The sequence below is a fragment of the Canis lupus genome, chromosome 1 (assembly GCF_011100685.1).
Source record: "Canis lupus familiaris isolate Mischka breed German Shepherd chromosome 1, alternate assembly UU_Cfam_GSD_1.0, whole genome shotgun sequence".
NCBI classification, from domain to species: domain Eukaryota; kingdom Metazoa; phylum Chordata; class Mammalia; order Carnivora; family Canidae; genus Canis; species Canis lupus.
In genome coordinates, this window is record NC_049222.1 from 16,673,103 (window position 1) to 16,948,368 (window position 275,266).

The 275,266-nt window shown below is 44.1% G+C and overlaps 1 protein-coding gene and 2 long non-coding RNA genes across 3 annotated transcripts; 1 reads left to right on the forward strand and 2 right to left on the reverse strand.

Moving 5' to 3' along the window:
* Window positions 1-12,953: 12,953 nt before the first annotated feature.
* Window positions 12,954-241,976, forward strand: CCBE1 (collagen and calcium binding EGF domains 1). The gene is made up of 11 exons (XM_038525879.1): window positions 12,954-13,124; window positions 13,516-13,596; window positions 212,473-212,525; window positions 216,830-216,964; window positions 219,173-219,325; window positions 228,716-228,819; window positions 234,626-234,746; window positions 239,769-239,908; window positions 240,008-240,043; window positions 240,722-240,757; window positions 241,636-241,976. The coding sequence occupies exons 1-11, from the start codon at window positions 12,994-12,996 to the stop codon at window positions 241,867-241,869; spliced, it is 1,224 nt and encodes a 407-aa protein (XP_038381807.1). The 5' UTR covers window positions 12,954-12,993; the 3' UTR covers window positions 241,870-241,976.
* LOC119870717 lies at window positions 98,336-101,301 on the reverse strand. The gene is made up of 3 exons (XR_005353433.1): window positions 101,163-101,301; window positions 99,741-100,540; window positions 98,336-98,767 (listed from the first exon to the last, which is right to left on the reverse strand). It is a non-coding gene; the product is annotated as an uncharacterized LOC119870717 (long non-coding RNA).
* LOC119872244 lies at window positions 168,485-188,931 on the reverse strand. Its single transcript, XR_005353431.1, has 2 exons — window positions 188,573-188,931; window positions 168,485-169,618 (listed from the first exon to the last, which is right to left on the reverse strand). It is a non-coding gene; the product is annotated as an uncharacterized LOC119872244 (long non-coding RNA).
* Window positions 241,977-275,266: the final 33,290 nt, after the last annotated feature.

Below are 275,266 nucleotides of genomic sequence, written 5' to 3' on the forward strand. Positions count from 1 at the left end.
ACACTGGATACCAGCTCTCAGTGTTCATACTCAGAGCAACTGACCTTCACTGCTAGTACGATGATGATGGTGGTGGTGATATGATGATGATGATGATGATGATGATGATGATGATGATGAAACTTTGCAAATGGTGCATAACTGACATATGAAATGAACATAATCAAATCCCTTCTTCAACCATAGCGGAATCATTGGAGACATGCACGCCATCTGAAGAATGAAGTTTATGCTAGATAAACTTTTCTTCTTATTCATCAAGCATTTGTTAGGAACATATTACGCACAAGGCCTAAATAGTCAAAGATGTGCAAGTTCCCTTGTCTAAATCTTAAGCTTGGGCTCCAGGCTCTAGACAAATCCTAAGTGGCTTTGACTGTATTCTTGTAAATGATGGAACAACACATCTTTCTTTTGTCCGCATGTACACACCTCACCCCCACACGTGCCTGAAGTTCTTCTGATTGTGATAACATCTGCAGTCATCCATTGCCATCTGCTCACCAAGGTCCCTCTTTATGGCTTTGCAAGGTGGCTGCCTGGAATTATGCACGCTGCCTGCGACCACGGAGCTCAGCAGAGCCGTCTAGCTCACACACGGACTGTTCTTTGCTACCACGAAGAACCCACTTTGGCCAACTAATCACGAATGACAAGAACGTGCCATAGGACCCTGTGTGGGATGGACTTCAGATTCACTTCCTCTGTCCTTAAGGAAACCTCAGACCTTGTCTGCAGGCAGAGCCCTGGCTGTCTGGCCTGGTAACTCAGGCCACTAGGGGTCTCCAAGGGCTCTATGGAGATGAGACCAGAGGGAAACAATGGTGACAGACCCAGATGAGGTTTCTGTAGGGAGAGTGGCCTGGTCAGTGACTTCTTATGCAAAATAGCCTTTTTTCTAGAGCCAGAGCCAGAGAGGGTAGCAGCTAAGCACGTGCATTCCCAGACCAGACAGCCTGTGTCTGATGTCAGGCCTCCACTGCTGACTAGTCTGGTGATCCTGGATGAGTGATTGACCTTTTCGTGCCTCAGTTTTTCTCATCTATAAAATGGGAATCAGATTTACACGGCAGACTTGTTGTAAGGACTGGATGACATCACATCAGTAATCACTCAGAACAGTGCTTGGGATGTGGTGAATAGTTGATAAAGGATGGGAGGGATTATTGAGGCATGACAGGACACAAGGTCAACCTTGATAGGGTTACCAGGAGGCCCATGTTCTCTCTGAGACCACATTATTTTCACAGAGCACTGAAGAATGTGCATATAATCCCTAGTCTGGCACCAGCACCCGAGCCTGGCAATAGATAGTGATATCACAAACAGGATTATGGCCCTTTCAGGGACACCCATAGACCCACAGGGAAAAGGCCCTTCTCATGGGAAAATATAAGGTGATAATGCTTTGGGAAAAAGGCTTTGAAAGTATTGTGATCCGTTTGATCTCAGGGAAAAAAAAAATCTCTTAACACCAAGATTTCTGTACCGAAGCACCCTTCACAAGAATGACAGCATTTCGAAGGCATATGCTAAATCCTCCTGCTTTCCTTCAATCCCTTAAACTATTGCTCTAAGTTTTCTTAACCTTGACCTTATATTTCAGGGAATTCAGGCCAGAAGAAAAATAAAGCCAGCCTTAAAATAGTTACTGTTGGCTACAAGTTGCATAATGTGCATAAAGGCCTACTATCAATGAACTGGAGCAACTTTCACACTTTTCACAAATGTCTTGATCTCCAGGGACAAGGCTTAATGCCTCCCAAAGGTAGAGTTTCCTATGGCAACCACACAAATCAATCTGCTTTGATTTATTAATTGCTCAGAGTGTGGAGAACCAGTTAGGCCTTAAGAGAAAGAAAATACTTTTGAAAGAAGGGACTGTTAAGTGTAGGTAGTTGAAACCACTTGCCTTCTGACCCCTTTCTTTGAGATCTGATTAAATGTTGATAGTGTTTTTGCAAAGAGTGAGAAATAAAGAAATACAGAGCCATAGAGCTGTCACTAGTGGTAGAGGGGCTCCTTATAGAGTCATGGGCGTTTTGTGCTTTGGGGTCAAATGCAAGAATCTCTGGGGCAGCCTGGGTGACTCAGCGGTTTAGCACCGCCTTCAGCCCAGGGCCTGATCCTGGAGACCTGGGATCGAGTCCCGCGTCAGACTCCCGGCATGGAGCCTGCTTCTCCCTCTGCCTGTGTCTCTGCCTCCCTCTCTCTCTCTCTCTCTCTCTCTCTGTGTGTGTCTCATGAATAAATAAATAAAATTTTTTAAAAAATCTCTAGTCTTTTTCTGAATGCTGGGCTTTAGTGCTGGTAATTGGAAGAGAGAAAGCAAAGTAGCATGCCTGGATTCTTGTGGCCATGCCCCCGAGCCACGTGTGTGTCCACCTGGACGCTTACACTTCACAGTCCATTCATCTGTAAGACAAGAGCCTTAGATATGAGGACAGCTGAATCGAAAGTGATGATGGGTGGCCACTGATGTCTCCATCCTTGCTTTGCTGTAGGCTCTCCAGGAAGTGCTGCCTACCATTTCTTCATTCACACATTCATTCCATTTCTTTGCCTGCAAACATTTAATCAGCAAGCTCTGCACTAGTCTTCAAAGAAAATGAATAAGCGCTCTGGTTCTTTCCTTTCCTCACCCTACCAAGACCTCCCCCTCAATCCTGTGGAAGGAACGAAGCCCTTTGATTTTAGCACAGTGAAACTGATTTTGGACTCCTGGCTTCTAGTCCTACAAGATAATAAATGTGTGTTGTTTTGAGCCACTAAGTTGTGGTAATGTCTTATAATAGCCATAGAAAACTAACGTGGGTGTTTTCTCCTCTCTGCTCCAAATGTCCTTACTTGTTGCATGCAGACTCTTAAAACACGCGGCACCTCATTTGGGTGTGGCTAATTGTCTTGCTTGGAGCTCCCTGGGGACAGTTGTTCTTTTATTTCCTTTAGTCACAAACATACCCATCACTGCCTGCCATATGTTAAACACTCATTTGATTTTTTTTTTAATGGGTGAAGATAGAGGAAGGTATTTCTCCCCTCTTATAGTGAGAGGAGAGCTGGCAGTTATGGCACACCAGCGCAAGCAGCCCAGAAGCATGAGTGTGCTGGGGGAATGATGGAAAAGCCCCCCATGGCCAGCAGCAGGTGAGCAGGAGGCGGGCTGCCCCTGCACGCATGCATGATATGCTCAAGACACTTCAGATCCAGAAGCTCAAGGGCTGTATTGGATTTGTGAAAACTTGGAGAATAAATGGAATTCTAAGAAAAGTATTTTCCCAGGTCCTCCAGTCACCGCAGGACAGCTGAGAGATAAGGTAACTGCTGCACTATGATGTGAACACAAAGGCAAGAGGAGAAAGAGAGGGAGACTAAGAGATGAGATCTGACTTCGTTTAAAAGTATAAAGGAGATGCAGCCAAGGAGAAGGATGCCAGGCATGGAAGAAAGGTTAACAAGAAGATGGAGGATGAAAAGGATTAAGCAACTGGGATTTGGAAACAGGAGATAATAAAAGAATTAAAGAGAGAGACGAATACATGTCTGTAGGGAAGGATTTCTCAACCTCGATACCACTGATGTCTCCAGCCAGACAATTTTTTGTTGTGTGCAGTGGGGAGGGGGCTGACCTGTACAGGAAGGTGAGCAATGTCCTGGCCTCTGCCCATGAGATGCCAGCAGCACCCTCCCCACTGTGACAACTAAAAACCTCTCCAGGTATTGCTAAATTTCTGCTGGGTGACAAAAATGTCTCCCGGTTGAGAAATGAGAAAAAAGAGTGATTTTTTAAAAGATTTTATTATGTATTCATGAGAGACACACACAGAGAGAGAGACAGAGATAGAGACATAGGCAGAGGGAGAAGCAGGCTCCCTTCAGGGAAGCTCATACGGAACTCGATCCCGGGATCACTACCTGGACCAAAGGCAGAGGCTCGACCACTGAGCTACCCAGGGGTCCCGAGAACAATGATTTCAAGGAAGAAATAGGATTGAGTAAGGAATATGCTTTGTGCCGGGTCACTGGGAGAAGGACTTGAAGGAAGAGTAGGAGTAGAAGGAAGTCAACAGAGAAGAATCAAGTCAGAGCCTGGAATGTGGAAGTTGGTGGGCAAAAGGACAGAATCTGAGCAAAGAAGTTACAGCAAAATGATGGAGGAAAGAGAATGCACAAGAAAGCAATGCAAAAAACAGAAACAAGAGAGAAAGACCCAGAAGGAAAGCAGGGATGACTGGCCAAGAAGGAAGGACGCAGCCTGAGATCAACTTCAAAGTGGGTCGCTTGGGGGGTTTAATGGTGGGTTACCGACACGAGGGGTCAGGGCCCATTAGTCTTCCATCAGGACGTGAAGATGCAAGAGCCAAACACACGTCAAATTGCATACACATAACTTTCCGGCTCATTATAATTACACTGCAGATAAATGCTGGAACTGAAGGAAGATTCGTAAGGTCCCAACTCCCTTTCTGATCTGAATTATCAGGATGCTCATCAGTGATCAAACCAAATAAACAATACTAAAAGATACACTCGGGTCTAAACATCACTGATCAAGCAGAAAGCAGGCAAACAGTTGCCCTGAAACCCCCCAAACAAAAAAGTGACGCTTGTCAATTAAGTGACCCTAAACCAAGGCAGCTTATTTTATCTGGCATTCCTTTGGGCTTCTGCATTGTTGGTAAAGATTAGGACTCAAGAATGCAAACCCATGCTGCTCTTAAACATCCACTGCGGACAAGCCAGCAACCTCTGGGTGTGGGGACAGAATGGCAGGGGGGCGGGGGGGGCGGGGGAGGGGTGAGGGGGGTGTTGGGGAAGAGGCCGAGGAGGGGAGAGGTCCAAGAAAACTCCTCCACCTTTCCTGAGGGAAACCTTGGTCGCAACTGCTTATCCTCCTCTGTTCTTCCTGGGTCTCAAAGAATTGGTTTTGGGTTGAGATTCCACGAGATTATGCTGGACTCTGAAGTTTTAAAAACATCTTGCCTAGGTATTTCTTTGTGGTGACTGCAAGAATGCTCCCCCCTCCTCCCTGAGTACTTTCATAATCTCCGAGTTCTGTAAGAGTTCTAGGTCTGATAAAGACCTGTCTTGGGGCCAAGGACAGAACTGGAAGGATGGTTTGCAAAAGTGCCAGAGTGCCAAGAGTTTTGAAACTTGAGCTCATTCTTCTCATGCCAGCTTTCCACCTAAATTAGCAGACGGTGTGGCTCTATGAGGATAGGTCCAATGGACACAGCTCAGCTTTGCTGGGAGAGAGAGAGGTCAGCTAATGCACACAGGTGGGAGTGTATGGGGCCAGCTGGTTGGCATAGAGTTGCAAAGGAAGGATCTCGTGCCCGAGCAGGAACCATCATCAATTCTCAGGGTCACTGGCCAGGGGGATAGACATTGGGCTTTCCCTGGTTCTCATATCCCTGGGCAAACATCCTGGATGTAGTCGGTCTCTTAGGAGGAAACTGCCTGGATGCTCACCTCTCCAAAGGCAAACTCAGGATGCTCACTTTAGTGTAAGTGTTGAGATCACGGGCCCTGGGGACCCAGTTCAAATCCAGCTCATTACTCAGAACCCTGTACCTTGGGCAAATCAATGAAAATCACTCCCTCAGTTTCCTCATCTGTAAAATGCAAATAATAATAGAATCAGTGACCGAGAATTATACTAAGGATTAAATGAGATAGTACTTGTAAAGCACTTTAAAAATGTCTACATGCACTTATTATTACGTCAAATTCTTAGAAAACCATCATCCATTAAGAGTTTGCAGGAATGTGGCTCTCTTAGTGTCATAGCACAACCAGGCCTCCATTGTGGTTAAGAAATGTATCGCACCTTCTGTACGAATCCAACGATCTTTAAACTGAACTCCAAGATTTTTCTACACAACATGGACCGTCATGTTTGCTTTAAATATAACTGGCCTACTGAAAGATTGTAGCCTCCTTAAGAAGGGATTCTTCACACTGTTGCAAATTTTCTAGGCTTGACCCAATTATAGAAAGCTCACAACAAATTAATGCAGTCTCACCAATGGATAGATTTATAGAGAGTATTTGTGCCCTTCTAGAATTGACCGAATTAACCGCTAGTCAACTCTTCAAACATTAAAAAAAAAAAAAAAAAAAAGATTTTATTTATTTATTCATAGAGACACACAGAGAGAGAGAGAGAGAGGCAGGACACAGGCAGAGGGAGAAGAAGACACCATGCAGAGAGCCTGACGTGGGACTCGATCCCAGGTTCTCCAGGATCAGGCCGCTACGCCACCGGGGCTGCCCCTCTTCAAACACTTCTAAACTATGATTTGATTTGGGGCGCCTGGGTGGCTCAGTGGATTAGGCGACCGACTCTTGGTTTTGGCTCAGGTCATGATGTCGGGGTTGTGACAATGAGCCCCACAGAAGGCTCGGGCTCAGCAGAGGATCTGCTTGTGTCTCTCTCTCTGCCTTGCCTCCCCCCTGCCCCCCACACGGATTCTCTCTCAAACAAATAAAATCTTAACAACCATGAGTTGATTTAAAATATATAAAAGTCAGACAGGCACAGTACTCAGAAGCACAGATTCTCCAAATTTATACCATGTATACACATTCTCATTTCTAGCAACTGTTCATGGATTTGACTTACCCAGAGTCTTAGTCACGCCTAACATCTTATTCAAGCACAATGGTAATGACACAAGAGTCAGTTCTGCTACTTAATCTTTTCTATGACAGAATGTCTCTACCCTTGGCCATTTATTTCACAAACTAGCTCTTACAGAAACAAATTAGAGCTGACAGGGTGGATGGCCCACCATAACTGCATCAAATTTTTGAAGAAAAACAATTAAAATGATATTAGCTATCATGTAGGATCTCTGATGCTACAGGCACGTTAAATATCTCATTAACTCTTTTCAACAATCCTACAAGTTGGAGATTGAGGTTTCTCTGTTATCTATGGATAAAATGGGTCTCAGGGTCTCAGGAAAGTTTCACAATTTGTTCAGGGTCACAGAGGTTGTAAGCTGGACTTCAAACCTAAGTAAATCCAATTTTTAAGTCCAATTTCTTCCCATTTCCTGATGCTATTCCTATCCATTTTTAAAAGAAGGAGGTAAATACATTTTCCCTCTCATATCCAGAGGGAATGAGAAAGCCATTGGGCTTTCCCTGGTTCTCATATCCCTCGGGTATGAGAGGGAAAATATATTTTAATTACAGATCATAGTAAGCACTGGAGCTCTGCTAGCATGGGTAATATCGTTATCTTTAGTTCACTAAGGTATCCCAAAGGACATCTTGGCTCAGATTGGAAATCTTTTATGGTTAACATTCTTATTATCTGTCAAATTGACTTAATACCATTGAGCTCAGTATCTCCTAGTTCTCAATAAATGTTAAATAAGAAGTCTTACCCAGGGTAGCCCCGGTGGCTCAGCGGTTTAGTGCAGCCTTCAGACCAGGGCATGCTCCTGGAGACCTAGGATCGAGTCCCATGTCGGGCTCCCTTCGTGGAGCCTGTTTCTCCCTCTGCCTGTGTCTCTGCCTCTCTCTCTGTGTGTCTCTCATGAATAAATAAATAACATTAAAAAAAAAAAAGTCTTACCCAGATGGAGTTAAGGGGTATAAACAGAGTTAGCTCTACAACAATAAAGCACAGAAGTTGTGTATTGCCATGGCTGACACTCAAAGGAGCTCATTCATCCTGAGATAATTCTAATGCCATTTGCTCGAAGACCAGAGATCACGTAGTATGGGCCAGTGGTCCCACCTCTAGTGTTAGCCTCTTATCCTGCCTTGCTTATGCTTGTGGGGAGAGATGGGGCCATCCCAGCCACATGTCCTGCAGTTTCCATTGTTCCAGAAGGAGCCCCATGAGTGGTATTAGAATGCAACTTCTAGGAATCCTGGGCTTGATCCTACAGCTCTGACAGGTCAAGGGGACTGCCAATCCTCATTGTTTCAACAAGCTCCTCCTTTGGGAGAAACCTCAGGCGGGGACTCAGTGTGTGTGTGCGCGCATGTGTGCATGCACCAGCATGCGAATGCACATTTAAACTTTCAAAAATGCAACATCCAAAGCAGATGAACAAGTTTTCTTAATTTTTTAAAAAAGATTTTATGTATTTATCCATGAGAGAGAGAGAGGCAGAGGGAGAAGCAGGCTCTTCGCAGGGAGCCCAATGCAGGACTGGACCCCAGGACCCCAGGATCACACCCTGAGCGGAAGGCTGACACTCAACTGCTGAGCCACCCAGGCACCCCAGTTTTCTTAATTTTTTTGAGACATTCAACCACATAACAAGAAAGTTCTCTCCCTTTTTATTGTTTGTACATTTCTCTTTTAGCAGCCGATGTACATACAGGCTAACCTTTTAAAATTGGCTTTCTTTCAAAGTTTGGCAAAAATTGTGATGTGGAGCTGGACATAGGAATCAGATGTTTCTCCTTGTCCTTTAGGAAAAAATCCCAGAGACCCATAGCTTCAATGTATGTTCAGAGCTTGTGCAAGTTAAAACGAAGTCAGACTAAGCACAAAGACAGCATACACACCCCAAAACTAGGACTTTAAAATCCTTTTACTGTGTTAACATGTTTGAGTCTTCTTGCCCGGAGCATTTCTTCACAATGGCTTGGAGACCGGCACACTTGAACACTTTTCAAGGTGTAACTCTGTTTCTCTAAGCCAACCTGGCTGTATGGCAATCAAAACGGAAACTGAAGGAAAGGTATCAGGGCAACCTGTTTATTCTAGGGATATTATGTTGTATGGATATCGCTCAAATTCAGTAGGGACTCTACCCACACTTGTTGAGGCTTGTTTCTATGAAAAGAAGATCTTTACTTGACAGATGATTGTTGCTATATTTCAGGGAGACCAACAGGAAAACCTGTGATTTTTTTGGAACAATTTATATAGGCTTTTCCTTTACAACCACCTTGAATTTTATAACTGATCGTGGAATTATCTTGAATAGATGTCTGAGAATCCAAGAATTGATTCGTGATCTGCTTTAAGCACAACGTAGGACTTTCTGCAAGACGATCGTGCCAACTAACTTCATTTTGGCTTCCTTTTATTATTTATCCTGACTTTCCTTTGCCTTAATTGCTGTATCTAATCTTGCTCTTTTCTATATAGAATATATACTCTCCATAATGCACATAATATAGAGAAATAGACACACTGTAAAATAGTATGTTTTTGCCGCCAAAAATACTTTTTTATGAAAAGGAAAAATTTAAACAAACAAATGAAATGAAATGAATCGTGCCCTCAACCAGTAGTGTTCTGTTTCTTAATTTATCTTTTTAATGGATCACTTTTTTCTACATGTTGATTTTGTCCAAACAAGTTATTGGAGTCCCTTAAAAATGAGTGGAAGAGGCCTTTGGTCTCATTTAGAAGAGTCTTCTCTGCCCTATGGCCTAGTTTTACTTCTCTTTCCCCCTTTCACTTTGCTTTTTGCATGCCCGCCTCTAGATTCTCCGGTCAGCCAATCTCCTTCGGCAGTGCCCCCTACACTCAATCTCCAGTCCACCAGGGAGTCTAACCTAGAACTGAATGTGCACATTAATGCCCTAGGCACAGCCCCATGTCCTGAGGATATGGTAAATTGTGTAACAATCCACTCTCTGGTTTGTTTCAGGGAAGCTGACAGGTCTATATGGAAAACATCACAGAGAGTGGTATGCTGAAAAGAAATAATCATACAGAGCCTCCCCTGAGGAGCATTTAGGTCCGTATCATTAATCTTTGGTGCTCTCCTATGAAAGAGGCAGTAGGTGAGCCCTCTCATGCAACGTTTTATAAATGAGGGAATGGGGCAGATCAGTGGGGGCAAGCCGGGGAGTGGGGAGCTCCTGCATGGTGGGGGAGGGAGTGAGGGTGCCAGGAAAGGAAACCAATGACCCTGGAGGTCCCTACCACACTCAGACTCCTTCTGACATCTCCCATTCGGGCTGCAGCCTGAGCAAATACAGGTTTTATCGTTTGCAAGAGTGTTTAACTTTTCGGGGGAATCATATCCATACAAGGCCATTACAACTCCTTATGCTTGGTTGTATTCTCCAGCCCAATCGCCCCCCCCCCAAATGTCGCGCTCTCAGTAGCCACCAAAGAGTTTAAATTCCAGGCCTCCAGGCAAAGTTTTTCTGGGGGGGGGGGGGTCTCTCTGCTTCAGCTCACCTCTTCCAGGAATGTTCTGACCACCCACTCTTGGGATTTCTTCCCCAGGCAAACCTGAGGTGATTGCCCGGCCCCAGCACATTCTCTGATGCCTCATTGTCATACGTGTTCAGTGTACTGAGCTGAAAATAAGGTGGCGGCAAAGTTGGCTTTGTCCCCAATCTTCTGCTACACAGCTGTGCGTAATGGGCATGGTTCTGCTTTTACCATTTTGCAGCCTGGATTACTTTCTCTGCCAAGCTGCGGGTCTCCATATGTGGCTTATTAACCGTTCACATGAAAGTGATAACTAATCTCCTTCGCCATTCTATTATTTGGAGAACTAACATCCACGATGCAACAGCAAAAAAACAAAACAAGTAAAAATGAGAAAAAAAGATAGCAAGACATCAAAATAGAATCATTGGTAATAAAATAAAAACAGAAACTCCTACGGGATAGTGTCTTTCCTGCAAGATAGAGACTAAGCAGGTTTGTGGTACAATCTAAAGTAATATAATTTTTGTAAGTTCCAGGATGCTTTTATTTTTCAACGTGCTTAGAGAGGTATCTCTTTAGAAGCCCCCCCCCCAAAAAAAAATAGAAGCCCAAACAACTGTTGTGAAACAAACTTCTATTTATCCAGAAAGCAGAAAGCTAGAAAGTTAAAACTGAAAATTCTGTGCAATCATTACATTAAAATAACAGTAATGACTGCTGGGCACTCAAGCCATGGGGGACACTGCAAAAAATACTTTATATGCACTACCTCGTTTAGTACTCATAACACAGACGAGAGAGGTTTCCCCATTTGGCAGATGAGAAAAAAATAAGTCTCAGAAAGGTTACGTGACTTGCCCAAAGTTACACAGCTAGTAAGCCACACAGTCTGGATTTGAACCCAGGTTTTGTTCTATTCCTGACTCCGTGATCATCATTCTTGGGTATTGCAGGCTTCTAAAGTGTCTTCTGAATTGCTACGTGAAAATTTACTCCTTGTGTGTAGCACCATATTTTTCATTTTATTTCAATTCAATTTGCCAACATATAGTAAAACACCCAGTGCTCATCTCATCACCTGGCCTGCTTAATGCCCACTATCCCTCCACCCACCTCCCCTTCTGCAACCCTTTGCTTCCCAGGCATCCTATTTTAGTATCAAGTCTGTTTTACGGTCTGCGGAGTCTGCATAAGCTTTGTAGAAAGAGAGAGAGAGAGAAAAAAAAGAAACCAAAAACCAAAAAACACCACCTCACTGAATGAAGAAATCCGACTTCTAGTTTCAAGGGATAGTGTATCAAATGAAATCATGAATGTGAAAAACCTTTGGAAACTATAAAAGCATTCTGCGGAGGGGGGAGACTGCCACTGCTCTTAAAAACGTCAAGCTGGGGACGCCCGGGTGGCTCAGCGGTTGAGCACCTGCCTTCCCCCAGGGCATGACCCCGGGGTCCTGGGATCGAGTCCCCCGTCGGGCTCCCCGCAGGGAGCCTGCTTCTCCCTCTGCCTGTGTCTCTGCCTCTCTCTCCCTTTCTGTCTCTCGTGAATAAATAAAATCTTTTTTTAAAGAAAGTCCAGCTGTATGCGCTATGCGCGGCAATTCTCAGGTGACCAGGATATTCTGCATCCAAGCACCTGCTTACACCGCTAAGTCGGGAACAAGCGACCTTTCGCCTGGTCCCGGCGGCTGCAGAACCGCGCGGGTGTTAGGAGTCAGGGGCCATGACCGCCTCGTGCGCTTCCGAGTCGTTTCTGGGCCACGGCCACGGCCACGGCCACTCACTCGCCTGGCGAGGGGGGGGGGTCGGGGGGAGGCGCGCGGAGGCGCCCCAGGCCTGCCCCGACCTGTGTCCCCAGCTGCCCCTTGCCAGGCACAGAAGCCCCGGACGCGCAGCGGCGTTAAGATGCGGAGGCAGGATGAATCCCAGCGGGGTCAGCGCCCGCGGAGCGCATTTCCCGGCCCCGCCCGAGGTGTTCCCGGTGCCCGCAGACGCGGGCGGGCTGCCCTAAGCAGCGGCGGGCGGAGGTCAAGGACCCGCCCCCGCGTCTCACCTGCTCCCAGGAGTTTCCAGCGCTCACGTGCGGGGGCTCACGTGGCGCGGAGCCTGCGTGGAAGCCGCTCAGGGCAAGAGCATCTAAGAGGTGCTCCCCCCAACCGCTCTGCGCTTGTCCCCCGCCTGCAGCTTGGAGGGAAGCGGCGGCTTGGCCAACACATGCAGCAACTAGGGAACCTGGAGGTTTTAGGGACCCCAGGTGGCTTCGCCCTGTAAGGTCGAGCCGTCTCGGGGCGTGGGAGGGCCGCGGGGGAGAAGCGCCCGGGGGCCGGGGGGTCGGGGGGGCACGCGGAGGCGCCCCAGGCCTGCCCCGACCTTCAGGAGGGACCTGACGCCAGGGAGGAAGCCGGTTAACCCCGGGGCTCCGCTCCCTCCCTCCCTCTCCGCGGCGCGCGAGCCGGCAGCTCCTCCTCCCCGCCCCTCCCCCCGCGGAGCTAGCCCGGGGCAAGATGCGCGGCCGCCGGCCCCCCCACCCCGCGCGGGAAGAGGCGAGCGGGGAGGGCGCGGCCCCAAGCGGAGCGCGGCGAGCGCGTGGGTCCCGAGCGCGCGTCCCGAGCGAGGAGCCCGGCACCGCCGGCGACCCGCCTCCCAGCCCGTCGTCGGCCTTGGCGCCCCCCGACCCCCCCCCCAGCTCCCCGACACCCCGCCCGGTGCCTCGCGCAGGTGGCGCGGACGCCCCTGCCCCCCGGCGCCCCCTGCCGGCGAGAGGGCGGCGGCCGCGGCGGAGCAGCGGGGCGCGGGCGGCGAGAGGGCTGCGGCGGCGCCGGGAGGAAGCCGGGAGCCTCCCCGATGGTGCCGCCGCCTCCGAGGCGGGGAGGGGCGGCCAGGGGGCGGCTGCGCGGGAGCCTGGGGCCGCTGCTGCTGCTCCTGGCGCTGGGACACACGTGGAGCTTCCGAGAGGAGCCCGAGGACGGCGACAGGTAAGCGCGGCCGGCGCCCGCTCGGTGCGCGCCTGGCTCGCGGGGTGCGGGCGGCCCCCGGCAGCACCCCTGCCCCCCCGGCAGCACCCCTGCTCCCCCGCAGCACCCCGGGCCCCCCTGCAGCACCCCGGGCCCCCCTGCAGCACCCCGGGCCCCCGGCAGCACCCCGGCACGGGCTGGGCGCTCGACTGCGCGGGGCGGCTCTAAACTCCGCGCCCCGCCCGGGCCCCCATCGGTGGGTCGAAGCTCTCGGGCACCCCCCGCCCCCGCCCGGGGACCCGCGCCCGCCGACCCCCCCCCCCCGCGGGGCGCAGCCCCCGCCGCCCTCGCGCCCGGCCCTCCGCTCCCCCGCGGCCGCCCCGCCAAGTGGCCGCCGCGCCTGTCGTCCTAGGGAGCTCTGCTCGGAGAACAAGATCGCCACGACCAGGTACCCGTGTCTGAAGCCCTCGGGGGAGCTCACCACGTGTTTCAGGTAAGCCTCCGGGCTCCGCCGAGCCGCCGCCGCGCACCCCGCCTCGCTGGGGAGGAGGCTCCGCAGAGGACAGGCTCGCAGGCGCGCTGGGCGGCGCGGGGAGCCCCTGGGTGCAGCCCCCCTGCCGGGGCTCTGGGTGCGGAGCAAGGACGGGCGGCCAGGCGTGCACCCAGGCTTCGCGCCCCAAGCAAGACCCCCGGGGCGCTTGCCGCTTCCTGGGATACTTGGCGAGGAGGAGAGGAGGAGGCTGAAAGTCTATACAGAAAGTGGGTTATTGGATTGTGGGTGTAGACCGTGCACCGTAGGGAAGACGGTTGGAGGTGTTTGCATTTGGTTTCGAAAACAAAGTTGACAAATACTTGGTCCTTGACTATCTTGACCTTCTGCGGGGACAGAGTGTAACACACTCACGGCCTCCGTGGGCACGAGGATGGAGGTGGTTTGTGGGCTGTGGACGCGGTTGTGTTGACCCCGGGGAGGAAAGCATGTGGAGTTTGTTGAGCCCCAAGGAGAGTAATTCCTGAAAGGGCAGTCCGCAGAGCACCTGGGTGCTCCTTAAAATCACCCCTAACTCAGGCTGGGGGATCTGTAGGGTTGAAAATGCCTCCCAGGTGGTTCTTATTCTCAACAACAAAAAAAAGTTACTGTTCCCTGCTTGCAAACCCTCCGGAGGTGAGGGGCGATTTGTTCACACCGCACAGTTCTTGGCTTCTGGTCCAGTGCTTTCCCTGGACCCATAAACACAAATTGCTTTTTAAAGGTACCATGTAAGATACGGGGAATCACAAAGTCATGCCAGACTGTTTGAGAGTCCTATGCTCTGGGGTGCCAGGATAAATGTTGGGTAGTACCAGGTAACACGGCAATCCCCAGAAGTGAATTTGGGGAAGAAAAAAATTAAAAAGATCTACTCTGACTAATGTTGTAACAGATGAATCCATCACCATGCTTGCAGAGCCGCAGAAATGTCAGCTCACATGCTCAAAGGTTCGGATATAAGTGGTTCCAGGGCTGGTGAGCTTGTGGTGCAAAAACCAGTAATCAGTTCCATTGCATGCCATGCTCTCAAATCTGCTGTTGGCGGTGGAATGACCACCATCCTTTAAGGGGGGCAATGCTGCTTGGGCTTGGGAGGGGTTGTCTTCTCCAGGACATGGGTGGTGGACACGGAACAAATGTGCGGGGGCCAGGTGGGGGGAGTGTGTTCAGTTAACCTGAAGGCAGCAGGCAACATTTACCTGAAGGCGGGAAGAGGTTAACTTGGGTGAGCAAGGGCCTCCAGCAGGTTGAAGTGACTGCCTCCCTGGTGCTAGTCCTGTGTTATCCGCATGACCACGGTATTAGGACATGTTGTTTGCTTATCATCCTAGCACAAAGCCTCTAACTTCATGGGGAACGTGTCCCTGAGATGGTTTACTCATTTGTTCAGTCCCTGAAGGTCAAATTGTACATAAATCAGTGGCACTTGCAGAATGCATGTCCAATTTCCAGAAACCGCTGGTGCCTGATGAGTGTTCTAAGTTGACTCTGTCAAACCGTTACCCTCTTCCCTAGATTTTTTTTTTTTTTTTTTTGAAAACTGGTGGGGGTTTTGGGTTTTGTTTTACACGAAGACTCAAGAGCTACCATTAGGGTCTTGATAAGTGTTCTTATTAACAGCTGTCCAAAGGAAGCTTGAGAACTAACAAGGATAATTTTGCACCATGGGAAAGTAAGGAATTTTGTTTAGGGGAGTGAGTGGAATGGGAAGGGGGGTGTTTCAGCTGGGGAAAATGGGCATTGGTCCCTGTGAATGTCTTCTGGTTTCATTACTTCCTTGGTGGACGTCCAGAGTCCTGTGCATACTCCATTGGCTATACAAAATTTTCACAGCCTAGTAATTTCCTCAAGACCAAGTTGGTTGGCAGTTGCTGCGCCTGTTTGCTCATGAACCCCAGGAATGAGGGATTGTTTGGTTTGTGAATTGATCATCCAGCCCCTGTAGACTCTTGTTCGCTCCACATGTGATCTGGAAGCCAGCACCAGCATCCTCTAAAAGCTTGCTTAGGGTCTCCAGGCCTATTGCAGATCTCTCGAATCAGAGCCTGGGTGTTAATGCGATGTCCACTAAAGGCGGAGTGCTTGTATAGAAACTGTCCATCTGGTCGCCGCATGAACCCATGGTAAATCCTTAGAGGGGCGCAGAGGCTTCTGCAGATTCCCGAGTTACTCCTACCACGTTAACCAAAAACGAAAAGAACCAGCCCTCGATGAGACCAGACTCCCCAACTCCTGGGTGACCCTTAATGAAACTTAAGTACAGTAGCAGAGCTGCTTGGGAAACTGCCAGATGGCCCCACTTTCCCCACTGGGCCTTTGAACAGTTCTTAGCGCAAGCGAGAACTGCAGAAGTCCCTTCAGAACTTGTTAAATGATTTTGTGACTTTAAAAAAAGGATGAGTTTAAGAGTCTTAAAAAAAAAAAATGGATGTGCTTACTCCTACTGTGTTCATGGTAGTATTAATTTGATCTGTTATTCCTGAAAGGATATGGAGATGAAAATAAGAGAGGTGGGTTCAGAAGGATTGTTCTGGACCCCTCCCCGTCACCTCTGTACACTTTGTTTCACGTAGTGTCACCTAAGCACCTTTCCACGTTCGCCTTTCCTATAACAACCTGAGGACTTTATACTCGGCATCGTTCTGTGCACTTCAAGTACATTATCTCTAATCCTCTAAAGCCGCTCTTGCGTTGGTATTTCAGTTTTACGGGGGAAGAACCAAAACCCCAGGATTAAGTAAAGTTGGTGAGGGTCACAAAGTTAATACACGTGGGGAGCTAAGCTTCAAACCCAGGTTTATCTGACTTCAGAGTCTGGGCCCAGGCCCTTTCATCATCCCAGAGGTGTCTACAAAGGCAGAACTTTCAAGATCCTGGGATCTAAGGAAGATCGTTAACGCAGATGGCGGTAAATTCAAAAGACAGTTTGATGATAAACTCCAACACTGTCCGTGACCAGTGGGTTACCACTATCCTTGAGCTCCATCTAAAGCAACTGGCTTCATATTATCCGGTCATACACAAAATTGGTTCATATGTGTATAGTTTTCATTTTTTAAAGACTGAGGCAGAGACCCAGGCAGAGGGAGAAGCAGGCTCTCTGCAGGGAGCCCGACGTGGGACTCAATCTGGGAGTCTAGGACCACACCCTGGGGCGAATGCAGGTGCCAAACTGCTGAGCCACTCAGGGGTCCCCAATTTTCCTCTCTTGAAGGATTTCCTCTTAATCACAGAGTCTGTCTGTAGAGACCCTCTACTCCAACATGCATTGGGCCAAGTGCCCAAACTTTGACAAATACTTGAGTGAATGCCGGTGACCCCCTTAACAAGCTTAGGGTACGTATTGCTCAGCCTTATAATCTGATGCAGGGTGTACTTCTTTACTAGTAAAGAATTCAGAGAATGGAGTGTTAAGACTGTTATAGCCAAACTAAGCATATAAACTGATCAGGGTGTTATGCTCTCGTGGCTGTTAGTTTTTCCTGAGACCATGTGGTTTTGAACAAGAGGTTCATGTTTACCTTTTATTCATTGGGTGTATCAGTAAAATGACACGTCAAAGGCTTCTTAAAAATGAAAGTATACATTGTGTAGGAAGTGTCCAGAAAATCCAATCTTTTTTTTTTTTTAAAGATTTTATTTATTCATGAGAGACACAGAGAAGCAGAGACACAGGCAGAGGGAGAAGCAGGCTCCATGCAGGGAGTCCGATGTGGGACTTGATCCTGGGACTTCGGGATCACGCCCTGAGCCAAAGGCAGATGCTCAACTGCTGAATCACCCAGGAGTCCCAAAATCCAATCTTTGAAGCAGTGTGCAGTAAACATCCTAACTTTCCTGACCCCAGTAAAGCTTTATTGAGCATCTATGATGAGCTTAAAATAGCCTTAAATTGCACATAGAAAAGTTCCTGTGTCTGTTCTGTTTATAGACCTGATTTCTTTAGAGTAAGACCTTTGAAACCAGTACACAAATAGATGATCTAGTCCAAATAGTTCATACAGTACTGTCCATGATGGGGGGGGAGGGGGGCGGAGGGAAGAGATTAGAAGCAGCTAGAAATGGCTTTCTGGGCAAGAGAAAAATCCATTCTCCAACACAGTGTTAGGTGTTAAAATTGTGTTGGTTGTGACTTCCGTTCTGTGGGTCATGGGCTGCGGTGGCCCATAACTGCCCCCACAGCAGCACGTGTCTGTCCCTCTGGGTCTCATCAGATACTGCTCTTTGAATCCTGCCCTTATGGGACACAGTGACCTAAGGATGCAGAAACTCCCACTTTTCCGTAATACAAGTGCTGCTGAATCCTGTTAAGATATGGTGGTTAACGTGCTATTTCTGCAAATGTGTTTCTTGTTCTCCAAATCCCGAATATAGTCACTTAGAGCAGTACTACCAGCTACCCTAGCTGAGGCCACATTGGAGGGAAGGCTGTATTATCTGGCAGGTCAGAGTTCCTGCAAAGGGCTCAGAGGTCGAAACCTGTGCAGTAATAGAAACCAGTCCCAGCTTGACGACGTTGTTTTTGTGACTTTGATCTTAATCTACTTCAGTGGTCTCCTTTGTAAAACGAAGACCCTGTTTAGTACTGAAGTTATAGGGTTATGATGAAGGATTGAATGAGCTGATACGCACAGAAAGTGATGAATATTACCCTGTTGAGCCTCCCCAAGTCTGGCATGTTGGGTGCACGTAGTAAGTCCTCAGTGGATGCTCATTTGAGTTTTGGACATCAGGGAAGAAATTTTTGAAAAAGCCAGTTCAGACCACAGCCAGAAACAGGGTGTTCATACACCACTGCATGCACCGGTTTTTAGATGCCTTTTCGAATGTAAGAAAGCCTAGAAATCCAGAGCCTCCAGAAAAATCACAAAAAGCGGGTCTTTTTCTTGCTTCCTGGCTACCTAAGGTACCCTACTCGTGTGACCGTAAGAGCACGCGGAAGGCTTAGTGTACCCCATTTTAAAGGGTCTTAGAAGTTCGTCCTTTTCCTGAAGTCATGGAGGGTGGTGTTGGCAGGTAAGACTAGCAAGCAGACCCTCCTGTCTGCCTCCCCATCCTGCAGCTGGCAAAGCTCAGAAGCGGCAGGGGGTGGAGGTGGGGCGCTGTGGATTATGGGTGGCTCAGGGCATGCTGCTCCATTTCAGAAAGTATCTTCATGAGTGTCCATCTCCTAAAGAGGAGAACCTAGCTGGTATGAAAAGAAGGCAGGAGATGGGTAGAGGTGGTTTGTGCAGAACTGTCTAAATCACAGACACGTTTGCAGGCAGCCTCAGTTTCGCTGGGTTAGACCCTCTGTGCCACGGGATGGTTGGCCTACTGAGGGTGTGGAGCATCTGTCTCCTGGTCCATGGCCATCCCCTCAGACGCCAGCCTCAGGCCTGGACATACTCCATATGTTGTCAAAAGACTGAATGAACGTTACAAGTGAGTGAAAGTTGACCTCAGTCTATGGGGCTTTCTAGAAGGGCTGTTGCTCTATCTACATATGCCTCCTTTTCTAGCTGAGAGATGGGCTTTCTTTGGAAACAGATCCCCTGTGCTGCTATGAGGTGCTATCCTGGTCTTCATCTGCTTCTCCGCTTGCCCTGCTAGTGTGTTACAGGTGCTGATTGTGGCAGCCACAACCTGTGTCCTGAACTTGCTACTGTAACACCTGAAGAGGACACAGGTGTTCCTGCCTGTGTTAAATGCCCTGTGGACTCTGGCTTTGAAATGGGGGGATTGGGGATCCCTGGGTGGCGCAGTGGTTTAGCGCCTGCCTTTGGCCCAGGGCGCGATCCTGGAGACCTGGGATCGAATCCCACGTCAGGCTCCCGGTGCATGGAGCCTGCTTCTCCCTCTGCCTATGTCTCTGCCTCTCTCTCTCTCTCTCTCTCTGTGTGTGTGTGTGTGTGTGTGACTATCATAAATAAATAAAAATTAAAAAAAAAAAGAAATGGGGGGATTACAGCTTTAAAGGGGATCCTGCTCCCTCCCCCGCCTATCTTCAACTGATGAACAGGTGCTGGAGGAGGAGGAGGGCGTGGAGGTGGAAGGTGTTGGCCAGGGCGGGGTTCTGTATCACTTTTCACTCATTCTTAGAGAAACAACCCAAAGTGGTAGGAAACTGAGTTCGCCCTCAGAAGGCTGTGGTTTCCCTGGAGTACCCTCTTTAGGTGGGTCCAGTTGCTTCGTTCATTGTCCTTAAAGTCATTGATGCCTGACTTTCCTATATTAACTTCCTCTTTTCTAAGTGAAGCTGCTGCATGGGTGCGCCCGGAAAAAGCCAATGCACTCTTTTATTCTAGAATACCCTATCTTCTCCCGAGAAAGTTTGCATTTCAATCAGTACTTTCCGTGTCAGTGGGTTCAGCTTCTCCAGACCTACTGCCCCCTGCTCAGCAGGACCCTGCTGCTTTTGTGAGAGAGGGTCTGCCTTTTGCTGAGTATCCAGAGAACAAAGGTCTCTGTTGTTTATGGCTTTTCTCTAGGGATGAAAACATAAACAACTATAACCTCAGCTTCTCCAGCTCGGTTCTTTTCCACGAAGCCATTTACTAGTGTTAAAGCTTTACCAACAACTTGGGTTCACTTATTCAGCAGATGACTTGTGAGTTACCATGTGCCAAGCCCAGTTCGAGGGACTTAGGATACAACTGCGTGAAAGGCAGAAGAAGAAAAAAAAACCCAACCTCTAGAACTTACAGATCTTAATTCAGTTCATTTTCTAGTAAAGGAATTTTGAGTCAACGATCTCTTTGGGGACATTTTTTTAAGAGTTCTTGCAGGCACACATCTGAGTTAAGGTCACATTTTGGGGGCTTGGAGCTTGAAATTTCCTAAGGCCCAGCTGTCTCCTATCAGCAAAAGAAACCCGCTGAGCCAGGGGCGCAGGAACTCAGGCCCGGTGGTAACCCAAGTTTTGTCCTGCAGAGGTGTTAGCGAGAAAAATCAACGTGTGCCCCAAGTCTCTCAAGAATCACTGGAATGTGAAAGCATTACAAAGAAGTGAATTCTCTGGCTGTTTGCCCCGTGAGGTGGATGGCTTCCTCAGAACTGGCCCACTAGAAACACCCAGTCCACCTCTGCTTGTTCCACTCTCCTGTTTTCCAACTGTACCTTTAAACAGGCTGTTCTAGGGAGGCCTGCCCTTCCACATTCCTTCACTCTCCTAGTCCATTCTAGATCATGGTGATTGTATCTGAACCTTCTGGACAGTCTCCCTCCTGAGACACAGGTAGGGGGTGGAGCAGTGGTATGAGGTCTACGTATTTAATCCCCTTTGAGCAAAGCAGCACATCTTTCCAGCTTCAAGCCAAAAGCACAAGTGATCACTTGCACACACAAATGCACTGCCTTGTTCAGTGCAGCAGAACGGGAGCTAGATCATCTCTGCATACCCGGTAGGATTTCAGAAAGGTGGATTGCATCTGCTGTCAGCCTTTATCTCTGTTCTCAGCCTTTCTCGGCTGTGCCTGTGGAAGGTTCCGTGTTTGCCCTCCTGGGGTGAAGCTCTGCAGCCTCCAGCTTCTGGGAGCAGCAGGGGGCAGCTGTCAGCCTAGCAGCTGCTGGTAGAGAGAGGATGGAAGGCCGGAGGGTTCTCTGCTCTAGGATCTGACTCTGGGAGCTTGGTATAGAGCAGGAATTGGCAAAATAGGGCCCACAGCATGTTTTTACACGACTTACAATCTAAGAATGCCACTTAGATCTTTAAAGGGTTAAAAAAAAAAAAAACCTGCACAGCAAAGACCTCATTTGGCCCCCAAAGCCTCAGATCTTTACCATCTGGCCCTATGTACAGAGTTTGCCAACTTCTGGAGAGTGCTCTCCCCCCACCCCCACTCACACCCTCAAGTAGGCTCTGTGCCCATTATGGGGCTGGAACTCCCAACCCTGGGATCAAGACCTGAGCTGAGTTCAAGAGTCAGACACTTAACAGACTGAGCCTCTTTCGAGCGTCCTCTTAACACGAAGACCAAGAGTGGGGTTCTCCATACCTAACCTTGTCTACAGATGGAAGTTCTCAGGAAGGTGATTTGGAGGGTGTTTCGTTTCATCTTTAGGTCCTTGCCTTCATGTTGCCTTATGGCATTTGCATCGCTTGGCCTTGAGTGTCTTTGAGACTTGGTTTCCTGATCTCAGGGATCGGTTGTTATTAAGCTGGATCTTCCCCGCCCAGTCATCATCCCCAAATGGTCCTATAAATAGACCTAACTTGTCAGTGTTCTTAAGCTGACTATTTGCAAGTAGTTAAGTACTAACTTCTGCTTTTCTTCATGTTCCGAAGACCAGGTATCCTGTGCCAGTTGAGTACTCCCTGGATTGCCTTGGCTGATCTTCCCCTCCCCAGCCCCTCATTCCTTACTTTAATTCCTGATCTGCATATTGATCATCCCATGCTTTGTTGACTCAAAGCTGCCTCTCTGTGAGTTTGTTCTGAATATCTATGGTGGAAAACGTCACATTCAAAAATCCAAGGAGGGTGCCTTTTTGAGAGACATGCATCAAAGTCCCTTTCAATGGAGGATACTCTTTTAAACAATTTTATTTATTCATTTGAGACTGATACAGAGAGTGTGAGCAGGGGGAGAGGTAGAGGGAGGAGCAGATTCCTGGCTGAGCAGGGAGCCTGATGCAAGGCTCCATCCCAGGACCTTGAGATCATGACCTGAGCAGAAGGCAGATGCTTGACCATCTGAGCCACCCAGGCACCCCACCATCGGAGGGTACTCTAAATCAGTTGCGACATCATGCTTGTCCTTCTATGGCTAAAAGGTGTTACACGGTTTCTCAGTTCCACTGAGTAACTGTGTCAGTATTTAAATCTTTTGAATTTAAATTCTGCAGTGCCTTTTTTAAAGAATGTCAACCCTTTTGTTCTTATAAATCTGAGCATAGGGAAGAAAGTGATAAAGGAAAGCACTAAAATATTTTAAGGTGAGAAAAGCAAAACCAAATGGCATTTAGAGGAAAGGAGGGAAATGTTGGGATACACCGCCTGACCTACTAGGAGAAAAGCAACGGGGCATGGAAAAGAGGGAAAAGGTTTAAAAACTTGATAAGGAACAGAACATCCTATGGAGATAAAGCTGGGTAGAGGAAAAGCTCCTACGAAACTCAGGTTGGAGCTTCCGACCTTGATAACAGCCAGTTTTCACAGATTCAACCAAACAGGGTAAAAGGGCACCTGAGCTAGGACAGGTTGACAGATCTCCAGACACCATTTTTGTGACCTATGTGTGCCCAGTACTACTTCCCAGGAGGTCAGGCTGTCTAAAAGCCCGGGCAGAGACGGTGCCATGGCTTGCCCTCCAGCTGTCGCTCTGCTCTCACTTGGCACTGCTCTCGGTAGCATGCCCGTGTTTTGTTTTGGCATTTTTCTGTAGTGAAATCGCTAGCAATTTTTATGGTGGAAAAATTGCATGGCCGAACAGAGGTTGCCTTCCTAGGAACCCACGAAGGCTGTTCCTTGGAAGCAAGTTTGTTTAAAAAATACCAGAACATAGTTCTGACACTGCCTGACAGGTTAGAAGAACCTAGAACGCAACATCAGTGAGATTTTTATCTGAGAAGTTGAAGGATTTTTTTTTTTTTTTGCAAATTCTATAAAAACTGATTTACTAATCTCCATAGGTTTGCTAGAGATCCCTCCTGCACGGTCTGGCCTAGCTGGGTGGATACAGGAAAAGAAGTTTTATGCCAGAACCTGGTACTTATGTGGAGGTCCCCTAACCAGGCACTGGTTTCTAGCTGGAACCCAGTGGAGGAGAGGGGGAGTTTAAAATATGAAAACCTGAGCTAACAACAGAAAACGGATGGCTACATTCCTCATGGGTGAGTCTTCACACAAGATCTCAAGGTCCCAGAGCAGGTGTATGGCAGAGCCAGGGTTCTAAGCTGGACTCTGTAGCCTGTGTTCTTAACCACTGGGCTCTTCCTATGGGCCGGAAAATTGTGGTTACCTTGCTTTCCTGTCAACCACAAATTAAAAGGAAGTAGAGGAGACTGGGACTTCTAGAAAACAGTATTGTCCATTCCGTAAATACTGAATGAAAATGTAGGTCAGACAAGTTATCAAAAGTAGACACACAGGGGCACCTGGGGGGCTCAGTTGCCTAAGCGCCTGACTCTTGGTTTCAGCTCAGGTCATGATCTCAGGGTTATGGGGTTCAGCCCCCAAGTCTACTTGGGATGCTCTCTCCCCCTCTGCAACTCCCCTGCCCCTGCACTCTCCTTCTCTAAAATCTTTTAAAACCCCACAAACCAAGCCCCCTGTGTTAGTTTGCTAGCACTGCCTAAACGACTTAGTCCTGGGTGGTTTAAACTATTTTCTGTTTCAAAAGCCAGAAGTCTGAGGTGAAGGTGTTGGGAGGGTTGACCCTTTCCGATGGGTCTATCAGGTTTATAGACTGTCTCCCTGTGTCTTCTCTCTTACATGTTTGATTTTTTTTTTTTTAAGATTTTATTCATCTAAGGACAAGTGAGGAGGAGGGTTAGAACAGGGAGAAAGGGACTCCCTGCTGAGCAGGGACTGACACAGGGCTCCATCCCAGGGCCCCAGGATCACAACCTGAGCTGAAGGCAGACTCTTAACTGAGCCACCCAGGTGCCCCTCTCATCTTCTAAGGGCAACCCTTCCTATTGGATTAGGGCCTGTTTGAATGACCACCTCTTAACTCCATGACCTCTTCAGGGCGCTTCTCTCTACATACAGTCATGCTCTGAGGTCCTGGGGTTAGAACTTTCAACTTCAGGAGGTCACAGTTCAGCTCATAACATCCTCTCCCCAATAAAATCCAGCCTGCACTGGGCTAAGTAAAGGGTGTGTCTATGTTTTATAGACACACCGTACTTTCCATGGGTATCCCTGTCCAGCAGGGGTGATCCTGAGAGATCCAATGAAACTAAAGTGCTGTTAGCAGTGCCAATGAAGGGAAAGGGTTAAACCAACTATAAAGTAACTAATGTCTCTGATGTTCACATCTGTAGAATCTCTAGGATGTCTGATGGAGGCCATAATCTGTTCTAGCCCTTACATCGAGACCTCAGTTGGGAATACAGGTGCGAAGGCACCACCCCAGATCTTTGGAAGCAGAATCTGCTTTTCAACGTGGTCCTTTAGGTATGCACGGTCCTGCTCACCACTACGTTGTTCCAGCATTTGCTTGCTCGAGGCTCTTTGCTTGCTATGTAAAGCCATAGACAGTGATTCATAGCCTGGACTGCGCCTCGGAATCACCTGGTGTGTTTAATTTTTAAATTTAGTTTAACATCTACTGTACTATTAGTTTCAGGGGTAGAATTTAGTGATTCATCAGTTGCATATAACACCCAATGTTCGTTCCATACATGCCCTCTTTAATGCTCATCACCTGGTAACCCCATCCCCCCCAACCCCTCCCCTCCAGTGACCCTCAATTTGTTCTCTAGAATTGAGTCTCTTATGGCTTGCCTCCCTCTGCTTTCATCTTATTTTTCTTCCCTTTCTTCTTATGTTCATCTATTTGTTTTCACATATGAGTGAAATGACATTGGTCTTTCTCTAATGCCTCTAGTTCTATCCGCATCACTACAAATGGCAAGATTTCATTCTTCTTGATGGCTGAGTAATCCACCGTGTATCACATTTTCATTAGTCAATGGACATCTGGGCTCTTTTCTGTATTCTAGCTGTTGTGGACATTGCTATAAACATTGGAGTATGTGTGCCCCTGAAATGAGTGTTAGAAAAAAAAACAAAACAACCTAGTGCCCCCATAGCACACGAGACCAGTCCCATCAGAAGCTCTGGAGGTGGGGACCTGGAACCAGGAATTTTTAAAGCTCCATGCATGATTCCAGTTTGGACCTAAGGCCAAAAAGCTTGGAGCAAAGGGCAAAAAAGGCAGCAAGCAGCCTGGCTCTTCACCTAGGGGACAAGTGGTTGCTTGTTTCTGTAGTCGTTAAGCCTGGGTCCTTGTGGTCTTTTGTAATTGCAGCAAGTCCTTCTGCTCCTCAACATGGAAACTTCTAGCTAAAGTTTGTGTTGGTGGACCATCCATCAGCCCGGAGTCTGTCTCCCTTGTCTGTTAGGTACTAGTCTTGGCATCTCCTTACCATTCCATGTGGGGTGATTTGAGGGAAGTTGGGAGTGATGATGTGGGTGGAGGTGGGAAGGGTAGGCTGGTCCTTATGAGGTCTCCTGTGTTTCCCAAGCCGAGTAGTTCGAAGTCCCAATGTGTAGATTCCATCACATTTCATTTCCTATTGCAGGCTCTCAGCTTGGTGTCTGGAGCTACTTAGTGACCTTTGGTGCATTTTCTTTCTTCAAATATATTCTGCTTTGTTGCTGCACCGCATGAACCTCCTCCCAAGATGTAAACATGGCTCAGCATATTATAAATGAAAGCTTTTCAGTGTCAAGCTGTGTTTTTCTTTCCTTGCAAGCATCAAATGCAAACAGTTTTTTTTCCATGTAGTGTGATAGGAAATCTGTGTGCTGGCAGAGATTCTGTTCCCATTCTAGCTTTAGCTTTCTTATCCGTTCACTCCTCTGATAACCGAAATTCTCAATCCCTAGCAAACAGGTTTTTTTTTTAATAGGTTTGTAATTAACATAAAATAATTATCTTAACATGAATTTACCAGATGGCCTTAAACCAAGTAGTCTCCAGATATATCTATATGGAAAGCATAGGCATGTACCCGTGTTGCTTTTTTTGAGTGACAGCAATTATGTTGATTAAATAGTAGGAAAAGAAATGATTATAAACAGGAAAAGCATTTCATGGATGGGATGTGATCGTGAGGTTCTCTACAGGGATTTCTTTGATTGGAGGCCGGCAAGACAAAGTGGCTCATAAGTGACCTCTGCATTTTGAAGTACGCCTTGAGTTTGACAGCGTAATGTGTGGCACCCTGTGAGAGAGGATGTAATAGGAACTGATATTTAAAATCTCAAGTGAAGGCATGAAAAGATCCCAACAAGTGACTCAGCACTCCTGCAACCCCACCACCTTCAAGTCTTTTCCCAGAGACCCCTAGTGTTTGGGAACCACATTTTCAGGTTCCAGCACAGATGAAAATTATTTGTGGAGGGCGCGTTGAGGTCAGTAACAAAGGCTGCTCAAGGCTGGAGGTGCCTCGCCCAGGAGGCCCTGGCGGTCCAGCCGCCACCTGCTGTCCTAGGGCAGGGAAGCGGTGTTGGCACACCTGGAACCACTTCTGGGTCGTGGGAGCAGGGAAGGGGCATGTGTGCATCTCTAGTGTGGACCTGTCCCCTCCCACCCCCAACCTTGTAGCTCTTAGCCATCGAGCTCTGTTCAGGCTGCCCCACCAAGTCCTGCCTCTTCAGTGAATCCTTTCTTGGCTGTTCCTAAAAACCTCATTTTCCCTGTGCATCCTTTACAATGACTGGTATCCTCTTAGGATGTCTACTTAGCCCTTCACTTACATACAGCTCGACTCTTGGGCTGTCCTGACACATTTGGTATGTGCCGTACACAGTCATTCCGTACAGCTGGGGCCACGTTTAACACGCTGCGCCCCAAGAGAGGAGAGTTTCATCCACACTTCTGAGGACTCTACGAAAGAAAACTGTCATCATGGTGAGGGGAAGGCACTTCTTTTTCAGAGAAGTATATAAGGGGAAATCGTGCTTTGAAGTTCCTGCACGGAAAGGGGCACCCAAAAAAGGAGCTGCTTTTCTTGTTAATGATCACAATACTTGCTCTTTGCCTGTTTTGCAGCCTAGCGATGCAGGGCTTAGAACTGGGGTCTTCTAATTCCCCTCTCCAGGATAATGATGCTAAGGGGGGCCCTCCCTGGGGCTTTGATGGGTTCAGGTTTTAAACTTTAAGATACAGATTTCAAAGAGATCAAGTTTTATCAAAATGAATGAGAAGACACCTAACCTAGTGTCACCAGATGGCACTTTGGTCTGGAATGGCAAGATGTGTATGACTTGCCACTGCCCTTCTAGAGCCTACTGGTGCTGGTCTCTCTACCCTCTGGTGCTCCCTGGTCCTGAGCTGCAGGAGGCTGGGGCTTTGATGAAGTTCCTTCTAGATCTTGCAATCTGATCTCTCTCACAGAGAGCAGAATAAATGGAGATGGGCTTAGTTTACAGCCCAGGGGATTTGTTTGACATAAAGAACATCTTCACTGTGAAGATACTGTGGGGCATTCTGGATAATTCTTATCAGCCTTAAAAACAGGATAGCCATCCTTGAGCTGTGGAATGAATCTCTTGAATGCCTTGGGTGGCTTTTCTTACCTTGTTATTAAATAAAGAGGAGGTCGTCTTGACTCCCCAGGTAGATACTCTTGCAAGTGAGCTCCTCTTTGCTACGCACACATGGTGTGAGCACGGGAGCCTGTCTTACTCTGCAGAAGTGTGAAGGCCACCCCGCCCCACAGGCTGGCCCCTGCCCTGCCACCCCACAGGCTAAGCTAAGAAGGGTGAAGTATGCATTTCCTCACGTAGGGGAAAAGCTGTGCTTCCATAGTGACCTCTGGAAAGGAGAAATTGTTCCATTTGGGGGAGACTCGTGCTAATAAAGTGGGAAGGAAAGATGACCTCAGATGAGCTGGCTTTCTCATAAAATTGCCTTCACCTCTTTTATCCTAACATACTGGGCCTTAATCCTTGCCTTACATGTACAAAAGCTTTTATTGTAAATTTACATTTCAATGTGTATCCTTTTGAGTTTATTTATCTAAGGGCCTTCGTGAAGACTTCGAGTGCTAACTGGCTTGCTGCAGCCCCCATTGCCCTTGCCTGCGTCCTCATTTTGCTGCCCTGGTTCTGGTTCCATATTTGGCTCTGTTTAGAGCCGCCACAAGAGGGAGGGTCGTGGAGAAACAAGGGGGCTAGCTACATGTTTTAGACCAAGAACTTCATTTTCAAATTACCCACATAAGAGGATGAGGCTTCTCTTGACTTACCAGATGGTTATCTTTTTACTCCCTTTCATTTTTTAAAAGTTTTATTTAACATTTAACATAGTGCGATTTCAGAGATAGAGGTAACTCATCAGTCTTCTAGAACACACAGTGCTCGTCACATCCCCTGCCCTCCTTAGTCCCCATCATCCACTTGCCCCCTCCCCACTGCCCCTTCAGTAACCTGTTTTTCTAGAGTTAAGAGTCTCTTATGGTTTGTCTCCCTCTGATTTCGTCTTGCTTTATTTTTCCCTCCCTTCCCCTATGATTCTCTGTTTTGTTTCTTAAATTCCACATGAGTGGAAATCCTATCATTGTCTTTCTGACTTATTTCAATTAACAATGCTTTGGAGTTCCATTCATGTTATTGCAAGTGGCAAGATATTTTTTTTTTTATGGCTGAGTAATAATCCGTTGTATATATGTCCCACATTATCTTCATCCATCTGTCGACGGACATCTGGGCTCTTTCCATAGTTTGGCCATTGCTGCTTGTAAACAGTGGGGTGAAGGTGCCCCTGTTTGGATTACTATGTTTGTATCATTTGGGTAAATACTTAGACCAGATAATTATCTTTGAACATCCTTTTCCATGGTTAGGCAGTCCTGCTTGAGCAAGACGGTAGGCCACTAGAGTTTCACATTAGGTCGACAGGTTCCTCATTAGCTTTAAGCTTGATCCTGTTCATCTCTGGTATCCTGCCCTGATTGGTCTGCATCTCAACCTGGGTTCCTTCTGAGAGCACTTTGACCAGGCCAAGGGTAGAACTGGTTGGATGGCAACTAGTTAGTTAAACTGCAGCCTTGGCTTTCCAGTATACCTGCATCCCAAACACAAAGAGGAAGGCGGTACAAATTCACCTTTTTTTTTAAAAAAAAGATTTTATTTATTCATGAGAGACAGAAAGGCAGAGACACAGGCAGAGGGAGAAGCAGGCTCCGCAGAGGGAGCCCGACTCAGGACTCGATCCCAGGTCTCCAGGATCAGGCTCTGGGCTGAAGGCAGGCACTAAGCCGCTGAGCCACTGGGGATCCCCTTACCTCTTTTTTTGAAAGCAAAAAGCAGACCATGTTTTCCCTCGGAGTGCATTTAATTATGAAAATATGAATTCTGCAGTGGGGAAAATTGATTCCCATAGGCTTACTAGCAACAGCGGTGATTATCAAGATTCTCCATTTGCTCTCTGTCCCTTTTTTTCCTTTGCTAAAGTATTTTTTAAAGATTTATTTATATGAGGGAGATAGACAGACTGACCAGACAGGGAGAAGCAGGCTCTTCACAAGAGCCCAATGCGGAACTCGATCCTGGATCTTGGGATCACAACCTGAACTGAAGGCAGCCGCCCAACCGCTGAGCCACCCAGGCATCCCTCTGTGCTAAAGCATTTTAAAGTGAATCCCAGATATGTCCTTTTACTCTTCTATATTTCAGTAATCGTCTCTAAGTAGTGCAGTCTTCACGTACACCAAAATGTCCTCACACCAAAAAAAGAAAACCCAAAACCAATATGCATGTTTTTAACCACTTTTCCCCCCAGTGAAATGGAGGCTTGTTTTGTGAAGTTATTTCTCTGGGATGGAATCCTGAATGAGTGGTACTTCCATCACTAATGCATGATCTCCTATTTTAACAGGTGTATGCTTAATTCTAGGAACGCTTCTAGAGGAGACATTTAGTACTGTACCTGGGATGCCCTTGTGTAGCAGAGCAGAACTCCGTATGAGGCGACAAACCAGGGTTGGTTCCTTGCTTACAATTCACAAGAATAAGATCATTTTACATCAAAGGCATTTCCATGGATTTGACCCCTAAGAACGGAGTGCGTCCTTAGCAGCTGAAAGTGTTGTTTCAAAAAGAATGCTAATATTCCATTTATTTTTGTACTTGAGTTTTATTTATATTTAGGGTCTTTTTAAGATGAAAGAGAGCACAAGCAGGGGGAGAGAAGGAGCTAGAGGGAGAAGCAGGCTCCCTGCTGAGCAGGGAGCCCAATGCCGGACTTGATCCCAGGACTCCTGGATCATGACCTGAGCTGAAGGCAGATGCTCAAATAAATGAGCCACCCAGGCACCTCTATTTAGGGCCTTTTTAAACCAAGTGAACAGGCTTTTCTTTTGACTATTTCTTGGTAGAAAAATTATATTAACAATTAATGCATTAGCCTCAGTACTATCAGAAAGGAACGTAGGTATTCTGAAGTGAAGGTAGCCGTAACTGTGGTCCTGTTTTTAATGTTCTGATGTCTTATTCATGTGGATTTTCAATGTGTTACATAGTAAAGTAAAATCAGTGGTGTGTGACCTGTTTTTTAGTAAATATCTTACCATAGTTTTAAATATTATCTGGAATCTAGTGCCTCCACAGCTGAGAAGACAAACTGCAGGCCCTCAACCCCTCCCAGGCCCTCCTGTCCCACCACAGCAACCATGTTCCAATGTTTAAAACTCGTTTCTTTGATTTTTACGGCTATAGCTCTTATAAGTAACTTAGAGTACAACTCCCCCGGCTCCCCGCACCGCCACCTGTTTATGGTGTTGTCTCTTGACAAATTCCTTCTGTGGGAGAAAGAAGAGAAACCCACTGTTCTGAGCCCCTATTCACACACTGCCCAGCTCTGCCTCCAGGGTACTTCTGCTTTGGGACAGACCAGTTTTCATCGTCTACGGGAGGATTGTGGAAATGCTACCGACCTCTGAGCCCTGGTGAGAGCTCCGTGCCTTTGCTTCTTTCCTTCTGCATTTTTGCCTTTCCTGTAACTCATCTTTTTTTTTTTTTTTTTTTTGCCTTTAAAAAATAATCATGAATCCAACTCCTAAATCACTCTCATTTGTATAAAGTTTGTCTCCACACATTTAAACATAAGTGTTCTGTTATTTCAAACTTCTAGAAGGAGTTCCTTGCAGAACTTGAGGCCCTCCCTGGTCTGAACTGATTTCATGCTAAGCTGGTTGTGGCCTCAGGATCTCCCTTACTGTCAGCCTGGGAAATCCTTCTAGTGTCAGATTCTGGGTTTCCTGGAACCTGTATTTTCCTCCCATTTTCTGATTTACTCTGTTTTGGTGTAGAGTACAGTCTAGCGCTTTCCTGAGAAAGGGTCTTGGGAGGAGGAGATATATATATTTCAACAATTTCCATATCCAGTTGTCCACTTGAGCTCTACTGGATGTTTTCAAGACATTTCAAAGGTAATACATCCAAATAGAGATGGTAATTTCTTTTAAGATTTTTATTCAAGAGAGACCGAGAGAGAGGCAGAGACACGGGCAGAGGGAGAAGCAGGCTCCCCATGGGGAGCCCGATGGAGGTCTCAATCTCAGGACCCCAGGATCACGCCCTGAGCCAAAGGCAGATGCTCAACCACTGAACCACCAGGTGCCCCAAAGATGGTAATTCCTACTCCCCTCCCTACTCACAATACAAACCCTCCTGCTCTCACCTTGTGCCATTAATACCTGAAGAGTTGCTCTAGATGGATCCAGAAGTGATCTTTTTTTTTTTTTTTTTTTTTTAGATCCATCCTTTTCACATATGCTCAGCGTCCAATATTTCATCAATCCAAACTTGGATTCTTTACTGCCACCCACCTGGTCCAGGCCACACGTACCTTTGGTCTAGACTATTGGGACTGTTGTCTTTGCTTTTGCCCTGCCTCCTTGGGGGATTCATTCCCATGCAGCAGAAAGCGAGATCTTGAACCTTAAAAGGGATAATGTCTGACCCAGGCTTAAAATCCCTCAGTGGTTTCCTATTGACCTGGAAAAGTCTCTACTCCTTTATCCTAACCTGAGAGGCCTTGAGTGATCTGACCTCCACCTCTCTACCCTCATCCTATGTTTTTTCCTCACAGCTTTTTTTTGGGGGGGGGGATTATATATTCATGAGAGAGACAAAGCCAGACACATGGGCAGAGGGAGAAGCAGGCTCCCAGTAGGGAGCCTGATGCAGGACTCAATCCAGCACCCAGGGATCACGCCCTGAGCCAAAGGCAGACACTCAACTACTGAGCCATCCAGGTGCCCTATGTCTCATTTCTTCAAATGGCAGACTCTTGTCTCAAGCTGTTGCCCATTCTGTTCCCTCTGCCTGGATAAAAGGTCTTCTCCCTCTTCAAAACACCCCTCCCCCTGCAGGCCCCAACCCCAGCTCCCAATCCTGTGGAATTTACAGTGTTACCATAGTATATCCACAGTCACTATGGTTCTCCTTATCAGGTTTTATTCTGTTACATACTTAAAGCAATTTGTAGCTTGTTTTGTCTTTTCTCCACCAGATATAAAGGCAAGGCCATGTCTGATTTCTGAATCCCCTGTTCTTAGCACCATGCCCTGCCCATTTTCCACACTGAATGCATGTTTAGGGAAAGGTGAATGAATACACATGGTCCCTGTGCAGTAAGATCATCCTCTGAAACAGGGCCATGTTTATTCTTTGTGGATTTAAATTTGTACTTGGATCTATTCCAGATATGTAAGGCAGTTTATAATACATAAAATACGAGAAGATAGCATAAATTAAAAAGACAAAAAGAAAAGAAAAAAGCTGGGACTTAAGAATTGGAGCCAGGATTGAGGGTAAGCGTGTATACCGTAAAGACAGACTTACTGTGGGTGGGCCAGTTGGCTCTGAGCTCTCTGGCACCCCATGGGAAAACGCTACACAAGTCCATATGGTAAAAGCTGAACAATGCCCAGGAGAACTACAACTGTTCTTTAAGACCAAAGAGAAGTTTCACCCAAGGATCACTGTAAAAAGAACAGTACATAATATGACAAAATTGTCCCCATAATGGGCATGGTCAGTTTCACAGGAAGAACCCTTACTGTGACCTTCAAGGATAGGCTGCTGCTGTCCTGCCAAGTCCGGTTTAGGTAAAGTCCATTTATGGGCCCAAATGACGTTGTCTGGGCTGTACGTGCCATATGCCAATTGCTGTCTCTGCCACGTGATGATTTTCGCTGGTGCTTGGGTTCGTGCTACTGCCGGCTTCAGGAGATGACCTACATGGGTGAGGGCAGAGGGGGACATTTCTTAGCTTTTACTATCTGTGACTTCCTTTGTCCTAACCGAATGCTGTTGGCTTTTTACTATGGTATGATTTCTCTGGCTCATGTTTAAACGTGTTAGAGATCCTGCTTCTTTCTTCCAGGCTTTTCTGTCCTTTCCTTCTATCCCATCTGTAGGTCTGGTATATACTCTTCCAGCAGCATCTTCTAGCTTAAGGAGTACTGGTCTCCGAGACCATATCCTGAGGATGTCGTGAACCTCCTCAATCTTTATACTTGAGAATGGTGTTGTCTTCCCTGGATGGACACAGTTTTCTCTTTATCTCCTTTCCAGTCACTAAGATTCTAAAGAACAGAATGGAGAGAAGACAGGACATGATCTTCCTTAGCTTGATAGAGTAAGTTTTTTAATGTGGGAGCTGTCCACTTAGGCTGCTCAGAGCAGAGCTGTGCTCTGAGGAGTAGATGCTTTCATAATTCCATAATCCTTTTGGGGGTGGCGGGGACCAGGTGATATGGCTTTAGTGTTAATATGGCTGTTCTTCATCAATAGCTCAAAGTGAAACCAGTCATTGAGTATACCAGTCGTTATTACGAAAGGTGAGCAGAGTTAACAGATTTATTACATCATGGGTAGGCTTCTCCTGCAGGATCCTCTTGAACGCCAACATGCAATATCCCGCAACAAACAACAGAACACTGTTTGCTACCCAGGCTGTCGCTGTTGGTAACAAAGCTTCCCTGAGTGGGAACTGGGGAGTGTTCATAGCAACAAAAGTGGGTGGCACTTGGTTTGGTCAGCTCACTGGCTCTGGGGTTTTTTTCCTTCAACATTCTGATGATCCAAGTTGTGGTTTAACATTGGGGGCTGTATTAACTCGACTTCCAATTTGTGCTTTATGAAAAGCCGCAGATGACAGAGCTCGGAATGTGTACAAGGAAGTGTGAATGACAGTCTTGGTGGAGATAGTACATGAGAGGCTTTCTGGGTGGAACCTGGATATGATTAAATGCTGGATTTGCTCAGGGAGCTTTAGATTTTAGGGCCATAAACTATTGTTATTTATTAAATTCTTGCAGAAAATATCTTTTATTGTAAATCTGAACCTTTGGAGATCCGAAACTCCTCTTTCCTATGGGAGCAGTCATTTTTATAATACAGTTGTTGATTATACAAGACTTCTTAAGAATGTGAATATTGTGTAACAGAAGAGATTGTGTTTAATTTTTCTGGACATTGCCAAAAACACACTTAACGTTAATTTTGGTTGTGTTCAGAACTATTGACCTAACAATTCTTATTCTTCACTTCACAGATGAGATAAATTAAGGCTTAGGCCTTTCAAGCAACTTCCTCAAAGTTCTATAACTTGTAAGTGATGGAATCATGGTAGAAATAGGTTTCCAATTTTGATTATTCTTTGTTCATTTCTTAATTTCATCAGGATTTTGTTCCCAGTCCTCTATTGCTGCATAACAAACCACCTCAGATCTCAAGTGACCTGAAACAATGATTTTCTATGGGTGTGCATTTGGGGCAGGGCTCAGCAATTTGGGTCTGCTCCATATGGTGTTGGCTGGGGAGACTCAGCGGGGGCTGGAGGAACCATGGTGGCCCGGGTCATGTGTTGGTGCTGGCTGCCAGCTGGAATGCTTCTGTTCTCCAAGTGATGTGTCCCGTGTCTTTATTCAGGAGTCTAGGCAGAGCCTCCTATCATGGAGGTTACGAGCATTCCAACAGGAGGTGGAAACTGGGCAGTAGCTTTTCAGGCCTGAATTACTGAAGATTGGAAGTAATGTAGGTCACACCTGCCATACACTGGTGTTTTGTGTATTTTTTGTAATCAATTCCATCATAGTTAACCTACAGTATTAGTTTCAAGTGTACAGTATAGTGATTCAACAGTACGTTACTCAGTGCTCATCATAAGTGAGCTCTTAATCCCCTTCATCTGTTTCACCCATCCCCTCATCACCTCCCTGCTGGAAACCATCCATGTGTTCTCTTTAAGAGTTTTTTTTTTTTTTGGGTTTCCCCCACCCCTTCTTTATTTGCTTTGTTTTTTAAATTCCACCTGAGTGAAATCATGTGATATTTGTGTTTCTCTGATTGACTTATTTCACTTAGAATTCTATCCTTGGATCCATCCATGTTGTTGCAAATGGCAAGATTTAATAAAAATCCACTGTGTGCGTGTCGTGTGTGTGTGTACACACATCTTCTTCACCCATTCATCTATTGATGGGCACTTGGGCTGTTTCCATAATTTGGCTATTGTAAATAATGCTGCACTAAACATAGAGGCTTTGGCCAAGAGGAATGGGGGGGGGGGGCGGCGGAGATGTGGTGTGAGCAAGTTAAGTAGCCTGTATTGGTGCTGTGCTGGTTCCTGCAGCTGGCTGTATGTTTATGCTGCAGAGTCAGGGAAATGGCACCTGCCAATTCCTTTGTTGCTGGAGGAGTCTCCCAACAATGTCTCTCTGCTCTCCCTCCTGTGTGCCTCAAGTGTTTTTCAAACTGCTCCTTCTATGCTGTATCTGCACAGGCTTTTTGTTATGCTGTGTCTTTGAGGGCGAGGACTCCATTTCCTCTTGTCCTGCTGGCTTTCCCAGAGCCGAGCCTGCTGATTTTTAAAATTCCAGGTTTTAAGTCCTGCTGATTATAAGAACTCATGAAATTTGGCTCCTCCGGCTTTCAAAACGAAACATTATGGGGTTCATCTTCCCTGTGTGGGCTCTCCAGTGTGAGGGTCTGCTTCTCTCCCTTCTTCGCAACAGTGGGTCCATGCCGCTCCCAACTGTGTCTCTTCCCTTCCTACCCGCTTTGATGTCTCTACGTTTTGTTGTGGAGTTTGTTCTAGTCTTCAAGTTGTTTTCTGGGTTATTGACCTTGTGGCGTCACCGAGTGGTATCTGTGGGACGAGGTGAGCCTGGGTCTTCTACTCCACCCTCTCGCCTCGAAGCCTCTGTACCCTGTTCACCACACCAAGTGGCAGGGCCAGCCCAGCCTGGAAGGTGGTGTCCCACGCAGAGGAAGGGGAGGATTGTTGGAGGCTGTCACTGCAGAGAAGCTTTGCCGTGAATCTCTAACCACTATCGGGTGGACCGGAATCCTCCTTCCACTTGACGTCTTTTTTTCTGTTGACTTAGAGTCTCCTGTGGCTACTTGGACTTTCCAAGCAGCTGCTCCAACCATTTCTTTGCTATATTTTATAGTCTCGTTCTATTTCTGCACACAACAGAAGTTTAGAGCTCTTGGCCCCAAGTGTCTGCATTTGCGTACTTACTGTTCTATGTGAATAAAGACCGTCCCCACATCCACGGCTAAAGGCCTTGCTGCTTTCTTCTCTCATCTCTTTGAATGTTGCACAAATTTCACTCCTCTTGAATTTATCATGTTATCTCCAAATCAGCATCCTGCCGGCCTTCTCGTTATTGCTGATGGAGACAACATTTTCCTGGCTCAGTAGACCTGCTATCTTGGAATATAGTCCTTTTCTTACCTTCTCTCCATGCTCTGTCTCATCCACCAAATAACAACCTTGAAATGTGCCCTCTTCAGGGGCGCCTGAGTGGCTCAGTTAAGCGTCTGCCTTTGGCTCGAGTCATGATCTCAGGGTCCTGGGATCGAGCCCTGTAGCGGGCTCCCTGCTCAGTGGGGAGTCAGCTGCTCTCCCGCTCTCCCTGCTTGTGCTCCATCAAATAAAATCTAAAAGAAATTTGCCTCTTCCTCTACTTATGCTCAGGCTTCTATCACCTGTCCCTCACTTGACCTGGTGTTCCAGGGATCGATCTCCCCCCTGTTCCAGTGTGTTCTTCCCGCAGCCGCTGGCCTTTGGGAATGCTACTGATGAAACCCTACATCCTGTCATGTCCCTCTCACTGGTCACCTATTGCTGGGCACTTGAACTGCTTTCCTAGGTTCTGAACTTGTCAGTACCTAGTACTCGCCCCACTCCACCCCCGCCCAAACTCAGTAAATATTTAGGTGAGAATTTTCCCTTATTACAATCATTAGAACATGTTCAGCGGCTTTCTGTAGAACTCTGCTCAAGGCCAAATTGTGGCATAGCTTTGCATGTCTTGGGCTTAGGTTTTATTTTGAAAGGGTTTCTGAAGTGCTTTTGAACAATGGAGTGACAGGATTGAAAACTTGGAGGATTGATGGGGGCGAGTAGGGCGTATGGTAGTGAATAGAATGTCTTGCCAAGGAGGAGACAAGTCTGCTTTGAAGCAGAAGCATTATGGAAGCGGGTACATAGCCCGGATTGTCTAAGATGTTGGCCATGTGGGAGTTGTGTGGGATGTGAGTCATTCCATTCCTGTGAACACACCTGTGTGAGAAGACAAGCCTTAATTGTATAGGAGGCAGATAACCTCTCCATCTTCATAAGTCCTCCCTTAGGATCATTCTTTCCATCCTGAACTCCTGTCTCCTCACCTCGGATATGTTCATGTTTCACTTGTACTTTATTCCTCTCTGAGGAAGAAACTCTTAACACTTAGGTTGATTAAAAATTACAATAGACTGAATGTATGTGCCCCCCCCATTCCCCCATTCATATTGTACTGAAAATGCAATGTAATCGTGTTGGAAGGTAGGGTCTTGGGGGAGGTGATGAGGCCATGAGTAGAGCACCCCTCCCCTCCAAATGGGATTTGTGCCTTATAAAAGGGGCCAGAGTGTCCTTTCTGCCATGTGAGGACACAGAAGACGGCTGTCTGTGAACCAGGAAGCAGGCTCTCCTCAGACCCAGAGGGAGTCTGCTGGCACCCTGATCTTGAACTTCCCAGTCTCCAGAACTGTGAGAATATGTGGTTTAAACCACCCAGTCTGTGGTATTTGGGCACTGCAGTCCAGACGAAGACCAAAATCATTCCTATGAAAGTGTCCATTTCTTTAGTTGTGACATTAAAAAAATTAGCAGTAATCCTGTAATCATCAAATATCGAATACTTGCCCTAAAAAGTGAAAGGAAAAACCCCGCAAAAGCCATGCCTTATCTCTGTCCTACTTTGCTGCTGCCCGGAGCACAGACGGTGGTGTGGGAGCTAAAATAGAAGCACATGTTGGAGACTGGGCTGCCGCTTCTGCTTCTCAATCTCTTCCCAACTCGTGCTGTTTATGCACATGAGCGGGAGGAATCTCTCCCTTCAAGTCATTGTGTAGCTGCCAAATAGATATTCAAGTTATTATTACATCCCTAATGACCATTAGGACTACCATTTGTTGGGTGCCCAATCCATGCCACACTGTGGGTGCGTTTTACTCGACCTCACAAGGCAACTGATTCCCACATCTTTCACCCGAGCAAATAGAAGCTGGATGTGGTTAGTCAGCTTGCCTGAGATCCTACGGCTGGGCTTCCTGGGCTCGGGGGCTTCTCATTGTACCACCCTGACACCCACATCTGCCCAGACATTTATGGAGAGACTGGAGCAGCCCAAAGTGATGCCCAGACTGGCCCTTCCTGGCATGTGAGGGGTGGCGGGGGTGTAAGTCAGGAGGTCCCCATGGTGGTCTTGCGTCTGAGCGTTTGGGTCCATGAGCCTCTGCTAGAGATCCGGGTTTGAAGGCAGTTGGCCAACAGCTGCGGGGACGTGCTGGGGCTACCGCCACTGCGCACACAGGCTTGAAGGGGGCAATGGTCCCAAGCCTCCCCTCCCTGACTCTCCCTGACCTTTGAGCCACGGAACACCCCTTGTTACTACATGTGCAGGCACTATGGTCGTGCCGGTGCCACGTGTGGATTCAGGGGGTCAAACCTTGGAGGGAGCAGGTGCTAGCTGTGGTCAGGACCTCCTTGGGAAACACAAGGTGGTGGGAGCCGGGGTGCATCGGGCACCGGCAGTGTCAGCCAGGAGAAGGGCACTGGCCGTGGACGGGACCGAGGTACGAGCGTTGCCGACAGCCTCCGTCCTCAGCGTTTGTGAACACTGTGTGTGTGGAGATGGGTGATAATACTGTCTGAAAATAGAAAATAAATGCACCGGGAAAGGGGGGTTGCTAGCTCCCCAGGACCTCCATGCTGGAGTGCTTTCCCCTAACCCTGGGCACATCTTCATAAATCCTTGCAAAGCAGAACTTTCCTCCTGGGCCCGGCCGGAGTACGCGAACCATTCCCAGTGCATCTGCAGTGAGCATGCTTTGCTTACGGAGCAGGAAAAGAGGTCTTGTAGCTTCATCGCTGCGCCTTGTGGCTTTGGGGTGCCTTGGGTGAGAGTACAAACCCTGTCTGGTGTGTGTGATGTGGTGGCTTCCGCAGGCCCTGGGTACTCCAAGTGATCTCAGTGGCCGGCTCCTGTCACGGGGCTGTGCCCTCAAGCCGAAGTGTCACTTGCTCCCAGCCTTCCCAAAAGGAGGGAGCTTTCCCAGCAGGCCATTAAAATATCACCACTTTTGCTCCCTGAAGAGGTGACGCTCTGAAGGTAGGCAAGCGTTTGCTCCCTGTTCTGTTGGCATCGCCCCCAGGAGTTCACTGCTGTGCTTTGCACGGTGTATCCTTCACATGTTGGTGAACTTGACGGATTAACTCCAGCCCCCCAAGTGTTCTTGCTCGGAGCCTTGTTCCTCGGCTGCCAGTAATAGCCATAAAGCAGATGCTCGCTAGACCCATTTGCTCTGTCTCCTGGGGTGCAATACACTTTGCTGGGAAACAACCAGCAAGAGCTGGCCCAGGGTATGTACATGAACCCAGACCTATAAGCCCAGCTGCTCTCGAGTGTGATGCTCCCTGACGTCTAAAGGTTTGCTTTTTATTTTGCCTTCAGAAGAAAATCAAATTTTCTTGTTGACTACACATAGTGATCTACCCTGATATTTCCAAGAGATTGAGTTGTTTGCAGTTGGATCTATAAAATGAGCTTAGCCAGATAAATTGTTCATTAAAATGACATGGTAGGCTCCTACCTTTTGAAGAATTTTCACATTGGGTTTCTTCATCTGATAAGTTTAATAATGATTATCCAACACTTACTTAGAATGGGATTTAAAAAAAATCCTGTGGATTCCTTCTGATTACCAGCCATCTAGTCGGATGTTTTGGTTGCTGTTAACCACTGGGAGCCTTTAATGTTAATAAACCGAGCAGAAGTCAAAACCTCTTCTGTACCATAACCAATAAAATCAGCTTTAAAATGCTGAGACCAAAAATAAATAAATAAATAAATAAATAAATAAATAAATAAATAAATAAAATGCTGAGACATGGAACATCCTCTGTCTCTTGAAGATAGTTATTGGCTGTGAGTAGGGACGTTTGCCTGTGTCCTTATGAGTGAGCTTCCATCTTGGAGCAGCACCTTGGTCAATGCGCCAAATGGTTATGTGTGCATAAAGGGGAGGATGCCAGCTAACACATGTGACCACTTTAGCTTTGTAGGATTTCTCCCATCAAATCATGAAAAAAAATTACAGTGGAATCTATTTGAAGTCCAGGCTAACTTTAGCTACTGGACTTATAGAAGTAAATGTAATCCCCAAGAGAGGGATCCACTGGGAGGATATTTGAGAATTCTGACTCTATTCCTCTTGTTCTCATCTGTTCCTATTTACCCTCAACTGCCAAATGCACATGGATCGTTCTTTCTCCAAAGCTCTAGATGCCCATGGCACTTCTCTGGAGGCACTGATGGCTCTACAAAAAGTCTCCAAAACAGAAATCCTTTCTCCAGCCACTCTTCCCCCTTGGCCTTGTGTTCCAGGTCTGGGTTAGTGGCTTCACCACCAACTTCTCAGTCTCCCAAACTGTAGTCTGGAAGTTATCTGTTATTCCCTGCCTTTCAGAAATCTCCAGGCTCGCTCAGTTGATACCAAGGCCTGCCCCTCCTCCACCTCCTCCTGAGAGTCTCACAGATGAGATCTGTCTGTCCATCTCCAGTGCTGCTGAGCTCATGATCTCTTGCTGTAAGTAACATCCTCTGGCCTCTGAGCTGCCTTCCTCCTGGACTTTCTCCCATGTTACCATGTCGCTTTCCTGAGACAGCCAATCTGAACTTGTCCAGCTCTGGCTGTGACTGGAAACCACCTCCTAGCTTGGTCGACCCATGGGCCCCAATCCATAACCACCCTTTGTCTCACCTCCCCGTTCTCAAGTCCCTGCCTTGCTGAATTCTGCATCAGGGAAGATGGTGTTGCCCAAATCAGGATACTTTGCAGAATGAAAATGCTATTCATAATGCTACCAGTATCCCAGGCAACCAGGGAGATTGTTCTGGGCAAATCAGGACATCTGTTCACTCAATGTTGTCTCTTCCCTTGGGATGCCCTTCCCACCCCTTCAGCGAATTCCCACTATCTTTAAAACTCAGCTCAGGTGATTCCTGGGTGGCTCAGCGGTTTAGCACCTGCCTTTGGCCCAGGGCACAATCCTGGAGTCCTGAGATCAAGTCCTACGTCAGGCTCCCGGCATGGAGCCTGCTTTTCCCTCCTCCTGTGTCTCTGCCCCTCTCTCTCTCTCCTCTCTCTCTGATAAATAAATAAATAAATCATAAAAAAAAAAACCCAACTCAGCTCAGATATTACCTGCTCTGCACACCTTTCCATAACCAGAGAAAAAAAGACTAGTTTTCTCTCTTGGGTTTGTTGCTTTTTCGTGCTCTTAAAGCACGCATATGCTTTATGTCCCTCAGAGGGTCTCCCTTCCTCCCCCCACGGCGACTGTGGGCCCCATGACCCTGAGAACAATAGCTCTCCTCCTCTGTATCCCTAGCAGGGTACCCAGTGCCTGGCACCTGGGAAATAGTAAATCTTTGTCGAATTAAAATCATCTTTAAAAACGAAGCAATTGACCTTGGAGCCAGTCTGTAGGTTTCCTTCTGCATGCCTTCAGAATCCGTGGCCGGATTTAATTATGCCCACACTTGCCTCAGGGCTCTTACATTCATTCTGCCCTCTAGCCATAGACTGTTAGCACAATAAGGAAAGAAGTGGTCTGTTCTGGTCACCTTCTCCCCACAGTAGCAGGTGTTAAGAGGAGGCCTTCAACATTTAGGGAATGGATAGAATCAATTCTTACTCCTTGCGGATTATGTATTTGCAAACTTACCTGCTTGCTGACATTTATTTGTAACCCCCAAATCTGTAGTCGTGGGGCTCTTGTCATTTGCAGAGCCGTGCATGCAGTCATGAGAAATTTGCTCTGATGCTCATGCTCCCAGTGGAGGGTGAACGAGGTGACAGTCTGCCTTTCTGCTCTCCTACCTTAAAGTCTCCTTTTTTGTGGTCTATGTAGTGCGAGTTTTCCACGTTTTTGTGCTATTTGTTGGTGATTTCACGGCTTATAATGGACCCCAGGTGTAGTGAAGTGCTATCTAGTGTCCCAAGGCCAAGGAGGCCATGGTGTGCCTTACAGAGAAAACCTATGCCTTAGGTCAATGTTGTTTAGGCATGAGCTCGTGCTGTTGGTTGTGACTTCATTGTTAACAAGTCAGCAATATTTATTAAATAAGATGTCTTTAAACAGAAACAAAAAACAAGATTATGTAGCAGTTGACAAAAATGTTGTGACAGAGCCTTGCAGGAACCTAATGGTGCATCTCCCCCAGGAACAGTGTATTTGCAAAGTTAGGTTCTGCAGGGTTGCCACAAACACTAACTGTGACTAAATAATGAAAACTCCACGAGCCCCATTTCTTGGGGTGGGGGTGGGGATATGAAAGTTCTGTGAACTTCACTGTCTTGCATCAAAGCAAATAGTAGCCAGGGAGTACAAGACCTAAAGCTTTCATTCATTCAAATATTTATTGAGCCACTACTGAGTCAGGCACTATGTACATTTGACCCTCGAGATCCTTAACCCCTGAAACAAATGGAAGTGGACAAAGTGTCCTAACTTCTTCAGTAAATTATTATAAACAAATAAGCTCAGTCACACAAATCGCCAAACTCCTTTTGAGCTAGACCAAAAATATTTACTGTGTTTTTTTTCTCCAATCTGCAGGTCCATAGAGACGCCTATGAGATGGCCGAGTTGTTTTTTTAAGTTGCAAAATTTTCCAGATGAATTCCACAATGGGAGTATGTTAGCAGTATATTGTTGGAACATCTCCAGGGAAAATAGCTTTGGTTAAGGGGGAAAAATACACACTTAAAAAAAAAACCATTCCACGATCATCAAGTCATCATGGGAGGAAATAGTTTACAAAGATGTATTTATACATTTCCCCTTCGTCTGCCAGGTATTGAGATGTCTCAGGCAAAAAAGGGCATTTGTAAATCTGTGGTTAGCCTTTTGGCCATGGGATTATGAAGTTACTCTAATGAGAGACTAGTTCCAGCTGATTACTTCCATGAGTCTAATTTTCTAAGCTTTTCAGGAGGAATTTTTGGATGACTTCATATCATTTTTGAAAAAACAAATTGGGTTGCGTTCTCATTTGTAGAGGCAGAGAAAGGGGACAGAATCTTTGACTTAAGCGGGCATTACTGTATCAATTTCCCTATGAAGGAAAAACACCTAAAGAACACCTAGAAATGTCAAAGCTGAGAACCTATACAGTAGTTGTGTGGCGTGGTTTAAATAGCTAATATACACCAAATGTTTAATCTTCAGCTCGAAAAGATTTGCCCTCTGCGTAGATGTACCCAGAATTTTGTAAGGGAAATATTCTGAAGAGAGTAATGTCAGGGACACCTGGGTGGCTCAGTGGTTTAGCGCTTGCCTTTGACCCAGGGCATGATCCCAGAGTCCCAGGATCGATTCCCGCATCAGGCTCCCTGCCTTGAGCCTGCTTCTCCCTCTGCCTGTGTCTCTACCTCTCTCTCTGTCTCTCATGAATAAATAAATCTTAAAAAAAAAAAAAAAGTAATGCCAGTGTTTAGGATTTGTGTAATGTAGTTGCTGGGAATATGTTAAACTCCTATTTTCCTTAGTTAAAAAAAAAAAAATGAAGATTCAGGCTCTCCATATAAGCTGTCTCTCTCTAAAGGGCATATTTTTCTCATGTGTTTAGCTGAATGATCATTTGCTTACTTAGATTTATCCTTTGTGTGTTTGTGGAAAGGTTCATGTTTCCAGACAGGACTGCAGCTAGGATGGTAGCGTGTTTTTGTTTGAATCTGGAAAAAGCAGCTTCTTCCTCTAGACCGGATACACGGGGTAGGGGCCATGCAGGCTGGATTTTGGCCCTGACTGGTTCCCCAAGTGGGTACCTATATGCTAGGTGAGTATATGTGGAGGTCCTGACTTCTGGAAAGGCCACTGGAGTGACTGTCTGGAGGATAATCATGGGCACTGTCCATCATGGGCTCAGGACACAGCTGAAGAGGGAAGAGGACAGTGCTCCATAGGGAGATGCTGGGGGTAAAGGAACTCTGTCGCAGAAATTTAGGACTGGAAAGATCTCCATACTGTTTTGTCTCTGCAGCCCTCCCATCTTAGTGATGAGCAAACCGTCTAGGCAACTTTCATCCGTGTGTTTGATCGTGTGGCTCCTCGCTGCCAGTGGGGGAAGCTTTCTGCTTCAGTCGGCTGAGAAAGGGGCCTTCTGTTTCCTCTGCTTCCATGTGACACAACCGCATGTCAGTGGGTGCTGTGGCCAGGCCCGGCCGCGCCTCCCGGGACCCCGGCTCTCCAGAAATTCTGCCGTTGTGGTCGGGCACGGCCCTAGCGTGGTTCTGCTTTCTGGCTACACACTAGATGTGATGCCTATTATTTTGTGTCCGTTTTCTTTTCATTTTGGCATGCAATGAATAGTCGTTGCTTAAAAGTGCAACCAAATCACCTTTTGAAGCTTCCTGCCAGCCTGTCTCCCCATTTTTCAAATTTTTAAAAATTAAAAAAAAAATTTTTTTTTTTTTTTTTTTTTTTGGTGATGCTGAGCAGAAAACCCAAAGGGTGTACTTTCGAGAATTAGTTGGGTTATTCGAAAGCCAGGTAGGAAATCTGTGGTGGTCAATGGAGCAGTGCCTGAACTGGCTTCTTCTATTCAAAGCTGGCTCCTGTTTAAAAGAACTTAACACTGTTTTGTTTTGTTTTGTTTTAATTTAACATATTAAAGAGCATTTATGGAATGTGTTCCAACTTCAGTGCGGGAGGCCCCATTTCCTTATAAAATTTCTCCAGTAACCTAATCCTCAGTGTTTACACGGGACCTTTCTCCAGGGAGATCAGAGGACTTGTAGCTGCTATTTCACGACCTTGCCAGCTCAGTAATGTGTGTGGAAACCATGCAGAGGAACGCGTGGCATGCATGGGCTCGGCTTTCCTTTTTCCATTTTTGAAAGATGATTACTTGTGGCATTATGGGCACAGATTTGGTGCTGCTGGAAACACTAATGGGCTGAGCCTTTCTGATTATACAGCCCAGAGCGTCACGTCTCCTTTCCATGGAACAGGACTACTTACAACAAAGGGTAGATGGTATCAGGTAATAGGTATCGGGCATACGTATGCTGCCTGTGTAGCTCTACCCTACTGGACCCTCACAGTAGCCATTGGGAGAAGCAGTGTTGATACGGGTAAACCGTGACCCAGAACTCGGGTACCCTGCCCAAGGTCACACAGCATATGTGCAATCAGGGTAGTCCCCAAACTGGGCCACCTGCCTTCACGGTCCACCCACTTAGCTCCTCTGGTGTATTGTGTTCAATAGCTATAATGTGGCCTTTTCACAACAAAGCTGCATATGGCCTTGAACATAGCTATTTCACTTTTTTAAGTGTAATTTTACAACAGATGACGTTAAGCCCGTATAGGTTAGTGTCCTCGACAATCTTGAAACTCCGATAACCTTTAAGAGTCCATGAAGGCCATGCTTTCAGTGAAGGAGGATTCTGGGCTTGGTGTCCACTGTCTGGGCAAGCGCCCTACCCCAGTTAGGTAGGATGCACATGGAGGAGTGCCATAGGTCTTGGGGTTTCTCCTCACTCTTTCCTTCTCCCTTTTAGAGCCGCTCAGTTCTTGGTATTTCCCCGACTGTGCACACCCCGCTGCAGACCTGCCTCTTGGGTCCCTTTTACGCCTTCCCTTCTCGCATACAGACCTGGCTTTGGTCTTGTTCCCTGGATGCTCTGCAGAGTAGCCTGGCTACATCCAAACTGCTTTGTGTTGCAACATAGATGAGTGATCGGTGGCTTTTGAAAGTCCTTTCATGTCTACACAGGACTGCTAGAGATAATGGGATGGAGGAAATGAAAGGCTTGAAGTGGAATTTCAGGCTCTGGAGGACCAAGGGGTAGAGACGTTTTTGGGGCTCTAGCCATCCCTGCCCCAGGGGTGCACTCTGTGAAGCCAGTAAACCGCATGAGACCCTAGATCCATCTTCCCAGCTGTCCTAGTTCCTTCTCCCTTTCAGGGTCTCTGGGCTTGGCTAATGGGAAGTTACAAGGGCCTCTGGGTGCAGAAGCATGCATAGAGGCTTGGGGGGGGGGCTTGAACTGAGACTTAGCAGTAGTATAAAGTAATGTTGAACCCATAGTAGTTTCTGTAGAAGAGGAAACCTGTGACGTGAGCATTTGGTGAATAAGAAACTTTGTTCTTCAGAAAAAATAAGCCTGTGTTTACAACTCCATCACTAAAAATGCCGACCTCTTAAAATGTATTAGTTAGCCAGACAATTATCCACTAGATACACATGCGAATAATTAAGCCCAGATGCCACTCCTGACCATCAGGAACAAAAACTAATGGCCTGGAATTCATGTCCTCTGAGCAGAGTCCTTAAATTCTCCCTTTGTAAAACCAATTTAAAGCCATGGCTCACTGGAAGGTAAATTAACCTCCTTCCCTGTGTTGCAAACTAGCAATTACCAAATACCCGAGAAAATAATTCAGTGTTAAAGTAGTTGTTCTCCTAAGATTTAATAGAACTTAAAATACGCCTTCAAACATTCTGCAGTGAAATGAGCCGCAACCATGAAGGCTTTGTACAGCTTTAAAAAATTCTTCTCTACTGTTTAAATATAGTGCAAAATATAATTGGCTGGCTTTTTTTCATTAAGTATGAGAGAATTTCAGTGAACTGTTGTGCCCTCTGAAATCCTACCCCATCCTATTGAGGCGAACACTTTTCTTTCTGATTCACTTGAAATGGACCTGCTTGTTGAAAATAAATTGTAAAATTATAGTGTGCAAGTTCACTTCTGTGGGAATGGTCCTCCGTTTTGCTTTTTGGGTTTTTTTTTTTTTTGAAGACTCCAAAGCAGAAATTATATTTAGGATACCTCATTGTCCCTGCCTTTTCCTCCTACCGCCCTCTCATGTTCTGTAATCCTGGGCACAACAACATTCAAAATCAACATTTGGAATAAATCACCAGACCAGATTGCTTACAGGTTTGTGAAAACATCCCAGACTTGCTATCAGGCTTCATAAAAAAGTGAATGTGGGTTCTTTGCTTTCTGAGTGATGATTTATGTGTGTTTGGTGTGTTCAGTTGGGGCTTGAAGGTCTGCTGGCTGAGGGACAGTCCTTGGGAGCCATGCACAGCAACTGCTTATGAAGATGGGCTCTGGCCGGTGGGCTCTCTGCAGCCCACTAGCCTTTTGGGGGTTGTTTTGACTCCGAGGAATCCTGTTCTGTCTCAGGGGTTGGCAACCAGTTCATCTGCTGAATCTGGCTGCTGCGTGTTTCTTTTTTTTAATAAAGTTTTACTGGAACATAACCATGCCCATTTCTTTACATGTTGTTGATGGTTGCTTTCTTGCTACAAAGGCAGAACTGAGTAGTTGTGAGAGAGAGACCGAATGGCCCATAAAGCCTAAAAGATTTAGTATCTGGCCCTTTGCTGAAAAGTTGCCAAGAGATGTTAAAAAAGCAATTGGATATAACAAGTTCTTGAAGCTGGTCTCCTTATGGCACTCGCTGCATTTCTGCTCAGTGGCTCAATTGTTCTTTTGATTCCCCCCTCCTCTACCCTGCCTCCCATTGCTCCCAGTGGGTGACCAGTCTTGTGGAGCTGTGCTGGGGGACCGGCCCTCCTACTGACCCATGGTCACAGACTCTGTCCTTGGATTTCTATGTTGAGTGGAGCCCATCAATATTAGTGACAAACTAACATTACCTAAAAGTGTGAAAGTGAATTTTTGAACCGGGAGAGACCCACCCCCCATGGTCAAGCTCCCTTTTTGTTTGGATAAATGTCCAGATCCCAAGAGGCTGAGGACCTCATGCCTGAGGTCACATGTCCAGGTGGTGGCTGTCAGGGTCTACCCTGGGTCTCCTGGCTCTTGTTCCAGTTCTCTGCCCGCAAATACCATGCTGCTGCCATGCACACGCCCGAACAAAACACTTGCTATGTAATCTCGTGTGCCATGTGAACATTTTGTTCATTTCTGCCATATATAACTTTATAAACCAGGTTGGTGAGAAAGAAGTGATTTGTGCTCAGAAGAAAAAGCGAAAATCCTATTCATGCTGGACATGCATAGTCTTTCCCTTCACTGTTTATCGGATCAATACCCAGCCATCAAACAGAATGTAGCATTTTTTAACTCTCCAGTAAGTATTCTATTTTTTTTTCTAGCCTAGTTTTAAACCATAGAATTATGCTTCTCTTTGTACTATCTTAGCGATACTTGAAAGCCTTCTGGCTAAGTATATAACCTCTGGGATCAGCAGTTTTATGTATTAATGTTCCTTATGGAGCTGATATTTTTACCTATGATGTGTCTATTATAAGCATGTAAGTTTTGTAAATGGCAGTCCTCGATCCACTTCCAATAGGATTCCCTATTTTCCCATCAGAGGGCTCAACATTTAATTAGATAGGAACTAATATTTACACTTTCGTTTGATTTTTGAATCCTAAGGTTAGCCCAGTGGAATGCAATGCTCTGTGGAGTTCTAAAGTTTTCCACCTTTCACTGTCCACGTGGGATCCTCTGTTGGGAGCATAAAGCAGCATTGATGTTGAGAACGAATTTGGGGGCTTATGGGATGACCTTAGTCAATCTTCTTAACTTCTCTGAGCTTTAGATTCCTTATCTATCAAGTAGAACTAATGTACTAATCGGATCGTTGTGAGGAGAAAATCGGCAGAATGAGAAGTGTAGTACTGTCTTGAGCGTAGGGTTTACCCTCCGAATAGAAGCCTTTAAGCTATGTGAATTGTTAAATCCTTTTCTGTTTGGATAAAATGATGAGGCCTCAAAAATGTTGGTTTTGTTAAGCAGGTGGACTTAAAAGGAGACCACATTGCACTTCCCTGAAACTGGGTGTGAAGGGTTTTGGTGTATGGCTCCGTGAAGGTGTGTGTGTGTGTGTGTGTGTGTGTGTGTGTGTGTGTGTGTGTGACCCTGAGCTGTGTTCAGGGTGTCTGTGAAAGGCCTCATCTGGTTCTTACTGGGCTCCCTGGGGACAGGAGTGATGTTTGCCAGGTCTGTGCAGGTTGGGGGGTAAGAACAATGTCATTCTTTGAGAAAGCTGGAGGGTAAGGATAAAAGGTTAGTGGGGATGTTTTGTCCAGGCTTTGGCCACAAACCTACATGTTGATTTTTGTGGAATGGAGGCGGAGGGGCTGAGAAGTGAAATGGTTAGAGCAGTCTGAGCCCACCTCCTCCTCAGAGTTTTCTGTGAAATCCACTTTGCAGTGAGTTGGGACTGAGTCAAACAGTACTGGGACTGAAATTCCTTCAGCACATGGACAAATAGCTTTCTCACTTGGTTCCCGGTCAGACTGGGATGGGAGTGGCAACCTCCTCTTTTAACTTTTTTCACCCTGTTGTCACAAAACGCTATTTCTATAGACCTAAGCTTTATCTAGGGTTATAGTATCTTATTCAGAGCTATAGACTTTATATTGATTAATATAGTGAAAATGTCAATGTTACCCAGGGCAATATACACGTTTAATGCAATCCCTATCAAAATACCATGGACTTTCTTCAGAGAGTTAGAACAAATTATTTTAAGATTTGTGTGGAATCAGAAAAGACCCCGAATAGCCAGGGGAATTTTAAAAAAGAAAACCATATCTGGGGGCATCACAATGCCAGATTTCAGGTTGTACTACAAAGCTGTGGTCATCAAGACAGTGTGGTACTGGCACAAAAACAGACACATAGATCAGTGGAACAGAATAGAGAACCCAGAAGTGGACCCTCAACTTTATGGTCAACTAATATTCGATAAAGGAGGAAAGACTATCCATTGGAAGAAAGACAGTCTCTTCAATAAATGGTGCTGGGAAAATTGGACATCCACGTGCAGAAGAATGAAACTAGACCACTCTCTTTCACCATACACAAAGATAAACTCAAAATGGATGAAAGATCTAAATGTGAGACAAGATTCCATCAAAATCCTAGAGAAGAACACAGGCAACACCCTTTTTGAACTCGGCCATAGTAACTTCTTACAAGATACATCCACGAAGGCAAAAGAAACAAAAGCAAAAATGAACTATTGGGACTTAATCAAGATAAGAAGCTTTTGCACAGCAAAGGATACAGTCAACAAAACTCAAAGACAACCTACAGAATGGGAGAAGATATTTGCAAATGACGTATCAGATAAAGGGCTAGTTTCCAAGATCTATAAAGAACTTCTTAAACTCAACAGCAAAGAAACAAACAATCCAATCATGAAATGGGCAAAAGACGTGAACAGAAATCTCACAGAGTAAGACGTAGACATGGCCAACATGCATATGAGAAAATGCTCTGCATCACTTGCCATCAGGGAAATACAAATCAAAACCACAATGAGATGGATCCAGTCAGCTTGTGCGTTGCCTTTACTGCTCATTGAAAAGAGGCGAACAAGCCTCTTTGTCCTTCAAGCTCAGGTTAGACTCCTGCCTTACAGACCGATTGCTGATGATTGGCAACACCTGTGGCCAGATTCAGCTGGGATCCTTGTAACTTGTTCACCCATCAGTGATTGAAGAGGCCTGAATTTTCCTCGATTCTTTGATTCCAAGGTTAAGACTCCTGGGAAAGATATTTTCTAAAATAATAGCCCTGGCTTTTGCCCTTGTTTTCCCCCAAAGTGGAATTTACATGAATGACAGGAAGGGGGCTTGTGCCGTGGTCTCAAGTCTGAAGGCACATGGCGATGTCCCTAGCAGTGCAGTGCTGTGTAAATTGTGTACTTCCTACACCCTCCCTTTCTCCCTGAGGGTCTTGCCTAGAGAAAAATACCTTCCATACAGCTGCAGGAGAGTAATTTAGTACCTGTCAATCACTCCATCTCAGGAAAGATCCTTGCTAGATATGCTGAGCCATAGCTAACAGATTGTTTTTCAGAAAAAAAAAAAAATTGTGCAGAGAAATCTCAAGTTCTCACTTACAGAAAGGACTTAGGCTCAGCCTAAAGGGAAAAACAGTACTTAGCAGTCTTGACAATACCTGTCCCAATAAGTAGTGGCAGGTTTTCACTTAGAAATGCCCATTTGTGGGCAGCCCGGGTGGCTCAGCAGTTTAGAGCCAACTTCAGTCTAGGGCGTGATCCCGGAGACCCGAGATTGAGTCCTACATCAGGCTTCCTGCATGGATCCTGCTTCTCCCTCTGCCTTTGTCTCTGCCTCTCTCTCTCTCTCTCTCTCTCTCTCTCATGAATACTCTTTTTAAGATGCCCATTTGTGTTTTTTTTTTCTTAGCAAAGCAGTATGTACACTAGTTTTTTTTGGGGGGGTTAGGTAGAAATGGGGGATAGAGAGAATCTTAAGCAGGCTCCATGCTCAGCACAAAGCCCTACTCAGGGCTTGATTTCAAACCCCCTGAGAATCATGACCTGAGCCAAAATCAAGAATTGGACACTTAACCAGTCGACTGAGCCACCCAGGCACTCCTGCACTCGTTTTTTAATACCTGCAGCAAACCCCAGTGCCTTCAGCTCATCTTTTTAGATTTGTTTCATTGTCCAAAGGAGAGTTATCTAAACAGCCTGAGCGTTTACCCCCTTGGACACACTGCAGCTACTGGGATCCTAGGGTCCTTTTCTTTCTGTAGTCTGGGTTTGGCTGCTTCCGTGTATGCCTCTGGAGAAATGGAGTAGGGTTAAAAAAAGAAAATCATCACACTTGGGCGAGATTAAGAAATCCCACACAATATGCAGATTCATTCGCTGCCTGTGGCCTGGAAATAGTCCATTCTTGAAAAATTCACCTTGACCCTCAGGTGCTGTAGTTTATGCTAAAGTCTTCCTCTGTCCTGCAGCTGCTCCCCATGCACAGGAAGTGGATCTTTGTTTCCTTATATTTCATCTGTCCCTGCTGCTCATTGACCACTGAGGGCTAACTCTATTTCCGACTACAGTTCTTTCCCCAGGGGCAGTTTGGCTGCAGAGATGGAAGCACGCTTTCAGGTGGGACCTGCGTGATAGTGGGAGTGCAGGAACTCCTGAGAAACCATTAAGATGGTTCTGGAGTCCCAAGGGGTGACTGTAAGATCCAAGCAGGGAGTGGGTTAGCAGGAGAAGTGTGGCTCTGGAATGTTCGGGGAGCTTTCCCAGGGCAGCAGAAATGCTTGAACCTTCAAATTCCAGCTAGGATAATAACTTCAGAGGAAATTGCACTTAAAGTAAGCTGGTAAAGTCTTCTCTGAAAAGATTATCCCTTACCCTAAAAGGATTAGGCACCTTTTAATGTGTCGGAGGCCTTCTGAACCTGATCACATTAGGAGGTTTCCCATGGCATGATAAGAGGTGAAGGCAACAGGAGGTTAAGTGTCATTCACTTGTAGGAACCTGGGGAGGAAAGGGGTCCCCCTGCAGAGGTTTTGGAACCTTTGTTTCGTTTGACTGGAGAGTTTGGCCTCCCTGTGGGTGCCCCGTGCCTGGTCCCTCCCCATCCCACTCAGCGTGGTGTCCAGGCAGAGGTGGACCATGGAGACTAGCTTGTGCCCCTGTGCATCACTTTGTTGTGTGTTGTTTTTTTAAAAAACAGGTTCTTAGATAATTCCATGGGAATTCTTTTTGCTCTGTGGCAGAAAACTGTATCTGAGAAATAGTTCCACAGTTTCTGCTGTATTTCAAATCATCCCTATGGTCCTGAAGCTGGGAAAACCAGAGGCAGAGGATTACAGAGGTGGCCCCCCAGCTGGGTAACCATGGCTCACAGCCCCCTCTAAAACGGTTACCAATGCATGGGGACAGAGGCTGCCCAAGTCCCTCTCCTTCCCCATGCTCTTTGAAGCCATCCCTTTCATGATCCTTTTCTACCATTGGATGGAGCTCTGAGCTCCTTGATGGTGGCCTTGGTCACTCTTGGAGCTCACGTGCCTAGACTGGAGTAGCAGCCCCTGCCCCATGCACATGTCCCATGTTTTAGTGAAAAAGGATTGGAAGGGTATGTGTTCCATTAACACTGAACAGCAGCTGAGGTGGTTGAAAGACTGTACTTTGGAATCAGCAAGACGTAGATTGAATCCAGACTCTGCTACTCCCTAGTTATGGGGGCCCTGGGACCCCTCAGCCTCTCAGAGGTCCAGTTTCCCTATCCGTAAAATGATTAAGAGGATGAAATAAGCTAATGGGTGTGTAATTGAAGTGCTCTATTAGTAGCTACTATTTTTACATCTAAAGTGTTAACTTAAAAAAAATAAAAATAAAGTGTTAACTTACAGATGACTCATTTCAGTAAGGAGGGCTGAGCGTGGATTGTCCTACGTTTTATTGGATCAGTGGTTGAACATAGATGGTGCCTTTAACTGCTGAATGTGTGGGGTGTATTCTCTGGGCTCCTAGAGCTTCGGGAGGACATCCTGGTGGAGACTGCAGGGGCTGAGTCCCCAGGCACGACCACCAAATAAAAGGGGCAGCACCCAGATCTCCCGATGGCTACTCTTCTCCGTGGGATACAGGGAGGGATGGAAGTTTCTTGAAGCCTCTTGTGTCTTAGTAACTAAACAGTAATAGTGTGGTGTACTTCGTGAGATGCTTCCTATCTACTGTTAGAAATACAGACTTTTATAAACAGTCTCGAGGGACCACTTTGAATTGGGGTGTGGATGAAATGGGAGTCTAAGTACAGACTTCCAATTACAAAATGTCATGGGGATGTAATCTATAGTGTGGGACTACAGTTAGTACCGTCTGTAGGGGTGCCCAGCTGGCTCAGAACATATAACTCTTGACCTTGGGGTCATGAGCTCGAGTCCGTGTGAGGCACTGTAGATGACTAAATTAAAAAAAAAAAGATAATACTGTATTACATATTTGAAAATTGCTAAGAGTAGATCTCAAAAGTTCTCACAGGAAGCTTCTGTAACTCTGGTAAAGGGTATAAACCAGGTTTTTATCATTTTGCAGCATATTTAAGTATCAAGTCGTTTGCCACCTGAAACTAATACATATCTGTTATACCCTAATAAAACAAACATACAGCGCCTTTGTTAACGAGATGAAAAACCTGTCACACTAAAACAATTGAAACGTGTGCCAGATAGAGAACATTGTGCAAGCTCCATCCTTCCTCACCAGTATCCAGTTGGCTCTGCATATTTTAATACCTCCTCATTCGCAGGTGTGGGGGCAGCTCTGTAATACAACACGGGTGTTCCCTTTTATGACTCTGGACTTCTAGGAAGTGCCAGGACTTCCTAAAGAAATTAACACAAACAGGAGTTTCCACCAACGCTGTTAAGAGCAAACCATGTGAAGTTGGATTATTGCATAATCTGATTGCAAAGTGCAAAGTGTTCACTGTAGAGAACTACAGAAGTTGAAGCAGAATTGCCTCTGACAGAGGTAGCATTTTGATGTTTCAATACACATTTTTCCAGGCTTTTTCCTGTGCGTGACAGTACGCTGTTGAGCTCCTATATACATGTTCTGAGTGTTTTTCATCTATAGTGACTATTTCCCATCTCATGAATTCTATAGCCATTAAAATAATACAGAATAAGTTTATTTGGCGAGGACTTTTCATACCCTCCATTTTATTGTGAACATTTTAAGGCTGAATGTGTTGTTACTGAATACATGGTGTGGATATTTTTAGGCAGAAATGAAACCAAATGTAAACAAGGATTAAAGAAAAAAATCTCCCACTATTACCAAGGCTTTTTAACTTTTTTCCAAGTCTAGCATCAGCATCAACTTTTCGCTTTAGTCTCTATTTCTATTAGATAAAATCAATGCAGCAAATTGCTTCTAGAGTTTATGTGCCCCTCAGAACCACAGAATGATCCAAGCCTGTTGCATTGTCCTGCTAAGGCTGGTAGTCAGCCCCGTGTGTGTGTAGGGGTTCACTGAGATTCAAAATGACTCTCTGGGAGGAAATACTGCAGGGACCTGGCCATCATCTTAGGTTCTTCTGTGTCCACGTGGCACTAGTGGTCCCAATCACAGCTTCGCTGATGGTTGAAGCAGATGGGCCAGCACTTCATCAGTAACAGATTCCCTGCACACGAGGCCCTCATCAGGAAGTAGTTTTGAAACCATTTCTGCATAAGACTGATAAAAAAAAAACCTCAGATGTTATGAGAGCTATTTATGCTTTTGGGGCAATTATTTTGTTTTTGTTCTTATCATCGCTACATTCAACAAGGGGCTCGAACTCACAACCCCAAGATCAAGATTTGCATGCTCCACTGAGCCAGCCAGGCGGCCCTAGGGCAGCTGTTCCTGAATGGGTCTGTGGCCTGATATGGTTAAGGGTCAGAATGGCTGGCCACATACACATGAGATTCTGCAGACAGGATTTGTGGTGACCTAACTCCAAGCTTGACAGGATTTGTGGTGCCCTAAGTCCAAGCTCATTCCCAAGTTGAAATATTGCTTTGGACACTACGCTCTGACTGACACCTCCCTGCTTCCTCACCAGCATTCCCTGCATACTGGCCACAGCTTCTCTGTGACCATGCAGCTTCCCTTTTAGCACTGAGTTCTTGGCCACCCACTTCTTAGGATCCTCTCCTCCTTCAGTTAGTCCTCTTGGTGTGGGGTCCTGGTGCCTTCTAGAAATTTGCTTCTAGGACCCGCCCCCCCCGCCCCCTTCTTGATCCTGGCAACTGAGAGTGATTATCCATCTAGGTTTTAGGCTTCTGTAGTGTGATTCCAGCACTGGTCATTATGTCCTACAAACTCCAGTGGACTCTTATTGCTTGGAGCCCCTCCCACTTGGTAAAGGGTAGACTCATTAGTATTCTTTAACGGAATCTTCTACATCTCTCTCAAACTGTCTTGTGAAACCCTGGGCAAAGGCTAGCCGAATTGGTTTCAAGACCACTTAATGTCTTGCATAGGGTGTCTACAGCGTCTTTGGAAAGGGGAAGGGTGTTGTCCACAGATGATTTTGTCCTTGTTTATGAACCATCTGAGACCAAGTATTCCATTTTGACATCTTAACCTAGATTGCTCTTTCTAATGGCCAAGAGTAGGGACCTCAATGGAATGGGCTATATTCGGAAGAAGTGCTTTGGACTGATTCTGAAAGGAAGCAGGTAGTTTTTAAATCTTACTCTTCTGTTTTTCTCCCGCCGAGAAGCAGGAGGGCCTTGTCCAACATCAGATGAAATTTTTACGACCTCATACTGCATGTGTTAAACATCCAGATGTAAAACCCTGGTTCTCAGAAGTCATATGTGGGTTTGTGACACTCCCAGCATCTATAAACCAACAGATAGCTTACACTGGGAACTAATATAGCATTTTGGTGGGCATAATTTTGCATCATGACTCATATCTAGTAGAAAAAGCAGATGAGAGCAAGAATTTATCAATTTTTTTTCCACTGATAACTTGTGTGAAGCGAGAAAATCTCTGGGCTTTAATTCACTTGCAGATGATACTATTAGAAATTGGCAAGGGTATTCTTATGGGGGAGGTAGCGTGGATGCAGAATCTTTTTCCCCTCAACCTCTCCCCACCATTCCAGCTGGGAGTTATAATATGGAGAGAGGGATAAACGGTATTAGGGAGACATCTATACACATAAACATTTCATCAAATGTTGTACCAGTTAGATTCATTTTTATTTAACAAGTTCTTGGACATGGCAAATGGTCCTTGAAAGATAACCACATGGGCATTCAATTAAATAATCAGATTGTTCTGAGGGTGGTGGTTCTGTAGAAATAACGACTGGAGAAATTTTGGAGCATATGCCTCTTTAAGGACAGGTTAAAATGGCTTGCCAGCACAGTCTGGGAGAGGGACCTTCCATAGCCACAGAGTATAGGGACACTAGAACTTACACAGTCAATAGAAACCCATACAGATGATCCAGGTTATTGTGTCTCCAATTGTGTTCCACAGAATAGTGACCCTGTGGGATGCTCCAGAGGAGGGAAGAGGAAGGATCTTTGGCCAAATATATTTGGGAAGCAATTGCTTGCATCTCTGACTTGGGTATCCATAGTAAACTTGACATATATTAAAGGACCTGAGAAGACCTGCAGTTTAGAAACTTACGTAGCTGGATTAAGGAATTTCCCTAAATTGCTTGCCCAAGGAACAGCCTCTACCCAAGGACTTGTGCGCTTGGGCTATTGAGTGGCCCATGCTCTAGAAAATTGTAAGCTTCCAACACAGCTGCTATGACTTGAAATGATTTTAAAGCTCTGATTAGGGACACCTGGGTGGCTCAGCAGTTTAGCACCTGCCTTTGGCCCTGATCCTGGAGTCCTGGAATCGAGTCCCATGTCAAGCTCCTTGTAGGGAGCCTGCTTCTTCCTCTGCCTGTGCTTCTCCCTGTGCCTCTCTCTCTTGTCTCTCATGAATAAATAAAATATTTTTTTAAGCTCTGATTAAATTGCCTTCAAACAATAGATCATTGCTTGAATAGCCTCAGTGGTGGCTTGCTTTCTGTACCTTGAGGGTTAGTTTGAAGAGAGAATCACATATTTCAGTTAAGGTCTGATGAAACAGGACATATAATGCTAGGTGGGGTAAATAACATGATATAATTGCATTTTTAGATACATAAAATGTACATAAATATGTAAATGACTGGTACCACCCAAAAATTCATAAACTAATTTTTATAAAAGGATAACCATTTTTCTAAATTATCTTCAGTATTCTTTTTTCCTTTAACATGGTGTTTGAGCCCTTTCTCCCCTAAGTGGTTGGCACACTTTTCCTTGTAGCAAAGTCATCCGTTTTATGAAAACAACACAATTTATGTATTCCGTTGATAGACATTTGAGTTCCCAGGTTTTGCTTTTGCCACACTGCTGCTCTGGACATTCTTAGGTGTGTCTCCTGGAGTACACGTGTAAGAGCTCTTTTGGTGGATGTCCCAAAAGTGGATCTGCAGAGCCACGGGGTAGGGAAATGTTCAGCTTTGCTAGAGAATGCCAGTTTTCCCCAGGGGTGGGGTCAGGTTACGCTCCCACCAGCAGTGAAAGAGGACTCCTATTGATTTGCACCTTCCCAACAATTGGCATTGTCTGACTTCATTTCCATCACATACATGTACAACATAGCTTTGTGGTTTGCATTTGCATTTCTGATTCCTAATAAGCTCGAACATCTCTGCATGAGTTATTGGCCCATTTGTTCCCCCCCTCCCCGCCCCCCGCAGTGAAATACCCTAACCCATTTCACTACTGGATTTTTTTAAATTGATTCTTTATGGATTTTGAATGCTAATACTTTGTCAGTTTATGTGCTACAGAAGCTACTTTTGGTATCTTTTGGCGAAAGGATATTTGTAATTTTAATGTAACGGTTCGATTTTTTTGTGATTTGTATTTTTTCCTCTTAATATCTACCTGAATTGTCTCCTAAAATTTTATGGTTTGCCTTCTTAAAACCCACCTGGAATTCATTTTATATATAGTGTGAGACAGGAATCCAACTGCATTTTTCCCTTTATGCAAGCTCTTATTTAATATTACATTAGATCTTCTATGCCATCATTATAAATGAGTTTTTCATATGCATGTGTCTGTTTTTGGATTCTTGATTTTGTTCTGTTCAACTGTATGGATATTATTGCACCAGTATCAAAGTATTTAGATTGTTATAGGTTTATATATCTTGGTGTCTGATAGAAAATTATCCCTACCTTGTTCTTCAGAAGCACTTTAGTTCTTTGCCATTTGCATTTCCTTTTACAGTTTAACATTTTTATTTTTTTTTAAGTGATCTGTATACCCAACACGGGGCTCGAACTCAACCCTGAGATTGAGTCCCATGCTCCTCTGAACCAGCCACGTACCACTCCTTTTAAATTTTGAATCAGTTTAAGTTCCACTAAAAGGAATTTAAACACTAAAAACTTTAAAATCCATTATTCCCAAATCAAGTCTTTCCATCCATTAACATAGTATATTTATCGATCCTTTTAGGAATTCCTTAATATCTTTTTTTTAAGATTTTATTTATTCATGAGAGACACAGAGTAGAGAGAGAGAGAGAGAGGCAGAGACACAGGCAGAGGGAGAAGCAGGCCCCATGCAGGGAGCCCGATGGTGGGACTCGATCCCGGGTCTCCAGGATCATACCCTGGGCTGAAGGTGGCGCTAAACCGCTGTGCCACCCGGGCTGCCCTCCTTAATATCTTTTTATAAAATTTTCTGATTCTTTAAAAAGTTTGTAGGCCTTTTATTAGATTTATTCCAAAAGCTATACTATAAATGGAAACCCTTTTAAAAAATTGTATTTTCTGTTTCTTGGAGATACTTGTTAAATGCATTTGAAATTTGTATTTTTTTGTCCTGAAACAGATAATCTGTGGATTACCCTTTTTTTTTTCCAAAAGCAGTCATATCTATAAATGCATTTTGTTTTTTCCTTTCTAGTATCTTTTTGTTTGCCTTATTAGTCTTAAAATCTCTAATGATTTTCAAGCTTTGTTGTGCATCAGAATCGCTTGGGAGGGCTTATTAAAACACAAATTACTGGGCTTCACTATCAGTTTCTGATTCAGTGGGTCTAGGATGAGGCCAGAGAATGTGCATTGCTAACAAGTTTTATGGTGATGCTGCTGAACCAGGACTACGAGAATTATGGTTCTTAGTACAATGTGTGGTGTAATTGGTGAACGTTGATATCCTTATCTTCGGATCTTAAATGGGATACATTAGATATTTCAAAAGCATGTTGTTTGTAAGGGTTGTTTGTGCATGAAGGTTCTCTATTAAAGTATGGTTCTATATTTTTGCTAAGAGTGTATTTTGAAATTACAAATTGTTGAATTTTGTTGAGCCCCTTTTCATTTTGAGATAAATTTTTCTCCTTTACTCTGTTAAGATTGTAAAATAAATGACTTTTCTCATTTTTAAACAAATCCTGTATTCCTATAATAAACCCATCTTGCTCATGATGCCTTCCCTTTATTGCACATTACTAGATTCCATTTGTTAGTATTTTTGCATCATGAGTAAAATTTTCCTGTAACTTTTTTTCATGGTATTCTTGTCTGGTTTCCTTATTGAGGTTTTCCAGCCCCATAAGATTACTTGGAAGTTGTGTCCTCTTTTTCCCTAGAAGAGTTTGTGTGAATTGGAGTCATGGTATTTGTATATTTGGTAGGACTTAGGAAACCACTGGGCCTGTTTTTTATTTTGTGAACAGATTAATTGGATTTAATTTATTGAATGGTTGTGGAAATATTCAGGTATTCTATTTCCTTTTGAGTCACTTGTATTATGTTGAATTTCCATAGGATTTCATCTGTTTCCATTTGTCAATTTTAAATTTATAGGGATGAAAGTATTCGTTATGTAGAATGTCCCATTTCTCATTATATAGAATTTATAGGCATGAAATCATTCATTATATAGAATGCTCAATTTTTCATCCTGTTTCCTCATTAATCTCACTGAAGGTTTGCCCATCTTTGTTTCCAAATAACCTTTGCTTAAATTTTTTTCCTTTGCACTTTTGTTTTCCTTCCTTCTTCTATGTTAGTTAATTTTAAAAGTCTAATTTTGTGTTCTTTTTTTTTCCACTTTTGGATTAAGATTTTAACACTCAGTAATTAATGGATAAGCAACAGGTTTTCTTTTTAACTAGTTCTATTCACTGTGCATTTTAGTGAAACTTGGTAGAATCATTAAACACTAAAATGTGAGAATAATTATGAAATAAGTTCTCTTATAGCACCAGATATAGAAATATTAAAGAATATGAAAAATTAAGATTAGTTCATGTTTGTGTAAGACAAAGTGAACTTGATATGATTGCATGTATCTGTTCCAGACCTATTGCTGGGGTTTAATTTTTTGGTTTCGGTGTGCAAATTAATTACAAATTATTTTCCTTCTTGATCATTTCTTACCTGTAAAAGTGCATGAAGGGAAGCACTGCACATAATTACATAGTTCTGGTATTCATTGAAGGATTCTTTTTTCTCAGAAGATTTTGCACTGTAGAATTTTACTCTGAGGAATATACACACAAATATCATTAGATCATTAGGAGACATCACACCAAAGATTAATGATGTTTATTTGCACACTGAACGTAAGACACTATAAAAGTCTTGTCTTTGCCCTCTCAAATTTTAAGATCACCTCTTCCCAGTGTAAAATCGTATTCTTACCCTGCATTTTAATTCCTCTTATTCACCTTGCCTGAAAGTTAGATATTCTGTTTTTTTTTAAGATTATTTATTTATTTATGAGAGATAGAGGCAGAGACACAGGCAGAGGGAGAAGCAGACTCCATGCAGGGAGCCCAACAAGGGACTCGATCCCGGGTCTCCAGGATCATGCCCTGGGCTGAAGGCAGGTGCCAAACTGCTGAGCCACCCAGGGATCCCGATATTCTGTTAGTTTTGCAGTGAGTGTTTTACATGTGTCCATATACACCCAGTGTACTTGCTCACTTAGTCCTTCTTACACCTGTGACTTTTTATGGGGGATATTCTTTCCAAGGTGCATCCTTTGGATATTGGTTTAGTGAGGTCTGTCGGTGGTAAATATTTGTTTTGTTTATAAATGTTGACATCGCATTTTTGAAAGAGGCCTTTTTCTTGAAATATTTTTATTTTCTGAGTGTGATAAGTCTTTGGGTTCTTTTGTAATTTTTGGCTGTGCCCTCTTGCTGCTTGGAACTCTATCTGTGGGAATTCTTAAGGCCTAGGATAAAATCTTCCTTCAGAGAGAATTGGTGATCCCATCTCCAGACCACTCAAAGAGACATTTATTGCTATGTTTTTTACACAAACCTGTTTGAGGACAGGTCTGTGGTTAAAATTGAATGTTTTTTTCTTTTCCTCTCCCTTACATAGTGCCAAGATCAAAATGACTCTTTATCCTAAATGCTTTTGACCTGAATGTCTGTTTTGTGTGGTTTTAATATCACTCTTTCTCCATCTTTATTCTGCCCTCTTTTTCTAGGTCTTTAAGTGTGTCTTGTCTAAGGAGTACATAGCTGATTTAACTTCTTAAATGTAATCTGACTCTTTAAAAATACATGGACTTGTGATATTATAAAAGTTACTTGCCCAGTGTCATTTTGTGGCTTTTTCTATGCTGTTGCTTTTTTTGTTTTTCTTCTTTGGATTTTTCATTTAAAAATATTTTCCCTCTATTTTGGGAAGTTACCATTTCTAGTGATCTTATGGGATACTCCTAAATGTTCAGCACACTGACCTCGAAGTCAGTCATTAATTCCTTTTCCTCTTTCTGAATAATTCAGTATTTTGTTAGAATATTTTAATTTTGATCATACCTTCTGTAAGTTCTGAGGAGTATTGTAGATCTTTGTTCAAATCCCCCACACTGTACATTTTGCTATTGGTTTTTATAGTTGCTGATTTTTTTTTTTTTTTTTTAGATTTCATCATGTTTATCTGTTTGCTTGCTTTTTCCTTATCGCATATCCACACTCCCTTTCGAGATAATTTCCCTTTCGAGACGATTCTCCTTCCTAATGAAGTACATCCTTTGGCAATTCCTTTGGTGATGCACTGTTCCTTTCTCCTTTTTTGTTTGCTAAAAAGTCTGTTTTGTTTTATTGAATGCCAGATTAGCTGTTCACATGATTCTAGATTGATAGTTATTTCCTAACAGCACTTTGAAGTTATGATTTCACTGTCATCTGGCTTCCATTTATAGCTATTAAAATCTGATGTCAGTCAAATTGTCATTGCTTTGGAGTAATTGATCTCTTTCCTCTGTCTATAAACGTCTTTGCTCTATATTTTTTATTCTGTGTTAGCTCCTTTTCTTCCTTTCTTCCTTCTTCCCTACTTAGAATTTGTTGTGCCTTCAGAATGTGAGGATTTTTTCTTTCATCAATTCTGGAGGAATTCTCAGCTGTTACCTCTTCAAATGCTGACTGTTCTCTCCCCTCCCCCCCTTCGGAGATCTACTTAAATGTATGTTAGACCTTCTCATTCTCAGCCCTCCTATCTCTTCATCCTTCTTAAATTTCTAAGTGGCTGTAGACTGGGAAGTTCCCCCAATGACTAATTCAGTTTTCAGCTGTCTGACATAGGGGTCTTTTTGGGGTCTTTAGTATTAGTGATTATAGATTTTGCATGTTTAGGAATTCTTTTTGTTTTTGCCAGACTTCCCTAGTCTTTCTTGTCTTTGTTCCTTGCTCATTTTTTTTCCACCTGTTGTTTCTTCAAATGGCATTTTAAATTTGGTTATTTTATATCATCATTTAAAGATTTGGATGGAGAGCCGTAGGCATTCTAATTCTCAGTGATTTTTGGTTTTTGCTGACTCTAGCTCAAGGGGTCTTGTTTCCTCAGTGTTCTGTAATTTTCTCGTACTGTGAACTCCTATTTAGCCACCATAATCTGTGGGAATTCTGAAAGGTTTGGCTTAAGAATGTTCTCCTCCAGTGAAATTCGGATTTGCTTCTGCCAAATCCTGTGAAGTATCTTTGAAATGGGACCACTTTGAGCTTCAGGGATCCCAGATCCTGCAGTAAGGATAAGTGCAACCCCTGAAGCTGCATGAATAGAGATTTTAGGGTCACATAGATGCACAGGGGAGGCCTTGTCTGTTTGGGTCTCAGCTCAGCTGAAAGGTTTTCTGGTCTCTTTCCCTTGCTGGGCAACAGGTCCGCCTAGCTCAGCCTCTCACGGAGGGGAGTAGCCCTTTGAAGATTCTGTCTACCACTTTGTAAAATGACCGCATCTGACTTCAGTTTGAGGTTTAGCATATTGAGTTGGTCTGGGTTTTGACTTCTTAGGTGGGTTCAGGTCCCTAGTATGTGCAGGAATGGAGGCTCAAATTGTCAAGAAGTCCTTCCTTTCTCATGCGTTTACTGCAGCTCTTAACAATTTTGCAAGCACATCTGCCAGGCCCGTTTTATTTCTCATATTGGCCATGTCTCCCTTGAAATTACAATAAAGTCATCCACAACTCGATTAATGGTTTTGCTCGTTAAGTCAGGATATGACCCTTTGTGTTGATGTTTGTCCAGTTATAAGATCTGCCATTTATGTTTGGGCCCCATGTTAATGGAGTACTGATACCATAAAAGAAATACAAGATTTTACTATAAAATTACATGCATAAAATCACTTTAGGCATAGAGCAAATTTTATAAATTTGCGTGTAATACAGGAAGAAATAGCCTGTTTTTGGCTAGGTTGACTGCCCTTCATTCTCCTGGCTACCTAATCTCTTAACGATTTAGACAATGTTTTCAGTGTTTTGCCTCAAGGGCTATTGTTGGCTGAGTGTCCTTCCACAAGGACACCAGGGATCCAAAGGAGCCTGGAAACCCAGTTTAATGAAATGTGCAGATGATGCTAGGAGAGGAAAGTGTTCCATTCTCAGTGGGGACGGGAGCTCAATAACAAGAGGAAAAACTAATGCTGTAGGCAATAAATAATGAAATGAGAATACGCCTGAATTTTGACTAGAGAAAATTAATATATTTTTCTGGAAAATGATCTATAGTAATTCTCAGAACAGTGATCTTACAGAGAAAATGGGATCCAGAGAGAAAATGTGAGAGCAGCTGATGGGAAGCTACACTACTTATTTTCATCTAATTGGTCATTGACCTAACACCAGGGAGTAAAGATGTTTTAGTCTTAATAATAATTGATAAAATTGTTCTTCTTGTGGAACAACAAATACTTGAGTATTACTGCTTTGAAGCTGCGGTTTGGATCCACCATCATAGGTGATTTCTGCCCTGTATTGAATTTTACAAGATCTTCTCACTGTGAGCTCCTGAAGTATGCATTAATTGAGAGGTGTGTGTAAGAAAGGAGGCTGTTTGGACCATCCTCTTACTGAAGAAGTATTTTAAGCACACAATGCTTAAAACCAGTTCCAAAAATTACATAGCCTCAAGCATGAATGCCCAGGCCTACCCTTGTGACCTTCTCCTTGGTTCACTGTTTTCTTCCTTTGTAAAATTATCCCCAACTTTAAAGTCCTTCCCAGAACCATATCTGCCATAGGCTCTTCTCTGACTACCAACCCTCCTTTATCTCTTGTGATCCTGAGGTCCATGTGCAACCTTTTTGGACCTTTGCTGCTTCATCAATGACATGAATAGTTTGGAACGGCTCTTCTAACTTGGGTCTATGGAGATTCTTCATGCCCTTTTAGCGGATGGCATTAAATTCAGTGCTAGTTACCCATTCTCTTTGTATTCGACCTTAAAGCTTTTATAGGTTAGTCTTGGCTTCACACTATTTTTTAAGTCCTTGCGGATGTCCGTGTCTGATCCTATTTGAATCTGGAGGACAAAATATGGCAGCCTAAGTGCTAAATATAGAGTAGGTACTAAGTAAGTGGTAGCTGTCCCACATACTTGCTGTCTTATGTTTCCTGTCATCTTCTCTAAGATTTCTATCCAAACCATCCAATATTTAATGTTAAGGGTCTTAATTCTAGTCCCTAGACTTGGTAACCCCCAGATTTCTGCCTCCCTGATGCATGGGTGCCACCTAGTGGGAAAAAATGGCAACTGTAGGCTGCTCAGTGCCATGCCCTATCCCTTAGGTTCTTCGTGTGATTCTAGAGGCCTCAGAGTGAGTCGCAACTATAGTACTAGAACCGTGCTACCCTTACACATAGTACAGTCAGCTTGAAGTCTGCATGGCTGCATACAGACGTAGCTGATCTGTACTCTGCTGCTTCAAGGTCCTTGTCCCAAGGGCCTTTCCTGGCTGGTGTGAGAGGTTCATTCCATAAGAGCCTTTTTATTTTTTGTACCCTATCCGTTGATCACAATATCGTGTTGCTCTGTCATTGTCTCATGGATGTAAGTCAGGATTCACAGTTACAAGTGAAAGAAACTCAACTCAGGCTTTTTTTTTTTTTAAAGCAAACAAAGGGATTTTATCAGCTTATGTAGCTGGAAAACCTAGGGGGTAGGTTGGCTTCAGGCACTTTGGGAAGTGCCCCAGGGACTTCCTCTGAATTGAGCGGCTTACTCATCATCTCTTGGCTCTGCACTTGGCTTTATTTAATGGCACTTGTTTTCCACTGGGCACCAACCCATTACTCTCTCTCCTTACTTTTTGCCTTCTTCAAATCCTGCAAAAGCACTGGGATTTACTATTTACTATTTGGGGGTTGTGTATCAATCCTTGAACCAACTATGATGTACCAGGTAGGAGGGGTAGAAAAGTTGAATTCTGGCCAGGTCTCGATCACGTGCCCACCCCAATCCCATGAACTGAAAGAGGGAAGGGGATTTCCTACAGGTAAATGGAAGTATGATTTCCAAAAGGATTGGATGCTAGACAGGCAAAAAGAACAGATGTCTTGTGATGTTGGCCAGCTCATTACAAGCAGCATGTCATGTGCTCTGATACCTGCCAGTGTTTGGACATTGCTAGGTATCTACTATGCACTTAATAATTACTGCCTGAATTGAGGGATCGATGAGAAGGGAAGCCATTGAGCCACCACAAAGCTACTGGGTACCTGGGGGAGAGTAGAAGATTAAGGATGTGTTGTGTGGGTAAATTTAGAAACAACTGGTGGTAGTTCTAAAACTTTGTCTCAAATATTTTGAAGTTCCTACTGGGAATTGGGGTCGGTGTTCCCTCCCCTTGAATCTGGGAGGGTTTCTCACTGCATCAGTCAATGGAATGTAACAGAAGTGCTACCATGAAGCTTCTGGGGAGAGGTTGTAAAAGCCCATGCAGCCTTCTTCTCAGGGACTCTTGATCTTGGAGTCTGTCCACCACGTCAGTAGTTCAGCATTAGACCACCATGCTGGAGAGGCCACAGTTGGGTGCTGTGGTGCACAGTCCCAGATGGGCCCAGCCTTCTAATCATTCCTGTTAAATTACCAGACATAAGTATGCAGTTGGCTCAGACCCTTCAGCTCAGCCCATCTGCCAGCTGAGTGACACCACGGAAACTTCCATGCTGTGTGAAACAGAAGAACCTCCCAGCTGAACCCTGCCTGACTTCCTGACCCACCAAAGTGTCAGATATGGTAAAATGGTGGTTTAAGCCACTACATTTTGGGGTGTCTGTTGTTGAATAATATAATATGTAACTGGAACACATTGTTCTCTCTTCAGCCTTAATGAGAAAGTGAAAACCAAACACATTTCACATTACTTTGACTAGGATCTCAACACAAATGTGCTATAAAAAGAGCTGTTTATGAAGAAAGATTAAATGATTTTTTTTCCCCAAAAGGCTTTCAAATAATAAATTTGAATAAATGTCTTCCTTTTGCCAGCAGCTTGTTGGCGGCCTGCCTCCTTTTATCTCAGGGAGCCTAATGCAGCAAGAGGCAGAGGGACCAGAGTTTTACTTGCTGTCACAGCTTTGCTGCACATGGCAGCTGTCTTATATGTCCCCAGGGACTTGGAGAACTTCTGTTTCCTCATGCAGTTGGATCTCGGTGGGCAAGTGGAGTGTGTACCATCAGTGGCGTTGCAAAATAGGAAGTAGGCTTCCTTTCTGGAATTTTGATTCATTTTTTTTCCTCCCCTTCTCCCCTCCCTTGGGGAGCTACAGTCTGTCCTTTGCTCCCTTGAGGGACCTACAGCCTGTCCTTTGTTTAATGACTGGGCAGAGTGAAGTTTGGAAGGGCTGCCTCAGTGTCCTGAGCAGGTGGGAGATGAGGTCAGAAAACTGTAAGGGCCCTGTCTGAAACACCTGGGAGCCACTGGAGAGTTGTGAATGGTGGACTGAAAGGATCCAATTTGTAAGCTGGCTCTGGCTGCTGGCTAGGAATTCTGTAGGGGACAAGGGTATGAAGTAGATCCCACAGCAGCCTCCTACAGTAACATTGGGTGAGAGTTGGTGGTTGAACCTGTGATGGGAGCAGTGGAGAGGGGAGAAGCAGTGGGATTTCGAGAGTGATTTGAAGGTAAAGTCCAGAGTATTTGCTAACAGATTGGGATTTGGGTGGGAGGAGAAGTCAAAGATGACTCTGAAGGTTTGGTCTGTGACTGGGAGGTTGGGGAAGCAACTGAGGAAGCAGGATTGGGGAGAAGCTGAGCAGGCCAGCATTGGCCATGTTGCATTTGGGAGGTAAGGCCATGGGACACCCAAGTGGAGACGAGTAGGCACGTGGTCACGTGGGCCTGGGCATCAGGGTGAGGACCAGGCTGTCAGGATGAAGCTGTTCCCAACAAGTTGTCTCAAGTTAGACCAGGTCTCAGAGAGGGCACATAGCTTTGTCCCTGCGTCTTAGAACATGATTCAACCCATCCGGTCTTGTGACTGCCATCTCTTCCACAAAGTTGTGACCATTGAGGTTGTGACAGAAAAACAAGATGCCTCACAACGCCATCCAGGATTGGCTGTGATAATGCCATTGGCCCAGAGCATGGATTGGGCTGTTGGCATGATCAGATACAAAGCAGCAGGCTTCTCTAGGACTGTGTGTACTTAAGTTTGGAGAGCCTGAAGACAGATTTTTTTTTTTCCATCACCTCATGTCACTTGGGAGTAGGGGAATTGGGAGGGGAAGAAAAACTGTACAGAAAAATACCATTGTATTCTGAGAGGCCAAGAAAAGAGTTTTGTTCCATCCTATTCCTTTCTCCTTTTCAAAGAAATAGCAACTTCCCTGTAGCTGATCTCTGTGCAATGTTAACTGAAAATCTGATTCCCAAAGATGGAGATCCAAACCTGACATTTTAGTCCATTTTCAGGTACAGTTTCCAATATGCCTGTATCTGTTTCCTGGAGTTGCTATAATACCACAAACTGGGTGGCTTAAAACAACAGAAACTTACTCTCCTGTTCTGTGAGGACAGAAGCGTTGATGTCCAGGTGTCTGCAGGAAAGAATCCTTCCTCCCTCTTCCAGCCTCTGCTGGTGGCTGTGGATCCCCAGTGTTCTTGTATTGCAGCTGTGGTACTACTCCGTCTGCCTGTTTTGCCACATGGCCTTCTCTTTGTGTGTCTTTGAGTTCACATGTCCCTCTTCTAGGGACAGCAGGCATTGGGTTAGGACCCACCTGAATCCAGCATGACCTCATGTTAACTTGATTGTCCTTACAAAAACCCAATTTCCAAATAAGGCCCCCGTTCCAGGTACTGGGGCTGAGGGCTTGGAACGCCTTTTGGGAGGACCCGAGGATCCCCACTGTGACACTGCAGGAAAACAGAAGGATGGGCTGTAAAATGCTATAGAAGCTATAGCTTATAGCTATAGAAGGAATAATGCTTTATCAAAATAACTGTCGAATTGCTGCCTTCAAAACAGGTTTTGTGGGGATCCCTGGGTGGCGCAGTGGTTTGGCGCCTGCCTTTGGCCTAGGGCGCAATCCTGGAGACCCAGGATCAAATCCCACATCGGGCTCCCGGTGCATGGAGCCTGCTTCTCCCTCTGCCTGTGTCTCTGCCTCTCTCTCTCTCTCTCTCTCTCTCTCTCTGTGACTATCATAAATAAATAAAAAATTTTAAAAAGAAAAAAAAAACAGGTTTTGTATTTCTTTTGTAAAAACTTAGACCACTTCAGATAGGTTTTAACTTTTCTCCCTCCTGGTTCTTGAGATTTGTTACCCGTGAGTGTACTCGGAGCAAGGATGCGACATCTTGATGTGTGAGGCACTCTAGGAAATGTATTCACATTGACACAGAAAGGAATGGACTAGAATCTGGCCCCTTCACCCAGAACAAGCAGATTGCTGAACTGTGAAATGATGGGATGCTTGCTTTGTGCCTCTCTGAAATGGGGATTGTTCAAAAGGAAGGTGATGGGGGGCTGGCTCTCTAGCCTGGAGTAGGATGCACACATGGTATCCAGGTCTGGGCACAGCTGGGAAGCACGAGGAGAGGCGGAAGAGTGTAGTGGCTAAGAGTGCAGGCCAGTCCCAGCATAGTGCAAACCCCAGCCCGTAACCTCTCTGGGCTTTAATTTCCCTGTCTGTTGAATGGGGACATGGATTGTCCCTACAAGATCCTTTTGAGGATTCGAGTTGAGAGTCACATGGAGGTGGCGTGGTGCAGCAGGGAAGAGCACGGGTTTTGGAGTCAGATGGCCTGAGGGCCGGTTCTGCTCTGCTGCTGGCTCCCTTTGTGACCTGGGGACAAGGGGCTCGGCCTCTCTGTGCCTCGGTTGCCTCTTCTGTAAAATGAGGATAATAGCTGCCTCATCGTGATAGTTAAACAAGTTAATGTGTGTTAAGACTCTTAGAACTGGGCCCAGGACAGAACAAATGCCCTTGCAGTGTCTTTCCATATTGAAGTGTTTGATGCCAGGATGATAGCCTCAGCTCAGTAAACGTTCATTATTCCTGTTGTCATCGCCCCGTGCTGCTGCTCGTCATCCTGCCCCTAAAAATGGAATATCCATCACCACCTCCGTTCTCCTCTAGGTCCTGGAAAAATGCTTCTGTAGGAGCATTTTACTGCAAGAACAGCTTGAACTTCCAAAACGGAGGCCAGGAGAAGTGGCTTGACTTACTCCACGACTTCCTGTGGGATTATTTAAACGAACTAGTGCTTCAAGGTGGCACTTCTGAAACTCCATATAGGCCATCTTTTCAGGAACGTACTGCATGATGTGGATTAGATATTAAGGTGAACTCAACGTCCTCTGTCCCTTCATCGGGCATCCTTGGGGGTATCTGTCTCTGTGCCTTGATACTTCACACAACATTTCAACCCTCCGTATTTTCTTAACTTTACCTAAGCCATAATGACTGATTTTAGAACTCCAGACTGTTGAAAGGTGTCTTAGAAATCCCCAGATCACACCCCCTGCTGGTTCTGCGTTCAAGAATGTTGACTCAGATGGTGAGGTGGTTCACTTTCCAGAATTTCGTTTCCTTTGCAAAGCTGTGTGTCTCCAAAGCTCCCTGCAGACATTAGTATCTGGCTACAGTTTCGCTCCACTGTGATGATCTTACCTTCTATTTATAGCATGCCTTTTGGTTTCAATTTGTGATATTGGTGGTCAACCCGGGGAATGAAACAGTGGGTATCTTGGTCCCGGGGCCCCTGTCCCCAGAGTTCTGTGTATGGCACCTGTTTAACTGTCTGATTGATACTAGTATATAGCTGTGGTTGAGAACCATCAACTTAAATCATGTTTTTTTTTCTATCCACAATAACATGTTTACCTCTTAAAGCTCAGTGGATGATAAAGTTAAGCCCTAAGAGCCCAGGTGGTTACAGGAATGACCAAGGCTTGCTAAGTGCTGGTGGAGCGAGCCGGCCAGCATTGCCATGGGCTGGTAGCAAGTCTGAGCTTGCCTGGGGCCCCTTGTGTGTTTTTCTTTTTTCTTTTTTTTTTTTAAGCTGTGTTCAAAAGCCTCTCAGACTTGAAAACACTGTGGCTGTGTCCTTGTACTAAGGGGAAGCCGAGCACTCCTTGGTCCTCCTGTTAGAGGTGGTGGCCACATGGCAATATTTACAAACTTGACTCTGCCTTCTGCATAAGCATCAGGAAGCCAAACTCTGCATTTTGTTCATTGTCCCTGGAGTATGTCGAGGTTGGAAAGTTGTGCTCACTAGATGCTATTCCAACAATCCCAAATCTTTTAAAAACTTAGAAGACAGCTCAAATCTGCATGTTTCAGAAGTGATACCTATGTTCTTTCTCCCCTGCTTCCTTACCCCATGTCCCCCCGCGCCATCCCCTCTCCAAGATGCTCTTGTATTTGTAACTGAGCCCCAAATGTTCTATCATGGCCTTGGAATAGTTCTATTACAGGTCAAAGAGCATTTGGGGCTGAAATGTTAAAGTCTGGCCAACGAAAAGGAAATATCAATAATGATCTCTGCCAGCCTTGCAGTGAAGAAGGGCAGCTAGAGTTGCAAAGCACTTCTTTACCAGAAGCTCTGTGAGAAACCTCTTCTTAAATTGCATTTCTAGTGACTCCAGCCATGGCCTGGCCAGACCACCCTCCTTTTTATGCAGAAAGGTAATTCTGCAACTAAGTTCAGTCTATCAGTCTCTATCATTTGGAAGGAGTTATTCCTATTGGCCTTGTGGTTTGGGTCTTTGTGTACTTGGGAACATGTTTCATGAAAACCACACAATTCATTCTGACAGCCTTGGCCCATCTCTTCCGAAGTGAGGAGCTGCTTGTGACTTTCTTCTATTTTCAGTTTGGGTGGGGTTTTTTTTAATTGCAAAATCAAGCATTCCTTTGAATTCATGTGTGTCCTTAAAAACCAGTCGTGTTTTCGTGAGCTCAGACTCACCCTTCTGTGTGGCTGCTGATGGATGTGGAGAGAATTGTAAATGATAATTAGCAAACAACCTTCCTGGGTCCTACTGCTTGAAGGCACCAAAAAAAAAAAAAAAAACCAAAAAAAAAAAAAAAAAAAAAAAAAAAAAACCTCCAATGCCCCTTTGTCATGAGTGTGCTCTTAGTATGTATGGGATGAACCTGGGAGTTGAGATCCCACTGGGATGTGCTAGGTGGATTTGCATGTCCTGGGGGTGTGGCCTTCAGAGCAGTGGGCCAGTGTGAGAGCATAAGGCGGTAGGCAGTGCCTTTCGAATATTCGCTCTCCCATCTTAGCTTTGTGCCACCCCCCCCACTTGCCATGCCTCTGTTTCCCTTTTGTAAAATGGGAACAGTGGTAATGTGCCCAGTTGAATAAAGAGTAGGGACGGTTTTCATACGGCCTGGCACAGGTGCCCACCCAACGGCAGCCGTCAACTGGTGGTGGAAGCCAGAATTTGCAAAAATCACAGAGCCTGTCTCCTCCTCTGTGTGTACTACCTTCTATGTCCCAAACAATATAAGAAAGTTCTTTCTCACTTTTTCATCAGATTGGCCCCGGCTAATGTTCAACTCTTAACAGGAATCTAAACAGAGTTGCTACTCATTAAAAAAAATATTCTCATGCTACTCATGAGAATACTTAAAAGAATGTGTTGCAGCTTATAAAAATGATTTCAATAGACGAATTCCCCCAGAGTTCTGAGAAATGGCAGGAATGTTGAAATACGCAACTGCTCGTGGTGGCTCCTCTGAAGGGTAAGGCTGCTCTTTTGGGCAGATCGGATAAAAGGAAAGGTCACGTCATTTCTTCTGTACGAGGCTTAAGGTGGGTGGCCCTGTGGTGGCCCAAACGGGAAGGCCCTCTTGGACACTTTGGAACCCAGAAGCACCTGTGGAGACTGCCACAGAAAACCTGACCTTCAAAGAAGGTGGCAGGTGCAGGTGAGGTGGAAAGAAGTGGAGAGAAGGTGGGCTTTGGCTTGTTCGGCACTGGGGCTGGGAGTCCAAGGGGACACATTCGGGAAGACTTGTCTGTGCAGTGGTTATGGGCCTTGTAAGTGTGCCAGAGGCTTGTGTACATGGAATGTAAGTCCACAGCTGGACTCCATAACCAGGGGTGACATCTGACTTGCTTAAGGCTAGTCGCTTGGGTGGCAGGTTCCCCACATGGAGGTAAACTGATACTTCTGATGTTAAGGCAAAGAACAAAGGGACTGTGACCATGCCCCCCCTTTCATCTGAGGCTTGGACCATGTAAGGGATGAAAGGACGGATAAGCTTTGGAGTCTGGGAGATCTGAATCCGCTCACCAGCAGTGTGACTTTGACAGGTTTCTCACCTCTGAGCCTCTTTGCTCTCCTGTAAGATGGAAATCATCTCATGTTTATTAGTTTGGATTTGGTTATAACCTATGTAATGTGAAGCCTGCAGAAGATGGGCTTAACATCGTAATAACATCGTTTGTCTCCCACATGCAGGGGCAGGGGTGGGAGGCCCAGCAACGTCCTCTATGAGCAGCTTCACTAAGTAATTCTGAGGACAAACTTCTGACTCCACAGACCCCAAGGCAAGCTGTCAGGTGGTGGGGATCTCTGGAGAGAGGATTGTGATTGGCCCAGGCCAGAGTCTCAGAGGAATGCGTGACTGATTAAACTTTTCCTGACAGTCTCTTCATCTCTACACCTTCAGACCGAGTATATCCTTGAGAAGCCGCTCTCCTGTTAACTCGTCTTGATCTGAGTGTGCAAGGCATTTGTTTTTGGCTGTTTTAGAGCTAAGTGGTAGGATAGGTATACTGTTGAGTAATGTATCATTTCTTGGCAGCCTGTGGGTCCCCAACCGCATGGTATTTTGTTCCAGAATCGTGGGATGCCCTCCTAAGGGAGGTGTGGTCTTTCAGGTAATTTTGCACATGTTACATTTTTGCTGTGACTTCAGCTGCTGAGTTGGTGGACTCCATCACTTTATACTTTCTCTTTTTCTGCCCCTCTGTGGTCTTCTGCACAGTGCACTGAAGTTTGTTTGCCCTGACCCACTGGCCAATGCAGGAACATTATTCTAGGAACGCTTTCCATTTGCAGCATGCTAGGATCCTGTCAAATAGAGGACAAGATCCTAGCATGGATCCTGGGGAAGGGGATCCAAATCCCCATTGACTTCTCACAATCCCATGAAGATTAAAAACAAAAATCAAAACCCTGCAACTTAAAGTTCTAAGGGGCTCGGTTTTTTCTTTTGAAAGCTTCAAGACACTGGCCACACTGCGGGGGTGGGGGGGTGGGGTGGAATCTAGCCCTGCAAATTGTGGCCTTTTCAGCTACTCTGAAGTTCTTCCCCTCCAACCAGGTATATCCCCAGAAAGTCCCAAGAGAAGTGAATTTCTCCTTTTGATCCAAGGGGATGTCTAGGATACCAGAAAAGAGTAAAGAATATAGAAGCACCCCAAGGCCAGAGGTGAAGGGGCAGGGAGTTGGGAGGAGGGGGGACCTTGAAGTCACATAGGAAGCTTGGCATCAAGGGTCTCTGTGGGGGAGTGTTCATGTGTATGCACACATGGAGGTGCATCTTTCTCTGCAGCTGTGCCCTCTTTTCCCTCCCCTTCTCTACATTTGGCTTATAAGGATGAAGGCTAAAAGCTGTAAATAAAGGGGCAGGAGCAGTAAATAAGTGCTCTTCCTCTTCAGGTCTCTGCCATAAATTCCATACCTGGCTTGTGTTAAAAGAATTGGTGTTTCCTTACACTGTATAATCACAAGGGGTACAGTCCACCAAGATATAACCATTGTAAATACTTATGCACCCAACAAGGGAGCACCCAAATACATAAGGTAGCTAATTACAAACGTAAAGAAAGTGATCAATAGTAATAAAATAATAGTAGCGGACTTTTAACACTCTACTTACTACACAGGCCATCCAAACAGAAAATAAGGAAACAGTGGATTTGAAGGACACACTAGACCAGCTAGATTTAAGATATATTCAGAACATTCTATCCTAAAAGAGCAGAATACTTTCTTTTCAGTGCACACAGAAATTCTCCAGAATAGATCACATCTTAGGCCACTAAACAAGTCTCAGTAAATTTTAAAAAGCTAAAGTCCTATCAACCATAAGAAAAAAAATCTGGAAAGAACACAAATACATAGAGGTTAAATAACATGCTGCTAAAGAGGAAATAAATACATGGAGATAAAATAAAAACACAGTCTAAAATTTTTTGGATGCAGCAAAAGCTGTTCTAAGAGGGAAGTTTATAGCAATACAGACCTACCTCAAGCAAGAAAACCCTCAACCTAACCTTATACTTAGAGGAGCTACAAAAAGAACAAATAGCCTTAATTAGTAGAAGAAAGGAAATAAAGATTAGAGCAGAAATAAATGAAATAGAAACTAAAAACCCAATAGAACAGATCAATGAAACTAGGAGCTGGTTCTTTGAAAAGATAAGAAAATTGATAAATCTCTAGTCAGATTCCTGAAAAAGGGACTGAAACAAAATCAGAAATGAAAGAAATAATGGACACCAGAGAAATACAAAGGATTATAAGAATATTATGAAAAATTACAGGCCGACAAGCTAGAAGAAATGGATAAATTCCTAGAAATAGTAATCAGGAAGAAATAGAAAATTTGATAAAAACCCTCAAGGCAGGATTAGAGGGAACACACCTCAACATAATAAAGGGCATGTATGAAAAATCCACAGCTGACTTCATACTCAGTAGTGGAAAAACTCTGCACTTCGCCCTAAGATCAGGAACAAGACAAGGATGTCCGTTCTCACCACTTTTATTCAACATAGTATTGGAAGTCCTAGCCACACCAGTCAGACAAGAAAAAGGAATAAAAAGCACCCAAATAAGAAGTAAAACTCATTATTCAGATAATACTATATATAGAAAACCCTCAAGACTCCACCAAAAGTCTAGAACTGTTGAATAAATTAAGATTATAGGATACGAAATTAATATACAGAAATCTAATGCATTTCTATACACTAATAATATAGTAATGAAATTAAAATAATCCCATTTATAATTGCACCAAAAAAAAAAATAAACCCCACATAGGAATAAACTTAACCAAGGAGGAGAAAAGACTATACTCTGAAAACTATAAAACATTGTTTATATTGCCTTTAATTTCTTTCATCAAATACAAATGGCAAGATACTCCATGTTCACGGACTGGAAGAATTAATATTGTTAAAATGTCCATACTCTCCAAAGCAATATACAGACTCAACGCAGTCCCTATCAAAATTCAAACAGCATTTTCCCCAGAACTAGAACAAACAATCCTAAAATTTCTGTGGAACCACAAAAGGCCCTGAATAGCCAAAGCTGTTCTTGAGAAGACAAAACTGGAGGCATCAAGGTCCTAGATACCAAAATATACTACAAAGCTCTAATAAAACAGTATAGTACTGGCACAAAAGTAGATGCATAGATCGATGGAACAGAATAGACGGCCCAGAAATAGCCCATGATTATATGGTCAATTAATCTTTGACAGAGGAGGCAAGAATAGCAATGGGAAAAAGATGGTCCCTTCAAATGGTGTTGGAAAAACTGGACCTTAAACTGTACACAAAAATAAATTCAAAATGGATTCAAAATCTAGTCTATGGCCACACCACCCTGAACACACTTAACCTTGTCTGATCTCAAGCTAAGCAGGGTCAGGCCTCGTTAGTATTTGGATGGGATTAAAGACCTATATATGAGATCTGAAACTATAAAAATCTCAGGAGAGAGCACAGGCAGTAATTTCTCTGGCATTGGTCATAGCAGTGTTTTTCTAGTTATGTCTCCTGAGCCAGAGGAAACAAAAGCAAAAATAAACTATTGTCGCTTCATCAAAATAAAAAGCTTTTTCACAGCAAAGGAAACAGTTAATGAAACTAAAAGACAACTTAATAGAAGGTATTTGTAAATGACCTCCAATACAGAGTATCCAAATATGTAAAGAACTTCTACAACTCAACACTAAAAACAACCCAATTTAAAAAATAGACAAAAGACGTAGGCAGACATTTCTCCAGATAGGCAACGGCCACATGAAAAGATGCTCAATGTCATTCATCAGGGAAATGCAAATCAAAATCACAATGAGATATCTCCTCATATCTGTCAGAATGACTAAAATATAAAACTAGTATCATATGGGGGAGAAAACCCTCTTGCATTGCTGGTGGGAATGCAAATTGGTACAGCCACTGTGGTTAAACAGTATGGAGGTTCCTCAGAAATTTAAAAACAGGATTGCCCTATGATCCAGTAATTCCACTACTGGCTATTCACCCATAGACAAAAACATGAATTTAAACAGATACATGAAAAAATAAAATAAACAGATAGATGTACCCCTATGTTTATTGCAGTTTTATTTACAAAAGCCAAATAATGGAAGCAGCCCAAGTATCCATCAGCCAATGAATCAGTAAAGAAGATTGGCAGGGCGGGGAGGTGTGTACACACACTGGAATATTACTCAACTGTAATAAAAGGAAAAAAAACTTGCCATTTGCAATAACATGGATGATCTAGAGAGTTTAATGCTAAGTAAGTCAGGGAAAGAAAAATACCCTATGATTTCAGTCATGTGGAATTTAAGAAACACAACGAATGAAAAAAAAGACCCAATAAGTGTCTCTTAAGTATAGAGAATAAACTGGTGGTTACCAAAGGGTAGAGGTCAAGAGTGGGGGATGGGTGAAACAGATGAAGAGGATTGGGAGTGCACATATCATGATGAACACTGAGTAATGTACAGAACTGTTAAATCCCTGTATTTGATGCCATTTCATAGCCCTCAAGGTCTAGTTCAAAGGAGGACTTTTTGAAGTAGAACATCATGGATGTAGATTTCTGAAAGCCACAGTTAGACTTGGGGTAACGAGTTGGTGGCTCCAAATTGGATGTCTTGAAATTGCACGCAAACCACCACAAATGTAATATAAAAAGTCCGCAGTTATGGGGACATTTGACTTTTTATACATAAAGTCTGGTTCAATTGGTTATCTTGGGTATCTTAGATTTTTAATTACTCAAAGATAAATGGATCCTAGATTTACCTGTACAGATCTGTCTTTAGGTGAATGATAAACTCTCCATCAGTGAAACTAATGTAACACTGTATGTTAACTCTTCTGGAGTTTAAAAAAAAAAAAATCCCCCTCCCCCTTTTCCTTCCTCAATGGTATGACCACTAGGAATTTTTGAGAAGTGTTGCATCAAAGCTGAAGTTAGAATTCAGCTGGAAGAGCTTCAGAGCCCTTCCCCTTATCAACATAAGGGGAAGCTGTTTGAAATCTATGGGTTTAAGAACGTTTAAAATTCATTTAGAAAACAAACCAGTGAGAATATGGAAGAAAATTCCAAAGGAGAATTGAGATGTGGCCAATCTGGTCAAATAATAAGAAATAAGCTAAAATCTTTTAAAACATTAAGCCTAGCTAAAGTTAAATGGAACAGGATAAATCATAAAAAGAGCTATTATATCTGATACTTCAATATATAGTAATTATCACAAGTACATAAAGAATTAATACATAGTTTTGGAACAACTGGCTTGCAATTCGGAAAAGTAGTACTTATACTTTCATGACGCTCTGAAAAACCTAGGCATTGAGGAAAAAGTAAAACATTTTGAAACTTTAGGATTTAGGAAAATATATAATACGTGATGGTGGCGTCATTTCCAGTGAGATTGTTTAAATCATTTATGCTTTTGAAGCAAAGATTTTCAAGTATTTTCCATCCTTACTGCTTTCATATCGAAAGTTCTAATTGCTAACAACCAGCGTAAAAACCTCATGATTTGTAATTGAGTGTTTGACAGCCCTAATGTTAACATTGAAATCAAGTAACTGTTTCCCACTGTAGCTGGGCATAGCATATGTTCATTCCATCTCTCCACTTTGTGTAAAGTAAAATACACTTACCAAATGTTTCTCAGTCTCAAGTAATTGAGCTATTGCTTAAAAAAAAAAAATCTGGGTAGTTCACAAGCACATGATGATTCTCAGCACTTTCTTTCATCCCCAGTAGAGAAAGACAGCATCTCGTAGCCCTCAGTCAAAAGTCAAAGGACTTTTCGAAGTGTAGGGCCTCGTAGATGTAGATTTCTGAAAGTATCTGTAGATTTCTGAACAGACTTGGGGGAACAAGAGTTGGTGGCTCCAAATTGGACATCTTTAAATTGCACACAAACCATAACAAATGTAATATAAAAAGTCCACAGTTATGGGGACATTTGACTTTTATAAATAAAGTCTGGTTCAATCGGTTACCTTGGGTATCGTAGATTTTTAATTACTCAAAGATAAATGGATCCCAGATCTACTTGTACAGATCTGTTGTTAGGTGAATGATAAATTCTCCATCAGTGAATTTATCATACCTGATTAATCCTACATGACCTGCAAGTTGCATGTGCCTTGGACCTTCTCAGTAGGCAAACAGAGGGGCCCCCAAGGTCAGCAGGCTCAGGTCTGACCATAGTAATCCCCAGGCCAGAAATACTGTCTCAAAAGATATTTCTGCTGATGTGGATGCCTTATGAGCCTAAAAATGAAAGACCTGATGGCAAAAATTCTCTGGGACAAGGTGTTGGTGCAGGTCGGAGGCCAGCCAGGGCAACACAGGCATTGCTTCCAGCTCATCAGGGAAGATCCTCTGGAAGAAAAGCACCTCGAGGAGTGTTTGCCTCTGACTTTCCTCCCTCCTCCTGCCCTGTGACCTGTTTTTGGCCAAAAACAGGCAGTCCACTCTGATGGAAAATTGCATTTCTCCTCTTTGAAAAATAAACTCACCCTTCTGTGTTTCCTGTTTTTCTCAGTGGCTGACCTTCGGTCTAAGGAGCATGTGTTCAGGTGATGCCCTTCTCGAAGGCTGGGCTTAGCATAAAGCATGTGCCATCTCCAAAGGTGGTTTTGCTGAACAAAGAATCTCAGACCAAAACCTGTGAGAGTTTCAGAATTACTTTAGGCATTCGGTAACTCCTCCTCTGATGTCAAAAGTGTGCAGGGAGGGACAGGAAATGGAGAAGATACGTGTGTGGTTCCTGTTTCTAAGGAGATGCCAAAATAATTCTTTCAACCCCCCAATGACATGAAGCGATGATCGGTGATCATCGTGGGCATCACTGCCATCCTGCCACTGTGTTGTGTGTATTTGTAAACCCCGTGGTGCAGAGGCTCTGACTCTGGCTGCAACTTAGAATCACCTGGGAACATTTTTAGGAATGCTGATGCTTGGGCTCCACTCCCAAAGATCCTAATGTCATCGGTCTGGGGTGAAACTACACAGCTGGGTTTGTGCAGCCACGTTTGAGACTCAGCAGCTTCACATCAGCGCCGGGAAACAGACGAGACAGGCGCTATTTTATGACCGCCACTCAGCACATGTCAAAGCTAAAGCTCAGGGTGAGGTGTCAACCTGCCCACCAATGACCCAATTAGCCAGTGGCAGAGTTAGGCTGAAAAACAAAGCCTTCTCTCCAAGTGGACTCTCAAATTAAATTTGGCAATTCATTTATCACACTGTGGCCATTGTGTGAAATTCTTTGGTTATTACATTAAAAATCTGTTTCTGGGAAATGTAATGCAACTTGTTTAACCCTGGACTTCCTCCAACCTTAATGGACTGTCTCCCATGCACCAAGCTTCTGGTACCAGTCGGGAGGAGGATGAAGGCGACCAGGCCTTGGAAGAGCCAGGACTCTGAAGGAATGGATTTGGCATCAAGCCTCTGAGGGAGTTTCACAAGAGACAAACTCCAGCCAAGATGGCACTGCCCCCCTCTAACCCAGGGGTCCTGTTTCCTCCCTGGGGAGCCAGAATCCCAAAGAAGGGGAAGAAAGGGCGGCTCTTCCTTCTGTCATGTTCTTAACGTCTAGACTGGAAACGGATCCAACTTTGCAAATGTTTTAGATAATGCTGCTTAACCTACAATCCCTCACCTCAGAGTTTGCGTTTACCACATTTGGGGTTTCCCATAAATCCTCTTTGGTTCACCATTCCTCAGGGTCTCCTCTGGCTCACCTTTTTTTTTTTTCCCCCCATTTTTGCCAACTTTGCATTTAAGATGAGCACTCCTCAAAGCTGTTCTCTTGAGGTCCCTCCCTTCAACACCACATGCTCCCTTGACAAGATGCTACAGCAGCCAAGGTTGCCCACATGGTCTAGCTCTAGCTCTGGAGGGTTCTTGGGAGCATGTCTCTCATTGGCCCTCAGGAGGGTCCTCGGGTTGGAGGGAGTCACTGGGAGTGTGCTGGCCAAGAGGAGGCCAGGCCATCCATTCACGTGACATCTGCCTTGGACCACAGCAGGGCTTGGTTGGCTCTGGCTTCTGTGGCTTCTTTAGAATTTCCTCTTGATCATGATATGGCCATGGTGGTAGTTCTTTGTAAGTAACCGTTTACTACTTAAGTCCCCTTGGGAAGCATCACCTTCTTGTAAAGAAGCTTGCCTGCTTTCATCTTTTTTGTTCCTTTTCTTTCCTTTCATGTATTGAATGCTTATTGTGTGCACTGTTTCAACTATGCTGGCGAACAAAACAAAGTTCTGTGTGGATCTTGCCTTCTAAGGTGCTTTCTGTGTGTGGCGGCGGGGGAGGACATTTATTTAGCACCTACTTTGTGCCAAGAATAACCTCCTTCATGGAACAAGCAGTAGGTTAAATAAATATGTGAAGTATTGTCAGTGAAGAATAAAACAGCTCCTGACTCTATGCTTATAACCTACTTAAGAAGTAAACTTAAATTAGAGCTTAATACAGTCAAGGTAGAACAAGTGCAATGATGACACATGTAAGAGGGGATCAGTTTTGTTTTGTTTTGTTTTCCCCCAACAGTTGATATGCTTGACCAGTGCAGATGACATTGGAAATGACCCTGGAGGGGCACCCGGGTGGCTCAGCAGTTGAGCATCTACCTCTGGCTCAGGGCGTGATCCCGAGGTTTCGGGATCGAGTCCTGCATCAGGCTCCCTGCAGGAAGTTTGCTTCTCCCTCTCTCTGTGTCTCTGCCTCTCTCTGTGTCTCTGCCTCATTCTGTGTGTCATGAATAAATCAAAATCTTAAATGACTCTGGAACAGGAATGGCATCTGGTAAGTAGAGAGGAGGAATTTGGTAAGCCAACGTGTGGAGTATGGGTGAGCATGGTGTTAGCAAACGAGAACAAAGGATTCTGGGAATAAAACTGGAAGTAAAGCTTTGAACAGCCATACAAATCCTAAGGGATGACCCTGAAGATACTAGGAAACCATGTCAGGTATTTCAGCTCAGTGATTGACCCCAGTAGAGTTAGTTTTGTCTCTAGCAGTCACTTTGGTAGCCTGGATAACATATACAGGGGAGATTGGTGAGGATTGTGAACTGTGGGTAGTCTTCTAATCGAGACAGGATGAGGTTCAGGTCTCTATCCTCGGTAGGGGCAGGTGGAAGAGAAGGGAGGGTGGGCGGCAAAGACCATCAGACGTGTGGTTGTTAGACCTTTGTAATTGGACGTGCTGAGTGAGGAAAGAAAGGAGTCACTGGAGACCTGGGTTTCTGGCTGGGACATCTGGATGTGCCATTCAACAGGAACAGAAGTATGCTGGAGTTGTGATTTCTCACATGTTAACGTTTGTTCTGAAATCAACCCTGAGCTATGTAGATGGAGTAATGTCACCCCGTGTTCTACGAAGTTAATGGAAGTCAGGAAAACTGTCATCAGCTCAACTTCTGAACTGTGACCACAGAGGCCAAGAAAGGCTGGCTGAGAGCCAAAGAAATGAAAACTCCAAGCTTAGCTTGAAGGAAGTTAGCTACAATCCCAGTGTTCAGACTTACTGAGAAATTGGTAACCTGTACTTAACGCTAAGGATGTGGGCCATGAGGCAACTCCTTCTGGATTGTGTTGACTTAACCATAACATGGGATGCTGAGGAATAATTGCCCCAGCCGTCTCCTGCCTCAGATTGTGGCCGATGTGTGAGCCCAGCCAGCTGAAAAATATCCCCTAAAACTAGTGTGGAAGGAAGCTTAAATTATTTGAGAAGGCATGATTGTTTCGTTAGTGGATTAAGAGTGTTTTAAGTATAGAACTAAGTAAAAGGAAATCAAACTTGTTATTTTTTGGTTAAAGACCGATCTGTGTACATTTGTTATTTTAAGTATTGGTGGCATTTAAAGTTATAAAAGTGCTGCCCATGAGAGAAAAATATTATCCTTTTGCATCTATTTAAAATAGGTAATTGAATAAAGGGTTTAAACTTAGGTTTACAAGTATGAGAACATGAGAGAGACATTAAGAACTGATTACATTGAGATTTTAAATTAAAACATTCAGAGCATAATTTGTGAACTCTCTTTAAAAGAATTGTTAAAGTATGATTCTATAGATTTGTAAGTGGAACTTACTTTTTTTTTTTATAAGAGAAGGGGAGAGCTAGAGCAACAGAAAGTGGAGTGGGGTTGGGGGCCAGAAAGAGAGGGAGACAGACTCCAGGCCCAGCCCAGAGCCCAACATGGGGCTTGACCTCACAACATGAGCAGAAATTGAGAGTCAGACCCTTAACAGACTGAGCTACCCAGGCACCCCGGGAATTATAATTCTGAAGGAGGGATTTGAATTTGTAAACCTGAATGCATTGAAATCTTATCTTTTAAAGTAACGCATTCAGAAATAACTTTTGAACTCTTAACTATTGCAGAAACCACCCTGGAGACTAGGAAAGAATATATGCTTTACAGTTTGTGTACTACCCCTGAGGGTGGTGACAAATGACAACGGCGCCCTGATGGTCACCATGTGGCTGTCTGCATGTATACTCAAAGCCCCCAGTCTTCACTCCTGTCACTTCCCCAGAAGGGGGAAGGGCAGGTCATGGCCCTGGCGCCACCCCACCTCCCACCTCCAGGCCCTGGTCAGGGAGCTTCCTTTATGTCTGTCTGCTCTGACTTCCTTTAGGTTTTAAAGTCCATACCATGTAATTTTACTTAATTATATGCCCTCTTGTCACAGCCCAGAATTTTCAGTGTGTAAACCTTGTCTTTCCAACCAGAGCAGAATTTATCTCTTTATTCCTCACGTCATACCTCCAGCCAGCCTTCTAATAGGCCTTTAAAAAGTATGCCCGGAAGAAAACCTGCCTCTTGGGTTGACTGGGTTTGAGTTCTTTTCCCAAACCATGGTCATGTATGCAGGGAAATCACAGGAGGTGCATTTTCAGAGTCCTCTACTTTGATGGTTCCTACAGCATGTGGGAGAAGGCTTCAGAATAGGGCTCAGATAGGGCTCCTATCTGGGCTGTATTACTTGTTAGCCATGTGAACTTGGCTAGTTTATTTGGGCATTCTAAGCTTCAGTATCTGCAGCCCCTCAGCCCAGTACCTGCCAAATAATAAAGCTCTGTAAATATTCATTGTTACTGCTATTGCTGCTGTGTTTTGGGGAAGAAGAGAATAGCACCACCTCTGGCCAGAACTCTTCCTTGCCTCTGACCAGGCCAGAGAGGAGGGGGAGCAGGTGGGGCGGCCCTAGGACCCTCTCTCACAGCTCTGGAGTTGCTGTTGAGTGTCACGACGCCCTGGAGAAGACGAGAGGAGGGTTAGAGTCCTCACTGGAGCACGTTGTTCTAAGCTGCCTCCACAATGCCCGATGGAGGGAGGGAAAGTGTGTAGGGTGAAGAACCATTGCTTCCACCAAAGGATTAACTAAGATCTTATTGGACACTTGAGATTTGCCCCCATCACTCTCAACTCATTCAAAGGTGTTGTTCATTGAGCTACCATCCTTTAAGCCCATGCTGTAGATTGCCTGCTTTGACCTATGAATTCCAGGAACTCATGGGGGGGATTCCAATGGCTCAGGGGTGTGAATAATCTGCAAAACCCTAGCAACCTACCTACCACATCTGAGTCTGCCTCAAGAGTGTGTAAACTAAATAGCTTTAAATGAGCAAAGTGGGTGGACCTTGCCCTGCTCCTAAGACTTTTTTAGACCTTTGTCTTCTCAGTGACTTTATACTTCAGCCTAAACTTTATGCTTAAGCCTCAGGCTCACTTTTGGAGACTTTAGCTCAGTATCATGAACGTCATTTTTCTGGACTCGGAGAAATGCTTTTTGACTGCCCTCTGCTTTGCCCAAGCATGGGTGTCTCCTAAGAAGCATTTTAAGTTTTTTCTGCTTTCCGAGAAACTGGTTTACTGTGCTTTTCCTTCTGAGCTGTGCTCACAGGGGCCAAGAGAGAAGCTACCCACAAGCAGGTGCCCTGGGAGTCCTTTCCCGTGTTATCACTCTAGTCCTCAAGGGCACGCTTGCCAGGTCTCTGCGGGAAGGGAGTGTTGATGCTGAGGATACCAGCTGAGTGACACCTAATAAATGACAAAGGACATGCAGTGGATGGCAGGGCCGCCCTCAAAGGCTACATTGTTCTCGGGTTGGAAGAGCCAGAGCTAGCTGTGAGATCAACCAGTTGATGTCTCAGTAACTTCCAGGTACGTTGACCTTTCAGTTCTTTGAAAACATGCTTGCTGTTCCAGATGCTCTCACTTCCTCATCTTTGTGCTAAAGCATGAGAACTACACAGTAAAAGCAATTTAGAAAGGTGAGTACATCTGATCCAAAGGATGTTGGCTTGGGTGCATCTCAAAAGGTCATTGTTGTGCATAAAGAGCCCCTTTGGATTGTACCTCCGTTGAGCACCTGTCAGGCAGCTCATGAATCTCACCAGGGACTTTGGTAGGGAGGGAGAGGAATATGTTAAAATTCACTCTTCTAGCTGACTCTGCAGAGAGCAGCAGCCTTGTCACCTTCAGTCTTCGTCTGAGGCTCAGCCCAACTCCTGTATCCAGCTAGGGGTTGGTAGGATGATTTTCTGAGTGAGCTCTGGAACCTTCTCAGGAAATGGCTACAGGCACCAGTGCTTCTTTCCCTCTTCAAAGGTAGGTCAGACAAGTGTAGTTATGTAACCACATAAAAAAACAAAAGCCCTTCTGAAAATGAACATCAACAATCCAGTTAAAGCATTGTATACACCAATTCTGGGGGATACCACAATCTTTTATTCTGGCTTTTATCAAATATTGCTTGAGGATAAAATTTCCTATGGCCAGAGTCTGGGAATCCTTTCTGCTCTAGTGGTATATTGGTCTGTAACATAATTACAGGGTGGCTTTTTTGGGAGGAAGGGCTGAGGAGAAGTGGAGCCTAGAACAATGTCAGATGGTCTTTGCATAAAAAGGTCTGTTTTTAGAAATTTTAAACACCTTATTTAATACTTAATATACACAAAAAATATAGTAAAGGCCCTTCCAACACTCAGGTTTTTTTTTTAATTTTTATTTATTTATGATAGTCACACACAGAGAGAGAGAGAGGCAGACATAGGCAGAGGGAGAAGCAGGCTCCATGCACCGGGAGCCCGACGTGGGATTCGATCCCAGGTCTCCAGGATCGTGCCCTGGGCCAAAGGCAGGCGCTAAACCGCTGCGCCACCCAGGGATCCCTAACACTCAGGTTAAGATATGAAATAGTTCAGTAGTGAACACACCTTTGGTCACTCCTCCCTCATTTCAGCCCCCTATTCCAGCCATACTGGGCCACAATCCTGAACTTTGTTATTCCCACATATTCCTTATACTTTTATTACTTATGTAGGAATGTATGTATCCCCTAAGTGACCTATAGTAGTATTTTTCATGTTAAGTTTCATATAGATGTTACGACTTTTTTCACTTAACAGTAGGTGCTATATCCCTGATGACCCAGAGAGTTAGCCCAGGTTTCTTTCTTAGGATATCCCACTGTGGCAAGTTCCCAAAGACAGAGAAAGAATATTTATTGGTGTGGAAATATTTTGTTCGTATTTTCTCGGTGGCAAATGGAAACCTTTCTCTTGTGCAATCATATTGAAATATTTTGCCTACCCCCCCCCCAATAAATGGATCATTGCCTATTATGGGTAGATTGGTATAGCTTATATTTTGGAAAATTTATGTGTTAATGATGTTTTGTGTTAGAGGAGGAGACCCTTTCAAAAACCCTTGCAAATCTACTCAGTCGAATCTGATCACATGAAAGAATAGACTGGAGGAGGGTGAAACTGGATAGGAAGTAAAGATACATTTATGAGTAAATTAGGCCAGGAAGTATGAAGTTCTTTTTTAAAGATTTTTTTAATCTGTTCATTCATGAGAGACAGGCAGAGACCTAGGCAGAGGGAGAAGCAGGCTCCCTGTGGGGAGACTGATGCAGGACTTGTTCCCAGGCCCCAGGATCACAACCTGAGCCAAAGGCAGAAGGTCAACCACTGAGCCACCAAGGTGCCCCAGAAGTTTGAAGTTCTTGACTACACAGTGATGATAGGGATTGAGAGACCTGTAAGATCTGAGAACTAGTAAAAGAGTAGAACCGATAGCACTTGGTGGACCAGGTATGGAGGAAACAAGAATGATTTCTGTCTAGCGTTGGTCCATTAGCTGAGTAATGGAACCATTCTCTAGCATATGGAGTTCCTAAGAAACAGTCATTTTAATGGCAATGAGATTGGATAACAATGATTGATTCATTTTGGACTTGTTGAATTTGAGCTGCTTATAACATAGGAGAGAGATGTCCAGTAAGCAGTTGTGTGAGTCTAGAAACAGGAGAGAGATGTGAGCTGGGGATAGACTTCTGGAGGTACCTGGCATGTGAATAGTGGATGGAGCTACAGAAGTAGATGAGACTCCAACAAGGAGGGCATATGATTTGTAGGGAAAATTGCTGAAGACCGAAGCCATCAGAACATGAAGAGGAGGAGCCTGCAAAGCAGTGTGGAAAGTAAGAGGCCTAAAAAAAAGGAGAAAAGTGCTCTCCTGAAAATGGATGGAGAAATTTCAAGGAGGAGGAGTTGGTCAAAGGACCAGATGTGACAGAAAAGTTAGGCAAGAACTCAAGTCCATTGGATCTAGCATCAAAGAGGACATTAGTGATCTTCGGGAGAGCTGGTCCAGTGGAAGAGTAGAGGTGGGAACTAGATTATGAATCAGCAAAGATCGGATAATGAGAGGAGACAACAAGAAGATGTTGAAATATGGTTTCAACGCCGGGACACCTGCACCCAGATGTTTATAGCAGCAATGGCCACGATAGCCAAACTGTGGAAGGAGCCTCGGTGTCCAACGAAAGATGAATGGATAAAGAAGATGTGGTTTATGTATACAATGGAATATTACTCAGCTATTAGAAACGACAAATACCCACCATTTGCTTCAACGTGGATGGAACTGGAGGGTATTATGCTGAGTGAAGTAAGTCAGTCGGAGAAGGACAAACATTATATGTTCTCATTCATTTGGGGAATATAAATAATAGTGAAAGGGAATATAAGGGAAGGGAGAAGAAATGTGTGGGAAATATCAGAAAGGGAGACAGAACGTAAAGACTGCTAACTCTGGGAAACGAACTAAGGGTGATAGAAGGGGAGGAGGGCGGGGGGTGGGAGTGAATGGACGACGGGCACTGGGGGTTATTCTGTATGTTAGTAAATTGAACACCAATAAAAAATAAATTAAAAAAAATGAAATACTGTTTCAAGAGATTTAATTGGGCCTTAGAGAAATACATGGCAGCAAGAAAGTATCAGTAGGCTTGAGGAAACTTGATTTGAACATAGGAGAGGCATGAATATGTTTAAATGCCAAAGGGGAAGATCCAGTACAGAAAGAAGACTTGAGAGAGGAGGTAATTGATGAATTGGAAGGAATGGAATCCAAAACAAAAGGGGAAGGATCAACCTTGGGTAAGAGAAGAGATTTAATTCCTACTGAGGGGGAATGGCAAAAGGAAGAGACTGGTGGGGCAGGGGAATAAATTTGTGTCTGAAAGGCTGGGAAGTCTAGGATGTTTCTACTGCTTTACCTCTGCAAATACCTTTGCTCTACTACCACCAAACCTGAGGAATTTATCTTACAACAGTCATTCAGCATTCCTCAAGAGCTGGCTGTCCAACATAGCAGCCACAAGCTAGCCACCTGTGGCTATTTAAACTTAAAATTTTTAAATTTGGTTCTTAAATTAATTATCTACATTTCAAAGATGCACTAGCCACAAAGTGGCCACCATATTGAACGATACTGAACATCGGAGCTGTAGACTATATCTAACACTGCAGAAAGTTCTTTTTAGCCAGTGCTGGGCTGCAGTCATCCTGAAAATTCTCCCACTAAAACCTAAGTCTGTCCGCTGTATTAGACCTTCATTCTCCGAGCTCCTCTGTCAGGGTATTGATACATACTCACCTCAGTGTCAACTACTTAAAAGGCAATTCCAAATATAGAAAACTTTGTATCCCAGTAGCTAGGTCAGTGTATGGTTCACAAACCAAAGAGTAAACAAATGGGTACGTCCACCTTAAACCTTTGGGCCTTAAGACCGTGAAGCTTGAGGTTCTGTAGAGATTTGATTAGTGTTCATCCATTCCTGATAAATACCTTATTTATATTAAAGCTCCACTTGCAATGCTCACAGGCCAGGTGTCAAAGTTTCTCAGAAATCCTTTGAGTAGTTAGCAAATTTTACCTTCAGACAAAAAACCTTCTCTAGATCATTCCATTGCTGATATAAAATCAGGCTTTATGCTGCCCCAGCGGTAGGCAGTAAAGACTGAGGGCAGCTCCTCTCCTTCAAAATGTGAAGATCATATTTGGTAAAGGATGAACACTTTGTCTGCCATTAACACTTTGGCCTGCATTTGTTAAATAATCTGTTTAGCGTAAGTTGGAAGTAGGGCTCTGGGAGATCTGGAACACAGGAAAATTTATTGTAGTGTTGACCTAGAAGGAGTCAAAACCTGGGAAAGGAATTTTGTAAATAATACAATATTAACTAAGCATTATTGAGTACTTGTGAGTCAAATACTGTGCTGAGCAGTTTTGTTACATTTTGATTTCTTTTTTTTGTTTTTTTTTTTTACATTTTGATTTCTAATATAAGCCCCCCCACACGTATATACTTTTAATATCCCCATTTTGTATATGTAAACCAACAACCTGAGGTTTGAAGAGATTAATAGCATTGTTAGCACCACACAGTAAGTGGTTAGGATTTGAATTTAGGAAGGTTCCAGACCTGTGTTTTAACCACTGTGCTATATTAGCTCCAAGCCCCAGTGTCGTGCTTTGGGTTGAAACTGGAATCTGTCAAGGACAGCTGAAGGACATGGAGGGAGGGCAGCAAGAGAAACAAGAATGCATCTTGAAATCTAGACATGCAATCCTTTTTTTTTTTTTTTTTTTTGCTTAGAATGGTCTATAGGACTGTGTAGCAATCATGCTTCCATTTTATCGTTATAGACAGTCACCAACGACTAGATGAGTTGTGCCCTATGTTTCATTGTATGTCAGTTTGAAATTTGGGATGATTCTACAGTTGGAACAATATCATAAATGGTGGTAGGTCTCCAGCGTAGCAATCTGTGTCCATGTAAGTAATTCATCCTTTTTAGAGATTATCAGACTCTGGGTATTAAGAGGAGGAGCTTCATGGTACACACAAAAAGCTGATGAACCGCCATCTACCCTACTGATTGATACATGCTGATATACAAGTATCAGCCAAAACCACACAAAATTGAGGATCAAATCCACAATTGCAGAAACACTGAACATTTCCAGATGTACTAGACAGGATTTTTAAATTAAACTTGGATTAAACTCTTTTCAAGAGTACCACTTTTCCCCTTTATCAGTCTAATGCATGAGTGTGCTTATGGTTTTCATTTGGAGTGTGGGCATCCATTGAAAAAGGCTGCTCTGAGTAGCTAGTGAAATGCAAAGTGAAGAGAACCTGCGAATTTGTGTTTATCAGTGTAAGGTCGACCCATCTTGGTTACAAAAGCAGTTATGCTCAAAGTCAGATTTCTTGGTTAAAGAGACTTAACTGGGATCTCTTTTCACTGTAAAATAGAGTGACGTAAAGATCCAAAATACAGCTTCCAGAGATGATTCTTGATGTGTTTCTTGGCACCATCTGAGGTTGGTGCATGTCACCCCCTGGCCAATTGAAGATGCTTGATTTACAAATGCTCAGCTGGCTCCGATATAGGGCCCAAAGATGGCAGGGGTTCCCATATGGACATTGTCTTTGAAGATGAAAAGTCATGTTTACTACTTTTTTCGACGACCATTTATAATGGGATGTCATAACAGACTTGTTAAGTATGTAGATAATTAAAACAAAGTTTGATTTATAAACAAAAACAAAGAGGCAAATAGGAAGTCAGCATTTCATGCATGCTTTTTCTGGTTTGCTATGTGGACGTCTTCCTCATCAAAGATGCCTTTCTGATGTCCCTGAAAGGGTCACTGTGTCCCTGTCTGTCACATCTGATGAATTACATCCCAAGTAACTGAACGATTTGGGGGAGTTCAAATGCCTTCAGCTCTGTCATGGAGCATGCAAAAGACATGCAAGTATGAGCCCTGCCCTCGGAGAGCTCCACAAAACTTTTTTTTTTTTTTTTCTGAACCAGTTCACAAGGATTAATTTTGTACTACTAGGAAAACTATGTCAGACTTTAAGTCTGGGGTAGATTGGAGTTGATCTCAAAGCACAGCAGGAGCCGAGATCATCATAGTTGCTTGGGAAGGGTAACAAACATGCTTCAGGCAGGAAGCTATGGCTGGAAAGTTCAAGCATTCAGATTTGTATCCCAACCTCAGTTTCCTGGAGGCTGGCCTAAGCAGTTTTCAAGTGAAGCAGGTCACTTCCTTCAGCTTTTCCCATGGATATTGCCAGGAGGAAAACAGGTTATTCAAGGCTGCTTCTTCAAGCAGTGGTCCCGGTGGCTCAGGGACAGTGGAGACCTCCTCTGGCTTTTCCTGTCTGATGACCACACAAATACATTTTAACTCTCAGTCTGGGGTCTTCTGGAAATGGAGGATCCAGGTGCTTCATCTACTGAGGAATGTTTCACTGAAATGAGAGATGGGGGAGTACGTGCTTGAAGAGGCTCTGTGTCACCTTTAGGTCCCTGGTTTCCCAGTAAGGTCTTAGCACATGAGAGGCAATCAGGAAACATCTACTGGGTGATGATACCAATGGTTGCAAATGGAAGTGCTGAGGAGCTGGCCAGAGGACATGGTTTTCCTCTGACCAGAGCCACCTCTACTTGCTACCCTCTCAGAATCCACCTGGATCACCTTCCTCCCTCCCCACCCGCTCCCCAAGGCTTAGTTTGAGTGATCCTTGAGTGATCTTCCTCTGTGAAGCCCTTCCTGTCTTGTCCCGGCAGCAAGGAGCATTCCTTAGACCTGTGCTAGGTATAGCCCAGTTCACACCTCGTTCCATCCTCTGAGTCTCTGTTCTCTTTAAGGATAGAACACATCTTCCTCATATGGCTCCACAGTGCCTGGCTCTCTGCAAAGGAAGGGATGATCAAGCTTCTTCATTCTTGTGTTTTAAATTTTTCTGGAATTTTACAAAATCAAGCTATAATTGACATTTAAAGATCTACAACATGATTCAGTGTTTGTGTAGATTGAGAAATGATCACCAGAGTAAGCGTAGTTTCTCTGTACCACCATAAAGAATTTTTTTTCTTGATAAGAACTCTTAAGATCTACTCCCTTAGCAACTTTCAAGTATGCAATGCAGTATTCATTATGGGCACCATGATAGACATTACATTGCCATGACTTATTTTATAGCTGGAAGTTTGTACCTTTTGATCCCCCTTCACTCATCATTTCACCTACTCCCTCCCTCCGGCAACCACTGATCTGTTCTCTGTATCTATGAGTACAGTGTGTGTATTTGAGGCCATATATAGGCTTTATCATTTTTTAAATAAAGACCATCTTGAGAGATAGCACGAACAGGGGAGGGGCAGAGGGAGAAGCAGACTCCCCATTGAACAGGACCCACCCTGGGACCATGACCTGAACCACCTAGGGGCCCCATTCTTTATCATTCCCAAAGAATTTAACTGGAGCCTGTTCCAGAAGAGGGCTTATCAAAAAGACAAAAGCTCACATTGCTGCCAGTCAGCTGCTCCTCTTTGTAGTTCTACTGACTTTGCCTCACAAGGGACAACACCCCCTCCTGGGTGCGTCCAACCAGCTCCAACTGAGGCTCCCAAAGTGGACACTTTTTCAGATACTTGCAATCAGGCCAGAACACATTTTTCCCCAGGTGTTGCTTTCATCCTTAGCGATGAACACAGGGTGGGTGGCAGTGAGAGTGGGGACTGAGCTCCCCTCTGATTTGAGGCAGGTCTGGTGCTACCAGCATCTGTGCTGATCACTGGATAGGACACAAGGGTCTTGTCCCCAGACTGGCCTTACCAAGCTTCTTAGCAATAGCTGACAGAGAGTGAATCATTTTTGAAGGGCTTGCAGTATATCTTAAAAATACTCTCATTACTAAGCTGACAAAAGTAGGCAGTACACAGTTGAGCGTTTAAGAATCTGGAGTTTGCGTCTAGTGCGTATCAAAGTTACCATTATGAAGAGTAGTTCAAATTGGCCATTGATGCAAATACCTAATGAAGCAATCATAAGAAGTGGGTACTGTTTCTTTACTAGCTCTCTCCTATCTGTTTAACACCTTTTCTGTTTAAAAGATGAGGAATTAACTCTCCCTTTAAAATACAGGTGAATGTGGACTTAGGTGCTTAGTACAAGTGTTAGTTTATATTAAGGGGGTAGTGAAACATGCTAAATTTGTTTTCTATTTGTCTGATAGAGGGGAGACTAGAGAAGGTTGGTGTGGGACTTTCTTGCTTTTTACTGAATAAGTGTCTGCATGCCCTGTGACATGGACTTGTGTACTCCTGGCTGGTGGTGCCATGTTCTGTCCCATGATTCTTTGGCCTTGTATGGCTCTGTAGCACTGAACCTCTTCAAGTGAAGAGGATCCCAGCTTTCTCCATTGGATTCTTCCTCATTGACCTGCCTTAGATGAGATCAAGTACCAGAGAAATAGGTGAGACCTTCCCCACTTTCAATTTTTTAAAAGTGATAGATAAGGTCAATGTTTCCACATATTGAGCATCAGACTCTCCACACCATCCTTTTATTTTTTCTTAAGAGTGTATACACATGTGGTGGGGGAGTGGGGTAGAGGTGGGAGTGTGGAGAAAATACTCAAGCGGACTGCCTGCTGAGCAGAGCCTGATGCAGAGCTCCATCCCACCACCCTGAGATCATGACCTGAGCCAAAATCAAGAGTTGGATGCTTAACTGACAGAGCCACCCAGGCGTCCCCACTCCATCTTATAATGGCCCTATAGGGTCATCCCTGTTTGTATGTGGAGTCTGAGGCACAGAGTGGTCAAGCACCTTTCAGCCTGACGAAGTCAGAACTTGCAGTGTCCATCTCAGGTTGCGGGTGTTACCTGAATCCCCCGTTTAAAAGCTGAGCTACTTTGTATTTTCCTTATCTAGTAATTTATTTGCTGAGTCTCCAGTATGTTAGTAAGAACAAGAGGTTCTCTTACTTGTGAGATAAAATTGATGTTTCTCTTTATTAAAAGATAAGAGAGAGTGTGTTCTGGGGTGGGGGGGAACAGCCACTTTGTGTTAGGAGGGGGTGCTAAGTTCACTTTGTGTTCTTGTTACATTTATCAACATAGGAACATGTAATTACTTAGTAGATAATTCCATAATTACTTAAAGATGAGCAAAAACTTGAAAATGACCCAGGATGTGAAAGGTTTTGAAGTCAGGAGCTGCACTCCCTGGAGAAAGCCAAAGACTATATTTAAATCAGATGTTTTATGGAGAGATGAGCCATCCTTATCTGCAAAGGCCACAATCTGCCTCTTAACCGTGGTCGAGAAAACTTGTTTTAGAAATAATAATAAAAACTTTATTTACAGAAACCTCTCAGCCAAGGACCCAAGGGCCTAGCTGACATTACTTGATGATTCCTTGCAGAACTTAGCATCTCCCGTTTCTTCAGCTTCTTTAAAGAAGTATTTCAAGCCCCAAGGACTAAATTTTGTGCCCTGATACTTGAGGCTGTCAGAGTCATGGCTGCTTTGCCTCCAGTAGTTATCCCAGGATCTTCTGAGCAAGTGGTTAGTGTTTGGCTGTGGTGCACACACACTCGGGAATTTTTTCAAGGATAATTTAAAACAAAATGTGTCATGATAGCAAGTGGAGTATTGTGTACCTGGGAACATGTGAGCAAGGTTCAAGTGACATCTTTAGTTCCCACAACAACCTAACAGGGTAGGTATTATTTCCATCGCTGGTTCAAGACAATAAGACAGGTTCAGCAAGTTGTCTGGGGGTACAGAGCCTATAAATGTGAAGCTAGGTTTTGATCTCAAGTCTATCTGACTTCACATCTGAGCTTTTTACTTCTTGGCTGCATGGTCTCTGCTTTTGTCAGATCACATGTTCTGAGTTGGGGTTGGAAACTGACCATCCTATAATCCTCTTCACCATCCTATAATCCTCTTCACCGTGATCTCAGGGTCCTATTATTGGGCAAGATAATTTTATGGCCTGTAATCTCCCTCTCTCAGGCCTGGCTTCCCCGTGGAATCCCCCTTTCCCTTCCATCCCTGTCACTATTCCAAGTCCTACTCATGCCTCAAGAGTTCCCCAAAGCCTTTTGTGGTTACTCAAGCTTATTGTGATCACACCTCCTTGAGATTTCTCCCCACTTTGAACTTAGGAATTTGTTTCTTCTCTGCCTTGTTTGACAGACATTCCCTTTCTGTATTTCATGTTTTCACAGGGTGATGTTTTCCCATGAGGTCATGCTAAATGGGAAAATCTGTTAATCCATCCAGAGGGTTTATATTGAATTTGTACTGTGTCCATAAGCATTAGGGATACAAATGAAAACTAAGGAGAAAGTCAATGCGTTGAAATCTTTAATGCTAATCTTGATAGAAGGAAGAAATAAAGGATCACATGAAGATGGTAATGCTTGTAACCTCGACGTCTCTCCAGACATGTTTGTCCACAGGTAAAAGCAGAATAAAGCAGGTGTAAGAAAACCCATGAAAAAATTCAGCTTGTTTTGCTGCTCTGGCCTCTCTTTGCCCTCCCATCACCCTAAACAAGGATCCTGGCACAAGATATTGTACTTTGGGCCCCATAACACCCATCTGTGGTGGTTAGTAAAGGACTGAGGGTATAATTCTATTGTAATAACAAGCGGTCCCATGAATAATGAACATTCAAATGACTTGCAGTGGATCCTTTTTTTTTTTTTTTTAGATATTTCTCTTCCCATATTGTTGTATTAAGTCTATTATTAAAATGTTTTAGGTTTCCTTTACAAGCAAACAGATCAGATGTTGAATTTGCTAATTATTTAAAGATGGGTTCAATGAAAAGCTCTTTTGGAAAAATGGGATGAAAGGTGTGTGCATGTGGGGGGAGGCACAGTTTCTTCTAAAATTTCAAGATTGAATTTAAGTGTCTGGTTTGACAGGAGCAGAATGTCCTCTCGCTCTAATTCTATTACATTCTGGGCTCTGCAGACGTCCTTAGTCCAAGTTTTGCTGTTAGATAGGTAATGAATGCAATTAAAAGAAAACCGAGATGTAGCTAAAATAGGCCTCTGTTTGAAGCCAAGCACAAGCACCCTTTCTCTCCTGCAGGGAGGTGGAAATGTGCTCAGTGAATTACCAGAAGGGAAATGATTACACAGATCCTCTCTGCCTCCCCTCATCAGGCTTGAGATCTTTTAAGGATGATCAATCCCCAGGCTTGGGGTGAGGGATGAGGTTGCCAACTGGAGAAATCAGGAGAGGGCTAAATTACGTAAGGAAAAAAGATAAGCTGCTCGGAGGGGAGAACCTGTGTGGGAAGGAGTTGGTGGTAACCAGCCAGGGTGCTAGAGGAGAAGAGGGCAGCTGAGGCATGGAGGGGGCTCTGCTGACTTCAAGTTGTAATCCTCTTTGGCCTCCCTTCCTATTCTTTGGTGAAATCCACCTCATTCACTTAAAGATGCCTGACACTTCTTGTGACATACCCTAAAACATAACAGCTGGGAGCCTGGAGGCTTCTGCTCTCTCCCTCTGAAATGACCTGTTTCATTGGCAAACAGCATAGCTCTGCAGGGTTCGGGTGAATTTTTGACCTTCAGCAATGAAAGTTTTGCTCTCAAATGATGGATAAAAATAGGAACGAACCATCAGTGACACTGGTCTCTCACTTTACACCAAAAACAGGTGTGCAAGGTCATGTGATATTTTCATTGTCTAAGATGCAGTGACTTGACTCCAATAAGAATTTGCCACTGGGACCCCTGGGTAGCTCAGTGGTTAAGTGTCTGCCTTCGGCTCAGGTCATGATCTCGAGGTCCTGGGATTGAGCCCTGTACCAGGCTCCCTGCAGGGAGCCTGCTTCTCCCTCTGCCTATGTCTCTGCCTCTCTCTGTGTATATCATATGAATCAATAAAAATCTTTTCAAAAGAAAAATTTAATTGCCACTAGCTAGTTTTCATTTTCTAGAAATGCCTTATTACATCTAGAAGGCTTTCATGTCTTTGGATCTACCTGTAGACCCCAGACTATGTGCATTGCTTACAATAATTCTGCAGGCGGGGATTAATACTCCAGTGATACAGCTGAAAAGTTAAGGCCTAGAGCGTAGCCTACTCAGATCTTAGGAAGAAAAGTAGCTAACATTTGAACCCAGATCTGACTCCAAGTTGTGTCCTCATAGCTGCCATGCCCTTAGGCATATTGTCATGGTGATGCGATCCTGCAGTCGTGCCCAGGGATAATGTGTGACTTCCATGAATAAGCTACATTTAGCCATCTCAGTTCCACTCCACTATGGTGATGAGAATTCAGGAAATGAACTGCAACAGAATAAACAGAACAGTTATTTCAATTTTTGTCTTTGTGTAATTCAGTGCTGCCGCTGTTCTATGCAGGTATGGTAATTACCCTAGCTTTAGATGCCTGCTGAGTCCTGAGCTGCATATTTTCTCAATTAAGCCCTTGTCACATATGTCAGCTCCTAAATTAGTTCTAAATGAGATAATGGAATGAATAGCATCCAGCATGGTGCCTGGCATGTAGTATAATTTATAAATCCTCATAACAAAACTTATAAATCCTCCATTGCTCCCCCAGCCCTCATCTGTCCTCCTTCCCTCTTATCCTTTCTCATCTCTTCCCTTTTTGCTTATTGGTTGCGGGGCGGGGGGGGGGGGGGTGGAGTCCTAGAATTTAAAGTAGAAGAGTAGACCGGTTAATGAGGAGAAAAGTATTATGTAAAAGTGGGCCTGACATCCACTATGGCTGGACTCATGGCCCCAGTCAGGGACACCAAGATTTGAATTTCTCCATCTCTGATTTCTGCTCACTTCTGCATCAGCTTTTTTCTCAGGCACACCTTGCCATGTGATGGCAATGCCAGGGTCACATCCTGGTAGCTCTAGATCTATCAGAAAAAGACATTCCTTCTCAGTGTATTAAAAAAAAGATCATGGAATCAAGCCTCCTTCCTGGCTTGGGTCATGTGCCTTCGAAAGGACCCATCACTGAAGCCTGGGGAATGAGGACTCTGCTTGGCCCAGTTGGGGTCACATGCTACCCTTGGCTCGGGCTGGGGGTGGGGTATCCCTACTTCAGTCACATGGATTAAGCGTGGGAAGAGTGGTTGTCCAAAGAGAACTGGGGCGCAGAGGTGGTGCTGTAAGTAGGTTACCTCGATAGCCCTTCCAGCCACCACCAGGTATGCCTTTACACACTTCAGAGGGTGGAGATCTAGAAACAGCATTCCCTCATTCCTTGCACCTGGGATTCTGACTGGGTATTAGGTCTTACCAGCCACTGGTATTGAGGTGAAATGGTTCAGAACTGGATTAACAGGTAAATAAGCAGCCATCTGGCTGGTGTGGACTGCGTCTGTGGCAATGTGATTCAGCAACTTAATGCCATGGTAGCGTCCCACGGTGCTGGGTGACTTTCTGTGTCATAGCAGAGGTGGTGTCATTCCGCAGGGTAGGGGGCTTTTTTGGACTGCTTGACCTAGAGCCTACTACTCCAGGCTTTGTAAATCACTCAATACACAGTAGTTAATCCTTTTCTGCTGAGACTGGCTGGAGTAATTTCTGCTTCTCTTCACTGACCCCCTACTTGATCCTGCTTTTACTGGGAGATGGGGGCGTGGAGACTGAGCGATCCACACAGTGTATGTCCAGGTCCCTGTCCTTTGTTTCCATCCTGCCTTTTTCTTCCCTTTCTCCAGTTTCTTTTACTTCTTTCTCCATTCCCTTAACATTCAGACTATGAAGTTCCAAGTTGTGTTGCTTTAGAGGTTCCAGAATAGGTTCTTTCTCAACAGCCTTGAAGAAAAGGGTAGTTTATAAAGATGCTTGAATGAAATCTATGCAGAGATGGAGATGGGCTAGCAAGGCTCTTAAAGTCCTTTAAGTCCCTTCTAGGTTTATATATCTGTGCCCTTCTGGACGTTTACTAATGGAAATACTATGGGCTTGGAAGTCAGACTTGGGTTCATATCCCCACTCTTCTACTTGCTAGTTGGGGCATTGGGAATCACACATTGTCTCTAAGGATCCGTTCTCTTCTCTATAAATGGATAATAATGAAGCCTCATGGATTTGCTGTAAGGGTTACAAAGGATATACACACACACACAAATATATAAATATATTGTTTTGCTCAGTGAATGCTCCCAAAAATACGTCTTTCCCCCTGAAGCCTTTTTCTTCCCCACCTCTTCCTTTCCTGACTCCACATTACATTGAATGGTAGTTAATATTAATTGAACACTTATGTGCTCTGCCATATTGTATGGATTATCCCCCATTAATTTTAACCTCCTGAGCCAGGTACTTGAATTATCCTGGATTTACAGGTGAGGAAATGGCATGGGATTATGTAGCTTGCCTCAGTTTACACAGCTAGTGAGAGATATGAGGTTTCAACCCACTAGTCTGACTCCAGAGCCCAAGCTCATAACCACTGGCTGTAGTCTTACTTTATTCCGGGCACCATAGCCAACTAAAAACATTAAATGAACTTTAAGGCCTTTAATAATTGGATAAAATGTACTGCTGTTCCTTTTTGAGGATGACTAACATACCTGGAATTTTTGTTTCTTGCTATGTTGACCTATTTGCATTGGGGCATCCACATGCTCTTCTGCAGCTTTGTGACAACTGGCTTACATTTCTAAGCTTTAACAGGTGTATGTCCTTTCACTATGAAAGAGGCTTTACCTACCTGCTACTGGGTGGCCTCCTTAAACGTCAAACCCGTGGTTTTGTTTCCAGAGGAGTCCTGTTTTAAACAAATGCACAGTGTTGCTTTTATTGATGGTGGCTCCCACTCAAACCTTCCACATACAGAACAACAAACAAAAGTCTTCTGTGAACGCTTGTTGTCTCAGTAGTATAAACTGAGGGATGCAGTGCAAGCTCTCCATCTATCAGCTCTGAGACTCTGGGCCTGGGAGGTGTCGTTGGACACAGGTGTTTAGCTTGTCATAAAACTGAAACTGCCTGCTACTTATTAGGGTTTTCTCCCCCTTTGTCATATGTTACAGCCAAGAGTGCTTTCTCAGATCTAGTGCATTTCTGAAATATTAGTCACCTAAGACTCTTGAAAGTGATGCAGATATTGAAACTGAAACATTTCCAAAAAGGTCAGCTCCCATAAACATTTCCATGTACACCTAATTTTTAGTGTTTAAGCAAGGAAAACAATTACTTTGAGAAATTATTTTTTTTGATAGTAAAATTTAGCAAAGTTGATTGAGCAATAGTACGAAACCCATGAAAGGGGAAGGGGCCCGAGAGGTTGCCTTGGAGAAATTATTTCTAGAAGTCTGTCGTCGTGATCTGTTCTCAGCCGGCCTGGACTCAAGACCACAGACCCAGACATTTGGACCTTTCGCCCAAGCTTTCTGTCCCCCACCCTCTTCTTTACTGGAAATAACTGAGACATTTTAAGTTGTACTTTTGAGAATAAGAGTTTGCTTCTGCTATAGAAATGGAAAGTTACAGGACACACGACCACTATTACTATACCCAGAACTTTCATTTACCCCATTCTTTTGCCCTTTATGTAAAAATTCAAATGGGAATTTGTTAAAGAACTAATGACCCACAGAATAGGCACTACCATTTTCCACATAGACATTTTTTTAGCTATGTAGGTTTTAATGGATGACATTTCCTAGAAATGTAACAATCACCTTTACACCTTAATTTCACTTTTCAGTCATTTCTTGGAGATGGCAAGCTTTGGGGGTAGCCTGTGGGGAGGGCTCCACTGTGGGGTCCCACTGGTAAGACCCAAATGCCTTCGTCCTGGTATTAACATCTAATAGTCCTGCGTCTTTTCCAGTACATTTGTTCTCCCTGCCGAAGAACTGATACATTAAGTTAGGAAACTGAATTGTTTTACACTATATTTGTATACACATTTTACTTTTTAAACTATTCTTTTAGTGCTATAAAATTTGAGAGCCAAGAGAAGTCACCAGTGGTAGGAATTTAAGGCAATATAGGCATGAGAGTGGGAAAGATATTTTTTGGTCGAGGGAACTTCCCTAGTTTCTGAAGTATAAAGCATCTGAGAATTTACAATGAGCAGGCTCAGTGCTAAGTGATTTTTTTTCTTGTTTTGTGTTATAGTTAATCCTCATAATGACATGACAAAGTTAGTTCTACAATTGTCTCCATTTCTCAGATGGAGTAACCTTGGAAAAGGGGAAAAAAAGGGTATTAAAGAGCAATGAGCTATGACTGCACCATCTATTAGAATGGCCAAAATCCATAACAGTGACATTACTACATGGTGTGGCAGTGACGTGAAGTAACAGGAGCTCGCCTTCATTTGTGGGCGGAATGCAAAATGGCATAGCCACTTTGGAGGACAGTTTGGCAGTTTCTTACAAAGCTAAACATACTCTTACTGTGAGATCCAGCAGTCATGCTCCCTGGCATTTACCCAAAGGACTTGGAGGGTGGGGGGAACCTTACAGATGTTTATAGAAGCTTCATTCATAGTTGCCTAAACTTGGAAGCAACCAAGATTTCTTCAGTAGATGAATGGGTAAACTGTGGTCCATCCAGACAATGGAATATTATTCAGTGATATAAAGAAATGAGCTACCAAGCCATGAAAAAAAAACATTGAGAAAGCTTAAATGGATATTAAGTGAAAGGAGGCAATCTGAAAATGCTACGTGTTTTATGATTCCAACTAGCTGACCTTCTGGAAAAGGCTACAACAATGGAGACAGTAAAAATATCAGTGCTTGGGGATCCCTGGGTGGCGCAGCAGTTTAGCGCCTGCCTTTGGCCCAGGGCGCAATCCTGGAGACCCGGGATCGAATCCCACGTCGGGCTCCCGGTGCATGGAGCCTGCTTCTCCCTCTGCCTGTGTCTCTGCCTCTCTCTCTCTCTGTGACTATCATAAATAAATAAAAATTAAAAAAAAAAAATATCAGTGCTTGTCTGGGGCTCCTAGGTGGTTCAGTTGGTTAGGCTTCTGACTCTAGGTTTTGGGTCAAGCCGTGATCTTAGGGTTGTGGGATGGAGCCCTGAGTTGGGCTCGGTGCTCAGCAGGGAATCTGCTGGAGGTTCTCTCTCTCTCCCTCTCTTCCCCCTACCCCTCACCCCGCTTGCAGGTGTGCTCTCCATAAGTAAATATTGGGAAAATCCATGCTTGTCAAGGTTTGGAGGGGAGGAAGAGGCAGAGCAAGAGGATTTTGAGAGCAATGAAACTACTCTGTATGATCCTATAATTATGGATGCATGTGTCATACATTTGCCCACACAGTGTGGGAAAGAGCACCATAAACTGTGGCCTGTGAGCGATTATGATGTATCCACGCAGGTCTATCAGTGGAACCAATGTGCCACTCTGGTGTGGGGCATTGATAATGGGGGAAGCTACGCAGATACCTGGTCAGAAGTTATATGGGGAATCTCTGTACCTTCCTCTCAACTTTGCTGTTAACCTAAAACTACTCTTTAAAAAGCCTGTAATAGGGGCACCTGGGTGGCTCAATGGTTGAGCATCTGCCGTTGGCTCAGTCGTGATCCTGGGGTCCTGGGATCGAGACCCACATCAGGCTCCCGCCTCTCCCTCTGTGTCTATGCCTCTCTCTCCATGTCTTTCATGAATAAATAAAATCTTTTTTTCAAAAAGCCTATAAATATGACTGGGGAAAGTTAGGTAAGTTGCCACTTATTCAGCTAGGAGAGGACAAGATTGGGATGAAAATCTTTCTGAAACAGAGATGCTTGGGGGAGAGCCCGTTTTGTGGAAGTTTATGAAACTAGAGGATGGAGGGAGCACCTAAGTGAGCGTTTGTCTTTGGCTCAGGTTGTGATCCCAGAATCCCGCAGGGAGCCTGCTTCTCCCTCTGCCTGTGTGTCTGCCTCTGTGTGTGTGTGTTAAATCAATCTTAAAAAAGGAAATTAGAGGAAGGAATAGGTTTTCAGAAGAAAATGCAGAATTTTGTGTGAAACATTAGGTCTTGGCAGTGCCTGTGTGAGGAGGAACCCAGAAACTCCAGCTTTGTTAAGCTCCCTGGTGAGCCACATTTGAGAGCTGATGTTCTTAAATCACTTTGTGGGTACACAGTGGGCAGCCTCTCATGCCTGCACAGGTGCAGGCTCCGGTTAAAACTGGCCCCTGACAGCAGAGCAGGCATGAATTTGCTATTAGAGGAACTACTTGAAGGTCTGTTCCCTTTTGAGAAAAATTTAGACTTTCTAAACCAATTAACTTGACAAAAGAAATTTTGCTTTGCTCAAGAGTAGCCTGCATGTCTTTGGCTTCTTAAAAAGATATTGTGGAAAAATCCCATAACCTAAAATTTACCATCTTAACCATTTTTAAGTGGACCGTTCAGTAACACTAAGTATATCCATATTGTGGTGCAACCATCACCACCACCCATCTCCAGCCTTTAACCCTCTTCCCCATCTTAAAGTTTGTAGTCTAACACTGCTCCCCCCACCCGCCCTCAATGTTTTCTAGTTTTGAGGACTAATTGAATACATCACTGCATAAGTTTAAGGCATGCATCCTGATGGTTTGGTTTACATATACTGTAAAATATCTCATGGGTTTAGCTAGCATCCATTATCTCCTATAGAGACAGTAAACTTTCTCGTATATCACACAGCAGTGTTAACTGTAATCAAGTTATACATTATATAAATGTCTTATGACTGGAAGTTTTTATATTTCTTGCAGCTGGGAATTTTTCCCTTTTGACCACCTGTCTCCATTTATCCTTCTGCCCACCCTCTGCCTCTGGTAACCATGTCTGACTTTTCTGTGAGGTCTCTGGATTTTGCATATACGGGAGATCATACAGTATTTGTCTTTGTCTTTCTGTGATTTGTCTCATTTAACATCATGCCTTTAAGGTCCATCCACCAGAGTCACAAATGGTAGGATCACCTCATTTTTATGGCTGAATGATATTCCTGTGTGTGTGTGTATACACCTATCACAACTTCATCCATTGATGGACACTTAGCTTGGTTACCTGTCTTGCCTGTTGTTAATAATGTTGTAATGAACATGGGGGTAAAGTTACCCTTTTCAAGTTAGTGTTTTTTTTTCCTTTGGGTATATTTCCAAAAGTGGAATTGTTGGATCATATGGTGCATGAAAAGACTACCAGCAGCCCTAATCCTTAAGGAAGTCCAAATTCAAACCACCATGAGTTATCACCTCGTGCCTGTTAAAAAAGCCATCATCAAAAAGATAAGAGGTAACAAATGCTGGTGAGACTATGGAGGAAAGGGAACCCTTGTATCCTGTTGGTGGGATTATGAGTCGGTACAGCCGCTATGGAAGGTCCTCAAAAAACTAAAAATAGAACCTCCCGTGTGATCCACAAAATGTTTTAAGTGTTCAAATGTCGGCATAAATCAAGAATCTTGGAAATACTCACGCTTTGCAAAACTGCCTGCAGCCAGGATTATAAAGCTTATAAACGTGTCCAACAAGTTCACAGAATTTCAGACCATATCTTATGTAAGAACACTAGGCCTCCTCTACTTTTTCTTAGACTTTTCTTAAGAAAATGAACTGAATTTTTCATTCTTTTTGTCTATGCTATGAGGGAGGAGAGCAATACAGAAAATCCAAAACAGCTGATAGAACAAACACAATTTAGCATTTTACAGTTGGTACTGGAATGCTTTACTGAAGTTACTGTTGGCAATAGTCTTATGTTTTTCTTAAGCTAATCTGAAAATTAGAATGTGTTCTCTGATCGTGTAGCATCTAATGGAGGGAATGTGTTACAGAATTGTATGGACTCAGGTAGAAAATCGCTAAAGATGTAAGAACCTCTTCAGATGAGCGTGACACCTAGTCTTTTCTCCAAAAATTTTGTATCGTAAAATGAAATACAGAAATAGAATACCACTCAAAACAACAGTGTAGCATAAGGCGGACAACTTGTAGCCACCATCCAGGTCAAAAAAGAGCCAGCTAGTAGTCGATCTACGTACCGCATCCTCAAATGGTAAGCCTTCCATCCCTCCAAAAATATCCAGTATCCCAACACTTCCTTGTATTTCTCTTATAGTTCCATCACCCATCCATGCTTCCCTGAAGTCTACGGTTTACCCATTTTTAAATCAAACTACCTATTAAAGCCTTCTTAAATCTTTTCATTACAGTTATTTAAGATCCTGGGCTGTTTAGTCTGTAGAGTTTCCTGTGGCCTGGTTTTTGCTGGACTGAGCACTCATCCTTACACAAGGCAGGTTTTGGGGATATGAAACATTAACGTGATTCCAGAAGGCAACGCTCCACAAAAGAGCATACTCCGAAGCACCATTTCCCCCACCAAGCCATGTGCTCCATTTTCACCCACTGACCTCATTCATTTATCCTTATGTTTCTTTTAGCAAAAACTGGTGCATATATATATAACAATACATAGTGTCATCCCCTTTTTATTGTACTAAAGTTGGGGTACTGTATACGTTCTCGGACACTTTACTTTCTTCATTTAGCAATATTTTTTGGAGATATCCCTCCATCTCAGCTTAAAGGGATTTTCATTTTATTTTTCTTCAGCTGCAGAATATTCCCTTATGTGGATATACCATAATGTATTCAACTTCTCTTTTATGTGAATACTTTACCCATTATTTTGTAGTTACAGATCATCCAGAAATGAATAGATTCATGTTATTCATTTGAATAAATGTGTATTTTCACTTTGAGACACAGGTTCCTAAAAGATTGCTAAGGTCAAGCAATAAATGCATATGTAGGTTTTTATCTGCTGTTTGTTTCAGATATTACCTAGTGGGACTCCTTCCCACTAGGCTGTACTAGTTTGTCTGTGAGTTTCTGAGCACATCTGTTTCTCCAAGCCTTGACCAGCAGTGTTTTCAAGCTCTTTAAAGATGGTATCTTAGTGTAATCTTAAATTGCTTTTTTTATGGGTAAACCTGGACACCTTTTCATACATTTAAGGGCCCATTTTTAGATCTTAACTGTATATTTCTGTTGGGCTTTTGCCCAATTCCCCATTTAAAAAAACATGCAAAAAATAGATTTAATATTTAATATGTAAAAATATGTATTAAAATATGTAAATATCAACCTTTTAGTTGTGACATGCATTACAAGCATTTTCTGCCAGTTTGTCATTTGACTTGTATATTTCATGATGCAAAGGTTGTTTTATATTGTCAAATTTATCAGTTTTCTAAAAATGTGTGGAATTTGCTTCCAATTAGCTGCTTTTCCTCTCAAGCAGACTCTCTACTAATCAGGGAGCCTGACGGGGTGCTTGATTCCAGGACCCCAGGACCATGACCTGAGCAGAAGGCATACGCTTAACCGAATGAGCCACCCAGGCACCCCACCCCCGTGTTTTCTTCTAGCACTTCTGTTTCAGTTTTTGTGTTTACATCAAGATTCACTTGAAGTTGATTCTCATGCATGGATTGAGGTCTGGATCTGATTGTTTTTGCAATTGGCTATCCAGTTGTCCTAGCACAATTTATTATTAAGTTTATCCTGATGATTCAAGATGCCTAACTTTATATACTAAATTTCCAAAGTGGTTGGGTTGGTTTCTGGATTTTCTGTTCTGTTCCATTCATTTGTCCTCATCACGTGTCCATACCACTCTGTTTTAATTCTAAAAGGCTTGTTGTATGTTTAATATCTGGCAGGGCTGTTTTCCGTCTTCCCTGGCTCTAGCTTTTCTTTTTGGTGTTTTCTTAACTATTCTTGCATGTTTGCCTTCCCATATGAACTTCAGTATCCTCTTGTCTAGCTCTGTAAAAACCAAAAGGTCTGTTATTTTTATTGAAGTTGGTAATTTTAATAAAATTTACACATTAATTTAGGGAGAACTGACAGATTTATGATGAGTCATCCTATCCAAGGACAAGGGGGGGAGGTGTCTTTTTATTCCAGTGTACTTTGTCTTCCAAGAGTGTTTAAAAATATTATTTATTTAGGCTTTGCAAATTTCTTGTTAGGCTGACTCCTAAGTATTTTATCTTCTATGTTGCTATGTCATACGCCACCTTACTAAATCCTTTTACTATGGAGATCTTTAAAATTTTTAAATTTTTTTTCTAGTGCACTATCTTGTCATCTGCGCACAGGGGAGGGGGTAGTTTTATTTATTTTCCAATTTTTATGCCTCTAATGGATTTGTCTAATTGAGTTGGCTAAGTAGAATAATGCTAATGTCAAATAGTAATGCAGATAACATCTGTATATTGTTCCTGACCATAGCGGAAATGCCTCTATTGTTAGCCCACTTGGAAAGGCAAATAACTTCAGTAAGGTGCTGACATTAGGACTTAAGGTTATCTATCCACAAATTACTATTTTCTTGAGAGAATGTGTGTATGTGTGTGCATGTGTGTGTGTTTAAATCAAGAATGGGTGTTGAATTTTGTCAACTTTTCTTTTTTAGTGCTATTGAAGTGATTTTATGGATCTCCTAGATCTCTTAATAAGATCTATTTATGGTTGCATTTTCTACTATTGAACCTAACATGCATGGCTTGAGTACATCCCAGTTGGGATTTCTTAAAAAGAGTTGACTATGATCCATTACTTTTTAAATGAGATATTAGATCCTATTTGCTATTGTCTTTTGTAATTTTATATCCATATTCTTATGTGAGGTTGATTGTAATACCCTGTTTTGGTGCTATCAGTGATGAGCTATGTATGTAACATTGGACCTATCTGGTCTCTAATGGTTTAGTAAAAAACCTCAGTCAAACCATTCTGTGAGGGATAACTTTCTCTATTTCTTAGGTGAAATTGGTCCATTTAAGCTTTCTATCAGTAAGGCAGTCCATATTGATGAACTGTACTTTTCTAGGAAATTAGACCGTTCCTACAGGTTTGCGAATTCACAATCTAGGGAGTAGCTGCTACCCTGAGGCTGAGATAAAGCCCATGGAAGAGAGCCTCCACTCCCAATCTCTAGGGATCCTCTATGTTGAAACTCAGACCTCTCTGAAAAAGGGCATTGCTGTGTATGGTGGCAGAAATTGCTAAGATCTGGTGCCAATGGAACTTTCTAGCAATACTCCATCTGGGATGCTGGTGGAAGTCCTCTATTAGGAAGCACCATACCTTGAAAATCACTGCAAAAACTACCCAAGGGGAGGTAGTGGAGAAGCCATTCATGGAGCACTTCCTGGCCAGGAGCACTCGGCTGCAAAGCATCCTGAGGAGTCAGGGAAGCATTTCTGAGGCGCCTCGCAGATGGCCTTACTGAGCAGCTGCTTGAAGGGATGCTGCAGGAAGCTGATGGATGCTGGGCACTGCTGATCGCTTAGCACTTGGCTTTGAGAAGCCACACGCTGCCATTGCTACCTCCCATCGTGAGAAGTACTGTGTTCTGTGGGATCTGAGCAGAAGAGAACTTCTTGCTATCTTGGTGGAACAATTGAGTGTTGTTCACACGTCTTAAACCGATTAAAAAGGGAATGTTCTGTTTGGTTCCAATTACATGAGCATGATTAGACAAAGCTAATTGATAGTGCTAGAAGTCAGAATAGTGGTTGCCTCTTAGTGGGGAATTGTAACCCAGGAAGGACATGAGGGAACCTTACTGGGTGGTACTGGGAATATTTACATCTTAATGTGAGTAGTACTTGCATGAGCTCTAGCTGGGGAGAAAATAATCAGGTTGTACACGTAGATTAACACAAATTACAGAATTTACTATATATATCATACCTTAAAAGTTCATCTTGGCTGATCTTGGCCCTTTGGTATTCTATGTCAATTTTAGAACCATGGTCAGATTCCACCCAAAAAAAAAAAATCAATTAGAATTTCATTACATCTATAGATGAATTTGAGAACTGACGTCTTTATAAGTCTTCCAGTTTATTATTATGAGTCTGTTTCCTTTGGCCTTTTTATAAGTGTATCTCAAAATTTTGTATTTGTAGAATTCTTCAATTTATTGCTAGTTACTTGACATTTTAGTGCTATTAAAATAACTAAAATATTTTCATTTGTGATCTCTTTATAAGAAGTAAAACTGGTTTCAATTATAAAATTGTATCCAGCAAACTTCATAAATTCCTATGCTAGAAATTTATCTGAAGGTTCTTTTGGATTTTGTTTTATAATCTTGTCAATGATTAATACAAGTTTTGCTTCTTTTTGAATCTTTCCATTTTTTATTTATTTTTCTCAACCAACTCAGTAAAGACTTCCGGGAAAATGCTGAATAGAAGTGGTGGTAAGAGCCATAGACAGACACAGCATGTGTCTTACTTCACACTTAAAATCTCACAGATTTAAAAATCTCACCTGAAAGGGAGCTACCTTGAGATGCTGCCCATAGACTATATACTTATCTAATACTTTTATATATTATGCTATGGAAAATTTGGGGCTGATTGCTTATAGCATATCCTATCATGACTAAAACAATCAGATTAGTAAAAGCAATTCTTTTCAATTCCTAGTTTGCTGAAAGGTTTTATTATACATGAGTTTTGAATCCTAGCAAATGCTTTTTTGGCATCCTCCGTGATGATTATATGATTTTTCTTCTTTATGTAGCAAACTGTATTCATTTTTATCAGTGTTAAGAAAAACTTCTATTCCTGAAATAAACGCAAACTGGTCATAATGCTTTATTTTGTATTTGTTGCTAGGTTTGAAATGCTAATATTTTCTTTAGGATTTTCACGTTGATGTTCATAATTGAGACTAGCATGCTTTCTCATACTTTTTTTTATTGGGCTTTAAGGTTTATAAAGTGAATTGGGAAATATATCTTGTCTCTGTAAGGGTTTATAAAATTGGAATTATTCAATCCATATTTGATAGAATCTGCCAGTGAAGCTGTTTTCAGTTCTTCATCAGTTTTTATTTCTGATGAAACAATCCTTTTTTTAAGATTTTAATATTCATGGTTTGCATTTGGCTTTGTCTCATACCTGGTTTTTTTCCTAATCTCCAGACTTATTGGTAGTTTTGCTATTCCTCCTTCCCTTTATTTTTTTTGAGATCTTATTTATTTAAGGGGGCAGGGGAAGAGCCTGACTCCCCACTGAGCAGGGAGCCCAACATGGGATTCTGTCCAGGACCCCAAGATCATGACCTGAGCCCAAGACAGATGCTTAACTGAGCCACCTAGGTGCCCCTCCTTCTCTTTAAAAATTATTTTTTGAAATCCTTTTTAGGCCACTACACTATTTCTCTTTCATCAGGTCTTATCAGCTGAATTCTCCCAGTTGTGGGCCTGCCACATGTTTCTTTCTGAGTTTCCTGTACTTGTTATGTGAACCCATCTACTGTGCTTCCATGCGTATCTCCGCCGGTCCACTAAGGCTGCAAAGCAACAGAGAGTCTGAGACTGAAGTGTGGGGTTTGTCATTCAAAGATCCGTTCTGGGGCAGCCCCGGTGGCTCAGTGGTTTAGCGCCGTCTTCAGCCCAGGGTGGGATCCTGGAGACCCGGGATCGAGTCCCATGTCGGGCTCCCTGCATAGAGCCTGCTTCTCCCTCTGCCTCTCTCTGTGTGTCTCTCATGCATAAATAAATAAAACCGTTTAAAAATTTTTTTTAATTATAAAAAAAAAAAAAGATCCGTTCTGGATGCTGTGCTCACTTGCAGTTCTGGAAAGCTCTCTTTCACGTGGCTGATGCTCTTTCCTTCTTGACCATAGGAGAACAATTCATTTCTGAACATGTCTAGGAGTTGGTGCAGAAGCGTCTTAGGCTTAATGGCAACCTGATCCCAATTCATTTCTTTCCCAGGAAACTTGGTTTTGGATTGTCCCAAAGTGTGCTTGTGAGGGCTCTTGGGCTGCATTTCCTGATTCCAGTGGGGACCACTTCCCAGAGACCAGGGCATTTCAGCCATTCACCACTGCTTTTTCTCTTCCTGGTTCTTTATTGGACTCAAAATTGATGAAAAACCTCTTATGATTGAAGTAGACCATGACCCTAACATTAAGCACTTCCTTTTCCATGAAATTAGTTTCTGTTGTGACACTTTTAGATATAAAGCAACACAGCCAATTTTAAGTCAAATTATTACTAAAAGGTCAATATTGAGAGAATGTCTTCCATTTTGGTATCCATTTTGTAGCAAATATTTTTAAGACCCAAAGGTTACTACCTTTACCTAAAATATTATTTCACTTTAAAATCTCACACATGCAAAATCTTACACAGAAATCAAGTTTATTGGGGCACCTGGATGGCTCAACAGTTGAGCATCTGCCTTCGGCCCAGGACGTGACTCCGTAGTCCCGGGATCATGGAGCCTGCCGCTCCCTCTGCCTGGGTCTCTGCCTCTCTCTCTCTCTCTCATAAATATATAAAATTTTTTAAAATCAAGTTTATTAAAATTATTTAATATAAAAAAATTACACATTTAAAAACACAGTAGTGGACTTAGTAGTTGAAGTACATGTGTGCAATTAAAAGATGGAATTAAGCAGTATATGCTGCTCTTACTAAGTGGCTCCACATGCCTCAGTTTAAAGATGATTGGTGCCTACATGTATGGTGTAAGCTGTTTGTACAAACTGAACAAAAAGGTATGAGTATGACGCATACAATGAGTGGAGTCCTGGGTGCCCAGTAGATTAGGGTGCCAGTCATCTTCAGTGTCTATGGTTTCCACATGGGCTTGTGACAGCTTCTTTAAAAAGTTGTTTTTCTAGTACTTACAAGGTAAGACATTTTGCCACTTTTCTACCTCTGAGTGGAGACACTAGAATTTGAGGTATCTGAGAGTGGCGCTCTGCAAATTTTAATGGATTTGATTGAGTTCACTCACCCATTGGGTCCTTCCTGGGCTGCTCTGATCTGTCAGGCTCTGACCTTGGTGTTGGAGGCTTGGTTGAGGTGGGTATCAGCTGTACGATCGTGGTCCCATGTGCACATCTGTGGAGCTGCCAAGTGTTGCTTGTTGCCTCTTCCCCTGCCCCCATTTAAAAACCCAGCACAGGGGCAGCCGGGGTGGCTCAGTGGTTTAGTGCCGCCTTCAGCCCAGGGCATGATCCTGGAGAGCCAGGATCGAGTCCCACATTGGGCTCCCTGCATGGAGCCTGCTGCTTCTCTCTGTCTCTGCCTCTCTCTCTCTCCTCTCTGTCTCTCATAATAAATAAATAAAATATTCCAAAAAAAAATCCAGCACAGTCCTTGTTCTTGACATGGTTACTGTGGCTCCTTGTTTTTAGGAGTGTGAAAGCTGGGGGCAGATACTAACCAGATGATCACCAAGTAAATGTGGGGGGGTACTAGAAAAGTGATTACCTGGGGGGTGGTGAGTGTGCTGATGAGACAGACTTGGGTGCCTCAGGAGTTGACTAGGCATTAGAGAAGGTTTCCAGAAGGAGTTCACGTTTAGGAGGTCTGAAGGGTCAGTAGGATACTCCATGTGCAGGGGACAGTATTTTTAAACGCCATGTGTCTGGAAGGAACGTAGCATCCTGGAAAAGCTGAAAGGCCAGTATGGCTCACACTTGGACCACCAGGAGAAGCGTGGTCCATGGCACATCTTTGTGAGACAGGCTGAGGGTAGGGTGTGTGTGTGTGTGTGTGTGTGTGTGTGATTTTTATCCTTTGAGGGTGATAGGAAACCACTAACTTTTGCTGGTCTTAAGCAAGCAAGTGACTGAATCTCTCAGGCTACATTCAGAAGGCCTGGAGTTTAAAGGTTCCAAAGGAGCCTGAGACAAGCCACGCCCTTAGGACCAAAGAATGACCCCTGTGTGGGAAGACCTCTGCTTCAACTCCATAGTCCAAGACTCACAAAGTACAGAGAAAGACCAAAGCTTTTGGCTGTCATCTATAGGGGAGAAAGTATTTTTCCCTAGCAATAAATCCTAAGAGGAAGTTGTCACATGGCTCTTTAGGAAAAGGGCGTTGGCTGTTTGAATAATGCAAAACCAAATCAAAAACAGAGCATGTTCTTGTCACCATGAGCTTTTTCATCTGGGGGCAGATTTGCCTTCTCCACAGGAGACAAGTTTTGGTTATATATGAGAAAGAAAATTCAGAAATACTACACATTAAAATGGAGAGCTAGAGAGTTCCCTTGAAGTTCCCTTTCATTCATGAGAATCTTTTATTTTTTCACATGGACTTAAAGCTACGAACATATAGTTCCACTTAGTAAAGGTATTTAATTGGGGGAACTCACCCATGTGACGACTTGAAGTGTTGAACCCCCTGCAGAGCTAGAATTTAGCCTAAAAATGGTCCGAATGCTCCTTAAATCTTGCCTTTTTTTTTTTTTCCTTTATAAGAACACCTTACAGCTCGCAAATTTATTTTTTTCCAGGTTGCAAAAGAGAATTCATTTTTCCTGTAAGCCTGGGGAGTCCTGATCCAGGGCATGGATGTGAGGCCATCTGGCTACAGTGCTGGTGGCCACCCTTGGTGGATGAGGTGCCCTTCCCCACCACCGCCCCAAAGACACATGATGCTGAGTGGAGGAACATGCTTTTTTCTTAAGCCAACAGTCCCTCCTGCCCCAGTCTCCAACTCAGCGCCTCCAAACAGACTCTCAAGGTCTGTTTGTGCATAGCACATTCAAAAGCAGCCTTTTCTTATCAAGTGCTTGGCATTAGTAGTTGTCTGGTTTTTAAAATTAGGCTGGTACCCTCTCAGCTTAATAAAGCCTCAAGCTTGGACAACATAAGCTGAGCAAACACCCTGAGGTCTTAAATCAATGGAGCCTCCACTGTACTGGGTTGCAATGCAGTTTAATTTCTTTACTGTTCTTCGCAAGAATAAGTTCGGTGGAAAGTATAAGAAAGGCAAGGGAAGCAGAGATGGTGAAGGGAAGGCCTCTTGGAGCAGCTGCCTTTGACTTGGACCTTAAAAAGCCAGTAGGATTTCTCCTGGTGGGGACAAGGGAGCAGTCCTAGCATGAGGAACAGGAGCAGGCCAGTTAAGTGGTACAATAGTTATACAACTTAACTATTGGGAAGGGGAGCCCTGAACCTCAAAGATGTGTTAGGGTCAGAGGGTAACCCCTGGTTTTTCTCACCCTCTCCTTTCATCTTCATGTTTAGCCCATATGACAGGATTCTTTTTTAATAAAAAAATAATAAAAGCATTAAGACAAGGATGGAAACCCAAAATATCAAGTGGAACTGCAGATGGGACTAAGACATTGGAGTACAGTAGTTCTCAGCTATGCAGTTGGGGATCTTTAGCAGTATCTGGAGACATTTCTGGTTATTACCATGGAAGGTGGGCGCTGTCAGCATCTTTAATGGGGTAGAGGCCAGGGATGCTGCTAAACATCCTACAAAGCAAAGACCAACTCCCCTTCCTGCCCACCAACCAAGAAGTATCCAGCTCCAAATGTCAGTAGTACCAGAGTTGAGAATGCACTAATGGTTGGTGTATTTGTTTTTGTTTTTTTATATATAAATTTATTTTTTATTGGTGTTCAATTTGCCAACATATAGCATAACACCCAGTGCTCATCCCATCAAGTGCTCCCTCAGTGCCCGTCACCCAGTCACCCCCACCTCCCGCCCCCCCTCCCCTACCACCCCCCTAGTTCATTTCCCAGAGTTACAAGTCTCTCATGTTCTGTCTCCCTCTCTGATATTTCCCCCTCATTTTTTCTCCTTTCCCCTTTATTTCCTTTCACTATTTTTTATATTCCCCAAATGAATGAGGCCATATAATGTTTGTCCTCCTCCGATTGACTCATTTCACTCAGCGTAATACCCTCCAGTTCCATCCACATCGAAGCAAATGGTGGGTATTTGTCATTTCCAATGGCTGAGGAATATTCCATTGTATGTGTAGACCACATCTTCTTTATCCATTCATCTTTCAATGGACACCGAGGCTCCTTCCACAGTTTGGCTATTGTGGACATTGCTGCTATAAACTGGTTGTTGTATTTGGAGGGACCTATAAGTCCCTTCTATTCCTCATTTCCTTATGTTATCAAGAATGGTAGCCACCTTGGCACATGTCTGTCTACAGTAAGCGAAGAGTGTGCTTTGTTACCCAGTGAATCCGGGCACTCCCGAGCTGGGGTCTCTTACCCTTGGGCATAACTCTTACACTGAGCATTCAATGTCTATTACTCTGGGACCTTTCTTTTCAAAGTTGAACATTGAAGAGACTGGAATTAAGAGAGCCTTGAACATTTCCCACAAGAACTAGAAAGCCTGTAGGATAAGTTAATATTTCTCCTGTCAATGTATATCCTGCTTGGCTTCTTTTCAGGGTTAAACACAGTATGAAAAGTTGTCACTTTAGTTTTGAATATGTTGGCAACTGTTGCTCAAGTTAAAGGAAATAAATAAAACTAACCAAAGGAAATAATGTAGGGCTTTGGTGCCTTTTCTGATCCGCCTTAGGGCAGCTTCAAATGAAAAGCATATAAAGGCGGATTAAAATCACAGGTGCTGAGGAGCACCTGGGTGGCTCAGTCAGTTAAGCATCCAACTCTTGATTTCAGCTCAGGTCATAATCTCAAGATCGTGAGATCAAGCCCCATGTGGGGCTTCACACTCAGAAGTCTGCCTGAGATTCCCTCTCTCAAATCTAAAAATAAATCACAAACCCTGAATCTGGCCAGCATGAAGTAAATACTTCCAGTGTTCTCAGGTCCCTGAGTATTGCCTAGTATTGAGGACTAGAAGTTGGAAGCAAGTAGATTGTCCCGTCAGAAAAGCCCAGACTGTTCACCTTGGGGGTAAGTCACTACTATACTTAAGACTCAATGGCCTAGTATCACAGTGAGAATGTTGGACCTAAATTATATCATGGTGGTGTGACTCTAAGACTTTCCGTAGTAACTGACAACTGGCCTCACCCTCTCAGACTCTCAGAAGGGGGTTTCCTTCTTAGTTTTCTCTAGAAAAGAAATTCCATTTAAATCAGATGTGACTTGCTCTCCTTGAATTAGAGCAAAGAAGAACTTCAGGAAGATTTTCTTACACTGCTGTTCTCCTGGTTCCAGATCCTGAAGCCATGTGTGGTGTGTTCAGCATACCATTCTGGTAAAGACCATGAAGGCAGATGCTGGTAGCTCAGCATACCCAAGGGATGTTCTGTGCTAACAGGGGCAAGTCAGGTCCACGCGTGCTGGTAAAATCACTAGAAATCCCTGAACAGTGGCTAAAATGCTACTGCTCAGGGACGGTCCCGAGTGGCTCTCGCTGAGGGGCACTCATGCAGCAAGAACCCAAATGCTTCCTTCTCTTGGCAAGTCCCAGGCAGGCGGGCAGCACCACACACAATGTGGGGATGGCCCTCAGGAATTCTTTGCCCAGTTACTGCGTCACACTGTGCATAGAGTGTTAAGGAGATGAGTCCATGAAAACTGTCGTCCTCCATTGGAACCACAACCATAGTTTTCAACCTCTGAGGAACAGGAACAGTAAATGAGCTTTGAAGCCCTGGATGCCCGGCGGCTCCTCCCCCGCCAGCCCCCAGTATTTAAATTAGTATCTCAGAGGGTGGCACCCAGGAATTGCCTTTTTATAGAGATTCCCTGGGGTTGGGGCATGCGTATGACCTATGACATGACCTATGACGGTCCTGTGTGCGCATCTGTGGAGCTGTCAGTGTTGCTTTCTCTTCCTGCTGTAGTTCCTTTGGCTTTTCCAACGAGTTTTAACAAATCGGGAAAACCCAATTAAGGAGCACATTTGCTGAATATGCAGCTCTCCCTGTTGTCAAGAAGGATTCAAAAGCCGTCAAAAATGATGAATCCCTTGGCAGACTTTTTTTCAAGGGGATTCTTGGAGAGAAATTGGATAGAAATTCTCTAATATTTTGTCTAACCCCCAGTTATTAGGCTTCGATCAGTGAGGCAGAGCACCAGACCTCCACGTTAGCCCTCCCCGCTGAGCAGGGAACCAGATGCAGTTTGATCCCAGGATCTTGATATCATGACTTGGGCCCAAGGCAGATGCATAACCAACTGAGCCACCCAGGCGCCCCAGTCCTATCTTTTTTTATTATTCTTATTCATGAGAGACACAGGCAGAGGGAGAAGCAGGCGCCCTGCAGGGAGCCCGACGCGGGACTCAATCCCAGGACCCCAGGATCAGGCCCTGGGCCCAAGGCAGATGCTTAACTGACTGAGCCACCCAGACATGTTAAAGTGTTTCAGCTCTGTGGATTGGTCTTTCTCCATGCATGACCTAAAGTTTGCTTTAGTCAAATCACATTGATTTTTTTTCTTTACATCTATTTAAAATTAATTTGATCCAGTTATACCACAACTCCTTTGTGTGTTTCCCAATAAAATACATGTACGTGTGTGGGCACAGGCTGTATTCTATGAAACATATGTGCCGATTTATTCATAGATACCTACAGAATTCCTAAGAATCCACAAATCCTATTAACACTTCTTTCTACACAGTAGATGAATTTGAGCCTATTTTTATCAAATATGATCTAAGATGTTTGGGGTAGACTTTCTGATGACTTAGATTTAGAACTTGAGGGATAACAGAAGTGGCGTCAATCAAGAACAGCTTATGCCGGTCCCTTGTGTCTTTCCAGGGGGCTTTCCTTTATTAAATTAATCTTCAAACCTCCACTGCACTGCCAAACTTGGCTTTTGTTAGAAAACCAGCTCCAGCTGGAGCTGTTGCCTGGAGACTGAAAGCAGCCTCACAGAGCTGTCGCCCCTGTTGACCCCGTAAACCCCACTCTCCCCAAATGTGCATTTGCCCAAGTGCGTAGTTCACGCTTGTGCCCTGCTCTCTCAAACCCCACCATCCCTTTCCCTCCCAGATCCAGAGTAGCCATCTCAGGCACTCCTGTTTCCCAACAAAAACACAGGTTTGAGTGAAGACCCTTCAGAGAAGAAAGTGGGATATTGGATTTCTCTTATACGTTGACCAGCTGGTCCTTAGACTTCCCAGTAAGATTTCTCTTGGTCCTGTGCATAAAGGCACATCCATGACTGGCATGAAGTACAGAGAGAATAGAGAGGTCAGGGAGCATTGTAGTCAGAAAAAAAAAAAAAAAAAAAAACCTTTCAGGTAAGCAAACCTGCCCTACAGACCTGCTGACATCCTTACCTCAAATGATGGCAGACAGATCTCTGGAAAAGATGCATTCTGGGTGAGACCTGCACAAATCCTCAGTACTTTTGAGGTGACCCATCCTCTGACTGGCACAGAAATGCCATGGTAGGGGTTGTAGGTGGGAGGGGGAGCCTGAGAGGAGGTGGGCAGGTCAAAACTAGGCCCTAGCTCTACTCACAGCTCATCCCTGGGGGGTGTGGGGTGGGGTGGGGGGGCGGAAATGGCAAAAGTGATTTAATCCCACATTGAATCAGAAGCAAAAATCAGAAGCAGAAAGAAGTGGCTTTTAATCTTACCCCTCTGCTCCCTACAGCCTTGCTACATTTGTTTGTTGGCCTAATTATAAATACTGAGGTTTCTGACAAGTGTTAGACATCTTTCCATTTAAAAGAACGTTGACATTTGTAATGAAACTGCTCACTAACAAAAACATTTACTGGCTGACTAATCTTTTCCTGAATGTTAAGTGTAATATGGAGCCCCTGTAGTGGGGGGGGGGGGGGTACTTTAAAAACAACTGTCTGAATGGTACAGCCATTTTGGGAAACAGTTTGACATTTTCTTGTAAAGTTAAACATCCATTCGTCACACGACCCAGAAGTTCCACTGCTGAGTATTTAAATCCAAGTGAGATGAAAATCTATGTTTGCACAAAAATGTGTATGCAAATATTTATAGTGGCTTTTATTTGTAATCTCCGAAAACTGGAAACAAGCCAAATGCCTTTCATCTGGGGGAATGCAGACAGCCGTGTTGCATCCCTACCATGGAATACTACCCGGCAATAAATGGGCATGAGCTGCTCATCCATGTAAGATGGTGAATGGATTTCAGATGCATCCTGCTAAGTGGAAAAAGCCAAATACAAAAAGACTATGACCTCCTGGTGGTTTCTTTTTTATGTAACATTCTTGCAGAGGAAGAGTTATAGGAACAGGAAACAGATCATTGGTTGCCTAAGGCTGGAGGGGAAGAGGTTAACTAAAGTGGTATTGGGGGCAGGATTTGAGGGGGATGGACCTGTTCTGCATCTCTATCCTGAAGGCAATTACCATACATGTATCAAATTTGCGGCACTGTACACTTAAAAGGGTACATTTTACTGTGTAGGATTCACGCCTTAATATATATAAGAAAGAAAAAGGTAGGGGGTGACAAAATCACCTGTGTTAGATGGAGGGGGCTCTTACCCAGCATTGCCCACCTGGAGCATCAGAACTGTGGTGGCCAAAGTGGATTAGATCCAGTCTTCTTTTAACTTAGGACTTGATGAATGATTGTCAAAGCATCAGTTAATTCAAACTGAAGGCACCAGAATGAAATGAGAACTGTATCATTTAGGGATGACCGATACCAAACGCTGCTAGGGTTATCTCATCGCCATCCCCATTCTCTTCTCTCATGGTCTGCCTTTTGTCCACCTTGGTCATTTTGTGCTTGCCCATATTAGATATTCATTCCTAGGATCAAAATCCTAATTATAATTTGAAAATTCTCCATCTTTGAGGTCACTCTTAAGAAAAGGTATACTCGTTACTACTCTAGGTTTGTTGTCACAAATGAATTCAGTAAGAGACTGGCTGCTGGCTTTATGAATAGCCTGGGCAGGGTGTACACTCTGACTCTGCTGTGGTCTTGTGTCTCTTGGCTTATAGTTTGTGTAGTTGCCCTCTTGTATTTCTGCATGGATTTTGTGCATCAGTGTGGGTTCGTTTGCTGGAACTGCCATAAGGTCCCACAAATAAAGTTATTCATGGGTCACCTGGGTAGCTCCATCGGTTAGCAGGTCTTCGACTCAGGTCATGATTTCGGGGTTCCGGGATCAAGCCCCATGTCAGGCACCCTGCTCAGTGGGGAGCCCACTTCTCCCTCTGCCTCTTACCCCTCACTTGTGCATTCTGTCTCTCTCTCAAATCTTACCAAAAGGGGTGGCTTATAAAAGAGAAATTTGTTCCATAGTTCTCAAGATAGAACCCTGAGATGAAGGTATTGACAGAGTTGATGCTTTCTAGGGATTTCAGAGGGGAGTGAGGCAAATCAGTTCCATGCCTCTCCCATCCCTGTTAGAGGTTAGCTGGCAGTCTCTGGCGTTCCTTAGCTCCTGCTGCATCTCCCCGATCTCTGCCTTCATTGTCACATGGCGTTCTCCCTGTGTGTGCATCTGTGTCCTAATTTTCTGTTTTCCTAAAGACACAAATATATTGGGTTAGGGACTCACCTTCAGTATGACCTCATGTTAAAAATTGTACCTATAATGACCCTATTTCTGAGGTCACATTTGGAGGTACTAGGAGTTAGGACTTCAACACATGAATTTGTTGGTGGGGGAGGGGGGACCCAGTCTAACCCATAACAGTGCATCAACTGCTTTTTTCACCAGGGAGAGACAACTACCTGGAGGTATAAGCTGAAAAGTGTCTTCTTGCCCCAAGTTTGGCAAACACACAGATGCCACAAGACCTACGTCACACAGTTAAATGCTTTGCTGGGCTGCAGTGAAATAGAGACTATCCCTATAAATTTATTTCATTAAAGCTACCTCAAGAAACAGACTTTTGATTCAACCTTTCTTCCCAAAATAGAGCCTAGAATTTTAAAGGTACATTTTTGTGAAATTTATGTATGGAGGTCAACTGGAACACCGTACACAAGTTTGTGAAATCTGTTAGTGGTTTTGACTCAGTTTTTAACTCAAGTGCTTCATGGACAGTGGCATTCCTGCTGTGATGTTTTAAACATAGACTCCATTTCTCTAATGCACAGCATTGCCAAGTCATTTCCTGCAAGTGGGATTGAGTGAGGAGATATTTGGTGGTATGACTGAGCTTCACTTTCAGGTCATCAGTTGCCTTCAGCTAAAGTTCTGGAAGTTTTAAAGCAAAGAGAGTCTGGCCAAATCACCACACTGTGAACTCTCAAGGGTAATACCTGGGTTCAGTCTCAAAAACCCTGAAATGCCATCTAACTTTAACTTTAATCAGATCACAGGGGCGGCATTGGTGTGAACCAGCAAGGATTAAACTGAAGTCATTCAGAAATTTCTTGGCACCTTTGTAGCTTTTTAAAGCCAGCAACTGTTCCAGTCAGGCCTGGTGCAGATAGAGCCTGTGCCACCCGAGGGGCGGGAGAGGCTTTGAAGAAGCAGAGGAGCCTAAGAATGGCATTTACTCTGAAGATTTCAACAACTCATTCATTTAGCAAAGAATGTATTTAACACCTATTGCATGAACACTTTTTTTTTTTTAAGTATAGTTGACACACAATGTTACGCTAGTTTCAGTCATACAACATGGTGATTCCACAACTCTACATACGTCACACATAATTTCAGGCAGTCTCTGTCCTCAAGATGTTCACAGTGGAGTGGGGGAAGCTAAGCATGACACTAGCGTGAAATTGCATAGTGAATGAAACAATAAAGTATAGACAAAGTTCTGTAGGATTTCAGATGTTTTATGGCGGTTACTCCAATTTGTAATAACTTAGTACAGCAATAATTTCATTTTCTGCCTGAAAAGTTGTGACACTCAGTATTAAAATAACTCTTGAAAGCTTCTTGATGTTTTTTTTTTTTTTTTCTCGGCTGCTTTGACCCAATTATGTCAACTAAAACAAGAGTAGAACAGTAAAAACCTCAAAAGTTAGGGTTTGGGTCTGTGTTAGAGTTCCCCAGATAAACAACCAATAGAATCTGCATTGAGAGAGAGAAAGATTGATTTCAAGTGACTGACTCTTGTGACGGTGGGGCCAGGAGTCTGAGATCTGTAGGACGGGCCAGAGGGCTGGAGAGTCAAGTTAAGAGTTGCTGTAGCAATCTTGAGTCTGATGGCTGGGAACTCAGGCAGATTTTCTGTGTTGCAATCTGGAGACAGTCTTCTTTCCCACATCCTATGTCTTTCTTTGCTCTTGATGACTTCAAATGATTAGAAGAGGCCCCACCCACATCATGAAGAGTAATCTGCTTTATTCAAAGTCTCCTGATTCCAACATTAATAACATCTAAAAAATAACTTTGCAGTAACCATTAGATGAGCCTTTGGACAAACAGCTCATCAGCAGAGTCTGAGTTGACACATAAAATTAACCATCTCAAGGGCACACATATATATTGTCTTCATGACCTTTAAGACCTTGCATACTGAATAAAGCACAAACGTTCCAAATGTTGTAGTTCATTCTCTTGAACGTTGTGCTGGGATTCAGCTTCTGCTCCCTACCATCTAAAGGCTGTCTCAAGAACTCTGGCTCACCCTGCTTATCTCTATCTGCTGAAGTTTGAAAGTAAATGAATTTAATCCAGCCAAGCTTGCCCAAGCAATATAAATTATCTTGACTGATTTACATATTTTGAAATTCCACATAAAGTAGGTTTTTTTTAAAAAAACAATGTGTTATAAAATCATGATGGAGAATGTTAAGAGAAAGAAAAAAAGGTTAGTCATTTTTCTTCCTTGAAGTATTTCACTTGGAAACGTTGTCAAAACAATCCGTGACAAAGTCTGTGCAGTGCCATTTCATGTGGGTTTAATTATGTAAAAAAAAAAAAAAGAAAGAAACATCCATATGATACTATTTTAACATCTCAAAAAATAGATCTGTAATAACAGGAAATCCGGGACTTCTTTTATTTAGTCTCCTTATAACAACAATTGGTTCCAGCTTCACAGGGCAAAGGAAAAAAAAAATTGTGACAGCTACAATAATACTGGCTTGGCTAGATTAAACTCAATAGCAAACTAATCAGGGAATTGATTTGATGCCACAAGACATTTTTTAGAAAACATGCTCACTGTTACGGGCTTCATGGTTTATTTCTTTTTATGCTCAGTAACTATGAAAATGCCAGTGAACGCCAAGGTGATGCCAAGTAATATTTTCTTTTCACTTTTGTTTTCTTCCCCTAGATCCCATCTCTGCCCAAACTCGCCCTGCAAAGACCCATTTTGGTGTCAATCTTAGATCATTCTGAAAAGTGCCCAAGGTGCCACTGGACTAAGCTAGACTCCCCAATAGTCTAAAGAGTAAGCTCTATCTAGTGTCTGGACATTGAAAACTGGCTCAGATTGCTGGGCCCCTCCCCCTGAGTTTGATTCAGTAGATCTGGGGTTTGGCCTAACAAATGGCATTTCCAGCAATTTCTCAGGGCAGGACCATACATTGAGAGTCACTCTTCTATATCAGAGATAATAGATTAAATCAATCTTATTATTATAAGTTGAAGGTATTTCTACCTATTTTCCATGTTACTCATCTATATCCGCCTATTCATTTATCTTACTATTTAATGGGACTACTGTATAGATGAAGAAAAAAACACCATCACCAAAAAGACCATACAATTTATTTTTTAAAAAAACAAACTACATATGAGTCATGATAATGCAGCAAAGCAACATATGATGTGCCACATGCCTCAACCTTTCCTCATGCCCTTAGGAAGCCTTAGAAAGCTGACCTCTGAAAGGAAATCATCTTGGCTTGCTCCATTGCTGAGCAAAAAGAAGAAAAACATGCTTTACTTTTGGAGTTTGATGACTGTTGTTATAATCAGAAGTGGTAGGGTGAATTTCTGACTCAAGCTCATACATTCCAACCCAACAGTCAACTTACCCCTCTGATGGAGCATGAAATTGAAGCAATATGGCTTCCAGCTGAAGGACCCCCTTTGTGGGATCTGGGCCCACAGCACTGCTGGGGACCACATGAATGACAGAAGCTCTGATGCCTCAGTTTTCATCCCGGTTGGTGGGCAGCTTTCTCAGAGCTGGTGTGCTGGTATCTGCTCTGATTCCCCTGCCCAGCAGCAGTTCTGCCCTTTGTCCTTTCTGAAAGCCTCATGCACAGAACACTTTGAACACCACTGTTGATGAGCCTCCCTGGGCCCCTGGGAGGTCCTGGCTCCCCTAGCACGTCCCTGAAGGCAACTTTCCTTTCATTTTCTGTGAGGTCACTGCCCTGCTGACGTCACACAGGACTCCTCCTCTTTGGCTGGTGATCTCCAGGTGCCTGCCCTAGCAACTATTCTTGCTCATGTGAGGCTTGAGTTGAATCCAAGAGAATATACGCAAAGCCCTTGCAGAGGCCAGAAATGTTACAGCCAGCAGCCCGGATGCTTCTTCCTTAAATGCCATTGTGCTCCCCTGATCAAAAACTCATTGTAGACTGTTTTAAGTTCTGGCCTACCTCAGAAGCCTGACTTTTCAAAGCCCTGCCCACCCAGTACATAGTCTGTTTCAGATAGCAGCTTGGCCTTGTTGTAATGTTTTGTCCCCCTTTCTGCATGGGCTCACGTCCCCAGTATATTTGGTGGTTCCTCTCCCTTATGCGTTGATCCTGATTGTGGTGATGGTAAGTTGCTACTTAATTTTTCTGGGCAGGTAGACAAACCAGATGTTGCCTGGCTTCTGGAAGACTGGTTTCTGGTCACTTCAGTTTAGCAGACTTCTCCTTCATTCTCATGGTCAGGAAGGGGAGAGGTTGAAAGGCTTTCATTAGTAGAGATTCTCTTGCAACCCTTCTGAGAAGAAAAGTAGTCGATTGGCTGATTTTGTTGGAGGCCAGCTAGCAAAAAAGAGGAGCTCCAAAGACGGCTCGCAGACACTCTGTGCTAGTTCCTTTCAAGAAGTCTTTCGGGAGACAAGACACGCTGTTCATTTCCAGTCACACCTCTGTTGAAATACCCACCCACCCCTCTGGCTGTACTGTTCCCATTGCACAGCCTGGCATTAATCCATCATTGGACAGAGTAGAGGCAGAATTTTGGATCAAATCTCTTTATAAACCAACTGAATAGCTGTGAACAGATAGCATTTTGATAGAGCAGAATTTTTTTAAAGATTTTTTTTAAGATGTATTTATGAGAGACAGGCAGAGACACAGGTAGAGGGAGAGGCAGGCTCGTCACAGGGAGCCAAATGCGAGACTCGATCCTGAGTCCCGAGATCATGCCCTGAGCTGAAGGCCGACGCTCAACTTTTGAGCCACCCAGGCATCCCGACAGCAGAGCAGAATTTAACATTGTCTGCAGAAAATCTTGGCCTTCTGTTCCTACCAGATCATTTGAGATGTCACGATTAGAAGGTGGTCATGTGGACTGATTATGTCCCACCCCAAAAATTCATGTGTTGAAGCCCCAGCCCCCCAGTGTGACACTATCTGGAGAAAGGGCCTTTATGAGGGACAAATAAGTTACATGAAGTCATAAAGGTAAAGTTCTGATCCAGTCGGATTAGTGTCTTTGTAGGAAGAGACCCCAGAGAGCTCGACTGTGTGTCCTCGCTCTCTTCATCCATGGCCAAAAAGAAAAGCCATGTGAGGACACAGAAGGCTGCCATCTGCAACCCGAGGACAGAGTCCTCACCGGACACCAACCCAGCTGGCCTCCTGAGCTTGGACTTAACAGAAAACAAATCTGTTGTTTAAGCCACCCAGCCTGTGGGATTTTGTTACGGCTGCCTGAGCTAATACAGGAAGGTTCAGGTTTGGAAAGCGCTGGAAGGACCCCTGTGGGGACTCACTCTGGCCCCCCCAAGAAGGATTTTCTTTGCTGCGGTTCTTTTCCTATGTGCATTCGGATTGCAAAAATTAGAAAAATAGCCACAACAGCAATATTTTAATAGCCTGTGAATAAATAGACAAAAATTAAAAGTTCAAAACAAGTTAAAAATTTTTGGAAAACTATGCCATTTAAAAATAACATGAAGAAAGGGATGTGTTGGTTCCCTGCCCTGGTGCATGAAATATGAGTCTAGCGCTCAAACCTGGAGCCGCTGCTTTGAATCTGCACATTATTGACAATGACTTTTATCGTGTCAGAACAGTCTTGTTGTTGTACAAAGTCACACTGTTGGCCAATCTTAGATGTACTTCAGACCATTCTCAGCAGACCGTAGGACATCGGCCCTGGAAAAAAATACACCAAGAAGGGGGGCATCCGTTCCCAGCAGAGGCCTTGGTCGCCCGCAGAATCACTGTATTATCACAGGATCCACTTAGCAGCTTAGAATGGTCAGAGGGTGAAGTCGAGGAAGAAACATCATCTCCATTTGCTTCCCTACCGACCTCTCCGTTGTGTTTCCCATGAGCTACCTGAAGAGTGGTGTCCTCCAAGATTCACACCAGCAAGCAGTGTCTCACGAAATAAAGTAGCCCATGAAAGAGAATGTGTCTCCCATCCTTCAGTGAAGCCAGAAGGAGATAATGGGAAGAGACTCTTCACATTACAGATAGCGAGGAAACAATTTGCTGCGTGATTTGTGGTGGTGATGTGGTAGGCCTAGGAGGCCTGTCTGCACAAGAAAAAAAAAAACACTTAGTTTATCTTAATTGCTCATTTCACCCTGACTTTCATCTTTAGTCTTAATGTCTTATAAGGCTTTAAAGATTTTTTTTTTTTTGGTAGCTAGACATTCCAGGAAGCAGCCATCATTTTTTTTTCTTGGAGAGAGAGAGAAGAAAAAAAAAAAGCAGTGGGAGTGATATTTCTTAAGAGGAAAATGTTAACCAGTCATAACGTCAGTGATGGTGTTTCTTAATAAGAGAATTTAGGGATCCTATTAATACGTTCAGATAAGATTTAGCAGCATCAGCTTTGGGATCTTTGGCAGCGCACAGAAGAGCAGAAAGTTCCCTTCTCAGCACGGGTGCCTCTTTCCTACTCTGTTATGGGGTACTGCCTTTTTTTTTTTTTTTTTTTTTTTTTTTTTACAATTTTATTTATTTGAGAGAGACAGAGATAGTGACTGAGAGAGCACGAGGGAGGGGGAGAAGCAGGCTCCCTGCGGAGCAAAGAACCCGACTCTGGGGCTCAATCCCAGGACCCTGAGATCATGACCTGAGCCAGAGGCAGATGCTTAACCGGCTGAGCCACCCAGGCGCCCCGCATGGGGCTTTTTCCAAACACACGCCCGCAGAGCCTGTACTAAGATGTAACTGTCTGTATAAAGTTACACTTGTTTAATGGTGTTCTTTCCATCCTTTTAGGTTCATTTTCTGTCTTTGCTTAAATTTTACAACGCTTCCAAAGACAAGTTTAATGAGGGAATACTAGCCAGTTATGCATGTGAGCTTTAGGCAGACCCGTCCAACGTCAAAGTGCTCCCTCACTCCCCCTGACCCAGCCCGTCCTGGAAACTTGCTTGCAAAATGGTCCTAAGAGTCAAGTGCATGATTTTTTTTATAAGGAAAACAGAGGTGTTGTGACTGGTGCTGGGAGAGGAATTGTATGTGAGCAAACCCTCTGTGGATGGAATGGTTTGCTGCTTCTGTGGCACTTGGTGTGTCCTGGGCCTTTTGCTCTCCGAGTCCTCCTCTGGGGCACGTTCTATCAAGGAGCACAGTAGAGCCTCCCGCAGCCTGAAAGCTGAGCCTGCTGCTGTGCACGGGCCCCAGGTAGTGACTTCGGAGTCCTTGTGGTGTGACAACTGACGGGGGTCCTGAAGCAGCAGCCTGAAAAGCTCTGCCTTTGACTGTTTTATACATGGAGCTGGATTTTGCAATCCACTTGGGGGAGAAAAGTTTATTTGTGCTCTTAAAAAATCCTGTGCTGCCAGGATCTTTGTGCTGTTAAAAAAAAGTATTGACAGCCCGCTTTCCCCTCTAGGCTGCAGGGTTGGGGGGGTGTCTATCCTCCTTGAACTGGCAGGGTTGGCCTCACCCTCTGTGAATGCACAGGACCCCACACTCAGAAGGGCCCCGTGTGTAGCTGAATGCTCTGCTGTCACCATCTTGAGAACTCCTGATTTCTGAACAAGGGCCCCACTCTCAGCTGACACTGGCTGACAGATGATGCAGCCTGCTTGGCTACAGTCTCAGCCTGACCCTGATTTCAGGCCCCCGAACCTCCCTGATGTACCCTGGTTTGGGTCCAGAACGTAGATTACATTGCAAATGCCAAGGTCCAGCCTGCCCCGACAAGGCTCTTGGCAATCCTTCTGGCCTCTTCTCCGTGGGGACTGGGTCTCACACCCCTCACCCTCAGCCTGCGCCATTGGCTGGGATCTTATTCTGAACAAAGCAGACAGACTTCCTGGAAATCTGACCTACCTCTTACCTGACTAATTCCCAACCTTCCCCCTCCTCTGCTCTACTCCCCTCCTGCCTCCTACCTCCCTGCATCTTGACCAGCAGAGGCAGCCTGAGAGAGCCCCCACCTCAACCTGCTAGACCCCACTTCTTTCTCTCTCTGGTGGATCTCTAACCTCCGACCTGGCTCCCCTCTCTCTGGAGGCCTGGCAGCCAGCCCTGTCATGAACATGGGGAACAAAGCTAATTTTTCAGTTCTGTTGCGGTGATCACGCTGGATTATTGAAGCCATCATGTTTGCTGGTTTAGCCGTGATTCATGTGACGGACAATGGAACCCCTATGTGGAGGTCCCCTTGTTATCTGCCTTTAAATCACCCCGAGGCATGTTCTTTGCTTCCTATTTTCAGCACCGCGGACCTAGCCTGGGGTCTTATCACTTTGTTCTTGGGTTCTTGAAGGCAAAACCTTTCTGATGGTCCCTGGTTTCTCCTCTTTGTTAACTTCGAATGGCCTCGTGTTCATTGCCCTTCATTCCAACCATAGGATTTGATATGCTCGCCAGGTGGGAAGCTGAGTGTCATGGAGGAAGCATCTTTGGAGGCTCCAAAGATGCCATGATGTAGTTAGTGAGACTGTTGGTAAAAAATAGGTACCCTATGAAGGCTACAAAGGAAGTGCTGGAAACATTGTCCTTTTTAAATGAGAACATTGGAAATGGGCCAGAGCTATAGCAATGTGTAAAGATGGTTAAATAAACATGATCTGTCCATACAATGAATACCAATGCAGTAGTCTGTATGCACTGATGTCAGAAAATGTATACTAAGTGAAAACACAGGGAGTGTATGCATTATAGTACCTCATTTCTCTATTTATAAATCAATTCCGTTAGTCTGTGCGTTGAAAATAGAACGTTGGGAAAATAAGAGCAAGTGAATCACGGTCCCTGCTGGATAGGATTGAGGAGAATTTAGCTTCTTCCATTATGTGTTTCTATTAAGTTTGAATTTTAAATGACTTTGTACTGTAGTTGTATTTAAAAATGAAACCTTTTGGGGCACCTGGGTGGCTCAGTGGTTGAATGTCTGCCTTTGGCTCAGGGCGTGATCCCGGGGTCCTGGGATCAAGTCCCGCATCAGGCTCCCCGTAGGAAGCCTGCTTCTTTCTCTGCGGTGTCTCTGTCTCTCTGTGTGCCTCATGAATAAATAAGTAAAATCTTTTTTAAAAAATAAAAGTGACGAAACCTTTTCAAAAGGCAACTGTTTGAAGAATTCAGAGTAAATGAAGATGGGACCTACTGATTGTTGTAAGCATTGTCTGTGTGGCTCCTAAAGTCAGGATGCTCTTAGGGGATCATCCATCCAGGTCAGGTTTGTCCTGCTTTTGATGTTAGCACACCCCTGTTTACCCGGCCTTCTGGAACTCTCCAATATAGCCCACCTGGGTTCTTTACTCCAGAAGCTAATTCCTTTTTCACAGGCTCAGACCTGTTTATCACCTTGTCTGCCCCAAATTGCCCAGCCAGTGCTATTTCTTTTCTAGACACTGAGCCACCACTGACTTGGGGTTATGGTCATGAACAGCCTTGTGCCATTGTGCAACTGGCACACGTGTTTTACCAACTCATGAATTTTAAACCCTTTTGTTAAGACCAAAAACAACATGAGAATTCTGTGTGCCTAGTAGATGTTCAACAGAGATTTAGTGGCTAAATCAAAGCCAAGGGAGCTCAGCTTCCAAACATCCATCAGAGTCGGCTTGCTTAAACCAGAAAGGGCCTCACCTGTGAGATCCAGTGATGCTCACGGCCCTGTCCTCTTTGAGTCAGTCGAGGAGCTCCACAGCCAAAATCAAATAGTGGCATTACTTACCTAGCTCATGGGGGAAAAAAAGAAAAGGTATAGCAGAATTTTCTCAATTGTATTTATTTCCTATGTATTTTTTAGAAACCCTTGATCCTTGCTACCAATTGTTTGCTTATGAGTGTTGGCCAGATGGCCAAATGAATGCACAACTGGCAGACAAGTAGTATGGAAAAAAATTAGAAACAGCTGATCATATTGTAGCAAACTAGTTGTCTCCTTCCTCCCAACACACACACTCCCTCTCCTTCTCTCCCTCTCTCTCCAGCTCACTCCCAGGTGTGGTTGGGGTTTTATACTGGATGCAGGACAGAGTAGCATTTTGTGTTGTTGGGCATGTATTTCTGCAGTGACCACCTGTGGCTCTGGTGCCTTAACCTCCACCCCCCAGTGGGGCTGAGGGACCTCTCCTCCACCACCACACTGGCCTAATCATGGACACAGATGCACCAGAGAATGAAAGTATGTAAATATTCTTAGAAATATGCCAACAGTTTTTGTTTGAAGCTTAAGCAATCCTTAAACTCAATACATATGGAAAGCCTCCTTCCTTGAACCCTGTTGCTCAGTAAGGGAAGCAGAAACAACACAGCCCAGACTAGATTGAAACATCCAGGAAGACTTCACTGCAGGCTCAGTGGTGACACGGATGACGGTACCCAGAGATGTGTGACCTTTCAGAGTGAAAGCCTTCACTGAAGTAGAGACAGCTGAGTTCTCTGCGGTACCAGGAACCAGAGCTGGCATGGGCCAGGGGCTGAGCGGCAACTAGAGAGGCCACAATGTGGATGGGGAAACAACTGGGTTCTGGTCCATGCTCATCTGGCTGTAGGAAGCAGATGGCCAAGTAGCACAAGTAGAAAGCAGTTTTATTGCAAAGATCAGGGGGCTGCCTTGGAAATGAAGTTGTAGGAAGTAGTCTGGGTCCTTGGAAAGTGGCAAGTCTTCAGGCCCACACTGCTGCCTTCTCTCCATCACTCTGGGGCCACAGGGTCTTGTCCCTGCTTCTGTCTGTATCTGGTTGATTCTCTTGCCTATCTGAAAATGTGTGAATTTTCCCGTGATGGGACAAGGCCACTCTCCTCTCCATTCTATCCTATTTACATTTCTAAGTTTTCTGGTATTCTGAAAAGGGAGATACAGATTGGTTCCTGGTTTACCCCATGGATTGGCTTCCTATGGGTTGGGTGTTCATATTCTTCCTACAACAATATCATAATATATACATAAATACGCTATAAAAAGTTTTGACCATAAAAGTTGCATTGGAAGTCCCTTAGAAAATGGAACACAGATGCACCTGAGTCACCAAATAGAGAGCTATCTTCCACTCTTCCTTGGGAGACTTTTTGAGAGTTTTTCTTCCTGAAATTTTCTCATCTTTGACGTGAAGTGGTCATGATAATGACATGGTCATAAAACCCTTCAGTTTCATATCCATATAAAGTTTAGTAAAGATCTGTGTATAAGGGAGTTAGAGAAGCACTGGCATTCTGTCCACACCTGTGGGTGCTGGTGAGATGGTCTCTGTAAAGCTGTCACTTCTGTATCTGGTGCTGAGCCTGGAGGCTATGGGGCTGGCATCACAAGCAGAGATAGAAATGAAGTGAAGAAGAGCAGGGATGAGCTAGGATCTGTCTCCTGCTGCTTCTAGACTTCCAACGTGCAAGATGTGCCTTCCTCACTCCCTGAGGGAGGAGCTGGTCCAGGACACAACACAGGTGGATGGAAGTGGGTGCCCAGCTGATGCCCATGAGCTGCAGCAGCACCCAGTGCCCTCCGATGACCGTGGCATGCAAAGCATGGCAGCTACTGTGCTCCACCTTCCCAATGGAACACTGTTACTGGCAACCAGTGTTCCTATAAAACTGTGCAGGACCAAGAATTCAAGGGAACACAGTCCCAGCTTAGCTCAGCTGATGCAGCGAGAATGAAGGCAGCAGAGTCTGAAAACATAAATATTCCCATAAAACAATACAAACACTTTTATCTTTGTTTTAACCTAGCCATAAAATGGACTTCCATGGAATACCTCTTTCCTTGAATACTACTTCCGTGAAACAAACAAAAAGGGAAAAAAACTCAGTGTGGGTTGAAGTTACTATGATGATGTATTGATCAAATAATGTCAGCACTGATTATATCCTTACACTGCTAAAAATGGCTGGTTCTGTGAGCAGAAAGGAGCGTTTTAATTAAATTCCAACATACAAGGTCATTGTCATAGCTGTCTCCAGCTGCCTTTAATGTTGCATAAACCTTTGTCTTCTGCAGCTGGGTCACATTCAATAAGTAATTATAGCACATTTGATTAAGGTCACTCCCAGGGCTTCCATTAATCATCTCCAGGAAGGAATGCTGGGGAGGCAATGTTACTGCAGGTCGCTTTCTCCTGCCCTACTGCTCTGAGGACCCTTCATGCTCTGCACTCCATCACGTCCTCCAAATTAATCGTTCCTGGAAGACAGAACACAGCTGGGCCTTGAATACTCCTGGGGCTTGTCCACAGCTGGGATTTGGCCCTGCTGAGATCTCAAGGGCTCTGAGGACACGACACCTATCTTATTTCATGCATTTCCCAAAGTAGTCCACACTGAAGCCATGACAGGTAGGTCCCCTGAGATGTCATTCAAGGTGGTCACCACACAGGAAGCTGGGTATCAGAGAAGGAGGGGCTGAGGTCCCTGAACGGAATAGCCTACCAACGAGCTTGCAGAGCTGAGACCTGGGTACCCTGCTTCTGAGCAAACCCTGAAGATGAGAAACTGAATATCCCGATATATGTAGAAAGTGCATTTCATTGTCAAGGCTGCAGGCTGCAAAGCTTCCCTCTGGCACTTTCTGTGACACCCCCCAACTCCAGAGCTATGGTTTTACTGCCAAGACAGGACTTCCTTCATTTATAACAGATGGAGTTGGTCTGTTTCTTCAGGAAGTGTGAGCTGTGACTCTAACACTGACTTCCCTTCATGTAATACAATATAAAGAATGACTCCAGGTCATTGGCATTTGCATGTGGTCCAGCAGCATTTCTTTCAACTTTTGAACATTGTGAGTGGAACCGAAGACTTCTATTGTAACTTAGTGCCATAACTCCTCCTATGGCAAATAAAGTGACCTCAATCATATTAATCTTTCTGAAATAGAAACCCAAGGAGCTGGCAAAAGAGCCAGACTTTTGAATGAGGACATTGGACCTGGGCTTTTGGAGCAGAGGCTGAGCATCACCTGTTTTGACAAACAGGAGAGACTACAGAGCTCGAGCTGTAGGTCATGGGCTACTTGCACGGTTTTGAGCGACTGTAACATACCTATTAAATTTACCATCAAATTCAGCTCCACCTCCCAAGAGAAAAAAAGGCCAAGGACCCATATGTTTGTTTAAACTTAGTCTTTTACCTTTGAGTATTGGGTTATCAACAGTTCTAGAAGGATTTTTAAAATAAACTGTTTCAAGAATAAGTTTTAGAATCTGAAACCACTTATTGCTATCTTTCCCATTAGAGCAGAATGGGTCACATTTACCATTTATATGTTAAAAGATGAAGAATACATGTGTGTCAGTTAAGTTGGCTCTGAAAGAATAAAATGAGTGTCACAGCCAAGGAAATCTAAGAAATTACGTCCTCCAGCTGTGTCATTATACAGATAACTTTAAATCAATGCCTGACTTAATTAAGGTCTCTGCTGGTTACTGGCAGGGAACTAGAATTTGGCACTCTGATTTCCTATTCCAGCCTCAAAGCTACTTTATTCTCTCCAAACAGTGGGGCATTTGGTTGGAGGCCTGTGGTCCTGCTTCATTGTGAGTGCATTTCCAGATAGTGACTGGGCCAGGACAGAAAAGGGCCAGGATCCCTGCTGAACTGTGGAACACCTTCTCTCATAAAATCCCCAATGTGAGAGGGAGGGAAGAGATTTTGCCAGGTCTAACTTTGGAGTGCTTAAGAGTTGGCCATTTTAGCGACCCAAAGGAAAGTGGCAAAGACCTAAACTTGATCAGTGCAATAGAGGTATTTTGGTTGCTCATAGGACCACTGGTCCACAGTGAAATCATGAAGTTTTTGTGCCGGATGATGTGTTTTAAGCCAAACCGTCATGTAGAAGATCATATGTAATGGAGCCCACACGCACACAGGTATGATCAAGTGTGACAAACTGGATTTACATTCTTAAAATCAGATGTAAGCAGATTCTAAGAATTATAAACCAGCATCACTCCCTAAGTCCTTCATTCCAGGTCAAGCTTCCAATCTGCAAACATGTACAGTCTTCTTCTTGAACACTGATCAATAACTGGGTGCTCTCCTAGATGCTAGTTGTCTACAGCAGCGCCTCATCTAAAGTCTGAAGGGAAATAGAAAGCTCCTCCCATCATTGACTGTGCTTTGCAACACCAGACATATTTTATTTCCAATTCCAGGACTAGAGGGATTACCCCTTCTCCTGGGAGTCACCATGGTAGTGGCGGGCCACAGTGCTGGAGGAGCAGCTTGGGTGTCTGGAGCAGACCCAGGTTACTGAAATCAGAGTGATGGCATTTCACCTCCACTTCTCAGGGTTCCTGGCTCCCTAGTAGGAGACTTTACGAGGCAGTACCTGCCCACCTAAAAAATGTACTTTTCCCTAATGGGAAGTATCATGGCTGGTTTGGATTTTACCCCAAAATTTCTCCCCTTTGCCACAGGGACAGAAAGGATTTTAGTGGTTTGAGTGTGCTACTGAAACTGTCCAACAGCATTTCTCAGCAGCTATGACTCCATACCCACCCATGGCCTGGAAGCCCATCTGCAGATTCCAAGGTGAGGCCGTCACCGCATCTGGGCTGCATATGCCTGGTTTGTGCAGTAGCCAAGTGTGTGTAGCAATCACTACAGTTGAACATAATGGCCTCTCTGGGCCTCAGTTTACTCCTCCATCAAGCAGGTCCTCTATGCCTCTGAGGTCTGTGGTGGCGTAAGGTGAGACCGTGGCATCGGTTGAACCACAGCGCCCTGTCACCCCTTCTCGGAGTCCTGCCTGTGATTAGAGACTCTGTCCCTACAGTTAGACTCTTTGGCTTCAGATGAGAACAAGAAGAGCTTAAAATCGTCTCTCATTTATCCAGGACTTTGCTGTCTTTTATCAGCTTCAGGGTTAGAATGGTCAACCCTCTGATGGTACCAGCTTTGGCTAGCTCCGGCACACAGGGGACAGTCTTCTACAAGAGGCTGTGTGGGTGTAGTCGTGCTGCTGGGAGCCCACTGTTCCATTTCCTCCATATCTCTCCAGTTACTGTTTTATCTTTGTATGGCTGGACACGTGGGCCAATTACATAATCAGGGGAAGGCCCAGCTTCGGCTCAAGGGAGGAATACTCCTTTAACCAAACCTAAAGCCTAAACACTCATTTCAAGAGCATATACAGTGAGGCACCTGGGTGGCTCAGTCAGTTAAGCATCCAGCTCTTGGTTTTGACTCAGGTCGTGATCTCAGGGTTGTAAGGTGGAGCCTCGAGATGGACTCCATGATGGGCGTGGAGCCTGCTTGGGATTCTCTCTCCCCCCTCCCTCTCTAAAGAGAAGAAAGAAAAAAGAAAAACATACACAGTGATTTTTTTTGGTCCCAGAATGAGTATATGGATCCTTTCACTACAGAGGCAAGTGACGTACACCCCATTTTCCATAGGCTGCCACTTAGCATTATTTATTGTGATACTAAATGAGTTTGACCAGGTAGTTTCCTTTTTGATTTAGACAATTTCCCAGAATGAAGTCATCTTTTAGTTTTTCAGCTTTCATTTTTTTTTTCCTGGTAGAAAAACTATTGTTAGAAGTATTGCCAACTTTGAGGTACATTTCTTTCGAATTAAGTGAGCAAATGGATACTTAGGAGAGTGAAGCACAAGGAGTTGTCAGATTGGCTCCGGGCACTGATAACATCAGGATGCACATTCGTAGGAGGAATGTCTTTAAGACAGACTTGCCAAAAGCTCAATGAAGAGACGTACGTTCTCTGGGCCCCACTGGTTCATGAACTTGACCCTCTGATGAAACATTCTACATGTGTCACCTCCAGATCGCAGCAAACCCGAAGGCATGAACATCCTGGGGGACACATAGCTATGGTATTTTGCAGCTCTTTTCACCAAAAGGTGGAGTCCATTTCTGCACCTCTCATGGCGTCCTCTGGCCAATAGAATGTGACAGAGTGATAATGTGCAAGTTCCGCAGCCTCTGCCATCAGAGGCAGAACAGCTCCTGCCTTTCTCTTGGAATGTTCCTGTCTCTGCGTAAGGAACTCGGGTCTATCCTGACTAAATGATGACAGGCCCCTGGTGAGATAGGGGCCCAGATGACAGCCGGTGCTGAGGCACTAGCCTTGTGAGTGGGTCCTTCTCATACCCTCCGGCTCTAGGCCAGCTGCCAAATGACAGCAGCTGTAGGCATGAGCCAAGGCAAGAATGCCCAGCGGAGCCTGGCTCCAGTGGAGAATGATGGTTAGACACATGGTGATTGTTTGAAGCCACTGAGTTCTGGGGAGAGTTGTTGCATAGCAACTGAGAACTGCTACATCACTATACAGATGAAGAAATCGAGGATCAGGAACATTAAGGAACTTGTCCAAGGGTGGTAGAGGCAATAGGTGGTAGAGTCATGATCTGAACTAAGTCTTTGTGATCTCAAATTATCCATTGCACGTCTGTGTCAAAAACTGTTCCACTTAAGAGAACAAGTCCTTAATTTCAGGAAATGTCAAGGACTTAGTTGCTTATAAGCTGATGATGATAAAGACTAGTTAAAACACAATTTTTAAGTATGTTTCTGTATTTATTCATTAGGAAGTGTTTTCCAAAAACACTTTCAGAGAATGAGTCACCTATTTCTTAGGAGCAGAATTCTTGAGCTCACAGGATTCTTCAGCTAATATTCTGGCCTGGGGCTCGGGCAGGCAAAACTCCTCGGAGGCACAGGCCTTTTCAGAGAAGGGCTTTCTTAGTCCGTTCCAGTTCATGAAAAGATTTACCAAGCAGTCAGCCCACTGCAGAGCTTAGTGGTCTGAAGCTTATGAAGTCTTACGGGTGAGGGCCCTTCTAAGGAGGCCACCAATGAGAGTTCAGGGAACTTTTTCTATAAAGGGCCAGTTAGTACGTTCGTCTTTGCAGCCATATGGTCTCTATCACAACTACCCAATTCTGCCTTTTAACTTGAAGTCAGTTATAGGAATATGTAAACAAGTGAGCATAGCTCTGTTCCAGTAAAATTTTATTTACAAAAATGAGTGGCAGGCCAGATTTGGTCAATGGATCATAGTTTGCTGACCCTTCGAATTAGAGGAAGTCTGTCTACCAAGAGGCCACCTGATGCTGTGCTGCTGGCCTGGGTGTTTGCCCACTTTGAGTGGTTTCACAGCTTCCAGGTAGCTGTCGTGTAGACGAGCTAAAGCTGGGAGTAGATAAGCAACAGGATCAGACCAAGAGATGCTTTTGAAGGATTCATGGAAGCACCCCTTCCAATAGAGCCGTCATCCCAGTGGGCTCCTTAGGAAGTCATACGGCTGGTTGACAGCCATGTGGCACAGGGAAGTTCCTCAGTTGTTTCTTTGGGCAAATTATCTTTGAGACAATAGCATGCTTCTCTGTACAACGGGGAGAATAATTGGGAGCAGACTCTGCAAAGTGAGTGGGCTCTCTGTGTCATGCTGGTGGTGTCTTTTCCCCCCATGCTCATGGGGAAGAATCAAGTTCTCTGCTGGCCACGCCCAGCGTGGAGTGAAGTGTAGAGCATAAGTAATTATCGGCCACGAGCTGCACTAGGGCCATGCTATAGCCTGACCAGACACTATCACTGCAGTGCTGTTGGCTGCTGGCCTGCCTTGGTCATCTGCTGTCCTGAGTTCTCCATCACTGCATTCACCCAATTGGTGACAAAAGGCAGCAGGGCAGATGGAGGTATGATACCCGGTGTCCCAAGGGCTTACACAGCTGGTTAGCAGAGGCTACCTTGGGCCCAGGTGCACCAGATAGTCTATTTGTTAAAGTCAGCCCCAATCAGCAAGATCAGATAGTCCCAGCTTTTCAATCGGTTTGCTCCACGGATGCCCATTGGTCCCGTTTGCTCCTTCAAACTGCGGTTCTTTGGCGTCTTTTGCTGGAATGCTTTTGGGGATGGTAGATTAATAAGAGACTAGCTTAGTTAGAAGTCTACGTTCACCGTGATGATTTTCACCAGTGTTACATTTCTGGACACTGCTGTATTTGAATCAGATGCTGCTGTTTTAAAGTGTGGATTATTTTAGGTTTTGTTGGTGCACGATTTCATTTCTTGTGCTAGCAGCTGATTTGCCCTATCTGAGGTTAATCTGAAGAGTTTCCTGGGATTTTTGTCTCTTATGGATTGTTCCTTGCCAGATCTGAAAGGAATCTTAGCAGTTACCTAGCCATGCCCCTCCTTCTCTATAGACAAAAAAAAATCAAAGCATTCTTCCTAAGTTTTTTATTGTTGTTTCTGTTTGGTTTTCTTTTGAGTGTAGCTGACACATGATGTTACATTACTTTCGGGCCTTCAACATAGTGACTCAACAAGTTTATATGCTATGCTGTGTTCACCGCAAGTGTAGCCACTATCTGTCCCAAGAGACTATTAGGATGTCATTGAGTATATTCTTTAAGCTGGGCCTCTTATCCCTGTGACTTATTCATTCCATAACTGGAAGCCCATATGTTTTCTTGATGCTGTTAGGGACTGAATGTTTGTGTTCTCCCAAAAATTTGATGTGTTGAAGTCCTAGCCCCCAATGGGATGGCGGTAGGTGGTATTGGTAGTATAGAGCCCTCACGAATGAGATGAATGCCCTCATGAGAAGAGACGAGAGCGCTCGCTTGCACAGTCTGCTCCCGCTGTGGGAGGGCACAGCAGGAAGGCAGCCGTCTTTCTTCATGTTCAGGGAAAATAAAAAGTACAGTGTATGAAAGTACAAGTCTTCAAAATCGCTGCCGAGATGTCCAGGGCTTGTATTTCAGTCATGTTATCCTTCCCCGCAGGAGCAGAATGATCAGAGATCTCCTCCCAGGTCCTGGCACTGCTTCTGTTGGCATGTTCCTGGGCACTCCACGCTCGGCCTGTGCAGTTTGGGGGTGGGTGACAGGGGCCCCTGGATATCTCACTGTACGTGATCACCATCGCAGTCTCAGCCATGTTGTGAAGAATAGCCACAAGTACTTCTAGCGCTTAGACCATAATTGGAAGCAGATACTTTTCATGTTTTGAAATGTTTATCAGGTGTGTGGCCCATGACCTATTAGTGCTTTTTTTAAAAAAAAATTTTATTGGAGTTCAATTTGCCAGCATATACCATAACACCCAGTGCTCATCCCGCCAAGTGCCCCCCTCAGTGCCCACCACCCAGTCACCCCAACCCCCTGCCCACCTCCCTTTCCACTGCCCCTTGTTCGTTTCCCAGAGTTAGGTGTCTCTGATGTTTTGTCACCCTCACTGATATTTTCACTCATTTTCTCTCCTTTCCCTTTATTCCCTTTCACTAATTCTTATATTCCCCAAATGAATGAGACCATATAATGTTTGTCCTTCTCCGATTGGCTTATTTCACTCAGCATAATACCCTCCAGTTAGTGCTTTTGATGAGCTGTGAGGTGAGGCCCTTTGATGTCATCTTTTTGGTTTTCATGCTAATTTAAGCAACTCTGTTCCTGTGGCTCCTCTGGTGATGCCCTAGCATCACCCTCAAACCTGTCCTTCCTGCTGGGGCCATCCCTTCTAGTATTGCCAGTAGGACATGTCAATTGGGAGTTTCGGTTGACATCTTGAAAACCAAGTTGGTCCCCTTCTCCCCCAAATCAGCTTGCTCTCCCAGTTTTAATTTCTGCCAGGAGCTCTGCCATTCTCTCAAGGTAAACCCTAAAGCCTCAGCTCTGTAATGGTGTCTCCTTCCCACTACCACCATTTCCAGCCCAAGCTGTTCTTGTTTTTTTCCAGAATATGCCATCCTTCTCTCTTCCATCCTCTTGTCATTATGACGTGCCTGCAGTACCACAGTGGTCCTCGGTTCCACTCAGCCAGCTTACTCCTCAGCCTTCCCTCCCAAAAACTCTGCATGATTTTCCCATTTCCAGTTGAAATCTGAACCTCTGTGTTTGGTTTCTAAAGTCTCAGATGCTTTCACTGTCATGGCCTCTCATGGAAACGATTGGTTCTGCTCTGGCCCGTTGCCAAACCGTTACCCTTCATTGTTGACTTCTGTGCCTTCGTTCGTGGGGACCCTTCATCCTAAAGACTCTCCAGTGTGCCCCACCCCTACCCATTCACTTGGATTTCACTTTCTCAAGCCTTCCATCACTTCTGTTCTTTGAATTTCTTCTAGTCATCTTGTATAAATCCTGCATTGCCTGGTCCTGTTATTAGTTACTTCACATGGATGAGTGTTCTCTCCCCTTGCTAGGTTGTCATCCAGTAGCTGTCATGGCAACAATGTTTTGTGTTGGCCTCAGCCTATCGATAGTGATGCTATTGGCTAGGAATGCCTCAGGGGCCCTGACCTGGGCCTGTGCTGCTTGTGGTGAGCCTCGCAGACATTTCCCCGCCCTGAGCCAGTATTGTGGCTACACTGGCCCCTGTGGTTCTTAAGATTTCAAGGCATACTTCAGCAACAACCATCAGGGAACTTTGAAAAAACAAGGTTTATGGCAAGTCCTGGAGGGTACAAGGCATGCCCGAGGCCACACAGCAAGAGAGGAAGTGCAGATCTGGCATTCTGCATTTACTAGGGTCGAGGGTGGGGGCTTAGGGCTTCAGGAGGTCACTCTTCATTGGTGAATTTAAAACATAACAGTGGGAATTAAGGCATGGGAAGGGAAAAGCAGGGTCGCTCAAGCGGTCAGTAATCTAGATTACCCAGGGTTTTCTAAAGGAGAACTTCATGGGAGGGTTGGCTTGGCTCTTTGTCCAGTTGTGTAGTTGGCAATATGTTTCTATGAAATGGGTGCTTCAGGGACTTTAGGCACTTATATTACAATCAGAAAACCTAGTTGTCAGGCATTTAGCCTACACATTACTACCCCCAAAGCAACAGCAAACTCTCCCACGAGTGGAGTGTGCAGTGCCCTAATGGGAGCTGCAGGAGCCAAGCTTTGTGTCTGTGTCCTCAGAGAGGTTACAGCCCATTTCTCCCCTTCTAAATGCCATTCCTAACCTCATCTGCAGAATAATTTTCTGTTCCTTGGCCTGAAGGAAGCTGCAAAGGGGATTTTACTGATCTTGGTTATCAGGCACAGAATCATAGATTTTCTGCTGGTCAGAGGTTGCCAGGTTGCCTCTTTCCATTGTCTTTGAAGCTGATACCCCAGATCCCTTCTGTGTCTCGAGCTTAGAGTATATCCTTGGCAAAGGGCTCTGCTCACCAGCTGCCAGTTAAGACACTTCACGAACCTGAAAGGTTTCTTGGAGGTGAACATGAACCGATGAATAAATCGTACCCTGAGCTATTCAGTGAATCTTAGCCATTCCTTGGCTTAACCAGATGTTCCTAAGAAAAGCCCCACAGGAAGATGCTTCGTGTGTGTCCCCATCTGGAGGTTGAAAGGGTTTAAAATCCACATGTGGACCACCTCCCCTTGCATGTGGCTGCCTCTCTCCTGTGGACCTAGCCGACCTTTTTGACCTAAATATTTACCAGGGAGAGGTTGGTAGGAGGACAGGACTACAAATGAGGGAGGAAAAAAACGTAGTTTTTTTGGCATCAGAGGAAGAAGCCGCCTGCAGGTATGATCTCACAGGTGGCAGTGGAAGGAACAGCTATCCCCTTTGCTTATTCAGTCTTCCACAGATGAGGATGTTTCTTGAGGTGGGAAACCAGTGAGGATGGTCTGTTCCCATCCCAGCCGGATTCTTTGCCTGGATTGCATTGGCTGTTCTGGATGAGATTGCCAGATTTCCGAAGTATCCCCACGCACAGGTCCTGCTTCCCAAGATCTCCCCTGTGAGGCATCCGGGCTCACTTTCTCTGCAGGGAGGTGAAGGAAATGAGAGAATTGCGTAGGCAGAGTGTCAAAATATGTAGATAAACCCCAAAGGTAACATTCTGGTGCCAGGATTTTAAAAGAGTGTGAAGTGTGTCTTTTGCCAAGTTTCAGTTAATCCATACCACCCTGTTTCCTACAGGTGTATAAGCCATGGGCTAAACGAGATGTGTGATTTCTTATCATGGATGGAAATTCCTGAGATTTCTATCTGCTGTTCTTTTCTAATATCTTTGAGGTCACGAGTGATTAGTCATTGCCAAGTCCTTCGAGTTCTATCATGGAAATGGCTCCCTCCCTCCCTCCCTCTCGCCCTCTCCATTTTTCTAACTGCAGTCTGAGTCCTCCTGCTTCAAACTCCACATACTTCTCACTTGGGCATTTGCAGTATTTTTACAAACCTTCTTTCCCTTAACCCATTTTACTCCCACAATGTTCTTCATGTACCAGATCTCATTAGGCTATTCCCAACTAATTGAGTCCCACTCTAACTTGGCATCGGATGTTACCCTTGACCTGGCCCACGATGACCTTTCCAAGGTTCAAAGTAAGCAGCTTGCTGTAGTGTGCACACATCCCTTCACTGGGGGGCCATGTGCCTGCAGTTCCCTCTCTCTGATGACTCATGTGTGTACTGCCTTCACTTCCAAATTCCATGAGTCCTGGAGACTCAGCCCACATGGCATCACCTCCAGGAACCTGGATCTTCCCTCCTCATCCCCACTCTTCAGGCTGATTTCTCCCTTTACCACCCACACTTCCAAACTTTTGAGTTATGATCTTTTGTCTTCACCTTCCAATCTATCTACATTGTAAACATGAGGTGGCCATAGACTATCGTTTAATGCTTTGTGAGCCTAGCTTCCTCAAAGAATCATCCCCATACAAGCATCCAATTAATAATTTTGATAGACTATATTAATTAATGAACTTAGGTTGTATTTTATTCAATAAAAAGTATCTTTAATGTGCATAAGAACTTTTTATGCTTCCTGTAGGTACTCCTATGTCCAGAACTGTCCACAAATTAATGAATTACTGGTGTAAGCCAAAAAGTATAAATGTACAAGTTTAAACTAACTTAGAGTAGCATAACATTTTTTCCCCTCAGTGAGTATAAAGTAAATTCTATCCAAATCTTTTCCTTCTGAGAAGAAGGGGAAAGGAGGAAGCTCTAGAGATTAGACAAAGTGAGATTACTGTGGAAAACTCGAAGTTCTATCAATTTAGATAATAAATTGCCTTAAAATTTCTATAGACAACATCTGGAAAGTTAACAGATTTGACTACATAACCTTTGGCATACAGATTAGCATGTTTAAAATGCCGCCTGGGAGAAATATTTACAGACTATGTAATGGGATAAAGGATTAATGCTCCCCAAATAGAACAAGTTTCTACAAATCAGAAGTATTAAAGTGGCTGAAAGATTTTGTTTGTTATCTATTGCTATTGAACAAACTACCCAAAATGAACCGGTTTGAGTGAACACTGACTTAGTATGTCTCTTGGTTCTACAGTCTGGGATGAGCTTAGTTGGGTGCTTCTCCATATGGTGTACACCGTGGGCTGGAATGTCCAGGTTGGCTTCTTCCCTGGCATGTCTGGGGCCTCAACTGGGTTGAGTAGAACAGCCAGGCATCTCTTTCCCCATGAGGTCCTTCATTCAAGGAAGCTGGACCCTTTTATGGTGACTTAGGGTTCTCAGAGTGAACTTTCCAAAGGGAACAGCCCCACTGCGTAAACACTTCTCAACAAGCCTCTGTTTGGGTCATGCTTGCTAATACCTTTTTGATCAGAGCAAATCACTTGGCCAAGTCCAGTCCCAATGTAGGAGGTGATAACACAAGAGCATGAGCATGAGGTATGACTCACTATAGAACGCCATTATAAATAGCCTACTACCTTTATGACAGGCCATTCACTAAAGAAATAGGAACGTGAGTAATAAGATGAGTAATAAGTAATAAAATGTGTAATAAATGCACAATTTTGTTAGCAGTCAAGGTAATACAAATGGTGAGAGGCTGTTTTCACTAGGAAATTGACAAATCTGCAGTATCTAGTTAAAATCTGGTGTTAACAAGCTTATGGGAGAGTATTCTCTGGGTGGAAGTGTAAATTAGTGTGGCCTTTTTTTTTTTTTTTTAAGATTTTATTTATTTATTCATGACAGAGAGAGGCAGAGGGAGAAGCAGGCTCCATGCAGGGAGCCCGATGTGGGACTGAATCCCGGGACCCCAGGATCACGCTCTGGGCGGAAGGCAGATGCTCAACCATTGAGTCACCCAGGCATCCCAAGTGTGGCCCTTTTAAAAGGTTGTTTGGCAGCATGTATCAAAATGTAAAATGTCCATGACCCAGCACATTCCACTTCTACATATAAAAATACTATGTGTAAAAATATTTCTGTAAATTCCCCAGAATATTATAGAGGGATGTTTATATATCGTAATTATAATGGCAATGAACTAGAACATAAAAACCTATCAGTAAGAGAATGCATGAATTGTCATAAATCTGTACTATGGAATATCCAGCAGCCATATTAAGATTAGTTAAGTGTATGCTGATGTGGAATGATATCCAGATATGTTGTAGAGTGGAAAAATCGGCATTTTGTGTCACCCTTTTCATGACAACACAATTTAGGGTAAATACATACCAGAGGGAGAAAAGGGTCTAGAATAAAGAGTGGAATTGGGTTGGGGAGTGTATTTTCACTTCTTAGTTTTGTACTAACTTCTGATTATTTGGACTCCTTCCTGATGAGTACTCATTGCCCTCATGATGGGGAAATGTGGAGGCTCCCTTAAAACATGCGTGTCTATGAATGTACATGCATACATGTGCAGTTGTACACAGAGGTACAGTAGAAGATGTAGAAGCTTCCTTGGATACCTGAAGCTCTGCCCGTGGAGTCTCTCTCTTGACCTCTTGTTCTCTTCAGTGCCCTCACACTTATTTTCTCTTCTGGAAAAATAGAGGTTGGTGAATACCTTGTAATTCCTAATAAGAGGCATATTTTTATGATTTAATTTTAAGCTTTTTAAATGGATGTATTAACAACAAATATGTATATTTTTTTTCAGTGTCTGGAACCAAACTTCATATTAGGAATGAGGGCTTGTTAGAAAATGTGACTCAGTGTACCTGTTCAGTCAGATGTCCAATGCAGCATAAACTACTCACCACATCTTCTGACACCAACACAGAATGGTTACGATTCAAACCGGGGTTGCTTCATGGAAGGTGTAATGGACAAATGGACCCTTTAATTAACGTCCCAACTCACTTCTGGGAGTAGTAAATGAGAGCTGGCCTTTGTATGCATTTCCTCCTCCTAATACCTGAACAAATCCCTGCCACCTTTCTTCCCTCTTTCTCTTTTAGCCACCTCTCCTCAGCAAGGAAAAAAACAATACCGCTAGCTTCCGTGCTGTGGAGCTTTTTAAGCCACACCAGTGGAAGAGCACTGGGCCTGGGAGGAAGCCTTGTTCTCTACTAGTTCAGAGCTGCTGCAAGGTCAGGTGTTGTGTGAGGTCCAAGACAAAGCCTCATTTAATTTGAAGATGTCATTTGCAAGATGATATCACATCTGGCAATTTTCGCAAGGGTAAACCAATGGCATAGAAATATACTGAGAGCTTTTATTTCATAACAGAGGGATTCATTTCCTTAAAATTTCTTTAGTAATGAAAAGCAGCTGAAGGCAAGATGTTTTTTTTAAACAGACAAATATGTTTAGGGCTGTTATATCTTGGTTTATAGTTACATGGAGGAAGATCCATTAAATCTCAAGCAAGACCAAAGTTAGCACCAGATAATCATTTACCCTTCTTTCTGGCAGTTAGGAAAAGCACCCAGTACACCATTGATATAATTTAATAAAGTCGCTGTTTCTGTTATACCTTAATCAGCTATTTATGTGCTATCTTTATTGTGCTAGATATTTTATACATTTAGTTTTTGAACCTTATATAATGTAAATAATATTTAGAGAGAGCATGCAATGTGTTATTTTCTCAGTATTTTTATAATGGGGGAAAAATGTGTTCCTTCCAAAATACCTGTGTTCCATCTTCAGTGCTTTGCAGGACAGGTGATGCTCATTGAAATACAAACTGAGAATCCCAGAACCATGAGAAAGCTGAACTTGCTTTTAGAGTCTCACATATTGGCTTCATGGATAGAATCCTTGTACTATTCAGTCTTAGGTAAACATGATGATGCTAAGGTTTTTGTTTGTTTTCTTTTTTAAGATATGTTGCCTAACTTATCTGAAAATCATATATGCATAACAAAACGATTTCCTTTTTACAACCTAAAATATTTGCCATAGAAAAACTTAAGTCTTTTCTTTGGGTGGAAAGAAAAATAAAAACACTTTCTTGCATCTTACTTGTAAGACTCCCTAAATAATGTTTAATGAATGTTGGCACAGAGTTCTAGATTCTGTAGCAGGGTTTCTCCAGGTGTGATCCACGGTCTCTGGGGGAGGGAGGAGAAATCATGCAGGATCCTCATATTTCCCCTACACTGAGTCAAGGATAGGGTCCTGACCTCTGCATTTTAAGTACTCCCTGGGTAGCTTATTAATGTATAGGGAAGTATGAAACTTTTAGAATTGAACTAGAAAAGTCTAGGACTTCCCGAGAAGGAAGCCAAAATCCTGAGGAGGAGTCTAATTATGCTTGTTGGCTTGTCCCCTAAAAAATTTAGAAGAACTTTTCAAAAAGAGGGAAGAGGTCACTTCTGGGTGGCCTGGGTTTGGCTGGATCTTGGAGGAATCAGTCTTCCTCCCTGGTGGGGTTCAAGAGGTTAGCAGGGATGGGGAACCCAATTGTGGCCAAGAAAAGAGAGACGCTGGTGGGTCAGTGCTTCAGAGGAGGTTCAGTTACGTGGGGTACTTCTACAGTGACCCTTGGGGGCATAAGAACCCCTGCCCAAGGGGAGGAAGAGGTGTGTGGTTGGTGATGCTTTGCCACTCCAAAGCACTCTTCAACTCTGCCTTTCTTGGACTATCTTGGCCAAGACTCTTTACAGCAGTGCTACTAGTTTCCCAGCAATATTACATAAATTTTTAAAAACAGTGCTTGCCTCTTTTAGTATATTTGACTTTTGAGATGAGCACAGAGCTCAAGAACGTTAAGAATGACTTATCAGTCCTATTAAAATGATAGTATCATCTCTCCTGATCCTTAGTGGTATTCTTTTTAAACATGTATATGAAGTTTTAAAAAAATCTATTGTTTTCAGTTTAGGTAATTTCTCTGTAGTGCTTTGGGTTTGCATGAAGAGTTCTGCCTTTGTGTGAAAACAGATAATCTGTCATGTTAGGTGAAGAACTGGTTCATAGACGTTCTAGAATCTCATGTTTGGAGAGGTTCTTAAACTTCATACTGTACAAATACTCCCTAAATTCTTCAAGGCTTTCAATACAAGAGCACATGCATGTACTGTTCAGCAATAAGGGATGCACACTACGCCAAGAAAGTATAATTCTCTTAGGGACAACTCGAGTTGTAAGAAAGATTTTTTTTTAATTGAGCAGATATGTCTCCTGATATCTTGACTCTTTCATTTCTGACCTTGCTTGGTGAGAAGAGCTGGAAGGAGTCCAGTATCTTCTTGGTCACATCCCCTCACCTGTTTGAATGCATGTGTATGAATATAGGTGTATCATCCTGTGTCTTCCCTCTCAGTGTGTTTTTTGTTCAACGCTTCCTCCCATGGCCCAGTGTCATGGCCATTCACTCCCCCGGCTGATCTCTGTTGGATAGCTTACCAGAGATCCTTAAATATGGACACCTGGGCCAGAACTCTGTCCTTTAGATACTCTAAACAATAGCACTCAGCAGGACTTTCTGGGTACCACATGTTTGGAAGCCTCATCTTTCCCCTCCAATTCTATAATTAGAGATATAATTGAGGTGTGTGACATTGTACAAGTTTAAGGTGTATAACATAATGATTTGATGTATGTATATATTGAGAATCTCAATTATAATTTTTTTCTTGTGATGAGAGCTTGTGATTAAAATATAGTTTCTTCACAACTTTCAAATACACAACAGGGGTATTTAACTATAACCACTATACTGTACATTATATCCCTAGAATTTATTCAACTTCACTGGGATTTTGTACTTTACTTTTTGACCACTTTTTCCCAACTCTCCCCACCCCCACCGCACTCCCTGTGTCTGGCAACCACCAGTCCAATCTGTTGCTCTGAGGTCGGTTTATTTATTTATTTATTTTAGATCCCATATATAACTGAGATCATACAGGATTTGCCTTTATAGATCTGACTTATACCACTTAGCATAATGCCCTCAAGGTCCATCATGTTGTTGCAAATGACAGGATTTCCTTCTTTTTTTTAAGGCTGAATAGTATTTTAAGAACCTTATCTTGACTCATTTCTAGCAGCTGTACCATAGGGCAACCCACACTTAACTTCTGGTTAACTAAGAAATTATACCCATTTGCAGATTGTCTACTCTTAAGCCCCTTCTTTCCCATTCTAACCCTTCTGAAATTGGGTTTTAATTTTTTTTTTATTTATGATAGTCACAGAGAGAGAGAGAGAGAGAGAGAGAGAGAGAGAGAGAGAGAGAGAGAGGCAGAGACACAGGCAGAGGGAGAAGCAGGCTCCATGCACCGGGAGCCCGACGTGGGACTCGATCCCGGGACTCCAGGATCGCGCCCTGGGCCAAAGGCAGGCGCCAAACCGCTGTGCCACCCAGGAATCCCTGAAATTGGGTTTTAGAAGTCATTACACTTATCCTACTGGATCTGGCTTAGTCTTTACAGCCTGTTGATCCTTTGGAGTCCTGCCTCAGCTCATGCATGGTGGAGAGAAAGTAGACTTGTCATGAGAACACAGGACTAAATCCCAATTCTGTTACCCATCAGCTGAATTCAGTTTCCTCTCTTAAAATGAAGATAGTAATGATACCCACTTAACCAAGTTTTGTAAAGCCCAGATTATTTAACAGGTGGTTTACTGAGGTGCAGAGCACACAAAATGGATATGAAAATATATTTAGATGGTGAAATACTATGGAAAATTTTATATTCTGCCTTTGCCATCCATCCCATTTTCAGGTTACCTACATATTTTAAGCAAGTCTTTGTCAAAATTTTTACCCCACGTCATTAATAAGTATGTAGAACAATTCTAGTCCAAGGGTAGATACCAATCCATTGATTCTCTTTAGAACAATTGATTTGGTAGTGCCTTCCATCTACAATATGTTTTTCCAGCTTGATCTCAATGAGATTCTAAGAGATTGTTAAATGTCTTGTTGAAATCCAGATACCCATTGCATGCACTTCCTCTTGCCCGTCTCCAAGTAAATGAGAATGTTTGAAAGTCCATGTTCTTAGTAAATCCTTGATTCCAGATGATCCCTATATCCCCTCTTATTACTGCAAAACTTCATATAAATTAATCTGTAATTTTGCCCATGATTTTTCATATGGTTATGAACATCATCTCTTTATTTTTGGCTTCCAGTCGTCATATTTTTCATGATTTTCTTTTCTGACTTTTATTTTTTTTAAGATTTTATTTATTTACTCATGACAGAGAAAGAGAAAGGGGAGGGGGCAGAGGGAGGAAGAAGGGAAGAGGGAGCCTGATGTGGGACTCGATCCTGGGTCTCCAGGATCACACCCCGGGCTGAAGGTGACGCTAAACCACTGGGCCACCCGTTTTCTGACTTTTAAATACTGAACAGAAGTGAAGTGAATAGATTCTCAAGTTAAGTCCACTTAATTCCTCAAATTGAATAGGAGACATCAAACTAGAAAATAATGGGAAAAAAGACGAGTGCTTTACAAAGTTACCCTATGTACATTATATCATGTCCTTAAGCAGCCCTGAGAAACAGGTCAGATATTAATCTTGTATAATGAGAAATGGTCTCAAAGAACTTGAATGAGTTGTTCAAGATTGCTGTGTCAGTGGGGATGATGTAAAGATTCAAATGTAATTCTTTAGACTCCAAATTCACTGCCTCAAGGGAAGAGGTAACCAGCCTATCTTTGTTACTTTTCTAATGGTGCTACCTAATTTACTGTAAACCACTGGCTAGACAAACATGATTCCTTAATTTCTATAATGGTTTTCTAGAACAGGAGTCAGCAAGCCTTTCCTGCAAAGATTGGATATTACTTTAGACATTATGAGCCTTGTGGTCTATCACAGCTACTTAATTCTGCTCTTATAGCATGAAAGTAGCCATAGATAAATATGAATAAAGGCTGCAGCTATGTCCCAATAAAACTATTTACAGAAATAGAAAAAGGACCATTGTTTACCAACACCTCCCTTAGATCTTGAATTCATTTAGAGGTAAAACTTGCAATGTAGGTTGGATTCTTTTGTGGAAGTAGTTATGTAAAGAAAATTGATGGGGGGAAAGGATTATATTGGCACTTTAAACTAAACCACTACAGTTTGACACCGTAAGAAGTCAAAAAGGAACCTCCCCCACCCTGCCAACAACAACAACAAAAATAGAATGACCGCACCCTTTACCCTCCTCTCTTTCACCACCTACTTAATGAAGTGGTGAGAATCCAAATATAACATGGCCAAAAGTGACATTCAACTTCACTGGAACATTATTTGACCCTGAATTATTCTAATACATTTATGAGAGACCTAAATTGTACTGCCTTTCTGGATCCTGTATATAATTTTCTCAGATAATGGGTAAAGATTGAGCTGTTGACTCCTTTGGATTAGAGATAATATGAAGAACACAAAATCCCAAACAAATAAGTAATACAATCGTAACGTTTAAACTACCTTTCTCTATGGAGGAAATGTTAAGGGGTGCTTAAAGTACATTCATCAGTTTCTCAAAGATAGCAGCAATGACTAAGTATATGTTAATTGTTTATAAATGCCTCCTAGTTCTCATTCTTTTATTTGTCATGGGAAATGAGAAGACTATCTAAAATGTCTAAATTTTATGGATTCAAGATTATTTATTGATCTTCAAAGCCAACCAAGTGCATCAAAGAGGATTCTGGTGGTGGTGAGTGAGGTGTGAACCCTAAGGAGAATTCACCAAACAGAATTCTCCATGGAGCAAGGGCATGTAGAACTTGAAAAAGCCTGTTGATTATTACAAAATAATCTTTAAAAAACAAAAACACGGGTCGCCTGAGTCGCTCAGTGGTTGAGCATCCGCTTTTGGCTCAGGGCATGATCCTGGGGTCCTGGGATCGAGTCCTGCATCAGGATCCCCATGGGGAGCCTGCTTCTCCCTCTGCCTTTGTCTTTGCCTGTCTCTCTCTATCTCTCATGAATAAATAAAATACTTTTAAATAAGTAAGTAAATAAATCAATAAAATACTTTTTAAAAAATAGAAAAAACACTATAGGAGTAAAATTAATAGAATTCTCAGTTTGGAATAATATGATTTAAAAGAAGCTGGAAATCATGGTTATTTTACTATTATGTGGGTTTTAAAGCAAATCTGGCAATACAAGCTCTGGGAGAAACTTTGGAGAATTTCTCACTTTAGTTTCCAAACTGCTAGATGGAAGTTTAGAGATTTTGAGGAACCAGAAGATATAGTCAGATTCATGTAACTCTGGAGAATTGGAATAATATTAATGCAGATAGCTTTATGCCTTGTCTGATTTTTCACTAGTTCACAGACCTTGTAATAGTTGCTGCATAACAAAATAACCCCAAACTTAGCAGTTTAATACATGTTTATTATCTTAGTTTCTGTTGGTGAATTACTCAGGCACTGCTGAGCTGGGTTCTTTCATCACCTCTCACAGGCTATAATAAAACATCCATGGACTGTGGTCTATTTGAAGTTCAACTGGAGAAGAATTTGCTTCCAAGATCACATGGTTGGTAGCAGGATTCGGTTACTCATGGGATATTGAATGAAGGGCCTCAGTTCTTCCCTGGCTGTTGGCCAGAGGCCATCTTCCATCCCTTGCAAATGGGCCTCTTGTGCATGCTTCATCAAGCATACAAACCAAGGAGGCATTAGAGAGAGCCAGCCAGCAAGAAGGATGTCAGTCTTTCATAGCCTGATCACAGAAGTGACATCCCTGTCACCTTTGCTAGATCTATTGGTTGGAAACAAGTCACCACATTCAGCCTTAACCCCAAGGGGAGGGGATGACAGAGGGATAAATGCCAGGAGGGCAGGTATCATTGGAATCATCGTAGAAGTCTGCTCAGACTCATAAATTCCTTCCTGCCAGGCCAATCTAGTCCTTGAGCAGAGAGAGAGAGCCCATAAGTGTTACTAGTGTCTACAACATGTGATTTACTTTTGGCTCTTTTCTCTTGTTCCTTCATGTTAGGCATTGATTTTCAAGTTGTCATGGGTAGCAACTTTGGATAGTAGTTCCCATAATTAAGTACAAATGAGATAGCCAAGAAAACATCGATGTATAGAAGGCACGCAAGAGTGAGGGGTTTGAGAGATGTAAACTGAAATATCTGTTTTTTAGCATTGTTCCTTTTTGAAAGTTTCTCAGTAATAGATACAAACTGTTTATGTTTAATAGAGCTAAGTTGTACTGAAAAATAATGGCTTTATCAGAGATATTTATAGATGGAAATGAAGAGAAAACAAATATGCATGTATGTTTTGGCAACTGAAGATGAACATTTCTCTAAAGTGCTTTGAAGTTTGGAAATTATCTGAAATTTACTGTGGAGTTTTTTAGAATGAACTCATCCATTTCATAGCTTTTACTCTAGCTATTTTGTACTGTATTAAATGTGCTCATATCATTCTTGTCATCCCTGCTGTATGGGACTGTAAATCTTCAGATGTATTATCTATCAGACATACTTAATAAAACCAAGATGTTTTGTCAGAATCACCTTGTCTTGCAAATGTAGCTTATTTATAACAATATTCATTTATTTTTTAAAAGATTAATTTAGAGAGAAAGTGCTTGCACATAAGAGTTGGGGGAGGATCAGAGGGGGAGAGAGGGAAGCAGACTCCTTGCTACGCATAGAGCATGACCTAAGGCTGATCCCATGACCCTGAGTTCACAACCTGCGCCGAAATCAAGAATCAGATGTTCAACCGAGCCACCCAGGTGCCCCCTAACCATATTCATTCAGAAATACATATTGCATTTACTGTAGTCCATGAGCTCTTCAAAGTGTTTTAAAAGAGCTCATTTAGTCCCCATAATGCCCCTGTAAAGTAAGCACTAATATCATCTCCATTTTCCAGATGAGGAAAGTGCCATCAAAGAGATTAAGTGACTTGCCCAATGGGACATAGGAAGGGGTGGGGCTGTGAATCAGATCCTGTTAAGGTACATCGTGTAGTTCAACATCAGTTTTGATGGATCAGATGGAAAACGTACTGAGAACGGAAGGATTAGCAAGGTTCCTAATGAATAAATACACTGAATGCTGCGTACGGTTTTGGCTTGGTAAAGTAAACTTGGTAGCTGCACTCCGAGTATATGTCACATTGGTTTGGCTTGCTTTGTCCTACAGAGACTATAAATACCATTAAGAGAACTCTAGAACCTGAATTTGAAATTTAGGGGCAAGATGAGAAAATGACAGCTTTGAAAATGGATCAGAGCCAATATAAAAAGGATGATATTAATGGTTGAAAATCCCCAGCCCAAAAGATAGTTTTTAAATCTGAGCTCACAATGTCCGAAGTCTCACAAATGTTCCCAGGAACTATGCACTGAGAATTTGCTTTTTTCTAGTTTATAAACTAGCAAAGATTATAAGCTAGCAAAAGCAAGAAAAGCACAACATGTTCTTTTATTTTGTTTAGCATCAAGAAGTGAGGATGGCCATTTAATGGTTTTGCTCCAACGAGTTTGTGTCTGTCATTCTTACTTTGTTTCTGTACTATCGTCATTACCAAGTTGTGGTTCTCCTGGCACTTTTTCCTCCCCTCCATTTCTCTGGGAAGGTCAATATGTTCCCAGCCCGGCATAACCTTAACTTTGTACATAAAAATCTCCCTCTTGGGTTGTCCTTAATATTTTTGAATATAGACCTCTTTCTTGCATATGATGTGAAACGTTTGAAGGAATCTGGTTGGCAAGAGAGGAGAGCTAGAGGTGGTGTCATGTTGCAGGAGAGAGCGAGGAAGAAGGAAGAGGTGAGCCCAACAAAGGGACACACTGATTTCTTGAGTACCCACTGTGTGCTAGATAATAGTGCTTGCTTCATAGAGGTATTATGAAGACTAAGTGAGTTATTTTAAAATATCTTGATTGTATGGAACGTAGTAAATGCAATGTGTATTTCTAAAAAGTAGAGAGCCTCAAAGATGACATGTCCTTGGACCCTCAAAATTCTCCTGTACCAGATAAGAAACCAAAAACTCACAGAGGTTTAATTTGGCCAAAGTCAAAGGGCTAATAAGGGCTAGGGTTGCTATTCCTATCTATCTAGATTCAGAAGTGAGTTTTAGATGAAATATTTGGCCTTTACAAATGTTAGAGAATACCATGAAAACATTTTGTATTCACTTGGAAAAAATGATAAAACATGACAAACACAGTTGAAGTCTGCATATCCTCCTTCCCCTGGAAGAAGTACACACTCTCCCGAATCTGTATGGTTTGATTTCTCTGAAATGTCTTTATGCTGGTATATGTATATATTCCTTAGCAATAAACACTATTATTTTCAAGTATGTAAACCTTGACAGAAATGGTATCATGACCCTATCCTTTCAGCTTTTTGTATTTCACTGTAACAAAACATGTGATACTTTTCTGTACGTTAAACCACAGTTTATATATCCACCCTCTTGTTGATGGACTTTTGGGTTATTTCCAAAATTTTAAGTTATGAAAAACAGTGCCACAGGGAATGTACCTCTGTACTCACCCTTGTGCTCATGTGCATGAATTTCTTCATGTTGCATTCCTCCCTCCACTTCGGACGGGAGCTGCTGTAGCAATATGCCCATTTCCAATTTTCCCAGGCTTGCATATCACTCTCTAGAATGTGCTAAGTTTCACTTATGACCACAGTATTTGAGAGTTCCTACTGCTTATCCTGTTGCTCCTCTTTCACGCTTATCAACAGTCAGTTATATCAAGGTTTTGGGTTTCTGCTAGCCTAGTAGATATGAAATAAATATTCTTTGAATAGCTAAAATTGCTACTGATGAAAACCTTACTTTTTTTTACGAAAAGAGGGCCAGTGCTTAATGAGTAGCCTCCTCTTGACAAATCTCAAGTCTCCATTCACCAACTTTGAGAGTCTCAACATTTCTTAGTACATTTCCAGTATCAAGATTTAATTATGCCATTGATTTCATTATTGCTAAAGGCAGAACCACAACATTCTGAATTGCTTTCTCTAAAATCCGAGAAATTGCAGTACAGTTTTCATAAGTCTGTTATATAGACATAAGGAATCTTTTGTAGAAAGTGTGGTGTAATGTTTTAGTCACTTCTCTAAAACTTAGGAATAATTTTTCAGTTTCGGAATAAAAATGGATAAAATGGGATTTTTTTTTCCTTTCTAGATCTTAGTGCCATGACTTATGAATTCTCCTTCCCATTTACCCAATGAGTACTTGACTTTTATGTGCATGGTCAGTGTGGTGACTTTCGAGATAAAGAGGCTATGAACTGCAGGTTATACAGGTCTAGGTTCCAGGCCACAAAGTTCTGGGATGCATTTTGAAGGGAGTGCAGAGAGGTTTCTGGAACTAAACAGAATCTGGGTAGAATGCATTCTTTAAAGCAGCGGTTCTCAGATGTCCGTGAGAATCAGAATCAACTGGCGGGCTTGTTGAAACACAGATGGCCTGGCTCCATCCTCAGAGTTCTGATTCAGGAGGTCTGGGATAGAGCTGAAAATTTACCTTTCTAACAAGTTTCCCTGATGCTGGGGACCACACCTTGAGAATCACTGCTTCAGAGCAATTTACCCTAAAGTAATGGGTATATTGGACCAAGATGGAACTCCCAGACTGATGATCAAATTGACACACAGGGGTAATATGTGATATTATAGTGCAGAGGTCTGGCTGGTTAGGTGTATGAATGATTTCTGTTTTCTTCTTGGAGCTTTTAGGCATATCCTACATATTTTAAAGTAAAGATGGGTTTTTCAATATTAAGGACAAGTGAAGCTGCAGGGCTTCACAGATTAGGGATGCAATAAATAACACATGGTTTTTATTTTGAATTTGAATTTTTAAAATTCAAGCAAAAGTTTTAGTACATGATATGAAATGTTGCAAGTGTGTTATTTTTAGGTCAGTAGACTTTTAGGAATGTATGGCTAGGCAAACTGTTTCTATCATTATCCCGCATTTATGTAATCCTCTTCCATGTGCCAGCTTATGAAGGATGAATCACGCAGTTTTTAAAAGAAACAGTCATGATGATGAGTCTCCAAATCAGTTTTTTTTTTTTCTGTTGTTTGAGGTTTCCCAATGACATGAATCAGCCCAAGACCATGGATGCCCAGGACATGTGATGATAGAGTCATTTGGTGATTGTCATTACAAATTGAAGTTATGACTTACTTAGGTAAATGGATTAATGTATTTTTGTCATTTTGTAAATACGTGGACACATACACATAACCCATATATGTAATGGATCACCTGGGTAACTTGGCTATTATAACCAAGGTGATCTAACATTTCTGTACATAGAAAAGCAAAATAACTTAAAAAAAAAAAAACTATTAGCAGACACAGGGCACAGAAGAGGAATTTTAGGGTTTTGGTAAAGGTCTATGTTTTGACTTGGATGATGTTTACACAGAACTTTATTTGATAAATATTTGTTTCAACTGAATATATAATTTAATGCTGATCTCTATGTAGGTTTCACACTAAAATGCTTCAAATATGAATAAAGTGAAAATTAAATAAATTTTTCCATGGTGTTTACATTTCTTTAGAAAAATTATGCATGTAGGGCAGCCCTGGTGGCACAGCAGTTTAGCTCCGCCTGCAGCCCAGGGCGTGATCCTGGAGACCCGGGATTGAGTCCCATGTCGGGCTCCCTGCATGGAGCCTGCTTCTCCCTCTGCCTGTGTCTCTGCCTCTCTTTCTGTGTGTCTCTCATGAATAAATAAAAATCTTTTTTAAAAAAAGAAAAATTATGCATGTTAATTCGATAGTTCATATATTTTTATGTGCACGTGTGAACATAAAATTGAAAAAGTAAGGATTAAAAACCATATAAGAAAGTGTTCTGCCTATAATATCTATCTTTATAACTGGTCTTCTGTAGGAGGATTTATTTATTTTAAGTGTTGTAACCAAGTTTGCTTCAGTTTAAGTTTCAATTCATATTTTCTACTTCAAAAGACAAATTGGGGCACCTGGGTGTTTCAGTGGTTGAGCATCTGCCTTCGACTCAGGGCGTGGTCCCAGGGGTCCTGGGATCAAGTCCCACATCAGGCTTCCTTTGGGGAGCCTGCTTCTCCATTTGCCTATGTCTCTGCCTGTCTCTCTGTGTCTTTCCTGAATAAATAAAAATCTTTTTAAAAGACAAATTAGAATTCCTAAAGTAATGGAAAATCGTATACATGTACTTGGGATATCCCTAACACTTCACTGTCACCTGACAGTTCTCATGGTCTGTTTCTTTTGGACTTACTGTGCTCACTATAAAATGTCATTTCTAATTGTAATCTTTGTTTTCTTATCTCTGAAGATTGTATTTGAACATATATTAAACATAATGAAATGAAAACCAAGAATAGCATGGGAGGGGAAAAAACAAACTAAGACCAAGATTTCAAAATATTATGAAAAGGAAATAATCAAATGCAATACTTCCCTTTTATGTTGATCTACTTATTCTGGTTGCTCTCCCTCCACCCTGACTGAAATGCTCTAAAGCCTGCAGGCGTTGGGGACCCGCCAGACAGAAGGTTACAATTACTAGGCACATGCGGCAGTCCTGTGCACCACTGATGGGGTTTGATGGAAGTAGACAAGGCCTACTCTAAGGAGCATGGATGAGGCCAGGATAATTTTTCGTCCTATATAATTGTTGTCTCAAGAGGAAAGTTTCATCAGAAATCACTACATTCTAAAAAAAAAAAAAAAAAAAAAAAAAGAAATCACTACATTCTGAGTAGGAAGTGGCTTAACATGGTAGAAAGAACATGAATTTTGCAATCAAGTATTCACACTCCTTCTCATTTCTGGCTATTAGAATTAATCTGAGTTAGCTATAAATCTGTGAGAATGCTTCAGTCTGTGGACTAGGTGTCATAATACATCACAGGATTTTGAGGATGACATGAGACAACCTATAAGAAAATGGGAGGCAGGTTACTGATACTTAGTAAATATTAATTCCCATTTCTCCCTGCCCAGCAAAGCATAGCACCAGCAGCTTTGTAGGTTAAGCAGGTCCACACTGCCTGGCCCCATCATTGGAAGAGATGCATTAAATGGCCTGTTAACCATGTTTCTTGACACAGGTCCTGCTTTCTAGACCTTTTAGACCTAAAAAGACAAGAGTATAATGGAGAGATATATAGAAGGCCACAAGAGTGTTTATTTGGTGTCTAATAGATGAAAATGACATGGAGATAGGTTTTTGAGGCAAATTCATTTGGTGTGGCACATGCTTATCCTAGGGGCCAAAGGGAGAAGCGATGCCACATCCACTGGGTCCCTGACAGGGGCCATCTGCAGCTGACCAGCACAGTAATTGATGGGTTTGGGTCTTTCCCTCTTGGGTGCCCCACCTCCATAGAGCCCAGAACTCACTCATGCTCAGCACGCCCAGCACCTGACCCAGCACCTGTCAGTGGGATGAATGAATCATCAGCATTTCAACAAATGACATAGAGGTTTACTCTGGCATATGTGTTTCTGTGATGATGTTTTAACGATACTCTCTTCTGAAGTTGGGTTTTTGGAGGCAGGGTCCAGGATGGGAGCTCTTCAGAAAAAGTGTTCAGGGTCCTTGCCTACCTTGTTTTTAATTTACTGAGGCTTTTGTTTGTTTTTCAATTAGAATACCAGGACCCATGGAATATCTTCACATCCTTACTGGAGATGGGCCATACCTCGTGATGACCTGGAGGGTCCATTGTTTCAAAGAGGTGACTGGACAGGAATAATAGTTAATATACAGGAGTGCTTGCTACTGCACCAGGCATGCTTCTAGGTGCCTTACATTTTTTAAGTGTGTGGGACTTTTTCAGATATTAAGGATACAGTGAGACCTTAGAATGCATAAGACAGGATATCCTATAATCAATATATCTAGTTTTAAAGTGAAACATGTATCATCATGAGATCTTTGTAGATAGACTCTCAACCAGTAAACTTTATTACTGAGTTTGCAAAAATGGACAGTGGTCTAATAAATTCTGTGTTAAACTGAGTCACACATGAGGCTATGAAGCAGTCAAATCCTAAAATAGTAAGTGGTGATATCATGTCAAAAGCACCTGACGATTTCTTTGAGTGCTTGTTCTGTACCAGGCATGCTGATAAGCATTTTACAAGTTTTATGTCACTCTATACTCAGAACAACCCCATGAGGTAAATGCTATTACATGAAAGCCAGATGTTAGGACTATAGGGTAAAGACTTTGTGTCATTTGACTCCACGCTGCTCTAATGAAGAAGTCAGTGGGCCGATGGCCAGAGTGAGATGTCTGAAGTCAGGAGGGTAAACTGATGGAGTGTTGGGACTGAGATTCAGAAAGCCCGCCTTGAACTCCAATGTTCTTGCTGTTACACTGTATTTACTGTACAATTATCCTTCGGGTCTGTCTCTCCACAATTATATACTTCTGGGACCTTCTTTAGAACAGAATGGGCTTATGTCCCACGCTGAAGTGAGTGTGCTTATTAAGTCTACTACTATGCCCGCAATGCGCCCCACATCAGAGTATCCTACGTGTTGTACTCAAAGCCCTCTACCATGGGGCCTCTTCTTCCTGTCAAGGTATATCTCTGTCATTCTATAGGCATCTTCTGTTCTCTCCAAGCCCTGGAACAACTCTTTACAGTCTTGAACTTATCCCTGTGTTCGCCTGCTGTCTTTTGATGAAATGTCAAAGACACAGCTTATAATAACCCAGTTCTGATCTCATGTCGTCTGAGAACCCTTCCTGGGCTGCTGCTCCAGTTACATCCCCATTGTTGGAAAGCCTGCAGCCCTCAGATCTCTATCACTCGTGTCCCTGCTGGGCACTAACTTGAATGGCTTTATTTGATGTTTGTGTGTTTTGGCTCCCCAAATAAAGTGCCATTTGAGGGTGTCACCTTCTTGTCTTATACATAGCTCCTTAAATGCACAGTTGGGTACTTAATAATTTTTTTTCATCCCTGAGAACATTTTTTTTTTTTTGCTCTTTCTCTTGTTCATCTTTCTAATAAGAGGCCTGATTTAATAGCACAGGTTCTTGGACAGGAAGGAGAAAAAGATCATGTGTGGTTGAAAGTGAATGTGGTTTCTACTTTTATCTTGAATGTGTCTCTGCTCTTTCACTCTAGCAGGGGCATTGATGAGGCAGTATTTCCAATATCTGGGTCATTTCTTTTTTGAAAAGTTGGAAGTTCTTTTTAGTTAGTAATTGTGTGGCCAGAAAGTTGATTTGAGGAATATCAAATCATTTAGCTTACCCTGTGATCCTTTACTATGTTGGAAGAACACTGAGTACGCAGATGTATTTAACGAGACAGCCCTCTCTAGAGATCATTCCAATTGGGCTTTTTGGTATTTTGCTTGAACAATCTTGAATGCCAATTCATGGCCATGACTTAGCTGACATAGAGTGGAAGAGTTTTCTCACTGTAGTGAAGCATCTGATTAAAATATTGTGTTTAAGAAAAATATCAATAATTCAAGAAACCGGGGCACCTGGGTGGCTCAGTGGTTGAGCGTCTGCCTTCGGCTCAGGTCATGGTCCCAGGGTTCTAGGATCGAATCCTGCATTGGGCTCCCCACACGGAACCTGCTTCTCCCTCTGGATGTGTCTCTGCCTCTCTCTGTGTCTCTCATGAATAAATAGTCTTTTTTTTTAATCCCATTATACAGTTGAAGAAATGAAGACACAGAAAAGTTAAGTATCTTATCTAACTACCAGCTGTTAAGTAACAAAGTTACACCCAGCTGGTAAGTAACAAAGCCAGGTTTTGAATTCAGAATGTCTGACTTCAGGATCCAGCACTTTATCAGTGTGCACCCCACCCGGCCTTTCTGCTGAGGTAGCCTGCCCACTGCTGGTCTCTGCTCAAGCTTACCTCTAAGCTGGGGATGTCTTGATCCCTCTGATTTCAACCACTACTTCTCCAAAATGAAACCCGGTACATGCTTCTTCAAATGGCAAATAGTATTTTAAACTGAGGACTCAATGCCAATGAGGGTGACAGGGTGGACATTTTTACATCATGTTAACAGGAGTGTTCATTGATAGAACTTTCTGGAGAGGGATTTGGCAATCAAGAGCCTTGAAGTCTTGTTTAGGCATATATGATAAGTAACCAAGGTTTATGTAAAAGGTGTCTAGTAAAGGATTATGTATCTTAGCATAGAACTTCAGACTATACAAATATAGAAGGAAAAAGGAAAAAAGGTTAAATTATAGTTTTTTATCCATAATATGTAATATAATGTAGCCAGTAAATGTTTTCATAAAATATTTAATGACAGAAAGTATGAGACTTTTCAAATAAAGCCAAGAACAAAACCATGTAGAGTACAGTCCTTATTTTGTTTAATATGTATGTTTAATATATGTATTATACAATAAGATATGCACAGTATTAATATATGATGAGAAGGAGGATTTATGGAACTTTTTATTCATGCTTTACCTTTTCCAACTTTATATAATCACCATGTAGTAGTATTTTTTAAGCATTAAATTTTTTTCTCAAAGTTCACTAAGTCCAATGAATTTAGTCTTTTAAAAATAGAATTTCTAACAATTTTTTTCATCCTGCAGAGCCTACAGATTTTCCGGTAGGATTTTCTCTGCATTAAAAAATAAAAGTGAAATGAGATCAAGTGGCATAATGACTTGCAATCACCGGCCAATGGTGATATCTGATTCCTTGCTGAATCCCCTATTTCTTCACTTGATGGAATGAGCACTGGGTGTTATACTCTATGTTGGCAATTTGAATTCAAATAAAATATATTTTTTTTTAGTCCCCTATTTCTTCACCTGAGTCTAGAGTGAGAGAAAGACAGAGAAAGGAAATCCTTGACGAATGGCAGCTCCTACAGGTGTGGGGTAGAAAGCTAGAAGACACTATAGCAGAGCATTTGGGTCTGCTGCTGATTATAAAGGCTACATGCTATCCCCCAAATTTCCTGCTGACCTGTAGATTTTGGGGAAATGCTCCCCCTCCCCCCAAAAAAGTAACTTTCTTTGGAAGGATGTGTTCACTCAGACTCATCCATATAACTCATTAATACATTTCATGTCACCATAACAAAGAGCCAGGGAATCGTATTGGAAAAAAAAAAAAAAGTTGTGTTGAAATTATGAAACCCAAAAATCACAGTTCTGTTGGGTAAGAAAGAGCTGGGGGATTTTTATGTGTAATGTTTTTTGGAATTTGGCTCCTAATTTTCAACTTAGTGAAATTCTTGTTTGCTTAAAATAGTCATTTCAGCTCTCATGGAGCAACATTTGAATGTGAGTAGAACACATGGGATTTAGATGTTGCTGGCAGGGAGGGTTAAAGACTCCACTTTGGACTGTAAAATCTGCACTTCTGGCTGAGACATGAAGACAGATGGATCGAGTAACGGGAGAAGTTCAGCATTCAGAGAATATTGTTCCAGAAAAATAGCTCTATAGTGCTTTTGTGACTGCTGAAAACCAACAAAAATCTATTACTTTTTAAAACACTATTTCAACAAACACCCAACTGTGTATGTACACAGCTACGGTTAAGAGGCATTGTGCCAGGTTTGATTAATTCGTATTTGTGTTTAGCATGTCAGGATCTTGAGGCTTTGAACAAACATTTTTTAGAGAAGGAAGTGATGGTAAGCAGGATGCTCATTTTGGCAATCAGCCAAATCCTACTCAACTGAAAATCATTATGGAAAATTGGAGACATGTGGTTCCTGGTGGATGCTATCCTGTCAGGAAAAATGCAATCAATTATTATTCTGAATCTTAGAGTCAATCTTGTTTCCTTCTGTGGCTTTTGTCAGCTACTTTGTGTGCAAAGGTGTGCAAAATTGCAACATGTTGACCCTCCCTACATGAATATTTTGACATGCATCAATGCTATTGAAAAGTCCCCATTGCTAGAAGTCACTTGGAGAAAGTTCAAACATACGATTCACCCTTTAAAATTGTCATTGACTCATTATCCAGTCAAGCAGGTAAACATAGCCTGTGTTGAATTCTGGTTAATCCAAAACTCTGTGGTGCACCAAAGTTTATATTTAATGTCTAAATTTTGGTAATGGTACGAGTCCTAAATAATTTGGGACACGTTTCCTTTGAAGAAACAGGATCTTTCCTATGGAAGCTATTTATCCTGGGTTTTTAGTTAAAAGCTATTAATTTTAGGTAAAAGTTGATCAGATTCAGGTGTTACTTTTGAGTTGAAATGTGGACACTAAGCTGTTTTCTAATCAAATTATTCTGCTATGATTAGAGAGCCTTAAAAGTATCCAAAAATTGGAGCATCTGGGCACTTCAGTCAGTTAAGCATCTAACTCTTGGTTTCGGCACAGGTCATGATCTCCTCAGTTGTGAGCTCAAGCCCCGCATCAGGCTCCTTGCTCAGGAGGGAGTCTGAGATTCTCACCGTCTGCCCCTCCATCTGCTTGCGTGCACACTCTCTCCTCCCTCTCAATCATTTAAATAAATCTTCTTAAGAATATATCCAAAAACTCAGATCAAGTCATTGAATTTAAGGAAATCTTAAAGATGAGGCCAAAGGTTATTAAAAGCTCAATTAAATATAGCATACACTATGGTAGTAAATGCTGTCTAAAAGTAACAAAATTTTATAGCCACCAGAAATTTAAGATTATAATAAAATGAAAGAATAGTTGTCAAGTACTTGATATTCTTGGTTGTACAGTTATGGTTGATGATCTTGTTCTTTGTATCTTTCTATATTCTAGGATTTATATATTTAGATCAATGGGCATCTTAATTTACCATCATAAAATACTAATATAAATTACCAAGTTCTTAACCATTTCCAAATAGTAATAAAAATTTTAAAATCTAAATCTTTTATAAGTCTTAAGACGAGGAGAGAATATCCCTGGATTGATTCAAATGCCTGTCAACTTTAGAAGTAACCAAAGGGAATCTTTTTCACCAAATATTTTTTTTTTCCACAAAAACCTATCAATTTAGTGAACAGCACGTGTTTTCATGGTAGAGCATCCACTCTCTCTTCCTAGGAATGCCATCTTCATTTGGTTTTGGAGAAATTGTTCTTTCTCACTCCGAGTGCAGCAAGTGGACTAGACCTCCTGTTCTGGTCAGAGCCTGGGGCTGAGGCGTGAGCCAAAGCATGAGCCCCAATGTCACAATGCTTGGCGCAGAAAGAGGCGCATGACCCAGTCTGGGCCAGTGGGAGAGAGTAAACCCTAGAACTTGCATGGTGATGTTGTCCTGTGAAACGTCAGACCCTTGGACCTGGTGTCGTGAAGATGTGTGCCTGAAGCTGCAGGGAACCACCCAGCAAACCGAAGAATGGAGCCAACCCAGGAACAGCAGTACTGAGAGCTCCTGATGGCAATTCTCACACCCTGGCATTAGGCCACCCCTTAAATCTTCTCAGTTGTCTGAGCCAATAAGTTCCCTTGCTGCTGCTTCTCATCTGGGTTAAATTTTAATTCAACTGCATGAACGCTAACTGGAAGGTACCATAACCAGTCAGATCCTGTAACATTTCCTCTGATCCCATGTTGTACGGCACTAGCCCAAGTCGTCCTCTTTCTGGCTCTGTTGCCTTTCCCTCCACAGCATGAGATGCACCTCCACCAGGTGGTGTTTAACGTGGTAGATGTTTGAAACCAGTGCTGAGGAGATTAATTCTGAAATGTTTGCAAGTGCGACAAGAGTGCCTGGGACCCAGGGGTCCCAGGATCTAGCTTGGAGATTCCCCAACTATGCCCTCCCGTTAAAAATTTTTGTTACAGCAGCACAGGCACTAAAGAACCAATTTTCCCAGCACCTGCCTTTGGCTCAGGTCGTGATCCCGGGGTCCTGGGATCAAGTCCCACATCAGGCTCCCCAAAGGGAGCCTGCTTCTCCCTCTGCCTGTGTCTCTGCCTTTCTCTCTGTCTCTCTGTGTCTCTCATGAATAAATAAAATATTTTAAAAAAATAAAACAAAGTAATCCAATTTTCACCATTTCTAAGCAACAGGTCTTCTGCATTCTTGCTCCTGTCAGATCAGCTAGCATGAGCAATCTCACCTGACCTACTTGTCAGGGCTGATTTGTATTTGAAGTGTGGGAATCCATGCATGGGTAGAAATTTCCTCTTCTCTCCCTGCCACACACCATGCTAACAATCCTACAACTGAAAGAGTGGTTTTTTTTTTTTCCTCAAAAATTTAAAGTTTTGAAAATGAATTTTAATTTTGAAACAAAGACTCTGGGAAGCCATACATTTTCTAGCTTATCCAGAGTTGTTCACGGAGACAGCCATGCATCCAGGGGACTCTGTCATTCTCTTATTTCGTCGTCTGCATTGCCATGCTATTTTACTCCATTCCTCCTAGTATGCTCCTTTTCAAGGATGTCTGATGACCTCAGAGCGGGTGTTGATCTGCGGTGAGGCTCTTGATGGAGGAACAAAGAGCTGGATGGAGACGGAGACCCAGGGAGGGGCCGCTTTCAAAGCAGCCTGCCTGATCTGAGTTAATTTGCCCTTCACTGGCCTGCTCAGAAAACTGTTTTATAACAACGCAGCAGGTGGACATGGTATTGGGTTCCCCTAGAAGCCATCCCTGAGACCAGAATTGATCTATCTGTGGTATAGTTGGGAGCCGATCCCAGGGGACACTTGTGGGCCATCCCAATTGAGGGTATGCTGAAAGTCAATTACTGCTCTGGTGCCTTGGGGCTTAATCCTGCCAGGAACTCTGGGAATAGTACAAAGCTAGAGACACATCTGGGAGCTACCAGCTACTTGGTTGAGAGCTGCTCCCAGGGAGCGGTTAATTCCCCAGCACCACCTCTTCCTCCCTTTGGGTGGTCCTGCCAGCAGGCATGTGGGCTCTGGGAGCCAGAGAGGGCATCCGGGTAAAGTGACACACATGCTGCCTATTGCAGGTCAGGTGGGACCCCCGTGCTGTCCATTCAGGCGTCTCCCTGTAACTCTGTGGCCACGCCACGTATGCTGCCAATACTACTTTCTATGCTGTTTGCGGGGGAGTCCGGACCTCCTCATCCTGGTCGACCCACTGGCAAATAGGCAAGTTTCACCCGTGGGCCTTAAATTACGGGAAGGATAAAGACAGCAGTGAATATAATGGCCAAACAGGGAAGCCCCATTAGCAAATGAGTGAGTCGGAGTTCTGTTTATAGTTGTGTTATGAATGGTTTGTTTTCTTAAAGATGACCCTATAACCAAATGTGCGTAAGCACGAACTGAATAATGTGCCTGCTACTGGTTGAGAATGGAGTGATGATAAATACACAGAGGAGGACTCTCAGACAGGGATCTGGTCAGCTGCCGGAGTCCCAGCCTAGCAGGAACTCATCAGATTTGAGCTTTTTTCCCCCCCACTAATCAGTAGGTTTGCAGGGATGGGGCTAGCTGGCAGCTAAGGTATTATTAGTATCCCCCTCCCTCCCCCCAAAAGATCTCTCTGTACTAATAATTAATGGATTCCTTCTCTTTCTCCCCAACCACGTGACACATTTTTTTTAGTATAGCTGACACAATATCACGTTAATCTTAGGTATACAGCACAATGATTCCAGGACTGTACTCATGCTGTGCTCACCACAAATGTAACTTCTGTCACCAGGCAATACTATTACACCACTGACTATGCTCCCTATGTTGTATGTCCTTACGTATTTTTGCCTTGGTTTCCCTTGCCTTAAGAGACACATCTAGAAAAATGATGCCGCAGCCAGCTTCAAAGAGATTACTGCCTGTGTTCCATTCTAGGAGTTTTATGATTTCAGGTCTCATGACATACAAACACATTCAAACATACTCATTTTATTCCTATGATTTTTTTTTCTGGCTGGGTACAGTTATACTTTATTGATGGTATGTGACAAGTTTGGGCTTCCCGAGCCCCTCCACTTCTTCAGGAGGTCTGAGATAGAAACTGTGGAGACCAAGAGATTCTCAGTGTGTTGGGGGATGAGTTGGGGTAAGGACTTCCCAGCAGCTGAGGGCTTCTCTCTTCCTCTTGCTGGGGGTGGTGGTCCAGGGGCTCTTACTCCTTGGAAACCATATGGACCATAAAGTCCACCACTCGGTTGCGATAGCCAAATTCATTGTCATACTAGAAATGGAGCCTGACACAGTGGTCATTGATGGCAGTGCCAGCCCTGGCATTGAAGTTGGCAGAGTGGGTGTCTCTGTTAAAGTTGCAGGAGACAACCTGGTCCTCAGTGGATCCCACCATGCCCCGAGGGGCCCTCTAATGCCTGTTTCACCATCTTCTTGACATTGTATTTAGCAGCTTTCTCCAAGTGGCAGGTCAGATCCACAACTGACACACTGGGGATGGGAACATGGAAGGCCATGCCAGTGAGCTTCCCATTCACCTCGGAGATGACCTTGCCTTGGCAGTACCAGTAGAAGGAGGGATAATGTTCCGGGCAGCCCCTCAACTACCATACCATCGCTTTGGTGGGGAGGGGGAGGGTGGCAGTAAGATTTGGAATATGGTCCTCAGTCCCTCCACCATGCCGTGGTTGTCACAGATGACCTTGGCCAGAGGAACCAAGCAGCTGGTGGTGCAGGAGGCATTACTGATAATCTCGAGGGAGTTGTCATACTTCTCGTAGTACATGCTCATCACAAACATGGAAGTATTAGCAGAAGGGCCAGACATGATGACCCTCTTGGCCCTACCCCTTCAAGTGAGCCCCAGCCTTCTCCACAGTGGTGAAGACTCCAGTGGACTCCACAAGGCACCCAGGACCAGCATCACCCCATTTGATGTTGGTCGGATCTTGCTCCTGAAGGATGGAGGTGGGCTTTCCACTGATGCCAGGTTTCTCATTCTTAGCCTTGACTGTGCCATTGAATTTGCTGTGGGTGGAATCTTAACTGGAAAAATGTAGACCATGTAGTTGAGGTCAATGAAGGGGTCATTGATGAAGACAATATCCACTTTGCTAGAATTAAAATCAGCCTAGGTGATCAGGACCCCATTATGGCCAAATCTGTTTACTCCAACCTTTACCTTAGTGTCTCAGGGACTCAGCTGGCACTGCACCAGAAGATGCACCTCTCTGTCAAACTAGGAGGAGCAGAGAGCCTCCTGTGACTTACTCATTCCATAACTGTAAGTCTGTATCTCCCATTCCTCTTCACCCATCTTGCCCATCCCCTAACCCCTCCCCCCTCTCCCATCTGGCAATTATCAGTTTATTCTCTGTATTTATAGATCTGACTCTGCTTTTTGTCTATTCATTTGTATTTTAGCTTCCACATATAAGCAAAATTGTATGGCTTTTAGTCTGACTCCTTTCACTTAGCATAATATCCTCTAAGTTTATTCATGTTACTGCAAATGGCAAAAGCTCATGCCTTTTATGGCTGCATAATATTGCAGTGTGTGTAGGTGTGTGTACCACATCTTCTTCATTCATCTATCAGTGGACACTTGCTTCTGCATCTTAACTATTGTAAATAATGTTGTAATGAACATAAGGGTGCATGCATCTTTTTCCACTAGTGTGTTTATTTTCTTTGGATAAATGCTCAGCGGTAAAATTACTGGATTGTATGGTATTTCTATTTTTAGTTTTTTGAGGAATCTCCATACCATTTTCTACTGTGCCTATACCAATTTACATTCTCACCAAGAGTCTATGAGGGTTCCTTTTTCTTCACATCCTCAGCAATACCTGTTAGTTCTTATCTTTTTGATTCTAGCCATCTTGATGGGTATAAGGTCAATATCTCATTGTGGTTTTGATCTGCATTTCCCTGAAAATAGTGATGTTAAGCAACTTTCCGTGTGTGTATGTCTTTAGAAAAATGTCTAGCCTTTGCCCATTTTAATCAGATTATTAATACTTTAGGTGTTGAGTTGTGTAAGTTCTCTATGTATTTTGTATATTAACCCCTTATTGGATATATCATTTGCAAATATCTTCTCCCACTCGGTAGGCTGTCCTTTTGTTTTATTGATAGTTTCCTTCACTGTGCAGATATGTTTTATTTTGATATAGTCCCAATAGTGTATTTTTGCTTTGGTTTCCCTTGCCTTAGAAAACCTATCTTTTTTTTTTGATTAATTAATTAATTTATTTTTTTTAAATTTATTTTTTATTGGTGTTCAATTTACTAACATACAGAATAACCCCCAGTGCCGTCACCCATTCACTCCCACCCCCCGCCCTCCTCCCCTTCTACCACCCCTAGTTCGTTTCCCAGAGTTAGCAGTCTTTACGTTCTGTCTCCCTTTCTGATGTTTCCCACACATTTCTTCTCCCTTCCCTTATATTCCCTTATGTATACAATGGAATATTACTCAGCTATTAGAAATGACAAATACCCACCATTTGCTTCAACGTGGATGGAACTGGAGGGTATTATGCTGAGTGAAGTAAGTCAGTTAGAAAACCTATCTAAACAAGTATTGCTACAGCTGATGTTAAAGAAATTACTGCCTGTGTTCTCTTCTAGGAGTTTTACGATTTCATGCTTCGTGATATGTAAACATATTCAAATTAAACACTTAAGTCATGCAAATAAACTTTGGAAGATTATTTGGAAGATTATAAAGAGGTGGTAATGATTCTGATGAAAGAACCATTTTAAAGATGTCCAGGAAGCAGTAGAGGTTGAAAACCCTAAGTTCTTAGTGGAAACATGTATGTATATGCACATGTGTGTGTGTGAGAGAGAGAGATTGATTAGAACAGTGACTGGAACATGTCTGATATTATTGTTGTGTTATTGCATACTGATTCCCATCCAAGATCCTGAGAAGCCCCCTAAAGGGGAAGCTTATCATTACCATTGAGGAATTTGTGTTTTTTAGAGCTATCTTGAGTTGTATCCTCAGAAAAATGTTGGGAACCACCAGGAGGTCCCAAGGCTTTTTGAACCTACCATTTTATGTTCAGACCAACAGGACAGGGGCACCTGGGTGGTTCAGTGGTTGAACATCTGCCTTTGACTCAGGTTGTGATCCTGAGGTTCTGGGATCGAGTGCTGCATCAGGGTCCCCACAGGGAGTCTGCTTCTCCCTCTGCCTATGTCTCTGCCTCTCTCTGTGTGTCTCTCATGAATAAATAAATAAAATTAAAAAAAAAAAAACAAAACAAAACAGAACATCTCCTTTCTCATGATGCTGATCATAGACCTAGCAACAGGGGTGCAAGTTCCCTTTACCCCACCTTCCCCAGAGAACTGCCCTGCCTGGTTCAGAACCATGGACAGTGTCGTGGGAGGGAGCATTCCCCTGCCAACCCAACAATCTTGGACACGCTGATCCTTTGATACATTATTTTTAATCTTTGGGACTCCCCCATCTACTTGACCGTGTATGTTGTGTGGTCAAGAAAATGTTGATCCCTTCCAAAGTCAAGACAGGCTTTTCAGTGACTGTGGCTCTAACCCCCTGCCAACCTAACTGCTAATGGCTCAGTAGAAAACTGAATTCTCTGAAAGCCTACTTCTTTGCATCCCTGCTGTTAGGAGCATCTGGTTTTAAGTGCAATGTATAAATGACTTTAGGAAGAAAGGACCAAAAATTATCAGGTGCTTTCACCTAATCAGTGTGCACACACTCAGTCTTAAAGTTGAGGTTTCCATATGATCAAGAGCTCTGGGGTCCAATGATACCTGACAGGTCAAGAATAAGACAATGCTGTGCATTATAGGGGAGCCAGTGGGCTTTGGCTTACTCTGTATATAGATTATACATAATGCCTCTATGGCACTATAATCTTTATATGTGAGTAAATGACTTTTTAGCTGAAACAAAGCCCAAATAGTTATCACAAATACTTACCCTTTGGAACACAAACAGGTGAAAATCCTTCCTAGCCCAACAGAAGGAAACCCTGCCCCTAATGAAGCCAAATTGAATGATCCAAGAATGCCAAATGCCTCGGATTCCTTAAAATTAGCAACACTATAAAAGAACAACTTTTTTATTAGTGAATCTAGGTGGTGCCCTGTTCTCCACATCCTCTGCTCAAAAGAGACCTAGCAATCTCATCTACTCTCGTTTTTGTAAAAATGAGGATACAAGCATAGATGTTCAAGGACTTGTGTAGTACCAGAAGCTCCTCTCCAGTGTCCCAACTGCCATGAGGAAAGTGAGCATTCTTGGTTTAGACACTTCTGTCTTACATAGTTGAAGTTTTTGTTGTGGGCAGAAGTTCCAGGGAAACTGGTGGTCAAGATGAGCTGGCTGGCACTAAAAAAGCAGTGTAATTGATATTTGGGTTATTTCAAGATGACCTGAATGTGAGGTGTTGGTAGGAAAAAAGGTCACACAGTGCTTTCTAGGGAAGACCTGAGTGAAAAAATTGAGTTTGGACCAAGTCCAAACTTTGGACTCTCTTGGCATCATACCGTGGACAGCCATTGCAGACACTTACCAGTACATTCTCCATGTTTGCCGTGATAATTCTGGCAACCACCTCGTGGGTTGCCGTGCACCCCCACTACATTTCACTGTAACCTTGCCCAAGAAGACTAGGGACTGAGGACTGGCCTCCAAAGCAGCTGGAGTCTCAAGAGCCAGATCATAACATGGAAACCAATTAAGTAGAAATTTGGTTAGCAAGCCAGGAAGGTCTGTGGTAATGAGCCAAATCATCTTCTACAAAGAGAAACAGACCCTGAAGATGAGTCATAACAGGAGAGTAAACAAAGATAAACCTTGGCGACCCCCCCCAAACTTTCCTTTTCAGTACAGATCGTTTTTTTACCCCCTATCAGTGGAATGTTAATGACTCACATCCATCCACACGGTACTGTTGCAACAACAAACACTGGCAGCTACTATCAGCCACTTGACATGTTTGCTGGCCCTTCTCATTTTCATTGGCTCACTCTTATCCCTCAGCCTTAATGAAGAGTTGTAGATATTTGCATTCCTAACCAAAGAGAGAGAGAGTAGAGGTCTTTCTGAAGAAGAAAATTTTTGTCCTTGTTCCCTTTCCTTAGCAACATGGCTTCTATGAATAAGGGAAATTGTACTCTGCAAAGTGAATTAGAAGAAAAACTACAAATATTTCTTGAGCACCAAGATAAGGCAAGCACCATGCTTGAGGATGACTTGCACAGTCTCCTGAGGCTCCCTTCAAACCTATAAAGTAGATCTTCCTATCATGATCATTTTGCGGATGAAGAAACTGAGAGGCTCAGGGATATTAGCTTATCCAAGACACCTGGAAAGTGGCGAGGTAGGATTTGAACTCAGGCAGCCTGACACACCAGTCTTTTTATTACCGCCTCCCTCCAGAGAGGATTTTTCAAGGCCTAGAGAGGAACAACATACAGAGACCACAATTGTTAAGGTAATATTTTCCCAAAGGATCATTTTTCCTACTATTTAATTAATTTTCATCAAACTCAAAGATTACCTTGGCCTTGGAACCTGAAATTGTGTCCAAGATAGGCTTTCCGGAGGGTCTGTGTTGACAGTCCAAATGAACTACTGCTCAGAGAGAGAATTGGACACCATGAGTTTCTGGGCTCAGAAACTCGAAACACAGTAGCTCTGAGAAGATCTCAAAAGACATGGGGCGGAGGAGAATCTTAACCCAGTTTTGGAAATGATACCATTTATGGGCAAATTGCAGCTCAGGGCCCTTTTTAGGAAGATGTACTCTGGATCTATTAGTAAGATCTATTATATGGATTCCTAAGTAATTGGTTTTTAAATAAAACGTGTTATTTGGATAACTCTAATACCAACTTTAAAACTTCAGAAACAAACGTGTGGCTGATGGTAGCCAGTAAGAAGTTTGCAATGCTTGCACATCTTTTCCTTCAGGCCCCATGGTGATTCTGCATCATCTCCCTGCCCCTCTCTTTCTTACCCCTCCTCCATTTTGCCCTTGTTCATGTATCGCTTTACGCGACTTTATATCCTCTTTGGAGAAAACTATGATATGCATAAATTTTAAAAGTAAAATAAATATCAGAACTTCCTGCTTCTCAGCTTTGCAAACGTTAAAATAAAACCATGTGTATCTGAACCTGCCCCCCCTGGTTATTGTAATTCCAGGTGTTGTCCAGAAGTACTGTTGAGCTAGGATCAGGAGAGTCAGAAATTGGAATTTTAGAGATTTATCGACAACCACTGAAAAACCTAGGGAATGGTGGCCAAAACAACTTAAAATGTATCTGCTAAAATAGATGACTTTTCCCTTGTGTTTTAGTGATTGAAAACCAAAAAGCATTTTGTGTCGTAGCAAGGGTGCTCCAGCGTAAGGATTAAGTGTGTGTTCTTCAAAGTCAACAGATGCCACTTAGATTAAGGTTGCAGCTTTTTTTTTTTTTTTTTTTTAAAGAAAACATGCCTGAATTCCCCAAGGGACGTGTGTATTCCATAGCAAACAAAGCCCCAGCCAGAAGCTACCCTTACACGCACAGGGCTTCAACCTCAGGATCTGCGCCAGCTGAAAATGTCACCCGTAGCTTTCCAACTTACACTAGCCCATTAGGTTGCTGGTCTTGGCTGCACTGAAGCCTGAGCTTCAGGAAAACAAAGTACCAGATCAAAGCCATGAGACTGCTACTCTCAAGTCAATTCAGTGGGAGGGCCATGTGTCCCTGGAGGAGCCAAGCAAAAGGAGCTCCCCAAAGTCCAGACATGGTAATCAGCACTTATTAAGTGCCACCGTATACTGTACTACCCGGCAGCAGTCTGCTAGATGCTGTGAAAGGTGCAGAAGTGCTCCCTTATTGATCTTACAAAGCTGGGATAAGCAAGTGGTGTAGCATGGGTGTGAAAGTTCTTTGAAAGGATAAAGCGATGGCCCCATGCCAGGTGGTGGTCGTACTGCCTGCTGTTCTAATGATGGTTTCTAATGTCCCAGAACTCCAAGCTGTAGCCAGGCCACGGAGGTCAACAGGGCCATTCAGGTCCCTCATGCCCTCCTCGGTAGCCAGCCCATGGAGGTCCCGGCGTGGCGCACAGGCTACCCCCACAGCAGGAGCAGTGCGCCCCCTCCTTGCTTCCTGAGGGGTGTGGTTGGAGGAACCACGGTTGGAGCCAGTCAGACCTGGGGCTGGGTTTCAGCTCTGAGCCTGTTTCCTTACCTCTAGCTCCGGCCCCATTAAGTCCTTCTGAGATAAGGCTCCTTCACCTACACATCACCTTTTTTTCTCTCAAATCATAACCTTAGCAACGTGCAGGGTAGCCAGGGCCATCTCATCTGCCACCTCCAGACTCCCAGGCTTTCTTCTGCCACCAGAAGCTCGCCCTGGCTTAGTGCTCAGCCCACCCGGGAAACCCACCCTCCATGTCCCTAATGGAACGGGGCGCTGGCCACCTCTCCCAGCACCTGCCATGAGACTCCACGTACCTGACTGAGGTGTCAGGTAGTGTCGACTGATGCCAGGATGGCTAGACAGTCCTAGAAAGAAATCCTAAGAAGGAAGGATGCAGCCGAACTTTGGACAAGAGCCAGGCAGGAAAGGTGCTTCGCCACCTGTGATTTTCTTGTCCCTCCTGACTGAACTGTGTTCCTTCAAATCCTCCCTGGTACCTCTACCCATGTCACTTCTCAGTTCCCTTCAACTGAAAAACCCCACTCTCTGGTTCAAGAAAATGACACTCTCAAAAGAAGTCTCATCCCCCCTCCCCCGAGTCTTCTGTCATCAGAGGGTGCCCCAGCTTCAGCTTGGAGGAGTCTGCCCTGCCTGGGCTGGGAGGAGGATAGGACCAGGGTGGGTGAGGAGAGGAGAGAAGTGCATGTGTTCTCTCTTCTTCACCCCTCCAGTGAGGGCTGTAGACCTCTGCTTCTCACCAAAGAGCCTATTTTTCAAGCATCTCTCTTAATACTGATTTTTCCCCCTCATCCACAGCCTGTCCATATCTCATCCAGCAAAAAGCATGCTGGTCCTAGGAGGACTCTGGGAAAGGAGACCCCCATATGGGCTGAGGAGCTGTGGGCTTCTTCCTGCCCTGGGCCTTCCAGAATCAGATAAGGACACCCACTCTGCCTGTCTCACAGGGAACATCACCATGCCTACCCTTTCTTTAGCCTCATCTCTGTGATGGATGATGTCAGGGCAGGGGAGTTTCCAGATCTTACAGCCACAGCTCCTCTGGCTGCCAGAAGCAGAAATCTACCTCAGGGGAAAATGGGAATTAATTTTACGGCTACAGAAGAACCACCAAACCCAAGGACAGAATGAAGTATGCGTGAGCCCTGTGTGATCAAGAATTGGAAAGTCAAAGCTAACATAGCTTTCTCTGTCTCATTTAATGTCCGTTCGCTCTCATAATGGTTTGAATCCACTCATTTTGTCTCTTCCATTTGACTATTCCTCATGTGCTTATTCAGGCCCTCCCTCCCTACCTTAGAGTCCATGGATGCTCTGCTCCCCACAGAAAACTGCTAACATGGATTTCTTGTCTCTGTGTTAAAACCCTTCCCCAAATCTCATGGGCCTAATCCAGTTTATGGCCACTGATGCAGGCAGTGAGGCCTGCAAAGTTGGCCAATTCAGTTACAGTCAGCAAAGCTGGTATCCACTGATGCGGGCAGAGAGGGGTTCTGAACTGTGATGCACTGGGGGCCCTTTTTTAGGAGCTGTGAGAAGATCAAGTTCACGAGCTAGAATGTAATAATGTTTACCATGATGACAACGACGACGACTAGATGTCATAAATTTTAAGATGGGGGGTATCTTTTGCTCACTGTACCCAGGCAGCAGTGGGGATATTTTTGTAATGCCTGAGAGCACTCTACCTGCAAATGTGCCAGCATCACAATGTCCATCACAGGTTTTAGCTGCTTGGGAAAAAGTCCTAGAGATGCAGTATAAAGCATTTATTCAATGTACACAGTTGACTTTTAACTCTTTAGAACCAGAAGGTGACAGGGTGCTGGTAAGTCTAATATCTTTAGCATTCCTGGAGCAGGAATCAAAAGTAAGCTCTTGGTACTCAGAGTACCAGTTTATTTTTTAAAAAGATTTTATTTATTTATTCAGGAGAGACACAGAGAGAGAGAGAGAGAGAGGCAGAGACACAGGCAGAGGGAGAAGCAGGCTCCATGCAGGGAGCCTGACGTGGGACTCAATCCCAGGTCTCCAAGACCATGCCCTGGGCTGAAGGCGGCGCTAAACCGCTGAGCCACCTAGGCTGCCCCAGAGTATCAGTTTAAAAATGCTGCACCAAAAAATAATAATAATAATAATAATAATAAATAAATAAATAAATAAATAAATAAAAATGCTGCATCACCAGGGCACTTGGATGGCTCAGTTGGCTGGGCATCCAACTCTTGTTTTTGGCCCAGGTAATGATCCCATGGTCATGAGGTAGAGCCCCAAGTTGGGCTCCTCATTCAGTGGGAAGTCTGCTTGAGATCCTCTCCCTCATCCTTTGCCCTTCGCCCACTAAAATAAGTCTTAAAAAAAAAAAAAAAAAAAAAGCCTACACCATCAGTGCTCCCATGGCACAAAGGATGTTTTGTGATTGGTGAATTGGTGACTCTCAGCTAATAGACTGATTCTGAAGAGTCAGACTTCAAACATGAGGATGTTCTAAGACCATCTTAACCAATCTCTTGCCATTCTCTCTATATATCCACACATGTGACATGTAACCATCCTGTGTCTAATGAGAATTAAAAGAACTATTTTAGTAAGCATAGAAGAATTTCCATGATAAAGCATTGTGTCAGAGTTTAATTGGCAACTTAGAAAACTGTTATGTGAAATAATGGGGCATCTTATGATTGATAGTGTCTTGCATTCCGTGAAATACAGTAACATCATCAACAGTAGAGGGTACAGAACTCTGACCAGCAGAAGCTTAGAGGAGATAGGGATCTGATTTGGGGGGAAGAAATCTTGGGGACTTGTCTTGTGGCAGGGTTTGCACAGCAACCATATCTTCACATAAATTACATGTGACCAGTCCACAAATACAACAATGTTCTTGAGGACTCCCTATATTCATACTTCATGTAAGCATGGCAGATGTCAGCCACCGAGGTCTGAGGAGAACACCAGGAGTAATGGGGTGTGCTGTGACATGAAGGGGGGCAGAAGCAGGTCCGTGTAGCCCCACCCCAGGGAGGACCTTCGTCTGGGGAGGAAGCTGAGGATTTGATCACATAGGACTCAACGGACCAGAGCAGGGAGCTTGAATTTTTATTTGTGTACAGTGAGATGCCATTGGCAGAGTTTGAGCAGAGGGGCTGTTGACATTTTTTAAATGTCATCCTGTTTACTAGGAAAACAGTGTCGTATAGGTAGTAAGGAAAGAAAGCAGAGATCAGAGGTTGATGACAGTTTGAGATTAAAGACGGGGCGGTTGGGGGGGAGGTTGGACCGAAGATGGAGAAAATATAATTAAATCCTAATAAGTCTATCACCCTTATGACACATAGTGTCCATTCCCTACCATTCACCCAGCAATGAGAACCAATGTTGACTCAGAATACATGGTTGTCACTCTGCAACACAAGTGGCATTGTTCCCCAGGTGTGTCTTTCATAATCCAAGAAGTCCGTGGTGTTGGAGGCTCACGTTTCATAGCATGAACTGCAGCACTGTGGCCTGGTGTTTGGGTTCATAGCTTTTTCTGCTTGGCTCCCGCCTCTGGCAATCCAGCAGCCTTATATGACACATTACTCCCTTCCCCAACCTGCCCCCTTAGAAAATCGCCATTCCACCACTTGGAAAACAAGTTGGGTCACTTAAACAATTATTTCTTTTCTCACCCAGCTCATTAACAAAGACATCCAATAAATCAGCCCTATCTAAGAATACTTTCAGAGCAAAGGAACCATCTGGATTTCAGAAAGGCCATTATAAAGTATACATGAAATAATTTTTCCTAATCCCCTCCTGTATGAATCTGGCTTGTTTCCACTAGGCACTGAAGTTCCTCTTTTGTGTGGTGTGCTTCTGCAAACTTAAGAAATGTGCAAGATTCCAAATGTGTCCAAAATCTCATGGTCTCAATGTGTGCCCATGAGGGATTCTAGTTAAAGACCAAATTCTTTGTTTTTCCTTTTTATCCCTTATGTCAATTACATTCCAAATTAAAACGTTAGCATTTTCTGAGTATTTGCCATACATCTTTCAATGTACATCAATAAAAATAAAAATAGAATTGCCAAATGTTTCTGTATGTGTTAAATGATAGCAAATAACTTATAGATCATATCATTAAAATTCTTGATCATACTAGATTATTATCCATCACAGCTCCTGAAATTTGTACATATAATTTTTCATTCATAACCTTTTGATTAGCTTTTGATTTTGACCTTAAGCAATTTGCCTAGTGTGGCCAGTTTCTCACAGAGTCTACTGAGGATACAAGTCTACTTGGGATCCGCAGAAGCACTGATTATAGCCTTGGTTGTTTGGAAAACCCATGGTCTGTAAGTTTATTTCTGACCTAGCATGGCTGAGCAAAATTGCTGGCTTTAAGAAAAAAGGATAATGAGAATGAGGACCATGTGATGTGATCCAGCAACCAACTGTCCATGTCTGGGCTGCAGAAATGACACTTTTTGGCCTTGAGTAGAAGTTGCATGACTGTGCTATTCACTGTTTATGTTGTTGAGTCTAATTTTATGCCTGTACTGTGCTAAGTGCTTCACATAAGCTAGCACCTCTTACCTTCACGGTGACTCTATGAGGCAAGTTTCAAATTGCCATTTAACAGATAAGAAAACCGAGACACAAAGAGGAGGTAAGTAATTTGTCCAAGGTCATACAAATAGTGATGGATGGACTTGAATTCTAACATCTGTCTGACGCCAAAGCTCAAGCTATTAATTACTGTGTTGTAATATCGTCCTTGACCCAATGAAGCACAAACTGCCATCACACATGGCTTGTAGGTTAATCTGGGAAATATGGATATAGGGAAAGATAAAAAGGATTGTGGCCAGGTATAAACTTACTCTTGATCACTAAGAAAATATTAACCCACATATAAGATTTGTAAGATTTTTGACAAATGCTTTCTGTTCAGTTGGATTCATGGCAGACTCGTATACAGAGCAAAAATGACTGTTCTCATAAGGTGATAAGATGAGGGTAGGACAGCAAATGAAGCAGCCTGGCCACAGCAAGGTTCTCCTTTAACGGATGGTGGAGAATAAGTTTGGAAAAGGAGAAGAGTTGGAACATGAAGATCCTCAGGAGCCAGTCAGGGGAGAAGTATCATGGCTCTGACAAGTGAGGGCCCGCAGCAGAGAGGGCCATTGAGAATTTGAACATGGGCATAGCATAAAGAAGGCAGTATCGCTCTGGTCAATGGCAAAATTGGAAGATCTTTGCAACCTGGAGTTGTGGAAACCGGCTCAAAGCTTATTGGCCATTATCCAGTGTAGACAGATGTGGCTTCAACGCAAGTGGTGGCAGTTGTAGAAATGGAGACAAGGGACACGATGTCTTTATTAAAACCAACAGGCCTTGATGTTTAGATGAAGGGAATGAACTGGAGAGTTTAAACCTTAGATGGGTTAGAGAAATGAGAGGAGGAATTCCAAAGAGGGATGTTAGTTTTGGAAAGAAAGTGATATGGTTGATTTTCAAATGTTTAGACTCAGAACAGTTGATGAGCTAGCTGGGTGAAGATTTCCCAGGATCGCTGGAAAGTGGGACTGAAGCTGGAGTGAGAAGCTGGACTAATTGTGCAGATGTGGGGATCCCTGTTGTGGTGAAAGCCACCATGAAGGCTGAGGGTGGAGACAGAAGAAAAGAATAAAGGGGCCAAAAAGAGAGCTTGAGTTAGAGAAACCTCAGCTAAAGAGGACCCAGTAGAGGAGAGAGACCAATATCTTTCCTTTCCAGTGGGAGTAATCACCCCCTTACAAGAAGGGAAGACTTAGGTTGAGACTTTCCAGCTTTTTCATCCCAGAAGTGATCATTGGGAGGTTGCATCTCATGCTGCTGGCATTTGTCCACCCTTCCAGATACACTGTCCACCCTGTGACCTCCTGCTCAGGGCCAAGGGGCTGCAGGGTTCCCAACACCCTCTGGCTCCCTGTTGGGTACAACCAGTGGGAAACCCCAGATGGGAGGGATGGAGGAAAGAGGTTTGAGGTTGGGACGTTTATTCCCCTGGCTCTCTTCTTGCAGGGCCACCTCATCCTGGTGCCCTCCTGTCGCTGTTCCACCCAGGAGCCCACTTAGCACATATTCTTCTCCCCCCCCTCCCCCCGCTCAGTTCCTTGCCCTCTTTCCATCGCTTTGGGGAATGCAGTGCTGTATTTGTTTCCTGGGGCTGCCATGACAAATTACCACAACCTGGGTGGGTTAACACCATAGAAATGTATTCTCTTACAGTTCGGCTGGGGGAGGGGGGCAGAAGTCTGAAATTAAGGTGTCACCGGGATTGGTTCCTTCTTCAAGTTCTTAAGGAGAAACTAGCTTCTACTCTTGAAATAGCTTCTGTTGGTTGCCAGCAACCCCAGGTATTCCTTGGTTTGCAAACACATGACTCCAGTTTCTGCCTCTGTCTTTAAATGATCACCTTCTCGGTCTCTGTGGATACTTTTCTGCTTTTCTGTCTCTCACACTGGATTGAGGACCCACCCCAACCCAGGATGATCTCTCCATCCTTATCTTAATTACCTCTGTAATAGACCTTATTCCCAAATAAGATCACATTCAGAGGTTCCTGGGGAGGATGGTATTTGGTCCACTGCAGGTGGCAGCAGCTCCTATGCAGTCAGCCCTCAGTTCGTGCACATGCCTTTGTGGTTTGCCTACACCCTGTCCACATATGTGTATCTTAGTCCCTTGGTAAACAACCCCTCCTTGAATTATCCTAATTTTAATGTACCTTCTGTTTCCACTTGGGACTCTTAGTGATAAACATCCCTTTGGTAAATTTCTTACCTTTTGTACAAACCTGTGCACATTACAACTAACTCATCGTTGCTCCGTTTTTGGGCTCAGCTACCAGGAAAGTTAGCCCTAAACATAGTGTTCAAATGCAGTCTTCTTTTCCCTTGAATGACTATTATTGCGTTCTCGTTTTAACATGTCTTTATGAATTATTTTTAAAGATATGAAATTGTATAACTTAGTAAAAAAAATGCTGGTTCTCCAAGTCTCCCTTTCTCTGGCCAAGTCCCTTACAATTTAAAGTTCATCCTTAGAGGAATCCATTTGCACATCAATTTCTCACACTTCAGCGGATGTACATTTGGCTCATCTAAAGCATTATCTTTGAATTCACCCTAGTTTATCCTGATTGAAAGGAAGGCTTAAGTCATTTTTCCCGTATATGTAATTCTGAGTTTGTGTATAATTGTGATCACCCATCTCTATCATGATGAACATATAGTTAATACACCCTGCAGCAGCAGCCCCAGTGATGTGAATTCTTACCCCGCTAGGCCATTTCCTCATTTTTGTGTGTTGAGTTTGAGGATGCCATCCTGTGGCCCTTTGGAAAATGAAGAACATTACATCCAAATCATTGTTTTCAACTCTCAGTAGTTTGAGTGTGACCCAAAGTTCTGTGCTCTTGCACTTTACCTCCACCCCACAAGGGAGCTTTCAAATAATATCAAGATATCTGGCATTTTTCATAGAGTTGTAGAGCTGGGAAGAAGTTGGAAAGAGGCCATGTAACCCAATTCATGTGACTTCCTCATTTTGCAATGAGTAAACAAAGGTCCAGAGAGGTGAATCCACCACCCAGCACCCCATGATGCATTTGTATTTTAGCAGGGATGGTGTTCCCAGCACAGCGCCCTTTCCAGTGGGATTTGCTCCATGTGACCTCGACAGGGTTCAAGTGACACACAGAGCAAGTACTATGGAAGTTCAGGGAGAGAAGAAATCACTTCCTGCTTGGCTTAGAGAGCCAAGGATGGTGTCGAAGAAGAAGAGGAAATTGAGATAAAGCTCAAAGCTAACTTCCAGTTCTCATGGAAAGGGGAGGAAAACATCAAAGACTCAACTTAATATGCCCATCAACTTAGCCCAAGTGTTAGCTCTCTATCTAAACAAGTGAGAATAGTAGTGGTCAATCAATTTTTGATTAATCAAGAAAATTGCCCTTTGGCTAAGAAAGAAAAAGGTAGACGTTCTAGGATCGGATACTACTACTAATAGCTGTTACTAAGAAAAATATTTTTAAACGATTTTATTTATTTATTTATTCATGAGAGACACACACACACAGAGAGGCAAAGACATAGGCAGAGGGAGAAGCAGGCTCCCTGCAGGGAGCCCGATGCAGGACTTGATCCCAGGACTCCAGGATCACGCCCTGAGCCAATGTCAGGCACTAAACTGCTGAGCCACCTAGAGACCCCAAGTAAAATACTTTTGAGTGGAATAAGTCTAGACTAAAATGCCAAAGGAGCATATTTTTAGTTAGAATTTTTTAATGTCTTGTGGTTATTTCAGAAAAGAGTAAAATCTATAACACTATCACATAGGAATTGTTAAGACTGATTAACCGCCATGCATATATGGTCAGTTGTCAAAAATTCAGCAATTTTTTATTTCCTCCCCCCTTGAGGTAGGAGATTTGAGATTCTGTTCATTCAATCAGTGAGTCAGCTTTGTAATATTTATTGGCATTTCCTTTCTGCCAATTCTGGGGAAATTACAAAGATGAACAAAACAAGTCTCTTGCCTCCTAGGAGCTCACAACCTGGGTAGAAGGACAAACATGCAAACAAGTGAGAGCTGAAGGAGGCAGAGAATGTTTTGCAGAGGGATCTTCTGAGCTGGACATTCGATGTGGCTGGATCCTGGTGGGGAACGATAAAGACAAGATGAGGTGAGGCGAGGCCACTTGCACTTCACCAGAGATTGGACTAGAGTCCTAGGCTCTGGGAGCCAAGGAACGTTCTTACACAGGAATATAAAATAGATACAGTAGATAAAATATTTGTGCTCATTGGGATGTGGGAAGATTGGAGGCAGGAAGATGAATTAAGAGGCTATAAAAAAAAGGCAGGATTGAGAGATTTTAGGTCTGAACTAAGGTGGTTGGCAGCAGGGATGGAGAGGAGAGGTGGATTCCAGAAACATCTTCGAGTGTCTATCCTGGGACTAGGGAGGGTTGTATAACAGCGTGATTAGGAGCCCAGCTTTCTGAGTCTGGCAGATCTTTGTACGGATTCCAGCCCCCATCACTTGTGTGACCAGAGGAAGTTGCCTAACATCTCTGGACCTCTGTACGGCAGGACAATGCCTCCCTGTGGTGCTGTAAGGTGCAGAGCCCTTGGAGGAGGGGGGACCCTCAGTGGACATCAGCTCTTGGTACTACTGTTGCTACTCTGACACCGAGGAATCCTGACCTCCGTCTGGTTGGGTGTTCCCAAATTACTCTTTCACTGCAGCTGACATTTTATGGCACATGAATCGGTGCTTGATCTCCACAGGGGTCGTTCTCACCACTCACTCCATGGCCACCAGGGTACCCACAGCACCGCGGGCTGTGTCATATGCATGCCACAGGCTGGTCCTCAGAGGGAATGGGCACAAACGCATCCCACAAAGAACGGTTCAGAACACTTGTCTTGCTGACAACGAGCCAGGAGCCTGTCTTCACAAGCAAGAGGAGGCTTTTCCTTCTGCTTGTATCTGCAGATCGCTGTTGGTTGGTCTCTCTGTTCTCTTGGAAGGGAGTTTATTATTCATTGGTGACATAGAATGCGATGCGTCCTCTGACAGGAGAGAGAGCGCAAACCTGGAAAGGGAGTCCGCGGTCCACCTCCTTGCCCGTGAGTTATGACTTGGATTTGAGCAACCTAGCAACGGAAGAGCCACCAGCCACAAAGCTCGGGTTCTTGCAACCCCCCTCTGGCACGCCTCTCACTTCTGAAATGGAATTTATGGCCTTGTAGCTAATGTGACTTTTTTCCATTTTTTTTATCTTCCTTTTCTTTCTTTTTTTCTTTTTCTTTTTTTTTTTTTTTTTAAGGAAATTGGAGCCACAAAGCCAAGTCCTGTAAGCTTGAGAATTCCAAGGGCGCAGAGTTGGGCTCAAGTTCACCAGACGAGTGTTTAGCGCTGCCCTCTGGCTCACCTTTGTTTAGATAAATAATTGAAAGTGTGCCATTTACAAGGCTTGGGCCTCAGAGGCATACAAAGGAATCTGGCTGAAGGCTCCGTAATTGAAAGCAGGAGATAACTAACAACACAGCCTGTTCCTCCCTTAGGATGTTAATGGAGTTGAGGGGGTGGGGGGGGAGATTTATTGTCTTTGGAATTCATGGTCTTAGGGTGCCCATATCAGGATGAAAACATATGACTCTTTTCTTAGCAAAAAAAAGAGAAACAGAGAGAGAGAGAGAGAGAGAGAGAGAGAGACAAAACTTGCCCCATATCCCACCTGGGATTTGTTTCAATTTTCAGTCGAGGCCGCAATCACTCAGCCAACATTCGATGAGCGCAGGCGACAGGCAAGCCCAAGCTTGGTGCTAAGGACAGCAGTACAGGAGGCTGGGACCTTGCCCTGAAGAGCTCCCAGCTAGGTGGGGAAAGAGAGGACACCCTCAACTTTCTAGGCATTCTAGTCCTGGTTCTGAGTCCCAGCTGATTTTTTAAAATGCTCTGATTCCCTGGTGCCAACCCCAGAAGTTCTGATTCAGTTACACAGAGGTTAATCCTGGGCACAAGTATTTTCATCATTTAAAAAGAAAAAATCTCAGGGCACCTGAGTGGCTCAGTGGTTGAGCATCTGTCTGCCTTCAGCCCAGGGTGTGACCCTGGTGACCTGGGATCGAGTCCCACATCGGGCTTCCTGCACGGAGCCTGCTTCTCCCTCTGCCTATGTCTCTGCCTCTCTGTGTGTCTCTCATGAATAAATAAAATATTTAAAAGAAAGGGAAGAAAGAAAGAAAAAGAGGAAAGGAAAGGAGGAAGAAAAAGAAAGAAAAAGAAGTCTCTAGTAGATTCTAATGTGTAGCCAGGATTGAGAATGACCATTGTTTTGGGGTTTTTTTCTAAATATCCTGAGATGAGCAGAGATAGAATGTGGATGTTCACAGGAGTTGGAGACCCCTCCAGGTGGGTAGGAATTCGGAGAAGTCTTCCAGAGGGAAGTCAAGCCAAACTTCAAAGATTTAGGTGTGTTTGGGGTCAGGCGCAGAGAGACCGTCACACTGCAAGCAGAGACTTCAGGAAGGGGTCTCCGCCCACACCTCAGCGGGCTTTCTAGGATTCAGCTCCCTCACTTTCAAACTGGCACTCACTGGGTTTTGCTAACAGGCCACACGCCTGACTTAGGTCTCAGGAAGCCTAAATGGGCTTTACCACCATTCTGTCCTCACTTAGGGACCATGGGTCCAGAGCTACCCCCTAGATCCAGGAGGTGGAAGGAGAGGTGGTGTCCCCGGAGAGGGAAGGGCAGCTCCAGCATGCAGTCTCCACGCCACCGTCAGGCCAATGCTCCTGCCAAGCAGCCCTGGTCCCCCTGGGCTAAGAACGAGGCTCTGCTCATGATGATTGGGTATATCCGCATCTGCATTGTTTTGTTTCCAGATCTTTTTCATGAGCAACTGTTCTGAGCCAGACACCGTGCTTTGTAGTCTGGGGACTGAAATCCTGGCTCCGGCCCTTCTTCACAGTATGACCTTGGCCAAGATTCTCAAGCTGTTGGCACTCAGTTTCTTCACCTGTGAGATGGGGGTAATCACAGACTGGCTTGTCCTTCCTTGGGAGGATTTGATGAGACTCCTCAGGAGGCGGTGGTTTCTTGCCTTGTGACTCACTCTGGGAGACCCTTGGCTACCCTTCATGGATCGCCAATGCCACAGGCAAGGAGCCCCTGACAGCAATGAGAATACGGTCTGTGGAAGCTTGGGGAGCAGGTCCTGAGTCTGTGACTTGCCCTTGTCTTGTGGGCTTCTGCTAGAGGGCATGGTGGCACAAGGCCATGCACAGCTATGCTGTTTTCACCGCTGCTGTCCCTCCAAGGTAAGGCCCCCATGCCTGACTTCCAGGTGTCATGCGATGGCAGGGCCAAGCAGAGCAGCCTCCTTAGAAAGGGAGGGATGGGGACTGAGAAGGGTATGTTGGCGGTTTGCTGGATGAACCAGCTGTTACCTCTGGGCCTACACTGTTGGGAGGCTCCTTGGAGGCCATCCAGGAGACCTCGGCAGAAAGAAGCTAACAATCCAAAGGTAAATCACATGCTTGGGACATGCCTGACCTCTGAAGGTCCCCGTTGCTGTCAGAGCTGCCATAGTGGGAATACAGAAAGGGTGGGGAGGAGCGGTTGCTGTGATTGTTTCCCAGGGTGAGCCACACAGTGAGAAACTGGCACTTTGGGTGGGTCTCCTGGAATCTGTGGGATTCGGGTCTAGCTCCAGGTCCAGCCCGTCAGCACCATTGTGGGCAAGGGCTGCCCTTAGGCCTGTACCCTGTACCCACCAGGGCATCCTTGGGCGGAGGTGGTCTCAGTGGCACCCAGGAGTGTTTTGCCCCACTTTCCTGGGAGCACTCTCTTAACTCGGGGCAGCCCCTGCTGGAGATCTGAGTCCTGCCTTGTAGAACTGGGCTTTCTAGAAGTGGACCCTCATTCCATAATATGTACCCAAGATAGCCTTCTCCGCAGCCATCCACAGTGCCCAGAGCACTGGTCCCTGGAAGATACTTGCCAAATGGGAGATGCCTAGGGCAGCTGTGGCTGTGTGGGAAGACCCCTCCCTTCGACACCTGCTCCCCGCCCATTGCCCCATCTTGCAATCACATATAAACACACTTCAGTCCCTGCAGAGATCTGCAGATTTGTCTCAGTGGGCCACTGTTGAGCATGAAAAGATCATAGCTTCCCTAGTGTCATTTATTAGAAAGCAGCCCCCAGTCCATCCCTTGCCCCAAGACATCACTGCCCTCACCCCACGGTACCTGGGATTCTTCACTCTGTCGTAGTGCCTGAAAGTCCATCAAAGACTCCTCTGAGTTGAACACCATCCTCTTTTTTTTTTTAACAGTTGATGCGAAAAATAAAATAATAAAATAAAATAAAATAAAATAAAAAATAAACAGTTGATGCCCCCAAGATAGTGGCGTTTCATAGTGGCCATAGCAGTGCTTGCGATGTATGAGTAAATGACACTGAAGCCATTAGGGCAAGTTTTCAGTGTTATAGTATCACTTAATCACATGACACTATTTGCTCACTGTCCCAAATGCTATACTTGGGGGAGAGAAGAAAACTGCTCTCTCCAGCTCCTGAGAGCCACTTGGCCTGAGGTTCCATCAGGAGACCAGATTAGAAAGCATTTCATTTCAAAGATCTGGAGGGAGGGGTTCCAGTTAATAATATAACAACAAGGAGTGGTCACCTGCATGAAACAGCAATGTATGTTTGCCAGACTTATCACTTCTTTCTAATGGAACCCACAGAAGGGTGTCTTTGGGCCGGGAAGAAGGAACCAGACCCCAGGGAATGCCAAACAGAAGACAGAGAGCACTGAGGCACTGCCAGTGACTTATTATGCACTCACGTTGCCAGAGACACTAGAACTTTCCTTGTTTTTTAAAGCAAGCTCACGTTTAAGAAACATGTTTTCTCCTTGGCTTACTTTGCTCAGCCTGGTACTGGTTTCTTATTGTTTAAACTCAAGCTACAACTTTTTCTCAAGGTTCCCAGTAAATAATTTACTAACTGCCAAAAGCACCTGGGCATTCATCTGTTCTTGACGGAATCCAACACTCAGTGCGATAAGGGCTGTGTCTACTGGTTAATAAAAGACATTTATATTTGAGCCATCCATGAGTGATTTCTGTACACGAAACAAATACTTGTGCTTTTGATAAAACACGCAGCAAGGCACGGAAACCCTCCTTGAGATTAACCCCCAAATCAAAGCGTTTTGTACTATTACTTCCCAAAACTGGGTCATCCATGTGTCACCAGGATAACTGGAAAAGAACAAGATTTTGGCTGCGAAGAGCAGAAGTGCCACTTGAACCTCAAGAATAAAGGGAGCTGTGGTTAGGATGGTGTTAAAACGGGGCAGTAGAGGCAGCAGTGTCAGAAAGTAAGGCAGCCCTGGGAGTGGCTCCTCCCTCATCTCCCTCACTAAGTCTCTGCTTCTCTCAGGAGTCTGACCAATGCCCAGCTACCTCCACCCACTCAGGGTTTCAGCCCATCTCCAGACCTTTCTCAGCTATAGGAGACTCAGTTGTACCACTATGGCTAGCTAGCCCCTCATGGGGTGTCTGTAGGTGTAGAGCCCTGACAGGAGGGTGGGATTGATCTGGCTCACTGTTCTGTCCTGGAGAGATGGCTAGATTGGACAAGCCTTGATCCAGACGCCCCTTCCCAGTCTTCTCAACTCAGAGAGGCAGGATTGTTGCCTTTTGGAACAAAGTAGGACCATCCAGGCCACCCAGCCAGAAGCAACAATGGGCTGAGCAGCTTTCCCTGGGAAGGGGCCATGGGCAGGCAGGCCCAGAGAAGGCCATCTCTGGGTAATTTGAGGTTTTAGTTAATAAGGCACTGTTATGGGGCACCTGAGTGGCTCAGTGGTTGAGCGTCTGCCTTCCCCTCAGCGTGATCCCAGGGTCCTAGGATCGAGTCCTGCATCCGGCCCCCTGTGGCGAGCCTGCTTCTCACTCTGCCTGTGTCTCTGCCTCTCTCTCTCTTTCTGTCTCTCATGAATAAATAAATCTTAAAAAATAATAATAAGGCACTGTTATCTCTTACCATGTAACAAAAATCAGACATGCTGTGTCCCTCAGGCCAGGATAAACAGCACCTCGTCATGCTCTTCTGAATGCCCTGTCTCTGCCCTGAGTGGTCTTCCATCCTCTTCGTTGTCTAGATAGATCTTATCCTTCCTGTAAAATCCAAATCTAATCCACAGAAAATTCCCAGACCACACCAGTCTGGGCCTGCCCTATCCTGTGGTCATTTTTGATGGACTGAGTGTCTTTTGATATTTTGAGTATTATATTCTTTTCAAAGGTCAAGTTGTAATCGAACTGTTCTTATGTTCTGAATCCTCAGTGATTTTTACCAGGTCTTTTTATCTCAGGATTCTTTCTGTTTCCCAAGGCATCAATCAGGGACTTGGTCAGGGTCAATGTTCAGTTATTATTCATTGATTCAGTGCAAGTTAACATGCTGTTTATCTTCATGCTTTCCAGTGTTTCATAGTGGCTGGTCATAATTGTCATGAGCATTTAATATAATATATACACTGTAATCCCTGAGCTGAAGAAAGAGGACACAGTGACAGTAACCACGACTGTTCCTCCTGCTGTCATTATTATTATCCCTCATAGGATATATAACAGGAACTATACCACCTGCTTTATCCATCTCACGGAAACCCTAACAAAGTGTGTGTCTATACTGCATTTCTCAGAAGAAGAAACTGTGAACTAAGTTTATACGTAACTTACGTCAATTCATCAAACCAGTAAACGGTAGAACTGGGTTTCAAACTCAGGTCTGCCTAACTCTAAACAGCTGCCCTTTAAAGTGATACCATGCACGGTCTCCACACATTTGTGTTAAACTCTTATGATTCATTCAGGCCTCCTAATACAGAAGCTCATGTCACCACTCAGCAAAGGTCCAGACTTAGCATCCTGAGGCACCCTCTTACCCTGGACAGGGTGGCTGGGTTGCCAAGAAGCCCCTGGATTGTGGTTCCAGCTGTACCACTCAATGGTCTTGGAACAGCTAGACTAGCTGGGCCTCCCAGTTCTTCATCTCAGACAGAGAGCACATTCTGTTTACTCCAGATAAAGCTGAATATTTTTAGTTCCAGGCGACAGAAGATGGTAAAGGCAATTGGTCATTATTCCATGCAGGAAACATTACCGGGGTTATACGCTCCTTAATCTCTATCCACCACTTGTGCTAGTCCCTAATTCCTTCTGTACGTTGTAATGCAGAAAAGGAGGAAGGAAGGTAGGAAGAGCCCACAGGAGGCCAGAAAAGATAAACTAAAAGGAAAAAAAAAGACAGATGATAAGGTTATTCCTCTTATCACGTAAATAGCGTCTGGGATACATTCTTCCTAAGAAAAGAGTGCTAGCCAAGTTCAGTTCAGCCAGGATGTGCCAAGCATCTGTGATGTCTCAGACACTATGCTAGCTGCTCAACATAACTGAGACCTGATCCCTGTCCTGGAGGAGTTCATGGTCAACTGGAAGAGCCTGGCTGCAGCATGTCCAATGGGAGAGCTTCGCATATCTTCCTGTAGCCCATAAGATTCTCTGTAGAGCTACCTTCACTATAGGGCCCCAAATTATGCTTTGTGGTTGGGCATCAGACTTAATACTCTAAGAAAGTCTCAAAATTTGCATAAAGGAAAAAATATGATAAATGGCAAACTGCATAGTAGACTCAACATAGAGATGTGGGCAGCCTCTCCCTTCTAATGGATACTTCAAATATCATGGAGCCCAAGTTGTTTTAAAAGTGGATATACCTTACATCAGGAACATCCGTTCTTGCACTTTAGAAACCGTGATTGTGTTTGTCTACCTTTTGACTGACATGGGATGAGCTCCTGAGAACCACTATTTAAGTTAATTTGTCTAGAGGTCGTGAGCACCTGTGAGCTACAAGTCCTGGGGAGCCAGAGCTGTCCTAAAGTACCTACTGCATATGCCACGTCTGAGAGTTGTCCAGTGGTTCTCATTACTTTCCCATGTGTTTGTAAAACATTTTATTTATTTATTTATTTATTTATTTATTTATTTATTTATTTATAAAACATTTTCTTTTTTTTTTTTTTTTTTTTTTTTTTTTTTTTATTTATTTATTTATTTTTATTGGTGTTCAATTTACTAACATACAGAATAACACCCAGTGCCCGTCACCCATTCACTCCCACCCCCCGCCCTCCTCCCCTTCTACCACCCCTAGTTCGTTTCCCAGAGTTAGCAGTCTTTACGTTCTGTCTCCCTTTCTGATATTTCCCACACATTTCTTCTCCCTTCCCTTATTTTCCCTTTCACTATTATTTATATTCCCCAAATGAATGAGAACATATAATGTTTGTCCTTCTCCGACTGACTTACTTCACTCAGCATAATACCCTCCAGTTCCATCCACGTTGAAGCAAATGGTGGGTATTTGTCATTTCTAATAGCTGAGTAATATTCCATTGTATACATAAACCACATCTTCTTGATCCATTCATCTTTCGTTGGACACCGAGGCTCCTTCCACAGTTTGGCTATCGTGGCCATTGCTGCTAGAAACATCGGGGTGCAGGTGTCCCGGCGTTTCATTGCATTTGTATCTTTGGGGTAAATCCCCAACAGTGCAATTGCTGGGTCGTAGGGCAGGTCTATTTTTAACTGTTTGAGGAACCTCCACACAGTTTTCCAGAGTGGCTGCACCAGTTCACAGTCCCACCAACAGTGTAAGAGGGTTCCCTTTTCTCCGCATCCTCTCCAACATTTGTTGTTTCCTGCCTTGTTAATTTTCCCCATTCTCACTGGTGTGAGGTGGTATCTCATTGTAGTTTTGATTTGTATTTCCCTGATGGCAAGTGATGCAGAGCATTTTCTCATATGCATGTTGGCCATGTCTATGTCTTCCTCTGTGAGATTTCTCTTCATGTCTTTTGCCCATTTCATGATTGGATTGTTTGTTTCTTTGGTGTTGAGTTTAATAAGTTCTTTATAGATCTTGGAAACTAGCCCTTTATCTGATATGTCATTTGCAAATATCTTCTCCCATTCTGTAGGTTGTCTTTGAGTTTTGTTGACTGTATCCTTTGCTGTGCAAAAGCTTCTTATCTTGATGAAGTCCCAATAGTTCATTTTTGCTTTTGTTTCTTTTGCCTTCGTGGATGTATCTTGCAAGAAGTTACTATGGCCGAGTTCAAAAAGGGTGTTGCCTGTGTTCTTCTCTAGGATTTTGATGGAATCTTGTCTCACATTTAGATCTTTCATCCATTTTGAGTTTATCTTTGTGTATGGTGAAAGAGAGTGGTCTAGTTTCATTCTTCTGCATGTGGATGTCCAATTTTCCCAGCACCATTTATTGAAGAGACTGTCTTTCTTCCAATGGATAGTCTTTCCTCCTTTATCGAATATTAGTTGCCCATAAAGTTCAGGGTCCACTTCTGGATTCTCTATTCTGTTCCACTGATCTATGTGTCTGTTTTTGTGCCAGTACCACGCTGTCTTGATGACCACAGCTTTGTAGTACAACCTGAAATCTGGCATTGTGATGCCCCCAGATATGGTTTTCTTTTTTAAAATTCCCCTGGCTATTCGGGGTCTTTTCTGATTCCACACAAATCTTAAAATAATTTGTTCTAACTCTCTGAAGAAAGTCCATGGTATTTTGATAGGGATTGCATTAAACGTGTATATTGCCCTGGGTAGCATTGACATTTTCACAATATTAATTCTGCCAATCCATGAGCATGGAATATTTTTCCATCTCTTTGTGTCTTCCTCAATTTCTTTCAGAAGTGTTCTATAGTTTTGAGGGTATAGATCCTTTACATCTTTGGTGAGGTTTATTCCTAGGTATCTTATGTTTTTGGGTGCAATTGTAAATGGGATTGACTCCTTAATTTCTCTTTCTTCAGTCTCATTGTTAGTGTATAGAAATGCCACTGACTTCTGGGCATTGATTTTGTATCCTGCCACGCTACCGAATTGCTGTATGAGTTCTAGCAATCTTGGGGTGGAGACTTTTGGGTTTTCTATGTAGAGTATCATGTCATCGGCGAAGAGGGAGAGTTTGACTTCTTCTTTGCCAATTTGAATGCCTTTAATGTCTTTTTGTTGTCTGATTGCTGAGGCTAGGACTTCCAGTACTATGTTGAACAGCAGTGGTGAGAGTGGACATCCCTGTCTTGTTCCTGATCTTAGGGGAAAGGCTCCTAGTGCTTCCCCATTGAGAATGATATTTGCTGTGGGCTTTTCATAGATGGCTTTTAAGATGTCGAGGAATGTTCCCTCTATCCCTACACTCTGAAGAGTTTTGATCAGGAATGGATGCTGTATTTTGTCAAATGCTTTCTCTGCATCCAATGAGAGGATCATATGGTTCTTGGTTTTTCTCTTGCTGATATGATGAATCACATTGATTGTTTTACGGGTGTTGAACCAGCCTTGTGTCCCAGGGATAAATCCTACTTGGTCATGGTGAATAATTTTCTTCATGTACTGTTGGATCCTATTGGCCAGTATCTTGTTGAGAATTTTTGCATCCATGTTCATCAGGGATATTGGTCTGTAATTCTCCTTTTTGGCGGGGTCTTTGTCTGGCTTTGGAATTAAGGTGATGCTGGCTTCATAGAACGAATTTGGAAGTACTCCATCTCTTTCTATCTTTCCAAACAGCTTTAGGAGAATAGGTATGGTTTCTTCTTTAAACGTTTGATAAAATTCCCCTGGGAAGCCATCTGGCCCTGGACTCTTGTGTCTTGGGAGGTTTTTGATGACTGCTTCAATTTCCTCCCTGGTTATTGGTCTGTTCAGGTTTTCTATTTCTTCCTGTTCCAGTTTTGGTAGTTTGTGGCTTTCCAGGAATGCGTCCATTTCTTCCAGATTGCCTAATTTATTGGCGTATAGCTGTTCATAATATGTTTTTAAAATCGTTTGTATTTCCTTGGTGTTGGTAGTGATCTCTCCTTTCTCATTCATGATTTTATTAATTTGAGTCTTCTCTCTCTTCTTTTTAATAAGGCTGGCTAATGGTTTATCTATCTTGTTAATTCTTTCAAAGAACCAACTCCTGGTTTTGTTGATCTGTTCCACAGTTCTTCTGGTCTCGATTTCGTTGAGTTCTGCTCGAATCTTTATTAACTCCCTTCTTCTCTTGGGTGTAGGATCTATTTGCTGTTTTTTCTCTAGCTCCTTTATGTGTAAGGTGAGCTTTTGTATTTGAGTTCTTTCCAGTTTTTGAATGGATGCTTGTATTGCGATGTATTTCCCCCTTAGGACTGCTTTTGCTGCATCCCAAAGATTTTGAACGGTTGTATCTTCATTCTCATTAGTTTCCATGAATCTTTTTAATTCTTCCTTAATTTCCTGGTTGACCCTTTTATCTTTTAGCAGGATGGTCCTTAACCTCCACGTGTTTGAGGTCCTTCCAAACTTCTTGTTGTGATTTAGTTCTAATTTCAAGGCATTATGGTCTGAGAATATGCAGGGGACAATCCCAATCTTTTGGTATCGGTTCAGACCCGATTTGTGACCCAATATGTGGTCTATTCTGGAGAAAGTTCCATGTGCGCTTGAGAAGAATGTGTATTCAGTTGAGTTTGGATGTAAAGTTCTGTAGATATCTGTGAAATCCATCTGGTCCAGTGTATCATTTAAAGCTCTCGTTTCTTTGGAGATGTTTTGCTTAGAAGACCTATCGAGTATAGAAAGAGCTAGATTGAAGTCACCAAGTATAAGTGTATTATTATCTAAGTATTTCTTCACTTTGGTTAATAATTGATTTATATATTTGGCAGCTCCCACATTCGGAGCATATATATTGAGGATTGTTAAGTCCTCTTGTTGAATAGATCCTTTAAGTATGATATAGTGTCCCTCTTCATCTCTCACTACAGTCTTTGGGGTAAATTTTAGTTTATCTGATATAAGGATGGCTACCCCTGCTTTCTTTTGAGGACCATTCGAATGGTAAATGGTTCTCCAACCTTTTATTTTCAGGCTGTAGGTGTCCTTCTGTCTAAAATGAGTCTCTTGTAGACAGCAAATAGATGGGTCCTGCTTTTTTATCCAGTCTGAAACCCTGCGCCTTTTGATGGGGTCATTAAGCCCGTTCACATTCAGAGTTACTATTGAGAGATATGAGTTTAGTGTCATCATGATATCTATTCAGTCTTTGTTTTTGTGGACTATTCCACTGAACTTCTTCTTAAAGGGGAATTTTAAGAGTCCCCCTTAAAATTTCTTGCAGAGCTGGTTTGGAGGTCACATATTCTTTTAGTTGCTGCCTGTCTTGGAAGCTCTTTATCTCTCCTTCCATTTTGAATGAGAGCCTTGCTGGATAAAGTATTCTTGGTTGCATGTTCTTCTCCTTTAGGACCCTGAATATATCCTGCCAGCCCTTTCTGGCCTGCCAGGTCTCTGTGGAGAGGTCTGCTGTTACCCTAATACTCCTCCCCATAAAAGTCAGGGATTTCTTGTCTCTTGCTGCTTTAAGGATCTTCTCCTTATCTTTGGAATTTGCAAGCTTCACAATTAAATGTCGAGGTGTTGAACGGTTTTTATTGATTTTAGGGGGGGATCTCTCTATTTCCTGGATCTGAATGCCTGTTTCCCTTCCCAGATTAGGAAAGTTTTCAGCTAGAATTTGTTCAAATACATATTCTGGCCCTCTGTCCCTTTCGGCGCCCTCGGGAACCCCAATTAAACGTAGGTTTTTCTTCCTCAGGCTGTCGTTTATTTCCCTTAATCTATCTTCATGGTCTTTTAATTGTTTGTCTCTTTTTTCCTCAGTTTCCCTCTTTGCTATCAACTTGTCTTCTATGTCACTCACTCGTTCTTCCACCTCGTTAACCCTCGTCGTTAGGACTTCTAGTTTGGATTGCATCTCATTCAATTGATTTTTAATTTCTGCCTGATTAGCTCTAAATTCTGCAGTCATGAAGTCTCTTGAGTCCTTTATACTTTTTTCTAGAGCCACCAGTAGCTGAATAATAGTGCTTCTGAATTGGCTTTCTGACATTGAATTGTAATCCAGATTTTGTAACTCTGTGGGAGAGAGGACTGTTTCTGATTCTTTCTTTTGAGGTGAGGTTTTCCTTCTAGTCATTTTGCTCAGTGCAGAGTGGCCAAAAGCAAATTGTATTGGGAAAAAGAGAAAAAGAGAGGAGAGAAAGAAGGAAAGAAAAGAGAAAGAGAAGAAAAAAAAAAAGGGAAGAAAAAGAGAAAAAAAAACGGAAAAAAAAAAAGAAGAAAAAGAGAAAGAAAAAGAAAGGAGAAAAAAGGGGGTGGGGGAAGGAAACAAATCAAAAAGCAAAACAAAACAAAAACAAAACAAAACAAAAACAAAACAAAACAAAAAGAACCACCGGGGAGTATCTTCTGATTCTGTGTTCTTTAAGACCCTTGGCTTCTCCTGGAAGTTGTCAGTCTAGCTGATCTTCTGGGGGAGGGGCCTGTTGTGCTGATTTTCAGGTGTTAGCAGTTGGGGGAGTTGCTGTGCCCCCTCCTGGTGCAGGGCTCGGTGGGGGTTGTTTACCCCGTGAGGCCGCAGGAGGAACAGCCCCAGTGGCGGGGCAGCTCTGGAAACCTGGATTCAGCTCCGGCAGGAACTCCGTCTGCAGGGCCTGGAGGCTCCGGGGCGGGGCCGCTGATGTGCTCAGCTGGGGCAGGAGCGTCCTCGCTGTCCTGGGCCCTCCCGGCCTCTGCCTGTCCCGGGGGAGGCGGGATCCTGGGCTGTGTCCCGGCTCCCTGTGCTCCGGAGCCTGCGCTGTTGGATTCGCGCTCCCGGGCCGCAGCCCCCTCCGCGGAGCCGCCGCCCGAGCCCCTCCGAGCTGCTCCTGGAACCGCGCAGGCCCCTCTGCACGGAGCCTCTTCCTCTGCCCGAGCCCCTCCGAGCTGCTCCCGGGGCCGCGCAGCCCCCTCCGCGGAGCTGCCGCCCGAGCCCCTCCGAGCTGCTCCGGGTCCCGCCGGGTCCCGCCGTGCGCGCTGCAGCCCTTAGGGAGCTCGGCGCACTCTCCTGGGCGCGCAGTTGCTGTTACTGTCCCGGGGAGCCCGAGGAGATCCTCGCCCTCCTGGGTCCTGCTCCACCTCCCCGCGAGCCCCTTTCCGCCCGGGAAGGTCGGTGCAGCTCCTATAAAACATTTTCAAGACATCTGCTCACTCATACCAATGTCTCGAATGGTCAGAAACTAATTTCTTACAGCAGTTCCTTCTAATTCATGCCTGTTCCCCACCCCACCTCCCCACCCCCGGAGACTGAGGGTGTATGTATTTTTAACCTGTATTTCTTTTTTCCTAATGGAATATTTCATACTATCATTAATAATTTCGCATGAAATGTTAATTACTTGGAGCCAGAAATTTTTTAATTTTTTTTTAGAAATTTTTAAAACCAACTTAAATGAATTATAATTTACATCCTTTTTTAAAAAAATTTGAGAGAGCACGTGTATATGCATGAAAGGGGTGGAGGGGAGGGAGGGAGGGAGAGAGAGAGAATCTCCATCAGACTCCCCACTGAGCATGGAGCCTGATACAGAACTTGATCCCTGACCTAAAATCATGACCTGAGCTAAAACCAAGAGTTGGATGTTTAATCAACCGAGCACCCCCTAGGCACCCCTGATTTCCAACCAATAAAATGAGCCAATTTTAAATGTATAGTTCAGTGAGTTTTGACAAAGTTTACACCCACGTGACCACCACCACAATGAAGAGATCGAACATGTTCATCACCTCAGGAGCCAGGGAATTTGGAGGTTGGGAGAGATCTTAAAATATCACCATAATCTAAGGCCGTTTCTTTGCAGAATGGGAAGCAGAGACCCAGAGTAGCACAGTGATTTGTTCAAGCTCACATAGGCAGTTTGTTGGCTTCTTTAGTATCACGTCTCTGACTAGTCCTCTTTTTTTATCTCTGGCTTCCCTACTGGGCCCAGTTCTTGCAGGAGGACATCTGCCTAAATCATGTCCTTGGCCCACATCTCTCCTGTGTGTTTTTATCCTATGCTCAGCTTCACCTGTTCCTCTGAAGACCCTGCCTCGCCCTTGAGTTGCCTGAGGCCTCGAACATCCTAAACGCTGTGTCCAAACTGAGGGTAATTAATACCTTCTGTTATCCCAAAATTTGTGCTGTAACAGTCTTTTATATTTAGCTCTTTTGTCAAGTAACCTGCTCTAGTTAATGGTGATCTCATCCTCCCAACATGTCCCCTAAGATAATTCTCTAGTCTTGGACTGCTCTGTTTTTCTTACTCTCTACATCCAGTGTGTTAGGAAAGCTTATAGATTATGCCTTCAAAATTTCTTTAAGGTCTGTCCTTATTTTTCAGTTCCCATTACCCTATTTACACCATCTTAATCTCTTGCCTGAAAACCTTTGGTGGCCCTTTTTAACTGCCCTTTGTCTGCAGTCTCTTCTACCTCTCCTTTGGGCCCATTCTGTGACTCTGATTTACGGATTCCATGAGTATGAGACGGGAGGCACACCCAGAATGTGGTGTCAGTCCTGATTCAAGGACAGGGAATCTTTCCCCAGAGGGAAACAGAGATTGCAAGACAGGAAAACTGGATTTGGGGCCAAGCTAGAGAAAGGCTGGTATATCATGAGGGTGAGCATCCCTTTGTCTGGGCCCTGATATATCTTTCTCGGGAAAGAGCAACTCCCTTGGGCCTCACATCTCTGCAGCCTCAGACTCTGACTTACAACTCTTTTCATCTGTACTGAAGAAATACGTTGTACTTGTGTTACAACACTGCTAATGCCCCATCTTGTGTTCTTGTTCTCGGTAATCTCTATGTACTTTTCACATATCAATGGTCTTCCAGGGCCATATGCAAAGCTTACTCATCACCGTTTTTCCTGGAACACTCCATTGGAGAAAGAGGTGGCCTCTGGAATCCTGCAGCCTGGATTCCTGTCCGGTTCAGCTACTAATTTGAACAAGTTACTTAAGCATTCCATGCTTCAGTTTTCCCATCTGTAAAAAAGCGTGGTTATGCGAATTTAATTAAATAATCTATGGAAAATGCTTGGCTTGGTGTATAGGAAGCTCTCAATTAAGTGTTGATTGAATTAAGTCAAATGTGATGCTTCCAGTGTTAGCTAATCTGAAGTTTTCACTGCGGTATTGGGTCATTATATAATTCGATATCTAAAGTAGAAGATTCCTGCTCTCATCTGTAAATGATTTAGAGGTTGAAATCCCACTTTCAGTAATGTATGAATTTAGACCTGAATTAATGTCCATTGTATTTCATTTTCCATGAGAGTTTGATGCTGTGAGGAGTATGTCGCATGAGTAGTTAATGTAAGAACTCAGATCAGGTCCCCTCTGTCTTTGAAAGTCATTATTAGTAAAGCCCTCTACTTTAAGACTTAGTCATTTAACTCTCAGGTGACTGACCCATGGGCAAAAATCTGAATAGGGAAATTGTAGTTACATGTTTCCTGTACTGAGACCTCCTTGGAAATGCGGTGAAGGGGGCTGAGTGCCACTGCAGCTCTGCCCACTGCGCGGGAAAAAGGATCATAGGCCTGTCAAAGCAGAGAGGTCTCTAGCTTTGGTTAATTTATGAGGAAGTCTCCAGACATTTATATTTCAAGGGTCAGCATTTCACAAGGGTTCCACGCACAATTCCTGGAACAGAATAAAAGGTGGAGTCTTCTCCTGGCACCCTTATGGCTTACTAAGCTTGCGTTTCAGTAGCCTTGCTCCCATAGATTCATTTCCTTCTGTTATTTTAGCTTTCAAGGTATATTAGGCTCCTTAAGCTGAAGCTAAAAATAATAGCTTAAGCATGGAAATTTGTCTCTCTTACATGAAAGTATCAGGAGTCCTTAATTCATATGGTGGATGGACAGCATCATTGAGCTTCTTGTATGTTGAGCCACCCATTATCACTAAGGTCCAAGATGGAGCATTACCATGTTCATGTTCCTACTCATGGAAAGGTGAAAGGGAGAGATTATGCGCCCCTTCCATTCTCTTCTACTCACATCCTGTTGCCCAGCTTATTCAGAAGGTAGTACCTGGTGGGTGAGAGGCTGGGGAATGCTTCCCTTTTTCCTAGGTAGTTATGTACCCAGCTATAATTTGGGCCTTTGTTAAAATAGAAGAGGAAGTAGATAAGGGAAACCACTAGCCATCTCTGCCACAGTAATGACCTTTGGAAGCACAGCTTGTCCTGGGTAATCCAGGTCTCTTACTAGGGGGAAAAATAGAAGGTGATATTTAAAAACAGGAGGGCTTGTGTTAAGGAGGCACATGATGAGATGAGCACTGGGTGTCCTACTATATGCTGGCAAATTGAATTTAAATAAAATCTAAAAATCTCCTGGGACGCCTGGGTGGCTTAGTCAGTTAAGTGTCCGACTCTTGGTTTCCGCTCAGGTCATGATCTCAGGGTCATGAGATCGAGCTCTGAAAAAAATAAATAAATAAAAACAGGCTTGTGGATTATTTGCCTTCAAGCACTGGCTCCGTGGAAGATGCTATTCTTATTCCAGTTTGGCAGTGAGAAGTTAATTTTCTTCTGTTGGTTTTAAAGTGTAACATGTTCTCACTATGGAAGTCAATACCAGATAATTATAGGAAATCTGGGAAATACAGGCAAGCAAAATCAGTGAGAATGCCCAGAAGTTTACAAGTTGTAAAGAAAGGTCAGGATTGAAATCCTGAAGCTGAATCCACCCTTTGAAGGAGAGAGAACAGGAAGAAAGGCTGGCTGAGCTGTGGAGAAGGCCCAGAGTGGGAGGAGAAGGCAGAGGAGCAGTCAGGAAACTTCAGAAATGCTTTGGTGACCATTGATGACTTCTTGTATTGCTTGGTTTATCATGACTAATTCAGTGCTTGGAGATATGATTTTCTTGACAAATGCCATTGTAGCAGATTATTAACAACCAGGCATTGCTGGGATGCTTAGAGGGTGGATAAAAACACATCAGTAATTAGGGATTTGGGCCCCGCCTTGTTACTGCATAGGGTGAACTGCCTCCACTTTCCATGCACTGTCCATGGACAGTGATTAGGGAAAAGGCAGATGATGAGGGTTGCTGGAGTAGGAAACCCACTTGGGGAGAAGGAGGGAAAGGAAGAGAGCCAGACGTGGAGCCTTGGCATCGCAGCAAAGCGACAGTGAAGCAGTCCCAGCTTCTTGTCCCCAGGACCCGTGTGGACTCTGGGCAGCCCTCTGCAGAGGTCCCTGATCGTGCAAGTCTGAGAGGCTCTGATAGGGCAGGGAGTTAGGGAGGCGCTGGCAGATACATCATACAAAGGCGGCCACGCGTGTTCTCAGCCCTGCAGCCTGGGCTGTTGTCCACACCTCCCAGGAGCTCCTGGACCAGCTTTGGGCAAACAGTACAAGGTCTGGTCGTGTGCCTTTCATTGTTGAGAACAGATACTACACCGATCAGAGAGGGGGGAATGGAATGTGTTAGTAGACTGAGTGGTTCCACTTCTCCTGAAATCTGATAAAATCATCGAGCTGGAGCGACCAGGGAAATGAAACAGCCAAGAGGCTGGCTTTTGTACTACTGTCGGCCTTGGCTGCGTCTCTCCTAAAGCCAAGCCGACTGTGGCACAGCTGCTCCCTTCCCGTGCTCCCTCCAAAACACTCCAGGGTCCTAGACGGTGAGCATTGGAGTGAGGACACAACAGGAAAACCAGCACATTTTTGGATTTTCTCTTTGATGTACGCCAGCACCACACTAAGCTCTGCATGCACCTTCACTCCTTGACCCCTCACACCCAGCCAGTGAGGTGGGTACTATTACTATCCCCATTTTACAGATGAGGAAATCAAGCAAGGGGGACTTTAAGTGACCTCTCTAAGGTCCCACAGCTGGAGAGCAGCTGAGCTTAGATTCAAACCTGGGAGGGACATCCCCAGGGACCGGGAACGAACCACCAGCTCTTCTGGTGCATGATGAATATTTGTAGAATGACTAGATTATTCTCACGTGAAGCCTTATACATGCTTTCTGGTTGTTACCTCAGCCCCGTCTAAGAATAATCTTCACGTACCTTTAAAACAGTTTTTTCTGTAATTCACACAGATCATGCCATGCCCAGGGAGTTACTGGTTAGAGGAATGATTTCAACAGCATTCCTTCCCCATTTGATCTTTTTGTGTCTATGTAATACAATATCCATAACATAAAGTTTCCCAAGTTAACCATTTTTAGGTGTGTAGTTCAGTAGCACGAAGCGTGTTCACACTGTTGTACAACTATCATCATCCATCTCCAGAACTTTCTCAACTTCCCAAACTAACTCTGTTTACCCATTTAACAGCAACTCCCCATCCCCACCTCACCCAGCCCCTGCTACCACCTTTCTTCTTTCTGCCTATGAATTTGGCTACTTGAGGTACCTCCTGTAAATGGAGTCATGCAATATTTGTGTTTTTTTATGATTTCACTTAGCATAATGTTTTCAAGTTCCATCCATGTCGTAGCACATGTCAGAACATCCTTTAAAGGACAGATAATAGGGATCCCTGGGTGGCGCAGCGGTTTGGCGCCTGCCTTTGGCCCAGGGCGCGATCCTGGAGACCCGGGATCGAATCCCACGTCAGGCTCCCGGTGCATGGAGCCTGCTTCTCCCTCTGCCTGTGTCTCTGCCTCTCTCTCTCTGTGTGTGACTATCATAAATAAATAAAATTTAAAAAATAAAAAATAAATAAATAAATAAATAAATAAATAAATGACAGATAACATTCTTGTGTGTATGTGTGTATATCACATTTTCTTTATTTTCTTTATTCATTCATCTTTCAAGGGATATTTGGGTTGAATGTCTAGTACCTTTGGCTGTTGTGAACAATACTGCTGTAAACAAATATCTCTTTTGAGTCTTCTTTCCTTCCTTTTGGGTATATACTCAGAATTATAGGATCATGTGGTTACTCTGTGTTTAATTTGTTGAAGAACTGCCATGCTGTTTTCTGCATTTGATCTTGACCATCAGTAATTGCACATAAGAGAGTAAGTTATACATAACATACTCCTTATGATTCTTTTCATATTGTCACTGTCATTTGGCAGGAACAAGCTTATATGTAGATAAGTTTGTTTTGTTTGCTTGCTTTAAAAAAAAAAAAAAAAACCTTCATTGATTGCTATAGTATACATGATCTTATTCCATTTGCCTGGGCGGCGAAGTACTTTCTGGTTAAAAGGCTGGAACTGCGCATGCCAAGATGGGAGGTAAGTCATCTTCCTGGGTTCTGTTCTCAGGGCATCTGGTATGAAAGGAATTCTAATAGTTCATGTGAAGTCACACAAAGCTCAACAGAAGATTCAGCAAGCGAAGAAGTTTAAAAGAAAGAGAAGAAAACTTCCTCACTCTAAGGAGTTTTACAAAGTAATTCAGGACCACTTTTAAGTCCTTGGGCCTTTAGGGGCACCTGGGTGGCTAAGCACCCAGTCAGTTAAGCAACTGACTCTTGATTTCAGCTCAGGTCAGGATCTCAGGGTTGTGAGATCGAGCCCCATGGTGGGATCCACGCAGAGTCTGCTTGTCCCTCTCTCTCACCCTCTCTCCTCCTTCCCCCGTTCACACTCTCTCTCTCTCATAAATAAATGAATAAAATCTTTATAAATAAATCCATCCATCCTCAGGTCTTTAGTGTAGTCCCAAGGGTTTCATGGCTGTGTTATCAGCAGAAAGATCTCATGGACTCCCTTGTCTGGCATGCTGCAGAAGGGTTAGGTGGTTGAAAAAGACTGTGTGTACTGGTCTTCGCATTCTCCCGGCTTCATGTCTCTCCAGTTAGGACTGACTGGTTGGAGATGTGGGGAAGCTGCCATCATTTGGCCTTCAGAAGCTTTCACCAGGAGGCTTTTATTGTTTTGGCATGAGATATTACACTGAAGGATTCTGAAACGTTCTTTCAAAACGTTTGGGAATTCTATGTGCCTGGGCAAGATTATCTACTCATGGGTATGCTCCACATGGGCCTCTGGCTTGGTGTGAAAATCTCAACCTGCTCAGGTACAGTTTTCTCCAAAGACTGTGTCTTTTGCCTCTTGTAGTGGTAGATGAAAGATACCTGACAAAGGGTACCTGGGGTCAGGGCAGAAACTGGAAGCCCAGCTTCTCACCAGACTTTCAGATTGTCTTGCTATCTTCTGGCCTCCCCTTTCCTCCTGCAAGAGAGGGGTGCCATAATCTCACAACTTGGACATAGGCATTATTTACATCAAGGGTGATAGACATGATGTAGTAGATGAAACTGAACCCTGGAAGTACACCATTTTATTTCTGTTTTGTTTCTATGGACATTGAAATCATGTCTGTAGTGGATGAAGGTTAGAGTGTAGATCTAGAGACTCCCAGCTAAAAGAAAATAAATCTTCAATTTCGTTAACCTGGAAGAAAGAGTATAAACTCTTGAACATCCTCCAAACCTTCTCAGCTTTATTTCTCAAAAACAGTCTGTAGCTGGGACAACTGCTCTGTGCGAATGGGGGGTGGAGGTGAGTGGGGCCTCTAATCCTACAGCTCATCAACTATTTGATGAGGAATGAATGTCCAGTACGTTGTGTGTCTGATTCCTAAGCCTGGCTGAGATTCTGCAAGGTGGGTTGGCTTCTCTGTGGTAACATCCTCTGAAGGCGCATAGGTATGAAGTTACTCTACAGAATCACTTCCCATTCTCCCATCTACTGGCCATATTCATATAAGACTGCATATTGGAATTATATTCCTAATCCATGGAATTTGACCTTGCATTTCTATTTCCTAGTCCCATTATTTGGGTTTAACTTCTGAAAGAAGAGGACAAAAACACTACTTTCCAATCATCTTGAAATCAAAACTTTTCTCCCTGTCCTTCCTTCCCTCCCCCTCTCTTTTGTTTTTTGGAAGAAGGCGTTGGCCATTGAATAAGAAGTGGAAGGAAGAGATGATTTATAAGATTAAGGCACCTGAGAAGAGTGGCTTTTGCTGTTTTCTTGCTACATTCATAAAGCTGCAGCTAGAACACTGTTTTGACCGTAAACCAGGCCCTGTGCTAGGTACCTTATTATCTGTAATCCTTGTGATGGTTCTATAGAGCAAATATTATTATTCATGTGTTATCCATGAGGAATCTGAAACTCAGCGAGTATAAGAAATGAGCCTGAGGTCACATTACAAGCTCTCTAAATGACGGAGCCAGAATTGTAAACCAGATTTGCTTGACCCAAAGCCATTATTCCATCCACTACTTGTAGCTTGGCACAAAGAACCCTAAAATACTCTAAAAAGTGCAGTTCTTGCTCTCATTTAAAAAAAATATTCTGATCTGTCTGGTGCATATCTAGACAGCAATGCAAAGAAAACCTCAAATCTTAGGAAGATTTACTGTTGCAGTGGAGCAAGTATTGAACTATTTCTTGCCTTATAACTCACTTGACCTTTCAAGGTCCCTTCTTGTCCTTTAATCCTATAGGCAGGGTGTTTTTTTTTTTTTTTTTTCTTTTCTAAAATCTGCTAACAGCAGACAGTCAAATGATGGTATCTCTAACATCTTCATTTTCCTGATTCCGTTTTTCCTTCCAAAAGCTTTCACACATACTTGGTTGCTGGGATATATCTCTTGCTGCACTGTTTTTATAAATGATTTTTTATGTGTGTTAATGCTCTGGGGCACCCAGGGGAAGCCTCCACAGACTTTCTTGATTAGCCGATGTCACCCTTTCTATGTAAGAACCACCTCTGATCACCACTTCCCCTGGCCAAGAAATGAGAAAAGCATTTGCATTTGGAAAACCAAGTTATGACACATGAAGCAGATTAAGAGGGACTGCCTCCCCAGAATCCACATGAACTTTCCCCATCTTCATTTGTTTTTCTTAAAGATAAAAACCACACAACCATGTTTGTAGTTCGGTCTAACAAGTGCCTGTGCTTGCATAACATGAAGAAGATTCCACTTTGGCTATCTTGACTTCATTGTACGTAAATTATGTTTGTTGTAAGTAATCTTTGAAATGGCGTAACATGTGCAAGCCAGGGTTTATTATTTTAGACTTTGGAATATTTCATTGTTTATTTTAAATGGTGGTTTGTGTTGGATGAGTGTTTAACATGCAAATTAATGCTGTCTTCCCAGGAACTCTGGAGAAGCAGGAGGGTGCAATGAAGTCTCAGACCTCCTTCTCTCCAGCGGAGAGATGGCGTGAGATAGGCAGTTAAAGAAAAAAAGCAGCGGAGGGGGAGTTAATTCTTAACTGAGCAGGTATTTAAATGAAGCATGGCCGTTCTGAAGCTTAGATCTCCTGATACAGCTCTGTAGACTTTTGAAGGCGTATCAAATCACTATGTGATTTAATTTAATAAAAAAGCGAAAGACAGATTACTTTGGGCTCCACTAAATGGACAATCCCAAGCCCTTGTGATGCTCAAAAAGATCAGAATGCCCAAGTATGAGATCTTGGACGTAGAAGGAGAGATTATAAGGGTTGCATCCACGTGCATGAACTTTCAAATGCCGTCGAACTTCTCCGTGGCTATATGTTAGGCGTTCTATTTAAATAGAAACAGACAAATAGAACCATATGCTTAAATGTGCTATTGCACTTAAAATGTATCAAAAACACATGTTTCCCCCTTCATCCCACTTTCTTGTGATTTGCTTGACTTTCAGATCATCTAGGGTACTGTTCTTCCTCTTAGAGTTTTCCATAGGACAGCTTCAAGTAATACAGTAAGTAAGAACTGTAAAATTTTAATGATCAAGCAGTTTTCTTTCTAGTTGTTAGGAACCTGGACTTCCTTAAGCCGTGGAAACCTAGACCGACTGTAAGTTTCACAGAAGGTAAAGGTAGATCCTTTACTTCTGTTAGAAATAACGATAATCATAAATTTCTACCCCATGGGCTTCCCTTGTCATGTAAAATTATAAATCAGTTGGAGATGTTGGGAAATTATGTCTAATTGGAAAACTCTGGACATTGCCACACATCATTCATAGCAGTAAATCACACACCCACATATATATAAAACATAAAATATACTGAGGCAAGATTCAAAATAATCTGTATTGAGTATATACATACAGATTGGCAAATGTGTTCTTTGCAGGGGAGGGGACCTTAGTTATTTCACTCAAGTGTGATTTGGAAGCATCCCAGATGCCACTGTTTTTTTTTAAATGGAAACCCACTTATTATGCATTTGAAGTAAGAATGTCCATGGCAGCTGGACTGCACGTGAGAAATGTTGCAGGGAGAAATGAGGCTCTGCTGCTGTACCCAGCTGGGCCCCACAATATTCTCTTACCAGATGTGATGTTTGTAAGTTGTACACATTTTTAATACATTCTATACAAGATTTACAAGTGGATTTAATAAAATTCTTCACAAATTTTAAAAGTTTTAGGAAGAGATGGCTGAGTTTCTCCTGTGAGTGCTAACCTGTCTAGCATTTGACAGGAGCACCTGACTAGCTCAGTGGGAGAGCATGCAACTCTTAATCTTGGGGTTATGAGTTTGAGCCCCATGGTGGGTGTAGAGATTACTTAAAATCTTTAAAAAAATAAAATTTGATGAATAATAGAAGTAGGCTATACTAATTTGTAAAAGCAGGAAGTCATAGTTGTTATTGTCTTACTAAAATGTGATGGAAAAAATAGACTTAAGTGTGTGAAATTTTTCTTAGAAAGCCTTGTCTAACCTGGTGGAAGGTTCAGACCATTTGACAAAGGTGGGAATTTTCTTTAGAACCCAAATAATGCCTAATTTCCCAAATCTCTGGCTCATGCCCCAGTATTCACTACAACATACAAATGATATGCTCACACACATGGCGTCAATAGGCTGCAGGCGATGTGCACTCCCCAATCATTAGACCATATTTAACTCCCTTTCTCTTCCACCCAGAAAGCATATCCAAATACAAATGATTGAGAGAATATTCCCATGGGAATAACCTTGAATGTGGTTTTCTTAAGATTACAGAGAAATCTTTTTTTTTTTTATGATATCTTAACCTTTATAGACAATTCAAAAATCTTGGCCTATGTTCTGGAGATTCTCAGATTCACGCACCCCGATTAATTCTTGGCATCTGAATTAACATCCTGGTTTTGGAAATGGTAAAGAGAAACTTTCAAGGAACCCAGCTGGGAGGGAAGGGAGGAATAGGGAGGCTGGGGGGTTGGAGAACAAAAGGAATTATCTGTTGCGTTGTACATTTTCACACACAGTGTAGAAATTTTGCGACCATGTAGGTCCCTTTATAACCCTGCCATTTTTAAATTCTGCAGTGCAGTTTGTTGCATTTACTTTCATTATGAATCCTGCAAGACAATGGTATAATTTCTGCTTTAAAATAACTAAAGATAAAAAATAGCCTTTTTATATGTATCTGGACATTTACCATGTATGGGGCACTTCATTCCTTCCTAAAGATCCATGTTTCCCCCTGCCCCACCCCCTCCCCGGGCACCCTGTCCCTTTTTACTCGGAAGAATGCACTTTAGCATTTCTTGTCATCCAGGTCTGCTGGTAAAGAATGCTTTGTTTTCTTTAATCCGAAACATCTTTATTTCACCTTCAGTCTTAAAGGGTATTTTCTCTGGATATAGGATTCTGGGTTAACAGCAGGCTGGTTTGTTTTCTCAGTAGTTAAAGATATCCTACCACTGTTTCTGCTTACCATGGCTTTGGATTGGAAGTGCAAGGCCCACACACTTGTATGATGTGTACTTTTTCTCCACCTGCTTTCAAGATTTTCCCTTTAGTTTTCAGCAGGAGGACTATGATGTCTCCAGACAAATTTTCATATGTGTGTGTATTTAACCTGTTTCAAGTTTGCTAAATATGTTTAGTCTGTAAATTTACATTATTCACTGCACTTGGGATATTTCAACCATTTTTCCATTTTTTTCGGCTCCTTTTTTTTTGGCTCGCTCTCCTTGCCTTCTGGAACTCCAAATACCATCCATTGGAACTTTTGAAATTGTCCCACAGTCCCTGAGGTTTGGTGCATTTTTTTAAATCTTTTTTTTTTTTTCTCTTTAAACTGGGTAGATCCTGTGCATATATTTTCAGATTCACTAATTCTTTCCCGCTTATCACCACCCAGTTGTGAAACCCATTCAGCAAGATGGGGTTTTCTTTTTAGATATATTTTCTAGTTCTTATATTTTGTTCTTTTCATAGTTTCTATTTCTCTTAGATTTCCTACTTTTTCCTTTATCACAAGAATATTTTCCCTTATATCATCAAATATAGCTGTAACAGTTGCTTTAACATCATGTCTGATAATACCAACATCTAGAATCAGAGTTGGCATCATTGACTGTCTTTCCCTTGAAAATGGGTCTCATTTGTATCTCCTCATCTGATACAAGTATCTTAAAGTCTCTGCGTTAATCCACTTCATAGGATTCAAGTGATTAAACTCCTATATTACGTGTTGAAAAGGACATCCTGCTGTTGGAAGATGTGGCCATGAGATATTGTATTGATTATCTTTCCCCTTTTTATCTCATTTGTATAAGTTATGAAGACCCTGGATCCTGTTCTATTCATTCAAGAAATGTTGGTATTTTTCTTTTAGCAGGCAAGTAACGCAGTTGGATGTAATGTGAAAACTGCCTTGCAGTAGGTGGCAGCTCAAGCCTTCATCCAGCATGAGTTGTATTTACCAGGGGTGTTTTGAACCTGCTCCTCACAGGCATGGGTCAGGGCTTACCAGAGCTTGGGCAGGATTTATACACAGAATTTGAGGCTACTCTTCTCCAGCACTCTCCTTTCCTGGGTTTTCCCTCAATTTTTCATGCCTCCGGTTGCCCCAGCTTTGTCTTCCACTTGATCAAGCCAAAACACACTGTGGGTTCCCTGTGTTTTAGCTTTCTACACCACTTAGCAGCTGTGATAGGCACTCAGGCTAAAGCCCAAAAAGCAAGAAACTTAGCCTGGGTCTGCCCCTTGTTCAAAATTTCAACTCTCCTCTTAAATATTGAATTTCTCTCTCGACTCACCGGAACCTGCCTGTGGTGGTTTCCTTCTGTTTTCTCCAAAGTGTATAGTTGCTGTGTGCAGGGAGTTGGTCTGTGAGGAGCTTACAACTCCATACCAGAGGCATAGTCCTTCCAGGAGAGATTAACATTTTGAACTGATGGCACCATTTCTTTACCTCAGGGAGAGATTGAAGTCTTGGAAATTTTTGTTAGAATTGCCTGTTTTCCGGGGGGGGCACCGGGATGATGTAGGCAGTTAAGCCTCTGACTCTTGATTTCGCCTGAGGTCATGATGTCAGAGTTATGAGATTGAGCCCCAAGTTGGGCTCTGCGCTAAACATGGAGTCTGCTTGAGATTCTCTCCCTCTCCCTCTGCCCCACTCCTGAGTGCTCTCTCAAAATAAATGAATGAATGAATTGCCTATTTGCTGTTTTTTTAATTCAGATAATTTAGATACCTTTCAGTAACTTCTGTGGTACAGGTATAAAGCAAGCATTCAAATAGGGGGTTAGAATCATTGGGCTCCCAGCCTCAGTCTTAATAATAATTAGTTACCTAATTGTTATTACAATTAAACATCATTATAATTATCTAGTTATTATTAACTAATTGTTATAATTAGCAAGTCATGTGAATCCCTGGCTTGGAGGAAGAGGAGCCTGGCCAGCCTCAAAGTTCTGTTATATCCTCTAGGCCTCCCCTCATCTGATACAAGTATCTTGAAGTCTCTGCGTTAATCCACTTCATAGGATTCAAGTGATTAAACTCCTATATTACGTGGTGAAAAGGACATCCTGCCGTTGGAAGATGTGGCCATGTGATATTGATTATCTTTCCCCTTTTTATCTCCACTTCCCTTAAAAATACACTATGCCTTCTTTCGCTTATGCCTCACTTTTTCCTGGGCACAAGTCATTCGATAACTGAAAAGAATTCTATTTTTAATCTAACATCCCATTTAAAATACATTTTTGGGGATCCCTGGGTGGCACAGTGGTTTGGCGCCTGCCTTTGGCCCAGGGCGCGATCCTGGAGACCCGGGATCGAATCCCACGTCGGGCTCCCGGTGCATGGAGCCTGCTTCTCCCTCTGCCTATGTCTCTGCCTCTCTCTCTTTCTATCTCTGTGACTATCATAAATAAATAAAAATTTTAAAAAAAGATTTTAAAATACATTTTTGTTTGTCTCTTAGGAAAAAATGCTGCAAAGGGTATAAATTTGTTCTTGGACAATGCATCCCAGAAGGTATGTAATATAAAAGATTATGTCTTTTCACCTTGTTTGTGACTAACCCTTAGGGGTCTATAAAGTTCAGATGTACATAGAATGTATGTGGGTTATCTGCGTGTAATTTCAGGTTTCTCTGACATTAAATTTTTCTAGCACCTGTTTGGTTACCTGTAGCATGTTCTAGCTAAATCATTACACAACTTATAGATTAATTCTCGTATTTCAGGTTTTAAGCTGAAGGGGCTGTATTTCCCTAACCAGCATTTCATACAGAGAACACAAGCATCCTCCCCGACCTCTCTGTGCTTTTCAGATGCTAGACTCAAAGCCCCTTCAAGCACTGTGCTCAGCCCAGCACTAAAGAGGCAGAGCAGTGTAAGACATGTATCCAGCCCTCAAGGCACATACCTGTCTATACCCCGTGGTATAAACAGCATGGAATCTGACCTGAATTTTAATTACATTTTCCATATTGCCTTAGTCCATTCTGGCTGCTGTAACAAAAGTTCCATAATCTGGTAAACAACAAACATATATTTCTTATGTAATTCTGGAGGCTTAAGTCTAAGACCAAGACCCTGGAAAACCCTATGTCTGGTGAGAGCTTCCTGGTTCATAGATAGCCATCTTCTTGCTATGTCCTTATGGGGCAGAAGGGCAAGGGAGCTCTCTGGGGTTTCTTTTATAAATGCACCAGGTCCATTCATGAAGACTCTACCCTCATGACCTATGTACCTCCCAAAGGCCCCATCTCCTAATACCGTCACCTTGGAGGTTAGGATTTCAACATACAAATTTCAAGAGGACACCAGGATTAAGTCTGTAACACGCACCTATCTCAGTTTTTGTGGGAAGGTATTAGTACTTGACTCATGGTGGTTTTAAGAATATTACCACATGTGAAGTACTTGGAACAGAAACTGGCTCTTACTAGGCACTAGATGAATGGTGGTTCCTGCTCTTGTTTTTGATGATAACCACAACATGTGTGGTGGAGGCATTCAGGGAAGCAGTGTCTGGAACAGGCACATAGCACAGAGGACCAGAGCAGTCAGAGGCAGTCTCAGGAAAGAGGAGGACCTAACTGATCAAGGAAGGCTGCCCAGAACCTGGACAAGCAGGAGGAAAAGAGCTGCAAAGGGTTCCCAGTGCCGATCCAGAAAATGTGAACTATTTGGAGAGTGTGAGATTAGTTTGCCTGGGGCTGGGGAGAGAAGGCTGGGTAATGAGAAATAGGTTTCTGTCACCCAAGAAGCCAGGTCTCTGTGGACGACCAGGCTCCCAGCCAAGCCAGCTCATGTTGCTTTATCTCCTAGAGGGCAGTTTCTTTGTCTCAGCTGGAAATAAATGAATCCTCCCTGTGTATTGCTGTCTTCAGTGAAATGGTGGAAGAGTTCACCAAACCACTGCTGGGACCCCTGAGAGAGCTGCTTTAGGAAGGTTGGTTAGGAAATCACTTTACATATGATGGTTTATGTGGCCTTGGGCCTCTCCGAGACTGAATTTCTCACCACCAGTCAATTCTGTTGGTTAGAACTTGGTGAGGGGAAAAAAAAGACCCCACAAAGGTAAAAATAATTGCATTTTTTTTTATAAGCCAGCTTTTCTCCACCCGCAGCTGTGTCCTTTATATTTCAATTTGGCAGATACTAAGAAAACTAAGTTTGGGCCAGTCAGTGTAAGATCCCAGCTAAAGACCTTGCCCAACCTAAATAAAAACACATTACATGGGTACCACATACTTAGAGTTTCTTTAAATATGAGGTCGTGTTTCAAACATCAGAGCCTGAAAGTAGTCTCCCTTCACCCTCAAGTGAGTCTGTGACACCTGTGATCAATGTAGCCTTGCCGTAACTCTCTGCTGTGTTGGTGTCACTAGAACACTTAAGTGTTTTAATCTGTGGGAATAAAGGGGGAGAGGTTCTTACTCAATATCTCTTTAATCATAAAGATTTCCATTACCAGGAATGCAAAGTATAAAACTAAAATTTCAGAAAAGATAGTGTATTAGTTAGGATTGCTCAGAGAAACAGAGGGAGGTTTATTTAAAGGAATTACTTGACAAGATTGTGGAGGCTGGCAAATCAGAAGTCCCTAGGTAAGGCTGGAGACCCAGAAGAAAGTCACAATTTGAGTCAGAAGGCCGTCTACCCCCAAAATTCCCTCTTCCTTGGGGAAGTCTTTTTTCTATTAAGGCCTTCAACTGATTGAAAGGGCCCACCAACATTTTCGAGGGCAATCTGCTTTATTCAGACTCTACTGAATTAAATGTTGATCCTATCTAAAAAAAAAAAAAGAGAGAGAGAGAGAGAGATCTCCATGGAAACATTTAGAATATGCTCAACCCAGTATCTCTGTATGGTGATCTGGTCACATTGACACATAAAACTAGTCATCACAGGTAGTGAAGAGACTAGAATTTTTAAACAAATATGCTGAGTAGAAGCTGCAATTTATAATTTTTTTTTAATTTTTATTTATTTATGATAGTCACAGAGAGAGAGAGAGAGAGGCAGAGACACAGGCAGAGGGAGAAGCAGGCTCCATGCACCGGGAGCCTGACGTGGGATTCGATCCCGGGTCTCCAGGATCGCGCCCTGGGCCAAAGGCAGACGCTAAACCACTGCGCCACCCAGGGATCCCAGAAGCTGCAATTTAGAAGAATGTTGTTGCCTCAATTGTTGCCCTAAGGTAGAAGTCAACAACCTATGGCCAAATCTGACCCACTGCCTATCTTTGTAAATAAAGCTTTATTGAAACACGACCACACTCATGCACTTGTGTATTACCTAGGCTGCTTTTGCTCTGCCACAGCAGAGCTGAGTAGTGGTTGCCAACCAGATATATTTTGCCAAGCCCTGCTGTATTATTTTGATTGGCTAGGTGATAGAATAATCTGATTTGTTCTAGTTCAACAGTTATTAATTGAGCATAAACTGTCGGAAGAGAGTAGTGCCAGTTACTCCAGGGGACACAGCCCTTGCCAGATACCCAAACACTCATAAGAGCTACTCATAAAGGAAGCAGAAGAGCAGGTTAAGCTTTTACTGTGTGTCTGGCACTGCGCTTAGTGCATCATCCAAGCTAACCTTCATAAAAGCACCATAAGGTCAGGATTACTGTCACCCCTAGTTTATAGGTGAGAGGATGAGGCTTAAAGGACTCAAAGTCACAGAGATAGTCGCAGTCTTGGGAGGGCTGGGTGCAGAACCCATACTCTTCATCATAATGCTGCATGCCTCCTGGCCGGGGGCCTGGGACAGAGTAGGCATTCTGCAAAAAAGGCAGAGCATGGGAGCAACAGAAAGAAACGTATAGAGCAGGAAACATTGGCTGCCTAGAGGGGATACTGAATTAAGGAAACCAGGTTTGACCAAGAACACCCACAGGAAAAGCAGGCCTGGCATCACAGTTATAGGGCAAGGGATGGAGCACGGGCAGCTCTCTGGGTCATCGTGAGAATGGCGTGACCCTCGCCACGCTGACCCCGCCTGCACTAGAGGCTGATGGGCCCGTGCACTCCACCGTCCTGTGCGGCGGAACAGAGCCAGGCTGACTCCGCATCTGAGGATCATTCATCTGTCAGCGCCCGGGGAAGATAGCCCAGTGATGCAGATGCTGGATCTAGTGTGGAGGTAAAGGTGCAGCCTGAGCTCCTGACTCAGAGCCACATCCCTTCAGAGGCCCATTAAAGATCAGTTTGTAAGGACTGGGAGGAGGACAGGCTCTAATTCTTTTCAAGTAATAGGGCTTCTAGAGCTCTCCAGCTGTTCCCAGCTCCTCCTGGGAACAGGACCGAGCCCCGGCACGCACACACACACCCCTGCAGGGCACAAAGGCACCAACCCTGCATCACTCACAGGCGTTCCAAAGCCTCCCTCACCCTCCTCCTAGCCTGCGTGACTTCAGCCCTCGCTCCCACGTTATGGTGCCCACGCCCCCCACCAGAGCCAGCTGTTCTTCAGTGCTCATCTGGAAGAAATTCCCTGTCTGGACCACAGCTGGTGAAAAAGACCAGACAGGCCCCCAGTTACTGCTGCATGGCCTGGCCATCTAGAGCATCTTGGTTTTCTAGATGAGTGGCGGACCCCAGGAGATGAGGAGGTGACCTGGGGAAGCATCACAGGTGACGTCTGCCTTCAACCACGGCCAGGCCGAGCACCAAGTTCCCCATCGTGGGACTTTCAAGAGTTAGCGCCCATCCAAACGTGCAGTTCCCCAGCAGGAGGCAGCCCAATCAGGTCTGGCCCAGGCCCAGGGTCACCGCCCGGGCTGCTGAGGGACTGTGGCCGACGTGAGCTCACGCTTGTCTTTTTCAGATTACGACGTGTGTGCCGAGGCTCCCTGTGAACAGCAGTGCACAGATAACTTCGGCCGAGTGCTGTGTACCTGCTACCCCGGGTACCGCTACGACCGGGAGCGACACCGGAGGCGCGAGAAGCCCTACTGCCTGGGTGTGTTGGCATCGTGGGCCGATTTCCCAGCTCCTGGGATTCTGTCCTTTGTTTGATAGTCCCCATCACTGTGGACCAGCTCCCCGGAGCTGCTTTGACCTTCGGTTCTCCCCTTAGGTCCAGATACTCAGCGTCGTGCTGGCTGTCACTGCCTTTCGCTATGACTGATCCAACAAGCCATGGCCAAGGCATTCTTCAGGGAGCTGGTCCCAGTCGGATCCTAATAGGCAGTGAGATATGAGGGCAGGAGAAAGGGAACATTAGCAAGTGAAAACGAGAACAATGTCAAACAGAATATAAGTGGGCAGGAACGTAAAAACACAGAGAGCCAGGAACCCACATGTTCCCGAAGACCAGGCGGGGAGGCTGGGAACGAGGGAGGGGCCGTGTGGCAGGCAGATTGGAAGTGGGTCAGAAGGAGCTGCAGCCGGCCACCTGGACCACAGCTGGGCGAGCCTAGCACCGTCCCTTGCCCCCAGCCCCCTGCGAGGGTGATGGTAACTGTCCCCTGGAGCCACACGTTTCCAAGCGTGGTCAGTCTGTGGCTAACCTGCCTCGGAAACGTCTGCAGTTCTTGCGTTTAAAAAAAGATGCCTGGCCTGGCCTCCAGAGCCTGAGGGCGGATCCAGAAATCTGCTTTTATACAATTGTCTCTAGTGACTCCCGTGCAGGGTCAAGTTTGAGGACCAGCTGGAGGATGAACCGAGGAGCCAGGTGGTCCCAAGTGGAGAATAAGCGAGTGGTGATGTGCGCCCCCCTTCTCTGCCCCAGCTGGGGCTCCAGAGAGCACTGTGGAAGAGAAGCTCTAGGCCTTAGCCTCCTAGCCTCTCCCCCAGTGGCTCCTGTGGTAGCACCCCACCCCCCAGAGAAGAGGATCGAGACCACGAAGTGCCTGCCGCGGGGCCCAGTGTGCCTCCTACAGAGAGCGCGACGCACGTTCTGATCCCCCGAGGTTCCAGGCACAGGGCTTCTCCTTTCAGTTTGCGGAGCTTCGAGCTTCGGTACTCCCTGCCTCCCACCTGGGGATCCACAAGACTGGCATTCTGCCAAGAATTCCATCTATTTCTCTCCTTTCACCCTCCTCCTCCCTCCTCCGGACAGAGAGGCAGCTTCACACTTAGGTTTAGGGCAGAGGCACGCGAAGAAAAGTGTTCAGCCTGAGGAATTGCAGAGGTGAATCCAGCTGTGCCACGTAGTCCGCAGATGACATAGTACCTGCTGCCGGGGCACGTGCAGCTGGCCGCACATGGGGGCTGCCATGGGGGGGTCGGGGGATCCCGGGCGCAGAGAGCGGCACTGCAAGACGTGCAGGGCTGAGTTCTGTGCATCTGCCACGTGGGCACGGTCAGGACTGAGTGTCATGCGCCCCCTCCTCCCCCACTGCCACCTGATGTCTTCAACCAGGGAGCAGGAAACAGACTGGGGCCTCGCTCCCTCCCCTGGTGGGAAACAGTTTTGCTTCCACCCCACTCGGTAAGCGGGCAAGTCTGTGATGTGCACGGTGTCTGTGGACTCTGACGGGTCCCGTGATGGATGGTGTCATGGCTCATTGCCACAGCTGCCCAGCAGTCCATCTGGATCACTGATGACACCAAAATTTCCTGGGAAAACTCTCCATTAAACCCATTGGGACTATGGTTTTTTTCCCCCAGAAGTGGCTTTTCCCAGGTTTCATTACATCTCTTAACTGGGAAGGAGCCAGTCCTAACTGACCTTGGATCACCATCCTGCTGCTCAGAACCAAGAGCCATAAAGGGGTGGAGGTGGGGGAGACCCTCGGGCCCCAGGGGTCCTTGCAGAAAAGCCTGGCTCTGATGCTTGCTCTTCAAAGAGTGTTGCCCTCAATCGTCTCATTGCCTCTTCCGAGGAGCCCAGCCTAGTATTTAGGGCCAGTGTTATCATCATGTTTTGTAGATGGGAATTTCGAAGGCTAGTAACACCTGCCCCAAGCCACACGACTTGGTGGTGGCAAAGCCACAACCAGAAACCCCGTCACTGATCAGCTTGCCACCATGGGGACACTGCCCGAGGCCTCCCTGTCATGCTGGCTCCTGTGTCTAATGTCCTGCTCTAGTCCAGCCTCCTCTGATCGAGGCTGGCAAAGTGCCCTGGGCAAGCATCCACGGGATGGCCACACCTAATGCCACCTGTCGTGTTGGAAGAGAGGTCTCTGAAACAGAGTATTCTCTGCCTTTGGTCCAAACCCAGATATCGACGAGTGTGCCACCAGCAACGAGACGCTGTGTGCACACATGTGCATCAACACCGTGGGCAGCTACCGCTGTGAATGCCGGGAGGGTTACATCCAGGAGGACGATGGGAGAACGTGCACCAGGGGAGACAAATACCCCAACGACACCGGTGAGTAGGGCAGACAGTGTTACCCCCATAGATAGGAAGCCCCTGGGAGCCCACCAGGGCGTTTAGCCACTGACATTAATCCGTGGGCCAGCTTGAAAATCGGCAAAAGAAAGGGAGCGGCGGGCAGGAAGGGGCACTTGCATGAATATTGGCAGGTGGGATCTGGGTAGGAGGGGGGGTAGGGCACATCAGGTCGAGCCCCAGTGGAGCAAAGCCTGTTAGCAGTGAGGACTGCGAGCTGGCGTGTATCGGGAAGCTCTCCACCCAGTGGAGGCGGTGTGCTCATGCAGAAGGCAGTAGAGCTTAGCTGCGTGCTGAGACCAAACTCAGGTGACCAGAGAAGAGCCCAGAACCCCTGTGTTCTCAGAGAACAGGCGAGCGATAGGAAACATTTCTGCATCACGTAACCATGTATATCAGTGCCGCTTAACGTACAGCCCACGCCTCATGCCTGCCTAGAACCATGCGTTCCTCGGTTCATGATTGGATGAAAACACAAGTTGGGTCTTTAGCCATTTCTATACCCATTTCATAGACATTTTGTCTAAATCTAACGATCAATGCTTGTGTTTTGCCTTATTTTCCTAATTGGTTTTTACTGTGTTTTGCAAATACGGTCCACAGTGAAGTGCAACAGTGTTAAAAGCTGGCCTTCGCAGAGTTTGAGCAGCTGATCTGCACGGCGTCACCCCGATTGAGCTGATGTGTCTGTCACTCAGGGATGTGATCAGCTCCGATGTTGGGTTACGCCTTTAAGTCTGGAGGAAGGAGCCCTCGTGCTCCTGTATCCGACACTCACAGGCTGGGAGGCTGCTCCCATCTTCCCGTGCTTGCTCGGGGCACAGCTCTTCCCCACTTCCCTCGGCAGGGGAGGTGGCGGGATGCTGTCGTCGGGAGAGGCTGGCTGGGCCTTGGGCCGTGTCTGACCCAGGAGGGGCAGGGCGCCCCGGGCAGATCACATGGACCACGAAGGAAGGGGGATGGGAAGGCCAAAGGGTCTGAGCCCCCGGGAGATGGTTCTTGGGTGTAGCCTGAAATTTGCCATCAGCTGAGGACAGTGAACAGCTGCGCGACAGCTGCCTCGCATGGAAAATCTACAAAGCAAAATTCTGAGAACAAGCGGGTTGAGTCATGAGGAAGCCACCATATTAGAAGTAGATGCAAAATGCGTCTGGAGCCAGCCCAGGATGGGGCAATCTGGAATAATGTGAATGAATCAGAGGGCTTGGTGACACTTCTTCAAGTCTAAAGCATGCAGGGCCTGCGTGCCCAGAGGTGCCTAAAGCAGGGGTGAACAGTCTTTTTGGCAGAAGGGTTGATTGAGGAAAAATATTTGCAGGCCCTTTTTGGTTTTTTAATTCAAAATTAAAACCAGTTCATTTTTGTCCCATGGTGGAGGAGGGGCAGGGCGTGCAACTTACCCATTTGATCGTCTCCTTTGTTGAGAGGGAGATAATCCTTTGACAAATGAGGGGCGGCCTTATAGCCGCTGACATTAATTCGTGGGCCAACTTGAAAATTAGCAACACCTAAGCAGTTTTCTAAGTTTTGATTTTGGAATTGGATTTCCAGCTATGCTCTGAGCCAGGAAGCACAGGGGCTGTGCGGGCAACTTGGCCTGGCACCTCCCTGGTCTCTTTGCCTTACATTTCTTTTCAGACGAACCCTATTTACTGGGGCGTGAGGGGCAGCGCTGAGCAACCCAACGTAGACCTTAACCATCAGAAACCACAACAAACACTTCCTACGTAACTGTCACGGTGGGGTTAGAGAGGAGGGATCTCCAAATAACAGGACCCGGCCTCACCCATGAGTGGTTCCCACCTGGTGGGGTGGGGTGGTCTGCCCGGAGACCTGGCCTCTAACTAGCAGAACCAGAGAAGCTGGATGGACCTTCCAGAGACAGTGTAAGAGTTTTACACTGAAGTGCACCTGTTCTATGGTCCCAGATGGCCTCCCTGTGTGGTACCCTAGGGAGGGCTCTTGCCAGAGCCCCAGGACAAGGTGGGCCTGGTGGGCCTCACCTCCTGCCCTGTGCTTTGGCAGTGTAGACCCAGATGGAGGCCCAGCAACAGAGCCGGATGCAAGAAGTCCTCCCGGAGTCTTTAAACGTAGCCGTCTATTGTGCTAGTCGGTCCTCCAACCATAGTCCTCTGCTTCCTTCCCTGAGAAATGAATTGGGACTATTTAAACATTTTGGGTATAACACACAAAGTTGTAGTCTGAGACACCAAATTTGAGAGATCAAGAATTTTAAGTGAGGATCAGTTAGACTTTCAGGGCTGAGAATTCCGGGAAAAACTGAAGCAGTTGTAACTTATAAGGTATGTCGATATGCAACTTTTTTTCGCACCTTCTCTCATATTCCTTTCACTTAAAGATGACCTGTTTTTATCTCCATCATTTATTACAGCATGTCCCCACATTGCATTCGACTTAGCTTTGGGGTCTCGTGAGCTGCTAATAAGCCCTTCTTTCGTTAGAAGCATCTGCATTCAAACGTTTGGGGAAGAACACGTTCTGCGCCCACTTAAGGCTTCGTGGGCCAAGTGCTATGAGACGCTCAAAGAGATTGTCTTCGTCAAAAATGTTAATTTTGATCAAGCCTGAATTTCCCCCAGATTATTAAGAAAGGCCTATAAACATCTCACAGACAATAGTGTCCTGAAAAATATAATTTGGAAAATTCTAACTTATTAACATCAAAGGCCTGAAGCCCTGGGGTTGGACTCGGTAGGTCAGGGGCTTGGCTTTCAGGCAAAGACATCTTTATCACCAGGTGAAGCAGCCGAAAGTCCAGAGGGAAGCCATTTCTGCAGATTGCAGAGGATCTGATGCACAAAAAGAGGGCAGGACTCCTCCATCCTGCCATACTCAGAGACCATTTGTCCCTGTTTTAGAGTGACTTCAATGGGAGGTGTCTTTCTGTTTGATTAGTGGTTATACCCTTGAGCTGTATTGTCACACAAAACTCATTTACAGATGAGCCTAGACTGCAAAATCCCTTTTCTCCTCTCTCCATCCTCCATCCAGTATAACAGCTACGAATAGTTTAAAAAAAAAAAAAAAGCTAAAACAGCACTGTCTGTTGAATCACACTCCCTGCCGCCAACACCAGCATTAGAAACAGAATTTCTCAGTATTTTTCAGTTACCAGTGCCTATTGAAGTCACCACACATGCACATAGGTCTAGCATTTGTTTTTAGTATTTTACTAAGAAAAACATTCCAACTCCAGTAACCAAGGACATCAGGAGGCTAGGAGAGGAGGAATCCAGACCCATAATTAAAATTATGAGCAAGGACAGGAAAGTCATATGCCCTGAATGTTAGAATCATAACTCAAGCAATGGGCCACTGAGAAGGTGGGGGGCTGGCTTTGATGGTGCTGGCAACAAAAAGCAAGTGCCCTGGACGTGTTTCTTTGACAACTGCAATGCCGTGGAAAGTTCCTTGGCTTGGAGGTCAGGAGAGCTGGCAGCCAGAGCAGCTTCAGTATTAACCTCTGGTTGTCACTGGTTGGAGCACTGAATTGAGAGCAGGTTCCAGGCCCCAGCTTCCTGCTCTGTAGGAAGAGCAAGAACGTTGGGCTGGATGAGCTCTGAAGGTCCCCCTGTCCTCGCACATCTCTTCCACAATGTGATGGGATATAGCATGAGTCACATAAGCCCGGCCAGCCCTGTGAGCCCTAGTGTGGTCCTCATTTCTTTGTCCTCTGTCCCAGTGAGTGCCAAGGCTTCAAGACCTAAGCCGAGAACTTTCCTTACAATATCTAAAAGATGAATAATTAACATCCAGGTACTCAGCTCAGCAACAGGAAAAGTGAGGGGCCGGACGAGCCAAGCACCTAGAACATCACAGCCAGCTGAGCAGCTTCATCTGTTTAGGACTCATTAATACCTAATATTTCATCATGGTTATTTATTTTTTGATGAAGAGATAATGATTATTGAATACAAACACATGTGATCTAAAACCTTTCCCCCTCTTTTTTTTAAAAAAACAAAAAACAAAAAAACTTTTATTGTCCAATGTCTGTGACATTATAGTCAGAGGAATTTAAGATCAAACACAACCTCAGCTCGCCATTAGAAAAGCGTGTGGAGAGCAGAGGGGCCTGGCCTCGAAAGTGCCCCCGACAGTTGAAAGGTTGCCATGTACACACAGGCATGGTGACACAAGCTGTCTGGCTACTAGGCAGGAATGGCATGCTCAGTCACTTTCTTTCTTTGAAAATATGTAGCTGGAGCCAGTTTAGGCACTCCAGGGAGTCTGTGTAGCACAGATGGGGAGACAAATTAAGGACATGTTGGCTCCGTAGTAATTAACTTACTGCTCTATTTTTCAACTTTTGTTTACTTTCTGATAGAGTGACCATGACCCCCAGCGTCCCTTAGTACAGTGTCAGGGATGGCCAGGTGTTTCATGTAACTTTCAAGTGCCACTAATCCATAGATCAGTGGTTCTCAACCTGGGGAGCTTTAAGTGCTGATACTGTTCCCTGGCTACACACCCCAGATGAGTTGGGGTGCAACATAGTGGGATTTTTTTTTAACACCCACCCCTGCCAGCCACCACCACCAAGAGGTTATAATGTGCCACCAGCATTGAGAACTGCTGCCAGGGCACAGACCTCCGCACCCAGCTTTTAAAAACAAACCTGCTTTGTTCATTTGTGACGTTGCCCGTATGAAATATGTTGAGAACATCCTTGAGTTTATTGAACTATTACTAACACAGTATCTAAGGAACTTTATTTCTAAGGCTTTTGACGGATAGCCTGCTCGACGGGAGTAAAAATTAGAGCTCTATGCCCCCATGTGGCTAATCAATAATAATGCACCTTTGAAACCTGAACTGGTTGGAGCAGAACGTTGAGCAATCCCTCACAGGGGCACGGACACAGTTCGAGATGCCCGGTGACTACAGCATGAATTGAGAGCACTGAAACCATGCAAAATCAGATGTCTCCCCAGATTTCTAAATGAATTCACATAGCGTACACAGGATTCTCTTAGCTCCACACTTGACATTACTATAGACAAATTGCGGGATAGACGAGCCCCAATTCAGAACAGATTGCATGTTCCAGGCCTATACACGCAGCTTATCTTCCAACCATCTGAGAGCTCTTTCCAAAGGATGATGTAAAGAGCCCTACCCCACATCTGTTATTTTGTAGGGAACTTAATACCCACAATAATTACATTTACGGAGCACTTGCCATGTACTGGGCTCTGTTCTAGGAACTTTCAGGTCTTATTTCATTGCTGCTATGGCAGTTACCCAGGTGATAAATGCCTTTGTCATTTTATTGCTTGAGAAACATGCCCAGAAGCTGTGGCTTCCAACCTAAAGGGTACTAAGTGGCAGCATCGGGATTTAAATTCTGATCACCTGACTCCACCAGAGCCTCTGCGCCTTGCTACTTTGCTCCATGTCTATGGACTGGATGGAGTTAACCTTGATGTCTGTGTTCTGGTAACTACACAAAGGGGCAGAGAACCCACCAGGCATTTTCAGACAAAAGTCCTTCCACGGAGCTTATTCTCCAGAGCAGTGATGGCTGAGCATACATGTACTTCAGGGTCCCTTGGAGGGTTTTGCTGGAACTTGTGCACTAGGCCCCGCTCCCAGGATTTCAGGTTTTCGAGAACAGATGCCCATGTGGTGATTGTGCTGCTGCTGGTCTGGCAAAGACACTTGAGAGCCACATCCCCAGAGCCTGCCTGCCAGAGAGTGCTCAGGTGTCCCAAACAGAATTCCCAAAAGCAGGCTTATTGCACCTCCACGATGCCAGATACAGAACCTGCAAGCGCCCAGCCTATGTACTCAGCACTCCGGAAGACCTGGAGCAAGTCACCTGTCTGTAGAGGAGATTGAACCAAAAACACATCAGTTCTAACAGTCCATGATCTCAGCGAAGTAGAGTCTAGAACCCGATAGGTTTATTCTTATTGTGAAAATATCAAGTTGCCTCCATCACACATACACTTGGAAAATTCAAGTGTACAAAAGCAGAAAGGGAAAGACGGGCTTCTAACACTTGTTCACAATGGCCTGGCTCTGCCAACAAGGCTGGTTCCTTACAAAGATCAATCACAAAATGTTAAATAGGTGTCCTCATCTATTTTGCATTCTCGATGCCTCACATGGCCTGGCAAATAGCAGATGCTCCGTGGGTGGATAAGAGGGAGAAGGGGAGGGATAGATGAGTAGTAGGTGGATGAACAGACAAGTAGGTAAGCCAGAGAAGTGGATGAGAAGATGGGATGGACGAGAGAGGTGGGTTACAGGATGGGATTGTAGAAATCAACCAGCCGATGGTCTGGAATGGACAAATGTCCTCCAGCTGTCCTTCAGCACTAACAAATGTAATAAACCTGGAGCCAGGGTCCTCCGTTTACACAGGGGTCCACCCTTCTCTGCCGTCAGCACACCCAGAGTTGCTAAGGCTTCATCACCACCAAGTGGGCTCTTGCACAGAAATGCCCTTGTGTCACTCTGTTATGTTCGAGAGTGATCTAAATAACTCTAGTCCTCCTCACGTGAGTCACGTGAGTCCAAGCTCTGTAGGCAAGTAGGACTATGAATTGGCACATTAAGCAGGGATAAAGAGCCAAGAGGAAATTGCCTGATTTGTGGAAAAGGTGTTGGACTCAGATTCAGGAAACTTCAATCCTAAACCCACATCAGTCAACTTGCATGTGAGATGATTTTCAGAAAGTTGCCACATGTCAGTTTTACCTCATTCTGTTCCTGTTAATACTCTCCTTTAAGGATCCTGGGGTTATCAGCCAAAAGGACTGCAAGGGGCTTGGTGGGTTGAAGACTGTGCCAGGCACCGTGTCCCATGTATAGGACTAGCAGGTGGCATGCCAACTCTTTCACAGGCATTATCTCATTTCATCAACACAATAGCCCTGTGCAGTAGGAATTATTCTTCCAGTATTAAGGTTGAGGAGATCGGGGCTTATCAAAGTCGGATAACTTGCCCAAGATTCCTGAGCTAGTCAGTGAAAGTTCTGGGCTGTGTAGCCAGGATAATAGCCCTCAGGAGACCATGCTCTTAACCACTCCACTTTACCACCTCCAAGCAATTCCTTCCCTAGCCTCCTAATTCAACCCGATATTACACAGCTGCACTGAGCCAACATCACTCTGCAAGTGTAGCAATAGAACATGTAGATGGGGAAGCCACTGGTAGGACCATTAGCCTAGGAAGTGGGGATTAATGGGGTGGCCCTGTTACATCGAGTACAAATAGATTTAAAAAGAGACTGCCACTGTCCGTGGATCTAGGTGCCTTTCCTAATCACTCAAAATCTAAGCTATAGGTCAACCCTCTTGCTTCTAGTAACTTCGAGATGGAGCACTGCTTCACACCCTTGTGCCTGCTGGCTTGAGAGAGATGTTCCCAACGTGTGTGCTCCAAGCCTCAAGCCTCCCGTGAGGTGCAGGGATGGGGTGTGGCAGGTGAGCTCTGCATCTGTGCTGTAGGTGAACAGCCAGAAATTTCTGTTGCCAAGTTGCCCCCAGGCCCCCTCACCTCCCGAAGAGCAGAAACACCAGTCACCACATAGATCATCAAGCAGAAGATGGGCCCCATTGGAGCGGCAGTTAGCCAGGCTGCGTGGGGAAGGCTCATGTGAGCATGGGGCTGTCCTGATGTCCAGCGCACCCGTCAGTTTGCTAGGCCTGCCATAGACTGCCACCAGCTAGGTGCTTAAAGGACGGAAGTGTATCATGTCCATTCTGGGGGCTACGAGTCTGAGATCAGGTGTTGGTAGGGTTGGTTCCTTCTGAGGGCTGTGCAGGAGAATCTGCCCCATGCCCTCTCCTGGCTTCTGCCGGGGTTGCCAGCAATCCTTGGCATCCCTTGACTCCTGCTGCGTTACTTGATCTCTGCCTTCATCTTCGTGTGGCATCTTCCCTGGGTGCACATCAACGTCCTGATGTCTCTCCTCTTTGTAGGAATACCAGTCACGTTGATTATGGGCCCACCATAGGAGTAGGACTTCATCTTAACTCATTACATCAGCAATGACCCTATTTCTGAATAAGGTCACATCCTGAGGTCCTGGGGATTGGGGCTTCAACATACGAACTTTGGCAGGGAAACGGTTCAACCTATGACACTCTATTTCCCAGATATTGCATAGCACTCCCCAGGGAAGTTTAGAACACCCACCATTTGGACACATGGTAACTGTCGCCTGATGTCAGGACTGCGGTATCTCTGTAGAGAGAGGACAGGCTTTGTGGAACGTCTGAACTGGGTCTTGATAGCTGATAGATTTCCATGAATGGAGACAAAAAGAGCTTCCCAGAAAAGGAGGAATAAGAAAAACACATGAGCCAAGAAGGACAAGAAGTGGCCTAGAGGGACATTGCTCAGATGTCCCCAGCTCCATTCCAGACAGCCAGGGTGGTTATCCACACACCCAGCCCAACCCCAAAGGCTTTCTGGGCTCGGAGTGCTTATACTTCCCTGGGTGTCAGACAGTCCTTCCCAACCTCAACAAAACCTTCGCACATCCTCCCTCTCACACCACTGACCTCTTTCACACACAGCCTGGTGGTCTGCACCTGCTCATCTCAGCAAGCGGAGCTCTAGGGCCCATCTCTCCAGCACACAGGCTCATGCAGCCCATTTCCATGCCAGTAAGCTGAGAGTTGTGTGAATTTTTGGCCACATTACCATTAAGCTCACCCATTCTTTCTTTAGCAAGATGTGATCTCACAAAAAAAGCTCTTGGAGTTTCCATTGCTGTACAAGGCAGCATTGGGAGCCCTCACAGTGGACAGCCAGACTGCCTCTCCTGGTGCCTGTCCCCCTTTACCCCAGGCAGGTATGTGCAGAGTACCTGGAACACTTCCCCTCCTGACTTCACACCTCCCTGGAGGGGTCAGTGCTCAGTCCTGATCTGGGGCCCCACCTGGCCTGGCTGTGCTCATTTTAAACAACTGGATTATCAGAGCTGTCAGAGACCAGCTTGGTGAGCCCTGCACCAGAGTCCCATGCCTGAGCTCGGGGGAAAATTTACAGTAGGCGAACACTGGCCCTAGGATGGGACTATAAATCAGGTCAGGTTGGTAGATCCCACCTCCTGAAAAACCCTGATGAAAGGGCCACGGTTCACATGTTCACATATGAAAGAGGAAGACACTGGGGTCCCTGAGTGGAAACAGCTGAATCCGGAGCCGGGATGGGGTGCCTGTGTCGCTCCCCTGACCCGGGTGCAGGGTCAGTGACCTGAGAACTGTAGAATCACCTGCCTCTCTCCTTGCGTGCCCCCCTCTTCCTCGGCGGACTACCCTCTGCGATGCTCTTTCTGGGGCTGTCCTCCAGCCTCCCAAACCTTGAGCCACCCCCCCGACCCCCCGCAGGGCACGAGGAGAAGTCTGAGAATGCGGTGGAAGCTGGAACCTGCTGTGCCACCTGCAAGGAGTTTCACCAGATGAAGCAGACGGTGCTGCAGCTGAAGCAGAAGGTACGTGCGGCCTCTGTCAGAGACAGTCACATAAAAGGAGGGGTTGACAGAGACGAAGAGGAAGGATGCTTAGAAACAATAAGAAAGTGAGTTGTCGCCCACAGTGTCCTTGAGCCTTCACTGAGGGTGGGGCCAGCTAGGTTTGAGGTTTGGCCCTGGACTTCACTTTGCCCACCCACCCGCAGAGCTGCCATCTAAAGGGCAACAAGATGACCAAGGCAGGAAAGGGATGGAGATTACCTAATTAAAACCTATTTAATAAATAAATAAATAAATAAAAATAAAACCTATTAAAACAGGATGTGAGGCAAGGGGCACATGGTGAAGCCATAGGGAGGAGGAGCTAGGACTATTGCAACTTTTGGTGAAATTAATGGCCAGACACAGGGTCCTGGGGCAGACTTACACAATTCTGTCTCATCTAACATTTTGAGCATGTTTTCCAATAGAGGACGTCCTGCCTATAAACTTCCATAAGCTGATGATAAACTTCTGTAGCAGCTTGATTTTTCACATTGGAAAGCAGCCTTTTGGGTACCTCGTGTCTACAAGAATGAGGACTGACTGACCCACTTTATAAAAGGCTCCCACACATGCCTCAGAGAATATCAGATTTCTAGTAACATTGTTGTGCTGTGAGTAATGGCCCCGTGATGGATCTAGCGACCTGATTTCTTGAAACTATCCTGGGCCTAGATCGATGGTACTTACTATACCTGAGTTCAGTCAATTTGGCAGTTTGTCAGCAATTCAGAAATTGTTCTTATGCTGATAAAACATAAACGTACTGCTTTGTTTGCTTAACTGCTTCTACCCGAGGCTCTTTGCACATCAAAGAGGATATATTGTCTGCTTGACTTTGTTATTCTAAAGGCCAAAGGGTAAGCACAGGACAATATTGCTTTTCCATGTTCAACAAACATTCAAGCAGCCCTTAATGAGAACCACAGCTACCAGGCAAAACAAGCAGATGGATTGGCGGAGAATGGCCTCGCTGGTCTTTCATGTGTTGTTGGCAAAGATCTATAGATGTATCCTGTAATCACGATCCTAAGAAGTCTGTGATCCAAAAAGGGGAACGGATGGAACACTTTGTAAGTGTAGCAGCGTGAACACAGAGATAAACACGTCCCACACACGTCCTCAGGTTAAAGTTGCATTGATACTCACATTTACTGAGCAAATCCAAAAAGGGTTCATGGAAGAAGTAAGTTTGCATTTCATAGGCCAGAGGATTAAGGTTTAGGGGAGGCAGTTGCTCAATATCTCAAGACCTAAAACTACTCTCTGCTTCCTCTCTTGGAGAGTTAAAAATCCAGGAGCTATACGGAAGCTTTTTCCATCCTGGATGATCATTAAAATAGTGCTACTAAACCTCACAAGTTGTTCAGAAATGCAGCTATTAAATCAGTATCTGGCTTTCCCTTAGCCTCCCTGGCTTTCACAGAATGTAGATTCTGAATCTACATTCTGTGAAAGAAATATTGAAAGAGTTGAAAATTTTGTTTGTATCATAATACTCGTCACCTTTAAAGACCTTGCTGTAGAGCTACATACAATCCAGTTGCAAGTACTTCTTAATACTCCAGTGACTGGTGCAGTAACTCTCATGCACTCAGCACTTTAATAGCTCTCATGAGGTTAACTCTCACATACTTAATACTCCAGAAGCTCGTGTGCAGTAACTCTCATGTGGTTGGTTGGACTGGAAATGGTCCACCTCGTACTGAATCCTACAAATGCATTGTGGCAAGGCTGAGCAAATGCTGGCATTCAGAGAACATTATGAAGAGCAACTCGTTTTTAAAGGCACCTGTTAGAATGTGTTGTATTCTGTAGTTTATGAAGCAGTCTTATATTTAGGATCTCATTTCATTCCTACCATGACCCTGTAAGAAAGACACAGAGGTCCTCAGAGAAGTAAAGTCACTGCCTAAGAGACAGGCTGGACTTCTGCTCCTGCCAGGTAGCAGAATTGTCCATTAGATTTTAACTTCATGTCATTATTACAGATGCCATCTGTTCTTCCAGAAAGAATATAGGAGATCTATCCAAATAAACTTTGGCCAAGAAGTAGGTACTGAGTGTCCTGGGCCCTAGCCAACCCCACAGTAGAAAAGAGTATGCAAACATGCTGAATTGCCCTGAGTATAGTCCCCAAAACCCCAACAGCGGGGGAACTCTACAGGGTAAGTGACCTGAGTTCTTTGGTGGGTAAATTGTAAGGAAAGGAAAGAAGAGGAACAGCAACTTGCAGATTAAAAGATCTATCATTTTTGTAAAAGAACAAGACTAAACCATAGTGTGTAGGCATGCATAGTCGGGTTATTTCTAAATTATCTTTAAAATATAGGAAGTGATTAAAATCAGGATAGTGGTTATTTTTGGGGGGAAGGATGAGACTATGATTGGGTCAGAGCACATGAAGGGTGACTTCTGGTGAACGGCTAAGTTTCATTTTTTTACTTCAGTTTCGTTAAAAAGGTACTTGCCTTATCCTCATTTGCTAGGATGTACATTTGTGGGGTTTCCGGGTTCTGTGCTTTTATCTCCCAATAAAAAGTTTTTTAAAATTGTATGCAGACCCCAGAGCTTCCAGCTCCATAATTTCTTCTTTGATTTAGGGGATTGGTGGGGGGGAGGGGGGTACTGACTTGGCTAAAAAAAAAAAAAAAAAAAAAAACAGAGAGATTTGGGAATAGGTAAAATATTTAACTCTAGATAGCATGCCAGGCTTGTCAGCACTGAGGGAAAGTCTGAGACAAGGAGCCAGTTTTCTGAAAGCTCCTCATGTTCCTGCTGCATGGACTATTTGATTTGAGATGGGCACTGCTGCAGAATATGAATGATGACTCAGGGTTTGTTGAGCACTACTATGCCTTATGATGGACTGGGAGATAAGGGAGGTTGACAGACTGAGGAATCAAGTCCTGCCTTCATCAACTGTCTTATCTGGATAATCAAGCCAGTAGTGTGAGTCAGTGCCAGCTGCCACGTGGAAGGGGACAGAGAGAGCCTCTGAAGTTAGAGGTCAGTGCAATTTCAGAGGAGTGCGTGCATTTGCAGCCCGATGTCTGCGTTTGCACATTCTAGCACTGCCTTTAGTACCAGGCACATAAATGGCTTCACGATCGTTTGTGATTTCCCCTGCTACCTTGCTCTAGTTGCTCTGCAAAAGGGGCCTTCTCAGGATGTTGGGAAGACTAGTCCATTCTAAAGTGACTGTAGATGCTTTGCTGAGGATCACTGGTAATATTGAAAGGCAACTTGGTGTAGTGGTTAGGAGCACAGATTCCAGAACCATATAGGCTAAGTTTAAATCCTAGCCCCACTACAAGTTGGATGTATGCCCCTAGGGAAGCGACTTAATGTCTCTGTGCCTCCCTCCTATTGAAAGGGGATGACAATACTTTTTCTGTTTTCATGAAGATCAAATGAACTAACATTTATAAAGGACTTAAAACAGTATTCGATACTTAGAGCTTTGAATGTTTACCAAATAACATTTTTTTTAAAGATTTGAGAGAGCACACCAGTGAACATGGGGGAGGGGCAGAGGGAGAGGATTTCAAGCAGAGCATGGGGGCATGGGCAGACAAAGAGAATCTTAAGCAGACTCCCCCTGAGTGCAGAGCCTGATGTGGAGCTCAATCTCTCAACCCTGAGATCATGACCTGAGCCCAAACCAAGAGTCGGAGGCTTAACTGACTGAGCCACCCAGGTGCCCCTAAATAACATTAATTATATGTCCGTACAAAGTGCTTTACAGGCAGCATCTACCTGATTTGTACCAACAACTCTATGAGGTAGATACTTTATTAGGAAAGCTCATATATAAAGATAATGATATTCAGGCAGCCCCAGTGGCGCAGCAGTTTGGCGCCGCCTGCAACCCAGGGTGTGATCCTGGAGACCAGGGATCAAGTCCCACGTCGGGCTCCCTGCATGGAGCCTGCTTCTCCTCTGCCTGTGTCTCTGCCTGTCGCTCTCACTCTGTGTCTCTCATGAATAAATCTTAAAAAAAAAAAAAAAGATAATAATATTCATGATTCTATCAGTTGGAATCTAGGAGAAATGTAGACCCTTCCTATATTACTATGACCTTCACAAATACCTGCATCCCCCAAGCCCATCCTCTGCTGTATTTTATGCAGCAAGTCAAGACAGGGACCATGGCGACCTGCCTCCAAAACAGTAGGACCTTTACTTTCCACTCATCCTGCTGATGTGTAGAGGAACTGAAGGGAGCCAGGTTGTAATTACCCAGCATTAAGTCATCCAGGAAACAGAGGTTGACATTTACTGGATCACCTGACAGCTTTTCTAAGGGAGTAAAGAGAGCTGAACGTGCAGGTCTCATCTTCCAGGCTTGATCTCTCAGATCCAAAGATGGCTGTCTGGCATCAGAGCATTCTAAGGCTAGGGATGAGCTTTGCCATGTGCCTTCTCCTGGCCTCTGTTGCTCTGTGGATACAGGGTTTCCAAGCAGGGCCCCCTCCAAGAGGATGTGGGGACAAGTAGAACATGTTCCAGAAAATCTCAGAGAGACTTGGTTTTTACTGAACTCCAGGATCCAGCCTAAGTCTTCTGGAGGGGGTAGCTGTGCCCCTCAGAAATGTGCCTTTCCCCACCTGACTTGGCACTTTTCAAATTAGCTTCTTGAAAGAAAGAGACTGCAACTACCATTTATTGAGCCACTTAGTATGTCCCAGGTCCTGTCCTGGGCACCTAACCTACAGGATCCAGTAGCAAACAGTGACCGTCATGGAAAAATATGTCCGCAATGACAGTCCTACCTTCAAAAGGTGGAGGCTAACTTCCAGTCTCTGAGTGTGAGCTGTACGTAGACTCACCTCCAGTAACTAGAAAATGATGGAAGTGATGGTGTGTAACCCTCACTATGGTGGTTACACACCGTAACACAAACCATATCTATGGTTTCCCATTAAATCTCCACAACTGTAAAGGTGGCTGGTGATGTTCCCTTTTATTGGTGAGGAAGTAGAGATTCATAATATTCAGCTCACCCATAAGATTCACACAGCGTCCCTGACCTCAAGGAATGTGAAGGTTATTTGTCTGGGTGGCGCCTCCAGCTTCCCCTAGAGTGAGCTACCTGCAACCCAGGAGGGAAAGTGAAGAGGAAGCCATGGTGCCTTTTATGCCCTCATCACAGAAGTTACACACCATCACTTCCATCATTTTCTAGTTACTGGAGGTGAGTCTCTAAGTACAGCTCACACTCAGAGGGTGGAAGTTAGCCTCCACCTTTTGAAGGTAGGACTGTCATTGCGGACATATTTTTCCATGACGGTCACTGTTTGCTACTGGATCCCCAACAGCTGAGTGTCTAGATGAACCATAAGCCAAATTCTTGGTCCTGGCTCCCAAGGCTGAGGGGCGTCTAAGAGCAAGGACCATGTGTTGAGCACCATTGTCACCTTAGAACCAAGCACAGGGCCTGGCACAGGGTAAGTACTAAATAAAGTAATTAACACATTGAAAGTCTTAAACAAACAGAACCTATCCATTATGGTAATAATGAATAATGATGATGTCTGGGCTATCTGGAGGCTATCCAGGTTTGTCCACTAACCAGCCAAGTGATCTCATACAAGTGATTTTCACTGGAAGGCCTCTGGATTTGGAAGGGGATTTCTACAGCTCCTTTGAGTTCTAACAGGCTCAGATGGAGGGGAAGTGACCACAAAAAGAATTTGCAGGCTCTGCAGACACACAGATGCGAACAAATCTCCCTGGCACTGGAGTCATCCCTTCCTGACCGTGGATCCCTTTCTCTTTACAGATTGCCCTGCTCCCCAACAGTGCTGCCGACCTAGGCAAGTACATCACTGGCAACAAGGTGCTGGCCTCAAACGCCTACCTTCCAGGACCCCCTGGGCTGCCTGGTGGCCAAGGCCCTCCTGGTGAGTGGGGAGGAGGGCAGAGGATGGTGACAGAGCCACCAGCCAAAGCCTGCCGGGAGCTCACATGAGCGTGGGCTGGACCAAATTCAGCCTCCGTGGGTGAGGGCAGCCACAGGAATCCAGGGGGCTCCCACACCTATGTTATGAGAAGCCTGGGGGAATTGGGTCCCCAAGCCTAAAAAGCCCTCATAACCAGGAGAAATCTGGAAGAAGGAGGTCATTGTCCTGGGCATGGGTAAGATTTTTAACATTTTAAGTTACTGAGAAACAAAATGAAGACTTATTTTTAATGGTAACATACAAAAATAGAACTGGGTGAGGAACCCCCAGGGCACGTCAGCCAGCTGTAACCACTTATGGCCAGCCTTGTTTCTGCTTATTCCTCAATCTTATTTCCTCCTTCCCCTATTATTTGTGAACACACTCACATCTGTATTTCTTTATATATTTTTCTTTGTTAAGTCAGCGTTATTGAGATACAATTAAATATAGTGAAACGTACCCCCTTTAAATCACATTTCAACAAGTTCTGACGAATATATACATCCTATATCAAGCCCATTCTAACCACTGCCATATATCTACATCAAGATATAGAATAGTTGCATTACCCCAGAAAGTTCCCTGTGCCCCTTTGCAATGTACTTCTCTGCTTCTAACTGTAGAGAACCACTGACCTGCTTTCTAACTACTTTTATCTGTTCTAGAACTTCAGAGCAATGGAATCTCATCATAGGTTTTCTTTTTGTCTGGCTTTTTGTATTCAACATATTATTTTAGAGATTTCACCCTCATCCCTTGAAGAAAATCCCAAATGTCCTATTGTTCCATCAGGAAATACACAATGAGAACTTTAAAAAATAGTTACATGATATTTTCTATTTTATTATGAGTCCCTCTCCATAGATTGATCAACGGACTCTTATCCACATCAGTAAAGGAAATGATATTAGTGTGAGCAGATGATTCTAGAACATGGAGTATCTTATCCCTGATTATCATTGCTAAGTGGTGTACTAGGTGTTCTGAATGACACCTTCTAAAATTTTTTAAAAGATTTCTTTATTTATTCATGAGAGACACAGAGACAGAGAAAGAGGCAGAGACACAGGCAGAGGGAGAAGCAGGCTCCGTGCAGGGAGCCCGATGTGGGACTTGATCCCAGGACTCCAGGATCACGCCCTGGGCCAAAGGCGGTGCTAAACCACGGAGCTACCCAGGGATCCCCCTCGCCTTCTAATGAGAAAGAGAAGACACAAAGAGTAAAAGCCAATAGAATAAGACGGTATCTGTATGCCCCTAAGTAAGTACACAGGTGCTTCCTGCTGTGAGAGCTTACAGAAGGGAGAGACCACTGGCCGACAGTGATCCCAGGACTGGGGTTTGATGTGACTTGGAAGAGTGGTAGGGTTTGTTCAAGCAGGAAGAATATGGGCGGATTTTAGGTTGGAAGTTCAACAAGAACAAAGTCTCTAAATTCTTTCCAGACTAGTTATTTGTTTTCTTTTTCACTTATATCTTAATCTCCTGGTTTCTACCAAACATAGGTGCCCTGGGTCTCAGTCTATACAGGGAACAAGAACTGGTCCAGGACCTTAGTTGATCCTCTTGTTCGTTTCCTGGGCCTTGGTGGAGTTTTCTCCAGATGCCTCCCACAGGCAGCCTCTTGCTGCTTCTAAATAGATGTAGATCTCCTTACAAATTGATTCCCAACACAGAGTTCCCCACCCTTTTCTAAGAGTATGTTCTTGCTCTGCTTCCCTGGATTAAGTTCATCTGCAGGCCAGTCTACAAATCTCTCCCAACAGGGACAAATGAAGTAGAAACAAGGGTACCATTGGCTGTCTTTCTTCTTAATGAATGACTTGCTAGCTTTCCTTTCCAATTCTGCCATCTGGTTTCTAACATAGTTTGAGCTGTCCAGGGTCCTTGATGGAGCAGAAAATAAGAGGACTAACTTTGGCAACAGACTGTGCCCTTACTTTGTCTTCCAATCCTTTCTTTCTCTCTCCTAAATTCCAGCATCAGTTTATCATGTCCTCCATTGAGATTTTTTTGGGCAGCTAGAGAGATAACTAGATTTATCCATAACCAAAGTCCAGTCCCAGGGCTTATTCCAAGACTGGTGTGCCAACACTGAAAACTACACTGGGTTGGAATCCTTTAGCTTTGCTGGTGACAAGGTGGCTGCTGCTCCCTGGCGCCTACTGTTATGGATAAGCTGATTCGATTTGCATATCAAAACCCCACATTCTAAGGACACTTGACATACAATGATCCTGAAGTTCATTGATTGTGTAAATTAAGACAAAATGTTCTCTCTGGCCTGTCCTTGTGCTACTGGAGGGGAAGGATTTAATTATAGGAGGAATCTGATCCCCTTTCCCAGGTAAACTCTTTCAGGATGTGCCTGGAACCAGCGTTGAGAGTAAGGATGTAAAACATGTTTTCATTAGAACATTGACTGTCTTTAACTTTGGTTTAATTTTTCTGTGAGCTATAAAAGATTTCCCCAAATATGAAAAATCAGAAATATTTGTTTCCTTGATTGGACTTTTCTGTTTTCTGACGCCTGAAAATTACTCTGTTCTGTCACTAGTAGGAGCTAGATAGTATTACTGTATGCATTTGAAATAGGCATCGCTGGCAAATAATTCTAGCACAGCAATCAGCCCACTGTCTTCAGTGTGCTCACTTGATGTGTAACATTTTCTGAAGAGCATGTATGTATCTGGGATTCTGCGAGTGTGCAGACGATTAGGACGTGGCCCATGCCCTCACGAAGTTGACAGTTGAAAACAGGTCAAAACTCATGTCGTTACATATGCAAAAGAATGAAGTTGGACCCTTCTCTCACACCATATACAAAAATTAAAATGGATTAAAGATCTAAATGTAAGATCTGAGACTATAGAATTCCTAGAAGAAAACATAGGAGAAAAGCTTCATGATGCTGGATTTGGCAAAGATTTCTTAGGTATGACATCAACACACAGATGACAAAAGTAAAAATAGACAAAGGGGACTACATCAGACTTAAAAACTGTACGTCCAAGGGTACAATCAGCAGAGTGAAAGGCAGTCCCTGGAAGGGGGAAAAATATTTGCAAGTCATTTATCTGATAAGGAGTTAATATCCAGAATAGGAGAAAAAAACACTACAACTCAGCAATAAAAAAATCAACTCAAAATAAAATTAGACAAAGGACTTGAATAGACATTTCTCTGAAGATGATATACAAATGGCCAAGAAGCACATGAAAAGATGCTCAACATCACTCCTCATAGAGCAATGCAAACCTAGCTATAAGGTATCACTCTGCATCCATTAGGACAGCCACTATCAAGAAAAGAAGAGAATAAGTGTTGGTGGGAATTGTGGAGAAAAGAGGCCCCTTGCACCATGTTGGCGGGAATGCAAACTGGTGCAGCCACTATGGAAAACAGTATGGAGTATTTTTTCTAAAAAAAAAATTAAAAGTGGAACTAATATGATCCAGCAATCCACATGTGGGCATAGTATCCAAAAGAATCAAAAGCAAGAGAACAAAGAGATGTTTGCATACCTGTATATGTGGCAACACTACTCACAATCGCCAAGCTGCCCGTGTCCATCAGTGGATGAATGGACAAACAAAATGTGCTATATACAGCAGTGGAATATTATGCAGCCTTAAAAAGAAGGAAATCTTGTTGTGTGCTATAACATGGAAGAACTTGGGGGACATCATGCTAAGTGAAATAAACCGGTCACAAAAAAAGACAAATGCCATATGATTCTACTAATAGGAGGTATCCAAAGCAGTCATGTTCATAGAGACCAGAAGTAGAGTGGTAGTTGCCAGTGGCTGGGGAAGGGGAAATGAGGAACTGTTGTTTAGTAGGTACAGAGTTTTAGCTTTGCAAGATGAAAAAGTCCTAAAGATCTATTGCACAAGGTGAATGTACTTACTAAACAATACATCTTAAAGTTGTCAAAATGGTAACTTTTATATTATGTGTAATTTACTACAATAATAAAATATTCTCCTAATGCTCACCTCCTTCCCCCTCATCCCCCTGCCCCAGCTGACATTCCAGACCTAATGTAGAAGCCAGCATCCTGAAGTCTGCACCAAGGGGCTGCCCCACAGCTTAGCACCTATGCTCCCCAGGAGCAGGCGAGGCATTCCCTCACCGTGTGCCAGACACTACCCCCCGCCACAAGCCCAGCCCAAGCCAGAGTGACTATTTACAGTTCTCCATGTCTGTAGTTAAAGGTAGATGAGCCCTGTAGGCCTTCCCCATCAGCTTCCATAGTAAATATGGCACAATCTGGCACACATACCTTATCAAGCAGGCACAAGAGCAGTCCTATAGCTTGGTCTTAAGCTCAGAGACTCCCAGTGCTCTGTCACTTTAGGCTTCGGAGAAGAAATAAAAAAACAAAACCCACAATGTCTATAGGGCCCAGGCAGGTGGCTCAGATGAATGAAGACTCGGGGTGTAAGCAGTGGAGAGTAAGCTAATCCATCGTGCCAATGGGAAGATAGTGGCTTTAGTTCTTCCTGTTTTCAAACAGATGCCATTGTCCAGATTTCTGTATGAAATCTCCCCAATTTTTAAGCGTTAGGATATTCAGAGGACAATGGTATCCATAAACGACTGCAGAAACCCGTATGGAGTTTATGTGGTGTGTATATGGATATGGTTATACACATCTGTATTTGATATATAGCTAATGTATATATCTGTATCTATTATATACACACATTATTTGTATAGTATGCTGTTAATTCTCTTACAGAGAAGAGGATTGAGATATTTTTGGAGAAATGTGGTCTACAATGATTATATAAGGATGGAGAATTCTGATCATGTTAAGTTTTAAAATGCTTATAGGGCATCTTAATAGAGATGTCAGAAGGCAAAGGGCAGACTGCAAAGAGAAAGGCTGCAAAGGGCTCCCAGACTCTCTGGTCAGCCAGAGCCTTCATCCTCCTCACGAGATACAGAGCTAATGAGGTGTTTTTTTTATTACAGGCTCACCAGGACCAAAGGGGAGCCCGGGTTTCCCCGGAATGCCAGGCCCTCCTGGACAGCCCGGCCCCCGGGGCTCAATGGGACCCATGGGACCATCTCCCGATCTGTCTCACATTAAGCAAGGCCGGAGGGGCCCCGTGGTCAGTATTTTGTCAGAGATCCACTTACCGTTGTTGAGGAAAGCCTCTTCTTGTCCCATGCCTTTTCCTTCTTTTGAGCTAGATCCCTTTATCTTATAGGGTCCGCCAGGTGCACCAGGAAGAGATGGCTCTAAGGTAAGTCTTAGAGTGGTCCTTACAGCCCAAGTATTACTAATTGCAGCCAACTTGGCAGGCATCACATAAAGCTCAAGCACTGTTTACTACCCCCATTTTGTGTGTTGCAAAATTGAGACACTTTTTTCCCCCAAGCAGGAAAGAAAAGCTAAGATGCAAATAACCATAATTACAAAAACAACCATCAAAACCACTTCTAGGAATGAACACCCCCATAAATTTTAAACAAGCCTCCATGCAGCAGTGTTCTCCTGCAGGGCTATGGTGTGTGTCCCCACTCCTTTAACATGTTTGCATCAAGACCAGGAAAAGCTCCATGTTCAGCAAGTGGATAGTTTCACTTCAAGAGCTGCCCACTACTCACCTCTCAAATAAGTCAGCGTGCATTACTTTCAAAAGTTTGTACGTTATTGCACACGTTGCCTGGAAATACAAGCATTCCTTTTGTCAGATCTGGACTGAAAATACGTGGCCCTGGGGGACATCGGAATAAGAGACACTTGACCCAAGTGGTTCTGTTCAGATAAATGGTCCCTTGAGTCCAGCTTCAAGCTTGTATTTGTTTCTGATAGAAAATACTTGTTTGTGCAGGGCAATGGTGATGCTGGGGGTCTAAATAGAGAGTGGTAGTGGCATCCTACGTGGTCCACAAAGCTAATCCGACCTTTCTGCTTGCAGGGAGAGAGAGGGGCACCTGGACCCAGAGGGTCGCCAGTAAGTAGCACTATCTGCCCCGCTCCCCCGCTCCCTCAGGGGAATGTCCTCAGGGATGTAGCTCTGATGAGCCTATAAGTGGGTCTTACCAGCAACAGCCAGCCCCTTCTATCCATCACTCATCCTGCCCAAGTCGAATTCCATGGTTAGGAAAATCATGGAGGACTTTAAGAACTGGTTGGGATTTATTTTTAAAATTTGTTTTCTGGGTTTTTGGTTGGTTGTCCCCCCCGCCCCCATGCTAATCTTTACATGGAAGATCTTCTGTTAGGATTAAACAAAAACAAAAACCAGTAGGCCATGAGTCTATTTGAGCATTTATGTTGCTGTAGGCCTTTTATATATGTTAACTCATTTAAATGTTCACTTATGAAACCCTATGATGTTGGCGCTATTACTTCCATTCTACAGATAGGGAGATGGAAACCCAAAAAATTGAGTGACTTGCCCAAGACCAGCTAGTAAGCGACAGAGCTGAGATTCAAACCCAACAGAATCCCAACCTCTTAACCACTACTCTGCACCTCCATAAGTCTCTCCCCCATTTTCTTCAGGAGAGTAATGTAGGAGGGTTCTTCTCATATTCTTTCATTCTACCAGATTTGATGTAGCTGAGAATTAGGAGGGAGGAGAGATGATGTGTCACCTAGCTCATAGAGAAGATGAAGGAATTAGAAGACAATCTTAAGAACACCACCCCCCTCCACCCTGGCTACTATAGTAGGTGTTACGTTTACTCCACTTAGGATGCAGGGTTATCAACTAAATAGTTGCCATCAAGCCAGGGGGAGTAGCAAATCATGGTGCCCATAGAAGCCATGGCTTTGCACAGCACTAAGTCTGTGGTCTTCTGGCTTTGACTCCTCTCATGTGCACAGGGACCCCCTGGTTCTTTCGACTTCCTGCTACTTATGCTGGCTGACATCCGCAATGACATCGCTGAGCTGCAGGAGAAAGTATTTGGGCACCGGACACACTCTTCAGCAGAGGAGTTCCCTTTACCTCAGAAGTTTTCCAACTATCCAGAAACCATGGACTTCGGCTCTGGAGACGAGTACCCGAAAAGAACGGAGACAAGGGACTTGGGACCCACCAGAGACTTTTATCCTTAGCACATCCCATCATCCGTCACGCCAGAGGAGAGGAAAAGGAGTGTTTTCACCTGCAGTTAAATCATATACAGGAAAAAAAAAAAAAAACCCACTGGAGACCCAGAAAAGATACATCTTTCATCTCTTTACTCTTTTCCTGCCTTCTCCCTCCTGCTCTTCTTCCAAATACTGTTCTCAGAGTCGCCTGCAAGAGACCTGAGGGAGTCAGTCACTAATTTACACGCTTCCCTCCAAGAGACAGTTAGGGGGGCAGAGGGCTGAGGGATCCTACATTCGAAGTCTCCTTTTACTTCTTATTTAGGAATTTCTGGATTTCTGAGTTAAGTGGCCCTCATGGGGTCTTAAAAGTCCAAAAGGGAAAAGTGGCAAGGTGAGCTCTGAGAAGAGGTGAGGTTACTTATTTAAAAAAAAAAAAAAAAAAAAAGTATGTGTCCAAACTAGACTACTACTCAGTATCAAAATTAGGCTCTTTAATTAAAAGGGGGAAAACAACCATGTATATCTGACCTTGGCAGATATTTTTTTTCCTTGTCAATCTAATGTATTTTAAATAGTCTATCCTCCTGTCCAACCTTGTTTACCAATTTTGATTAAAGGAAGGAGGGAAATGAGGAGGAGCAGGGATTAGGGAAGAGGGAGAAAAATTATAGTCCTCTATTTACTCTCCTGTAAAGTTGCCACATTCTACATTCAAATATGACTATTATGGGTTTGGGCCATGCGGTTCTGTAAGTTTCCTATTCAGAGAAGAATGTTACTCTAGCTGTAGGACTAAATCCTCTTCTCAGAGCAAACGAATGAAGTGCCCAGATCCCCTCTAGAATGATGGGCTCCTGGTTTGCCAGGATGGTTTAAAGCTACTTGATCCCATGAGTGGGCTCACTCGGTAAATCACCAATGGTTAAATAAGAGTGGTGGACACATAGGGAGATGCGCTGAATGGCCTGGATCTGCCTGGGTGCCCAGGAGGTGCCATTAGGCCATGATCCTGGTTAGATCAACGTGCACTGGAGGCTGGAAGGAGGCAGTCGGGGAGGGAGAAGCAGAGCCCAGGGCAGGTTCCCGAAGGACTCTGTAGAGCCAAGTCAATCTGCTCTCCTTGGGAATTGGAAGCCCTCGTCTGGGGCCAGCAGAGCTTGCCAACACAGAGAGTATGCACCACTGGAAGTTCTCTTGGAGGCAGACGGAAATAACAATTTTTCTTGGTTGCTAGAAATTTCCTTCCCACTATTCCCATTTTTCCCCAGTTTTCCATCATTCAGTCCAAGTTTTCGTTCTCACAGGCCTTCTCCTGGATCCTCCTTCCTCAGCAGAGGTGGGAAACAGCCGGGAGAGGCTTGTATTCTCAAACTTCTGTTGAGTCTGTGGTCGCCCATACACCTCTGGGTCCCAGAGGGAAGCATATTCCAGAAAAGACTTCCTCTGGTTCTGTAGAAACAGGACCAAGAGTAACCCCCAAAGAAATGAGCAAGAGCATCCACTCTTTTGGAATATTGTTGAGGAATCTCTTGGTTTTGATGGGGATTGCACAGTTTTCCTTGAATCCACATTGGCATCTGCCACCCAGAAAGGCAGCCACCTGTTCGGCAGCCCTCCCCTCTGTCTTGAGCCTCACGGATGATCATTGTCACACTCATGCTTGCTCATGGTGGGGTTCCTCTTCCTCACCCTGCGGTTTCTCCCCATATTTCTGGGACATGTGTGTTTACTTCTCTTTTTCCATTTTGCCCGTCATTTAACTCTCCTCCTGGGAAAGCTTGTTGAGGAGAGCCACTGTGGGTGAGCGTGTGCCACCTTTCAATCTTCTTTCTCTAGAACCAGAGGAAGGACTTCTGTTTGTGAGTCTCCCATGACAACAGCCTGCCGTCCCTTATTGCCATCAAGGTAGAAGCATAGCCAGTCAGCCACTGGCTGGGTTTTTCGCAGACCCTTTGCTCCACTGTTTCTTCCTCTTGCAAAATCCCCAGGGCCAGTCTGCCAGAAAGTCACAGGAACGAGCAAACGCATTCTCAGCGTTCCTTTTTTAGCATTTTCCCTCCACCTTCTGTCTCTCCAGAGTCCAGTCTTCACCGCAAAAGCCCTACCAACCTCGGGTTCACTGAGAGCTGAGCTAAGCAGCTGTTGATTCCCATCTGGAATGCATTTAACATTGCCTGTTTGCAGAACACAATATTTAAAGGGTGTGGATGGATAAGTGCTAAAGAAAATTATTTACAGGCCTTAGGAGAAATAATTAGGTCCATCTTTGATTTTTTTTTTAATGAGGATTTGTGTTTAGAAATACAAACTTCTTTATTGTCACATGCTCATAAAATGCAACCAAACTGCATGTTTGACCAGAGACTAGAATAATATATTTTAAAAGGAACTGAAGGAAGTAATATCTGGGATTCATGAGCCTATTCTATATGCTATTCTCCAGCAAAATACATAATAACCTGTATTATATACTTTCCATCTGCTAAATCAGGTCAGTTTATAATTGTTCATCCCGAGATTCTCAAACCTTGGACTGCTACCCAGGAACAAGTAGGTACCCTGTAAGCCCAGATTATACTTTTCGAAGATAAGGCAAAATCACTGTTAATCCTCATGTATCTTTTAGTGACAGGACGTCAAAGCTCACTGTCTAAACAGTGCTTCTCAGAACCTAATGGGGAATAAAATTTGCCACAGCTTTGCTAAGCTGCACCATGTTTTATGGGGAGAAAAAAGATTTTGCACATCTCCTCAGCCCTTTAGCAGAAATATCGGCTTTCATTTTTTTTGCACCCTGATAAATAGAATCTAAAATAAGACCTCATAATTGCTCTTTTTTTTAGAAAGCTGTGGGAATAAAAAATATGCTATTGAAAATAGTGCAAGGAGGGCATCCGTTTTCGTTTAGGAAAATCCTCCTCCATCCCCATTTCCAGAAGGAGAAATTATAAGCTTTACTACACCAAAAAGTTTGGGGGGGTACAAAGGGAATGCTGTCTTCTTCGTCCTGTGTTCATTCCAACACCCGCCACCGAGTGAACTGACCGGCTGAAGTCATTTCTACTGTATAAACTCAGGTAGGCCCATAGCCTAACAGGTACACATAACAAATGGGCATTGGCACGGGGGCAGGGGTATTAACCCACCAAACACCAGGTGAAGGGCACCCTGGCTCTGATCATACTTCCCTCTCCAGGATTCACAACTACTCTTTGCCTTATGATGGCTTTCTCCAGGCAGGCAGGGGAAGATCATCGCCGTGACTAGGCACCAGGCATCTCCTTGCACCAAGAGCAAATTCCTTGTCATACTTTGGGCATCGCTGTCCCTCCCCCTCTCCCCCAAGGCCGGCCTGTCACAGAGAGACAGCAGCCTCATTGTGCAACCTTGACATCTTTCAGATAACCTTCCTGAAGAGGAAATTTATTCATAGGAATCCAGGCCAAACAACTAATAGAATAGAGCCATCTCAAGTTATTAATAATGAATTCAGGGAAAGAGATGAAGTTTTTCCTGGCACGGTCAGCATGTATATTTCCCAACAAATCAAAAAATAATTTTCCATTTGAAGCAAAAAAAAAAAAAAAAACATGACTGGAATTGTTAAAGCATAAAATCTTATACTTCACTGGTTCCTTAAAAAAAAAAATATGACGGCTTTAGGGAAGGCATAGACGAAAGAGCCTTTTACACATCCCCCAGAGACCCTCAGCATTCTTTATGAGATCCCGAAAGCATGTGCCCTAGAGGATTCTGTGTGTGTCACGACTGTTATTTTGCAGTGACTTGTCCTATACTTCAGTAGCTGGGTTCATTATTTATAACAGGTCCATATCACAGTTGAGCTAATATTCAAAACAGTTATGGATGTGATACTATGAAGTACTTTTGATGAGATTATATATGCTTAATAACAAAGTTATTTTTCTTATGTGGTTGTCCTGTGTTTTGTCCTGACTCTCGGTCTCTGTCTTTATGAGAGGAGTACAAGGAGATGGAGACATCTCTCCCAAGAGCTGGAACGCGCATTGCCGGTGGGCCACCTCCTGGGGTCTGAGTGTGGACAGAACATCTGAATCTGAGTCAAGGTCGAAAGGCCCATATGTCCAGCTGGGGAGGATGCTCTGGGGAACCACTACCCCCCACCAGGTGGGCTCTTCAAACCGGAACTCTCGGGGGATCATTGGAGAGGCCTGTGAGGGTCCTGCGCGCTGCTCCTGTTGTACTATGAGCAACTCACTTCTCAGTTGGTTCTGGGTTAGAATTCCACATAAGGCTGCCTTCAGAGGAGAAAAATAAAAGTTGACTACCCAAAAGAGAGGGGGTGAGGAGGAAGTCCCTTGAGTTGGTAGCCGAAGTCCCCTATGTGAAGACAAGAAAAAGCGAATTGTCATCAATTAGGCCATAGGGGAGGTGGAGTGGTGTAATCGAAAGGGAGGATACCTCTAAGGGACTTCCAGCGCTCACCAGCGGGGGGTGTCTTCAACATCCTGAGGTTGGCCTAGATTTCTACATCTCGTTTCCATTCAGCAAATATTTATCCGACGCTTGTTGTAAGCTACATCCTGTGCTCTGCGCTGCAGACACAACAAGGAACCAGAAAGTCCTAATCCCCGCCCTCCTGGGGATCTCTGGCGAAGCAGAGCGGGATCCTCCCAGGCAAATCAATTAATCACGAAAAGATGCAATTACAGACTGTGATTAGCCCTGGGAAGGACACGTGCTTCAAGAGCCAGCCACAGCTCAGGCCAGCAGGACCGCCGCGCTCCCCGGCCCGCCCTCCCAGAGTAGCACCCAGCACCCAGCGGCACCCATCCCACAGCCACTTTAGGTGCCCAGCCCACGCAGAGAAGGCTTCACGCATCCCGTGGGTGAAATAACTATTGGTGGAAATCTGTGAGATGGCTTCACATGTAATTTCTCCAGCCTTAGTTTGAAAAGCAGCTTGTGGGGCCACCCGGATGGGTCAGCGGCTGGGCTCCTGCCTTCGGCTCAGGTTGTGATCCCGGGGTCCTGGGATCGAGTCCCGCATCGGGCTCCCTGCATGGAGCCTGCTTCTCTCTCTGCCTATGTCTCTGCCTCTCTCTATGTGTCTCATGAACGAATGAACAAATAAAATCTTTAAAAAAAAAAAAAAAAAGCAGCTTGCAAACCAAGAGCAGGGGCACCAGTGCTCCTCACAGCCTCCGGACGGCCCATCCGGGCGACTGGCTTCTCACCCCCTTCACTGGGGTCTTGATTCCAGCACAACTGGAAGCTAGTTTCCTCCCTGACCCTCAGGTTTTGAAGAAGCTTGCTGTGCTTCTGAAACTGCAACCCCAGCCAGACTTCCATCACCTGCTCACTCGTGGCTGCAAGGTTACAGGGTGGCCGTGGGGGGCCTGAGCTCAGTGGGCCGGGGGGCTCAGTGCAGGGCATCTCTGCCAGGGGACCGCAGGGGCAGCCTCAGCTGAACTGCGAGGCTCGGGATCGGCATGGGTGGGAGGTTGGGGGGCGCTCACTTCCTCGGGCCCGAGTGGAGCAGCACGTGTGGGGGCTGAAACAACGGCGATGTCGTGCCACACAGGTCTGGCGCTGGGTGTCACAGAGGTGTCAGCAGGGGCGTGTCTTCCGGAAGCTGTGCGAGACAAGCTGTCCATGCCTCACTGCAGGTCCTTTTTTTAAAAAAAAAAAAATTATTTATTCATGAAAGACACAGAGAGAGAGAGAGAGGCAGAGACACAGGCAGAGGGAGAAGCAGGCTCCCTGCAGGAGCCCGACGTGGAACTCGATCCCAGGACCCCGGAATCATGCCCTGAGCCAAAGGGAGATGCGCTCAACCACTGAGCCACCCAGGCATCCCCTCTCTGCAGGTTATCGTGGTGACCCACCAGCCTTGGGGTTGCTGCCTCGAACATCACAGGCTGCTCTGCCTTTATGTCTGCGTGTCTCTGTCTTCATGTGTTACTCTCCTTTCTGTCTGTGGTTTTGTGTTTTTTTTTTTTTTTTTTTTGAGAGCATGAGAGCACAAGTTGGGGGTGGGGAGGGACATGTAGAGGGAGAAGGAGAGGATCTCAAGCAGGCCCCACGCCCAGTGTGGAGCCCCATCTCACAACCCTGAGATCATGACCTGAGCTGAAATCAAGAGTCGCACACCTAACTGACTGAGGCACCCAGTCGCCCCTCTTTTCTCTTCTCGTAAAGACACTGCTTACTGATGACAGCTCGCCATCCAATGGTCTCATCTCAATTATATGAGACCATTGGACCCTATTTCCAAATAAGGTCACATTCTCAGTTGCCAGATACACATGAATTTGGGGGCATGGAGAGGAATACCACTTAACCAAGTACAAGAAGGAAATTTTCGAACTAATCTTTGGCTTTTATCAGCTTTTATCACCCTGCTTATTTCCTTTAATAGCATCTTTTCAAACCTGAAATTCTTGCCTACTTCAATAAAAATGCATTGAGGGCCAATGGTAGTGATAAAAGTCCCTGCTCTCATGAAGTGTGCCTTTTGGTCCAGGCAGACAAATAATAGATATTAGTCTGGGTTCTCCAGAGAAACAGGACCAATAGGATGAATATGTGTGTACAGATAGGTAGGTATTGATAGGTAAATATAAATATGTATGTATTTATACAGAGTTACTTTAAGAATTGGCTTATGTGACATGGAGACTGGCAAGTCCAAAGTTGCTAGGGTAGGCTAGCAGGCTGGAGACCTCGGGAACATTTGATGTTGCAGTTCCAGTCCAAAGGCAGTCTGCTAGCTGAATTCCTTTTTTGGGGTAGTTTAATGTTTTTCTGTTAAGGCCTTCAACTGATTGGATGAGGCCCACCCACATTATGGAGGACAATCTGCTTTGTGTAGTCTACCAATTTACATGTTAATCTCATCTTAAAAAAAAAAAAAAGAACCTTCACAGCAACCATCTAAGATAACGTTTGACCAAATATCTGGGTACCAGGGCCTAACCAAGTTGACACATAAAATTTACCATTATAATGTGTGTCTATGTTAAAAAGAGCTATGGTGGAAAATAAAGTAGGGTAGAGGAATAGACAGTGGTGGGGGGTGGGAAGGTACACTTTAGATGGGATCTTCTGGAGAGACCTCAACAGAGGGGTTGTGAGCAGACACCTGAATGATGGGAGAGGTGAGCCATATCGAGATGCTGGGGGGAAACGATCCACACAGAGATCTGAGTGAGACCCTGAGGCAGACCTACTTGGTGTGCTCACAAAGTGCCAATGAGCTCATTGTGGCTGGGACAAAATACACACATACCCATGCAGGGAGGTGGTAGGAAATGCCTTGGAGAAGCAGCCACAGTGTGGGTAGAACTTTACGGCCCTCTTCTAGGACTTAGTAATTCCTTCTGGACCCATGGAGGGTTCTGGAAGGTGCAAGGATGGGGGAAGGGCAACCCACTGGGAGGCTGTAGAAGCCAGTGCCTTGTTTCTCAACCGTCAGCCTCTGTAAGAACTTGTTGCTCATCTGTTGTCTGCTTCCTTGGGAGACTGGAAATCCTTCAGGGGCAGAAACTTTATTTCTCCTTACTATACTCCCAACATCTCCCAACATGCTCAGAATATGGAGGGAGTCCAATATTTTTTCTACTGAATTTGATAGAATTTACACATTCATCACAAAATCCACAGGCTGGCTACTCTCATTATCCGTCTTATATACATATACTGTCCAAGGTCACAAAACTTGCCCAAGGTCACAAAGCTAAAACATTCATATTTGTATTTCAAAGCAAACGTCAGTTCACTGTCAGATTAACCCTGTAGGATACACACAGCTCAGCCGCCGGCCCCACATTCTGCCCCCATGTTGGAATCACACATGACTTCATAGGGTGGCTCTCCATGGTACAGAAGGCCAGGGGTCGTATGTTCGTATGTTAATCTATGCTGGATTGACTACCTCTCTGGCCTTCTGATGTGAGGTGACTGGCAAATGCACACAGTGAGACCATATACATAAAATAGAAATATGATTTATTCTCAAGGAAATGATGAAAGAATAACAAAGCTAGTATAGTTACTTAGTGCTAGATATGGTCCAAAGAAAACTAGGAGTCAAGACTCAAAAATTATATATAACCAATTCAATAATGCATTAATAAAAAGAAATATGCTGTCGTTCAGGAGAGCTCTTTTTTTAAAAAAAAAAAAGATTTTATTTATTTATTCATGAGAGACACAGGGAGAGAGAAGAGAGAGAGAGGCAGAGACACAGGCAGAGGGAGAAACAGGCTCCATGCAGGAAGCCCGACGTGGGCCTCGACCCTGGGTCTCTGGGATCACGCCCCGGGCTGAAGGCAGCGCTAAACCGCTGAGCCACCCGGGCTGCCCAGAGCTCTTTTTTCTAGAAGGAATATATCCAGTGAGTCCCTATTAAATAGTCACTGATCAACGCACACAACCATTTCTAGTAAAAGTTCATGGTAAAAAAAAAAAAAAACAAAAAAACACAAGAAAGCATGTTTCCCTTCAGGTGGGTTGGCGGGGGGGGGGGGGGGGGGGTAAGTTAATGAGCTGCGGATATCTTCCTGGTGTGTGAACTTGATGGAAAGGTAAAGCCTAGACCTGCACAGGTAGCCAGCCAGACCATGGGACCAGTGCTTTTGACGTGACCCACAGGGGTGAGGGAAGGGAGGAACCACACGTTTTACACAATGACCCAATATTTACAATTGAAACAAGTTTCACGATACTTACCCTTCCTGTGTATGACACACTCTTGGATGTTCTCTATAGGATATCATTCAAAAAAATCCTGGTCACAATCACGAAGGTGATTTCATGACTTACTAATAGGTGGCAGCAGCCCAGTTTGAAACCCACTTGCTTAACCAGGGCTTCTCAAACGTGATTGTCGTAAGAATCATCTGGGGACTCTAGGAAAATGAGGATTCTTATTCAGCGCACGTGGGCAATGCAGAGTCTGGATTTGCGTTCAGACACACTCCCAGGGGAGGTCACTGCTGCTGCTCCGTGAACCACACCGTGACCGGCAAAGACTCTCATTTGTCACGCGGGAGTCTCTGCTCTGGGCTTTGGATAGGAGCAGGAGAGAATCAGATCAGAATCAGTTCATTTAGAACTCCAACAAGAACCAGGAATGCAAATATGGCTATTATAATTCAATTATCCAATCCTTCATGCCTGATAATTTTTAAATACACATGCAGGTGGTTTCCCTGGAAACTGGCACATCCCGAGATAGCATCTAATAAAACTTACCTCTGCATTAACATTTTATCAGGAGTCAAACTGAGAGCCAGCTGAAGGGGAAAGAGAACATCTAGAGGGAGGAAGGGGACACCCCTGGTTACAGAATGAGGGAGGGTAGCAGACACAACTTTGCCCAGTTTATTGCCTCCCTGCCTCCACAGGCCCTGGCCTTGGCACAGATTGCTAATATTTGGCAGGCTGGTTCCCAGACACGGGAAGGAAGAAATGAAGCCCATGTAGGTCGTCAATCCAGCCAAGTGTGATTTGGCTCCTGTTCCACATGGTGTGGTCTTCACCAGCATCCCCAGATGATTCAGGGATTCCCAATTCTCATCCATTTCCAGCAAAGTGACAACGTTTTAAATTCTTTTTTTTTTTTTAAGATTTCATTTATTTATTCATGAGAGACACAGAGAGAGAGAGAGAGAGAGAGAGAGAGAGAGAGAGAGAGGCAGAGACACAGGCAGAGGAAGAAGCAGACTCCATGCAGGGAGCCCGATGTGGGACTCGATCCCAGGTCCCCAGGATTACGCCTGGGCTGAAGGCGGTGCTAAACCGTTGAGCCACCAGGGCTGCCCCATTTTAAATTCTCATTTCTTCTCTAGTCTGTTTTCCTAGGGCTTTATATCAGCATCTGTCTCTAACATCACTGCCAGCCATGCCGGGAATGGGAACGGGGTGGGGCAATGATTAGGCCAGGAGGGAAGTCCTATCTATGGAGTCATATTTTGCTTTATAGTTTTTCTGATCTATGAGGATGGAACTGTCTCCAAAGTTAAGTTTTGTTGTTTGGGTGTTTGTTTAACTATAATCTGTGGGCGTTCTTGGCTCTCTCTGCTTTGCCTTCTCCCCCACAGTAACACAGTAATGTGCTGGATCTGCCCTGAGTCAGGTCAGAGAAGGTTGTAGATCTCTTTACCCCCAGCATTCTGGAGATAATGCACAGCATCTTGCTAGGCTGCCACCTTGCCATGTAATGAAAGACCATGTCATGTGGGATAACACTCCAGTGTTCCAGCGGGGTCATTTATTCACAACTCAGTAAAAGTCTCAGCCAAACCCAGCAGAACATCTATGCAATTATAGAAAGCCATATGTGGGTGATTTGCCTCCTGAAAAAAGAAAATCTGGAAAAGAGAAAGGTGCCACAAATTGAATTAGCCTCAGATTATTCAGAAAGGAAATAACAGCTGGAAAACATTTCAAAAAGAGGTCCCTGCAAAACAGCCTTCCTAGGACAGCAGCCAAGTACATTTTTCCTCCAGGGCTGTTTGTGGTGCTGTTGGCTGCTGAGATCCAATGCCACCCACCTGATTGGTACACACTTTAAGTATAAATATTCATGCAAGGTGGGATGAAAGGCATTGGCTCGATAGGATTTGATCTGGTTGTCCCAAGTAAACAAAAGTAGCCCCAGGGTATTGGCTTTCATAGCTACACAGGCATCCTTCTACCAAAGATAAAATCCGTGCTTGAAAAAAAAAATCCGTGCTTGACGTAGGGGAGCATTTTCTCTTAGGGAATGTTTCTTAGGTAACCAACCCACTCGGTTGCACTTGGGTCTTCCTCTGCTCGGTTCCCTGACTACTGGACTTGAAGTTCCACTCAGTGCCCTGTCCGTGGTCAGATGGGACTGGGGGCTGCACTTGCAGAGAGGCGCATAGGCAATACCCAGGCACCCCCTTCTCAGGCAATCCAGGCTCCCTCATGCCTTTTACTTGATTCCCAAAGTCCCCCCATAAGACCAAGGAAGCTGGTTACTGTTTGCTGGGGAGAATTGCCCCAGGGTCACTCAAAGCTGAGAGATAGTGGAGGTCGGGGTGGGATCCCAGGTGTGTGCAAGGGACCTCTGAGGAGTGAAGAGCCACCCTCTGAGGGAATGGGGAATATGCAACCGACAACCCGAAATACCAAGCTGCCCACCCCCATGGGTCTGCCTTGAGTCTGAAATTCTCACCACTAATTTCCCTTCCTAAGGATCGTTCACTCAGGCCACAGCTTCTTCAGTCGTGAGAGCTGGTGTATTCACTAACAAGCAGGTACATGGAGAAATTAGTCACCGATTTCATGGGAAGACTCAACAGAAAACAGTTTTGAGGGAATTGGTGAGATATAATGAGGAGGGCAAAAAACAAACCTAACCTCAGAGCTAAAGGTGTGCATGGAGGGGGTCCCCAGGGAAGGACGGCCGGTTATGAGAACCCAAGACAACCCATGAACTCTGTGATCTTCAATGCACCAGCTCTCCCAGTTCAATGAATGTCGTCTCCACTAACCGTCATTGGGAATGTGAGGGTTTCTGAGTCCCTTCCATTACTAGCTGGGTGACCCCCCCCCCCATGTCATACGAGGGGACCGTGAAGGATCCAGCTTCACCTGAAACAATTTGGATTGTAGGAGTTATTATGCCAGGGGCTTCCCAACCCCCTACTCCCTGTTGGGTTCAAAGACAGGGTCCTGGCTTTCTCCTGAATAGAATTGGGAGGCTTTATAGGTAGGTGCCACTCTGTCTCCCACTCTTAGTCAAAAACTTCTTGAGGACAGGAATTTTAACCACCTTCATTGCTCCTGGGAACCTAGAACAGTGCCTGGGGCAAAGTTAGAGTTCAGAAGACAGTTGTAGGAAGCAACCAGTCACTAAGGATACAGCCACTGGTGGTCCCCAATTACTTCTATTCATTCAATTCTTAAAAAAAAAAAAAAAAATATATATATATATATATATATATGCATCAACTGTCCTCTATGTGACATCCACTGTGGTGAGCACTGCAAATATAATAGATATCAAGACCAGTCCTGGTTCCCAGTATCTGGGATTCTAGTCTAGTGAATGAAATCCCAGACCACACTGAAGCCTCCTCCCCTTGTAAATTTTTTCTGTACACAATTCCCCCAAGGGTTTTTATTTTACAATTCAAAACTGGATTCATCCTGGATAACACCACCTAGATATTTTGACTTTCACCCCTTTTAAGGAAAAGCAACCACTTACACACTAGCCAACAAAACAAGGCCTCTTACAAACTGTCAGCTGTCTCTTCTACATGAAGTGTGTATTTGCAGGTGGCTTTAGCAAGCTGTGAGGAACTGCCCAGAAAATGGAATTTTTGTATTGAGCCAAAATTGTGTTTTGGCCCAAAGCTGAAGACAGAATGCATCAGGAACCCCCACATTCTAAAGTGAGCATATTCAAGTAGTTAGCAGTAGTCACCCCCTGCCCCACCAAACACACACATGGCCTGCTCAGCATTGTGCCTGCCGCACTTACCCCCCACCCAACCCCAAGCTGTGGGAAAAGCAGGCAAGGGAGAGGGAGATGCAGACAGCCTGTAGAGAAGAGGGTGTTCTGGAGGCCACATGATTCCCTGTGTATGGGGATGAGGAGAGAAGGTCCCCATCCTAAAGCCAAGTGAGAGGGAGTTCCAAAAGGAATACTTCTGACAATGTGGGGTGCTCATGGGAATGAAAGAGGGCAGCTGCTCCCTCGTTAAGTGTGTGCTGAGCTGCAGGCCTCACAGGTGTGCATGGTGTGCACAGGTGCACGTGGTTACTGCCACACATGCAAGGCCAAAGAACAGGCATTCTTGGGAGGATGCTCTGACTCTGAGAGTCCAGGAGTATGATTTGCTTTCCTTTTCTACCTACACTCCCAACCCCCAAGAAGAGAGGGTGCTTGACATGCATGCCCTGAAGAGAGGGGACATACTTACACATAAAGATAACGCCTGTGTCAGTGAAATCAGAGACCCAGTGGGAGTAGCCTCTCCCACAGAGCCTGAGGAACCTTGGTTTCTCATCTCCAGGAAGAAGATGGGGACAGACCTTGGAGGTGTTCGCAAGAACTGTCTGCATGTGAAGGAGCACAGAAGTCAGAGGAGTGCCGGGGACCCCTCCCCACTCAGACATGTGGCCATCACCAAAGCCAGTCCTCACAGCTCCTGCCTCGCTCCGACCACCATCCCCACCCGCCGAAACTTGAACTGGTAGAGGCAGGTGGTGGAGGACTCTCGGCTCCAGATCCCAACTCCTTTCCCAACAGCCAGGCCCACAGCCCTAGCCCCCATTGGAGTCGGGGAGCAGGGAAGAGCCAAGATCTAAATCAAGTTCAAGGTTAAAGCATTATAAATGAACAGGACTTGGTCTTAAATCCCAAAAGTGACTAGAAAGTTAGAATTTGGCCAAAATTTCATGAAAAGGAGCCACAACCAAAAACGAGTAGAGGGAGGGGTACACAGTTCAACAAAAGTTAAATACCACTCTCTGTCCTCAACAAATTTAGACTTTTCAATAAACCAGCTACAGATGAGATGCATTCTTTAATTAGCACTTTCAAATCACTCCACGTTCTATTTCATTTCTTTTTATGCCCAAAGACCATCTTTCAGTCTTTGAAGACTGTACGGGTCCGATCACAATCCAATCCAAGTGCCTGAGAAGCTGTGGATCTGAAAATCTAGGCATGCCCCTTCATCCTCGTGAGCTACAGCACGCTGCCTCCCTTAGCGCCGTCCACCAGAATCCTACACTCTGTTTTCAGAAGGGAGACATCTCCGCTGTAGCCATTCTGGCATTTCACAAGTCCTGTTGCCTCAGGGAATGCATGTGAGGAAATCCAGGCCTAGGCAGAGATTTCCTTCAAATGCCGGGGGGGAGGTGAAAAATGAAAGATGTGCATGGCAAACCAAACATTGAGGTCATTTGGTTTCCAAATGGGAGGGAGCACAACACAAGCATGTGCAGATTCGCCTGCAAAGATTCCCAGTTCTTGGACCTGGGGCGCATAATTGAAATGATGCTATTGGCATAGGGGATGTCCAAATAGCTCCATAATTATTCTTGATTGCAGTGACTCACTTGGGGGAAGACGGATGGGTGGGAAGGATAAAAACAGAATAGTGAGGAGTGGGGGACATGTTTATCTAATTTTGATTTTTGAGTTTGTGGAAGTCAGTCCATGACACCATTAACTCATTTTAGATACGTTTTATGGTTTTTTAAAATCTCCTTAAAAAGTAGTTGCCTAAAAGATGATGATGTGTTAAATGAGGGCTTTAAAATAATCCCATAGGGTAGAGGGAATGGGTGGGAGTATAGATAAAACAAGATGTTCTCGAGTTAATAACTGAAAGCTGGCTGGTGGTCCATGGGTGTTCATGATAATGTTCCTATGAATGTCTTTTTTAAAAGGCCTTTCAAATTGCATAATGATTTAGTAGCTTGAAGGGCACCTGGGTGGCTCAGGGGTTGAACATCTGCCTTTGGCTCAGGTCCTGGGATGGAGTCCCACAAGTTCCCTGCAGGGGGCCTGCTTCTCCCTCTCTCCGTCTCTGCCTCTCTCTGTGTCTCTCATGAATAAATAAATAAAACCTTAAAAAAAAAAGATTTAGTGGCTTGGAAAAATAATTGGTTCTCAAATGGAAGAATTACTATCCTGAGGTCAAGATCACAGTCCAGTGTCCACCAGGCTGCAGGAGCCTGTCCCTTGAGGGGACTCTCTGAGCCTCCCTCCCTAGAGTTCCCATTGTACAGAAGTGACTCTGTCCTAGAGAAAGCAGAGCCATACACTTTGGATGAAATGAAATCTCACTTCTCTGTTTTTCACTCTTCGTGTCTCTTCTGTACGGAAGGGGGCCCAATATCTGTGGAAGAAGTTCAGTCATAGGCCCCCCGCTGCCATTTCTGAGCAAAATTTTCCTCTCAAAATTTCTAGTGGGCTCATCAACTTGGGGACCTGTCACAGTCGTTTCCTGACCATCTCCATGGCCACAGGCAAAAGCACTAGGATTAGGTTTGCTCCCCAGTGAAGAGTTCTCCAAGCCCCAACAAGCTAAACCTCTTTACGTGGGATTCGTTTCAGGCCTCCTTCTGCACCCTGAGGCCCCACAGATTGGCACCAGCTTCTCTCCCCTTCCTCTGGCCCTGGACAAAAGGGACACGAGTGGAGTGGGACCGTGGGTCTCATGGGAAAAGATGCCAAAGATTTTCCTTTTTTTTTTTTTTTTTTTTTTTTTTTTTGCTTCCTTTCCCGTTGGACAACTCAGTAAGTTCTAATTCTAAATGAATGTGAAACTTTGGTTTTCTGTAAAAGAAAAAAAAAAAAAAAACCACAGCATCTGTGGTGGTAAAGGGGTGTCTCTGTTGTCCCTCATCCAGTTACTCTTCTGGTAACAAAGTCTGCCCCCCTTCGGAGGACCCACTGGTATGGCAGGGGCATGGCTGACCCCTCTTGCACCACCGAGGTGGACGCATCCATGACCCAGGCCTGTCTGCAGGCTATTGCTGCCGCCAAGCAAAGCCCAGAATGCAGCGTGTACCCCAGCCGTTCTCAAATGTTTGCATCCCAGTGCCTGTTTGTACTTCTACAGACTGTCGACTTCAGGGAGCAAGTCATCTTTTCTGCCTTGTGGAAAAGGCCTGCTGGGGATGAAGCCTGCAGAGAGGAAAGCAGAACGAGAGACTGAGAAAAAAAGAATCCAGACAACATGACTTGAAGGCTTGGAGCACGTGCCACGTAAGCCTACCCCAGCATTTCTCAATCGCAGGAGCCTTAAGTCGGATTACCCTTGGACTTGTCGGCTGGAGCCGTGTGGCCTAGGCCTCCGACCGTGGTTGCCTACTGTGCGCTTTCTCACAGGTCCCGGGGATCCGCAACCACACGTCCGTGTGGCTGCGGAACATACTGGAAGCAGTCTCTAGAGCCTCTTGTATGAGCTCACTGCCACCAGAAACTGCAGAAATGTGAGATACAAGAGTTGAGAGACCAAAAAAAGGCTTTAAGTGGATGTTAGACCACAGCCCAGAGGCATTTCAAGAATGGATAGGCTTAGGGACAGGGAGGATGCTAAGCTACATACATGAAAGTTCGAGAGGCCTCAACACGAAGAGTTGTTTGAGGGCTTAAGGCACAAAGATGGAAGCTTCTGGGCAGGAACACACTCAATTCCCTAGAACACACTTGATGAGGGGGGGCGAGGATCCATGCCAAATTCATGATCTATGACCTGGCAAAGACGGCTCTGCTTTATGTTCTGACAGAAAGAGCCACAGCACTGCGCTCTTTTCCAGAGAATCACACAAGGACTCTCGCGGCCTCAGAAGTCTCCAAAGTGAGTTGCATGAAATAATGTAAAGAATAAAGAAGCAGTATAAAAACAATTTTAAAAACTAAAAAAATTTAAAAAAAAGAATAAAGAAGCAGTGTGGAATTTCTGCACTACGTATACGATTTCTTGATGTTGGTGAAGCTCATTAGGAGTGGGAGAAACGGGGCACCTGGGTGGCTCACTCGGTGAAGCGTGTGCCTTCGGCTCAGGTCATGATCCTGGGGGTCCTGGGATCGAGCCCCGTGTTGGGCCCTCCGCTTGGCAGGCCAGGAGCCTGCTTCTCCCTCTTCCTCTGCCCCTCCCCCTGCTATTTTTAAAAGAGTGAAAAAAAAAAAAAAAAAAAAAAAAAAAAACAGAGAGGTTAGTCTTCAGCAGAACTGGCCCCAAAAATTCAGGCAAGAGACTCTGGGGTAGACCCGGGAAGCCAGAAGTGATGTAGGTGTGACCCATAGCCCTTGAAATTGGACCTCTGAGGCAGATGGGTAATTGTCCCCAACCTCCCCCACCCCCTTAGTAATAAAACTCCTGGTTCTTCACTGGCCTTGTGACCACCCAAGATGAGGGCTGCATTTCCCAGCTTCCTTTGCACCTAGAGATGCCATGTGATTAGGTCCCAGTCAATGAAGCAAGCAAAACGCTATGTTTCCCTTCCAGAACGTGTCCTCAAACCAAGGGGACATGATCTTTTCCTCCCTCCCGCTGGCCAGAATTTAGATGTGACATTGAGAACATAAGCAGCCATTTTATACCATGAATTGATGGAAAAGCAAGAAAAAAATGAAGCCAGGGTTCCTGATGATCACGGAGCCATTACACTAGTCCTTGGCTGCCTGCCTCTGGCCTTGTATGTGAGAGAAAAATGAACTTTGGTCTCTTCTAACGACTGGAATTATGGATAGTTTTTAGTTTTCTGTATTATGCAGTCCAAACTTAATCTGATCTGCTAAAACCCTCCACACACAAATTCCCTGAGAATGAAAATCAGCAAATCCTCAAACCCAATTAGAAGACCCTCCAAGACTCTGCCTCGGGTCGGGAATGGACACCACGATATTACTATTACGTGTTTCAGAGGAGATGAGAGAGTCGCTCAGCCCCTTGCCCCAGGGTTAGTGACATTAACTCTGAAATGATGGGGACTGTCCCACTTTCCCTGGCTGTGGCACTGAGCAGCTTTGAGGGGCGGGCTTGCTCTCAGACTTCCCGCCCCCCCACTCCCACCCCCACCCCCACCCCCACCCCCACCAGGGACTCTAACTTTGGAAGGGAGGTGGCTAACTGCTACAATGCAAGAGTTTGCATGCTTGCTCTTTGGAAATGTGCTTTCCCAGCCCCAGCATTTGTTAGAAGAGCCCCCAGTGCTGGTCAGCACCTTCAGGGGCATCTGAGGGGGAGTGTATCTGCACAAGCAACAGAACAGGGGGACGCCTGGGTGGCTCGGTGGGTGGCAATCTATCTGCCTTTGGCTCAGGTCATGATCCTGGGGTCCTGGGCTCGAGTCCCGCATCAGCTTCTCCCTCTGCCTATGTCTTTGCTTCCCTCTGTGTCTCTCATGAATAAATACATAAAACCTAAAAAAAAAAAAAAAAAAGTAGCAGAAAGGAACTAGAGAAGAAAGACATTAGCCCTGAGGTTCCCCAGCCTGCCCCAGCCTGCGTGTGCATCAGAATTACTGAAGGGCTTGTGAAAGCAGCTTGAAGCCCCAGGGGCCCAGAGCTTGTGATTCGGGAGGTCTGGGGTACGGGTTGAGGGAGGGGAACATCTGTGTTTCTAACAAGTTCTTGAACCACACTTTCAGAACCCCCACATTAGATTATATATAGAAATATAGAATAGATATAATATCCTTTCGATATTGGTTGTCTCTCTGACCAGGGGACCCATCAGCAGACACAAATAATTAACAGGTGTCAAGGCACTCCACCCAAAAGCAGAACTGAAGAAGAGAGGGATGAATGCAAAGAGAAAGACTCCTTCAAAATGCATCTCTTTAAAAGCAAGGGGCGGGGGAGGAAAAAATAAAATAAAAGCAAGGGGAGCGGGAGGGAAAGGGTCTTTGGGGGGAGCCGGGGCAGAGGCATGGCCCAAGACACAAGGCCATCCTGGTGGAGCTGCACCGCAGGGTGGGGAGGGGAAGGAGGCATTTGGGGACAATGCTAAGGTGTCTCTCTGCTGCTGTGAGAGGGTGGGTAGGAATCACTGGGGGTCACTGTTTGTTTTTGTTTTTTTTTTAAGAACAGTTGTGAGACTTTTAGCAGAAGCAGACACAAATCCTCTGCCATGTGCAGCACTCGGGAAATCAGCTCGGACACGGAGACTATCCGCATCCAACGTGCAAATAGCCTCCCCCACTGCTGAGCCTGAGGACGGCCCCGCTGTCAGGCCCGCCTCAGTTTCCCTCGTCTCCCGAGCCGCCCCCCCCCCCCGCCCCCCGCGCGCTCTCCTGCATGTCCCAGCTGGGTCGGCAGGTGGAGCAGTTGACTCGCACAGTGAGCGCGAGGCTCGCTCCCCCAAAGCAGCTGCCCGGGGCTGCTTCCACTGGGGTCAAGCCTACATTCCTTCTTGAATGTTCCTGGGAGCAGGGCAGCGGTCCAGGCTGGAGGCTGCAACCGCAGTTTCACTTAAACACCCCCGCAGAGCTGCCTGGGAGCCCCCCAGAGATGCAAATTCTGGTCTTTCACACCACCTGGCAGTTAAGCCAGGTGTGTGTTGCTTCCTGCAGGCAGGCCACAGAGGCGCTTCCTTAGGGGCCAGTTCCTTCCCACGTCAATATTCTGTGGGTAAGGAAGACTGTGAGTTGCCTGGGTTTAGGGAAGATTCTTTTTTTGTTTTTCTTTTGGAATCAAGGAGAAGGTGTTGGCTCTCCACTGCTTTGTCCGCTTGGGTGAAGGGTAGCTGATGTTCTAGGTCGGATATGAGACTAGAAGAGGGCCCGCAGAGGCAGTCCTCAGAAGTTCATGTGCTTGACTCCGGGGCCTGACTTTCCAGGAGTGGATACATACCGCCTGGTGGGCCCTGCTCCAAGAAGCTGGGTTAGCGCTGGGCCAAGTACAACGTGTGGCAGATTCAGTCGGGGCACCTGTGTCACAGCAGCAGACTATCCAGCTCATGCACAGCCCCTACAGTGTGTCAGAGCAGAGCCCACAGCAGTAATTATTCCAGAACACAACTGATGTCCATGGCATTGCCGTGCAGCGGAATTGCTGGGGGTTGCAGGTTCTATTTGACCAGCACTTCCTGATCCCATCAGACTCAACGCCTCCCCTTTTATAACAAATATTGTGCAACTTTGCCTATAGTTTCCTAGAATGAGATGTACAATTATCTACACAGATATTAATCACTCTAATGTCCTAATAATATATAACAAATAAATAAAAGAGAAGTTACCATAAATTAATATGTATTTCAACAGCGAGAAGACATAAGGCAGTAAGTAGTCTGGTGCTTGCACCTGTTCACACACTCACCCAAATATGACAGCCACAGAGCAGAATGAGCGTTGGTGACTCAAATACCATGAGCTGCATTGTATTGGTGAATAACTCCCGGTAAAATTCCAACCAAGTGTATAATGTGGATAATGTATGATCTTTTCTTAATTTACATAGAATTATAACGTAAAATTGTGCTTATATGTAAAGCAGAGTGAGGCTGTAGACTCTTCATTCGTTGTGACAGCAACCCCTTCTACACTTTCTGGAGGCACACACACACACACACACACACACACACCATACACCACACATCATTTCCTAAACAACCCTTAGGAGGCAGTATTGCCACTGTTGAGAACTACTGGAGTGGAGACCAGGCGTACCCACAAAGCATGAGGAATGCCTCCAGCTGCCTTCGGGCACTCCTAGAAAGCATCCGGTTCTCCAGGTAGTTACCCAATGGCTCTCTCAACTGCAAAATCCAAGACGTGCACACCTGGGACCAGATTTGATTACAAGGTAGAGACCTATCACAGGTCAGCCTGAGAGATGCAGGGGGAAAGGATATGAACACCTGGTTCATCCTCCTGAGCCAACTTCCACCCCACTCACCTTGCCAGGCTTCTGAGGAAGGGCCTGGAAGCTATGCCCACAGCAGCTCCTCACAGAACAGGGCTGGCCCAGCTCTGTGCCAGCCTCTGGGATTATCTGGCAATCTGGGGTGTCAAGAAGCTCCTGGTTTGGGCTCTAGTTAATTGAGTGTTCTGGTTGCTTGATAGTTAATACACAATCCTATTTGCCTCAACGCTGTGAAAATTATCTAAAATTCATGAATTCACCCTTCACCAAAACAGCAATGGCTTAGTTAGCAGGCAAGATTCCTTCTTTCATCTCTTTTCCAATTTCCCATAATGGAATTATAATATTTCTGTACTAATAGAAATACATTCAGGGATCCCTGGGTGGCGCAGTGGTTTGGCGCCTGCCTTTGGCCCAGGGCGCGATCCTGGAGACCCGGGATCGAATCCCACATTGGGCTCCCGGTGCATGGAGCCTGCTTCTCCCTCTGCCTGTGTCTCTGCGCCTCTCTCTCTCTCTGTGTGACTATCATAAATAAATAAAAATTAAAAAAAAAAAAAAAAAAAAGAAATACATTCAGTAGGGCACCTGGGTGGCTCAGTTGGTTAAGCATCTGCCTTCGGCTCAGGTCATGATCCAGGGTCCCGGGATAGAGTTCCATGTCAGGCTCCCTGCTCAGTGGGGAGTCTGCTTCTCCCTCTCCCTCTGGTCCTCCCCCCTACACCTCCCCCCTTGTCTTCTCCCCTGCTCCCCCACTCTGCTCCTCACCTCTGCTTGTTTGTCCCTTCTCTCTTCCATTCTCTCTCTTTCTCTCTCTCAAAAATAAATAAAAATCTTGAAAAAAGGAAATGCATTCAGTAAACTCACAAGTGCAGTTTCCTAGCGTAATAAAAGTACATACTAGAGAACTGAGGTTTTAAGATTACTGCAACATCTGGGGCCCCTCTTTCCTCACCACCGATGGTACCTCTGTGGACATCAAGGATTGTTTAATGTGGATTCAGATCACAGGAAATATGAAGGCTTAATTGATTTTTTGTTTCAGTTGTTATATACTTTTCTACTACAGTAAATTTTTTCTACAATAAATGTAATGTGTGCTGTGTCAGTTGGGGGTCTTCTGAGACGCAGATGGAATCCGATGTGCATGGGTTCTATTGGAGGAAAGGCCTGTGCGAGACAGCGTGGAAGGAGCCAGGACTGGCTGGAAGCTGTCAGGCCATGATGCAAATGTAACCCTGAATGCCTGTTAGGGTACTTATGTAGCTGATAAAATATTGGATCTGTGAACAAGTGAGTACATGGAAAAAGAACACAAAATTGAATACTTTGAAGAGAGTTGGTAAAAACATTCATTAAATCATTAGCATATTTTTTATTAAAGCAGGTATGGTTAAGATTGCTATAAAAGTTTAGGGGAAGGGGCACCTAGTTGGCTCAGTCAGTAGAGCCTGTGACTCTTGATCTCGGGGTTGTGAGTTTGAGCCCCATGTTGGTCATAGAGATCACGTAAAAATAAAGAACTTTGGGACGCCTGGAGGCTCAACAGTTGAGCATCCGCCTTTGGCCCAGGGCGTGATCCTGGAGTCCCGGGATCAAGTCCCATATCAGGCTCCCTGTGTGGAGCCTGCTTCTCCCTCTGCCTGTGTCTCTGCCTCTCTCTCTCTCTCTCTCTCTCTCTGTCTCTCATGAATAAATAAAATCTTTAAAAAAATAAAAATAAAGAACTTTAGGGGAAATGTATTAATATTTAGTAGAATTCTACACTTTTATTGTGTTACAGCATCTCTGCAATTTTAAAGAACCCAAAATTGGAAATTATGGTCAATGTGTTAAGAGTATGATTTGTGCCAAAAAAATGAGAACTCTAACCAGTGGATCCTATCCAAAGAAAAGGCAGTAGGCTTACATCTTCAGACTGGTGTGAATATACATATCTACGTTTTAAGCTAAATGAGAATGTTTACTTTTTTAAAAGTCTGATGTGATGGGCTTTCTCTTCAACCAACTACTCCTGACCACGGAAGACTTCTCTACATTTGTTAAATACAATGCAGCTGCTTTTGCTATGAACTTTTACATGTGGGATAATAATGAAAAGAAAACAAGATGTGCCTAGGGTGGAGTTTGTGAAGGTCAATTTAGGGTCACGGTTAGGCCGTTTCATTTCAATATTTGTTAAGAATGGTGCTAGAACCTTGTTGAAATCATAAATGGCCTGCTTTGATTTCACATCTGTATTTGGCAAAAATATCAATATATTATACATATATTTTATGGCAATATATATATATATATATATATATATATATATATATATATGGCATAACTTTCTAGGCCCCAAGGGAAAAAGATCAGCCAAAGGGTTTCTCTACTGGCCCATATATTTTCTATCCAAGACATGTGAGGGAATAATGTAAGCTGTAATAATAATGTAATGTAATAATAATGTAAGCTGTCACTTACATTGTAGTTCAGCTCTCTGCTAAAGGAAGCATTGGTTTTGGGGGGTTTGTTTGGGTTTTTTAAAGATTTTATTTATTTATTTATTTATTTATTTATTTATTTATTTGAGAGAGAGAGTGTACAGGAGAAAGCATGAGTGGAGGGGAGGGGCCGAGGGAGAGGGAGAAGCAGACTCCCTGATGAGCAGGGAGCTGGATCCCAACCTGAGCTGAAGGCAGACACTTAACCAACTAAGCTACCCAGGCCTCCCAGAAGCATTGGTTTTAAATTTTGATTTGTCCAGACCCGTCTCCAACCCCAGGCTGTTCCAGAGCTGCCTGCAAACACTTAACTGCCCCAGTCCCATCCCGTGGTATAGGGAAAGCACCTGCTCTGGAGCCACACAGATCTCCACTTCACCTCTTCCTCCACCCACAGACATGTGATGGGAGCAAGCCCTGTGCCTTCCAGAAGCACCAGTTCCTCACCACTAAATGAAGGTCCTAATGTCTGCTCCCAGGTCTTGTCATGAGGCTCACTGGAGACAGGTCATTAAAGCTCCTGAGTTACACAGGACACCAGGAGTGGAGGTTCCCTCCTCGCTAGCTGCATCCTCACAGCACTGCAAAGTTCTGTTCTGGAAGAACCTTAGTCTTTGTCCTTTGAGGACCTCTATTCTCAACACCCACCCTGCAAATACCGAATTTAATGACCTCTTTAATGACATGCAAATTATTTCCCACTTTAACGTCTACAAAATCGAATGCACCTTACAAATCAAAGGCATTTTATAATTGCTGTCAACCAGGCGACCGTCGTCATGTATTTGCCATCGCCTGTGCATCTTCCGATTACCCATAGCTGTTCCTATTATCATCACTTCCATTGAGTTATGTGCATTCTTGGTACTCATGTGCCCTTTAAGATGGCTTCACGAAAATTCCACTCTGATTCAACATTGAAACAAAATGTTATTTTGTCCACCAAGACGCACAGAACTAGAACAACTGGATGTGAATTTGCTGTTTAGTAAAGCAAATATTCTTACGTGGAAGTAAACCACAGTTCTATATTTTCTTGCAAATCACTTCAAAAGATCTAAGAAATGTAGCTACCCAAGAGCAAGTGAAGCTGTGTCACCTTTTGTTTACTGAGATAGGATTGCTTACCAAGAAATGCAACAGAAGGCAGAAGAAAGGGACAAATCCTTCAGAATGGATGAAAGAACTGTCAAAGCAATGAGAGACCAGTGACATCAATTTGTGCCTTGCAAAGCACTATTGTTAACGATGGTGTCAGGGTTTAATGGGCAGTGGTTTTTCTTTTTTAGAGATACTTCAGCTAATGATGGGTCTTATAATCTAAAGCATCTTAGGATTGGTAAGGCATAGTACTTTGCCTTTTTTAAAGAAAATGAGTGAAATCAGCATAATGTGAGTATTGTCTCTATTCTGAGGTTGCCCTGATATCCCAAGATCACATGAGAGGCGAAGTTGTAGACCACGCTGCCTCAGGAGGAGTGGCAGGTGGAGGAGGGCACCTCCTGCCTTCCCTCCTGGTGGCTTTGCCTTTCATGATTCCTCTTGCTTGCAAGGCCCGCTGCTCTTCCAGCTCTGAGACACCCTTTCATCCTTGTATCGCTCACCCTACCTTTTTAATTTTCCTCACTGATTGGCTTCTGCTCTTGCGATCATAATAGTCTTGCTAAGGCATGAGTGCTGTCTACATACCTTCACCCGTTAGTCTACTCCTTCAGTTTGGACTTAGTCTCTTTCTCAAGGTGTGATCCTGAGCTTTACTGACTCACCTACTTCCTTGTCCAAGCTTCTAACAGCCCAAGATATGCAGCTGGTGCTCCAGAGGAAGTGAGAATCTTCTGAATGAGAGATCAGTGTGCACACACTGCCACAACCACCTGACTGTCCACATTGGTTGGCCTGTGGTTTGGAGTAAGATGATTACATTTGGCATTTAAATAACCATTTAATATAAGGCAAAAAAAAAAAGTTGTCACAAGTGGCTGAGTGTGGCATCATCTACTCAGATAAACATTCTGATTATTAGATAAATATCATACAGTCCATAAACAAAAAGACAAAGAACCATAACAGAACTCTTTATTCTGAGCTCAATTTAACATTGCAAGACCTTACGGTTCTTTAAGTATCAACTGTCTTTATCCTATAGGGTTAAAACTCCACATTTGATAAAGAAGTCTTTTGAATAGAATCCTAAATAAACCAGCATTTCTTATCTGGGTTTTGGGAGAAATTTCTGAGAAGCTAGTCATATATTCAGTGTGCCTTTCACTGGTTTCAAGTTTTGTATCTCCTCTAAAAACGATGAGGACAAAAGTACAAAAGTCATTTCCGTTAACCTGTTCACAGAGCCGAACAAGCTTAGAACACAACACTTACATCCCCCTCCTCTCTGAAGCCCGTTACCATCTTCAAGGGTGCAGGCTGCAGGCAGGATCTTCATTTCCAGGGAGGGTCCCCTGGATGCCTAACCATTATCTACAACTCCCCCCACCCCCCAAAATCAGCCGAGCTGCGGGTGCTGGGGTGCAAGCTGCTGCCCGGTCTTACTATTGGCCGCTGCAATTCCAAGGGCAGGGGAGCAAGCCAGGGAATGATGGGGACTGGGGGCTCTCGGCCCAACTGCTGCTCACTGGGGGGTTTCAAAGCTTCAGGAATTAGGCTAGACCCACAGAGGAGCCTGGTGCTGGCAGGTCGGAGGATGTAAGAAAGCTGAGTGTTCTGGTGAAGCTGAAGATTGGGATTTCTGACCCTTGTATGAGGAAAGGATGTGGCTGAGTGTGGCACTAGGGCACGTTAATGCCCACATGCAGAGTGGATGTTTGAGAATTAAACCACCCATAAAGCAAGGCGTTATAAATGGGCTGTGACGGCGGCAAACATTTACTTTGAGCCACAGAGGTCCGGATTTGCTGAGCGTCACGGGTGAGTGCATGATGAGGGTCAGAGCCAGGAGGTTACGGGGACTCCTCAGTGCCCTGGAGTGTTTTCAAGTCAATAAAACCTACCCAGTGTGATCTGGTGGCTAAATAGGACAATAAAAAAAAAAAAAAAAAAAACCCACAAAGAGACTCCAGCCTCATTCTCTTTTTAAATAAAATTGAGTGACCAGGGGCGGGGGGTTCCTCTTAGGAAGTTTCATGGTACTTTTGTAGTGAATTATGAATTCCACTTTGGAACCAGACGGCACAGTTTGAACGTACCGCTTTCTGAAGCTAGGGTGACAGGCTGCCTGCCGGGGCTGGCTCTGCTCACCTCCCGAGCCAAGCCACCTACCTACTTGTGGGAGAGACAAATCACCCCTGCGGTCTTGCTGCCCTGGCTCACCCCTTGAGAACCTCCTTTTTTCCCCTTTCCTTCTTTCCTTCTTTTATGTACATTTAGTTCCCACAGGCTTCCTTTATCAATATTTCAATTGGTTGCCGCTGACCTATACTTGAATCCAAATATTTGCCCCATTCAGTGTGAATTGTTCATTCAGCCAAATGCTTGATGATGTGTGTGCTCTTTTGAGCAGACTGAATGGGCTACTTGACTAGGTGATGCCGATACAGCCTGGTCATTAGTCGTATTTGTTAGAATTGACCAGATGCAACGAGGAAAGAAGGGGAGAGAAGAAGGGGTTTGTGTTTGGTTTTCCTTCCAGTGCGGCCACAGTGAAGAAAATGAAATTGTGTACTTTCCAGGGCATAATTACAAACTGTCTCTACATTCTTCAAAACAGACTCTTCATCGCGCATGAATCAAATAAGCCAGTCATCAAAGGAGATGAATACCCCTGAAGACTCACAGTTTTATTTGCTCATTGGAAAATTTACATCCCCTGTAAAATGAATACGGTATTTTTAATGGTGACTGGCATTCGTTTTTCCATTGTTCAGATGAGGACACAAAGAATGAAATAAAGCTTTACACATCACTTGCCTTCAATTACTACCGGTCTCTACACTGCCATCTACAAGCTGACCTTTTATGAAAATCCAATGTCTCAGGACTGCACAATTTATAACTATGACCTGCTAAAGCATTATTCCTACAGTTATGTATGGGCTTACAATGCGCCCCATACTGAGTTATGTTGTAAAAACACTTTGTGTGGAATAAAATCATGGAGTTAAAATTCTTGGCCCTGACCCAAGAGGGGAAACCAGCCCAGGTCCAAGAGGATGTTGCCAGAAACAAGAATGGCTTTGAAATAGACATGATTTTGGCCAGCACCCCGGAGCAGGAAGTGGTAGTAAGAATGTACCTGTGTGTTTGCACTTGCCCTTGAGGGGTTCATAACTTATTGGAGAAGGCAAAACAAAATGTTGAATAAAAGGGCATCTTTCTTCCAGGAGTCTGTTAGAGGAGATCATTCCCAGACACAAATGAGCAGCATCCAAGGCAGACTGCTTAAAACAACAAGGTAACATGGATATTCAGAGCTGGAAGAGGTCACATCCAAGTACGCTGGGTACGACCAACCTATGTTTTTTTAAAGCTTTGCTTGAAGCTCATGGCTGTGATGTACCTGCAAGCTCACACCATGCATATTTTAAATTTGTCTTAGAGTTCACAAAATTCTTTGAGTATCTCCCACATAGCTTGTTGATTAAAAGTGGATATGCTGGGGCCCCCTGGGTGCATCAGTAGGTGAAATTTCCCACTTTTGATTTTGGCTCAGGTCATGGTCTCATGGGTCATGAGATGGAGCCCCACATGGGGCTCCACGCTCAGCACCAAGTCTGCTTGGGATTCTCTCCCAAGCGCAAGTGCACGCAAGCGCTCTCTCTCTAAAATAAATAAATTTTTTAAGTGAATTTGCTGCCTGACTTCTCAGTTTCTATTACACTCATGCCCTGTTATACAAGAGGAGCAGGAAGGACGGAAATGGATATCTATTAAGCACTTACTATGTACCAGCCATTGAACTAGACACTTTCAACTTTGTTTCTCATTTATTTATGGGAAAGCTTTTCACTTACCCCATGTTTCCTGATTCTGTCAATGCTGTAAATATATGATTTCTCCTATAATTTTTGAAATGTACATATTATCTTCATTTTGACAATGAGAGATGAAAATGGCTTCCCTTCATGAGAAAGTCACCTTGACATCTGATGTTTCCCTGTGGTTGAGAACACCACAGAATAAAGGCAAGACGTTGAAGTGGCCTATCCATATGATATTTTATTCGGAGGGTGGGGAAGGGAGAGTGTCAGAAAAGTGACTCAGAAATTTTTTTTTTCTGATAAATATCCAGAAGTGATCAAACTGTTACTGCTCGAAGATCTTCGGGAGAAAAGGATCATATGTACAAAAAACATATATAAATATTGTACTAATAAGAGCATATGGACATGATTTATATAATAAATCAGTGTATTAGTAATACTTGCGATGACAGAAGAGTAAGGCTCATTACTTGTAATGAGGTTAAATAATCATTTCTAAGAACATTTGTATTGCACCTGTGTTCATTTCTTAGGGCTGCCAAAACAAAGTACCATTAAATGGGTGGCTTAAAATGCAGAAACATATTATCTCACAGTGCTGGAGGCAGAAGTCCAAAATCAAGGTGTTGGCAAGGCCATGCTCCCTCTGAAGGCTCTGGGGGAGGATCTGGTCCAGGTGTCTGTCCTGGTTTCAGGGGTGGCCAGCAATCTTTAGTGCCTGTGAATGTATCACCCCAATCTTCCATCTTTTTTTTTTCTCCAATCTTCCATCTTCACATGGGATTCTCCACACCTTCACATCGTCTTCCCTCCATGCATATCATTCCCTGTGTTCAAATTTCCCCCTTTTGATAAGGACACCAATCATAATGGATTAAGTCCACCCTGTTCCAGTACGACCTTGTCTTAACTAATTACCTCTGTAATGACCCTATTTTTAGATAAGGACCCATTTCCAGATATGGGGTGTTAGGCCTTTAAAGTATCTTTTTTGTGGGGCACACACATCAACCCCTAACAGTACCTTATTTTCCAATGGCCTGTAAGCAGTTTGGTATCTTATGGAGACTACATCGCCAATATAATACAATATGTTTCTAATTCTAGAACTAAATTCCACTGGTGTAAATATTTATTGGTATCAGTGATACCACAGAAAGTCTTAAATGAAGAGGAAGTGCACCAAAAAATGCTTTGCAAATCCTCCTCTTTTAGTATCAAAAGCCTGAGGTCATGTCTAAACATTGCCCTAATGGGGTGGGTAAGGGAAAGAGAGCAGCACTTCTGGACATGCCATTGTGTGGAACAACACTACATTTAATGAGGTGTGTTGTCCACGTCACTCTGCCTGACATGTCAGGAAGATAGGAAAGCTCACAATCCAAGCCAGCTGAGCGTTTAACCTTTCTCAGTATCACACACACACACACACACACACACACACACACACACACACACACACACACACAGCAACCATAAATAGGGAAGGAGCAGGAAGCTGTGCTTATTTAAACAAAACAGTAGCCAACATGAAGGAAGATTTCCCTGTGAAGATCTGACGTTCCCAGCTATTCCAAACCCAAGAGTTTCATGTTTTCACATCAAAAAAAATCAAGGTCTTGATCCAAAACACACAGTGGCCATTTCAACAATGACCAAGCCTAGTGAATTATAACCAAAGGCCAGAAAAATATTGGTTCTCACATTGGCATGATGGATTATTGGCTAAAACAATATTATATTAATTAAGGGAGACACCTGAGTGACTCAGTGATTGAGCGTCTGCCTTCGGCTTGGAGTGTGATCCTGGAGTTCCAGGATCGCCTCCCATATTGGGCTCCCTGCATGGAGCCTGCTTCTCCCTCTGCCTATGTCTCTGCTTCTGTCTTTCTGTGTCTCTCGCGAATAAATAAATAAATAATCCTTTTAAAAATATTACATTAATTAAGGGAGATATTTTGTTTTGCTGATGAATTTTTTTTTTTTTTACAAATAATATGCTTGACTGTGACAACCAAGATGTCAAATATTTGTAAATTATCTGATGGAGTTGAATGGACTTGATGTAAAAAATACATTTTCCCCATGGTCAATATTTTGTATAAGAGCAGAACTATTTGTATTTGATATTTGTTGCCAAAATATTTTGTAATCTCAAGTGTTTAGAAATGTACAAAGTATTATAATGGCATGCGTACTATCTGGCACTTTAAAAATAGTTACTACTTAAAATACTATCTTCTAAATCATAAATATTAAGCATGAATTAATACAAAAATATATGAATTGATGCATCATGAAGCTTATCCAAGACATGGAAGGCACTTAGTTTGGTTCAATAAATAGTTATTATTTTTTTAAGGTTTTATTTATTTATTCATGAAAGACACAGAGGGAAAGGCAGAGACACAGGCAGAGAGAGAAGCAGGCTCCACGCAGGGAGCCCGATGCGGGACTCGACCCCAGGTCCCCACTATCATGCCCTGGGCCAAAGGCAGGCGCCAAACCGCTGAGCCACCCAGGTGTCCCAATAAATGGTTATTATTAATACCATATTTTCCTTATGATGGGGTCCAGAATAAGCTGCTGCAGCATAAAAATTATTTTAAGCTGAAAGCATTTAAGTTCTTGAAACCCCTTATCTGCCTAAAAGCAGGGTCTCCTAAAAGAACTCAGTTGTCATAAATCCTTTCCCCTCCAGCAATTCTAATCTCTTCCTGGAGAGGAAAAAACGTCTACACCACACCCAAATGAATGTACACTGCCACAAAACTATCACATCTCCTATCTATTCTCCCAAGGGCCCATTTATTATTCCAAAAAATCATTTGTTTTTAAATGCCCTTTTCTTCCTCTTCCCCACCCTGTTTCTAAGAAGTCATTTGTTCTCCCAGAAGTGGTCCTCTGCCCCTCCCTATCTCCCATGGTAATTCCAGATTTCTCCTTCTGTCACATTTTTCTGTGAATAAAAAATCTGTCTTGGGCAGCACTGGAGCAGCAGTTTAGCACCGCCTGCAGCCCAGGGCGTGATCCTGGAGACTCAGGATGGAGTCCCACCTCGGGCTCCCTGCATGGAGCCTGCTTTTCCCCCTGCCTGTGTCTCTGCTTCTCTCTCTTTCTGTGTCTCTATGAATGAATGAATGAATGAATGAATGAATGAATAAATAAATAAATAAATAAATAAATAAATAAAATCTTTTTTAAAAAGAGAATTTCTTTTTAAAAAAATTTGTCTTTTCTCTTGCTAATCTATCATTCATCAGTTCTGTTTGCAGCCCTCAATCATAGAACCTAAGAGGGTAGACAAAAAGTATTTCCTCCCCAACACTTACTCTCTGAAACTTGCAAGACACTGTTTACACATTGACTCTTTTCCTGTGTCATCTCATCCTCCCAAGTTGGTTTTGTGATGGAACGAATGAGGTGACTCAACTGAGAAAACAGAAGACCTCTGTTCATAGGTAGAGGAGATATTTTTTTAAAGCAGGTCTTATCTGACCCTAGGTCCCATACTCTTTCTATTGAGTTTCTATTTTGTTTTGATGGTTATGTCACATAAATTCAGGTTTTAAGAGAAGAAGCTACCCGATGTTGTTAGGATCTCTCTCTCTCTCTCTCATTGCTTAGTGACTAAACACCCCTGTGCATCCAAAGTGACCTACTCCATCCCATCCATTTGTGATTCACAGACATATAATGAACCATGTGCTATAAATATAGCACATGGTTATGATATATAGCATATTATTCATATATATTATATACTATATTATTCATATATTACATGTAATAGTATATAGTATATTAATAGTATATACTAAATATATATAATCACCAGGCAATATATTTCAGATGGGATAGTATTACCTGGTGATGTAGGCTTTCCTTTATATACAAATTGAGATTGAGCCAATGTGTAAACACACTTGAAACCCTGGATGTTACAAAAAGGCAGCTCCGTCCTCAAAATTGGGAGTATTGTGTACTGTGTGCCCCCAACCTTGCAGTGTAGTGGCTGCTGGTCCTGCATTTGTCATTATCTGTGATTTTGTTTTTGTTTTTGTTTTGTTTTTAGTAAATGCCTCAGGCTCCCCAAACCTCCGCTTTTTCACCAGGCATATAGTATCTAAGCCTTTCTTCCCAGGATTGTTCTGCCAAATGAGAAAATGTCAAGGAGAGAGGTTTTTAAAAGTTAAATCCCCACAGTGCTATAACTTTAAAAATCATTATGAAACATGTTATTAGAGTTCACGTAGCTGGGGCTGCCCTAGCCGAGGTGTTAGGTCAACCACCCTCTTGCTCCATCCATGCACTTCAGGGTTTGTTTTTCCCTAGAAACAGAGGCATGCATGGCGCCCTTCAGGACTCATGCTAGAAAGCACGGATAATAAATTATTAAGAGAACAAAGACTGAGCTCATCGAAAAGCTATTGCTCTGTGGGTAAATACAACCCCACTGTGTATTAAACAAAAATTAAACCCCATTTTCTTTTTTATAGTTAACTTGCCATCAATTCAAATAGAGAGAACAAGGCAGTGGACACAGTTAATAGTCTACAGACCGGCCAGGCCTGGCTTTGAAAGCATTTAAGCTTCCCTGAAGGGCTGCTTGTGTCCAATTATAACTCACTACTTACCATCTTCATAATTTAAATCTGTCCGCCCCTTAGGGGGGAAAATTTTTTGCTAATCAAAGCCATGAATGCACCTTTTTCCTTTTGACAGCATTAAATTAAAGCTAAATGGTCGGTTTTGAATGAGTTACTGTGAAGAATAAAGGCATTAATGAGGTAATTTCATTATGGAGACTCATCCAGGCCTATGTGAAAGCGAGGGAAATAAGTGGAGGGGAAAGCTGCGGAGGAAATTAGGGTTCCTTCCACCCTAATTAATGTTTGGGGGCATTTAGTACAGGCACCAAATTAACTGCTCCAAAGAACTCTCATTGAAAAAAAAAATACATTGTTGCCCTCCTGTGTAATTAGAAGACACTCCAAGGAGAGCCCTCTGTGAGTATAAAGCCCGGCTTTAACTAATTCGGCTGCTCCCAGAGAACTCGCCATTAGGGAGGCTGGAGTTTAGGGAAGCGCCGGGCAGACAATATAGGATTGTTTAGGTCCTCGGGGCTCCCGGGAGCTGTAAACAGGTAGCCCCTGAATAAGGAATTATGAGACTCCCGGGAGGCCTGTCTTCCCAGCAAAACAGTCTTAAATGCATCCAAAAGGAAGAAAGAAAGGTGAATAGGCCCAGCGTGGTTAGCAAAGAGAACGCTCAATGCTTGTCTTAAGTGATTACATGAGGTTGTGCCCGCCTCTCTCATTGAGTTATCTTTACACTGCTTTTGTCTGCTCTAATTGGAGCTGATGAGGTGCTAATTGGAGGCCTTTTTAAAAAGCCCACTACTTTAATCATTGGAAAATCTGGGGAGACTGGGGGAGTGAAGTTAATGAGAGCAAAAAAGAAAAAAAAGAGAGAGAACGATAAAGTGTAGCTGGACAACAAATAAAGCTGTCATTTGTGTGTGTCCAGGAAAGGTGAAAGGGAAAGGTTTGGGGGGAGGGGGGCGGTGGCGCCACCAAGAGATTGGATTTTCCAATCTTTCCAGAGCATCTTCCCAGGTTAGCCCAGAACAGGAACCATCTGGG

What these genes read in the sequence shown, in the direction of transcription:
- CCBE1 (XM_038525879.1), top strand. Translation starts at nt 12,994, where the DNA reads ATGGTGCCGCCGCCTCCGAGGCGGGGAGGGGCGGCCAGGGGGCGGCTG. An exon ending in TGGACAATGCATCCCAGAAG is followed by an intron (nt 212,526 to 216,829) that starts GTATGTAATATA and finishes TGTCTTTTTCAG; the next exon opens with ATTACGACGTGTGTGCCGAG. An exon ending in TGCTGCAGCTGAAGCAGAAG is followed by an intron (nt 228,820 to 234,625) that starts GTACGTGCGGCC and finishes TTCTCTTTACAG; the next exon opens with ATTGCCCTGCTCCCCAACAG.